The sequence below is a fragment of the Brassica rapa genome, chromosome A09 (assembly GCF_000309985.2).
Source record: "Brassica rapa cultivar Chiifu-401-42 chromosome A09, CAAS_Brap_v3.01, whole genome shotgun sequence".
Taxonomy (NCBI): domain Eukaryota; kingdom Viridiplantae; phylum Streptophyta; class Magnoliopsida; order Brassicales; family Brassicaceae; genus Brassica; species Brassica rapa.
In genome coordinates, this window is record NC_024803.2 from 30,960,961 (window position 1) to 31,213,103 (window position 252,143).

At 33.1% G+C, this 252,143-nt stretch overlaps 32 protein-coding genes, 5 long non-coding RNA genes and 1 pseudogene across 54 annotated transcripts; 17 read left to right on the top strand and 21 right to left on the bottom strand.

Annotated features, from left to right (window-relative positions):
- Positions 1–6,089: 6,089 nt before the first annotated feature.
- LOC117128312 lies at positions 6,090–10,263 on the bottom strand. Its single transcript, XR_004451598.1, has 2 exons — positions 10,041–10,263; positions 6,090–6,363 (listed from the first exon to the last, which is right to left on the bottom strand). It is a non-coding gene; the product is annotated as an uncharacterized LOC117128312 (long non-coding RNA).
- Positions 6,090–10,680, bottom strand: LOC108869868 (protein FAR1-RELATED SEQUENCE 5-like). The gene is made up of 4 exons (XM_033280451.1): positions 10,457–10,680; positions 10,208–10,289; positions 9,702–10,097; positions 6,090–9,627 (listed from the first exon to the last, which is right to left on the bottom strand). The coding sequence occupies exon 4, from the start codon at positions 8,971–8,973 to the stop codon at positions 7,825–7,827; it is 1,149 nt and encodes a 382-aa protein (XP_033136342.1). The 5' UTR covers positions 8,974–9,627; positions 9,702–10,097; positions 10,208–10,289; positions 10,457–10,680; the 3' UTR covers positions 6,090–7,824.
- Positions 10,681–15,636: 4,956 nt separating this feature from the next.
- On the top strand, positions 15,637–17,418 carry LOC117128313. Its single transcript, XR_004451599.1, has 2 exons — positions 15,637–15,862; positions 15,920–17,418. It is a non-coding gene; the product is annotated as an uncharacterized LOC117128313 (long non-coding RNA).
- A 6,471-nt stretch (positions 17,419–23,889) lies between these two features.
- LOC103840744 lies at positions 23,890–25,270 on the bottom strand. The gene has a single exon (XM_009117261.3). The coding sequence runs from the start codon at positions 25,059–25,061 to the stop codon at positions 24,150–24,152; it is 912 nt and encodes a 303-aa protein (XP_009115509.1). The 5' UTR covers positions 25,062–25,270; the 3' UTR covers positions 23,890–24,149.
- Positions 25,271–27,989: 2,719 nt separating this feature from the next.
- LOC103840745 lies at positions 27,990–30,610 on the top strand. Its single transcript, XM_009117263.3, has 6 exons — positions 27,990–28,186; positions 28,289–28,441; positions 29,421–29,564; positions 29,657–29,803; positions 29,877–30,206; positions 30,284–30,610. The coding sequence occupies exons 1-5, from the start codon at positions 28,127–28,129 to the stop codon at positions 30,189–30,191; spliced, it is 819 nt and encodes a 272-aa protein (XP_009115511.1). The 5' UTR covers positions 27,990–28,126; the 3' UTR covers positions 30,192–30,206; positions 30,284–30,610.
- Positions 30,611–31,796: 1,186 nt separating this feature from the next.
- On the bottom strand, positions 31,797–33,774 carry LOC103840746 (probable inactive poly [ADP-ribose] polymerase SRO2). Its single transcript, XM_009117264.3, has 5 exons — positions 33,081–33,774; positions 32,767–33,005; positions 32,550–32,677; positions 32,360–32,479; positions 31,797–31,991 (listed from the first exon to the last, which is right to left on the bottom strand). The coding sequence occupies exons 1-4, from the start codon at positions 33,536–33,538 to the stop codon at positions 32,378–32,380; spliced, it is 927 nt and encodes a 308-aa protein (XP_009115512.1). The 5' UTR covers positions 33,539–33,774; the 3' UTR covers positions 31,797–31,991; positions 32,360–32,377.
- Positions 33,775–34,369: 595 nt separating this feature from the next.
- On the top strand, positions 34,370–38,751 carry LOC103840747 (proline-rich receptor-like protein kinase PERK12). The gene is made up of 8 exons (XM_009117265.3): positions 34,370–36,231; positions 36,451–36,927; positions 37,016–37,102; positions 37,216–37,286; positions 37,393–37,469; positions 37,585–37,732; positions 37,822–37,983; positions 38,085–38,751. Exons 1-8 carry the CDS (start codon positions 35,406–35,408, stop codon positions 38,328–38,330), a joined length of 2,094 nt encoding a protein of 697 aa, XP_009115513.2. The 5' UTR covers positions 34,370–35,405; the 3' UTR covers positions 38,331–38,751.
- Positions 38,720–40,574, bottom strand: LOC103840748. Its single transcript, XM_009117267.3, has one exon. The coding sequence runs from the start codon at positions 39,442–39,444 to the stop codon at positions 38,806–38,808; it is 639 nt and encodes a 212-aa protein (XP_009115515.2). The 5' UTR covers positions 39,445–40,574; the 3' UTR covers positions 38,720–38,805.
- An 807-nt stretch (positions 40,575–41,381) lies between these two features.
- On the bottom strand, positions 41,382–43,328 carry LOC117127879. The gene is made up of 2 exons (XR_004450829.1): positions 42,588–43,328; positions 41,382–42,472 (listed from the first exon to the last, which is right to left on the bottom strand). It is a non-coding gene; the product is annotated as an uncharacterized LOC117127879 (long non-coding RNA).
- A 296-nt stretch (positions 43,329–43,624) lies between these two features.
- LOC103840750 lies at positions 43,625–45,802 on the top strand. Of its 3 annotated transcripts, none has more exons than XM_009117270.3 (5): positions 43,625–44,050; positions 44,167–44,310; positions 44,421–44,576; positions 44,673–44,979; positions 45,470–45,802. In XM_009117270.3, the coding sequence occupies exons 1-5, from the start codon at positions 43,859–43,861 to the stop codon at positions 45,496–45,498; spliced, it is 828 nt and encodes a 275-aa protein (XP_009115518.1). In that variant the 5' UTR covers positions 43,625–43,858; the 3' UTR covers positions 45,499–45,802. The 3 variants fall into 3 exon arrangements, with proteins under 3 accessions (XP_009115518.1, XP_009115516.1, XP_009115517.1); XM_009117269.3 differs by lacking the exon at positions 45,470–45,802 and having other exon boundaries at positions 43,692–43,767; positions 43,852–44,050; positions 44,673–45,137; XM_009117268.3 differs by lacking the exon at positions 45,470–45,802 and having other exon boundaries at positions 44,673–45,137.
- Positions 45,803–48,350: 2,548 nt separating this feature from the next.
- Positions 48,351–50,695, bottom strand: LOC103840751 (GDSL esterase/lipase At1g23500). Its single transcript, XM_033278730.1, has 5 exons — positions 50,096–50,695; positions 49,809–49,939; positions 49,504–49,725; positions 49,165–49,420; positions 48,351–49,028 (listed from the first exon to the last, which is right to left on the bottom strand). The coding sequence occupies exons 1-5, from the start codon at positions 50,358–50,360 to the stop codon at positions 48,865–48,867; spliced, it is 1,038 nt and encodes a 345-aa protein (XP_033134621.1). The 5' UTR covers positions 50,361–50,695; the 3' UTR covers positions 48,351–48,864.
- Positions 50,696–50,941: 246 nt separating this feature from the next.
- LOC117127880 (ADP-ribosylation factor 2-B) lies at positions 50,942–52,879 on the bottom strand. Of its 3 annotated transcripts, none has more exons than XM_033278731.1 (7): positions 52,618–52,879; positions 52,024–52,180; positions 51,872–51,942; positions 51,667–51,786; positions 51,449–51,567; positions 51,276–51,357; positions 50,942–51,172 (listed from the first exon to the last, which is right to left on the bottom strand). In XM_033278731.1, the coding sequence occupies exons 2-7, from the start codon at positions 52,169–52,171 to the stop codon at positions 51,167–51,169; spliced, it is 546 nt and encodes a 181-aa protein (XP_033134622.1). In that variant the 5' UTR covers positions 52,172–52,180; positions 52,618–52,879; the 3' UTR covers positions 50,942–51,166. The 3 variants fall into 3 exon arrangements, with proteins under 3 accessions (XP_033134622.1, XP_033134624.1, XP_033134623.1); XM_033278733.1 differs by having other exon boundaries at positions 52,024–52,172; positions 52,618–52,693; XM_033278732.1 differs by lacking the exon at positions 52,618–52,879 and adding an exon at positions 52,557–52,576.
- Positions 52,880–55,908: 3,029 nt separating this feature from the next.
- Positions 55,909–59,904, bottom strand: LOC103840753 (probable glucomannan 4-beta-mannosyltransferase 3). 2 transcript variants are annotated; one of them, XM_033278729.1, is made up of 8 exons: positions 58,301–59,904; positions 57,872–58,201; positions 57,688–57,786; positions 57,329–57,581; positions 56,983–57,230; positions 56,583–56,896; positions 56,304–56,498; positions 55,913–56,206 (listed from the first exon to the last, which is right to left on the bottom strand). In XM_033278729.1, exons 1-8 carry the CDS (start codon positions 58,364–58,366, stop codon positions 56,044–56,046), a joined length of 1,668 nt encoding a protein of 555 aa, XP_033134620.1. In that variant the 5' UTR covers positions 58,367–59,904; the 3' UTR covers positions 55,913–56,043. The 2 variants fall into 2 exon arrangements, with proteins under 2 accessions (XP_018510311.1, XP_033134620.1); XM_018654795.2 differs by lacking the exon at positions 58,301–59,904 and having other exon boundaries at positions 55,909–56,206; positions 57,693–57,786; positions 57,872–58,113.
- Positions 59,905–60,228: 324 nt separating this feature from the next.
- On the bottom strand, positions 60,229–63,034 carry LOC103840755 (probable polygalacturonase At1g80170). Its single transcript, XM_009117277.2, has 10 exons — positions 62,994–63,034; positions 62,356–62,859; positions 62,103–62,231; positions 61,795–61,965; positions 61,672–61,692; positions 61,383–61,590; positions 61,223–61,304; positions 61,046–61,154; positions 60,852–60,968; positions 60,229–60,758 (listed from the first exon to the last, which is right to left on the bottom strand). Exons 2-10 carry the CDS (start codon positions 62,602–62,604, stop codon positions 60,447–60,449), a joined length of 1,398 nt encoding a protein of 465 aa, XP_009115525.1. The 5' UTR covers positions 62,605–62,859; positions 62,994–63,034; the 3' UTR covers positions 60,229–60,446.
- Positions 63,035–63,039: 5 nt separating this feature from the next.
- On the top strand, positions 63,040–64,139 carry LOC103840756. Of its 3 annotated transcripts, XR_004450831.1 has the most exons (4): positions 63,040–63,398; positions 63,522–63,612; positions 63,690–63,793; positions 63,882–64,139. It is a non-coding gene; the product is annotated as an uncharacterized LOC103840756 (long non-coding RNA). The 3 variants fall into 3 exon arrangements; XR_627719.3 differs by lacking the exon at positions 63,522–63,612 and having other exon boundaries at positions 63,051–63,398; XR_004450830.1 differs by lacking the exon at positions 63,040–63,398 and having other exon boundaries at positions 63,598–63,793.
- A 298-nt stretch (positions 64,140–64,437) lies between these two features.
- Positions 64,438–65,280, bottom strand: LOC108869680 (pentatricopeptide repeat-containing protein At3g26782, mitochondrial). Its single transcript, XM_018654409.1, has one exon. It carries the CDS (start codon positions 65,278–65,280, stop codon positions 64,438–64,440), a length of 843 nt encoding a protein of 280 aa, XP_018509925.1.
- Positions 65,057–66,493, bottom strand: LOC103840757 (pentatricopeptide repeat-containing protein At5g27110). Its single transcript, XM_009117278.3, is given in 2 exon segments — positions 65,057–65,333; positions 65,335–66,493. Coding segments are annotated over 2 exon segments (1,131 nt in total). The 5' UTR covers positions 66,436–66,493; the 3' UTR covers positions 65,057–65,303.
- A 160-nt stretch (positions 66,494–66,653) lies between these two features.
- LOC103840758 (pyrrolidone-carboxylate peptidase) lies at positions 66,654–68,483 on the bottom strand. The gene is made up of 5 exons (XM_018654806.2): positions 68,243–68,483; positions 67,822–68,098; positions 67,346–67,450; positions 67,213–67,260; positions 66,654–67,116 (listed from the first exon to the last, which is right to left on the bottom strand). Exons 2-5 carry the CDS (start codon positions 68,086–68,088, stop codon positions 66,877–66,879), a joined length of 660 nt encoding a protein of 219 aa, XP_018510322.2. The 5' UTR covers positions 68,089–68,098; positions 68,243–68,483; the 3' UTR covers positions 66,654–66,876.
- A 7,080-nt stretch (positions 68,484–75,563) lies between these two features.
- Positions 75,564–80,374, bottom strand: LOC103840760 (axial regulator YABBY 4). The gene is made up of 7 exons (XM_009117280.3): positions 77,581–80,374; positions 77,376–77,513; positions 77,118–77,277; positions 76,961–77,009; positions 76,772–76,847; positions 76,526–76,624; positions 75,564–76,049 (listed from the first exon to the last, which is right to left on the bottom strand). Exons 1-7 carry the CDS (start codon positions 77,677–77,679, stop codon positions 75,969–75,971), a joined length of 702 nt encoding a protein of 233 aa, XP_009115528.1. The 5' UTR covers positions 77,680–80,374; the 3' UTR covers positions 75,564–75,968.
- A 248-nt stretch (positions 80,375–80,622) lies between these two features.
- On the bottom strand, positions 80,623–81,293 carry LOC103840761 (ubiquitin-40S ribosomal protein S27a-1). Its single transcript, XM_009117281.3, has one exon. It carries the CDS (start codon positions 81,238–81,240, stop codon positions 80,770–80,772), a length of 471 nt encoding a protein of 156 aa, XP_009115529.1. The 5' UTR covers positions 81,241–81,293; the 3' UTR covers positions 80,623–80,769.
- A 6,078-nt stretch (positions 81,294–87,371) lies between these two features.
- On the top strand, positions 87,372–90,231 carry LOC103840763 (CRS2-associated factor 2, chloroplastic). The gene is made up of 6 exons (XM_009117283.3): positions 87,372–88,032; positions 88,121–88,248; positions 88,744–88,969; positions 89,104–89,231; positions 89,480–89,615; positions 89,733–90,231. Exons 1-6 carry the CDS (start codon positions 87,372–87,374, stop codon positions 90,122–90,124), a joined length of 1,671 nt encoding a protein of 556 aa, XP_009115531.1. The 3' UTR covers positions 90,125–90,231.
- Positions 90,232–96,495: 6,264 nt separating this feature from the next.
- On the top strand, positions 96,496–98,061 carry LOC103840764 (F-box/kelch-repeat protein At1g23390). The gene has a single exon (XM_009117284.3). It carries the CDS (start codon positions 96,768–96,770, stop codon positions 97,917–97,919), a length of 1,152 nt encoding a protein of 383 aa, XP_009115532.2. The 5' UTR covers positions 96,496–96,767; the 3' UTR covers positions 97,920–98,061.
- Positions 98,062–121,213: 23,152 nt separating this feature from the next.
- On the top strand, positions 121,214–131,600 carry LOC117128262 (annotated as a pseudogene).
- Positions 131,601–131,816: 216 nt separating this feature from the next.
- Positions 131,817–141,265, top strand: LOC103840767 (homeobox protein knotted-1-like 6). Of its 2 annotated transcripts, none has more exons than XM_009117286.3 (5): positions 131,817–132,923; positions 133,261–133,386; positions 133,475–133,613; positions 140,564–140,802; positions 140,885–141,265. In XM_009117286.3, exons 1-5 carry the CDS (start codon positions 132,600–132,602, stop codon positions 141,041–141,043), a joined length of 987 nt encoding a protein of 328 aa, XP_009115534.1. In that variant the 5' UTR covers positions 131,817–132,599; the 3' UTR covers positions 141,044–141,265. The 2 variants fall into 2 exon arrangements, with proteins under 2 accessions (XP_009115534.1, XP_009115535.1); XM_009117287.3 differs by having other exon boundaries at positions 140,567–140,802.
- A 3,746-nt stretch (positions 141,266–145,011) lies between these two features.
- On the top strand, positions 145,012–148,647 carry LOC103840770. Of its 9 annotated transcripts, XR_004451565.1 has the most exons (7): positions 145,012–146,961; positions 147,225–147,355; positions 147,485–147,544; positions 147,640–147,776; positions 147,856–147,970; positions 148,055–148,205; positions 148,281–148,647. XR_004451565.1 is itself a non-coding variant. In XM_009117289.3 (6 exons), the coding sequence occupies exons 3-6, from the start codon at positions 147,658–147,660 to the stop codon at positions 148,295–148,297; spliced, it is 402 nt and encodes a 133-aa protein (XP_009115537.1). In that variant the 5' UTR covers positions 146,168–147,355; positions 147,438–147,544; positions 147,640–147,657; the 3' UTR covers positions 148,298–148,647. The 9 variants fall into 9 exon arrangements, 1 of the variants encoding a protein (XP_009115537.1); XR_004451562.1 differs by having other exon boundaries at positions 145,012–147,355; XR_004451561.1 differs by having other exon boundaries at positions 147,485–147,776.
- A 7,493-nt stretch (positions 148,648–156,140) lies between these two features.
- On the top strand, positions 156,141–159,856 carry LOC103840771. Its single transcript, XM_009117290.2, has 7 exons — positions 156,141–157,524; positions 157,759–157,845; positions 157,926–158,135; positions 158,394–158,558; positions 158,677–158,730; positions 158,828–158,974; positions 159,290–159,856. Exons 1-7 carry the CDS (start codon positions 157,333–157,335, stop codon positions 159,665–159,667), a joined length of 1,233 nt encoding a protein of 410 aa, XP_009115538.1. The 5' UTR covers positions 156,141–157,332; the 3' UTR covers positions 159,668–159,856.
- A 768-nt stretch (positions 159,857–160,624) lies between these two features.
- On the top strand, positions 160,625–162,848 carry LOC103840773 (lipase). The gene is made up of 6 exons (XM_009117292.3): positions 160,625–161,113; positions 161,186–161,384; positions 161,460–161,560; positions 161,640–161,743; positions 161,833–162,408; positions 162,491–162,848. The coding sequence occupies exons 1-6, from the start codon at positions 160,874–160,876 to the stop codon at positions 162,672–162,674; spliced, it is 1,404 nt and encodes a 467-aa protein (XP_009115540.1). The 5' UTR covers positions 160,625–160,873; the 3' UTR covers positions 162,675–162,848.
- Positions 162,815–182,393, bottom strand: LOC103840772 (F-box protein At2g38590-like). 2 transcript variants are annotated; one of them, XM_009117291.3, is made up of 3 exons: positions 182,307–182,393; positions 166,718–166,883; positions 162,815–164,237 (listed from the first exon to the last, which is right to left on the bottom strand). In XM_009117291.3, the coding sequence occupies exons 1-3, from the start codon at positions 182,331–182,333 to the stop codon at positions 162,919–162,921; spliced, it is 1,512 nt and encodes a 503-aa protein (XP_009115539.2). In that variant the 5' UTR covers positions 182,334–182,393; the 3' UTR covers positions 162,815–162,918. The 2 variants fall into 2 exon arrangements, with proteins under 2 accessions (XP_009115539.2, XP_033135168.1); XM_033279277.1 differs by lacking the exon at positions 182,307–182,393 and having other exon boundaries at positions 162,815–164,382; positions 164,426–166,877.
- LOC117128011 (F-box protein At2g38590-like) lies at positions 173,527–182,290 on the bottom strand. Its single transcript, XM_033279279.1, has one exon. The coding sequence runs from the start codon at positions 181,974–181,976 to the stop codon at positions 181,164–181,166; it is 813 nt and encodes a 270-aa protein (XP_033135170.1). The 5' UTR covers positions 181,977–182,290; the 3' UTR covers positions 173,527–181,163.
- Positions 182,394–186,334: 3,941 nt separating the features above from the next.
- Positions 186,335–188,842, top strand: LOC103840774 (tryptophan aminotransferase-related protein 1). The gene is made up of 5 exons (XM_009117293.3): positions 186,335–186,440; positions 186,926–187,235; positions 187,612–187,889; positions 188,116–188,408; positions 188,502–188,842. Exons 1-5 carry the CDS (start codon positions 186,373–186,375, stop codon positions 188,696–188,698), a joined length of 1,146 nt encoding a protein of 381 aa, XP_009115541.2. The 5' UTR covers positions 186,335–186,372; the 3' UTR covers positions 188,699–188,842.
- An 11,292-nt stretch (positions 188,843–200,134) lies between these two features.
- On the top strand, positions 200,135–208,175 carry LOC117128012. Its single transcript, XR_004451089.1, has 2 exons — positions 200,135–203,835; positions 204,170–208,175. It is a non-coding gene; the product is annotated as an uncharacterized LOC117128012 (long non-coding RNA).
- Positions 208,176–210,706: 2,531 nt separating this feature from the next.
- LOC103840887 (F-box/kelch-repeat protein At4g33290-like) lies at positions 210,707–216,238 on the bottom strand. Its single transcript, XM_033279278.1, is given in 4 exon segments — positions 210,707–214,675; positions 214,677–214,869; positions 214,872–215,587; positions 215,589–216,238. Coding segments are annotated over 4 exon segments (1,215 nt in total). The 5' UTR covers positions 215,696–216,238; the 3' UTR covers positions 210,707–214,476.
- Positions 216,239–216,525: 287 nt separating this feature from the next.
- On the top strand, positions 216,526–219,431 carry LOC103840776 (tryptophan aminotransferase-related protein 1). Its single transcript, XM_009117294.3, has 5 exons — positions 216,526–216,832; positions 217,218–217,527; positions 217,902–218,179; positions 218,409–218,701; positions 218,792–219,431. Exons 1-5 carry the CDS (start codon positions 216,765–216,767, stop codon positions 219,007–219,009), a joined length of 1,167 nt encoding a protein of 388 aa, XP_009115542.2. The 5' UTR covers positions 216,526–216,764; the 3' UTR covers positions 219,010–219,431.
- Positions 219,432–220,749: 1,318 nt separating this feature from the next.
- LOC103840777 lies at positions 220,750–223,207 on the bottom strand. Its single transcript, XM_033278483.1, has 4 exons — positions 222,439–223,207; positions 222,065–222,395; positions 221,567–221,983; positions 220,750–221,455 (listed from the first exon to the last, which is right to left on the bottom strand). The coding sequence occupies exons 1-4, from the start codon at positions 223,205–223,207 to the stop codon at positions 221,317–221,319; spliced, it is 1,656 nt and encodes a 551-aa protein (XP_033134374.1). The 3' UTR covers positions 220,750–221,316.
- Positions 223,208–230,296: 7,089 nt separating this feature from the next.
- Positions 230,297–233,403, top strand: LOC103840779 (glutamate--glyoxylate aminotransferase 1). Its single transcript, XM_009117296.3, has 14 exons — positions 230,297–230,565; positions 230,744–230,901; positions 231,025–231,090; positions 231,162–231,279; positions 231,367–231,448; positions 231,536–231,623; positions 231,723–231,881; positions 231,960–232,133; positions 232,227–232,358; positions 232,437–232,502; positions 232,588–232,652; positions 232,731–232,822; positions 232,907–233,063; positions 233,150–233,403. Exons 2-14 carry the CDS (start codon positions 230,794–230,796, stop codon positions 233,277–233,279), a joined length of 1,437 nt encoding a protein of 478 aa, XP_009115544.1. The 5' UTR covers positions 230,297–230,565; positions 230,744–230,793; the 3' UTR covers positions 233,280–233,403.
- LOC103840778 (putative FBD-associated F-box protein At1g05080) lies at positions 233,157–239,302 on the bottom strand. Its single transcript, XM_009117295.3, has 5 exons — positions 236,731–239,302; positions 236,569–236,639; positions 234,303–236,109; positions 234,090–234,227; positions 233,157–234,002 (listed from the first exon to the last, which is right to left on the bottom strand). The coding sequence occupies exons 3-5, from the start codon at positions 235,203–235,205 to the stop codon at positions 233,676–233,678; spliced, it is 1,368 nt and encodes a 455-aa protein (XP_009115543.1). The 5' UTR covers positions 235,206–236,109; positions 236,569–236,639; positions 236,731–239,302; the 3' UTR covers positions 233,157–233,675.
- A 248-nt stretch (positions 239,303–239,550) lies between these two features.
- LOC103840782 (60S ribosomal protein L27a-2) lies at positions 239,551–240,172 on the bottom strand. The gene has a single exon (XM_009117297.3). The coding sequence runs from the start codon at positions 240,129–240,131 to the stop codon at positions 239,691–239,693; it is 441 nt and encodes a 146-aa protein (XP_009115545.2). The 5' UTR covers positions 240,132–240,172; the 3' UTR covers positions 239,551–239,690.
- Positions 240,173–246,355: 6,183 nt separating this feature from the next.
- LOC103840783 lies at positions 246,356–247,543 on the top strand. The gene has a single exon (XM_009117298.3). The coding sequence runs from the start codon at positions 246,723–246,725 to the stop codon at positions 247,446–247,448; it is 726 nt and encodes a 241-aa protein (XP_009115546.1). The 5' UTR covers positions 246,356–246,722; the 3' UTR covers positions 247,449–247,543.
- The last annotated feature ends 4,600 nt before the right edge of the window (positions 247,544–252,143 follow it).

Below are 252,143 nucleotides of genomic sequence, written 5' to 3' on the forward strand. Positions count from 1 at the left end.
AAACATACAACATAAAAAATGGAAAAACAACATTAAACATATGTAAGATTACCATTTTTCACAAAAAAAACGGTTTATCTCCATAATGTAACATTACCATTTTATAAAAAAAAGAAAAAAACATAAATATAACTATTTGACAATTTGTCCAGTTCTTCTATTAAACATTGCCGTTTTACATTAAAAATGGAAAAATACATTAAAATTTAAACATATATCTTAAAATATAAAATATAGATATTAACAAAATATAAAATATAAGAAAGAGAAATACAAAATATATAGAAAAATAAATAATAAGTAAATATTATAAATATATAAATATATGAATTATATATACAATAATAAGTAAATGCACAGTTTTCAAAAAAATGGAAAGAGTACATTAAATAAAATGGACATCTATCTTAAAATGGTAGTAAATTATGTAAAAATGAAAATACCACATTAAACAAAAAAAATATAGTTTTACATCAAGAAAGTCTCTATAAAACTCATTATTCTATCAACATCAACCTCACACTATCAAAAAAACTTCATAGCACTCGAGCAAAAAAATGGTTCCACCATCAAATATTGCCGTCCCAAAAACCTTTAATGACCTTGAAGGAGATTTTTTATAACAACAAACTTTTTGTTAGGTGGATTCATTGTTGGAAAACCCGCAACTTCCAAAAGCCAAACTTATTCATGGGAATTGAATTGCTTTTCTTAGACTCAAAGATATTCTTACAAATTTAAATTAATCTAATCCATAATTTTATTGTTAATATTCATATTAACTCTTTCATGATCAAACCATTACAGTTAATAACCATTCAAGCGTTTATCCCGAAACACTTCCTTCCTCGCCGAATCAGGTATTGGTTCATGTTGGTTTAGTATTGTTTTTGGTTTATTAACCGGTTTAGGATGGTCCTATTGTAAATATAATTTAAGATGGTTTAGCATATATTATGCTTAAAATAACTTAAATTAAATAATAGTAATATTATGCTTAAAATATAATTTTAGAGAGTTTTTAAATATAGTTTACAGCACATTATAGGGGATGAATTTAATTTATTAAATTTATTTATTACTTAAAACTAAGTTTTTTAAGAAACATACTGAGTTATAAATATCAATTATGGATTGGTGAGTATAACATGAAGACAAAACTATAAATATTTGATTTTCAAGATAAGAAATTCAGCTTTTATTCAGTTACTCAATATATAATATCTTAAATTATTTTTTTTTAAAATATACATAAATTTATATATATAGATTAATCTTCCAAACTTAAACTATTATGTTATATATGAATAATGTTTTTAAATAAAAATAATTTCTGATTAAAAATAAAAATAAAAAGAACAAATTGTTATTTTCAAATAATGGAAGTAATTTACATTATACTATCATTTAACAAGTATTAGATATGTTTTGATATATCATTATTTTCTATATCTAGAAAACAATAAATTGTTAAACAGCAATATCATCTAGGTTAAGTATACGAACAACACAAATTCAAACATCAAAAAATATTTACATAAACATTATAATACAATAATTTAATCAAAAAATACAATTCAAAAAACCAATATTCAAAAGAATAGTTATATACTTAATATTTGAAAATCAAAGATATTTTTGCTAAAATTGTACTTACCTGGCCAAGGAGATCGACCATCTTTTTACGGATGGATCGATTGTTGAGCATGTGGTCGATCCGAAAATACTCTACAGTTTAATTAAATATCTAAAACATTTATTTCAACACTCAACGGCTAGTTTTGCTAAATATGATAACTAGATAGCCAACAAAATTACAAAAAAGATATTTAAATAGTAAAAAATATGTTAATTTAACGTGTTAAAATTTAAAAATAAATTTTAATTATGACATGCATCTTAACATTTATATAAATATATATATCATACCTTAAATATAAATAATTTAACAACTTAAATTAGAAAAATAATAAAAATCCCGGGCGTAGTCCGGGTTAATCCCTAGTTCGATATATATAGTGAGGTTATTGTGATCAGTGCCGCTCCAGTAAATCTGGGAACCAAAAGCCCAAAACAAATACGGGCCATTAATTATGTTTGCGAAATTTAAAATGTTTTGTAGGGCAAATAGTTCCCGGACTCAAGGTGTGATCATTGGTTAGACTATAGATGTAGAAATTATGCTGTGTGAATTAGTTTGTAGTTTTTATTGATGCACATGTATGTGTTTTTTACTGTATACAATACTACAACTTTTAAAATTCTTTAGTAGTTGTTTTAATTTTTTTTAAAAAGTAAAACCTAAACAAAATAAATAAATAAAATTACTTCATAAAAATGTTATAAAAGTACACTTGAACTTTTAATACTGTTGTATTTAATATATATATTACAATATATTACTTCTATGTAATAAAAATATAAATAGTAAATTGAATTAGAAATGAGTAAAACTTACAATTTTTTTTTCTATTTTAAATATATTTGGGATGGTGAGCAAATGTGAAATGAATAAAGAATTTGTGAAACCTTAATTATTATCCAAAATATCTTATGTTACATATTTAGGTTATTAAAAATATATATTATTAATCTCCATATCGCATATTTCTTTGTCATATGTATTATTTAAACCATATTGATGTTTTTATTTATATTTTATTTAATCTCCTATAATATATTTTCTTTCGATTATAACATATTTCTTACAATTATAATAAGTAAAGCTAATTTAAATACTAATTGCTTTAAATAAAATTACGTTAAAAATGTTGTATGTGTCAAATACACTGAAAATTGTATGAAATTATGATTATTACCATATTTGTTTGTCAGCAATTAATATTACTATATTATTTGTTTACTTATAAAAAAATATATCTTACAATCTAGCTACAGTTAAAATATTATTCTGGATTAAAACTCAGTGTAAATGATAATCAAAATATTCTCAAAATATATTCACAATTTATTTAAATTTTATTATTATATATTAGTTGGTATAAAATTACTATTTTTTAAAAAAATACAATCAGATTATTACGTTGTTATTAAAAATGAATATTTATATACCAATTAGGGGAATTGTGAATATATTTTCAGTCCAAAACTATGATCCAAAAACATTATTTTCTTATTATTTTTTCATTTCCAGTAAAAAAAAATCTACTATCTTCTACTAATGTCACAAATTGAAAATATAAATGATTTGTAATTTGATTTAGCCTTATTATTTTAATTTAAACTAACAATATTTAGTGATTTAGACTTTTTTTTTCTTACTTTGAGTCTTTAATATTTGTTTTGTTAAACTTCATATACTATTTAGATTTTAATCTTTCTTTATTTTTTGTGAACATAAATTTAAAACGTTTGTTGGCCGTTATTGTTTAATGTGGTATTAGTTTGTCTCCTTTAAGGGTTTCCTCAAATTTCCTTAATCAGAAACAAATCTTAATTGTCTTTTCCTAAAAAGATGGAAATCTATTAACAACTTCCAGAGAAAGCAAAACCGGTCTTACAAAGACGATTAATCTTGTAGCGGTCTTTAGAGAGGAGGCTAAAGATCATCAACTGATTTTTGTTTTTATCTTGTCTGGTTCAGTGGTTCTTTCATCCGACTTCTCTTTGTTAGAGTCTAAGTCTTTCTTTTGTTAGTTTTTTGTGATTGTTTAAATTCCTAAAATAAAGATTGCACATTTAGATCAAAAATGTAATTCTGGTGAAAGGCCAAGTAATCGAAAGAATACAAAGAAATCTGCAATAAACTAACATGGTGGAATTGAGACAAAACAGAAGTACATGTTCTGCATATTACAATTCCAAACTGTATCACAATTCACAAGTATTTTGTCAACATGATTTACTCACTGAGCTAGTTTTCGTCTCGTTGTCCCCTTTAGCGCACCCAAAGTCTTGGCTACCATTTTCAATGCCTTCTTTAGCTTCTTTACCGTTTTCCTCTCTTTCTGGCAGGTCCTCCAAACACTGCATCATGGACTTCTTTATGAGCGATCTATACTTTGTCTTCTCCAACAGATTCATCATCACACTCTTCAGGAGCTCAGTACCTTCCACACTCCCTGTCACGGACTCACAAACCCCAGTTTTCTTGCACCATCTTTTGATGTAACTGTGGTAGACATTGGGGACATGAGCTGCCTCTTCAAAGCTGTCATTTCATCTTCTGGCTAACCTCCTTTATTCAGCTAGTATTTTGCGCCCTCCACATCAACCATCTCGTCTTTTTGCATCATTTTCTCTAGAAGAATGAAATGAATTTGTAACAAAAATATCAATTATGGCCACATCAGCCAGCTTCCAACTTTCAAAAGTACAACAAATTGATTCTCAATATTGACCAAAAAAAAGTTGCTTGTGAGCTGAAAACAATGGAAACCATCACAAAACACCTGATTGTAAGAGATTAAAGAGCAAACCTGACTGTAATCTGCGGAGACGCTTCTCTTGATCTGAAGCATTTCTCTATGTGTCTTCTTTCCGTGCTACGCGCAGATTGTGTATTCTCAATTTTGTTCATTTACCTATTTCTTATATTTTTATTGAATTTTTTGGCATTCACATTTTTCTAAGCTCTAAATTTGATTTTGTATTTCAAACAGTTGTTTCTGATTTTTTTTTTTAAATAGTCGTTTCCGTTTCACCTTTTCAACTAAATATTTTTATAAATTTGTGATTTAGTTTTAAAATTTATGAGATTGTATTTTTAAATATAAAGCTTATGTTATTGCAACACATATTTTCATTATATGAAATAAAAATGTAATGCGATTAACACAATAAAGATGAAGGTAGTTTGAGGATTTTTTGTAAACTTAATATATCACTTGTGTATACAGCTTAAATCATATTAGTTCATAATTTTACCATAAGTAAATGCGTGAGGAAAAAATCTCTAATAACGAACTTCCAAGTAATGTTCTAGGTTTACGTCCACTTTGAAATCGAATGTTATATACCAATTTTATATGTGACTACTTTTACTAATACATATAATGGTTTTCTACTGAACTGAAAAAATAGTAGTTTATAACACTTGAACGAAAAAAATATAGTAGTTTATAACAGCAGCATGGATTAAAATATGAAAATACAATATTATTATATAGTGGTGTCTTATATTTTAAGTTTAAAGTAACTATTTGTTTTTAGTGATTTTTATCATTGTTTAAACGTTTTTTACAGTTTTTATCATGTTTAATTATTATAGTTAATTTTGGTCTAATATAGTTTGCATGGTGGTTTAACAAATAAGCTTTTTCAACTTTGAAGCAACCATCTGCTAACTCGCTGTAAGAAAAAGTAGTGTACAAATCAATATATTACTGAAAACTAATCTAAACCTGGAAGGAAGGAAAAATAGAAAAACACCAATTAAAATTCTGGAGACATGTTATTCTTATTGATCAGTAGCCTGAACCACATAAAAACTCAATAATGTTGTCATGCCTTTAAACTGGGAATAGGTCATTTTTTTATTTTTCATTCTTAAATGCGTAGAGAGAAACAAAATGCAATTCAGAATATATATGTCTAGGGAAGCAAGACCTCTCTCAACGTTTCTGGAATCCAATAACAAATTTAAGAATATGTTGGGAAGCAATGAAGGGATTAAGGAAGCAAAACGTTTCTTAACATTTCCTGATGTTTTACGCAGAAACTCATTGTACTTTATTTGAAAATAAAACTTATCCACTTGAAGCTTCTAATAATCAGGGATTGAAGAACCTCCGAGCATTTGCTGAATGAATCTGAAGGAAAACCAAAGGAGGATCTTAACCAAAATTCTCGAGACGTGAAATTTTCAACAACTTACAGAAACCTTTAAGAACAGTAATCTTATTTCAAGACCTATGCAAAATTCTCAACTACTTTCTAAAGAACATGATTAAATTGTATTCGTTGACCTAATTCATATTAGGATTTGGTTCAGACACAGGTTCAGAAAAACTGGGTTTGAAGATTATTTCACTACATTATAGTATTCTCTCAGGACATAATTTATTATGGTTATAGACAAAATTCTTTTCCAAAACTTAAAAAGCAGAGGAGGCTTGTCATAAAGCTCATACAAAGCAACAATAACTACATTGAAGACCACCACTGTGTTGGCATAAATCAAGTTATTATCCAGAACAGATCGTGTTTAAGAAAACATAATTGTCGCAAAAGGTTAAGTAATGGTGGAATACAGAAAAAGAAACTACACCTTTGGTGAGAGTATCAAGAACTCCACTCCACTGGACTCGATACTTCGTGAAAACTTCTTTCTTGGCTTCCTTCTCTGACTCAAACATACCAAAATTCAGAATCTAATGAAACAGTAATGGGCATCACCAGATCCTGTGAAGAAACGAAGATGGAAATAGAATAGGTTACACATATTATTCTTTCTTTATTTCATTCAGACAGGATGGAAAGTAATATATATATATGAGTAATTCTTGTGTCCACCCCCTAGGTTGAACCTATAGGTTCACCTAGCCAATAATAACTTGCCACATCATATTTAGTTTTTGGAAGAAAAAAAAGGTTAAAAACATAAATGGAATTATCTACAAAATTAAAAAGAGAAAAAGAATTAAAAAAAAAAAAGGAAAACAGAATATGACGTGAAGTTGTTTAACGCCGTGGAATACAATTTTTCTTCTTCGTCGGCTGAAGAAAAAATAGATCACAGAGAAGAGATGAAGCTGTGTTTGTGATTTTCTGAGTCTTTAATTCCTTGCTTTCAAATCCAATCTCGAATTCACCTCCGATCAATGTACTTGTAACACTAATAATCTTTAACGCCGTCGTCTTCTTTATCGACAAATCAAGCCATGTTCATCTTTTTCTGTTTCTTCAATTTGAAAATTATAGAATAAGAAGGAAGAGTTGGATGGGAGAATAAATTATGGAATAAGCAAATCAAACCATGTTGATCCTTTTATGTTTCTTCAATCCTTGCTTATTCCATGTTCAAGAAACCTTATACCATGTTCATCCTTTTCTGAGCATGCTTTTCATATAAACACTAACCTCGTTAGCCTTTTTACAAAAAAAAATAAAATAAACACTAAACCTTTCATTGCTAGAGATGGTTGGATGACTACTCTTCCTTCTTCTCTAGGCTCTTTATATTCACCAACTTCCATCTAGTAAGTGTCCATGATTTGGTATTATTTTGAACTAAGATTTTAAATTAAAAACAGAGAAGCTAAGTTAAAAACAGAGAAGCTAAGCCTGGGTTATTGTCAAGAGAGAGACTGAGCTTGTTGATCAAAGGTTGATCACATGATCCAGAACCTTCAGAAGCAGAACTTTGTAACAGAAGTTGAGTACCAAGAAGGTCCAATGACAAAAAAAAAAAAACAGATAAGCTAAGATTCAGGTCAAGGGAACCGAACATCAGAAGTTGGTGATCTAAGAAGACACCAAACAGAAAAGAAGAAGCACAACTGAGAGGGAGCAATAGCTGTAAGCGTTGTGAATTCATATGAGGCTGCTTCAGAGTGTTCCAGTTAACATCATCAAGAGAGTGGACTTTCCAACACTGCCAAATTACAGCCACCAAGAAAATCCAAAGTGAGGACTTGATGTAAGCCTAAGCTGTAAAAGGCTCACAAGATCCTTGGATCAAAGTGATGGACGATCCAGAGGGGTAGTTCTTCTAATTGATCTAATCAACTATGAAACCGGCTGGATGGAAGTGATGATGATGATGATATCTGATAGAACGGTTTGCTGGCTGATCCAGTGAGGTTTAGTGCATGGTATGAACTCTCCAAGTGGTCTTAGATGTAATGAATGATCTCCTGGTTTCTACACGTGAGTTTGAGTTGCACACTCCTTAAGCAAAGGGTTACTTTCCTTAAATAGAACCAGTTCGGATGCAGTGTAGATAGTCTGACTTGTAAATGGCATATCTCCCAAACCATTACTACTTTTCGTATGAAACCAATTCGCTGTGTGCTCTTGTTGAGTGTAGAATTCAGGTCCGTGAAACACACGACTCAAATTCTTTGCAGCATTTACGTAAATATGCCAGACACATAATCTATGTTTTGTTTCTGGAAACACCTTCACTATTGCATTTGCCATTGCTGCAGACTGGTCTGTGAGAATTGTTCTTGGTTGTTTCCCAGACATTGCTCCAAGAAAAGTCTCAAAAAGCCACTTAAAAGACTCAGTGGTTTCATCATATAAGAGAGCAGCTCCGAACACAACAGTCTGTTTATGATGATTAACCCCGACAAATGGAGCAAACGGTCTATCATAATCATTGGTCTTATAAGTTGTGTCAAAGCAAACAACATCTCCAAAGAGATTGTAATCACTTATAGACCGATCATCCGCCCAGAAGATATTTGTGATCATATCGTCCACATCAAGTTGCATTGAATAGAAAAACGATGAATTTTCTTCCTTCTTTTTCTGAAAGTATTCCAAAACTGCTCCAGCATCTCCTTTTACCATTGTTGACATCCGCTTACGGTATATGTAATTGCGATAGTCTTTCTCCAAAAAACCCAAATTTTCTCTCCCCCCAACTTCCATGGACATCATTTCAACGGTTGCTTTTGCTGAAATTCCTGACATCTCGGCATCATCAGCATGTTGTTTTTGAGAGACAGTGACTGCTCGATTTCCCTTCAGCAAATGCTTCATGGGTGTCCTCACTAAATCATGGTTATGGTTCGGCTCGAAAGACACAATCTTATATCTTCCGCTACTCTGAAGGTAGCAAGCCATATGAGCTTTATAACCACACCTTGTGATTGGTCGGGTATATGATCTCTTGACCTTAGATTCTTTCCTAACCCCCTCTTTTGAGCATACATACAGAATCCTTGCTGCCTTATTATCTTCTTTTTTCTTTTTCGTCCTCCTTTGTTTTCTTACGTTGAAACCATGATTGCATGCGTACTTACAATAAGCTATATGCGCAGTCTCATCAGAACTGAACTCCATCCCAATAGACAATTCATCTTTCTTTTCATTCTCATTGTTTGCTTCTATAGCATTAACACCTTCAGTTTCAACTTCATCCTCTATGTTGGCTATTTCATATTCTTCCTCAGATTCAGTGACTGAAGTGTCGTCTTCCTCGACTAAAAACTCAACCAATTTTTGATGTTCCTCACTAGAATCACCTGAAAAGAGATATAACAACAGATTAAAAAAGACCTCATCATCTTATTGTCGACATGTGAGAACAAAAGTCATAAGAACACGTGTTTATTTTGTTACCTACAACTACTAATATAAATTGACTAAAGGAGAATCAACTTTGCCTGTAGCAATAAAACCTCATGTCCCTGACATGCTGACACCTAACTTCAGTTATCGTTTTTTGCACTAAAAGTCACCTTCTCATTCCCCCACAAAACTAATGGATTCAACTCTTTTAATTATGAACAGGTAAACTTAATGACGAATTCAACTATTTTAATTATGCATTTTCTTATTCTATAATTTGGAATAAATAGAGTTCCAACCATCAACCAACTTTTGATATATCAAAGTGGAATCACCTGAGACAACTTGTAAAGTAGATCCATACTGACCACCAAAAATAGCTTCCTGACCACTTAATTGATTATTTTCCATTCTTTCTCAAACTTTCTGTAAAAGCAAAGAAATTAAAAATCTTGTTAGGGTTTAGTTGACAAAAAAAAGATTATTAGGGTTACCAGTACATTGATCGGAGGTGAATTCGAGATTGGATTTGAAAGCAAGGAATTAAAGACTCAGAAAATCACAAACACAGATTCATCTCTTCTCTGTGATCTATTTTTTCTTCAGCCGACGAAGGAGAAAAATTGTATTCCACGGCGTTAAATAACTTCACGTCATATTCTGTTTTCCTTTTTTTTTTTAATTCTTTTTCTCTTTTCAATTTTGTAGATAATTTCATTTATGTTTTTAACCTTTTTTTTCTTCCAAAAACTAAATATGATGTGGCAAGTTATTATTGGCTAGGTGAACCTATAGGTTCACCCTAGGGGGTGGACACAAGAATTACTCTATATATATACCAAACAAAATTTGATCTTTGATTTAATCTCTTATCTTGATGCATGGGAAGCTTCGGCCTATTTAGAGACTTGAAGGGTTAAAGAAAACAAAGCATTCTCTAATCACTCATTCCATCAACGTAGCTACCGAATACAAATGATCATAGATATCAGAAACAAAGACCTACCCAACTGACGGCTTTGATTCTTCGTTTCAGCTAATAACGACAGACCAACTAAATAAATTTGGCTTTCAAGTGGATTCCTCCCCTAAATAATTTAATTTAAGATCATGAGCTCCTATGAAGTTGATAAACAGTGTTAAAACTCTAAATAAAAAAATGGTCCATGATTTACAGACTTATAAAAATGGTTTTCATCAAATAACAAAGTTATATAAGAGAGAAGAGTTATGAAGAGAAAGAGAATAAACATACTGTATATTCCACAATGGAATTATGCCAGACCAACAGAGGTAGTTGTTCACATGCGTTATATCATAGACATTGAGATGAACCTGTGTAACGGCATCTCCCCTCTTCTCTTCACTCCCTCAATTGAGCCTGAGCTCAAAGTAGGCAACCACATTTTTACTCACAATTGTAACTTGTAGTATCTCAATTAACATTCACGTTCGATTCATCCCTTTCTTCCTACGACTCTCCAAGACCAAAAAAAAAACAATTTTGAAATTTCACCAAATTAGATAGAATATGTATTATCTCATTCGAGACATAATCAAACTCGAATCTCGATGTTCCTTACTCTAAGAACACTATATATCAGTGGGTCTGCTTCAGTTCTAAAGTCAGAAGTTGACAGCAGGAATCCAAAACTTTTTAACATATTTTTAGGTCTTTAAAGGAATACAAATACCTTAACGCAAAAACACACTTACCCTTCCACCGAGAATCCACGAGCTCGGAACTTATAGCACGTAGGAAGTTGTCGAGTTTGTAAACTGATCATCGCTTCATTTTAGGCAAATATTTTTGAATACGTCCTAGTGAAATGAAACCTTGAATAACAGTTCCCTGAAAAGAATAACATAAGCAAAACCAAAATAAGTAAGTGAGGAACGGTTTGAAGTAAATAAGTGTGAACTAAATAACTACGTTTTGGAGATTTCATGTACCTGTTCGTCGATGAGCTAAATAAGTGGGAACTAACAATGTTTTATATGCAAACGAAAAAGTGATAAGCGAGATAAAGCAAGAAACAGAAACACCTCAGTGGTGGTCAAAGTTCTAAATACATTTATTTTCATCCATTTTTTTTAAACAGAGCAAACAGATCATTGGTGGTAGTAATCTTAAACTCGTTTATATTCATCAAATCTCTAAACAGATAGATTACGAAGAGGGAACTAACAATGTTTTTTATTAAATTAGTGGGAACTAAAAACCAAAATTTTTTAGAAGATTGAAGATTGGAACTAAGTTAAATAAGTTGGAACTAAAGGTAAAAAAATTGAAGATTTCATATAACCTTTTCGTCGATGAGGAGCATCTCCAGGCCAATAAGCGCCGGGTTCCAAGCCTCCTAGAAGTGGATCAGACGGAAGCGCAGCTGATTTTCGTGGGTACCTAGAGAGATATCTCTGAAGAACATGACTTCTTCATCAGAAGCGGATGAGACAGGGGACTTTCCATTTGATTTCGTCGCCATGGATTGAGATTAGAGCGGGTCTAGGGTTTAGGTTTGTACAAAGAAAGAAGTTGAGTAACTATAAAGTAGCAGGAAAAGAGTAAACGGAAACGAAATCATAAAGAAGAGATTGATGGATCGAGATGTAGTGGAGTATTGATTGTGGAGATGTGGATCGAGAGAACTGTTACGATAGAGAACAAACGGTGAAGACGAAGAGCTGGAGGCGCAGAGCATCGTGTTATCCGTCTCGGGTTGTTTTTTTTTTAATTTTACCGTAGATTTAATCCGACGAATCCCAGTAAAACCACATCGAAGCCCATACAAAATCAATAGCTTAGGAGATCCTACGTGTATTATTGGAATGTTTTGATTGGCCAAATAAATTTGTCGACGTGGACATCCTAAAATCACTCTATATCTGCCTTTTAGTATAGGATAGATTATCTTACAAAGAATTATTGTAACCAGAGTCCAGAAAATAAATTTATAATTTTGGACTGAATGTTCAAGCTTTTATGTTTGGTGTTAACTCCCAACTCTGATTGTCTCTACTAGGCCTGAGCAAAAATAATGGAACCAAAGAACCGAACCAAAATATCTGAAACCAGAATCAAACCGAACCCTGCAAGTATCCAAAAGGTTTATATATTTCTATATCTGAAATAACCGAACCGAAAATTGAACGGGTACCTGAATATATAAAAATATTAATTATATATAGATATTAACATAACTAAATATATCTTTATATAAAATGAATTTTTTTTATGTTTACCATTTTCTTGGTACTATTATTCATATTTACCACTACTAAAGAGAAATTTTAAAAAATACATTCTTTATTAAGAGGCAAAATACTTTTATACCTTTGTTCTCTATATATATAATAATAAATAATTATTTAAATAAATTAAAAAAATTATGTTTTCGAATTATGATCTTTCAAATTCGAACCTTTTTATAATTTAAAAAAAAAATTGAAAACTCTTTTTTCAAAATCTCTTTTTGAAAATCAAAAATTATTTTTGAAACTATTTTTTAAATTATATTTTTAAGTATTTATTTATATATTTAGTAGAATCCTAAATTTAACATTCCTAAAACCCTTACCCACTCTTCAACTATAAACCCTAAGTCTAGATTAGTCAGTGTTCTAAAATACGGTCTAGGCGCCCGCATAGGCGGAGTTTAGGCGCTATACAATAGTCAACCGTACTGTTTTATGTTGTTTTATGCGGATTTATATAATTTGGACGAATAATAGCGTTTAGGCGGACATTATGCGGTCTACGCGGACGCCTAGGTAGATTTTACACATTAATATTCAAAAAATAAACTATTAATAATATTATTATATTTTATTAATGTTATTATTTATTTTACTTTTACTTATTTTATGTATTTATATGATTGTAGATATTAGTATAATTGTTGAAAAATCATTTTAAATTTATCATCTTTATATATATAAAATGGCTTTAATTTTTATAATTTAAAACTATTTATATGTGTCAAACTATATACTTATACATAAAAGTAGATTTAAAATATATTTATGTTCAGTTTTTTCAAAAACCATGTATATATATATATATATTAATCTTATACTTATATTTCGTGTAAAAGTATATATCTGTATATACCTTGTTTAGGCGTCCGCTTATACGGTTAGGCGCTATATAGTCATCTAACGTGTAATGAACACCTAGCGCGTTTTAGAACATTGAGATTAGTTAACTCTAGAGTTATAAATGTCTTTTTTTCTCTTTAAAAGTGAAGGTAAAAATGGGTAGTATAAACATGAAAAATGGTACTATGAATGTGGTATTTTTGGTAATTTTTTTCTTTAATAAACTTCTTGAAAGTATCCTAAAGTATTTGAAGACAACTAAACTATTACATAGTATACTACTCGAAAATATCTGAATATTTTTATCTGAAATATTCAAAATAATCAGAAATATCCAAGATTTTTATCCAAACCATCCTAATTATTTGATATTTTATCCAGAATATCTGATATTTAATCAAATTATTACCTAAACTATCCGAAATAACCGAATCGGAATCGGATAAAATAAGAATCGGATTTTTATTTTTCGATTTCTAGTTTTACTATCTAAACCGAACCTAACCCGAAATTAAGCGAACCTAACTCGAAACTATCCGAACCGAACCAAAAATTAATCAAGTATATGGATCATCTAGTCATCTACCCAAATTACCTGAACCCAACCAGTATTTGAAATTTCGAGGCCTAATCTCTATATACGATGACAATAGTGGCGATGGAAATTATACAGAGCCAGACCCACGTGGTTAATAGGAATGTCAGCTGAGATCCTTTTAAAATATAAAAGTAAAGTGTATGCTTAAAATATGTGAGCTTTGACTAGGCCTCGGACGGATTGAGTAACCGGGCAATTTTAAGGTATTCGGATCAGGATCTTTATCCGGCCATAATTTTACTATCCTTATCCGGATCTGAGGTTTTCGGATATTCGGGCGTCAGATATCATTCTAAAAATTGTAATATCCGACGAATATCCGGATTCAGATATAAATCCTTAAAATAAATAAAAATAATAATATTAATATAAAAAAAATATTAACAATAATTAAAAATAAAATAATATATATATAATGTTTTTAGTTATTTCTATGTATATTATTACAAAATTTACATAAAATTTATATATAGTATTATAATAATGAAAACATATTAAATAAAATTAGTTTTATATATAGATATTACTATTTTTGAAATAGTTATTAATAAAACTTACGGATCCGGATATCCGGATTAAAAAATCAAGATATCTGAATCCGGCTTTGACGGATCCAACATTTTGTTATCCGGATCCAGATTTGGCCCCTTCGGATATACGGATTTTCGGATCGGATCCGGATCATATCTCTTATCAAATCTGGATCTCGGATAAAAGTCACAGGCCTAGCTTTGACGTCTTAGTTGGTTTGAACCCTTTAGGATGACACCCTTTACCTGAGTTTAAGGTCCTCGAAGACTATATATTAGGATGGGACATATTATCCGGGATCTGGATCCGATCTAATATCCGTTCCGGATCTAATTCAAAAATAAGATATTCAGAGTGCCCGGATCCAGATAGTAAAATCTGGATTTCGTCAAAACTGAATCCAAATCTGATATCTTCATTTTTAGATCCAGATATCCGAATCTGAATCAGTATTTTAAAAATATAATAATATTTAAGTTGTATTAGTAATTATATTTGATATATTGATATTTATACATAATATTATTTTTATAATTTTATATTTTAGTTTTTATAATAATATATACATAGTATAAATATTGTATACATATTTAATTAATGTATTATTTTAGAATTTTAGTAATTTTAAGAACATTTTTTATTTTTAAAATTATTTTTATGGATCAGATCCGAATATCCGCGGATAGTATAATATTTAGATTGTTATCCAAAATCCGGATATACGGATCCGGATACTAAATCTACGGATCCTAATATTCTATATTTTCCGGATATTCGGATCCGTCTGACCCCTATTATATATATGCTCCATTGGTATGATGAACTTATATTGTACCAACTTACCATCAGATTACCATGCATTGTTGCACTTATTGTGATATGATCACTGTTATATTTTATACAAATAGTGCTTCATGTTTGATAATTATACACTTCTAATTGGGCAACTCAAATTGTGGGTGAGGCTACTAAGCCTTAAACATTGTTAGCGAACCAAAAATACAAAGATTAATGGGCCTATATATGTCACACATTTTAGGCCTATTTGCCTTATAACCAGTGGTTTTTTTTATAAAAGATACAGACATGGAAATCAAACCCGATTATATTCTGGCCAATCCCAATTGTCACTAAGACTCATTAGCCTGATAATCAGTGGGCATTTTTTAATCCGTGATACCCATATTTTGGTTTACCTTTTTTGAAGCCTTCTAGAGGATATTGATTTTAAGTTTTTAACTACTATTCTTGGATAACGTGGTACATTTTAAAAAATCAAAATGCAAATATTTATACTAATATAAATATAAACCCCCAGAAAATCACGTGTACAAGTAAAGGTAACTATGGGGGCTTATGTACAACTAACTGAGCTGAAAACTCCGAGGGATGGTGTTGTGGCGGAATCCGATAACCAAGGACAAGTGGACGATGGTGTTATGTTACTTATATAGGTGGTTATGGAAGAAGCAAGATAAATTTCCAAGATAGGGATGGTTCCCCTTTATAAGAGAAGTAAATCATAAGATTATGGGGTTAATGACTATCAGACGGAGTTTATCACTTGTACATGCCAAATGTGAAAGTTTGATATGGGAAATGGAGTGATGTTCATGCAGTCAAGGGAGGTTTTGCAACATATTGTTTTCATTTATTGAAGATAGCGTCTGCACCAACATAATGACCAATTCTTGTGTTTTTTTTGGGGAAAAATTCAACGTTGTAAGACGTTTTTTTTTTTACATTCCAAAAACAGAAAATATTATGGTTGAAAAACTTACATGAGGTACTCGAAAATCTCTTTCAGTTATGCAATATGCTGGTTCTTCTTCAGATTGGGTTTCCTGAATTGGTGTCTTCTATAGATTACTTTTGATTTCCTGTTTATTGTTGTCAAAAATTATAAGAAAAAAAAATCCCAACTGTCTTCACTCTTTATAAATTCCAAAGTACCCCAAATGGATTTTGAGTGCCCTTCATAGGATTGTATTCATTCATTGCATGTTCTAGTAGTAATTATATTTCTCTTGTCAAAAGATCCAACGACTTGTCTTTACAAATTTACATATTAACAAAAGAGACTCTTTACAAAATATATGCAAATAAAAGTAATAAAGAGTGAAAAAACTTAAACATTCTCTTGTACTAGGGGCATTGCCTCCGCACAAGCACGGAGTTGTGTACAGAGTTCTTATTTCATCTCAATATTTGTTAGGGTTATTGTAGTTATGAATTTTGTGTGTTTGGATTGATCATTGTTTTTCAAGTTTTTTATTGTTATAGGGTTAGAGTTGTGATGATGAACTGTGTAGGCATTGTTCTCAAGTTATGAAGGATTAAACTAGGTTAATAATGTGATTGATATAGTTCATGGTGTTGTTTGTTGTGTCACTGAGACTTATTGTTTGTTTGTCTTTTTAATTTGTTTCTTCACTATTGAGAGTACATAAATTATATTAAGGTTGTTGAGAGTACTTTTGTTTCTAGATATTTTTTCTCCAGTTTAGTTGTGTAAGTTTTGTGTTCTTTAGTAATAATTTTTATTATCCTTATTATGTTTGTTATAAGTTTTTTTTATTTTTAAACTTGGTGCTTTTAACAGACCTTTAAAACAAATACATGAAGACTTGTAGAAAATAACTATAAAATGAGTGACAATTCTGAGTATTTGGGCATCAATGGATTTTAAACGAATTTATGTATTTTTCATAAGAAGACAACTAGATTTTGATCCGCGCTTCAAAAGCGCGGGTTTTTTTCCGATTAAGAATATTGTTTGATATGAATTATTATTTTGGTTTTGATGTTTTGAAGTATATTATTAAGTTATAAAGTGTTATTATATCGAAAAAGTAATAGAATTTTAGTTTAAAATTATATAATTTATCAAATAGTTTATTTTAGATTTTATATGTGTATAAATACTATTAAAAAGGAAGGAGTCTAAAAGTATCTACCTATAAAAATTGTTTGGACCCTTTCATTTAACTCATTATTTTTTGGTCTTACCTTAAATTTATACTAACAATATGTTACCATATATTTCTCTAACAATAATTTAGTCAATTCATTTATTTATTTAAATCTCACTCCTAAATCCTAATCAGTACTATTACTATATTTATCCTTTTGATTTTTAATTGTAAAAGCATTGAAACTAATGTTTTATATTATCACTTTTATCATATAATATATGATTTAAAGCAAGATAAATTACAAGACATATATGTGTACATTATAACTTCCTCTTTTGTTTATAATAAAGTAATCATATCATATATAAACTTTCCCACTAAAATAACATATCATATACTAAACTTTCAACCGTCTATAGTTTGATAATATTTTCATATTTAAAAATGATTTTTCTAAATATTCATGTTACCTTCACAAAAATGAAGAAATTCATTGGTTCTATTAATTAAAGCTAACATGAATTCACGATATCAGTATTGATTATTCAATATTTTGAAAATTATTTGTTTAGATATTATACTTTTACATACTTTTCACTTAAAACGAATCAATACTATTAAAAAAGAAAGAGTTTTAAAAAATCTAATATAAAAAAGTTATTGAAGTTATGTATAACTATTTATTATTTTTCTGATAATACTTAAATCATTCTAAACATATAATATTTTAAATATTTTTAACAGATCTTAATATTATTTATTATGATACCTTTACTCATAAAAATATTTCATCAACCATGTTTTTGTACAATAACGTTAAAAATATATATCAAAAGGTTGTTGGATCTAATATGGACGTAATGGGTCCAAATCTGTTTGGGTATTTAAGATCCTATAAGAATTTGAAATATATGAAAAATCTGAAAAATATCCGAAACACGAAAAGTATTTGAAACTCCAAACAAATACCAAAAAAATTCAAATACCTAAAAATTTAAAATTTTATTCAAAATCTGACACGATGAACTGAAAAATACCCAAAATTTTATCCAAATACCCAATTTTTTTTAATTTGAAAAATTTACCTGCAATCAAAACTATAATCGTAAACCAAAAACTTAAAAACAATATCCATAATACCGGAAACATATTCGAAATATCCAAATATACCTAATAAACACATATTTATGATCGGGTCTAGCGTAGGACCCGGACTCAAACAAAGACCTGCGGGTCAAAAAAAACCCAATAGGTTATCTTCTCTGGACCTGAACTAAACCTATAATTTTGGGTCGGTTCGGTTTGTTTTTTTTATCCGGATATAATTCTCATGTCGAAAAGAAACTTACGTAAAAGTGTACATATAAAATCTCAAATAAACTAATTTGTAGATTATATAGCTGTTAAAATTATGTTTTTCGATATAATAAAATTTTGTATTATAATATAATCCAACAACCCCGCGTTTTCCAAGCGCGGATCAAAATCTAGTTCTTATGTTACAACGTCATCGTTGCATTTTGTGTTGGGTATTTTGTAAGAGTTATATTTATTGAGTCAATGAGACAAAAATTTACTTGACAGATTTTGGGCTAATCTAATAGTATATATATTGTAGAATTTTTAATAGTTTTAGCAATGTTTTCATATCCGAACCAAACCTACAGTCTCAGAAGTAAATCAGGTGATTCATATAAATCTGGTCTGAATTTTGTTAAAACCTTATATATAAAAATCTGATAAAAGTAGGTAAAAACTAACATTAACCCGCTATCCAATATTGGTTGACCCGATAAAATCCCATATAAATTGGATGATATATTTTCAAAACTCAATTCAAACTTTTGAATCAAGCTTTGAAACACGGGGTTAATACTTTTTCAAAAGAGAAAAATCTTGTTTAACTTAGGTATTCCAAACCTAGTGAAGAGTTTATACTAATCTCAATGTGTTTAGTATATAATATATGATTGAATAACCCGCGCAAACCTGCAAGCTTGAAACTCAAATAATATAAATATTAATTCTGGACCTAATTATATTTGTAAATTTATTTTTTTATTTAAATTGAATTACAGAAGTGGACTTGTATTTGAGCATCTTTTATACTAAACATTATTTGTTGCCCAAAAAAAAATACTAATCATTATTTTGGATTTTAGTAATTGTGCTTCATAAGTAAAAATCAAGTCAACTTATTTTTTTATTAAAAAAAAAAGAGAGAATATGGAGCAATATTTTCTAAATTATTTGTATTTTTTAATTTTCCATAATATAGTTTAAGTGGTTGTATCTGAATTATAGTAAAAACTCAATTGAATAAGTTGGCCCGAGGATAATTTTTAACCAACTTCATATGCATTTTTTCAAATTTGTTCAGTACTTATATGTTAATATCGTTTTTTACGAACTGGAAATAATATAATATACTACTAAGTTTGATCGGTTCTATAGTAAAACATGATTTTGTGATAATTATTTATCATACTTCATTAACTCATTTTCTTAAAATACATGTATTACTTACCAGACTATTTTAATTCAAATGGCATGTATTATTTAATAGTGACATGCACCATACCATTCGTTTTATATAGATATGAATTTAAGAATTAAAATAAACATTATATAATATATATATATATATATATGGTCACATACATAATAGATTAGTCTATGGACCCACGAGTTTATATATTATTGTATCAAAAAAATGTTGGTTAGTCAATCGTATATGGGATATCAATAACTAAATGGAGAAATTTATAATCAAAGGGTGAGATTTATAGAAGGTAATATAGTAATTACCATAAATATAGGAGTGACACACTTATAATATCTAAAGAAAATCAGAGAAATTTATGAAAATATATTGTTAGGAAAAATTTAAGTAAGACCATGAAATTATTAACTCTTAGGAAATAGTCCAAATAACATTGTATAAGTAGATTTTTCAAGACTGCTTCCCTTTTAATAAAATAGATAGCATTGACATGTTGACATTGGGCATGTAAAATATTTTCATAAGACAAGAGGAGTGAGCAGGTGGAGATGTTGTTCACTAAAGAAAATACTTGTTACTAATTTTTTTGTCACAATATTAAAACTTTCGTCACAATATTACTATTGTCACGTATTTGTCACTATTTACAAACGGTTGCAATACGGTAGTCACAAATTTTCCTGGGTAACAAAAACGCAACAAATGTTGTGACTAATTTCTTAGAAACTATTTAATAACAAATTATGACCATACACAAAGTGGTAAAATGCTCACAATTATAACCAGTAATAATGGAGAAAACAGCCAAAAAAGCCCTAAATTTTTTTAATTAAAATAAGAAAACCTTCAATTTGTGCTTGAACCAAAAAATCTTCAGCTTTTAAATATTGACCATTTTAACTCTCATATTTTGTTGACTCAGCCATTTAAAAAACCTGAATAGTTAACTGTTAAAATTGATTAAAAACGTCTGTTAACTCTGTAAACAACATCATTTTAAAAATTGATTAAAGCATTGATCAAATTACGTCTTTTTTGTTTATGTAAACACTTAAAGCATCTCATTCGTGAAACCAGAGCCCCAAATAAACTTCATCTTCTTCACTCTGATTTCACGAAAGAGATGCTTTAAGTGTTTACAAAAACACAAAGACGTAATTTGATCAATGCTTTAATCAATTTTTAAATTATGTTTTTTAGAGAGTTAACATACGTTTACTTTTAATCGTTTTCAGCAGTTGATTATTCGGATATCTTAAATGGCCGAATTAACAAAATATAAAAACAATCAATATTTAAAAATTAAAGATTTTTTTGGCTCAAACAAGAATTGAAGGTTTTTTGGATTTAATTTGAAAGTTCAAGGTTTTATTGACTGTTTTCTCAATAATAATGTACCAAAATCATCATATTATGCGACGCACATAACGTTTCAGTTTCGTCTTTAAGTATGACAGAGCATTAGTCTTAAATCTACATTATAATTACGACTTTACAAGTTCCGTTAGTCTGTGTTTTTTCTGGCATCGGCTGTACTCTTCCCTTTTCGTGTTGTTGGTTAAATCTTAAGTTTTTACAATAACCATAGCTCTTTGATTGAGGATCTATCAAGAGAAAACATGGCATATGATTATAAGCATTTTGGATCTATTTATCCAGAATTTTCTGATGATGTCTACACTGGTCAGTGTATTGTCTCTCTCTCATTCAAAGAGGAAATCCAGAAACGGAGATCAAAGTTTTGTCGATTACATTACAGAAGTCAACAATTATAGCGTTGTATGTATGTGCAAACTTCTGTATATATGGAACCGGTTTTTGCTCGATGTAATCATCAGAGTATTCCTTCACATGATCTACGGTGGTGTTATATCATCAGTTTGTTGTGTGTTTTGCCCATTGCAGATAGTTCCTGGCGGTTTGAGTCTTAGATTTTGAAAGAATCTGAATTGCTCTGTTTAAACAACAAACATGGAAACCACCATATACGAAGATGAAGATACATCACCCATTAGACATTGGAAACTTGCATTTACCACAGCAGGCGCAATAAAAGGAATGGTGGTCATGCTTTGGTTCCATCTCCGACACCAAGAATCCTTTGCACAAATCATAAGTATATTAACTTTAATAACAAAGAGACAAGATTCAGATTTATACACACTTCAATTCTTTTTTCCAGTCAGTATAATGCAGAATGCATTTTGGAGTTTCATCCAAAAGATAATAACCATTCGAAAATATATGAAGAGACATAACAGATTTTATCTGTTAACCTATAAAAACATGGTTACTCTCTATTTCTTCATCGAAATTGTTTTAATTTCTTTTATTTGTATCAACGGTAAAATTGTAGGAAGAATGTTTCTGTAAACTCATTTGTTTTTGAATGAATGCAAAATTTTATTCAATCAAAAATTTTGTTACATCAAGTGTTTCTATGGTTGAAAAGAAGAAGAAATAATCTATCTCATGAGTCTTCTTGCACTCTTGTCCAAAACCATTCTCCAACCCATAACACCATTTTGGTGTGAAAACTACACCATTTTAGTGTCAAAAAGTTTTTTTATCTCCAACCATAATACCAAATTTTACACCAAAATTTTATCTTTGATTTTTATATTATTTAGTTAGAAATTTTATTATTACTTGATATATATATAAATAACATTATTATATAATTATATTGCACAAAAATGGATAACACTAAAATATTCGTTTTAAAATAAATTATTATTATTTTTAAATATAATCATATTAAAATAACAAACTAAAATAAACTATTTCAATATCTGTAATTATTTAATTAGTATATAATTATTTATCTGTTTTATATGTGTTTATCTTGTCATTGATATTTATTTAATTAATATTTTATTAATAAAAGTAAGTGAATAATGTTTGGTGTTGTGAATAGTAACACACCAAATTTGGTGCCGTACTGTAGCTTTGCATTAAAATGGTGTAGCTTTGCATTAAAATGGTGTAACTTTTACCGTTGGATTGGAAAAGTTTTGGTGTAGAAATTACATAATGTTTTGGAGTTGCGTTAAAAAAAAAAAATATATCGCTGTCTCTTTCCTTCCTTGGACTGACAACAGCTTCAGGCGTATCGTTTTGTAAACTCATTTTGATATTAATGTATTTGATTTGTTGGAAAACAAAAAACAAAACATATGCAAATAACTAACCAAGTATAGCACACTAAACAAGAAAAAAAACAGCACTGTTTTAAAAGTAAAGAGAGAAAGAGAGAGAAAGTAAAAACGCAGAGGGGTTCGGCGGTCGGCCGGCGTGTGAGCGTCCGTGCTGTCGCTGGGATCCGCCGTGGTTAAGACCGTAGTGTTTTGAGTAATTTCTCCGGGAGGCGGATGCTCTCACAGATCCGTCGCCGCCGGTCTTTTGTCTCCGTCGGCTCTAGTCTCCGGAGGGTGAGGGCTCCTACAGTCTTGCGTCGCCGGATTTCGGTCCATGCTCTTTAGGGTTTAGTTTTTATCTCAGTTGTCTGTTTCTTTCTGTTTTTTGTATTTCGTTTCGGTTGAGTGTGTTTGTCGGACGAGAGTAAAGTGCTTCGGCGGAAAGGGTGATGGTGCATGCGATGCTTTCTTTTGGGGATTGAGGTTTAAGGTGGTGGATGAGATCTCGTTACGACGATCGATTCTCTCCAGTTTCTAGAGTCCCAAAGATGGTTTGAGGTGAAGGTTTGACGGAACGATGGAGTTCTAGTCTGGCTTGGGTGATCCAATGGTGGGATCTCCGGCGACGACGAGAAGCGGTGGTGACGCGAGGATCTTGCGATGCGTGTACCCTCGACGGTGAGGATTGCAACACGTGTCCAAACAGCAAAAAGACGGATTTGCGAGGCGGCCGTGCCCATCTCGTTTGGCCTCTAGGGTTTCTCTCAAGTTGGGCCGTATGTTTAGGCCCAATTGGGAAATTAAGTTTGCCCGTTTAGTTTGTTGGGCGGTAGCGTTGTACTGGGCTTGGCCCATCTCTTTTAATATTAAAATCTTTTAGACGGAAAAAAAAAAAAACTAACCAAGTATAACTAATTGCATATTTATTTACTTACAAAATGGTTTAATACAAAGCCAAGCTCTTCTTCACAGTACACTTATAATAGTTAAGAGAAAACGGTACACCTTTCTGCTATCAATTAAACCAAGCTACCAAACAGAAGGGACCCATGAGAAGAGTAATTTCATTTGTTTTTCCAATCAAACAAAAAAAAGAAACATCCAACGAACCTAAAATTTTAAGTTTAAATTTTTGTAAAAGAAAAATATAATTCTGACTAATTTTGTCAGAAAGGATGGATGTTTCTGCTAAGGCCATTCACATTAGTGAAGAACCCAACTTGCTTGTACGGAAGATACGATCTGTGTTTCACTTCTTCCTTCAACGCTCTGTTTCTCATGTAGAGTTTCTCGTGCGCTGATTTAGTCCTCTTCTCCGACGACGTCGTTTTCTCTTTCTCTTTCCCTTTTTTCGCCTTTGTTGACTTTTTCTCCTCCTTACCATCTTCGCTGGTCAATTTCGCTGCCCTTGAAGAAGAAGACGACGACTGAGTTTTGTCACCGACGGCGGCGTTACTGTTGTTCAGGAAAACAAACGCGTCTCTTCCGTCGCTGTTGCTTCTCAACACGAGATCCCTGAATCTCCAGAGCTTCGAGAATCCCGTCGAGTTGCTCTTCCGGCAAGTCTCCGGCGACGCTTCCGCCACCGTTCCGCCCGACCACGAACAGTACGTTCCCAACGAACCCTCCTCTGCCTTCTTACCCTCGCCGTCTCCGTCGCGATCCTCCACGAACACCTTTCTAACACGCGGCCGGATACTCTCGCTGTCGTCGTCGGTCGCCGAAACGCCGTCGTTTTGGTCGAAGAGGAGAGCGCGGTTGAAGAGAGGGAAGACAGGACGGATCTGACCATCCTCGAAGGCTTCTTCGGCGGTTATCGGAGATCCTTCTGCGTTTACACAAGCGAAGGAGAACTCTTCTTCTTCTTCCTCTTCATCTTCTTCGTCTGCATCTTCTGCTTCCTCTTCCTCGTGGAACTCGACGGAGTCTTCGAGTTCACTCCAAGATCTCTCGAGTTTTCGAATTTCTTCACCCTCTTCTGAAAACGCCAGCTTCTTGGTGAAATCCTCGCTCAACTTCATGGACATCTCCGTTAAGCGTTCATCGTCGATGGACGAAGAAGGGAAAGCAACCTGCATCGTTTTTGATGATTAGATACAAAATCTCTCGATCTCTCGATCTCTCTCTCCCCTAGAAGAAAGCTGCAAGGACAGCTGTGTAGAGGAAGTGATAAGAAGAAGGGACTTAAATTCTTAATTGTGACATTAAGCCTATATATATCGTTGGTTGCTCCTCGTCAAGATAAGTTACCCACTGCGAACGAACCCCCCTTTATTACTTCTTCTTTTTATTTTTATTTTTCGTTTTTTTTCTGGCCAACGACATTTCTTTATTTCGTTTATTTCTAGCAATTTAGTAATATTTTCGGATAATCCTCTGACAAGGATTAAATATCAACAAAACAAACGAGTTGATTAGGTAGATCAAAGTCGACAAAAAAAGATTAGGTAGATTAATAATGTGATTCATTGCTATAAATGGTGTCAATTTTCTGTTTGATTTCTTGTTAAAACTTAAAGGGATATTTACTTGCTAAACCAGATTGTGTTATTTTTAATGATTATGTCAAATATTTAATACATCAAGAAATAATATAGAGTTCTAAGGAATGGAATATAGCACTTTCTTATAAGAAAAATACAAATGTAACCGACAATCATATGTTCAATAGATAAAACATGATATGAACAATATAAGTTATACGATTTACAATAATTAAGTTATTATCATCAACAAAAATTCATTTGGCAAATTAGATGTATAATCCTTTAATTTCTCTCTAAGTAATCGCCAATTCGCCATTTCACTCAAATTATTCAAAACAAAAAAAGTAGAATTACATTTTTGTTATTTTCATAAATAGTTTATTGAAAAAGTTAGATACATACATGCGATCGCCTCCCTTTTTGTTGTTACTCACTTTAGAAGTAAAAGCGCGTGATGGGCTAAGGAAAGTAGTGGGTGAGCTACCTCTGTGATTGTCACCAACGTGTCACCGTTTCCAAACAAGGTGGCAAAATCGTAATTTCGTTATTGAAAACTTGTTGGGAAATTACATGGAAGGTTTTCTTGAGATCCACGTCTCTCTCTCTCTCTCAACATTAGTTAAAGAGTTTTCTGCAAAAAGTCACGGTTTAGTTCCGTTCGAATTTGACCCGACGACATTGCCTTTGCGCTGGTTAGTTCACGCGCGAAAGTGACGTTGACCCAATCTTCAGCGTTGGTCAAAAGACAAAACTAACGGTCGAATGCCTTGACTAACGCGTGGAACTAACGGTTCCGTTATTCTAGATTGATACATGGGGACATAAACAAGTTTTGGCCCACGTGATTAGAAAAATAAAACAAGATTGGTTCCCACATGTTTTATTACAAACTTTTTAATGAATGTCAGAAGACTTTTCATTTTATTCAACGAATGTGTCTATAAGATAATACTATCTATATTTGTTTTTGGATTGATATATAGCATACATAAGTTGAATTGTATTTTAAAAATATCACTCGAGGAAAATATTATTTTGGCAAATCGACGACCCACCACTTAAATTAAATATACATCACTAAACTACAGCGATGCACGAAAATTTGATAAACAGTGTATATTAGTAGTTTGTTTATAATATCGACTATAGTGAAATAATTCTAATTTGGTCAAATCCATCGTCTAGTTTTAAATCTTGTAATACCAACATATTATATGCTCTAATCTAATCTCAACAAATATTGAAATTTTGTTACCTGTTATAATTTCGATATGTATAAAGTTGTTTTCGGAGTAATGACTTTTGGGCGTTACAGCTAAACGTCGAAGACTTCTTCATTGTCGTCGGATATTTTTGAAGGAGTACTTCCAAAGACCACAACATATATATATTTTATAAAATATCACTATACGAAAAATAAATCACGAATGGTTGAAAAATAGAAGCTAGGAACTAATTCTTTAGTTGTTGACCTATATGCATAGATATTGATCAAAGATACCATATTGGTCCGACATTTATCTGTTTATTTTACTCTCAATATGTATCGATGAGAAACATTCAACTGCACTCATACAATGTGCAACTAGAGTCCCTTTCGTGATTAGAAAAATGTAATTGGAGAGGTAGTAGAAATATTCAGATAGTTATCGTCGTATCTGAAATTGAATATTTGTAGATCATATGATAATGCTAGATCATATTTCTATAATTAATAAGTACCGGCTAATATGCTAGATCATATCTCCTGTCATGTTTTGCTTGCTCGACTACACGGCAGAAATCAGAAAATGTCTTTGTATGGCGTGAGCAAGCTGGTTTATATTTGAACAACCTTCTGAGTACTTTTCAAGTTTTCATGATATTTCTCATCCTGTGTGGTTGCTAACTGAAGACCAAAGCTTATACTTACGGGGAAAGACTTATGGAAGTGCGCATGCAGATATGATGGCCTTGTTCGTTTCGAAGTCGCTGCGAGTCTGCGACCTGCAACTGTGTGCGTTTGGTCAAGTTTAAAAGAAAAAGTGGAAGCCCAATATATAAGCATTTTTGGATAAGGCAATCTGGTCGATCAGGTCGAACATGAATTGAAATAGTTTCCTTTCGTTTAAGCATATATAAATTAAACTAATAGTATGTCATGTACACGCACTATTTATATAAGCGTCTGATTCTGCTTGTTTTCAAATTATAAATAAAACCCATTGATGCTTATCATGCTTTCATACATTCCTAGCAATTCTAACTTTTGAAAGACTGATCTTTCAATTATATGCAGTCTGAGTTCAATCTACAAAACTAATAAATAAAGTTCACTGATGAATATAGAGTAACAAACTTTTTACCTCATTATGATTTGAGAAGTTAGAACAGCAGGAAGCACGAAATAACACCTTTGATCACCTTTTTATTCACGTAGTTCTTGCCTCTATGTCAAGAATTCACGGGAATCGAGCAGCTTACTTCTTGTTTTGCCGTATGAAAACGTATACGTAAACTGCACCACCAGTCCCTCGCTATTATATTCATTCAATTTCATATCGCATGTTGTCTAGCTTTAAGATTCCTCAAACCACAGGATATAAAATATTTGGATCGTCATTTGCTCTTGCTCTGATCAAATAATTGTATCATTTCTGGACTAAAATTACTGTTAAATGGGTATATTTCCTGGGTTTGGTGCCTGGATCAACCTGAACAAGCAACAACCTCCAAAGGTCAGTTTCATTTCGATAATCAAACAACCCTTAAGAGTCAAATGAATACGAAATACAATATAGTTTAGTTATTGACTTACGTTATGACTCTGCTTGTTGTAGGCCGAGTCCAAGAAATCTAAGAATGTAAAATCAAAGCCAGGGTCGGAGATAAATACCAATGCGGAGAGCGAAGAAACGAAGAGGCAATTAAAGATGTGGAGAGCTGAAGAGAAGAAATTCCCATGGCAGCGAGATTATCCTCCTAAGGTGAAGGTAAGATTACATACCAGCAAACGAATTCTCAATACTTAGATTTGGCTTGACAGTTGCAATATGTACAACTTGTGTGTCGTGAGATAGTACTAAAATTATTTTTAAGGGATGCAATTTTTTTTGTTAATTTAATACTACTTCTGTTTCACAATACATGATGTTTTATGTTTTACCTTGATGCACAAAGATTAATAATGGACAATTCTATCAAATAAACTTTTTTATGTCACAAAAATAGATCTCAAAAAACAAAATGACCAAAATAGAGTTTTTTTTTATTTTGAAAATTTAAATATTTTTTTAGTTTTTAAAATTTGAAATCATACCCCCAAAACCCTCACCCTTAACTCTAAACCCTAAATCATTAACCATAAACCCTAAATTCTAAATCCTAATCCCAAAAATACACCCATTAATAAAACATTTTGGCCATTTCGACATTTGAGGTCTATATTTGTGATATAAATTTTTTTAGATCTATTCTAGAGAATTTATCATTAAGAAATTTAACTTTTTAAAAAAAATAATTTTGAAAATATAATTAAGAAATCATTTAACCAATTATAAAAATAACTGCACAATCTAATTGGTTACACATTTTTCAATAAAGTTAAATATAATATAAAATATTAAAACATTATTTATTTTGAAACAACAAACATCTTCTAAAATATCATCTATTATAAAACTGAATGAGCATTTATTATACAGACACATGAATAAAGCTTTTAGTCGAGAAAAAATACAGGAATAAAACATAGTTAGCAGGCATTACAAATGAATGTTTATTTATTTACTAACAATCATGTACAATTTTGGATTTATAGTTGGTATACAATTTCTTTTTGTCGACAAAGCTAATTATACTTCTACTTTGTTGATGTCCCTAAGACGAGGGTCTGAAATACAAGAGCCATGTAGTGTCTGTGTATTGTAAGAAGAAGATCTGACAAATTTATTACATCATTTATGTTTGAAGGTGTCCAAAACGAGTATAGGTGAAACCCATTTGGAGATGGCATTTTCAATAGGATTGCCTCCTGAGACAGTCTTCGATATTGTAACTAGTCACGACAACCAAACATATTCTTACTTCAAACAAATGAAAAGGCGCAAAATCCTGGTTCTTTTTTGTTTTCTTTTCTTCTAATTGTACCGTTCCTGTTAAGTTCTGATTATAGCAATACTTGAGAAAATGATATTTTTCTTATGAAGGATGTCAAATCAAGCAAGGTTCTTAGGGATAATGGAAGGGATGAGAAAGTCGTGGTAGTAAAAAAATCTGCGCCCTGGAAGTTTCTTTGGTGGGATGGAAAAATGCCAATAGAACTAGTTTTCAATGAGAACCGAAAAGATCTCCTCGTAAGAATTTTTCACAAATATCAAAATCTTCTTGTTCCGTTTTGAGAAAATTAAATTAGGTTTTTGTGGACAGACATTATTTAGGATTCCGAGAGAGGATGTAATGAACATGGAATGGTTACTAGGTCAGTTGCAAATAAAGCCATGGTACATAGATAGTGATAAATATTGCACGGCTAGGGAACCGAAAAGCGCAGAAGAATACCGAAAATGTTCAGGCGGAAAAGGATTACTTGGGTCGAAATTGAAGCTGGACATGGTTTATATGCCCATGCAACCTCTTGATATGCCGCCGTTTTCTTGGTACATCCGTCGGGTCACCACCAAAAGCACTAAGAGTTTAATGGAAGATCTTCAGATTCGGGGCGCCGTTCTCCGAAGTATTTGAGACTCTTCACTTCCGGTATTGGCACGTTATATCATGTTGACAGAAAAAAAAATAAACACTAAACATTATAACGGATCACTTTATCTACACAGATACGTACGAACGTTGGAGTGCTAATATGGCTAGTAGGATTCGACGAGACGAGTTAAGCGAAATCTCTAAGTAAAGACATCAAGCAAAAAACATGAAAAAACAAGCCTACATGACCATACACAGATTAATATTTGTAAAAAAATTGGATGTTTAATATATTCCTATATTCATCAACAACAAGTTTTAGGAAAATCGAGTTGACTTTATGACGTCAAAAACCTTAGGTCAGTTTCATTTCCACGAATTAGAGCTCAATCAATAAAAATTACTATAAACCAGGTAATTCATGATTATATTTATTGTCGCATGCCGAATCCAAGGGATCAGAATCAGATAACGTTAAACATGAGTCGGTGTCAGAGAGAGATAGTATTAATCCGGCACTTTATCACCATGTATGTTTTTTGTGTTGTGAAACATAAAGTGCTTGGGTTTCTCTTGGTTGTTTGTGGAGAGGCATAATATATATATATAAAAAAAGAGAAAATGATGTTCATGAAAGTGTTTGAGGGTAGCTACAAAGTGGAGCCAATATGCGTAGATTCAGAACGTTTCTGCAAGCACAGGTTGCCTAAAAGCCTAGAAGAATACAAAAAATGAAGGGGTGGACAAGGAAAAATTGCATCAAAAGTAATAGTAAACCAATACTATATCAACCCTCTCCTCCGTTTAGTCTGCCACCGTTTTCTTGGTATATTCGTGGGATCACCATCAATACCACTAAAACTCTGCTCCAAGTGCTTCAATTTACGGGGGCAACTCATGGAGAGATCTCAATAGAACACGTAGTAAAGACACCAAGCAACAAACATTGAAAACACTAGCCTATAGTTTCATTCACAAATATATGTTCTAAGTTGAAAATTCAATATACTTTTATTAGAAAATGAAATTTGTATTAGATTATATTGGCGTTCGGCTTAAAATCAAATGATCTATAAATAAATTGTTCGTTTCTCTTACATATTATTAAAAATCTTTTCTTTTTAATTTTTAAAATAAAATTTGTCCGGCTTTAACATTAATAACAGGATAGTTAGGCAAAGACTTTAGGTTTATATCGAATCGAGCTGAATTAAACTCTAATACTATATCAAGTTAGATAAGCTTATTCAATTCTATTAAGTAGAGGTATATACAACAAGTTTCCATATAGGATAAAGTTTAGAAGCTCCGGGCAGGGTCTGATATGAGATTCTGAAGGCTGTAAGCATTTCTTAAGAGTTTTAATAGAAAATAATTTTTATAACTTAAGAACTTATAATATAAGTATAATATAACTTTCAAAAGAATTAGGGGATAAAACTAATGTTCTACGGGTTGTGTCTAGATCCGACCTTAGAGTGAGGAAGGGGAGAATGCCATGATGATGATGATCAAGGAGAGAAATGGAACTGTACTGGAGAAGAGAAAAGATGAGGACATAGTCGAGGAGAGATGGAGATCACGTAGGAGGAGATATAAGAATCATAGAATGATGTAATGAACGAGATTATGATATAAAATTTTTGATTGCTCTCGAAATATTGAAAATCTCATTAGCTGTATAAAATAATGATGTTTACAAATTTTCCAAAGTTCATATCACAAGGGATCCTCTGTTTGTATAAAAAATCTAATCAGAAAAAGGAGACAAATAAGAGCTTAAAAACTCTAAGATATATAGTTTTCCACAATTGATTGAGCTTCCAGGCGTCTTAGACTTCTCTGCAAGTAATAGAAGAAATAAAGGTCAATGCTAAAAAAATAAAAAAGGTCAATAATACAATTTCTAGAAAGGACTATAAATTCCTAAGGCTTAGTGAGAAAGAAAAATGAACGGCCACAAAATTTGCATGAGTTGGAACTTGGAACAACACACGTCAAAAGGTATTAGAAGAAAGATCCCTTTTTCACCCCTAATGAGAATTTTTTTTTATGATTCTCAATCCTTGCTCGATAAGAAAGAACAAGAACAAAACTTTTTCAACTTTTCACTTTCTATTAATTTGATTAGATGAGAAAGCCAATGAAAAGCACATTCATTCTATATGATATAAAATGAAAAACTTTAAAGCTAAACAAGACTCGCTTACCCTATCATCTATCCTTCCTTAAACCCTGTCCTTATGGTTCTTGATTATCTGAGCCAAGAGGTCGTCACCAGCCACTTGTCTCATCTTCCGAACCAGTTGATCTCTCGGAATCTTCCCTTTCTGGAACAATAAAACCAACATTAGATCCAAAGTAAAATCTTGCATTAATTGAGTTAACAAAGACATATACCCTAAAATCATCGAAAGTCTTCTTGATCAAGCTCATTCTCGAAGCATCCAAGAACTTGGACAGCACTGACACAACCGCAGTAAAACTAACCCAAGGGGAGCTTGGCGGAGGACCACCTCTACCTATAACTGAAAGAAACATATACAAACAACCTCTCACTACTAAGATACACAAACTCATCAAACATTGAAAGAATGAATGAATCTGCTTTTCATACCTCTGAGGCGAGGAGACTTGAAACTGACGATGTAACTCGGTAAGATGTACGAGTTCATGTTGGAGCTCCACACAATATACTTCCTCGGTTCCTGAAGATCATCCACAGCGCAATCGAATTCACCAGAGCTCGGATGCGACTGTGTAGACCCGGCGTCGATCTGCTCAGGCCTCCCGAGGAGTACACGGCACAAGAGAAGATGCCTCACACCTTCCCCGTCTGGCTCTGCACCTACAGCTCTGCAACAACAACAACAACACTTCACCGTTACATCACACAATCTACACATTGAAATCAGATGTTACAAGACTTACGCGAAGAGAGAGCACTTGGAAGGAACGAGGTGGACTCCGATTCCATGAGAACCATCGTCGATCTCTCGGCTGCTGAACCCGTACGAGACGATACGATCGATCTCCTCTCTGGAGCCAGCGAACCAACCGTACTTCACATTCGGATCTCCGCCGTTCTTCCTCGCCATGGCTTCCGTGAAGATCCGAAACGCCACGTACCTGGCTCTCGCCGCGACCCCTTCCGTAGAGGTCTTACGCACGCTCTCCACCGTCGTGTCGACGGCGAAGGCGGCGCCTAAGCCGGAGAGGAAACACGCTTTGATGACGTCGTGCTCCTGGTTTCCTTGGCCGAGAAGGATCGCTGATCCGGAGGAAGCGGAGGAGGAATCAGCATCGGAGAGGGGTTCGAGAATTTCGCCATTATCAAGTTCGGTGCTGACGGAGGATTGGTCCTCGATTTCCACATGCGCCGCCGCCATCTCGAGTGGGGAGGAAAGTTCGAGAGAGAGAGAGAGAGAGAGAGAGAGAAGTTTTCTTGGGGAAGGGGACAAACCAGAGAATGTAGAAGAAAGGAGAGGAGTCTTAAACGGTTATAAAGCGGTGCCGTTACGTGTCTAATGACTTTATTACCCCTACATGATCATCTTCTTCTCATCTAAGATGATATTTTTGTTGATACAGTTGGGTTTTAATTCCTTGATTACAGATTTTTTTCCTTGGAATGTTGTTTGAATTCCTTTGTGACTAAGTTTGCTTATGAAAGGTGTAAACTTTCTACTGGTTTACAAGAATATTCTACCGAATCTGTAAATGCATTTTTGGACATGAATAATAAAATTTGTTAATAATATCGGGAAAAGATAGAAATATCAGACTGGTGGTATGACTAAGAAGCTATGTTAATATGAGGTAGTAAATTCGGGTAAGGTGGTAGGTTTTACTTTATTTGGTAGAAAAATATATCTCTCTTGGAACAGATCTATTATTACAATTTTTAAATATACTACCATTTTTGATATTAGGATACTCTGGTGAATATGACAGAAGTTTTTTTTATTTTCATCTATAAAATTTTATTGATGGGTCAAGCCTAAAAACCCACTACAACAGGACATATAAAGCCCGACAAAACAAACATACTAAATCTCGAAAAGGACAAAACGAAACAAGCCCAAGGCTCAAGCCCATAAACCGAACTATGCCACTTCTGTACACGCGTCCAGCCAAACTTTTGTCCGCCCACGTGTTGAGGCTCTCGCCTCAAAGAGACACGCGTCAGCTGATCACCACATCGATACCCTAAACGCCAAGGTAGTGATCGTTTGCGTTATAGATAAAAAACAATAACGATAAGTTTGTCGCATGCCAAATTAACAACGATGAAAATAATGAACTTTTGTTTACAAAAAAAAAAAAGTAATGAACGTTTAGTTAGTTATTGTCGGTTCGACGATCGCAAAAATAAACAAATAAATACTTAATATTAAATTACTAAAATAACCGCCGTTTTTTTTATTTGGTATAACCGCCATTCAGATCCATGGCGGTAACTAAAACGAAGTTCGTGGCTGCAACAAATCAAGCACGCAACATTGTAGGCCTTGTATCAGCATGATGTCATATGTTAAGGTGGAAAATGTATTACGTAATGCGTCTCTCTAATTAAGGCCCATTTATATTGCCAAACTAATAGGCCCTTTAAAGAATTACCTCATATTATTCGACGAGTAACCGGGTCGGGTCAAAATAGGAGTCCAGTTTATAAAGACCTCAAAATTCCGTTGAATTTGCGCGGTAACCCGGGAATAAAGGAGTGACATCTCAAAAGAAACAAGGAACCAACACGACGAGGAAAAACTAAAAAGAAAACACACAGAAACAAATAATATTGTAAAGAGAGAGAGAGTTTTTGGATCAAAGGGCGGGCACAGGAGAGGTGCCAACAACTTATCATCATCATCATCATCACTGCTAAAAATGATCATGGCGATTTGTTGATTATCCCTTTCAAAATCTTTCTCTCTTCTTCTTCTTTGTTTTTTTTTTCAGGAAAAGAAACCAAGGGGGGAGAGAGTAGAGGTTCTCCTTCCATTGATGTCCTTTTCGTCTGTAATGTCTCTCTCTCCACCCGATTCAAAGGTCCTCCTGGATTTTTAAACCCTAATTTATTTTTCTATAGTAGGAGAGAAAACAAAACAATAACTGTAGTTTTCTGAGTCTGGTTTCATTTATTCAAATCAATAAATTGACAAAAATAGAGTTTCTGGAGGAGAGATAATTTGTCTTCCTCTTCTTCTTCAAATCAACTTTGAGTGTTCCATTTCTGTAAAATAAACCGGAAGGAGAATGTCAGACTCAGACGGTTCTCCAAGTTCTTCACCACCAGCCGATTCAGCTCCCCCGCCGGATTCTTCATTAGATAATTCTGCTCCTCCACCTACCGACTCTACATCTACTCCTTCTCCACCGGCTGACTTATCAGAGCCACCACCCTCTGACTCAGAACCATCGCCTCCACCTCCCGATTCAATACTTCCTCTACCTTGGATCCTAACTCCATTAACAGACACTCCTCCTCCAGATTCTAATTCTCCACCGGAAGACTCCATCATTCCTCAGCCGCCGCCAACATCAACCAAATCCCCTTCTCCTCCGACAGATTCAGAAACACCACCGGCTCCTCCATACGAATCCGATAACCCACCTCCATCTTCAGACGTTCATTCTCCTCCTTCACCATCATATTCTTCAACGATCCCGGAAACCCCACCGTCACAATCTCCTTCTACCACACCATTAGAACCAACCAATTCACCTCCGGCTCCACCGTCAGACCCAACCAATCCTCTCCTGATCCAACCATCAGCGCCAGCAAATTCCCCACCGGGGGCGAGCACATTTCTTGCACCACCCAAACCTAACGGTGGTTCTGGTGGAGGAGCCGTTGTGTCTCCATCTCTCACAGTCCCTAGCAAAGTAACACCTCCAACAAACGGAAGCAATGGTATTAGCTCTCAAGGGAAGATTATGGTCGGTGTGGCTGTAGCCGGAGGTTTTGCCATCATGGCGCTAGTAGCCGTTTGTTTCTTAGTGAGAAGAAAGAAAAAGAGAAACATTGATAGCTATGATCACCCTCAGTACTTGCCACACCCTAACTTCTCTGTCAAATCAGGTTTTCATAAATTTTTCTTTAATTATCTCTCCGTTTTTGAATGATTAGGAGTTTCCTTACGTCCCTAGGGTTAGGCCCAAACTTTCCATTTTTTGAAATGTTTGTAACTGATGGAACGAGTATTCTATTTCATTCATGTTAAACGGCAAAAAAAGTGATGGAATTAATAGAAGAAGTCATTTCACATTTTTTGACACCGTCTTTCTTTTGATAATATAGATGGATTCTCATACGGACAAGATCCTAGTAAAGTATACTCTGGTCCTGGTGGTGGTTCAATGTACAATTCACAGCAGCAACAATCCTCTATGGGAAACAGTTACGGGAGCCAACCCGGTCACCAAATGCAATCCAATAGCATGCCTGACTCTGCCATCCTCGGAACTAACCAGACTCATTTCAGCTACCAAGAGCTTGCGGAGATAACTCAAGGCTTTGCTAGACACAACATTCTTGGAGAAGGTGGGTTCGGATGCGTATACAAAGGTACCTTACATGATGGTAAAGTTGTCGCGGTTAAGCAGCTTAAAGCTGGGAGCGGACAAGGTGATCGTGAGTTCACGGCAGAGGTTGAGATCATCAGCCGTGTTCATCATCGGCATTTGGTGTCTCTGGTTGGTTACTGTATTTCGGACCAGCATAGATTGCTTATTTATGAGTATGTTGAGAATCAAACGTTGGAGCATCACTTGCATGGTGAGTGGCGTGTATCATTTCTCGTATAGATAGGACTTTTTAGCTTAATGTGTTTGACTGACTTACTTCATGCATTTTACCTTTGTAGGAAAGGGAAGGCCGGTTTTAGAATGGTCTAAGAGAGTCCGAATCGCTATAGGTTCAGCTAAAGGGTTGGCTTACCTGCATGAAGACTGTAAGTAATTCCTCATCCATTTGTTAGCCTTCACATTTTTTCGTGGTGTGTTTTCGTTAAGCATTTCGTAGTTCAAAATATAAGCCAAACCACATCTTTGTTTTCTTTTATAGGTCATCCAAAAATCATTCACAGGGACATCAAGTCAGCAAACATTCTACTGGATGATGAATATGAAGCTCAGGCAATTAAAAAACACCCCTTTTACTTATATCAATCATATGACTCTGTGAAGTTTCAGTTGATGAGACTTTAATCCTGGTTTTCTTTTTTTCTTTTCTGTTGTTTAGGTTGCTGATTTTGGACTTGCTAGACTCAATGATACAACACAAACTCACGTATCAACTCGGGTTATGGGGACCTTTGGGTAAGCATTCATCAGAAACATTAATCCAAAACTGGACCCTTTATTGATCCAGTTCTCGAAGACAACATTTTTTGTTTTGTCATACGGATCAAGACACATGTTTAAATGTTTTCAGGTACCTAGCACCAGAATATGCATCAAGTGGGAAACTGACTGATAGATCCGATGTTTTCTCGTTCGGGGTTGTTCTCTTAGAGCTTGTAACGGGAAGAAAACCAGTTGACCAGAATCAACCTCTAGGAGAAGAGAGTTTGGTCGAATGGGTAACAAAACCAATCTTCAAAACTTATATTCAGTTACAATAAAAGATGGGCTCTTTTTTACTCTACATTATTTACCCATGAACTCACAGGCACGGCCGCTGCTTCTCAGAGCCATTGAGACCGGAGATTACAGCGAGCTCATTGATAGACGGCTCGAAAAACATTATGTGGAGCATGAAGTCGTGAGAATGATTGAGACTGCAGCTGCATGCGTTAGACATTCTGGTCCAAAACGTCCACGCATGGCTCAGGTAAATTTCTTGCTAAAAAGTTTCAAAAAACTGTTATGCTATATACTATTCTTGATTTTAATTTTCTCATGTCTTAAAACTCATATTTTTGGTGAAATAAGGTTGTGAGAGCATTGGACTGCGACGAAGACTCTGGAGATATTAGCAACGGGATCAAAGTTGGGCAAAGCACAACTTATGACTCAGGGCAATACAATCAAGAGATCATGAAGTTCAGGAAAATGGCGTTTGGTATTGATGATAGCACAGAGTCAGGGATGAACAGTGGAGGTTACTCTGGGAAAAGCTCCTCTGATTTCTCAGGGAATGAATCCGAGACTCGACCTTTCAATAACCGACAATTCTGATCATACAAATATACAATAGGTGAAAGTAAATACATACATCTGCCTCTTTTCTTGAAATCTGTAAAGCTATTATTTTCATATATTGAGTTGAGATGCATTTCTTGGTAGGTGCCTTAAGTTTTTGTTCTCTAATAGCTAAATGCCCTCAGAAAAGAAAAATAGAACCAAGAAAAAGTTGTGAAGAGTGAGGATGAATAGTGAAGAACCTCTTTGTATACTGATAAACCTTCCTCCATAAATTTGTTGATTCTTTTACAAAATTATTTTACTTTAGAATATTTTTTATAATAATGGATTTATTTAGTACGTTAGAGTATTTAGTGTATACTTAACACCAATAGACTCAGAATTTTTATAGCTTCACATACCCGTAAAATCAACCAGGCAAGGAAAAGCACAAAAGAAACCAATAATAGAAAGGGCAGCAAATAAGACATAAACATAAAGTGTTTTGTTCTTAGACAACTCAAAATAATTAGTGTCCTGGTCGGAACTCGAAATCTGGACCTCCATGTCTGATTTCACCTTTACCATGAAGACCGTCTTCATTTTCAGGTAACTTGAACCTCACTCCATGTTGAGGTGGACCTCCTCCGCCTCTTTCTCCTCTCTTGTTATCAAATCCGAGTTCCATGTCATCTTCGTAATCTCTTCCATAGGGTTTCTCAATTTCCCTATGATGTTTCATATCCACACCAAACTCCAAATCACCTCTCTCCCTCGGCTCAAACTCTCTTCCATAGGGGTTCTCAATTTCCCTATGATGTTTCATATCCACACCAAATTCCAAATCACCTCTCTCCCTCGGCTCAAACTCCACAGGCCGAATCTCATGGCTCTTCGTAGATGGCCCTTTCTCGCGCCTTGGCTGTTTGCTATGATGTTGCTTGGCCCCACGGCTTATGCGGTTGCATAGCCTCCCAAAGATACAAGCCACAGCCGACAAGACAAGTATCACGGCTACTACTATGAAAACCGTCGCAAAGGAACCGCGTGAGCCATAGGAAGAAGAAGCTGGTGAGGACGAAGAAGATGGATATGAATTTTGTGTAGTGTATGCGTTTGGATACACAACGACAGGCTGTTGCATTTGTTGTGCTCCTTGGTCTCCCATTTTCTCTCTTAGGGTTTGGGTTTATGTTTGGTTCGTAGAAACAAATCAAGAAGATGTTGAAGTTGTCAGTTACTTTGGAGATTAGAGATCAAAGAGGGTTATTGTGAAGGTACATGTGGAACAAGAAATGTGAATATGCTTCATTCCATGTGAGATGAGGGGTAATGAATTAATAGAAGCATTTCGTGGCTTGAATAAAGTTACTAATTAATGTATCATACAAAAGTGACAGGTAATGAAACGAATAAGACTAATGGGTATGAAACCAAAGTTCTAAATTGAGAATATTGATCTTTGTTGTTTTTCTTTCTTTTCTTTTCATAAAGAGAGACAACTAAAGAGATTCTTTTCGATGTGTTAGTGGAAGGAGAGATGTACTTAGGTAAAAAACATGTTTTATTTGTGAGAAGATCAAGTGGGATACACTTCCATCTTTTCCAAGAAACATCAAAAGATTGATGGAGAGGGCTTAAGCAGTCATTGACTCATATATATTACTTCTGTGAATTCACTATTTTACACAGTTTCAAATTTTATTATATGTGCATGTGTATATGTGTAACTGAACTGTAAAAAGGGAAATTTTGACAAAATGCCCTAAAATTAAAGGCTTTCTGTATTCCTCCGAAATAGCTACCGAAATACATTTTTCAACTTAAAATGATGCGTTTTGAATTTACGGTGGACTTTTTGGTTGAGGAATTTTTAAAATATGTTTACAATTGAAGAGTTTATTAAAGGGATTTTTCATTAAAGTCTTAAGAAATTCGAGTCGAATCTTTAAAATCACTTTATTCATCTCAAATAGTTGTATATTTTACCAAAGGCAAAAAAGAATAATGTTATCATTAACAATTCATTTTGAAAATGTATATTCCTTTAGCACCATTTAAGGGAAATTTGCAAAATAAAAGCCCAAACATAGTCTATAGACTATAGGCTAATCGTAAATACATCTAAAAGGCTTTTAAAATATAATAAAATTGGTTTATAGGCCCATTAGATGGGATAAAGATGATAAGGGATTACGCTGGCCGTGGAGGTTGAGAAAGAGTTGTCAAGGAACTTCCTTTTCTTGTCAGGAACTATCCCAATACGTCTACATGTCCGCGAAGTCCCAAACAAACTTTATGTAAGAAACGTCTCTCTCTATATATCTCATGAGAATCAATGTTTTTGTTCAAGTCATGGAAAATCTAATTAGGGTTTCTCCTGCTTATTGTCGGCAGGCATATTACTGGAAGGATAGAAATGCGATGGAGTTCTTGGACACGTTGAAGGGTAGCTATAGTGTGGAGCCAGTGTATGTTGATGCAGAACGCTTGTGCAAGAACATGACGCCGAGAGAAGAATACAGAAAATATAGTGGTGGAAAAGGATATTGCGTCCAAGGCTGTCTTCGTACTTTCGCCGGTTCACTGTCCAGACCACTAAGAAAATGGCTGAAGATCTTCAAATGCAGGCTGGCGATATCCGAGGGTTTTGAAATGCCCCAGTACTGTTTTGGTTATCTCATCTAATTCAATAGTGAATTCACTTCAATAAATTCTCTAGATTCCTTATGATCAAATACGATATATAATTTTTATAAGAGCTTCAAGCCTTCAAGCAACAGACGTGACAAACACTAGCATAAATTATTAAACAGTAACAATAAACAATATATGTATATTATAAATTTGTAACTTGAGTTTGTATAATATTTTTTTATGTTTTTTTATTTGGAGACTCTTGCTTGTGTATTATATTTTTCCATTTCTTAGTCCGTGTCATTCATCATGAAACGCTTTGTGTAGTCTGAAATAATATCTCTCGCTTGAACGTCGAGAAATAATTCACAAGAATTGAGCCGCCCACTTTCTTATCTTTTGTTCTTAGCCGTAATAAACGTAAGGTATACTTAAAAGAAACATTATTTCATTTCTAACAGAGGAAAGGAAGTCAAGTAATAAAGCTCATATTGTATATTTCGTCTGAAACCATGTTGAAAATACAAGCTTTGTCGTCCCAAAATTCTGTTAAGAGACATTGGTTAATAACTCGACAGAAAAGATCCCCAGATGTCTATTAAGAGAAACGAACACTGGTTTTGTATTTTGTGACAACTTTTATCTTTCTATGAATATGGAAACCGAATATGAATAATACAGTATATGTTTATAACTAAGTTAAAAGTAAAGATAAATGTAGAAATATATCATGCGAGTTTCTCCTTGAGTTTTTTTACCGAGAAAATATTAAATCCGAGTCTATTAAAAATACATATCTAATTCCTGAGTGGGAGGTGTAACCCACAGATGAATTCTCTCCCAGGTATTCAAATAGACCGTAAACATGGGCTTATTCATATCCACGTGGTCACATATAGAACTAATAATTCCGTACTAGAAAGGAGTCCCTGACCTGGACCAATAGGGCAACTCTTCCTCTAGTAGAAACCACTAGACCACCATGATGTGTTTCTCGCTAGAGTTATTCAATTATCTTTGGTGCAATCGTTTGACATGAATTCTCGCTAGGGTGGACAACGTCCCAGAACACATATAACAAGATGCATCCGGGCAAAAGAACAGGATACGTCGTCAGCATTTAATATCCATCAGCCACATCAATTATAAACAGTAAAAATTCCAAATTAAACTCATCAATTACTTCATTAAACTCATATTGTTGGGATATAATAAAAAGATTGAATTATTCATAATCTTTGGTAAGCATAAATTACAAAAACAAAGAGAAATAAAACAAATAGGTCTTCTTGAAAAAATGACAGCGAGCTCGAGGCGAAACTTGAATCCATCGATATGGCCTTCACAACAAAATTAGATAGCTAAAAAATAGTCACTTTAGGTTGTGACGTTGAGATTCAACCGTCACCTACGAGAAATCCTAAGAAATTTTGATTGCATTTTCTGATCCGTAGAGACCGTTATACAAGATAGTAAACTTGAGTTGAAATTTTTTCTTAGTAACGAGTCCGAGACATCTCCCGATAGATGAACCCACTGAATCTTTGTCACTCTAGGCTCTAGCCAAATGGACACAATTCTTTAGACCAAAAGCCAATAACATATTATTCTTGGAAACATAACTATAAAGATGTAAGGTACATATTTGTTTTTTTCATTGAGTAATGCCGTTACCTGAAGCCTGAGGATTTTTGATGAGATCAAGACTAGATTATACATGTATACGTAGACAAATTTGGCACCAGGAAATGTTGTCTAGAGATTGTTAAGTCTCGCTGTTAACTTTGTGTTAAATGTAGGGGTGGGCACTTCGGTTATTTTATCGGTTCGGTTCGAGTTCGGTTCGGTTTGGTTAGTTCGGTTCTAGAATTTTTCCAGCTGAAGTAAACCATAGTTAGTTTGGTTTGGATCGATTTCGGTTCAGTTATGTTCGGTTCGGTTTATATTCGGTTCTGTTTGTATTCGATTCAGTTTGTATTTCGGTTCGATTCGGTTTAATCAGATTTCTCTTAGTTTATTTATTGTACAAGAAATCATGTTTTAATACATAAATGTATGGTTGTCATGAAATAATCGCGTTGGTCATAATATAAAATTAAGTATGTAAATTAAATTCAATATAAAACCAAATAAAAATCTTTTTAAAAGTTACAAATATAGTTTATAACTTTATAACAATTAACATAGAAATTATGTGGGCTTAATGACAAATATTACAAAAGTTAGACGAAGTGTCATGGAAATCAAATTATATTAGGATTTCTTTCGTGCAAAAAGAAATTAATTGGACTAAGTCTTAGGATTTTAATATCTTGATATCACTAATATTTTTAATTTAAATAACTATAAAAACATTTCGGTTTATCGGTTCGGTTCTGTTTTAACCGAACTGAACTGAACCATTCGGGTTGGGAAAATCTTCAACCGAATGATTTGAAATGGACTTTGGTTTGGTTCAAATCGGTTTCGGTTCAGTCGGTTCGGTTCGATCGGTTCGGTTCGAATTTTTTGCCCACTCCTAGTTAAATGTATCAGCCCTTTGATTTGCAGAGTCTGAACATACTTTCCATAAATTTACGGGCACGTCTCTTGCTCCTGCCAAGCAACCTAGTGGTAATGTTCAATATCCTTGGAGCTCTCGCTTGTACGTCAAGAAAGAAGTCACGAGACTTTAGCTGCCTTGATATGTTTCATTTTCACTCGACGGTACGTTAACGTAAGGTTCACTTCACCTTCTCTATTCTTTCAGTTTTATAAATGTGTTTGTCTATATCTTATTTTATATTGTTTTCTAAGGTCCTGAAACCATATAGTATATACAATACATGATTTGTCCCGTTGACCTTTTCCCCCTGTAAGTCAATTATCTCTTTGTCCCGGTATCTATCTCTCAGACACTCATTCGATCGTCATATCTCTTTGGGGCTCAAATTTTCAGAGTGTAAATGGGTATATTTCCTTGGTTTGGTGGCTGGATCAGTCAGAACACACAACAGCCTAAAAAATCTGAAAATGTTAAATCCAAGCCAGTGAAAGAGACAAAAACTCACAATGAGAGAGATGAGATGGAGCAATTAAAACTATGGAGAGATGCAAATAAGAAGAAACAATATCAAGAACCTCCTCCTACTGTGAAGGTAAGATCAAATCAGCTAAAAGAAATACAAAACATTTGCCTCTCTCTCTCTCTCTATATATATATATATATATATATGAAATAATGATCCATAATTTTCATTTATAATATTTGAAGGTGCGCATAGACCATAAATTTGATGGCCTTTCCCGTATGGAAATGGAATTTATATTAGGATTGCCACCTCAAACAGCTTACGACGTTTTAACTAATCAAGACAATGAATCATACTCCAGAGAAAAGAACGACCGTCCACTTCTGGTTTGTTTTCTTAACTTATCATTGTATAATTCAAATGGGTATAGTTAGAGCTTTTTTTATTGAAATATATGAAAATATTTTAGAGACTGAGTTTTTTTTTCCTTGTGAAGAAAGCCGTATCAAGAGTAGTTACATCAGAGAAGGATGAAGGAGAAGGGCATAGGCCGATCGTGAAGGTTGAGAAAGAGTTGTCATGGAAATTCCTTTTCCTGTCAGGAACTCTCCCAATACGTCTAATTGTCCTCGAAGAACCAAACAAACTTTATGTAAGAAACGTCTCTCTCTATATCTGACGAGAATCAATGTTTTTGTTCAAGTCTTGCAAAAAATTATTTAGGGTTTCTCCTGCTTATTGTCGGCAGGTAGACTACTTGAAAGATGGAAAAGGAATAAGGACCATGGAAACGTTCGAGGGTAGGTATACAGTGGAGCCAATATATGTTGATGCAGAACGCTTGTGCAAGCACATGAAGCCAAAGAGTCCAGAAGAATACAGAAAATGTAGTGGTGGAAAAGGATTGATTGCGTCCAAGGTTAAAGTGGACCAGACTTTTAGGCCTGCTTCTCCTTGGGATCTGCCACTGCTGTCTTCGTACATGCGCCTGTTCACTATCGAGACCACTAAGAAAGTGGCTGAAGATCTTCAAATTCGGGCTTCCAACATTCGAGGTATTCGAAATGCACCAAAATCGCATTATTATAAAATTCGAATAGCATCATATTTAAAGTTAAAATTTCGCTATTTTCACCAAACAATGTAATGAATGTTTACTTTGTCGTCTCTCATATATACTTTTCTGGCTATCTTCTTTTTTTTTTTTGAAACACATTCATTGCAATTAATAACTTAGACTAGGCCTGAGAGTTCGGTACCCATTCGGATATGAGTCGGGTACACTCTTTCCGTTATCTTCCTCGGAAAATCTTTCTTTTGACATTATTCTTTTTAGAAGAGGACGATGTTGTTGATGTATGTAGTTTCCTGGAATACTCGATGTTGTTGGTGTTGTTGATAACGGATTACCGTTTGAAAAACCAAAACTCTCAAAACATATCCAAATTGAAAACTTTCTTTGCTAGAATGACTAGATAGAGATGACCATTTTAGAACTTTGGTTCCATGCGAAAGGTTTGAAGCTTTAAGATACCATCGTTGCAGGTATTCCGGAGCTGAAAGTCGGAGATTAGTTGCTACCGGAGGTCCCTTCGACCCGAGTCGGGGAAGAACCCGGAGGATTTTGGAACAGGGTCTTCGAATATCTGCTGTGTAAACTTAAAAAAGGAAGGATATTTATATACTTTTCTGGCTATCATATGAGTTTTTTACTTTGTGAACAAGTAAGCATGTTTACTTTGTCGTCTCACATAAAATACTTTTTTGGCTATCATATGGCTTGTTTCTAACCACAAGATGGCATGTCTAAATATATGCGTCTTCGTAAAATATGCATTCATGTCAAGATTAATTTAAAGATGGTTGTTCACCAGGCAAGTAGTCTCGCATAATATCTGAGTAGAATATCCGACTTCTTTTCTTGTAGTTTTCATGAATTTTAACTCAAAATCGATTAATAATGAATGTTGTATATTATTTATGCAAAAATCGAATAAAAAATCATGAAGATGGCACATAATCACATTTTAAACTCAAAAGTTTTTTCACTAACACTTTTAAAAATAAAAATAATTTTTGTATCACAAAAAATCATAAAAGTAAAAATTTATCTTTTGAATAGGTAAAAAGATGATGTGTCAGTTTATTTTTCTAAAATAGTTATTTAATTAATTAAATAAACAAAAAAATAAGTAAAAATTGGGAAAATTAAATAAAATCAGAAAATTAAATAAATATTCAGAAAATTAAACAAAATATTAAATAAAGTTCATAAAAATTAACAAAAACGTAGAAATTCAAAAACTCAAATAGCTTTTTTTTTTAAATTAAAAACTGACATATCATCGTTGACAATAATAATTTCAAACATATCATTGCTTACGATGATGGTTTCTCACTTAAAAATGAAAATTATGACATATCTCCGACGATAGTTTCTGGCGATATCATTGTAAGTGACGGTGGATATATCAGTAACAACATTTTGACCACCGACATTGTCAACGATGATATGCATAATGCATGTGTTACACTAATTTTTAAACGATGAAATGCCACTTTTATGGTTGCCAAAAGCATTGTTATTTGTCAAAATATCTTTATTGACATGTCTACTATTTTTAAACGATAGTAGTCGAAAACTTCATTATTAATTCCGGAAACTATCATTGAAGATATGCCAAAAAACATCATCGTCATTAGTGATATATTTGATTTTTTTATCAACGAGAATATGACATTTAAAAATTCTTCTAATTAAAAAATTCTATTTTTAATTTTTTAATTTTCAATTTTTTTGAAAATTATGAATTTTTATTTAGTTTTTTCTATATTTTAATTTACTCTTTTTTATTGAATTTAGTTATTTTTATTTAATTTTCTAGATATTTATTTAATTTCTAAATTTTATTTAATTTTCTATAATTTTATTTATTTATTGAATTTTTCATTTAATTTTATGAATTTTTATTTAATGTTCTAATTTTTATTTTATTTTTTAAACTTAATTTAATTTTTAATTTATTTTATTAAATAATTAATTTTTAGAAAAAAACTAACACATCATGTTTTAGAGAGCATTACACTAAAGGGTTAATTTATGTTGGGTCTATAACATTTTTAGGTACTTTCTGCTGGAGGTAGGGATGGCAATTGGGACCTTAGCCCGCGGGCTAAGCCCGTAAAGTCCCACTGCGGGGCGGGTTTGGGCTTAGATATCTTAGGCCCGAGATATTGCGGGTCTTGCGGGTTGGTCAATTTCGGGTATGGGCCAATGCGGGGCGGGTCGACGCGGGTTTGCGGGGCATTCGAGACCCGCGTGTCTTCTTCACCAGAGACGTTTGGTGTTCTTCTAACCGACGAAAAAGGTGAGAAATGGCGACTGTGGAGGCAATTATGAACCTTCTCTTCCACTCGTCGACTAAGGTCACCACTGAGCCTTATCTTCATCACCTCTTCCTCGATCTACCACCATCTACCATCTATACATGTATATGATTTCTTCCTCTCAGTAGACACGAGTTAAAGTTAAATCTTTGCATGTTATTTATATCACTCGCCATTCTATACTGTAATTAGATTACAAATTTACAATCTGCTACTAAGTTACAGTATTGAGTTCAAGAGTTTGTTTGCTTTGTTTGACTTGACTACTTGACTTGAAACATGATGGTTGTAGACTTTAGTGACAAGAAGTTATCAGTTTTAAAGTTTTACGGTTAATTGTTTTAAAGTTTTACTGTTAATTGTCATTTGTCTTATAAGTTGCTTGATGATGATGGTTATAAAAAACTCGTAACTTGTGAGAGGTATGCACCCATTGTATACCACTTGTTTGGTTTCATTAAAAAGCTTGACAACCAACCTTCTTATCTTTTTTTTTTTAATGTCACTAGATGTGCTGAGAAGCTTTACTACAAAATTAGACACACATGAACCACCACCACACGAGTCAAGCAACAACAAAGAAATGAGGACAGCATTTTCACTACCCGCGGGCCGGACCGCAAAGTCCTATATAGCAAGCGGGGCGGGTTTGGGTAGAGGTTTGGGAACCGCGGGTTACGGCGGGCTGACCCGCAAAGATCCGCCAGAGATAGAGACCGCAGCGGGGCGGGCCACGGCGGGGCGGGTTGTCCCAATTTCCATTCCTAGCTGGAGGAATACTTTAAGTCTACCTTTTGAATTTTCTGATCCGAAAATGCCCCTGTTAAGAATAAAAATAAAAAGGAGATACAGAAGAAAGAGCGAGTATTAAATCTGGTGGTTTCACAGTTTCTTCCTCCGTTTTTAATTCTTCTTCCCACTTCTTTCTTCTTTTCTAAATTCAGAACCGTTTCATAAAGATTTATATTTACTTCAAATCCAGACTTAAATTCTCGTTCCCTTCACCCGATTTCCCTCCCCCCCCCCCCCCCCCCCCCAAATCTTCAAAGTTTGCATTCTTTAGATTTTTCTACATTTACTTCATCTGACTTAGCAAAAATCTCTGTTGTTACTGATCTTGAGCATCATCATCGGACCATAGACAACATCATGGAATGCCTTGTGTAGTCTGAAATAATATCTCACGTTTGAACGTCAAGAACGAAGTCACGAGGATTGAGCTGCCCACTTTTTCTTAGCCGTATGTAAACGCAAGGTGCACTTCAAACAGAACCATTATCTCACGTCTATATTTAACCGACTTTGTACTTCATATTGATTTAATTCCTCTTGTTTGATTGATGAAAATGAAGCTTATCTTTTTAGAGTACAAGCTTTGTCTCCAGACACGACATTGGTTAATTACTCGATAGAAAAGATCCCCAAATGTCTGTTAAGAGAAGCGAACACTGGTTTTGTATCTTGTGACTTTTTTATTAGTCTATGAATATGGAATTCAGAACATGAATAATAACTATAACAAAGTTAAAAATAAATATAAATGTAGAAATCGATCATGCCAGTTTCTCCTTGAGTTCTTCAATTATCTTTGGTGAAATCGTTTGGTATGACTTCTCGCTAGGATGTCCAATGTCCCAAAACACGTAACGAGATGCATCCGGGCAAGGAACAGGAGAAATCGTCGGCATATAACATCCATCAGCCGCATCAATAAACCCTAGAAATTTCCAAATAAAATAAAATAACAGATCATTCTTTAGACCAAAAACAAAGAACATATCATTTTTGAAAACATTGCTATAATCGACACAAGGTACAAAATATTGGGATTTTTCATTAAGTAAAGCTGTTACCTGAAGCCTGAGGATTGTTGATGAGATCAAGAAGAGAATTATACATGTCTACGTAGACAAACTTGGCACCAGGAAGTGTTGTCCCGAGATTGTTAAGTTTAGCTGCTAACTTTTTGTTGAACGTATCAGCCCATTGATTTGCAGGATATGCACATACTTTCAAAAAATTTCCAGCCGCGTCTCTTGCTCCTGGCAAGCAACCTAATGGTAGTGTTCCAAGAACCGCAAACTTTCTCGCTCCAGTATCATATAGACTCTTCAAATAACAAAATATAAAATATTAGTAAGTAATTAGCTTGGCCACAGAAAATAAAGTAAAATTGACACAATGATATGTACCTTTAAAAGATTATCAGTCCAAGTGACCATGAGATCAGTGTAATCTGAAATAGTGGATTGTGCCCGCCCAGTCGCAAAGGTGATGGCAAGATCGTTATTACCAGCTGAGATTAAATAAACGGCGTTTGATATAAGTGCGTTTGTTTGTTCTCCTACAACGCCGTTTAGTTTAGTGACATACTCTTTGAAATCTTTCACCTGATCTGTCACCCATATAACTCCCTATGGACATATAAATTCCACAAGACATAACACATTAATAAATAGATGATAAATTAAAACTCCAAACAAAAATGTCCGTTTACTTGTGAACTGGCAGTGCGTTCATCGAGACCTGAACCACCGGATGCAAAACAAACACCGGTCGGGAGATCATTGTTGGAAAGGTTTGGATCACGGTAAGCTGGTAAGAAAGTTTTTAAGCTCAAACCTTCGGCTACACAATAAAAAAGACTAATGTTGGTAATATATTTTTTTGATAAATAGTAAGATAATGAGTATTATTGAGTGTCCTATATTATTGAAAGTAACCTTGTAGTTGTACCTAGCTAATTGTAAAGAATATTAAAAATGTTAACGTTAAGGTATATACCAATAAGATCTGAGAAAACTCGTCCATTTCCAAATCTTCCAGTGGCTTTTCCACCAGCAAAGTCTCTACCATACGGAGAGAAATTGCATTTGGTAAGAGTCCTGAGATTGTTGTTGTTTCCGGTATCGAGCATGGAATCTCCAAAAGCGAAGAGTGCAGAAACTCTTGCATTTCCTGAAAGTTCTTGAGCATGACCAACAGAAAACAAGCAGACAAAAGACAATGCTAATGCTAATAACATTGTAGAAAGTAAAGAGAAATTCATATTTTCGGTATCTATTTTTTATGAATATTTGGATAAACTGAAAAGGAGGAATATTCGGCGTCAAAAGAAGACTGGTATTTATACATATACGTAGAGTTAAAGAAGATTGTAGTTTCCAAATTTCGCTGATTTTGATTTTAGTAAATTATGGGAAACAATTCAAATTAACACGATGAAATTTGTTAGGATATTTAGTATTTACTATGATATTAAATACACATGAGAAATGAATATTTGTGAAAATATTTATTTAAGCAATAGATCAAGGATGTTTTATCTAGTCTTCTTTTTCTTACCATTAACTATCCAAGTTCTTATATCAAATTCAAATACTTGATTATCGTCTTTGTAGATATCCTCGTCCTAGTCAAAAATGGAAAGTCGAATATTTATCAGATGAGTACTATAAGAAAGTAAATCATTGACATTAATTTAAACATTAACTCCGAACAGCAATCCCCAAAGTAGTCCATGAGTCATTTGATCTTTGGAAATCATAATTTTATATTTCATTGTCATACAGTTCGACACAGTTTTAATATAGCAAGCAAATGTCTCAATAGCATATTCGCAGTTCCAACTTATGAATAACAAGCTATATATGTAATAAAGGTAGTTTCTGTGTTCTACGTACAAGAGGCCCATCCCGCCTTACACAAGTTAAAACAACGATCAGAAAATCAATCCACATACCCCAAAAAAAAACAAAAACAATATAAGATAACCGGAATAGAAAAACTCAGATAATGTTTTGCCCCTGCATCCAGATTTGCCCAGCAAAATCAATTCAACCACAAACTTTCCCTCTACGCCTGCAAGAAACAAGCAACAAGAACACGGAAGAAATAATCAGAACGTGCACAAATATGCGGAAAAAAATAAAAAATATATTGAGATTTTAGGACGTTTGTCTACCTTGCCGGCGATGTTGTTGGACAACCAGTCAAGACCTTCGTAAAGTCCCTCGCCTGAAGTGGCACATGTGCTCTGGATGTACCTGAACAGAGAGAGAGAGATAGTTCCAGTTACATATATATACATCATTAAGCAAGAGAACAATTAAGGAAGATTAAGATGATTCATTATACCAGTGACGCTGACGGAGTGAGTGGAGACCAAGCTTATCAGTGATTTCAGCTGCGTTCATGGCATTTGGAAGATCCTGCTTGTTAGCAAACACAAGCAGAACAGCATCACGCAGCTCATCCTGTAAAAAACCGGTTAAAATGTTTTGGTAAGTTTACTTGCACGGATGGAATCATGAAATCAAGAAACAAATACGCAGGAAAAACAGTGGAAACAGAACCTCATTAAGCATTCTGTGCAATTCATCTCTAGCCTCAACAACACGGTCTCTGTCATTGCTGTCCACCACAAAGATGAGACCTTGAGTGTTCTGGAAGTAGTGCCTCCACAATGGACGAATCTGACAACAAGTGCAGCAGGTTATATACCATGTGCAGTTCAAAAAGATCCAGAGGTTGCAATGCAAAACCAAAAACTTGTGATACCTTGTCTTGACCCCCGACATCCCAGACAGTGAAGCTGATGTTCTTGTACTCCACAGTTTCAACATTGAACCCTGTTTGCACAAATGTGAAGTTTAATCATCAAGGTCGGTGTCAGCATGTACATATAGCTCACTGATGGTTAAGAAACGTACCAATGGTGGGAATGGTGGTGACAATCTCACCGAGCTTGAGCTTGTACAAAATGGTGGTCTTACCAGCAGCATCAAGACCAACCATGAGAATCCTCATCTCCTTCTTGGCAAAAAGCCTGCTAAAAAGCTTCGCGAACGACAATCCCATCCTGCTTCACTAATCATACCCCCAAAGATATTAATGTTATAAACTTAAACCGGTTATAATCAACATCAAACCATCAATAACCAATCTCTTAACCGGTGCTCATCGTCAACACAACACACAAAGAGATCAGAGTAGCGTATCACGAAGCAATGAATCCAGCGATTACTAATAAACATAAGTACAATCAGATAATGCTCATCACATGTTATAGATCGCCGAGAAGATGATTTTCACAGATCCAGACTTAGATGCGATGCAATGGCAGATCGAATCGTTAAATTTTCAAATCTCAGAGCATCAAGCAGCACGAAACCTAGATCAACGCAAGAGATTCGATTCCCAAACTAGAAAAATGGGAACGAAACCTAAGAACGCGATGAGCAACCTGCAAAAATTTGTTCGAATCGAGAATCTATATGAGCATCACAGATCCAGATCGAGCGTACCTCTGTGTATATGATCTGATCGAGGGAGAGAGAGAGAGAGAGAGAGAAATGGCGTAACAACGAACGGAGCTTCAAAACAACGCTCAATATTAAAACGGAGAAGATCTTTATAGAGGCGAAGGGTGAAAACGTCAATTCATGGTCATATTACCGGAATACCCTTCGAAGACCCATTTGCAGAATGTTTTTTCGTGGAGGGTGGCTTGAGCTTACGCGGTTTACGTGCGATGATGAGTGATTGGCCGTCGATGGAATCTAGCCAATTAGAGGTTCACACGTCATTATGAAAGTTCCATTTTTTACTTGTATTGGTTACAAAACTCTTCTCTGATTTCGGTTTGGTTTAACTTTAGATTATTCGATTCTTAGTTGAATATGTTTTCAATTTCGGTTGGAATTCAAGTTTCTTATAAAAACCTTAATTTTGCTTTACAACAGATTCTATTCTTTTTAGATATAGTTCGGATTTGATTTTTCCAATAGAAAATGTAAAATATACCAAGATATGATTCGTTTTTTTATTGGATTACTTATTTCGGTTTGGTTTTAGGCTCCGAATGGTAACTGCGGTTTGAGCGGTGCGGTTTTAACAGTTATAAAAACGTATAGATATATGGTATATGTAAAAAAATTTGTTACTGTTAACTGTGGGACGGGGCGGGGCGGTTCGTAACATTTGAAGTCTTAGTTTGTGAGGATCGAACTTGCTTTAATGTGTACCTATGAATGTTAGTAACTAGTACCTATGATTAATGAGAAATTCATTGGTATTAGAGTTCATAACCATATCTAGGAATGTCAATGGGCTTACTAACCATGGGTTAACCAAAACCAAATCCAAATAGTATCTATATTATTAAAAGAAAAAGAGTTTAAAAAAATCTACTTACAACAAGTTATTGTACCTATTGATTAGACTTACCTTATTATGCTGAATAAAAAAAAGGTATGTACATAGTTTTTTTTTCTTTTAACTTAAAAATAAAAGTATGTACATAGTTACGTGAGAAAGAGATCAAACATGATGGTTTGAAATTTTGAAATTGAACCAATTTGTAAACATATTAAATGTGGTTTAATTTTAAAAATTTACGTGTGAAGGAGATCAAACATGATGGTTTGACATTTTGAAATTGAACCAATTTGTGTACATATTAAATGTGGTTTAACTTTAATATTAGGACAATACTTTCACGAGTTTTACTTTGGTTAACAATTTTATATGGGTAAACAACCGACATAGTAAATAATATTAAGTTGGTTTTAGTAAGATAGATTTGTTTTATGAACAATGTCTTATAACCTTTATAAGAGAACTACCTTATAGCCACCTCATAAATTATTTAGATTGCACTATTCACATAATATCATTCGACTGTAATCTAAATACCAAACCGGTTTATTAAACAAGATTACTACATTACAGAAACAATTATCTGACGGCTAAATACCAAACAAGATTCAGTTGTACGTATTTCTCACCCAATCATATATAAGAGCTATGATATAGAAACAAAGTATATGTGATACATATATGACCCACTAAAATATATTAAGCGGTTTGCAATACTAATCACTAACTTCTATTTTATATTATTTCAACTAAATAAAAATCTGTTGAACCTACCGCTTTGATTACGAGAAGATTAATAAGTTTCAAACATATTTGATAATAACTATTTTTAATGGGTGATAAAATAGTCACTTTATTTGGTTGGTATATATATATATATATTTTTTTTTTGTCATTTGACTTGGTTTAATTAATAACACTTTCATCTTATTTAGAGTGAAACGCAAACTGTTATTGTAAGCTTCTTCCATAATCGAGTCTTTTGGTTGTTCTGGATTTATTTATTTAGTTAAATATGCTAGCTTGATTTTATTATATGTGTTACCCATATAAAATTCCAACGTGCAGTTAACATGATAGATATTAGTTATTCGGCTATAATATTATATTTAAAAAAATTTTAAGTATACATAATATAAACAAAATATTCCAGATATTTTGGATTTCGGATATAAGACCGGACTCGAATTGAGACATGTCATGTCCCCGGATCCGAACCGATCCTGAATTTTGTTTTGAAATCAGTTTCAGTTCATTTTTTAAGTCCGGGTAAAATATTTAAGTCTAAGAGAGATAAAATTACATAAATATATATATATATATATAATCTCAAATAAACACATTCATAAATTATATAATTTTAAGAAATCCTATTCTTCAATATAATATAACTTTCTAACATGTACAATTTATAAATTAAAAAACCCGCGCTTTCGAAGCGCGGATCAAAATCCAGTGACCATGTTAGACTCCAAAATTAAAATTGTCCAGTTGGACTTAAAGTCTTAAACTCTTTAACTCTAAATTAGATGGGTTAAAACCATTTGGACATGAGCATCTAACAATATAAGATGTTCTAAGTTAGAAAAAAATTAGAAAATAAAATCAGAAAATAAAAAAACATGTTTTCCCGTTAAAACTGTAAAATCATGTTTTTTCCTGCCAAAATTGCAAAATTCCGTTTTTCCGCCAAAACCGAAAATAATGTGTTTCCGCCAAAACCAAAAATAATGTTTTTCCACCAAAACCGAAAATAATGATTTTCCGCCGAGACCTTAAAAACATGTTTTCTGGCCAAAACCGTAAAATCACGTTTTTCCGCCAAAACTGCAAAATCACGTTTTCCCGCCTAAATCACAAAATCGTGTTTTTCGCCAAAACCGTAAAATTATGTGTTTCCCGCCAAAATCGCAAAATTGTGTTTCTCCGCTAAAACCACAAAATTGAGTTTCCCGCCAAAACCGCAAAGTTGTGTTTTCTCGCCAAAACCGAAAAAATTGTGTTTCCCACCAAAACCACAAAATCGCATTTTTCGCCTAAACCGTAAAATCACGTTTTCCCGTAAAAACTGCAAAATCACGTTTTTCTGCCAAAACTGCAAAATCGTTTTTTGTATGAACTTAATCTATGCTTTGAGATTATGTATGAACCTATTGTATGCTTTGAGATTATATATGATCATAATGTATGCTTTTAGATTATACAAAACATGATGAAGTCATTTAAATATGAATTTTTGTATGTTAAGTTTAAGTTTTTAATTGAGCCCCGTGGAATGCTCATTTGGAGTGGTCCCTTTTGGGTTTGGACAATTTGAACTGGACACATTTTAGGCTTTAACAAATAATGTCCAATAAATTAATTTGTCCATTTGAACATGCCCATTTGGACATGGACAACCTATTTGACATCCCTAGACACACATCTCAGTTCATTAGAACATAAACATTTACTAGTAGTAATACATTTGAGTGTGAAAATTGGAAGAGTTAACATTGTTTATCCAAGATCCAATCCCTAGTTGTTCTAACATGAGTAGCAAAATAACATTTGTTTCTGAAAACCAAGTCTCTCTAACCAATGGGAACAATGGTGCCAATATAACCAACTCCAGCAACAAAAAATGCACAAGCCTGTAAAAACAAATAAACATAGAAATATGATCCTCCATAGGCGAAATCATAGCATCCGCAGATGAATATATATAACCCAACAACAAGCTCCCTCCAATTGATTCTGCAAAAAAAAAAAAAACGATATTATAATACTTACAATATTTAAATATGGTTTAAATAAATTTGAAGAGTGTTTGTGTGTTGTTATAGTTTAGAACCTTTGTCCAAATCTTGTATAAAGCTTAGTTGTAGCTTTGGTTATTAACTTAGACTTGAGTGTATCACCAAGTTTTTCTGTAACAACCCATTCGTTAACTCTTCCTGCTTCTAGTAACCCAATGAAAGTCGCCTTTGTGCGGTGCATAGACATTACATTCTCAAACAAGATCCAAAACACAAGAAGATGGAGTGATCTGCATTTTTGACACCAATCATCAAACTTCGACTTCATAATAAGAAATGAGAAAAGAAGAGTTTTAATATGTTAGAAGTGTTACCTAGGTGTAGCCAGAGCGTTAAGGAGAGTGATTGTACTAGGAACATAAACAGTTGCCCATTTAGGAACTTGGAGCTCAGGGAATAGCACAGTTGCTGGTAAGATCAGACAGTAGAAGACAAATGTGAAGATGTGTACTACTATCTTCCTTATGAAGAAGAAATTGTATATGAGATACAACTTCTTCCATGCAGACACTTTCTTGTTCTGTAAAATCTCCATTGTCATCTTCCTCCAGAGGTTAGCTGGTCCACAAGACCATCTATGTTGCTGAAACCTGTATGCTTTGAATGTGCTTGGCAATTCATTTTTCACCTGATAAATTATTTAGAAAATAAATGATCTTCAATAAAATATTTTAAAGAACACTTGATTGAGTTATAAATTTTTATTTGTAGTACCTCAACGTTATGGACATAGACAAACTTCCAACCATGAAGACAAGCTCTTACAGCTAAATCCATGTCTTCTACTGTTGTTCGATCTTTCCATCCTCCAGCTTCATTTAAAGCTGCAATTCTCCAAACACCAGCGGTTCCATTGAATCCAAAGAAAGCATGTATTGAAGATCCAGATTCTTGCTCAGCCAAGAAATGGTAGTTTAGTGACATTTCTTGCATTCTTGTCATTAGACACTCGTTTGCATTCACTACAAACGTGACACATACACATATATAAGTCATTCCCCTCAGTTTGAAAAATCCGAAACATAACATTAGACTTCCAAAAGATTGATGATGAGTTTACCAAACTTCCAACGGCATTGAACAAGGGAGATTTCACGGTTATGAATAAGAAAAGGAATGGTTCGAGCCAAGAAGTCAGGATCAGGCTGAAAATCAGCATCGAAAATGGCGACAAACTCGCATTGTTTCACATAGTTGTGCATCATTCCTGCCTTTAATGCTCCAGCTTTGTATCCAATTCTGTTATCTCGAATCTCTGACATTATGTTTATACCTTTTCTAGCCCATTTATCGCATTCTGCATTCACCAGTTCCTGTCTTTTCCAAATCATTTCATATGTCAAAATTCTCTATTGATGTTGAGTTAATCATATAAATATATAAATTAAAGTTTTAGAAAGAAAAAATTGAACAAAGGACCTTACTAGCTGGATCCGTGGAATCATCAAGAACTTGAACTATCATACGATCCAACGGCCAAGATAGCCTGCAGGCTGCTCCTATAGATAACTGACACACCTGTGACAGCAATAACATGTCTCCTTGTGTATATGTATATTAATATAATAAAGTTTGGTTACAAAAGATTAATGAAAAATCTTACCTCTTTTTCATTGTACATTGGGATCTGAATGAGAACCATTGGGTAGTTTGTGTGTGCTAGCTCAAGGTCATCATCGTTTATAGCTTCCCATTTGTGTACTTTTTCAGGTGTTCTTCTAAGTAACTTCACAATCACTACAACTACGCTCATATAAACTCTTTCTATGAATAGCAAAAATGACATCACCAGACACATTGTCACTAAGAACTTCAAGATTGGTATAAAGACAAAGATTCTTGTCTCCTTCCAAATGTATATAAGTTCTCCAATAATGCCACTTCTAACAACCTCATCTGTCTCTGAGGATGATGCTAAGTTGTGTCTTTGGACCTTAGAACCCAAAACCAAACAAAAAAGATTAGATATAATGTGAAATGATAAAGAATCATATGATGATTAAGTGAAACAGAGATGGGAGAAATAATTTACCAGAAACCAAGAGGAAGGTGGAAGAGAATCATAAAGAAAGTTGAAGAACTTCATGAATGGTGACATTTTTTTCTCTCCACAGCTCTGAAGAAGCTCAAAACATGTACATAGAGGAAAGGTTTTTTCCTCTAACAGAGATCTTGGTTTATGTCCTGAGTTTGATGATCCATATTAATGTCAGAACTAGATCTTGTTTTATTCCTTCAATTATATATATAATAGCTTAGGGGCTGCTAGCATAACAATATTCTCTTAATTTCATTTTATTATAATCTAAGCAAATTAAAGAAAGAAAGAAAGAAAAGGGGTGGTCTACTATAATTGTAAGCTATGATTTCGGTTGTGATGCATTGTTAGTCAATTGCATCCACTTGCTTATTCTCCCCTGGTAGATAAAGTCGAAGTAAATGTTACAGTTGTATTCGTTATTATTTTGTAGAAAAGCGATGTTGACATTTGCTCTTACTATTCTAATATTGAACATTCCTCATCTTCTTCAAAACATTGTTCATTTTCTAATGGCGTGTTGTTTCTTTCTTAAAACTGATAAACAAAAATGTTTGACTTCGTTTTCCGAGAAATATTGCAATCAAAAAATGACTTATAGATGATGGATGTTATATGTGAATGACTATATGGATTACAATTCTATACAAAGTAGATGATAGATTAATGTTCAACGGCAGGCCTTTTTATTGAAACGATTGAAATAAATTATAAAACCAAGTCACATTGGATCTGCATTATCAACTGAACAAAACTAAAGCAAAAGTTTGGCCGTCCGTGAATACAGAACATGTGCTTAGATATCAAAAAGGGTAATTCTAAAAAGTCAGAAACCTTTAGAGATCATCACTTACAAAAGATTCAGAAGTAGAACTTAAAAGCAAATGCAACACTATGAGTCAAATAAGATTGTTGACAAATGAGATTTGAGAAATGTTGTCTTTGTGACTTTACCTCAGAAGCTTTCTTCTCTACCACCAAAGAGACCTCTTCAATATGTCTTTTAAGAGAGAGAAGCTAACCACTTTCAGTTTCTTCACAACTCTTTTTTTTGTTCAGAATGATTTGAATAGGGTGGAATGGAATGAACATGAACATTATTTTGTTTATAGTGGTTTGTTTATAATGGTAAAGAAACTCATTATTCTCGCACGTCTTAGATTCTCCGGTCCATACCATCCATATTAGCTTGGTTTTTTTCTTTGTTTTTTTTTGGAAAATATATCTTTATTCGCATCCCTCTGCATATAAACAAACTAAGTAACTTATTATTTTATACCATATGAAAGAAAATTAATAATCATATACAATGTATAATTACAAACTCTTTTTCTAATTTCACATTACATAAAGTCACAGCCTGCAAATTGTAAGCTAAGACTAGATCTTAAGCTCATGTATAGTTGGTGAGTTGTATTAAAAGGAGTAAATAAATGGGCTGGCATTGGTCATTGTTGTTTACAGCTACTCACAAATTGGGAATCTTAATTAGAAAATAAAAATTGCATCCTTTGGTGCCAAACATATCAAACATTTCAATCTTAAGTGCATCCTTTGGTGTTCCCATGTGCTATGTTCTTCTCTATCCTAAAAAGTCAAAATTTTCCTTTTTATATTTCAATTTCACGACAGAAAGTGAAACTTTCACACCGGAAAAGTTCAAGCCATTTTAAATTCTAATCAATCTAGAATTATAATAATTTTTAGTTGAATCATCATATATAGATCTCTATGCAATTAGATACTTATATAGTTTGTCAGCAATATCAATACTTTGTAACTTATATTGACATTAAACTATTTAATATTTCATTAAAGTTCAGAGTTCGAATCTCAAAATGAGATAAATTATCATTTATAAAGGTTAAAAAATGACAAGAATAATTTAAACATAATTCAATATAATTTTATAGCTGATAATAGAACTATAAAGTTATTGTAAAAAGACATTAACGTGACAAAAACCGTGCTATGATTTGTATGATACAAAAGGTGGACAAATGCTTACTACTGAGAACAATCTTATGGTTTAAACGAAATAAAGATTAAAAAGAAACTTTGTTTACTGTATCATATGCTTCAGAAAACTATATTACACATCTCATCCTCCACTACAACAACACATAGAACAGCACCACCATCAGAGCTCATCGTGGCCAATCTCAGCTTCCTCAGTCACCAAAACAGGTCCTGACGTGTGACTCTGGTCGAAGCCCTTGTCGTCGTGTGAGTATAGACAATCAGCAGACGGATGAATGACTCCATACCCAAAACCTTCAGCCGAGTTACAATAAGCTTCGACTTGACCATCTTTGCCTTCAAGATTCACATTGTTGAGGACAATGTGGCTGCATGGCACTGTGTCGCTGCACGCAAATTTGATGGCTTTCTCACTTTTTGTTGTCCCGGTTATGTTCCGGTACATTATCTGGCTGATTTTAACCGCTGATGTCTACATTATACCAAGAAAAGAAAGACAACATATCTGAGTTTGGTTTTGCATCTTTGAGTTTTGTTTTTATTGTATTGTGATTGTAAATGAAACCTGGTTTTGACAGGAAGTTGGATTATCGCAGTAGAACTGATCAATGAGTATCGGGTTAGAGACATCTTGCATCTCTACGTTTGTGAATCGAACATCTTGGACGTAACCTGAACCTCCCTGTTGTTCCAAAAGAGTACACAATGAAATAAAAAGTTTCTGAGTAAGGATTGAAGCTATTTTTTGTTCTTTATTACCTGATATGTTTTGATTCTGAGTCCATTAGTTGTCTCTCTCAATAACGCAGTGTCCAACACAACCTTTGTAACAATGCCTGTTGAGTTATTATTCCCAAGACTTCCAATACTGCGAAAGATTCCAAAGAATCACAAATTGACTTGAAAGAGATGTTATCTAGAAACTTGATGATGTACCTGATTCCATGTCCAGGTCCACAATAGATCCTCTTCATCTTTATATTAGAGCTTCCATTTACAATCGAGACACAGTCATCCCCTGTTTAATCCAATCATTCGAGATTATAGTTGGAGGTTTCATTTGCGTAAAGATTTTGGTTTAAGAAAAAAAAAAGACCTGTGCCGATTTTACAGTCTTGAAGGACAACATTGGTGGATCCAGTGATGTGGATACCATCAGTGTTGGGACTATCTCCTGGAGAAGAGACCATAACTTTGGAGACTCGAACTGAGTCTGACCTTGCAATGATGAAATTCATCTGCTGGCTGTTCTGGATCGTCAAGCCACTTACTTTCACACCTGAACTAGAGTCTATAGTTAATGCCTGCAGGGAAAAGAAGAAGCTAGTTCAAGAATCCATTAATAAGAAGAATAAAAAACACTGGTGAAGGCAATGGTTTCTTACCGTTGGTGCACTTTTGCAAGGCTGAAATAGAGCAAGAAAGAAGTGTAAGATTCTGATAGAAAACTCTAGACGTTTAATATTTTGGAGGTAAAGAAAGATAATTTTGGGTATAGAAGATAATACATTAGACTTGTTTTTCTTGCAAGAAGCAGCCCACCATTTGCTACCAGAACCATCTATAACTCCATTCCCTTGGAACACAATCCCTTCGAGTTTCGAAAACTCTAGCCAAGTTCTTTGGAGCTTTGGGTCCCAGTTGCTGGGCTCGTCTGGTGCCACTATTGTTCCGTCAATCTGTAAAAAGTTTCTGAACTGTATAAGACATACCACATAGATCGTTGTATATATATATATATATATATATAAGAGGTCTAGCATCTGTTTTGCTGCTGAAGAGAATAAACATTTAGGACTTCAAATGTTAAACTGACCTGAATGACCAACTTTTGTTCACATGGACCATTGAACTTTGTTGCATTTATTAAATAACTCCGTCCTTGTGGTACAAGCAACACTGATTTTGGCGTCCCACAGGCCTTGTTCCATGCGCTCACGAATGCCTGATTTGAGAAAAACATTGCACAACAACAGATTAGTACGCAAAATCATTAGTTTTAGGGGAAACGTTTTATTCCACAGACGCTGACAAATTTCATGGAATAAACAAAATGATCTCAAACGCACCTGAGTATCATCAGAAACTCCATCTCCAGCTGCACCAAATGTATCCACACTCACCAGATTCTTACCAGAACTGAATGACGGCAAATCAAAGACCTTTGAATCATAATCATCACCAGCATCATCTTCAGGTATGTCAAAGTTCTCAAGCTTCTCAAGGATGTCAAGATCAGTGTACACCATTTTCTTTGCAGCTCCATAAGCAGTTACTACTAACAGACCAATAAGGGAAAGAAGGAAGAGCTTATCCATTTTCTCTTGCTCACTAATATGCTGAGATAGTTTGGTTTTGGGTTGAATTTATAATGCATACTAATTAATGCGGTTTGTGGGGTTTATTGGCTTGGCTTAAAAGTACATGAAGAAGAAGAAGCCTTATTTTTCTACAATATCTACGCTTAAAGCACAAGTCATCTTCTTTTCCACTTCTTTGCTTTACTCCAAAACCTCTACAACACAAAACCTTTGTGGTCAACTTGTTCTTGATGCATGTTGGTCCCATGAGATCTGAAATAAACAAAACAAAACGAGAAATAAGTCGCTGAATATTTCTCAACTATTAAACCTCGAGATGCTATTTTAAGATCTAACGAACATAAAATGATTCTATAGAAGAGGTCAAATGAGTTTACTGGACCAACCCGGCAAATAAAGAATCGTTTCCTTTCGTCTTGTCCTTGTTAGGGCTGTCAATTGGTTGGGTGCCCATGGGTGTGACCCAGTCCAGACTGTGTTGGGTGGGTGTTGGGTGAACCCATAACTTAATGGTCCAGTTGGGCTACAAAACCGAATTTGCCCATGGATAGTTTGGGCCAAACCAATTGGTCACTGGGTTAACCCAATACATTAAAAAATTAGGTTTTTTAATTTTGGGGAAAAATCAGATTTTTCCATTTTACGATTCCCCGATGAAAAATCTTCTTCTCGCGATGAAAGATTCTTGAGGCTTCTCTGCATTTCGATTCGTCTTCTCCAACCATGATTTCTCTGGCCTGAACCAGATTTCTCCATTCTCTGCATCTGACTTCTTCTTCTCGCGATTTCAGGTATGGTTCCTAAGTTTTAGCTTAAGTTCGACAAATACTGGGATGAGTACAGCGACATCCTTGCAATTGCTGCAGTCTTGGATCCAAGACTGAAATTTGAAATTTTAGAATATTGTTTCTCAGTTTTGGATCAGTCTACTTGTAAGAGAAGGTTGGCTAATGTAAGAGAAGGTTGGCTACTTTTAGAATATTGTTTCTCAGTTTCCAGCAATAGGTTAGTATAAACAATTGCTTCATATAAACAATTGCTTCATATAATCAATTGCTTCATGCGACTATTTTTTTTGGCAGGTGATGAGAAGACAGAAGAGGAGAAAGAGGAAGAAGAGAAAGAGAAGGAAAAAGAGGAAGAGAGTGGAGAGTCCACAGACTTGACTAGAGATAGTGGAGAGAAGGTACTATCTTGTGCTTGTTATGGATAAAATATTGAAATGCCTTGAGTTTGAGTTTGTATGTTGATGAATCTTGTTTCTCGATTTTCAGGCATAGCGGAATAACAACTGAGATGATGGATGGAAGTTACAACAACCGTTAGAGATATTCAGGTTCATGAGCTCCATTTTTAACTTTTGTTTACATACAAGTTATGAGGCTTGAGTTATATTTTTTTTTTTACATAAAACAGAGCTATCAAAACCTTAAAATTGTATCCACATTTTTTTACATCATATTTGTATTAGAGGTGAACAAATACAAATTAAACATTCAGCAGATTTGAGAGATAATTTTTTTTACATTAAATTGGGCTTAAACAGAATTGCTAATCATGGGAAAGCTTGGGTTGGCCATATGGGTGTTGGGTTAAGTTGGGTGTGGGCTAGATAGGGTGTGGGCTAGATGTGGGTGTGGGTGTCTTGAGACCAGGAAAAACAAATACCCATTGGGCATACCCATTTGGGTGTGGTCCAACCCAACTGACACCCCTAGTCCTTGTAGAGTGTTGTCAAATCATGTGTGGTGGCTTCAAGTAAAAGAACCCATTTCACATATGTACACTCATCGTTATCATGAAACTGAAGCAAAACACTGTCCTGCGTTATCAGTTTCTCACGGTGACTGAACTGTAACCAATCTCCCTCATGAGCTCTCGTGAGGCAGCAATCTCTCTGATTCGCCTGGAGATTTCAAAGTCACCAATCTCAAAGTAAAATTTCGAAACCTGAATGTAAACACCGAAGTTGTCAGGTTCAAGATCAATCAAAACCTCCGCTGCTCTTCTTCCTATTGCTTCGTTTCCATGAACCCTGCAGCTCTGCAGCAATGAGCTCCACGCTATGCAGTAGTCTGCTGCATCTCCACGTGCCTTAAAAAGCAGCTTCTCGGCCTTTTCCACCAAACCAGCACGGCCTAGCAAATCCACCATGCACGCATACAGTTTCCTTCCTGGTACTATCCCGTACTTCGATTCCAATGAGTTGAAAATCACCTCACCTTCTTCAACAAGCCCAGAGTGACTGCAACCTGATAGTACAGACAAGATTGTAACTTCGTCTGGTACGAGATTCTTTCGATCCATTTCTTTCAGCATCTCAACACAGTCTCTTCCCATGCCGTTTCTAGCATATCCATTGATGATCGAGGTCCAGGAGAATACGTTAGGTGAATCAAGCTCAACAAAGACCTTCCGAGATACTTCATTCTGACCGCTCTTCGAATACGCATCGATTAGAGAGCACGAGACTGCAGCATCAGATGCGTATCCGGATTTGATGGCACAGCAATGTACAAGCGTGCAGCTATGTGAAGTTACTGCTTCAGAGACTGATAAAGCCTTAAGGACAGTAGAAAGAGTGACTTCGTCGATTCCAGTTCCTTCATCAATCATCAAACCAAACATCTCGATGATATCTTTAGCGATGCCACAGTGCATCATAGAAGTCATCAGCGAGTTACAACACTCCAGAGTCAGGCAAGGCAAGCTCTGGTGAACAGACACAGAACTCTCAATGTCATTGCATTTGCCGTACATGTCAATTAAAGCAGATTGGACATGAAGACTTGAAACGACAAAACCCATTTTGAAGACATAACAATGGATCTGCTTCCCAGACTGAATATCACTATTTCTACTACAAAAATTCAGAAACGACATGAATGACTTCACAGAAGGTCTCTTCCCCCAAAACTGCATCTTTCTAAACAAATTAAGAGACTCGAGCACAGACCCGTAATCTGAAAACACAGAAACAATCGAGTTCCACGATATCACATCCTGTTCCGGGACAGCTTCAAATGATGTCTTAGAACCGTATAGATCACCACAAGCAGAGTACAAGTCCACAAGCGCATTAGCCACAAATACATTACAAACATTCCAACCAGATTTAACCACTAGAGAATGCAATTGCTTGCCTTCACATAACAACCGATCATTAGAACAACCACGGATCATATAACAATAACTCAACCCGTTCTCATCAACACCTTCAACTCCCATCCTACGATACACTCCAAACAACCCCTGTGAATCTCCACTCTCGCCAAAACATCTCAACATCAAATTACAAACAGCTAAATTTCTCTCCGGCATTTCATGGAACAGCTTCAGAGCAACATCAACAAGCCGCAAGGAAGCATAGAGACCCACAAGTGCAGACCTAACGAACATATTACACTCAAACCCAAGAAAGATCACCCTGCAGTGAACTTGAATCCCTTCTCTGCATAACCATTCATCACCACTACATACACTAAGAACAGAAGGAAACGTGGAAGCGCTCTCTCTAAGACCATGAGAGACCATCTCCGCGTAGAGCTCGAACGCTTTTACAGAACACCCGTTTCGGCTGTTCCCAGATATCATCAGATTATAAGTGATGACATCTCGTAGGGACATTTCATCGAACACCTCGTGTGCAGATATTAGGTCACCGGATTTTAATAAATCATCTATCTTGCGGTTATGGGTGTAAACTCGGTCGTTAGGATTTGCTTCGAGGCACGAACCAAACTCCAAACGAGTCGCCGCCGTGGAACGTATGTGTTGAGCTAACGTGGTTGTTCTGCGAAGGAAGTTTAAAGCTTGAGCTCCTCGCATGTCTCCGACACAGTAATGTCTCTCTTACAGCCGCCAATTCGCATTTGATTCAATATATAGCTTTAAAATTTCATTTTTTTTCATCTCCTTGCACAACAAGTTTCAACCAATGTCTTCCTTCACAAATAAACACTCTTTTATCATTTTTTTTTCTTTTTTGCATTTATTATTTTTTCCTTATTTTCTAGAAATTAAGTAAAGATTGTATAAACAAGAAATACAGAAAGAAAAATAACATTAAAATCCAACCTTTGACATTTTTGAATAAGAGAGTAATTATTTTTATCACAAAAAGCTCTTTCAGAGCCAAAAGCAATTGTCTTTTTTTTTTAAACACAAGCTACAATGCCACCACACTCCCCTCCCTCCCTCCCTCCCCAACAAAAGAACACAATGCTTCGTAGAAGGATATACATTATACTTACACATTAGCATAGTACACTAGCAAGTAGCTGCGATAGCCTCCAAGAGAGAGACCACGAAGTTCATCTGAGTATCTTCATCGATTTTGGAGAACAAAGGAACGTGGACGAAGAGTGACTTGTGCCCCTTTTGCTCTGCGAACCTGAGGGAGTGATAGTAGACGTAGTTGCACACAAACCGCCCAGCGTCGTCTGATTGAACAACATCGAAGCCTTTGTTCTTCAGTAGATTAAATATGGACTCTGTTGAACATGTAGTCTTTAATGAACACCAAAAAAAAACACATTAGAATGTTGAAAGAAAGAAAGAAAAATGTGAGTCTTGTGGTGAAGTGATTGTATGAATGTAGTATACCTCTTTTGCCTTTAAAATACTTCCATCTTCAAAAACTATAGGAATCCTCTGTGGTGAAGAACACAAATGTTATCAGTTAGTATCTTGTTGGATTTGAATATGTTCCTTAGTAATGGTATGTGAATCGTTGTACCTGTGGTTGCCAGCCTAGTTGATCAGGACAACGGAAATGAGCTTCGTTCACTGCTTGTCTTTCAATTGCGAATTTTTCCGCTCCACTATTCACTCCAAGATGAAGCTGAAGACGCAAAAACAACAACAACCATGAGAAGAAGATGCATGTCTTTAAACCATCATAAGAACACTTAATCACAATACTAAAACACCTTTTTTTCATTTCCAAGTTATAAGTTCTTCAAAATATTAACTTTTGTGAGAGACCTTAACAATCTTTAGCTCCAAACACAAATCTAGTTAGAGAAGCAAAAGGCGTTAAGACAAGGGAGCGTTCAACTAAAAGTAAGCAACAATCAAGAGCCATGAATAGAAAAAGTCAATACAAAGCACAATCACACTTGAACCACAGTCTACAGTCATCAAATTTGTTTTAAGTTGATGACTTCAAGGAATGATCGGCAATCATCAAGAAATTAACAAGAGTTCTCTTACCCAAACAACGGTTCCGTTGCTGTTCTTATTATCCTCAGAGACAGTAACACTAGACTCCAAAACCTGATAAAGCTGAGACTTTGCACCTTCCCCAGCAGTCTCAAGAACAGTGCAGCTACCAAGACTCAACCCAGAAGGCAACCCTCGTTTCTCCACATACGATTTCAGATTATTAGCGATTTTCTCAGTAGGGTTCTCGGAAACGCCAAGAAATCTCTTGAAACCAGTCACGTGAATCGTAACAGCTTTTGGTCCTTCAGAGCCCATCTCCTCCAACCTTCATAAAAAGAAAGAAACATATACAAAATCAATCAAATTCTCAAAAACATATCTAACCAGAGAACAAGCAAAGATACGATAAGCAGACCAAATCAAATTCTCTGATTGATCATGAATACAAAAAAAAAGGGAAGAGCTTTACCAGTTCTCTTAAGCTTTTTGTTTTTTGACTTATGGATTGAGGGAAGAGGTAACAAAAATGGGTTTTGGTTTCTTCTTCCGAGAGAATAATTATGAGATGAGTTGAGTTTTTGGGTACTTTAGCGGTGGACTTTTTATTATAAGCGCACGCACGAATTGAACGCCCATCGATTACGAATGTATCTACGAGATTGCCACTAAGCGTCGGGGGAATGAAACGTCTCCGACAGCGTCTGAGGTGGTCGTCCTTATCCAATCGGTGACAGAGAGGATGACGTGGCGTGCTATTGTTGGAGGATATATTAAAAATAGGCAAAGAAGTTGCGATTCCGGCAACATAATAGAGTTGTTGAGCCGCTTTGCCAACAGGACCCACCTACCGATGGATATATGTACGAAATTGCCCCCCCCCCCTTATTATTTGAGGGAAACGTGCAAACATACAACTTGTTTACAGAAATGCTTTGTTAATATAAAATCTTTATTTAATACACTCCAAAAGTTTGTATATTGGACAATAATCATAAGTCTTGGATGATATAATTCGCGTCCTGCACGGAACGAACTTTTAAAAAATATAGTGTATTTCAATATAATAAACAATATACATTTTAATATTATAAACAATATACATTTTGTTATCATTAATTTTTTTTTACATTTGATTAGATGTGGGCATTCGAGTACTATTTGGTTCGGTTCAGATCCTTACGAGTTTGGTTCAGTTTGGATCTTTGCGGGTCTCGTTCGGATTTGGATAACCTATTTAATTTTTTTTCAAAAACTAAAGTTCATATATACTTTAAACTTTTCAAAATCTAAAAATAATATATATTATATAACTTTGAATAATGTATGCCAAAATACTTAAAATTAACATAAAAATTGGTTTACTTTAAATATTTGGATAGAGAATCAATAGATATTTTACGTATTTTAGGTATTTAAGTATCATTTAGCTATTTTAAAAATGTATTTATAACTATTTGTACATATTTTCAAGTATTTTGGACAACTTAAAAACATCTTACTTATTTTGTATATTGTTGTAGATATTAAATTTAAAAATAATTAATATATTTAAGTATATAAATCTTGTTTGGATATATTCAGATACCCAAAATATTTTGGTTCGGATCGCGTTCGGTTCCGGTTCTCTAAATACCAAAATTTTGAACCCATTCGGATATCTAACCAATTTTGGTTAAAGTTACTATTTTCGGATCGGTTTTGGTTCAGTTTTTTGGATTCAGATTTTTTGCCCAACCCTATATTTTTATTGTAACAAAATTATAAATGAAAATGATGATGGTTCATATTGATTTTGGGTATGCAATAATTTTTAAACCAAAATATATTTTATTATGTACGTGGTCCATTTAGTTAATCATTAAAAACTGTTTTAAGCTCATTAAAATAAACAATGGGATGAACTTTAAAAAAACTACAATTTCAGATTATCAATCGACACTTCCAAATATTCTATGTCGGTATTGTGACGAATAGAAAGGGAGTTAGGGATAGGAAAGCAAATTTGTTGTGGAATCAATGTTCTCGCTAGGTGATGATAATAGCTTCTAAATAAATTTTAGTTGTATCGATCTCTTGTAAGATTTTCAAACAATATTAATTAATAAAATCTTACACATGCTGAATTGTTTTTCAATTAATATATGTGAGATTATAGAAATCACATAAATCAACAAAATACCTCTTGTTTATTTACAATATATTTATAGTAAATAAATCAAAATAGCCATTTTACTTATTTTTGATATGGTATATAATTATATTTCAATGATATTGACATAAATATATAGTATATTTTAATATAAATATTTATTATTGAGACTTCCTACTCATATGGTTTTATTACCATATGTATATTTGATGTAACATAAATTTAAAACCATTAATCCCAAAAAATTTGATGTGCTATTTTTTTATGCAAATTTAAAAATTAAAATATTAAGGTCTCAATACTCTATCAATGCAAATTTCAAAATTAACATAATGATTTATTTTTAAATGGTACATAGTTTAATTTAAACAATATTAAAATAGACATATATATATTATTTAATATGGATATTTATTAAATAAGAATTCATATCAATAAGATTTTATGATCATTGTATCTTGTTATAACAAAAAACATTAAGACATTAATCACAAATTTTTCAAAGGGATTTTTAACATTTTTTGTAATTTAAAGAAGTTTTAAAAAAATTCAAAATATAACATATAAGAAAAATCTAAATTTTTTTATTGTACGGTTAATGTGATTGTTTAATTTATTTTAATAACATAAAATTTTTAAAAAAATGAGAAAGGATACAAAAGTTGTTATCAAAACTTTATTATTCATAATCATTAATTGTCATATATATGTTAATCATATTAGGTAACACCATAGCTTTTATCTAAGAAAATAATACACGCTTCTTATATTTTGGGTTTAATATAATGTTCTTTGGCAATTATTTTGGACCTACAAATTATTCAATTGATTTTTATGTTGCCACGTAAGCCAAATTGACATCTTAATTAAGTGACACATCATCAAGTTTCTTTTGTAATTAGTATAAAATATAAGTTATAATTTTTAAATGATTCTCAATTAATATATAGGAGATTTCTTTTGAAAATTTGTTAATCCTTTTATGTTGTAACAATCATAGAGAAGAAAACCTTATTCAGTGCTAAAAGAAATCTTTTTATTTTATATACCATACTGATCAGATCAATCACAAGAGAAATACACTTAGTGTTATAGAGTAAACTAACCTGAAAGTGTACCAGACTACTTAATTCGAGTTAGGAATACCTTCCGACTAATGTCAGGAAATGGATCGATCGTCTGTTATGGTCCACCATGTTTATCACTTAGATCATAGTCTATGATTATACTAGTCAAGTAATGATAATTTAGTTCTAATCAAGAATCAAACTCATGACAAATATGGATACATTCTTAATTCTAAAATTATCACTAAATTACTACCACTTAGTTGTACTAAAAGTATTCCCAAATACCCAAAGAAATATATATATTAATTTTACCTACAATATAATACATACTAATAAGAAAATGAATGAAAGTAAGATGAACTAATAAGATATTCGTGTAAAAGTTCAGAAGTTTTCATTTGAACGCGTGAAAATGAATGAAAGTAAGATGAACTAATAAGATATTCGTATAAATGAGCGTCAGCATGAAGAAAACAGTAAAACTCACTTGTACCATCGGGGGTGCCCTCTATATTAAGTCTTGAGAGTGTGTCAGATCTCTTAGAAACACAAAGAGTTATAAGAACAACTTTTCTTATTAGCTTTAGAAACTACTCAAAACTAAAGCTCTCAATATGTTTCACTTAGATCATATGGAACACCTCTCCATTAGACCTATATTTATATGAAAGACAATTCCCTTTAACATGTGGGATATGGAAAACACAAACCTAACCTAAATAGAAACTTCCTTTTCCTATTTCTAGGTTTCCTTATTGTGTTTATCTTAACATATTAAACATCTAATAATATGTTAAGTTTCCACAAGCTTGGAATTATCCAACATTCACCCCCTTAATTCCAACTTGAATTAGGGAGATCAATTTCTTGAACTCCGATTAAGCTCCTCATTTGCTTGAACTTAATCATCAAGTAATCATCCTCCACCACACCATGGTGTGCGAATCCACCCATTGAATTCACATCTTTCTCAAGGTTAGACCGGATGCTCTCCTTGTTTCCGTACCGCTTCTTCTTAGAATCGGCCCAGTTCTTGTAGAACCTTCTCATGACCTCTTCACGATGAATCTTGTGGCTGAAGCTCATTGCGATGATAACTCTGGTCACATCCGCCATCTTGCGTACGTGAGCTCTGGGAAGGATGTCAGCCTTCTGCTCAACACCCAACTGATTTATCTCTGGTTCATCTTCAGCCTTTGAGAACCTTGACTCCATTGGTACGTGCGTTGTGTCACACGCTTCCACCTTTGTGTCACACAGGATTCCTTGAGTCGTGTTGCACACTCCTACGTGAGTCGTGTTACACACTTCCATCTTTGTGTCACACAGGATTCCTTGAGCATACCTCTCTTGCTTTATTCTGATTCTGTCTGCTCCTTGAATCACCTCTATGCCAAGGTAGTACGTTAGCTTACCTAGATCTGACATCTCGAACTTCTTAGACATCTCCTCCTTGAATTGCCTAATCACCTTAAGTGAAGTTCCTGTCACAAATAGATCATCAACGTAGATGGCAATGATCAAGACGTCTCCTCCTTCAGTCTTGCAGTACACTGATGGTTCCTTCGTGCACTTCTCAAATCTCATCTCCTTGAGAACCTGATCAAGTTTTACACTCCATGCTCTGGGTGTCTGGCGTAACACATGCAACGTCTTGTGTAACACACGAACTCGATCCTCTTCTCCTTTCTTCTCAGAACCAGTCGGTCTATCTACAAGCTCCCATATCTTGTTTCTTGTGATAGACTCCAACTCGTCTTCCATAGCTTCAACCCAATCTTCTTCACAAGATAGGTTGAACTCATCTGAGGCAATCTCTCCTCCTCTATCGGTGCATTCTAGATTGAACACATCTGAGGCAACCTCTCCTCCTCTATCGGTGCAACCTAGATTGAACATAGCTGAGGCACGCTCTCCTCCTCTATCGGTGTGAAATCTTTTGAACCGATAGAATGCCTCACCATTATCTGCTGGCGTTGGTGGTGCACTTATTCCACATAAATCTCCAAGCAATAATCCTAATGGCTTTGATGTACAAACCATGGCCTTAGTCGGGAATGAATCTCTGATTTGCTTCCCTGCGAAACATGTGTCACACACGTCTTCTTCGTGTGTTACACTCGGGAATGAGTGTCTCGTTTGCTTCCCTGCGAGACATATGTCACACACGCCTTCTTCGTGTGTTACACTCTGCATTCCTACAACCATCTCCTTCCTTACCATGTTGTTCATCACTCCATAACATATATGTCCTTGTCGAGCATGCCATCTCCATGTAGCATCGTCGTCCCTGACATGTAAACACTCCGGGTAGCTTATCTCCATAGGGGTCTTGTAGAGACGGTTTGGAGATCTTGTCACACGAACTAGCAACCTTTCATGCGAATCTGTGAGCGTTAAGTAGACATCTTTCATGTTAACCTCACATCCGTTCTCTGTTGCTTGCCCAAGACTCAATATATTGTGCTTCAGATCAGGTATGTAGTATATGTCTTTGAGTGCCTTCTTCTCACCAGTCTTGCACACAAAGGTAACCACACCCTTTCCTACAATGTCAACACACGATCCATCACCAAACTTCACCTTCCCTTTGGTGTTGAGATTCAAACTCGAAAAGAACTCCTTGTTCCCTGTCATGTGATTGCTCGCTCCATTATCCAAATACCAGACACTTGCACTGCCTTTGTCGATATCAAGATTCTTCGGAATCACCTTATCTTCATTCAAAAACACCACCTCGTGTACATAGAGTGCATCAGCCTCTTCTGTCTCGTTTAGGTTAGTTTCTTGATTCTTCTCTGTCTTTTCGGGACAGACAGTTGCGTAGTGACCAGGCTTGTCACATCTCCAACATATCAGCTTTGAACGATTCTTCTTCGAGTTGTTATCTTCGGTGTGTGACGCACGGTTTTGGTTGTGTGACCTACCTCGACCTCTGCCTCTACCGTTCCGTCCTCTTCCTCTACCACGGGAATTCTCATAGCCCCTCTGACTATGCTCTTCATTGTTCGAAAACATCAGCTTCCCTTGGTCTTCTTTCTGAGTTTCTTCTCCTACACGCTCCTCGTACGCCTTAAGCCTTCCTACTATGTCTTCAAACCCCGTCGAGTTGAGATCTAGGACTTGCTCAAGTGATGCTACGATCTGGATATACTTGTGTCTTGGAAGACCCTTCAAGAACTTCTTGACCATCTTGGATTCTTCTATGTTTTCTCCCAACGAGGTTGCTTTGGATGATAGGCCCGATATCTTCCCCGCGAAGTCATCGACCGTATCTGAATCATCCATCTTCAACCTGTCAAACTCCGCCATCAACGTCTGAAGTCTCGCCTCCCTTACACGATCAGCTCCTAGGTGTCGCGACTTGATGGCGTTCCAGATCTCTTTTGATGCGGTTTGTTCTCCCACCTGGAGAATCAATGTTTCGGGAACAGATTGAAACAAAAGAGCTATCGCAACATCGTTCTTCTTTTGATCATCTGAACCAGGTTCGATTGTGTCCCACACTTCATGAACACGTAGTAGAACCTTCATCCTCATCGACCAAACTGTGTAGTTTGTCGATGACAACATCGGACATTGGATGGATGTAGATCCAAAGTCCTTCGTGCGTGGAGCCCTAGTCACGTCAGCCATCTTGCCGTCGCGATCTCTTGTTCACAAGCACCAGGATCTTAAGCTACAACTTAAGCTTAGATCGAGTCTCCAACCTGAGGCTCTGATACCAATTCAGATCTCTTAGAAACACAAAGAGTTATAAGAACAACTTTTCTTATTAGCTTTAGAAACTACTCAAAACTAAAGCTCTCAATATGTTTCACTTAGATCATATGGAACACCTCTCCATTAGACCTATATTTATATGAAAGACAATTCCCTTTAACATGTGGGATATGGAAAACACAAACCTAACCTAAATAGAAACTTCCTTTTCCTATTTCTAGGTTTCCTTATTGTGTTTATCTTAACATATTAAACATCTAATAATATGTTAAGTTTCCACAAGCTTGGAATTATCCAACAGTGTGTGCTGAAATGTGGATCCACATAGACGGTTCTTACAAATAGTATTTATACAATTATACAAAACTGAAGTAGCGGGTTTGAATCACGGAATCCAAAACGTACGATTGTAAGATTGGCCAAGTATCAGCCTTCCGTATAAACATGAGGAGAATATGTACCATATTTTTCTTATATAAGCGATAAAATCTGACTTGACTTGGGTTCAGTGGCGGAGGTAGAGAGGTGGGAAGGGGGGCAGCTACCCCGTATGAATTATTGAAAAAATATATTTTCATCGATTTTTTGAAAATTTTATGATTATGCCCCGTATTATTTTAAGTTGAAATTTTATACTGCCTCTGGTGAATCTTTTGGCCGGCTCCGCCACTGCTTGGGTTTTCTTATTGTTATAAAAATAGCATGTTCAAACATCATGTATATCTAAGATGAAGCTACCCGAGTAAGACTAATAAACTTACTCTTGAATATTGACTTTTTTGGTTGTTTCATGATATTCAGGTATATACCAATCTAATGTATATTTCGTAAACATTCATTTGAATTTACGATTTATTAGAAGTATTTGTCTTATTTTTCCCCAATGTACAAAAGCACAATAAGTGAAATGAAGAAGTATATTAATGATAGCTTAAGAAAGATATCTAATAATGACAGCTAAACAAAGATTCCTCGAGTGTTTCATGGAATGTTAAAACATAACGTAGTCATGAACGCAAAAGTAGGATTTGGTATAGAGTCAGTGTCTCTTCAAATTAAGTTCAAAGCTAAGAAGTACAAAAATACTGATCTCGCTGATCATTCCCAAGACTCTCCTCGAATACCCAAAGCTTACGTAAGTTCAGATCCTTACCCTCCCTTTTCTCTCCAACAACACGAACCTTAAAAACAACAAAATCAAACCCTAGATAGAAGAAGATAGTCGCCATCACATTTCGTTTGCCAAATTGTTATTAATCAAATGGAGATTTTCCCCAAATGGAATGCCTTTGGGCCTTTCTCTCTCGGAATCCATTATTGCTCTCGTCATGGTCCTGCATTCCAAACATTAATTTCAGCATTGAATTAAACTCAAGTTAAATTGATTGAAAACATACATATTCAGCTGTAATGCTTTAAGTAGTTGAATGTGTTTCTTTAAAAGTAAACTGTGTGCAGACAGTGTAAGCTTCAATACTAGAAAAGGGTCTAGGTCATAAATTTCACACATTGCAGTAGTTGAGGATCAATGAATCATATTTCCCTTTTCCTTGAATTCACTCTAATAATTAGTATAAATAAATATGTTTTCTGTTTTAATAAATATTCTAGCTAGGGTTCTGAAAGTTTTACTTAGAGTGATGCTATTTGGATCTAGTTAATTCTTAGTTGGTTTGCTTTAGAAATGACATTTTCTAGTCTGCTAACCTACATGGTGGTTTATTTGTCAAGTATGTGATTATTGATTCTAAATATATATATATATATATATATAACATGTCGTAAAAACATAATTAGTTTCTGAAATTACCCCGAGAGCATTGCATGATAGTAGTGCATTGTTGTCATCTTCGCAAAAATATTGATCTGAGGCAGCTCTCTTGTTTTGCACTGGAGGGAAATTGGCCCACTTCACCATCCCCAAATCAAACAAATTGAAATCACAAAAGAATTATCAGATAGATCTCTCCATTAAGCTGAATAAAAGATGAAAAACTAAACTAGACTAGGGTTCTTATTATCTTCAAGTTTTAAGTTTAAGTAAACATTTAAGTACATTTTTCGCAGCTAAGCTGAAAGCTTCTTTGTGAGCCATGCTTGGATTCTGAGCCTTTAACCTCCTGATCTCTTCCCTGTCCCAATTTAACCCCAAAAAGGAAACTATTTTACAAACTTGTGAAAATGCATACATACATATGTCATTTATATAAATTAATGAGCATAGTTTCTTGGAACGATTTCTTACTTGATGAAGCAATTGTAAGCGGAAGGAGCTCGTTGTCGTTTCTCAGGTGCTACTCACAACTCAAAAATATCAATTATAAGAGAAATGAACTGAAGCTGACAAGATCAAACTATATATATATATATATATTATATATATATGTATACACACAACGTACGTTTGTTGACAACTTGGTAAACACGAGAAACATCTCTATCTTCATCTTCACTTTCTGAAGATGTAACCAAAGTCGCTGGACTGTTCTCCTTCTCCTGATTCACCTTCCACGCTTCTTCTTCCACACCATCTGTTGTAGCTGCAACCTCCTCGTGCCCCTTCTACACAAAGATAAAGCCAAAATTAATAAGAGTGATCGATGTATATATAGATGCAGTAGAGACCCAGGCCTATGCATAAATAGATATGTTATTGGAACCTCATCCATATGAGACAGAGACGTGAGGAGATGAAGAGGAATGAAGGAAGCCTTCATCAAATTAACAGAGAGAAGGCTTGTGCAATGCCCACATCTCACCGTCACCACCATTGACAGGCTCGTGAACGGTACACTCACCTGTTAAACATGTATATTCATCAAATCTGCATATAACCAAAATGAGAGAGAAGAAGCTAAGGTGTACCAGCAAAATAGTGGTGCAAAAACCACACTGGACATGGCAAACCTGCCCCGGCAGATCAAACAGCTGGTTGAGTGTCGTCATGTTGGGAATTTTTGTCATATAGAGAGAGAGATTTTATTTCTTCTGAGAAATACAGAGAGAGATTGTGTGTACGATGAATGATAGGAGATATATGTGAGTGGGTGGGTGTTTATATAGATAGAGAGTAAGAGAGATAGGCTCTGCTAATCACTAATGCAAATTGTGAATATTTCATGTGAAAATAGTTCGGTTAATTACATGCTAAAATACACTATACTTAATTCCTGTTATGTACGTCTCCATCTCATTTTCTAATAATTGGAATCTTCATCGTTTCGATGAGCTGTGAGTAGTAAATGATTCTCATTCTTTCTATTAATCACATTCCTAACTACATTTTCTTTTCTAAAGAAAATAAATAATGTATAGAATATATATATATGTGTGTGTGTGTGTATGTATTGTGATGATGGAGTTCTAGTGACAAATATTTTTGTCGGCGAGTTCTAGTGTGATTAAAATCCGGTTCCCGTTGAAAAAAGCATTGATTAAAATAGAAGTATATATTCCTAGGTGACATATATATAATATCAACGTGATACATGCCATTCTGAAAGTTTCATTAGGATAGAGATTTAGTTATCAAAAACAAGTTTAGGCATGGGCATTCGGGTCTTCGGGTCAGTTCGGACCGGTTCCTTTCGGATTTGGGTATTAATTTTGGGTCTTAAATATTTAGACCCAATAGGTACTTAGAAAATTTTGGTTCGGGTTCGGGTCGGTTTTTCTCGGGTCCGGGTCAGTTCGGGTCTATAACTAAAACACCCATAAAAAACCCGTAATTTCTTGGGTCCATGTCGGGTTCGGGTATTTATGATCTGAAAAGGACATGGCATAACCAACTCCATCAAATTTAGTCGATATTTGTCATATATATCTAAAATTTTACAAAATAACTTAAATGAAACTATTAATAATTAAATAAAACATTTTTAAACTCTAAAATTTACATTTTAAAGCTTCATATTACTTAAAATGTTACAAAATAATAACAAATGTTGTTAATAAAAAATATTTTAACTAGATCATAAAATAATATATATATATATATATAATAGAACACAAAAAAATCATAGTTTTAGATATACATGTTTTTAAGTCGGATACTAATCGGTTCTTACCGGTCGGGTCTATTCGGGTCGGTTCTTTTCGGGTCCGGGTCTATTCGGGTCGGTTCCTTTCGGTTCTGGTTCTTTCGGATAAAAGAAATTTAGACCCAAAAAATACTTGTAAATTTTCGGTTCGGTTCGGTTTCGGGTCGGTATTTTTTGGTCGGTTCTAGTTCGGGTTTTCGAGTCCAAGTTAAAAATGCCCAGGCCTAAAAACAAGTTAATCAAAAGCACATTTATTAACCCATATACGCAACAGAGAAGCTCAGTCATATTCTACTTTTTACAAATCCTTATAACGTGCATGATAAGATATGGGTTACAGGTTACTGCAATATTAAACTAGGATGGACAATAGAATAACAAAAGCTAATATATATAAATCTATGACCATTGGTGAAGATTATGTACGGTGTTACAATGAACATGTCAAAATGGAAAGCCACGTTGCACAGATAGTATTAGATCAAAGAGAGGAAATGTAATAAATGAGGTGGTGTGTGTAGTAGATTGGTTTGCAAGTTAGAAAGAGAAAAAAAGACAAATGAAGTTGAGAGAGAAATTCCTCTTTGTCTCATGTGTAGTTGTCTCTTTAAATGGGATTTATTGAACCAACCACAAAACACAATGCAGTTTTTGGAATTTAGGTTTGAAATGAGATTGAGAGTGAAAGTGCAATGAGTTGAGACTAGTGCGGTTGTTTCTAAGAGACTCATCACTTTTGGTAACTCGGAATCTTAGGATTTTGTCTTCCCTTCTCATATTTTGCTAACTGTTTCTTGACCATTTTGCCCAAAGTCTTCTTCTTCTCTCTCTCAGTTTCAATCTCTTTTTTTCTTTTGTGAAACACCTCAGTTTCAATCTCTAAATTCAAGTTTCAGTGCCTCTCTCTATCTCCTCATGTTGTTTCCAATTTCCACTGTCCCTCTCCTTTATTGCTCTCTCTGACTCACTCTCATCTCCTATGTTGTCTTCAACCACGACAGAGACTTAACATCAAACTTTTACTCTATTTTCTATTTATTAATTTATATAGAGTCTTTTTTTTTTTTGGAAAATCCCATGCGACCCAATTCATCGGCCCACAACACAAGTTTGACAACCCGTTTTGATCAGTACACACTTTTCATCCAAAAAGTCACAAAATCAACAAAGTGAGTCGTTTTGTTAAGTATGTTTAAGTAGAAAATGTTAAACTATTGAGGACGTGCGAGTTTCTTAACTCTAAGAGCATGATTAATTCGGATTCTTAATTTGGAATTCATAACTCATGATTTGATATTTTTTATTTTTTTTTTGGCTTTTTTACAATACAGCTAAAAACCGGTTCTTATATCTCTTATTTAAGAACTAGTTCTTAACTTTTTTTAGTTAAAAGCTAAGAAACGGTTTTTGACATCGCGGTACAAAAAACCCTCTCTACATTTGCCCATATTTCAATATAAAACCCTTTACTTCACTGCTTATGAAAAAGAGGATAAATTCCAAAAGCAAACAAAAAAAAACAAATTATCGGATCTTAGCAAAACAAGTGAGATAAGATTCAGAGCAACAGCAAGATTAACACAATTGGTGGTGAAAATAACATCATTATCAGTCCATGAGAAAAAAATCAGCTCAACTGGTAAGTTTGCCTCCCAAAAAGACAGATCCAGGGTACTACAAACTAAAGCTATATCTCAAAACAAGATGATCAAAGGAAAAGATTGATTCAGCTAAGCATCCTATTTCTTCCGTCACAAGTTAAAGGATTACCATGATGAAGCATTGAGGAAGTTTCTAACCAACCCACTATCATTCTAATCATCCTATTCAAAATCTAGACATTAGACATATAAACTATCAGTAGAGATAATACAATAACTTACTGCAACTATTTATAAACTAAATAATCCGATAAAATAAAATTAAACCTTAACAGTCTCAAAAAATTATCCGAATAAACGATAATTCAATTTTAAATAGGAGAGACAAAAACATAACACCTAGTGATCACTCATCACTCTTCATCAGGCTTCTTAAAGACATAAGTAGTTCCACACTTCCCACAGTAATGCCTATCGAAATGACTCGCCATGAACGTTCCCGGACCACAGCTCACCGAGGGACACTCTTTCCTCAGCCTCTGAACCTTCCCTGACCCATCGACCTTGTAAAACTGCAGAACCGCGAGCTTCACCTTCTTGTGCTTGTGCTTGATCTTCTTGGGCTTCGTGTACGTCTTCTTCTTCCTCTTCTTCGCTCCTCCCCTCAGACGGAGAACCAGGTGAAGAGTCGACTCCTTCTGGATGTTGTAATCCGCGAGTGTCCTTCCGTCTTCCAGCTGCTTCCCGGCGAAGATCAGACGCTGCTGGTCCGGCGGGATACCTTCCTTGTCCTGAATCTTGGCCTTCACATTGTCGATCGTGTCGGATGATTCGACCTCTAAGGTTATCGTCTTCCCCGTTAGGGTTTTCACAAAGATCTGCATTTTCTTGTGCTCTCTGTTTTATTTTTTTTTGCTCGGAGAAGGACGGAGATGAGTTCAGGAAAGAGTTTTTATAGCAATGAAATTAGGGCTACGAACTTCACTTTTATTAAAGTAATGGGCTTTAGGGCCTAAATTAGTTATAAAGCCCATATTGATTAAAACCATGTTGCAAGTATCTCCAAGAACTTAAATATCACCAGAAGAGAAACCACTAAATGGTTTAATTAGAGTTTTCTTAAAACTCATGTTTAAAAACCAAGATCCGTAGAGTTGATATGCATAAGAAACTAAGAGTAAAAAATAATTCAATCATTTGCGAATGCCATTACATGATTTCATTTTGAACATAGCATTACATCAAGTTATCTAACAAAAAAATATAGAAACAAATATATGTAGTTTTCACCCCAAAATATATATATGTAGTTTTCACGCAAAAATTGTTATTAAATATTTATTATTCATAATCATTGATTATCATATATATATTAATTATATTAGGTAACTCCATTGATTTTATTTAAAGAAAAACTACATGATTCTTATATTTTGGGTTAATATAATGTTTCCTAATAATTTTTTCTTAGACCAACATTTTTTCAATTGATTCTTAAGTTGTCACGTAAGATTAATTGGCATGTCAAACAGGTCGTCCCGTCCCGTCCCGACCCGCCGCGGGCTCAGCATCTCGCGGGTCCAGGCGGTACCGTCCCGCGCGGGCTGCGGTCCAGAGAAAGCCGGCCCAGTCCCGTACCGCATAATTTCACAGGCCCTTACAAGCCGTCCCGCGGGCTGGACGCGAAAGGAGTGCAGCATGACGTTTCTCGACGCTGCAGGCTGCTCCAGTGACCACTACATACCTAAGTGCACATAATGAATGATATATGAACATATGACCCATCTACTATTGGAGCTTAACAAAATTTTACATATATTAGTCTTGTACTGTATTTTTTTTCAGATAACTTTGAAGAACTATAGTTTGTTGTTTGATCGTGAGTATAAAAAATTAAGTCTCAACTAAAGTAAAATTTAGAGAAACACCAAATGGTCCAAATCATAGTATTCAAAACCAAAATCATGCAACTTAAACAAGAAATCTGAAATTGTAATTGAAGCAAAACACCAAATCAAGATAACATTTCAAACTTGCTCATCTACTCATCTTCATCTTCCCCATCAACAATGGATTCAAATGTTGGTAATTTCTCTTCTTCTCCATCACCATCGATTTCTTCATCTTCCCCTTACTACACACCTGTGCAGACGAGCCAACACCACCATCTATAGTGGATTGCAACATGGGTTTTCCCGTGGCTGTTCCGAAACTGGTCTGTCTGCGAGGCTTGGTTTTTTGGGTTGGTTGACTGATTTCAACATCAGAATCATCAGTATCATCGACAAGACTGATAAGCCTTTTTCTGCTTCCTTTCTGCTTCCCATCAGCATGAGTTACACCAGCTTCCTGAGAAGCTATGTGATCACCAACCTCAGCTTCTGCAGCAAGAGCAGCTAAGACTTCCTGAGTGGCAAAGTCCACTGTATTTGGCGGGGAGTAATTCGGATCAAACGTCGACTGATCTTCAGACTGGCTCCTTGATCCCATGGTCTCTCTCGCTCTCAACTCTCAAGTTTTCTGGTTTTTTTTTCACGCCGTGGAATGAAATAACCTTTTTAGGGTTTCCTAAATTTTGTCTATTTTTAAACATTTTTGTTAATATTTTTTTAAAAATTTGTTACTATTATTTATTTTCAAAGTTTCAAATTTTACTACACAAGTACACAAACACAAATCTCACGTTCAAATTTACTATATCATCTACGCAATGCAAGCTAAACTAGACAGTGATCCGATAACCTAGTGATTAGTGATTTTTTGCCTCTCTTCCCGATAACCTAGTGATTAGTGAATCTAAGTTTCACATGTTTAAGAGCTTACTAACCTGAGGTCCTTAAAGCTGCTATATCGGCTGAAGCTGGAAACTACTCGACCAGGTGGTGTATGTACTCGTGCTGGAAAACGAGTTGTGCAATCCTTCATTGTTCTCATCACAGGACACAAACAAAAAGAAAAGACAGTTCAGTTCATAGAACACAAAAAAAAAAGACAGTTCAGGACACAAACCTTGGCAGTTGGCACGCAATCTCCTTTGGCGCCAGCAACCATCTTGGGGAAGTCGTTGATGAACATGATCTCTTCTCTGTATGTACAAACGAAGAGACATATCAGTACTATCAATGCAAACAACTGAAACAAGACGCTACACTACTCAACACAAGACAATAAGAGAGTGACTAACCTGATGTCCTGAAGCTGTCTAAGAGGAGAAGAAGATGACCAAGTCGCCTACTTTCTCACTATCACTCCATCACCTCAACACAGAACACAAAACAAATACAACGCGACAACCAAACATATCAGAGACGACTCTGCATTCCTTAGTATTAAAACCAAAACCAAAACACAGGTTTTAAAACCAAAGAGTTGGTTAAGTTCGTTACCAGTTTCGTCGGACAATGTTCTTTGCAAGGCTTTAGCGTCTGGAGCGTTTCTAAAGACTGATCCGGTGAGAAAGCCGTGTCAAGAACCGGGAAACAACCTAAAGAAGAAGACATAAAAATGATCAAACTTGTTGTTCAATTTGTTTACATGGATCGCTAACCTAGATAAGACATAACACAAACTATAGATCGCTAAGCTAGATCACTACCTTACGGATCTTGTTGGTCTTCTTATCTAACAACCTGGAAAAGAAAAAAACAAGAGTTACAGCAGAGATTATAAGTCCAAAAGAACTTCATTTTTTTGTCTGAAATACTAACTCTGTACATGCATGTCCGATCTGTGGAGTTTGGAAGCTCAGAGGGAAGAACGGAAGCCACATCGAAGAAGAAGAAACTACTTTGGCGGACCCTTATCGTTTTAGCTCCTCTGCTGCAGACTGCAGTTCGAAGACAAGTTGTGAGATGAAGCAGTGTCGGGAGAGCGAACCGCCGTCGTCATCGGTGGAGCTCTGTTTCTTTCCACGGTGGAGGTCGCAACCACATCGCCTTTCACTCTATCTCTCTGACTCTCTCGCGTTTTTTTTTTCAGGTGTTGAGCAAATGGAAAGTCGATTAGGGTTGCGGGACATGGAGAAACCCGCGGGTCACTGTGGGCTTGCCCGCTTTGGGTCCGGTTCCGCGACAAGCCTCTCCCGCGAGGCCCGCTTCTTTGCGGGACGTGAAATCACGGGCCCAAGCCCGCCCCGCCACAGGTCTTAACGGGCCTATCCTGCGGGCCACAGGTTCCTTTGACATCCTAATTAAGTGACAACTCAACAAGTTTTTTTTTGTAACTATTACAAATTACATGTTATAATTTTTTTAATGTTTCTCTATTAATATATAAAGAATTTATCTACAGCAAAAAAAAAACATAAAGCCATAACAATAAAACTACGGCCTAAATCCTACAAATACATTTCTACATCTACAGTCCAACCAATTACTCTCATTACTTAAATTTATTAGTTAGTAATTAATAACTAGGTTAAGCAAATCGATACACTGATCAAGTAATATCTATATAACTAATTAATTATATATTAATTTATACAATATATATTTAAACTGATGTTTCGATAGCCAAAATTTATATAACAAATTATGACTCATTTATAAAAAATCATCATTGAAATCTTTTGATACCAGGTAATACGACAAAGACGAGTATGATAAATCCAAGTTCTTTGATAAAATAGAAACAAATAAACAAACAAGGTATATATTGTATAAGTTAATGTATCTTTAATTACTTATAAAAATATTAATCAATTAAGCATTATAAATTAAAGTAAAAGATATTTATAGTGACAAATCAAAAATCAAACTAACAAAACTTGTTTAACTGTAGTTATTAATGACTAACTAAAATTATGTTAAGTTATTTATCAATGTGTCTAATTTGGCTTAGTCAACACAAACTCATGTTTTAAAATGAACGTCAAACACAACTTAGGCTTCATTTGGTGAGCAAAATTTAGAAAAAATGATGGTGAATTTTTTCATTCCTCAAATGTTATGCCATTCATGTTGAATTTTTTGTTAGATTATAGATCTAAGTCTCCCATTTTATTCCTCTTATATTCTTATGAATGAAAAAGAAATTGTGAAGAAAAATTTCTTCTCAAATTTCTGTGAGGAATGAAATGAACATAAATTCATATATTTTTGGTTTTTTCATTTCTTCGATTGAATTTGTGTTTATTACTTTATTTAGTTTTTCATTCAATTCAACATTTACCAATCGAAGCCTTAGCAATTTAAATGGTTCAAAAGAAATTTGGTGCTTTACTAGTAAATGTTTTAAAAGTTCAGGTTTTTGTGATTATTTTTCTTTTTAAAACTAAATATAATTAAAAGACGTCTTTTTTTTTTGTAACACTGACGTCGTTTTGTTTAACTATGGTTTTTAATGACTAATTAATACTAACTAGATTTTGATCCGTGCAACCGCACGGATGTTTGTTTTCACTTTTCTATACATAAATTATTGTTTTAGAACATAAGTGGTATGTTACAAAAAAAAAAAGAACATAAGTGGTATATATTTTTAATGTTAATCATATACATAAATATTTATATAACTATTTCAAATACAATAATTTTATAATTTACATGTTATAATTAATTAATTGTTTAAACCTTATGTATTTACCACTTATTATTATATATTTATCTTATTGTATTTGTATTTAGTTATTAAGCAAATAAATATATTCATGAGAAAATATATTTAAAAAATATTTTGTATTTAATTTATGCTAAATTCTGACCCGTATTTCAAAACTGGATTTCTTTTTATCAATATTTTTATGCTTATTCATTTTAGATAATTTATTATTGTATATATAAAAGTGTAAGATATGTTAATTTTAGACATGTATTATATAGTTTGTTAATTTTAAGCCGTTCTATCATCATATTATATTTTAAATACATAGTTTATATTTATGAAAATAAAATTTATAAATTTATCAATTGAATATAATTTTATCATATTTATTTTAGTATAATAATTATATTTTAACGTGATCATGACTATAATTTATTTATTTTTATTTCTAAACGATAACTTAAAATACATTAAGTATTGTTTAAATATTACACAGATTTATTAGAATTTTTAAAATATAATATATAAATATATATTATATTTAAAATGAAAATATATTATGATTAAAGTAGTTACAAAGATTTTATATTATTAACTTTAAAGAAATACATGTATTATATAGTTTGATAATGTTAACCCATCTTACCAACATATTAGATTTTATTTTTGAACATAAATATTTTATAATTACAAAAATAAAATATGTAAATATTTAAATTTAATACAATTTTATTATATTTAGCTCAATATAATAATTTTAATTTAATATGATTGATTATGATTATATAATAACTAAAATGTTATAGATTTTTTTATTTTTCATTTTATATAATTGAATATATTAATGTATAATAATATTTTAAACTAATTTCGAAATTAGTGAGAATATTTAAATATAATTTCGAAAATGAAGATCTTGTAAAAATCTTTTTAAACAGATTTATTAGAATTTTAAAATAAATATATTTATATTTAAAATAAAAAGATATCAAAAGATACTATGATTAAAATATTTTAAAAATTATATTTATTATTAGTCTGAATTAAAATATAGTATGAATTTTTATGAATAGGTCCATTAGGTCTATTTTTAAAAAAATCACACATGAATCAAGGTTGTGACTTCTGTTTTAATATATAAGATAGTAAGTTCCGTTAGTTTATTTAACAGTATATCTAATTTAGCTGGGTCAACAAAAGTTTGAGATTTGAAATGAAATTCTAAAACAACTTTATGACGCAAAAATGATGATTTAAATGGTCGAAAATTGATAGTTGTGAGATGGCCATTTTCTCTGAAAGTTGTAATAATTCCAGGGAGATAATATATATCAACTTAGTGGGCTTTAGACCCAACTTAACTCGTAAATCCTACAATAATAAATACGACGACGTTTTGAGAAAATAATATCTCCAAAAGAGAAGATTATCTTCGTGTTCATTTTCGTCGAAGTAGAATTCAAAAACATTATCAATGGCGATTGTCGCATCACTACCCGACGTTAACCTCTTCTCTTCCCTCCCTTCCTCCCCTCCACCATCGGACTCACCGTCACGATCCTTCCGTCCTCCTCCGCCAATTCCAATCCCGAAGTACTCACCATCCCGTCGCAATCGCAATCCCAGAACCGAGCCGAAGCCACCACAACCAAACCCAGCCCTAAAGCTTCCGCATCGCCGAACGAGATACTACAAGCCCGTGAAAGAAGGAGTCATCTCCTCCGACGGCGAACGCACGATCCTCATCGGCGAATCCGGCGTCTCGTACCAGCTCCCCGGCGCCCCCTTCGAGTTTCAGTTCAGCTACTCGGAGACTCCCAAGGCTAAACCGGTGGGGATTCGCGAGCCGGCGTTCATGCCGTTCGCCCCGCCGACGATGCCGAGGCCGTGGACGGGGAAGGCGCCGCTGAAGAAGGCGAAGAAGAAGGTGCCGCTGTTCGATTCGTTCGATCCGCCGCCGGAGGGGAAGGCGGGGGTTAAGTACGTGGAGATGCCTGGGCCGTTTCCGTTTGGGAGGTATCCGAAGGAGGGGATGATGATGACGAGGGAGGAGGTTCTTGGGGAGCCGTTGAAGAAGTGGGAGAAAGGGATGTTGGTTAAGCCTCATATGCATGATAACCGTCAGGTTAATTTGGGTGAGTTTGTGTTTTTACATTTTTAATCAGACGAGTTTTTTAGAAGTTTTAATTTTTTTATTGGAGTTTTGTGTGTGTTTTTTGACAGGGAGAGATGGGTTTACGCATAATATGTTGGAGCTGATACATTCGCATTGGAAGAGACGGCGTGTTTGCAAGGTTCGCTGTAAAGGTGTTCCCACTGTGGATATGGATAATGTGTGTCGTGTTCTTGAGGTAAACACTATTAGTGTATGGCTTAGCAGTAATACTAGAACCTTGTAGGCAATATCCAAACAGTTACTAAGTAGAAATGACTCCACTACGTTTTGTAGCTAATTATTTATTATTTGTATCTGAGAGTGGTTCATTTGTAAGACAATCTCAACTCAACTTCATATTTTCCCTCAAATAGATGTGAGTTTTGCTCTAGTGTATATCTCTGTAATAGATAGAATACTATTTTGAGTGAAAATATAGAGGATCCCACTTATATTTTAGAGTTCCTCTATTTTGAGGGAAAATATAAAGGTGGGTTGGAGATTGGTTTAAAGAAAAGATATACAGATTGTTTGAGTATAAGATTATGCAGAATGATCAAGGTTGTTTGATATCTTTGTTCTGTTTTGTGGCTTGAGAGAGCAGCAAAAGATACCATCTTTATATGTATATTGGTGTACTGTTGGGTGAGTGATGACCTGACTCTTCCAGCTTTCTGAACTTCTTGTCTAGGAAAAAACAGGAGGAGAGATCATTCACAGGGTTGGAGGTGTCGTGTATCTCTTCAGGGGAAGAAATTACAACTACCGCACACGTCCCCAGTACCCATTGATGCTGTGGAAACCAGCAGCTCCTGTTTATCCAAAGCTCATTCAAGAAGTTCCTGAAGGATTGACCAAAGATGAAGCTCATGAGTTCAGGGTGAAGGGCAAGTCTCTTAAGCCCATATGCAAGCTCTGTAAGTTTATCTTACTGTTAAAGCTTTGGTTTAGCTTTTTCATGTTTTGTTACCTTTGGGCATTAACTAAAGTAGAAGAGGTGAGACAATTGGCTAAATATTTACTATTTAGTTGTCTCGGTTTTGCGTTGCAGCTAAAAATGGAGTCTATGTGTCGCTGGTCAAAGATGTTAGGGATGCCTTCGAACTGAGTCCCTTGGTGAAAGTTGACTGCCCAGGTCTTGAACCAAGTGACTATAAGAAAATAGGCGCTAAGCTTAAGGTCTTTAAATCCTTCAGCTCTGCATCTTCATATCAATCACTTTTGGTCGATCTCTTCATTTTCCATACTGTTTGATTTCTCTCTGATTCTCTTTAAAAAACTCCATGCGGGTACTTTGCAACATTATGCTTGGTTTCATGCTCTGTCTCTCGTTCTTTTAGTCTCATATTCATTATGCAGTTTCTCAGGTTTCATCATCCAACATTCTCTATGAATCTGACAAGCTGTATCTTCACATATTTTCACAGGAGTTAGTTCCTTGTGTGCTTCTATCGTTTGACGATGAGCAAATACTCATGTGGAGAGGACGAGATTGGAAGTCGCGGTTTCTAGACAATCCTTTAACTCCAATCCCCTCTGAGACCAACATAGCAGATGATGCAGGTATCACCAACACTTGGAATACTCAAAAAAAAAAAAACGGCAAAAGGGTCTCCACATTCCAAGCTAACACCTATAAATTGCTTCTGATAAACCTTTCATCTCTTCTTTTCGTTTCAGACAAAACCATTGAAGAACAAACAGTGTCTGATCAGAATACAGTGATCTCAAGCCCCAAAATGATCTCACTCTGGAAACGAGCCGTGGAATCGTCTAAAGCAGTAATCCTGGAAGAGCTTGATCTCACTCCAGACGTTCTCTTGGAGAAGGTGGAAGAGTTCGAAGGCACCTCGCAGGCTGCAGAACACACTTTCACAGCCTTGGTCTTGCCGGGAAACGACGGTGCCGAGGATTACGTAGATGACGAGGACCGTCCAGAGGAGTATAGTGACATAGACGATGACTTTGACGACGAGTGTTCTGATGATGATGAGTCGTTTGAACCGGTGGGTCAAGAGGGATCTTTGCCCGTTGACAAGATAGTTAGGAAGCTGAGGGAGAAACTAAAATAGAGCCATAAGTGTTTTAACTGTAATTTTATCTTTTGTTTCGTGTATATTGTCGATATTTAAAACATACTAAAACAGTCCCATAAGAAAGTGGTTGCATATTGTCTCTCTTGCTTCCTAGTCATGGGTTTCTAGCCTCTAGTTATTCCAGAAAAAAAATAATAAATTAATGGCTAAATTATTATTTTATGAAAAAAAATTATGATAATTTTTTTTAAAATAATTTGTCACAAAAAGTAGCATTCAATGAAAAAATGACCAATTTTTTTTTATTAAAATGTAAAAATGCATTTATATCCTAGGATTAACTAATATAATTTAGCGTTTAGAGTCAAGGGGTGGAGTTTTGAAAATAAAGTTTTAAATTTTAAAAAAAAGTATTAAAAATTTTAAAATAAAAAATATTTTGGTTTTAAAAACAACTATTTGAAAAAAAAATGTCTTATTTTATTATGCTGCAACACATTTATTAACACATTTATTAACACAAACACTCACACAAAACAACAATTATGCCAACAAAATTACTTAAAATATGCTTACAAAGTAAAAGAGAAAGCTATACCTTCTTGATTTTTTATTTTGATTTGGTGTTTTGATTTCAATTTACATTTTAAGATTCACCGTTTAAATTTGGTATTAGTTTTTTTCAAAACATTTGGAATTGCTGATTTCGATTTGGTGTTTGGTTAAATTTACATCTTGGTTTTATGAATGTTACTTGAGTTGCACATGTGAAGTAATGACTACTTGTAACTTGAATCAAACTTTGAAAACAAACAAAATGGGAAGGAGATAGGTGTACAATTCGAAGAATTCACTTCTGTTATAACTTATGACTTATGAGTAATGACAACTTGTAACTTGATTCAATGTGATAATGCATGACTAACGCTCTTTCTTGTAAAAATGACTACTTTTAAATTGATTCAAACTTGATTATAAGTCATAACTAATGAATGTAAAAAACAAGTTTTGCTCAAACTAATGTTGACCATGTGTTTATAGCGTGTGCAGGTCCATAGGCATGTGCATACAATTGAAGAATCTCGTCATCCGGGTTCACCCGCTAAAGTCCATACATTTTGCAGGGCGGGTTTGGTCAGCTTTTCTGGAGATTGTAACCCTCACAAGACAAACCTACCAAAATCCGCTCGAAACCAAAACTGCAGACATGGCGGAACGGGACAGGAAAACCCAATTCCCATCACTAGTTGCAAGTGTACTCCAATCAAATGCTGATACATAACCAACATAAGACCTCAACAGTATTGCTGTTAAATTTTTTTTTTCTAGCAGAAGAGAGCAATGTCCTTTTTAATACAGGAAATAGATTAAAAAAAATTCAAATTTTCAAATTTAAGTAAAAAGGTTTAATTCCCAAATATTTCATTTTAATCCTAATTTTTTTTATCAGACATGTATACATCTCATATTTATGTTTACTGGTTTGTTATTAAATTTCAATTATATTTAAATATTGATTTTACTGGTTTATTTAATTTTGTTAGTTATATTTAGATGTTGATTTTTGATGAAACCAAAATAACTTGATCAACACAAAAGTAAGATTTTGTCTGTTTAAAAAATTTAAGACTAAAATGATATACCTCGAAAGAAAATGGCTTACTTAAAAATAATTTATTTAAAAACTGTTATATTTTTCTTATTTTGATTAAACTGGCTTTATTTAGTTTTTTAAAAAATGGTTGTTAGAACTTTTTCTTCTTATGGCTTGAAACTAAACAGTGTTAAAAAAACATAAACTTATAACCGATAGTTGCCTTAACAAGATAATTATGCTCGTAAATGGTTTTGAGACGATCCTGATAATGATTCTTTCTACAAACAAAAGTCATTTAGGGTCTGACTGGTTCAAACGCAGCAGTTACGGTTGCGGGAGTTTGTGGATGCGGGCGGTTACGGTTTTTAGCGGTTTTAAGAGATTTGTACGACTGGTACTGTGGTTAAAAATTGGTGCGTTTACGGGTGATTTATGACTGGTTAACTACCAAATACGGTAACAGTCAAATAATAAATTAACAATATTTACATTTAATATAATTATAAAAATATCAAAAATCATAAAATTATAATAAATATAAAATTTATATTTAGAAAGTTATAATTTTAATTTTTGAAAATTTATTGAAATTGTTTTTATTATAAAATTTATAATATTAATTAAAATATAATAGATATATTTTAATATTTTCATAATTTCAATTTTAAAATTTTTATTAAATATTTTTACTTTTGTATATATATTGTTTAAAAAAAAGAAAAAAATTTTACCCTCCCGCAATCGCAAACGCTAGCTGGAACCAGCTTTTGAATTTATGAGATTCAGAGCGGTTTGAAGCGGTTTGAAGCGGTTTAGAGCGTTTTGAGTGATTGTTGCAAACCGCCGACAACCGCTACCAACCGCAAAAGCTGCGTTTACGGGTGGTAGCGGGAAAACCAGTCGCCCCCTTAGTGACTAAAACAAGATATATAGTTCAAGATAAGATTAACACATATAAAATATGCTTTTTTGACCCAAAACAATATGCTTTTGCTGAATTTGTATAGCATCAAATAAATACAATAAAGTCATATCGTATATGTGTTCATGTTTACGGCAGAGTCTACATGATTTTGTTTATGTTGCTGACAAAAAAAAAACATGTTTAGTTGAAGGATATATCTTACTTTTTTATTGTTGCCAAAATAAGATTAAAAATCTTACTTTTTCACTAACTACGTATTTTGGTAATACTGGATACATCATTATATAGTCTTCATTTCAGTTACAATTTATGGTAAATGTTTTCCTAAAATGTGATATTGATGAGCAAATTCATGAAGAAAATCATGTCAAAGCTTTACCCATAACACTCAAACTACAGATGGTTTTGGATGTACAAATCTTTGATGGACTTACTGTGTCTCTGCAGCAAACTGTCACAACGAACGGTTATGTATGTATTACTTTAGAAACCTATGATAAATTTGTATCCTATACTCCGCAAAAATTACATTTTCTAACAACTTCTAATCTAGTGCTAAAGTTTTTAAATTTTAACCACTAAACCACAATGCTTCCACGCAAACATAACTATGTTTCAAGAACATCTATCACTTTAATGTTTATGTTTAAATTTTCTTTGTGATTAACTTCAACCACTTACTTATTTTTATGTCATGTATGAACAATTTTTTAGTTTTTGATTCATTGATTTCAAGTAAGCCATTTTTAAATAAGTTACTTTAATCATTAACTTTTAAACTAAAACCAAAAATCACATATTTTTGTTGACTAAGTTATTCTGGTCTAAATATAACTAACCAAACTAAACATTGACTTTTAATGGGAATAAAATGGATTGATCAACAAAAATATACCCTTTATTGGGAAATTGGGTGAAATAACTATAAAAAAAAACAATAATTCACTAACTAACTAAAATTATACTCTCTCTCCTCTTTTCTCTTCCTATCTCTCTCTACTCTCTCTCTACAAAACTAAATTCTCTTTTTTTCTTTAGCTATTTCACAAATGACCCCAAATTTATTGGGAATTTTTTTTTTACACCGCATTTCCTATTGAAACCAACACGTTTGGTCCTCTGCACGCTAAGAAGACACTGTCACGCCTAATTTAGAATTGGAAAAGCCAGTATATATAACCTCGTGTCTATGGTCCCCAGAAATTGGTCCAAAGTTCCATCAACTTATAGTCTCCACTCAGATTACAAGCCCATGTTACTAAGACCATCTCCAATGGCTTACTCTATTTTTTACTCTAAAATAGAGTAACTCTATAATAGAATTTGAATTTGCTCCAATGATACTCTATTTTAGAGTAAAAAATAGAGTGATGAACAAAAAAAAAATTACTCTATATTTGGAGTAAACCTATTTTTCACTCTATTATAGAGTGAAAAATAGAGTACCATTGGAGCATTTTTTATTCTAAACTCTATTATAGAGTGAAAAATAGAGTGGGGTTGGAGATGCTTTGCTCGACATTTGTGTCTAATTAAAAGTTAGAAACTAAAATAGTGTGTTTGTGAGTATTGAGTTAAAAAATAGGGGATATTTATTTTGTTAATTTTCCTTGTTAAATACAATAATAAAATTGCTGATGCTCCATGAAAATAGATACGAATATGTTAGAAATCATCTTCCATGAAATTCAAAGTATTAATGACATATCATTGTCAAGCCTTATCATGTAGGTTGTATGAATAGCTATCGATCTAATTTAAAATCTCAATTTTTCGTTATCCATGTACATCTTTCTCACGATCAGCTGTGGTCCTTAATATCAAATCTGTGGTGGAATGTATTTAACAAAACATTCGGGTCCACTTTTAATGCCATGTTCGATAACTCAAACCATTGATAATGTACACAAATCTGAAAAATACAGTCCATAAATAGTCAAATGTTGCATTTGTGATTTGAAATGGTAGATAGATACTACGGATTGTAAGAGTAGAAATAGAGTTTGCAAAACTTTATATTTAAAGTTCCAAAGTATTTTTTCTGCAAAAACAAAATTTCAAATTCAACTTTAAAATTATTTGTAATTTACACTATAGTCCTTATATTTGTCATAATTAATTAAAATCTTTAAAATTTTTATAAATAACTAGCACATAAATATTACAGTAATATTAATTATTAAATACTTACACTAAAATATAAAATTATAAGAAATATATAATTAAATATTAAAGTACAAGTAAAATATCACATTATTTCATAAAATTATTTCCGTAATGTTTCATCTTCGATCGATTACACCAAATTTGTTTGAACAATATTTTAGAGGCTGGAAAATTTTATTAGACTATTAGTTTTTTTTTTGTCGACAACATTACAGACTCATATTGACCATGCAAACCAAATTGGGAGATATTGATCCATGTGAACGACGAAAGACGGCTGAATCCTGACACTGCGTGCTAGGCTATCCGCCTTCGTATTTTACGTTCTTGGTACATGAATGATTTCTGATCGTATGAAACTCTCTTTCAGATTCTAAATATCTTTCAAATAACTTGCAAAAGCTGGTCATTCCTCTGGTTCCGAAACCATCTTCACCAATTGAGAACAATCCGTTGCAAATGTAACCTGAAATTGTTGTAAATTTCGCATACATTCCATAGCCCATAGTAGCGCCTCCATCTCTGCATACATTCTGAAACCATCTTCACCAATTAGACTATTAGTGTGGTTGTAATATTTAAATATGTGAAATAATTATGTCTTCATGTATCTTTTTAAAAAAGTTATTTTATTAATTTTCCTTTGTAATATTCTTGTTGTCTAATTCTAGTTTTAAAATACTATAAATTTGAATTTATAAAAATGAATTTGAAATATTTATGATATACAAAAATTTTAAAGACTAAAAAAATAAATGAGAAAATATTTAAGAATCATAAATATGGTATAATTAATTATAAAGACCAAATAAAAATAAAAAGATGAAATTTTAAATTTGGAGTTTTGAGCAGTGAAACTTCAAATATGAAATTTCACTCATTAAAATTCTAAATTTGAAGTTTTTGAAACTCCTTAAAATTATAGAATTTTTGTTGGAGATGTTTTAAACAATAATAAAAATTTCATAGACTCCCATTTGGAAAGGAACACAACTTATTGATCAAATGTGCATTTACAGTTTGGTTTATTGACAAAGGATCAAATCCACTACTAATCAATTGATTTTATGTTAAAAGTTTATGATAATCCCAAATTTGACAACTCTAAATAAAGTTTTATATATAAGTAAATGTCATATCACAACAACAAAAAAAAGAATATGCATATGACTTTTATTACTACGCTATATAAACAGAAACCTCTATTCTTGTATTGCTAGTCTTTGCACTTTTTTCTTGCTTCCCTTTAATTGTGAACTTGTTCTATTTTGAGATTTGAGGTAGTACAATAATTGGCAGATTAACTTGTCTTATCTGTGAACTCATTCTATTTTGAGAACGTAAAATAATGGTATATTGATTTGTCTTGAGCACCACCACAAGTGTTTCAGTGCCTTTTTCACGGTGAAATCACTTCCATTTTTACTACGATAGGATCGAAATTGTAACTGATAAATATGTTTAAAATTGATGGAATAAAAATTAATGACTGCAACTGGAATGATATGGAATGAGATATTTCACCAATTTTAAAAATAAATAGATAAAATGAAAAAATATTCATAATAAATTTGATGACAAACTAATGAAATGATTTTATTCTATTTTTATGTATTCATTTCATTCATTTCTAATCAATTTTTTTTGTGGAGTAATTTCCCTTGTATTTTATTTATTCATTTGTGGATATGGTGAAATAACTATTCTATTCTTTTCAAGGGAAATAGCAAGAAAAAAAAAAACTTTCCCAATTGATGGAATAACTCATTTTATATCATTTCATTTCAAATATTGACAATGCAGTAGTAAATATTATACTACCATAATTCTTCACCTCAATGTACTGTATATTGGATGTATTAAGACATTATCGTATAGTATGACCTGAATAAAACAAAAAGTCTATATATAAATGCTCGTAGGTGACCAACTTCTCCTCCTGACTCATAAAAGGCCTATCACTTCTGCATTATTATCAAAAATCGCATTTGATGGAGGATAAGAACAAGAACGGAGAAGAAGAAGAAGAATGTTCTATAGACGGAGACATACTCGCCTCCATCCTCTCCAACTTGCCCCTCCTCGACCTCGATTCAGCTTGCCACGTGTCCAAATCCTGGAACCGCGCCGTCTTCTTCTCCCTCCGTCGCCTCAAGTCCACACCGTGGCTGTTCGTCTTCAAACAGAGGAGTCTTTCGCCGTACACCTTGGCGGCGACGGCGTACGATCCCAAGTCCGAAAAGTGGATCGAGCTCAGAACCGGATCATCTCCCGTCGAACACGTGTCCGCCGCTCGATCCTCCCACTCCACGCTGCTCTACGCGCTCTCCCCGGCGAAACTCTCCTTCTCGATCGACGCGTTTCACCTGAGCTGGCGACACGTGGCGCCGCCGAGAGTCTGGAGGATCGATCCGGTCGTCGCCGTCGTCGGAAGGTGTCTGATCGTGGCCGGCGGCGTGTGCGAGTTCGAGGACGATAGACTCGCCGTGGAGCTGCTCGACGTCGAATCCGGCGAAGAAGCGTGGGAGAGATGCGAGTCGATGCCGCAGTACCTCTCGGGATCCGCGTCGTCCACGTGGCTTTCCGTCGCGGTCAGCGCGGAAACGATGTACGTGACGGAGAAGGCATCGGGTGTTGCGTGTTGCTTCGATCCAGAGACGAAGTCGTGGACGGAGCTTCTCGATTTCTCTCCGAGCGACTGTAGATTATACTCGCGCGTGATTGGATTCGTCGGTAACCGTCTCCTCATGGCTGGGATCACCGGAGACGAGGATAATCCGACGGGAATCGAACTGTGGGAAGTAGATTCCACCGGATCGCCGATGAAACTCAAATTCGAATCGATTGGATCGATGCCTACGGCGTGTTTGGAGAAACTCAGAGGGATTGATTCTGATTGGCCGTTAACGTCGATAGTTTTTAACGCGGTGGGAGATATGGTTTATATGAATAACGCGGCGGAGACGGGAGAGATTGTTGCGGCGGAGATTGAAGGACGAAAGCTATGCAAATGGAGGACTCTGCTTTACGCAGACGCTAGAGGTCACGCGGGAGAGAGACTTATCGTTGCGTGTTCAAACGTTAGTTTTAGCGATTTGAAACGTGCGTTTAGAGATGACTTGCGTTTCTCTGTGATGGTGTGAACGTAGAATATTTGAGTTTATCCATGCAACGTTTTAAATTCAAAGCTTACAAGTCAATGTTGACGTTATTTTGATTTTTATTACAACAACCCAACTTATGTAATTTATTCAATAATAATATTGTTTTGGGAATTTTTTTTCATCTAGAGACATTTTATCACATTTTAATTACACTACAAAACACTTATCACTTGAAATACATTTTACTTTGCTAAAAAGACTTTTATGATCTTAAACTAAAGATAATCTATCTTTTCTTCTTATTTTTTTTTTCCTACTTTATGTTTTCATTTATTTTTATCTCAAATTTTAAAATATATTAAATAAAAAATAATTATCATAATAAACTATATACAAAATTCTCTATCTTTTAAGATTCATTTTCACATATATATATTATGAAAATATTAATGTGTAAATAAAATTAAATGTGGACGTGGGTAACATAATCATAAATTAGTTGTGAACATGAACATCTTAACAAAATTATAAATTAATTATAAACTAGTTGTGGACATGGGCAATATTCCTTCGATTCTATTCATTATCTCTTTATCTAAATTCAACTGTAATCAAATTTGCATCCTTCCACATCATGACAAAGCGAAGATCCCTTAGATCAAAAATCTCTGACATGCAAGATTTATTACTCTCCGACATAAAGTCAACGCTTTTTCGATTTTTCTCTCCGCTCATACTCACAATATTATCTCTTTCTCATCTTGATTAAAGTTTAATTAGAAATAATTTATCAATTGGGCTGAAGAATTCAAATGCTCGTGTTGGAGACGACGAACCCACTGCTTCACTCTCGTTAGTGGTGGTACTAAATCTAAGGAGAAAGCCGTTCAAATCGTTGGTTAGTGGGATTTAGAACTTCAATATTATCTTTTATAATGAATCTCAGGATGTCCATACGGAAGAGAAGAATAAAAAAATAGAAGCGTTTCTATGCAAATCAATGGTATCCCTTAGAAGTTCTTGGCAGTGATAGCCAATTGTATCAAAAACATATGTATTGGCTTTGTATCAGTCCACAACTTGACGTATCAAAATAAAGAAGTTAGATATGGACAAAATCTTTTTTTTTTCTTTTGGTGAGGATTTTGATAACAGAATCCGTGTCCATGTTTTGTAGCATAATTTAAGTAACATGAGTCCATGTCACGTATTGTTGTATAGTTTTATGGAATCAAAATAAAGATTTTGTCCACATTATCTATTATAAACACATTAACATCGCATGTCCACATATTACTCATCACTCATCTACACATCACCTGTCCACAAATCACCCAACCACGCATCACCCGTCCACAAATCACCCATCCAAGCATCCACTACAAGAAAACAGCGGTATTCTGACGGACGATCCGACGGAAAATGAATTCCTCGGAATATACCGAGGCATTTCCGAGGCAATTCCGAGGAAATACAAAATTGTGCTTCCTCGGAATTCCGTCGGAATATTCCGACGGAATTCCGAGGAAAACACATTTCGTCGGAATATTCCGACGGAATACCGAGGAAACTAGTATTCCTCGGAAAAAACCGATGAATTCCGAGGAAATATTATAGACGTTAGAGAGCCGTTGGAGAGCCGTTGGGGGATTTTAAAAATTCCGAGGAAATTCCGACGAACTAGCCGTTTGCATCGGAATTCCGTCGGAATTTCCTCGGACCGTCGGCAGGATTTCACCTATAAATACAAGCACCCCTCTTCCTCTTCATTCACACCATATCTTCATCCTCCCTCTCACTTTCTTTACACACGAATTTGATTCATAAAAAACATGTCTTCTTCCAATTATTTTCGTTCTTGGATCGATCGACCTCATTTGGATCCGAACACGAGATTGCTTACGGAAGAATACCAACAAGGTATAACCGAATTCATGGGGTTAGTTCACCGACAACCGGAAGCAAAAACAGGTATGTTAAGATGTCCTTGCTCTAATTGTAAAAATAAAAAAGTTATTAAAGAATGGGATGTTTGGACTCATTTATATTTGAGTGGGTTTACACGAAGTTACAAAATTTGGTATCATCATGGAGAAACTGATTATGAACTTGGTAGTACTAGCGAACCTCAGCCACCGGTTAGATTAGAAGATCCAATTAGAACGGATGTAGATTACGGTGTAGGTACTGAGCAGATGGTAAATGATCATTTTAGAGGGGAAGATTTACCCAATGCCGAAGCTAGGAGATTTTATGATATGTTGGATGCTGGAAAGCAACCATTGTACGAAGGTTGCAGAGATGGTCATTCAGCTTTATCATCTGCTACAAGATTGATGGGCATTAAGACGGATTATAATTTGGCTGAAGACTGTGTGGATGCGATTGCTGATTATGTAAAAGGTATTCTACCTGAAGATAATGTAGCTCCTGGCTCATACTACGAGGTTCAGAAACTCGTAGCTGGTCTTGGTTTATCGTATCAGGTAATAGATGTATGCAGAGACAACTGCATGATTTATTGGAGGGCGGATGAACAGCGGGTTTCATGCAAATTTTGTGGGAAGCCTCGTTATAAAGATACGAGTGGAAGAATTCCAGTACCATATAAAAGGATGTGGTATTTGCCTTTGACGGAAAGGTTGCAGAGGCTGTATCTGTCTGAACGCACAGCGCAACCAATGAGATGGCATGCGGAGCACTCAACAGATGGTGAGATCAGACATCCTTCAGATGCAAAAGCGTGGAAGCATTTCCAATCAAAGTATCCCGACTTTGCGTATGAGAGAAGAAATGTCTACCTTGGATTATGTACTGATGGTTTCAGCCCGTTTGGCAAGAGTGGAAGACAGTATTCTCTATGGCCAGTCATTCTTACACCATACAACCTACCCCCAAACTTGTGCTTGCGACGAGAGTTTTTGTTCCTCTCGATTCTCGTTCCCGGACCAGAGCATCCTAAGAGATCACTTGATGTGTTTCTTCAGCCACTAATATATGAGTTGCAACAACTATGGACTCAAGGTGCTGAAACATACGATGTTTCGTATAAAGAAAACTTTCAAATGCGGGCAGTACTAATGTGGACAATAAGTGATTTTCCAGCATATGGTATGTTATCTGGATGGACAACGCATGGAAGGCTATCATGTCCATATTGTCAAGATAACACTGATGCTTTCCAACTAAAACACGGAAGGAAAACGTGTTGGTTTGACTGTCACAGGAGATTTCTACCACCAGATCATCCATATCGTAGAAGTAGGAATTTGTTTACGAAGAACAAGAGGGTGTTTGACAGTCCACCTCCGGAAATTCGTGGGAAAGATTTGAAGACACAACTTAGAGATTTTGGTGCAGAAAGAACGCCAGACGTCGGTGGACATGAGCATTTTCCGGTAGATGGTGTTGGAAACCTACATAACTGGCACAAAAAAAGTATTTTTTGGGATCTGCCATACTGGGAGGATCATCTACTAAGGCATAATTTAGATGTCATGCATATCGAGAAGAACTTTTTTGACAACCTGATGAACACGATCCTTAATGTTCAAGGTAAAACAAAGGATAATTTGAAGTCAAGACTGGATTTAGTCGATATATGTGCTCGTTCAGAACTTCATGTTGATGAGAGTGGTAGGGCTCCTTTTCCCATATACCGACTTGATGCAGCGGGAAAGGATGCGTTCTTTGATTGGATTTCAAACGATGTGGAATTTCCAGACGGTTACGCATCTAATTTGCGTAACTGTATCGACAGAAAGGAAGGAAAGTTTACTGGCTTGAAAAGCCATGATTGCCATGTAATGATGCAGCGTCTCCTTCCGTTTGCCTTCAAGGAACTATTACCACGAAATGTTCATGAAGCAATTGCAGGGATAAGTGGTTTCTTCCGCGATTTATGCACAAGATCAGTGACTCTTGAAGGTATTGAAAATTTGAAGACTAACATAGCTGTGATTCAGTGCAACCTTGAGAAGATATTTCCTCCCTCATTTTTTGATGTTATGGAGCATCTTGTTATTCACCTGGTAAGAGAATTGGAGCTTGGTGGTCCTGTGCAGTATAGATGGATGTATCTGTATGAGCGGTATATGTTCCATTTGAAGAAGATGGTGAAAAATTTAAGTAGGGTGGAAGGGTCTATAGTCGCACAGATGATCAATGAAGAAACTTCAAACTTTGCCGAGTACTACTTTCCAGCAGAAGTTCAGACCAAAAACAGAAGACCTGCTCGGCATGATGATAGAGGCGAACGGGCAACATATCATTGGAAGGTTCCAGACATTTTCACAGACGTTGGACGACTTAGCGGAAAACCAAAAGACCGTCGACTTACTGATCAGGAGCGCAGTCATTTGCAAACATATTTACTCACCAACTGCGAAGATGTTCTTCAATATGAAAGGATTTTCATGGCAGAAAAGCGGTTAGAATATAGATACGCCACAGAGGACGAACTAGAAGAAATGAAGCAGAGAGAATTTGGTGGATGGATGTTTACCTATGTGAGTGATGGTTTGGCCAGAGGTGAAACATTTGACGATTGGATACGCGAGATGGTCGTTGGACCAAACTTTGTTGTGAAGTCATATCCGAGATTTTGTACTCGAGGATATGCATTCACAACTCAGAAGAGGAGACGTTCGAGTACGACTTACGATGCTGGTGTTTGTTCTGCATCAGGAGATGATGTATACTACGGACACATAAATGAGATTTTGGAAATCAAGTATTTGGGCATGGTTGGATTGCGCTGTACTGTTTTCTATTGTGACTGGCACGACAACACTCCAGATCGAGGTGTGAGAACAGATGCATTTGGTGTTACATCAGTAAATTCAAGACGGAAGCTGCAATATTATGATCCTTTCATTCTTGCTTCTCAGGCCGATCAGGTTTGTTATATCAAGTACCCCCGGGTAAGGAACAGAGATGATCCATGGGTTACTGTTACAAGACTCAACCCGAGAGGCCGAGTTCAGGGAAGTTCTGAGCTGGAAGACCCACTACAACCAAGCACATCCGGCAACTTAAGTGCAGAAGATTTAGGTGGAGTTGGCCTTGTAGTCGATTTAACTGACTTCGGAGAAGAAGCCGCCGTTCACGAAGAGGATGAACCAGTGATTGGAGAGTTTCACCAAGATCCAGATTCAGATTCATCTGGTGATGACGACTCGGAAGAAGACTAGCCTCGACCTTTTTTTTTTTTTTTTTTAAAGGAAAATTTCGAGGAAATTCCGAGGACAGATAGGTTTTCCTCGGAATTTCCTCGGAATAGATCTTCTCGATTGAAAACCCCAAGTTCCTCGGAATTCTGTCGGAAAATTCCGAGGAAATTCCGAGGAACTCTTTATGTTTGTCGGAATTTCCTCGGAAAATACCGAGGAAATTCCGAGGAGATGGGGATTTGATTATAGATTCTTTTTCCTCGGAATCTCCTCGGTATATTCCGAGGAAATTCCGACGAACATAAGGATTTCCTCGGAATCTCCTCGGTATATTCCGAGGAAAATCCGAGGAACTGGGGGTTTTAAATCGAAAACAACGTTTTACGGATTGAATAACACGTATATAACCTTCATTAAGTGTCATAACCAGATTATGATGTTTGGAACTATGAACTTTGGTGTTTTATCCAATAACAAACACTTTTACGATTGCATGAACGAAAACCACACAACGTAAGAGAAACACTTATACACTTTAATAAACGGTAAAGGGAATACTTAGAATTATTTTTGAAATTGTGTTATTTCATGGTTTATGATCATCTATACAAAGAATCCTCAATGGTATGCATTATAATTGTATAAGAAATGAAATACGGCGAAAATAATCGATGTTTTAAAACCCCAAACCCTGGTTCCTCAGAATTTCCTCGGAGATTACCGAGGGTATTCCGAGGAAACTGGATTCGTCGGAATATTTTCATCTAACCGGGTAAACGAAGCCGCCAAATATTTCGGGAAAATTGAATCATAGAATTCCGAGGAAATTCCGACGGAAGTATAAAATATTTCCGAGGAAATTCCGACGGATATTTTCCGTCGGACGCCTCATAAGATTAGGGCGAGCCCGATCTTCTTCCCCATTTCTCTCTTTCTCTCCGCGCCGCTGCACATCTCCTCTCGCGATTCCGGCGATTTCCGGCGATTCCACCGTTCTCTCTCCCGTTTTTCCGGCGATTCTCCCCTAATCCTCCCCCATAATCATGTAAGAACCCTATCCCACTCTTTTAGGTTAGATTTGTATGGTTTTTAAGTAGATTTGATGATTTTGGAATGAGATTTATAGATTTTGTTAGGGTGAATGGTAGATTTGTGTAAAATGGAGTTTGATTATGTATTTCACTTGATTTGAATTTTTTTTTTAGTTTTTATCAATTTTGTGGTTATAAAAATCGAATTTGAAATTATATATATATATATTGAAAACGTTTTTGTATATAAAATCTATTTTTGCATTTTAAATTCATTTATAAATTTATTAAACATTTTTAAAATCTATAAAACTTTTTTTAAGATTAAAAATCATTTATATAATATTTAAAAACATTTTTTTGTATTTTATATGTAAAATATAAATTTATATATTTATTAAACATTTTTAAAATTTTTAAACTATTTTTTATTTATTAAAACTTTTTTTTGTAATTAAAAATGATTTATAAATTTATTAAACATTTTTAAAATCTATAAAACTTTTTTAAGATTAAAAATCATTTATATAATATTTAAAAACATTTTTTTGTATTTTATATGTAAAATATAAATTTATATATTTATTAAACATTTTTAAAATTTTTAAAGTATTTTTTATTTATTAAAACTTTTTTTATTAATTATTAAACTATTTATATTTTTGTGATTAAAAACTATGTTTTTAAACTATTTTTAATTTAAACTGTTTTTTTTAATTAAAATTATTAGAACTAATTTTTAAATATGTTTTTTTTTAATTTACAGGTCTAATGATGATCAGATCCGGCCTCGCCAGCGTCGTAGCCGGGGTGGTATGGGGAGCCAGTCTCGGGGTTCTTCCAGCCATGTTCAGGATTCCGTTTCGCCCCACAGCTCATACCAAACATCTCCCTCTCCATTACTCGCTCCTGCTGCTCCCTCTCCCGCTGCTGCACCCGCTCCTGGTCCCGCTGCTGCACCCGCTCCTGGTCCCGCTGCTGCACCTGGTCCTCTGGGAGTGATGAGGGTTGCGGAGTTGGTTCGACAGCCCGGTCGTGACCATCTTCCCTATCTCACTGAGTATCCACATGGACATGGTCAAACATGGTAATTTAAACTTTTATTTTTTAAACTATTTTTAATTTTTAAACTATTTTTTATTAATAATTTATTTTTTTGTTAGGTTCAACCGATCCGGGAACGGGATCAGCGCATGGATCAACCGTATGATGTACTCGGCCCTCGACAGCGGACATCCGACTTTCACTCACTTCCCTGTCGAGAAGCAGCATCTGTGGTTTCAGCAGTTTGCGGTAAGTATTCTAATTTTTAAATTATATTTTTTATATTATTAAAACTATTTTTTGTAATTATTAAACTATTTTCTATATTTATTAGACATTTTAAATATTATTAAAACTTATTTTTGTAATTATTAAACTAATTTATATATTTATTAGACATTTTAAATATTATTAAAACTTATTTTTGTAATTATTAAATTATTTTTTTAATTATACTATTTTTTATTTATTAAAACGACGATTTTTGTAATTTTTAAACTATTATATTTTTGTGCTTAAAAACTATTTTTAAACTATTTCAGCAAGAATTCAACTGGAATGCCGATGATACGCTCTCTATCTATCACCATTTTGTCCATAAAGTTATGGACAACTATGGGAAGCAGATGTACGAGTGGAAGAAGAAGTGGGAAGTAAACAAGGTAGTTTTTAATTTATTAACAATTTTTAATTTATTAAACTATTTTTAAAATTATTAAACTTTTTTTTTTAAATTAAAAGGTCCCAAAGTCGATGAACGGCACGGTCTGGAAGGAGTTGTGTGCGCATTGGGATAAAGAAGAGACGAAAGAAACTTCTTCCACCAACTCCAACAACCGCAGGAGCGACCGTAAAGGAAAGGGCATCTACAAGCATAACTTGGGTGCTCAATCTATTGCCACTCTGGCGGATCGCATGGTAAGCTCAACCGCTTTTTCTTCAATTATTTAAGTTTCAGAATTTTATTTTTTTTGCATTTTCAAATCTCTAATGTTTGTCTAATTTATTTTTTTTCAAGGCGGAAGAAAATGAAGGCCACCCAGTTGATGATCTCGCCCTTATGAAAAGGGCGTATACCAACAAGAAGACCGGCCAGATTGATGATGGTCTTGTGAGGGACGTGGTCGACCTGGTCCAGACTCAGGTGTATGACGAAGTGTCTCAGCTTCAAACCGATGATGACGATTCGACGGCCTCGACCAACTTGTCTCGGGTTCGAATCAACGAAATCGTTGAATCGGTAAGTTTTTTTTTTTAAAAGTTCAATTTAATTATTTCTTGATTTTTATTTTATCATCAATTTAAATTATCTTAACTTCGTTTTATTTATATTTCAGTCGGTTCCAAAGAAAAAGGGACGTTTGGTCGGTTTGGGTCGTCGCTCCCGGTCGGCTGCTCCTTCTTCTGCACCACATGCGTATGTTGATCCAGAAGTTCTTACGGCTCAGCTGAAGGACAAGGATGATCGGATATCTGCGTTGGAGGCTCAGATGGCAGCTCAACAGGCGGGCTATGAGACCCAGAAGAGGCTGAACGAGCAGATGATGGACATGATGAAGAGGATGTACCCGAACGAGACGTTCCCGAACATTCAAGACCCGTAGTTTTTTTTTTTCCAAAAACTCTGAATGTTTTATTTAAATTTGAATATTATCTACTATGTTTTATTTTATGTTTTATTCAATTTTAATTTTAAATTTTAAAAATTTTAATTTTTTTCCAAAAAAAAATAATTTTTAAAAAAAATAAATTTTTTTCAAAATTCCGAGGGAATGGAGGTCCTCGGATAATTCCGAGGAACTTTTATCCCTCGGTAAATTCCGACGAACATTAAGTTCCTCGGAATTGTCTGAGGGAAAGGATTCCTCGGAATTTTCCGAGAAACTCAATTCCCTCGGAAAATTCCGAGGGAAGAAAGTTCCTCGGAATTTTCCGAGGAACTTTCTTCCCTCGGAATTTTCCGATAAATATTCCGAGAAATATTTCGTCGAAACTTCCGAGGATTGGACCATCGGAATTCCTTCGGTATTTTCCGAGGAACCTTCCGACGAACATTGTGTCCTCGGAGTTTCCTCGGAATTTTGTTTCCTCGGAATTCCGTCGGAAAATTCCAACGGAATTCCGAGGAATTATGAATTTCCGAGGAGTTATTTCCGAGGACTTTTTTCGTCGGTATGTCCTCGGAATAACGTTATTCCGACGACATACCGACGATTTTTTCCCTCAGTATCCCGATGTTTTCTTGTAGTGATCACCCGTTTACATATTACCTGAATGTCCACAAGTGTCGTTTCCATTAAGGGCAAAAGTGTCCATAATTTTTCGCTGCCCACAACAAAGTGTGTCACATGTAACAAGTGTTTCTAGGTATAATTGAAAGTCAAAAAGTATTCCTTAGTGTAATCACTCTTGTTTTAATACTTTATTAGATTTTGATCCGCGCGTCGCGGATGTATTTTTTAAAAATATGATGCTATTTGTTTTTTTTATGTCACTAGTTAGGCAAAAAATCCGAATTCGAAGAATCAAACTGATCCCAATCCGAATAAGTAACACCAAATCCAAGCGGAAATTGATTAAATATATGAATTATTCAAAATTTTGGTATTTGAAGAATTGAAACCCAATCCAATCTGAACTGAAGTATTTTGGGTATTCAAAATAGATTTATATACTTATATATATTAATTACTTTTAGATTTAATATATATAAAAACATCCAGAATATATATGATACTTTTCAGTTCGTTTAAATACTTAAAAATATATACAAATAATCAAACGTAAATATCTAAAATAGTTAAAATATACTCAAAACTCCAAAAATACTTAAATAGTTATTAATTCTCTATCCAAATTTTTTAACCAAACCAATTTATATGTTAAGTTAGGTACTCTAACATATGTTATTCAAATTTATATGTAATATATTCTATTGTTTATAGATTTTTAAAAAAATTAAAGCATGTAATAAATTTTAAATTTTTTAAAATAATTTAAATTGGTTATCCAAATCCGAACCGAATCCTCAAAGATCTGAACCGAACATGAAATTTCAAACAGACCCGAAAATGAACCCGAATGCCCACCCTAATCACTATTATATATCCTATATGTGTCATCATAGGTTACAAAAATATGTGTTATCATATAATTAATTGTATTTTATATGTACCATCAAATAATTTTTCTTATAATTAATAATATTTTATACGTACAATCATATAAATAATCACATATATTATATTTTTAAATTTCATTGTGAAATATAAAAACTATAATTTAGGTTGGTGTTTGAAATTGGGCTTTGTATTGTATTTTTCTTATATATGTTGAAAATATTTTTATAATGGTTATTGGAAAATATGTTAGTAAAAATCAAATTTTAAATAGGGGAAATTACATGTTTACCAGTTTCATGGTACCACTTTTCATTTTTACCACCATTAAGGAGATATTTTCAAAAATACCTTCTTCATTAAGTGGCAAAAGACTCTTATGCCCTTGTTATTTATATATAAAATAAATCATTATTTAAATAAATCATTTTTTTTTTGCTGTCAAAGAAAAAAAAAATTGAAATTGTTTTTTTTTCGAAATTTGTTTTTTTCAAATTTCTTTTTGAAAAAACTAAAATTATGTTTGAAACTATTTTTTAAAAATTTTATATATTTTTTAAGTATTTATTTATATATTAATTAGAATCCTAAATTTTACATTCCAAAAGCTCTACATCACCCCTCAACTCTAAACTCTAAGTCTAGATTAGTTAACCCTAAGTCTAGATTAGTTAACCCTAAGGGTATAATTGTCTTTTACCCTTCATTAAAAGTGGTTAGTGTAAATATGAAAAGTGGTACTATGAATGTGCTATTTGTGGTAATTTCCCTTTTGAATATATGTATAATTTTGAATGAATTTTTGATATAAATTAATTTTAAATTATTATTTTGATTCGAATATGTATATCAAATAACATAAACTCATTATTTTTTAATATAATGTAATACACTTACAATTTTTTTAAGGGAGAATTTGTGAAATAGCCAAAAAATATACTAAAATTAGATTTATTGAGTGAGAGTAGAGAGAGAGATAGGAAGATGATGGAAGAAAGAGAAGAGGATTTTGGTTAGTTATCTAATTTGGGTTTTTTTGTGTAGCTATAGGGTGCAATTTCTCTTTTTTTTTTAATAGAATAATTTTTTTTTTTTTTCATAACTTATTTCTATCCATGTTTTCAAACAGCACTATTTTTTTAATTGTTATCTATGTTCTCAAACAAAAATTTAAAGTATTTTTACTTTGATAAGATAGATATATTTCAATATATTTAATAATATTATTGTATTAATACTTTATAATTTGAAGTAGTTACGTGGACAATAATCCAAAGAAGTTAAGAGGCGTCAAACGGATGAGGATTTTTGTTAGCTGAAGACTGAAGAGGAGTTGTTCACTGCGCTTAAGAGTGACGTGCTTGAAAGTTGAATGTACGTATTACGTAACTCAGCCCATAAGTCCCAAAACTGCGGCCCATTTTTAGCGTGAAAATGTGAGTTCATACGATTCTAACATTCTATGCTGGTGATCATTGGACACTTTTCCTTTGATTATTCGTTTATGTACAAAATCATATAACTGATATGATTCTTTGTTTAAATTACTACGTTTACTTGTGTCTTCTTATAACGCCCCGACCGTCCACGGCTAATAGACCACCCACGTCCGCTCTCTCGGCCCGTGGATCCCATCCCGTTTGACGGGCGTGCGTTAATTTTTCCAAATGCTCGAAATCATTGTTTACTGACCCTGCAAACACCACCCGACCTTTCTCCGTGTTTTGGCCTCAATCACACGGTATCGCAAATCACTTCCCAATAAGTCACTCATCCTTCCACTACTCCAGCTCAAGCACGATTAACTCTGAAGTTCTAAACGGATGTGTGACGGAAAAAGTAAGTCAACTTTGGTGACATAGATAGCCAAATCAATTATCTTAAGTCTTTTCATATATCATAACTCGGGATGTTACACCTCTATTTCGTTTCTCGTACTTTTTGATTTGACAATCAAAATTCATCTTCTATTGACCTTTACCGGTTATAAATCTACGAGTGACATCATGATCACCGATTCGAGAACCATCGTTAGCTTGACCATTAGAAGATTCATTGAGTTAGACAAACCAAAAGAGACTGATCACAACATATTTGAAAAGAGCTACAAAAGACTTCATTCACCTAAAAAAAATTCATTTACCTTTTGTTTGCAACAGATTATTCTCAACTGGTGAAGATGGTTTCGGAACCAGAGAAATGACCAGCATTTGAAAGTTACCTGAAGGATATTAAGCCTTTGAGAAGACGTTTCACCAACTCGGAAATCGTTCATGTTTCTAGGACGGAGAATACAATGGCGGATCCCTTGGCACGCAGTGCTCGGATACAACCGTCGTTCGTCGTACACATGGATGCAAAGTTGTCACTTTGGTTTACAGAGTCTACATGAATCTGTAAATACTTTTTGATGTAAAAAAAAAAAATATATATATATATATATATATATATATATTTATCCAACCATTATAACTGGTATGCAAAACCAGGTTGATTAATATGTATCTCATTATTGTATTGAACAAATATTTAGATAAATGGTAACAAAAGAGCAAATGGGTATAAAGAGTAACTCCAACATAAAATTTTATTTTCTCTTGCAAAAATTAAGTAAAATGAAATATTGAATTAAAATGCTCAAACCTTAATCCATAATGGAGTAATGAACGAATAAAAAATAGATGATTCCATTTATGGAGTACTGTTGGAATGTTTTTTTACTTCATTTTTCATTTTACTTCATTTTAGAGTAAAAAATTGAGTGAGGTTGAAGATACCTTAATGCATTGACCACTTTCTAAGTGAGTCTTCGCCTGCTCAGTGCTCACTACGCTTGTAGGTCATATTATCTGAATGATTGTCAACACATTAATCTTTTAGAAATTTTAAAGATTTATTTATTAATATTGCAATTTTTGTGTGTTTATCTTATGTCGCATGGTTTGCGACATATCATTTTATTACTAATCCTGCTTATTCCTCTTAGCTCTCTAGTTATTACATATAATATAAGTAATTGAAAATATGTGCAATTTGATAACATAGATAAACTAATTATTTTTGTATAAATATTTCATTGTATACCAAAAATCGGAATGTAACATGCCCAAAACGACATTTGTATTTCGACTCTAGAAAATTACATGAAGTGTTGATAACAAGCATGTGTTGGAAATGAATTATATTTCTTGACAAAATCCACAGTGTAAACTGAATTCGGCTCAGTTAAAGAAGAGGCAGTCAAAAGGAGTTAACTCCGCTAGAAAAAAAAATCATCGTATTTGATTATAATTAAGAAATACTTTGCCAAAAAGAGACATTTATAAACACATAAAATCGGCATAAAATCAAAGTTTTCACATTTGTACTATGTTCTTTTTGAGTTCATAATTTTTCAGTTTGAACACTTTTAATTTATTTTGATTTTTTAATAAACGTTTTTAAAATAATTTATCATCGGATTTTTGTTTCATTTTGAACACAACCAATTCAAATTTAGTAGCATGTGGAAATAAATATCTAACTTAAAATATATGTTGTTTAAAAAAAATACTTAAGATAATATGTTATAAACATTCAACAGATTCTTTGAAAGATAATGAATAACTTGTAACGCGTACCAATGTTTATTAGGTTAATTATTTTTAGAGCATTTTCAAATTCTATTCTATCTTCCAATCTAAAATATAATTTAGAGTGAAATGGTTCTAATGATATTTTATTTTTTACTTTATAATAGAATAAAAATGAATTTACTTTATATGTAAAGTAAAAAAAAAATTGTTCATTATTATATTTTTCATTCTAAAATAAAATATTATTGAAATATAATTCAACTCTATTATAAATTTATTTTATTTTACGGTGAAAAATAGAGTGAACCATTAAAATAAATAGTTGTAAGCCTCGACAGTGGAGAGTGAATGAGACAAATATCCGCATAATTCAATTTAAATTAGATAATAAATCATTATCTTCCTCGGTCCCTGCAAACTTAATTAATTGATTTTTGCTTGTAGAAAAGATGAAAGACAACATTTGACCCCCCAAAAAAAAACAGCATCATGTTCACTCGAATGTTTTGAAACTATACTTTTTCTCGAATTTAATCTCCAAATAAAACACATTTCGTTCAGATAAGAAAAAGAATGATATCTTTGTCGAAAATGGAAAAAGGAATATGTTTTCCTTTTTTTGATATGATAAGAAATAGTTCACCAATAAAAATGATTAAAAAGAAAAAAATGCATATATACGGGCACATGTGTCACGTACATACCAGCACATCTATATTTCTTGACACTCTTAAACACCAAAAAGAATGTGAAAACAAAAACAAAAATTCTTGGCACAACGCACAAACCAAATGTGTCAAGTCAAATATATTTGTATATTACTCCAGTCATTCTTGGAATTGATGAAGAAGGTATGATGCTTGGCTAATATGTACAACCAGTCAACCACAATAATCACGACAACGAAAGCTTGGTTAATAAATGAAGATAATATAGCAATTTTTCTCGAGGAGCCTTTTGTAAGCTTGAGTTTGATTGCAAACACTTGTAATCTTCATCCTGCCTCGGCCCATATTGGAGAGGATGCAATAGGTACAACTTGTCTTGCAAGAAAAAAGTACAACCAGCTGAAATCACAGACAAGTCCAATTAATATCAAGGGTGAGCACGACCGACCACTAAGCAGTCTACCAAATAAACTTTGGGTCAAAGCCCAATCACAAGGGTGAGCCTTGAGCACGATCGACCACTAAGTTGTTCCAAGTGGAAATCGAATTTGGAAAGAATAGGGGAGCGAGTTTACCCCTTACTCCAAAATAATATGGTGGTCTTGATAAGTAAAAAAAATAGAGCACTTGCCGGTCGCCACTTTGTTAGAGAATTTACTTGAGGGGTGAGATCAAAAGAGGACACCAAGGGTGTAAGGGATTACAATTTTTTGGAGTAAAATAGTATGAAATGATTTATTTCTGTAGGTTCCAATTTTTTTTTACCATTTGGATGGAACAAAAAAAACAAATCTTATTTCATTGATTTCTTTTATGGAATGTATGGAAGCAAATAAAATGTAGTTATAAAACATTTGTGATTAAAAATGTTCATGAATTAGATGGAATGAGTGGAATAGAATTCTATTTTTTATTCCATAATTTCTCTTATTCCATTCGTCTCTATTTTTGAAAAAAAAGCATTTATTCATGATATTCCTATAAATGATAATAGTCTAATAGGTTATATTTGGAAAATTATTTGGCTATCTAATTAGTTTTCATCAACGCAACTGTATAAAATACTGACAAATCAACATTGATAAACATGGCGCGGTTTCATTTACTTTCGAGTTTGACCTATACTTATTTAATTGTGTAATTATTTGTATATTAAGAAGATCTAGGTTGCTTAGAAACGGAAACGGAGACGCGAAAACAAAACGTTTCGAAACGTGAAAACGTGATTTTTGATTTTTTTTTATTTTGAAAACGTTTTAGAAAGGTCTATAAATATATATAAATAAATATATATATATATTTATAAATATATGTATTTGCATTCATTTTTATTATGTTAAGTATATCATAGAATACAAATAAATAAATAGCTATTCTATTTAATCATACGAAAAAGTCATCATTAAACATCAAAATCATATAAAATTTTTAAAATAACAAAAATTCAGTACTTAAATATTAAATAATTTATCTAAAATAAAAATCATAATAGCAAATCATAACCAATTGGAAAGTTCAAGCGTTTCCAAAACATAAACGGAAGTTTCCAAAACAGAAATGCGAGTTTTCAAAATAGAAACGCAAGTTTCCACTAAGTTTCTAAACTGAGATTTTTAAAAAACGAGTTTCTAATGCGTTTCCGTGAGTTTCCGAGAGATTTCGATTCCAATACATTTCTAAAACGTGAAATGTACCTTCAACCGAGTTTCCATGCAACATACAAGAAGATGTTCCCAGCTTTTTGGTCAACAAATCATGAAGTAAATCAGAAAAACCTAACTTTTATTCCAGGAAAATTAAATAATATTTGACTTTGCATAGCGGCCAGCGGGACAGCTCACAACAAACGATCACAGTTAGGCCACGTTTAACAGGACTTGCTATACAACCCAAATCATATAAAAATTAAGTACTCTCTTTGTTCATTTTAGTTGATGTTTATAATTAGTGTACACATTAAAATATTAATTTTTATAAAAATATCTTGACTATATAAAATACCACTAAATAAAATTAATTTAACTAATAAAATGTAGTATTATCTAAGTAATCAAAAATGTTAAACGATATTAAAATTTATCAAAAATGGTGGGAACATCACTTATTTTATAACAACATTTTATTTAAACATCAATTAAACTAAAACAGAAATAGTAGAATTGAATTATTTTTAAAAAATTATATTTGATTATATACATATCTTTTTTGCCTTAATAAGTTAAATATATTAATATAAATTTTAACCATTTGATAATAAATTGGTTTAATAGTAATAGATCAACAATTTATATATTTTTCAAAAGTCTTCAAAAAGCATTTAAATCAAAGGTTTTAATTAATCAAACATAAAAACTATAATCCGTAAGAATACATACATTTATAGTGTTTGTGAATAAATTAAAATATTGTTCCTAATTAACATCCATAGTTAATAAAAAAGTTATGCATTAAAAGAGTATGTGTTTATGTAACTAAACTTGATTAGTTTTTGTCTGAAGGATTATATATTTTTGTCCAAAATGTTTTAAGAATCCAAACAAAATTAGCCCTAAATTTGTTTTTTTTTCTGTCACAAAATGGTTTTCAAATTACTATAATTAATTTTTTGACATCATCTTCTGTATACTTTTTTCTTTGCTTAACGACTCCAAATTTCTTATCACTTATATATTAATTGAGAAGCATTGCAACATTTTTTTTGTAACCACGTGTCATCACTATCATTTATCCTTAGAACACTTAGAAAAATATGTTGGTCCATCTATATAATAAGATTTTTATCTCTTAAACTAACCATGAATACATTATTAAGTTTTTTTATTATTTCTTTAAATAAAAATTACGAAATTACCTAATATGGCTAAAATATATATGACAATTAATTATTTTGAATAATAAAGATTTAATAAAAATTAGTGTATCTTCTATCATATTTGTTTAATTTTAAACTATTAAAATAAATTAAATAACCATATTATAAAAACTTAGATTTTTTCTTATGTTATATTTTGAATTTCTTATAACGATTATAAATTATTAAAACTGTTAAAAGTCTCACATTCAAATTTTGTGATCCATAATTTAGAAATATTTATATTAAAAATATACTATATATGTTGATATTATTTAAATGTAATTATATATCATATTAAATAGAAAACAATTATTGTTTGGGTTAATAAAATTTATTTATATATTCACACCAGTTTAATTATATATGTTATTCAATATATGCTTATTATTTTATAATATATAAAAAATATATAATACATAAAATAATATGCGGATCTTAACCTAATATTTATTATATGACATGCGCAATGAAGCCTTTTTCAAAAAGAAAAATGCCCAATTAATGGAATCACCGGGTTGAAAGTATAATCCGTGTCAGGCCCACATGAAGTACCGGAGAGTTTGTTCTTTTCTATCTTTTATGCTTTCTCATCTCTGTTTCATTTTGGTAAGCCTAAGAATAGAGAAAACAACAAAAGAAACATGATATGAAGGACCACAAGGAAAGAAGTAACATGGAAGAAATATTCAAAGCCAGCTTTTCTCGTTTCTGTTAGATCGAAACCTTAATTAGTTAACTTTGGAGACATTTTAAGATTAGGAAACAAATTTAAAGACAGTTTGTAAATCGTCTGATGGACCACAGACACAAAACTAAGGACCACTTCCAACAAAAGAGAATATTAGCTCAACAACCAATTAACACTTTGCTGCATCATATGATATGATGACGATGATGTTTCTCTTCTTTATGTGTCAAATGCACTCCCACTACATCACCAAAAATTTCGGTTTATACTGTATACACAAACACGCACGTGCAAGTTTCCTATACAATAAAATAAACTCTAATAGAATTGTTACTGGTTTTGTTTTTGACTGAAGAATTGTTTCTTGTTGGTTATATAGAAAATAAGGAAACTCGGTTATGAGAGTAATAGTATGGACTAAAAATATGGAACGCATATATTCTCCCGACCGCAGTGGTGGTGATGCATTTTTATTAGTATATAATGAAAGGCACCTTTTTGCTTTCACATTATTTTAAAAGAAGATCTCCTCTTGAATCTTCATTTATATATATAATGATTCAGATTTAGACCGGTTCTCTTCAAAAACATTTCACTAAACTTGATAGCTTGAAGAGTGTTATCTTATGAGTGGTTTATGAGTGGTTGCTGATCAATCTAACTCTTGTTATAATTAGCCTCAAGATCACCATTTGTGGTTGTCTTAGACGTTAATTCTTTGGTTTCTTAGGAGTTTTTTTGAAAAGAATTGCGGCTTCTAAAACCATAATAACTTTTTAAGCTACTCTGGTTCAACAATGTTGTAATCAAACCTTTGTTCCATTTCATGAATAGTATTTACTATTATTTAGCAAATTAAAAAACTCTTGTTATAACAATATATTATTTGATTTCCTGTTGATATTTCATAGATATTAAATCATTAGTTTGTATGCTACTCATCATTTGAATAACATGATAACTTTAGAATCAGAACTAGATATGTAATGATATTTTGCATCTTAGATGATAACTGCAGATCTTATGTTTGTATTAAATATATGATATATAAACAAAAAATCAATTCCGAGTTTACTAGCTAGACCAGACTGACTGAATAAATTATAAAAATCTGACCCCAAAAGAGAATATAATCACAATAACCAATTGTGCATATCCATAGTAAGCATACATAAGTATATGGTTCGTGCTATTTAAGCTGCATTTCATTAGATATTCCCCCATATAGTTTTAAAACATATCGCATTAATTAATTAAAAGTTTTTTATCCGATTTGAAAATAGTTGGAGGTTTAAATCACTAATAACCTAATTAATAACAATAAAAATGTTTGCAGTATACAATTGTTTTGCCAGACGCACGCAGTGCATTTGGATTGGCCAAGGTTGATGACTTGATGTTTTATATTTGGTTGAAAATGGAAATTTTATTTTAATATAAAACAAAATTTGGCCTACGTCCATCAAGAGGTGATGGACCGATGGTGCGTAAATAGAGGACTTGATTAGGAACATCAAAGACCGAAATATTAGCTGCGATAATCAGGTTTTTTTATCCATACGTTCTTAGGTCCATCTTAAATTTGGATTAGTACCTTGTTCGCTTCCAAGCACAGGTATGTTCACATTTAAATTTGTTGAGTACTTTATTTTCCATTATATTAGAATATTTATGCTTCCAAAAAACTGAATAGGGAATTACCTCCTTCATTTTATGTAAACACTCTTATATTAGGCTATATATAAGCGCATCCTTATTGGTTAGAACTCCCCATAAGGTTTCAAAAAATTAAAATAATTTTTTTTAATTAATAAAACCAAATGACCATTAACACGAAGCCAGATGGAAACAGAAGTTTTAAAATGTCCGAACAAAGATTCTTGCAACGAACCAGTTGTTACTCTCTCTTATTTATCTATATTTTTTAATTTTATAATCCTTAGATACCCTAACAAAAATGACTAATGGAGTTGCTCTCTTATAAGAACATCTTCATTAATAGTATCTAGAGAGAGTATTTATTTTTTAAGAAAAAGAAAAATTAGTTAAATTAGGAAATAGAGTATACAAAAACTCTCACTGTAAAACTTCTAACAACAGGTTTAATTTTTTTTTATTGTTTATAATAGATGAAGTTTACACAAATCTATGTAACTTTAACTTTATCAAAAAACTGTATAACCAACTGGATTATTTTTATTTTTATTTATAATTAAATAAACTAATTTTATATTACTCCCTCTGTTTCATAATACTTGATGTTTTGTAATAGTGCACAAAGATTAAGAAAATTACATTTCTCTAGAAAAATATTTAAAAAATATAATTTTAAATTTGGTTAACCAATTATAAAAAAGACTGCAAAATCTAATTGGTTGAACAGTTTCCAATAAAGTTAAAGTTAACCTTAAAATTTCAAAACTTTCTTAAAATCTCAAAACTTCATGTAAATTGAAACAAAACAAACCTTCTAAAACATCATCTATATTGAAACGGAGTGAATATAATTTAATGATGCTTTTGATAAAAAATATTTTTTCTTAATATTTATGTATTGTAGTAAAACATCAAGTAATAAGAAACAGATGAAATATTAATTTTTTTTCTTTTAGAAACTGACGTGGTTTCTAACTAATAATCATGCTCTAAGCCTAAAGTTATTGCTATGACCAGATATAACTATCAATTCAAATCTTACGGGACAGAACAAGCTGTTCAAGCTTCGTGTATTGATTAAATTAGTAATCCAGAATATCAATAAATGTTGGTCAGGAACAACGGTGGAGATACAAGGGAGTGAGATGGAGGGACCAAAGCAATGTTTGTTTTTATATGGATTCATACGGAACCATAGCTTTGTGTCAGATAATTTTAGAACAACCTGGCCCGAAAATGGATGTGTCAATCAACCTGTCCATCAACGGAAAGACCCTTTAGCACATCTTATACTTTTGGAAAAGAGTCATTCTTGGGTTCACCCCCTAGGGTGAATCTAGAGGTTCACCAACCAATAGAATTTCATTATTTCAAATTCGATATCTTTTAGAAAAGGAAACAAAATATTGTCAAAATATATTATGTTTTTTAAATAAAAAGGTTAAAAAATTTAAAAAAATAGTAGTTAGAGAAAGCGAATTTAAAAAAAAAATTTATCGTCGTCAGCAAAACACTAAACCCTAAATCCTAATCCCTAAACCCTAAATCATAAACCCTATAAACCCTTGGGCAAACTATAAGCCCTTGAATAATTCATACTCTAAATCAAAAACACTAAATCCTAAAACTCTAAACCCTAAACCATTGAGTGTTTAGTGTTTTTGATTTGGAGTTTAGGATTTATCCAACGATTTATGGTTTACCCAAAGGTTTATGATTTAGGGTTTAGGAATTAGGGATTAGGATTTAGGGTTTAGTATTTTTCTGAGAACGTTAAAAATATATTTTTTGATTACTACTTTTCTTAATTTATTTATTTTTACCTTTTTATTTTAAAAATATAATATAACTTATATCTTGAGAAAATATTTTGTTTCTTTTTTTAAAAGATTTCGAATATGAAATAACACAATTCTATTGGTGGGTGTACCTAGAGGTTCATCCTAGGGGGTGAACCCAAGAATAAGTCTTTGGAAAATATAAAGCAACGCACCCCATCATAATATATAGCTGGTCACTGGGTGATTTTAAAAGGATTACTAGATTTTGATCCGCGCTTGGAAAGCGCGGGGTTGTTGGATTATATTATAATACAAAGTTTTATTATATCGAAAAACATAATTTTTAACAGCTATATAATCTACAAATTAGTTTATTTGAGATTTTATTTGTACACTTTTACGTAAGTTTTTTTCGACATGAGAATTATATCCGGATCAAAAAAACAAACCAAACCGACTCAAAATTATAGGTTAGTTCATGTCGAGAAAAGATAACCTATTATGTTTTTTTTATCCGCAGGTCTTTGTTTGAGTTCGGGTCCTACCCTAGACCCGATCATAAATATGTGTTTATTAGGTATATTTGGATATTACGAATATGTTTCCGGTATTATAGATATTTTTTTAAGTTTTTGGTTTATGATTAGAGTTTTGATTTCAGGTAAATTTTTCAAATTAAAAAAAAAATTGGGTATTTGGATAAAATTTTGGGTATTTTTCAGTTCATCGTGTTAGATTTTGAATGAGATTTTAAATTTTTAGGTATTTGAATTTTTTTGGTATTTGTTTGTAGTTTCAAATACTTTTCGTGTTTCAGATATTTTCAGATTTTTTATATATTTTGAATTCTTTTAGGATCTTAAATACCTGAACAGATGTGGACTCATTACGTCCATATCAGGTCCAATAACTTTTTGATATAGATTTTTAACGTTATTGTACAAAAACATGGTTGATGAAATATTTTTCTGAGTAAAAGTATCATAAGAAATAATATTAAGATCTGTTAAAAATATTTAAAATATTGTATGATTAGAATGATTAATGTATTATCAGAAAAATAATAAATAGTTATACATAACTCCAACAACATTTTATATTAGATTTTTTAAAACTCTTTTCCTTTTAATAGTATTGATTCGTTTTAAGTGAAAGTATATAAAAGTATAATATTTAAACAAATAATTTTTAAAATCTTGAATAATCAATACTGATATCGTGAAGTCGGGTTAGTTTTAATAGAACCAATGAATTTCTTCATTTTTGTGAAGGTAACATGAATATTCAGAAAAATCATTTTTAAATATGAAAATATTATCAAACTATAGACGGTTGAAAGTTTAGTATATGATATGAGATTTTAGTGGGAAAATTTATATATGATATGATTACTTTATTATAAACGAAAGAGGAAGTTAGAATGTACACATATATGTCTTGTAATTTATCTTGCTTTAAATCATATATTATATGATAAAAATGATAATATAAAACATTAGTTTCAATGCTTTTACGAGTAAAAATCAAAATGATAAATATAATAATAGTAATGATTAGGATTTAGGAGTGAGATTTAAATAAATAAAAGAATTGACTAAATTATTGTTAGAGAAATATATGGCAACATTGTTAGTATAAATTTAAGGTAAGACCAAAAAATAATGAGTTATATGAAATGGTCCAAACAACTTTTATAGGTAGATTTTTTTAGACTCCTTCCCTTTTAATAGTATTGATTTGTGAAATAACCAAAAAATAATTAAAATTAGTTATTAAGAAAGAGGATAGAGAGAGATAGAAATAGAAAAGAGAAAAGAGAATAAAAATTTGATTAATTTGTGAATTTTGATTTTTTTTAATAATAATTAAAAATCCTCAAAAAAGGCATTGGCATGAACAGACACTACAGAGGAAGAAACAAGTGTGGGGAAGAAGACTTGAAGCACATAGCTTCTATCTTTGGTGGACCGAGCCACCTGTCAGATCCGACATTTCTGAAACTTCTCGTCGCCGGCGTGTCCAGAACCAGCAACTAGATCTATTTACAGTGAAACTTCAAATTTGGGGTTACTCCCAGAAATGTCTCGCGGCCACGACGTCAGATTCACCAAGTCCGACTCTGCTCTCCATCTTCGGCGCATCCGATGTCGCTTCGTCGTCTCTCGTAACCTAGATTCAACGCACATATACAAAATCAACCTTCCAAGAGTAAATCCAAGCTTCAAAAGGCCACCCCACTGAAGAAACCACCATTTTACCGTAAGAACTGCTTTCGCTGAAACCCTCCCAAAACGTCGGAGTAAAAACTCTGGCCCCGATGAGCTAACTAGCGAACTTTAGCGAGCCTCCGCACGTCCTCAAGTACATAGCGCCTACTGTTGAGTCCAACGAGCCACCAGAGCCGGAGCTCACTTCGTGGTACACCGCAACATAGACTATTCCGGATCTAGGAAAAGAAGAGATGCGTCTCCGCCGGATTGTAAACCACCGTCAATGAAAAACTGTTACGATAAACACAATAACTAGAAGAGACGCCTCTTCACGGACGGTGACCTCTGAAACGAAAACGCCGAAAAGAAATCCAGAGAAAATATTTTTAGCGCGTGAAGACTACTCAAAATCTTTTTTTAATTTTGATTTTTTTTCTTATGTAATTTCTCATTTTTAAATCATGTTATTTATTTTTGTTGATGTTTGATTCATTGAAAGAAAATATTCAAGAGAAATCATAAATGTGGTTTTTTTAGTAAAAATAACAATAAAGCTATTAGATATGGTTTAAATAACAAAATTTGTGGATTTTCTTTATATATTCAAAGTAAAAACTACTGCTGAGCGCATCAGTAATATTCAGAGCTAGTAAATTTGCAGATTCTTTTTGGATTGATTGTGTGGTATGGTTAGCTTAGAAAATAGGTTTTCCTATTTTTACTGGCTTTTCTCAGTTCTACGAATCATTATTAAGGGAAACCTTATATAAAGTGATCGGTTATATGTTCAGAGAATGTGTCTGAATAAGCTAACTCAAATATTAGAGCAGCTATATCACTTAGGTTCTCAAAGGATTTCTAATAAATAAATTTATTTTGTATAAAAGCATGAGAGAGAGTGGGGAAGAGTTTAAATTTTTTTAAAAAAATATTTAGATACGGTCTAAAACTTTATTTAACACATTTCACTTGAATTCATCTCTACAAATCAAAGATCGGTGGAACTTTTTGGAGTGTTATCGAACATCAAATCATCTATCGTTTTTTTCTTTCTTTTCAGTTTGGTATCATTCTCAGAATATTTAACGGTATGCTAATGCCTCTGCAAAATTTTGTCTGTGTAACAAACTCTTTGGTTTGGATCTAGTCTCAGACTAAGTTTGAATTTCTAATATAATCTGATGTTCTCAAAATGAAAACACATCTCATTTAGTGATTGATTCAGATAATATTAAAAATTAAAATCTACTTAGATAATTATAGTATTAATATGACTTTTCAAAGAAATACTATTAGTTTTTTATCGATAAGGTTGTTCTTAGTAATTTATTACCAGCAAAAATTAATAAAACAGCACAATAACACTAGTTTAAAATGATGAACACTTCACGATCCAGTAGAGCTTATAAAGATAAATTATTAACTACGGAACTCGTTTTTGATTAACCAACTGTGTGTAATGGGTAACACCAGTTAGAATGTCATAGAGTTACGTTTAATTGCACGATATATTCTATAAATTATTACCATCCATAGAAAATGAGCCAAAACTATAATAACTACATATATGGAGAAACCTGGAAAATGCTTGACACATGAACAATAAGCATCAAGCTAATCCAAAAATATAACAGAGAAATTTATTTCCCGACAAAAAAAACAGGGAAATTTATTTTCGACTAGTATTTTTTGGGTGGCAAATTTTTTACTAGTACTAATAAAAGGAGATATCGCATCCAATTAAAAAAGGAAGTTAGATATCACAGTATCTACAAAACATTGAGGTTTTTTCCTAAGCCAGTAATTGGCTGACACAGTTGTAAATTTCCTTACTTAGTTTTACGATCATCTTTAATCCCACTATATTTTTAGCTATAGAATAAAATTTAAAATAAAAATATTTCAACATTATTCTATTTTTACTATATAATAGAGTAAAAAATAGGTTTATTCTATATATAGAATAATTTGTTTTTTCTTTGTTCATCACTATATTTTTCAGTCTAAAATATAATACTATTGAAGTAACATCCAACTTTATTACAAAATTATTTTTATTTTAGAGGAAAAATATAGTAAACCATTAGAGATAGTTTGAAGGATCACACATGAAACACCAATATTATATATTTTATGACTTTTAGCTGCATAATTTGTATCTCTATATTTGGAGAAGAGAGAGAAGTCAGATCTACTCCGGCGTACGGTCGGCGCGTGAATGTCCGTGCCGTCGCCGGAGCACTTTTTTCTTCATGGTCTCTGGTCCTCTCCGCTTCGTCTTCACAGTCCCGTCAACGATTGCCTTGTCGGAGCTCTGATGCCGAGACTCTCCATCATAGGTGGCTCGACTATGAAGTAACGGCACGGTCGTTTGAAGGCTCTCGGTGAAGATGGAGCGGCTTGCATGTTCAGTCGGTATTATCCGGGAGATGGAGGCTACCCTAGATCCATCATCGCCGGTCCTTATGGGGGGGGGGGGGGGGGGGGGGGGGTGGTGGAGGCTTTCTCAGTTTCACCGACGCCACTCTAGCTTTCGAGAAGAGGAGGTTCAGTCAGTTCCTTCTTCGTCGGCTTTTAGTCACGGAGAGTGGAGGCTTACAAAGCTCCGCGCTGCCGTCGTGGAACTCCATGTCTTTTGGGTTGTGGTGACTGGATCGAGGTTATGAAGTTTGATGTGTTTCGTGGGTCAGATTTGGGCTCGTGGGTCGTAGCGGATGAAATCTCAAGAAGATGAAGCTCTCTGGTGACGGTAACGATGTAGAAGAGGAGGATAGCGGTGGCTCTCGTTTTGCTTGTCTAGGATTTCCGGTGATTCATAGGCGGAAGAGATCTCGTTCAAACGATTGAACTCTCCGGCGGGAAGACAAGGCGGCGTAGAAGAGCGATGGTCTCACGGAGGCTCTGTAGTCTCAGAGCTCCGGCGAAACGTGGTGACGGTGGTAAGTGTCGGTGGCTGTGCGAGGATGGGGCGTTCAAGTCGAGGCGGACGACGCGTGGCGGGCGAATGAGCCAGATTCTTACACGTGTTAAAGCCCATGCCTTTTTGACGCGCGTTTAGGTCAAGCTCCGACGTAGATGTTTGGGTCTTGGGCCATTTTCATTATTTGGGCTTCGGCCGTTTTTAGTTGCCCGTTAGTTCTGTGGGCTTTTTGGTTTGTACTTTGGTGTACTCGGATTTCGGCGGTGGGCTAGGCCCATTTGATCAATAAAAATAAGAATTTGGAAAAAAAAAACAGATCTGCACAAACGAATTTAAAAAAAATCTATGTGTATATTTCGCGTTGCATTATTTGGTGATAGAACTATTCGAATTATATATGAATAGGTAGGGAGATAGGTACAGAAAATGAGAAGAATCTTCAGTAAAAAAAGAATCTACATCACTAAGCCCAGCTATAACGATGAAATAAATAGGAGAAACCTAGCTACGCGAACAACCAATCATAAGAGTTCTAAGAAAACATTGCATTTACTTCCGATAGCACAAAACTCAACATGTAGCATCCAAGTGGTCCATCATATAGATATTCGGACATTACTAAAATCGCAATTACGTTCATTCCTTCCTTCCTTGTAAGGTATATTACGTTTCCAACGCATACTAATTTCATAAGTTTAATAGTTTATTTCTACAAACTCGACCTAACAACTATTTAAAAACATAGTAATCCACATTTAAGATTTGATAAAAATTACATGATAACTAAGACAGCCTAAGAAACATCGTTATTTCATCAAGTTAGTTTTAATATGAAAAAACAAAGGTTGGTTAAGCTGGTTTTTTTTTTTCCGTCAAGATGCATTAATTTAGAAGGGCAAAAGCCCGTTAACCTTACAGAAGTTCGAAGGCCCAAACCAAAATTCCGAAAGAAATACAATAATGGCCTAAGGCCCATATGATCACCAAACGACAAGACCGAAACCCAAACCACATGACGCCACCGACAGATATGCCGAAATCAAGACGGCGCCACATCGGAACTGGGGGCAACACCAAATTTCACCACCGGAGATCCTTCTACAGAGAGCATCAATCGGACACACCGAGAGCTCATCCAGATCTCCCAATCACCCACTCGGGAATGAAACCCGAGCCTACAGACTTTGCTTTCTTCTCTTGAAAACGTCATCTTCATCATCTCACGAGATCTCCTTCAATCCAACCCAAATAACCAACAAAAAAAAACCGACAGCGTAGAGCTTTGAAAGCCTCCACACTTCGGAGACCAAAGCCGACGACGGTAGAGCTGTATTAGCCTCCCCTTCCCAGCGACACAACCGGCAGCGATAGAGCTGTGTGAGCCTCGATCTCCCGGAGAAAGGCCGGCGTCGATGGAGCTGTAGGAGCCCCCACCACCCGGATTCTAATCTAGTCTGACGAACTGACTTCCTCCACGAGGCTCTCTCTCCACGACCGCGTCTTTACTCCATAGCCGAGCCACACCGAAGCGTGAAGACTGAAACAGAGCTCAAACAAGGCGGAAGGTGAGAGGAGACGAAGGAGAAGCAAACATGAACATTTAAACGGAAGAAGAAGGGCTCCGGCGCCGGCACGCACGATCACGCGCCGGCCGTACGCCGGAGCCAAACAGATCTACTTTCTCTCTCTTTTTCTCAGAACCCGAGAACCTTTAGTTGGTTAAGCTGGTTACTAATTGCAATAATTTATAATTACCTTAAAGTGAAAATGACTTTCTCTTGTCTTTAAAAGAGAGAGAGAGAAAAAAAAAACATAAACAAGTTTTATATCAAAAGTAGTATAACAGAAGATGCCACCTTCCTAAAGAGAAACTATAAGATAGACTTCTAAAGCTGTCGACAAAACTAAAAGAATGGTCCATTCGAAATATTGTAACTGCTCCTCGTTTTTATTCTCCTTTTGTTAAAGTGTTCTTCTTCTAGATATTATCTCTTCAAATTATGACCAATTTGAACTTAATACTCCCTTTGTTTCTTAATGTTACATATTCTAGTTTTTTCACACATATTAATAAAACACATTAAATTTGCATATTTTTTTATGTTTATCTTTGTTCCGTAATTTTAAGCCAATAAAAATTCAATATGTGCAATTAAGTTTTTTGAAATTTACAATTAATTAATAAAATATGTCTTGAAAATGTAAAAAATAGATCTTTTTAAAACAAATATTTTTTCTAGAATATGTAATATTAAGGAACAGAGGGTATACAATAACAAAACCAGGAAACATACTGAATTGATTATGTCTAGTTAATAAATTGGTTCATTGTCATTAACTAAGTCATTAAGGAACATTCCAACTATACCACAAAATTTGGTGTTGAAATGACACCAAATTTGTTTTGATGTTTAACTATGTTTTATCTATAATCATAACACCCAATTTTAAATAACAATAATAATATATATTATTTTTAAGTGTTAATAATTTTAGTACTTTAACTATTTGTTATTGACTAATTATATTTTTATATTTAGGTTTTATGTTTATTTTTTAAATTTTAGTGATTTTATGTTTTCAGTGTTCATTTTAAATGATATTTTTCTTTATTTAATTTGTATATTAATTAATTAATTTTATATAAAATGTTAGTTGAAATTAAAATTTTATACAATTGATAATATTCATTTATTTATATTATTTATTAAAATATAAATAAAATAGAAATTTAATATCTACTTGAACTTAAAACTAACTAATAGTACAATTCTCTCTATAATTAAATAATAAGTAATAAATGTATTATTTATTAATATTTAATATGGTAAATAGTATGATATGAAATTTTGTGTAGCACTATTTACATAACACGTAGGATTGTGTCATTTTTCCTGTCTCATTAGAGATAAAATTACATCTGAAATTTTGGTGTTTTATTGAAATTGACGTTATGTAGATTCAAAAAAATTATGTATGTAACATCATCACTTGGCATGGATCATAAATCACATCCAGTGTCTAACCATAACGTGTCTAGCAATATACATCAGAATATGAGCCCAAAAGATTTCAAATCTGCTAAGACCACTGATTTTGCAGCTCCTATGCCTAGACGGCTAGACCCTCGTTTATTTTATCTTGGTTTTATCCACAAGCTTGCTTTACTCAGAATTAACTATTCTAAATGTGTACGACGTAGATGCTAATTTAAATCTAATTACAACAAAAGAGGAACAACCGAACAATTATCCATAGGGTCTTACTCTTGTCTAGGAATGAACATACGCTTCTCGAGACCCGATTTTCCGTACAAAGAAACATCCTACATTGGAGGTGGTGCAATCTACATTTATCTCTATCCTCTCTAGCTAAAGCATATCAACATTCATATCCAAATGATGCATAGTTGGTAACTTTTTTTTTTACAACAATAGTTTGTAACTTGGTATCAACCACTCATCCATATTTTACATCATTTGAGTTTAGACTATCTCGCGTGGTTCCACATTTTTAAAAGATAAAATAAAAATATTTTTCAAAAGTACTTCGGTAAAAAAAGTTTATAAATAGTATTGCATTAAATTTAAGAAAATACTATTTACAACTTCATTTTAGTGCTAGATTTTTCTATTTACAACTGATCATTAATTTTTATATAATATTTTTATATCTAAAGTTCAAATATTTGTGTTATATACAGAATTAGTTTTTAATACAATATACATTGAATCAATAATATTAGTGAAATTATTAATAATTTTCTAAGATATATAATTAATATTTATGGAAAATAAAATTATAATTGGGTTATATTTTTAAGTTCTAAAAATAAAAGTACCATTAAAATTTAATAATAAATATTAAAAAGAACATACTCAGAATATTATTTTTTGAAGGAAGAAAAAAACTAAAGCACAATTCAACTATATTTTAAATTTATTTCATTTTGAAATATAAAAAAATCAAATAACCATTAATGATATATTTAAGCTATATGAAATAACGAATACAAAGTTCCTATTTAGGTTTCGATACTGAAGTTTTACAGTTTATGTTCATATCCATATCCTATGCACATTTCGTTGTGGTTTCCAAGGGTCTGAATTTATCTGGTAATTTTATCATCAACAAAAAGTCAAAATCTCTATGAAAATATCTTATTTTTCACTTTATCTTGTGGGATATTGGTTTAGTCTCTTTTACAAAGTACAAATAATGACTCTAACATTTCGACAACCTCTTGGAGATGAAGAATCCCGAAGTACACCACATAGGATTGATAAATGGTGTTTTAATGATGCTTCGTAGAAAAATAGATAATATTTCCAAGACAAAGTTGGTATAATAGCTTCAAAGGTTACGATGGTTTGATGGAGACAAAAAAATATTATAACCTCTTTTTTCACCACTAAACGCGGAAATGGAAGCCTTAATTTGGACAATGGTGTGTATGGGTAACCTTCGACAATTCAATGTTACCTTTGCAACAGATTGTTCTTAGTTAGTAAAATTAGTTTCGAAACTAGAGGAATAACCTTCGTTTGCAATACTGGATGAAGAATTTCAACACCTGCAAGAAGTTTTGCTACTTTTCAGCTAAAATATGTTCCTAAGAGCAACATTATCAGCACTTCTTAGACCCATATCTTAGTGTTTTTGGGGCGAAAATTAAATCAAAAACACTTAAAAAGAATACAAACGGATCTTAACTAAGAAGTTTTCAGCTTGGTCCTTAAGTGCTATGTGGCAGCAGGCGATTGGGTGAGCAAAATCCGGCGAAGCCCGTGGCGGAGACAAAGAGCACGATGCTGAGGGAGACGCGAGAAGATCCGCAGAAGGCGTCTTCTTCAACGTCACAGCAACCTTCCTCTGACAAGAAACCCGAAGATGCTGAGATCAAGCCTCAGGTTCGTGTATTTTGATTTGGATAAGTGATGAATGAACAGTAAAGCTTCCACCTTTCTCTCAGATCATTCAAGGGTTTGATCTTGAATTGACTCAATGATTCAATTTTGATCAGGATCCGGATCATGGTGTTTCTCCATAGTATCCGGGTTTGTATCCGGGTCTTGTTCCCGGGTCGAATCCTGGGCAGTACGATGAACAGACGAACCGTGGAGCTGGTGTTTATGCGGTTCTTGTACATGTGGCTGGTCTTCCTTTAAACTATCTCATTCCTCTCACTTACCATGTTCCCATGTAAGTGTACTTTCCATTAGATACTCTTTGACTAGTGTAATGGAGAAGAATCGTATTTGTTAGTTGAATTGTTTTAACTAGGAAAAACTGTGTAAAGTTGATCCTTTAGGCTCAAATCACTGGTGATATTGCTTTTGAGATGACTTAGTGCTAGAAAGGTGTAGGCTTTGTATTGTACTTCCCCTTCCTTACTTACTCTTGAGTAGTGTAATGGAGAAGAATCGTATTTAGGTTCAAATCACTGGTGGAGTTGCTTTTGAGATGACTTTGTGGTAGAAAGCTGTAGGCTTGATGATGAATCTTCTTTTGGGTTGATGGTTTTTATCTTCTTTTGGGTTGATGGTTTAGGACTAGACCAAGCAAAGAGACTGAGGCTGGGGGAGAGGACCAAGCGCAAGGTGGTCAAGTTCAGTAGCAGCAGCAACAACATGCAGGTCAAAGGCAAGTGGTGGTACGGAGATTTGAGATTGCGTTTCAGCTTGACATATTGCTAATACTCAAGCTTGCTGCTGTTATCTATTTGTTCAACCAAGATGGATCAAGACAACGGCTAGCTGTTCTTGTGATTTTTGCCACCATTATCTTGATCCCTAACGTGTTGGTAAATAATTTGAAATTGGGTGTTTGGAAACTTTTGACAGATACCAAACTGGAGCCCTTGCATTTTTTATATCTAAGAACCTTTGAAAAGTTCCATTGATAATGTTGTATTTTACTTAAGTATCTTAGAAAACTTCTTAGACTAAAAATAGTAATTAAAAATTCTAAGATATTTGCTAAGAGTTGCCATTGATAATGTTGCTCTAAGACTCAGAATACAAGGATTGATACTTTTTTATATGGTTGACGAAGTCAATCGTCCTATTTTATCAATATGGACACACAATGCCTTTTTTGGTTAACATAATTTGATTGAGTCTATTTATGTTGATGTTAAAAAAACGTTTCGATTGCCACTCTGAATGGATTACTAAGTCTATTCTTTTGCCATGTGTGTTCTATAATGTTCAACAGACGGTATATTTTTGAAAATATGAAAAAAATAAAAGATCTTTTACTAATTCTTAAATTATAACAATATATTCAATGTGCATCATATTTTCTCTACTAGTCCTGAGTATTCAGTTTTTGGTTTGGTTTCAGTTGAGTTAATTTGGGTTTTCAATTTTAGAGGTTGAAGATCCATTCATGTGTTTAGAAAATTCGGTTTGGTTGAATTATTTCAGTTTTCGGTTCGGTTCGAGTGGAAAAATTGGAAACCGGCTAATATGCATTCAGGTTCTGTTAAAATTAAGGTTTTTAATTAATATCAGATTTTTTTTTGGGGGGGGGGTGGTTTGGAAAAAAGTCGAATAATTCATATAGTTTAAATATTTCGGATAAAAATTATCTTGGTAATTTATTTTTGTATTTCGGTTTATAATAAACATTTTAAAATTATTTTATTATTTTAAAAGTAAATATAATTAATATTATAAATATGTATATTATATAATTTAGATATTCATTTGATTTTTGGTTTTGTTCGGTTCATTTTAATATTTTGCTTCTAAGAATATATGGTATGCTCGGATAATTGATAGGATCCAAACACAAGTCAAATATTGTTTTCGTTTTGATTCGGATCAATTTTTCTGGTCTAGATAAATGTCCTCACATTTACTTTCTCCCGTTCTAAAATTACTGTTGATAATTATATGTAAAATTTTTTCATCTCCTTCTAATATTTCTTGATAAAAAGTGATGGACAAATAAAAATACATATATAATTCAGAAAAACAAATTTTTAAAATCATCTTTACATATATGGCCATATGGCTCATAAATCCAGATTTTACAATTAAACCAAGACTTAACCACATACTAAATCATTACAACATATCAATTGATTTGGCTTATACAAAAACAAATTTTTAAAATCATCTTTACATATATGGCCATATGGCTCATAAATCCAGATTTTACAATTAAACCAAGACTTAACCACATACTAAATCATTACAACGTATCAATTGATTTGGCTTATACTGTTTATGTTGACTTTTTTCTAACCGTTGACAAATAGCTAAAAATATTTCATCCGTGTTTAAATATAATATGTTTAGAAGAATTTTGATGTTCTAATATGTAAGATGTTTTCATATTTCGAGATAATTTTAACTTTATCAAAAATTGTATAACCAATCAAATTTAATAGTTATATTTTGTAATTGGTTTAGTTGTTTTTAATTTTATAATTTTAATAATATATTTTAAATAAAAATAAATTTTTTTAATAACCGTGTTTTACTTAAAAGTTACAACGTTTTACATTTAGGAACGAAGGGAGTATCAACATTCTCACTTTCAATTGAAAACCAAAACATGTTCAAATTTCCTCATGGTGCAAATGATGGCATGGCACAATTCGTAACCTTATGTACAAAAATTAACAGATAAGTTGGGAAGGCCTTATCTCAGCTCTCAAGCTATAGATGAAGAAGCCTCAAGCTTGAGCCCTATAGCTAGCTGCTTATTGTCCTTTCTCGTAATTTACAGTTTCATTATTTTTTCATTACCTTTTATTTATTTGTTTATTTGTTTATTTGTTTTTGCCAAAAGAAACTATGATCCCTGCCTCCAATCCTTCACCCTCTTTCTCTCTCTCTTCCCTACACAGAAACAACACTACCATCGATATATTATTGTACTAAAATCGCAAAGTTTTGCTAAACCAAAGGTTTCATACAGTTCTTCATCGATTATTTCGTTGTTCTACAGAGAAAAGAACCTCGAAAGAAGACGTTAGTTCGTACCGGCGATGGATGGAATGTACGGTTTTCATCCAACCGACGGTGATTACTCAGATAAGGCGGTGCTTATGATGTCTCCTGATAATCTCATGTTTCCTTCTGATTACCAAACCTTGCTTTGCTCCTCCGCTGGAGACAATCGTGTCTCTGATGTATTCGGATCCGACGAACTACTATCAGCAGCCGCCTCCGCTTTGTCGTCTGAGGCTGCGTCGATCGCTCCTGAGATTCCAAGAAACGATGATAAAGTCTCTCTCGGTGTCATCAAGGGGAAGATCGCTTGTCATCCTTTGTATCCTCGGTTACTCCAGGCTTACATCGATTGCCAGAAGGTGATTTTTATTGCTCGCTAGTTCACTGTTCATTCGATTTTGCGTTCTGTATGTTTTGTCTTTTGATTTTTTTTTGTGCTCATAAGGATGACTTTTGTAGTTTTATTACCTCTTCAAGAACTTTGAGCATCTTCATCGTTCTTGAATGCATCACTTCAGAATTCTAGGCTGCTTCTTTCTTTCATCGAGAAAAAAAATCACGTTTAAGATTGAGAGGATTCAAAACTGTTTTTATCGTTATCAATTGTTTTCTTATAATTTTATGGTTAAGACAAAGGAGAAACAAAAACTATATGTTTGGTAATAATATTCTTTATTTTTTTATAACTGTAAGCAGGTCGGAGCGCCGCCGGAGATAGCGTGTCTACTGGAGGAGATTCAACGGGAGAGCCATGTGCATAAGCAAAACGTTGTCCCGTTGTCTTCTTCCTTCGGAGCTGATCCTGAGCTTGATGAATTCATGGTCTCTATCTCTCTCACACTCCCTCTCGAATTTTTTTTTTGGATTTGTTTTTTTACTTAGATAAATCTATGGGTTGGTGTGATTCCAGGAAACGTATTGCGATATATTGGTGAAATACAAGTCGGATCTCGCAAGGCCGTTTGATGAGGCTACGACCTTCTTGAACAAAATCGAGATGCAGCTTCGGAACCTATGCACTGGTGTTGAGTCTGACAGAGGACTTTCGGGTATGTCTCTCTGGTTCAGTTTTTTTATTTGGTTAATTATCTCTCAGTGATGTTTCTGTTTTGTGTGAGATTTATACTGCTTTCCGGGATATACTCGTTACACTAATTTACCTCACTAACCAAGAAGGATATATAATTGGTTTCCATAATTTTGATTCATATGATTGGGAGCTTAATGATTTCAAGAACCCTAGGTCTTCCAGTGAGAGTACAAAATAGAAAATAAAATAAAACCCTAAGTTTTGTAGGAGATTTTTGAGTAGCTGAGTCACATCTTTTATCTCCACCGCCACTTTCCTTTATGTTTTGTGTGTTTGTGTCTTTGGACTGCTTCTTAGTTCGTGGTTTAGTGTCTAATTGCATTGGAGGCAATTATCTCAGTTTTAATTTAATGTGTAGCCATGAGGTGGGCTTTCCTAACTCTTTTATTTCTTGTTCATCTTTGTTGAAATCATACATTTTTAAAACTTCATACCCTTTTTTCTTTTCTTTCCATGTCAGAAAGAAAAATGATCTTAAACTTTTGCGGTAGAGATTCTGATTTTGACGTTTCAGAGTCTTGTTGCGTACTGAAATTTTGGTATATTTTTTTCCAACTAGTTGCTTTTCCCGTGAAAACCCATCGACAGAAAACCTAGTCATGACCTTTTAGTTACCAATATTTTTTTGTTGATTTTCACGATCTTATTTTGCTTAACCTCTCGTTTAGATTATGATTAAAACTTTGTTTACTGTATTTTTCTCTTACTGGATAACCAACTATTTTATTAGCAATAAAAACACTTTTTTATGATCACTCACAGTCACAAATAACTTTTGAATTAGTAGAAGTAGGCCCTGAGTATAAGGATAACAATGTTTTCACCATATTTATTTGTCTTCAGAAGGAAAAACATTTACCACACAAACTCCAACTTTTTTTTTTTTAAAACACACCACACAAACTCCTACTATTTTTAATGAATACACTGGACTGGAGAACTTTAGGCCATTCGCATTGGTTGAGAGACTCCTTAGGTTTCTCAACACGAGTATATATATACTAGATGATGGTTAGCTTTTTGTGCGGACTAATATACACTTAATAAATTTTACTTTTGATATTTATTTATATATAAATTTCAAATTATTAAATTTGATATATTTTAAATTAATATTCTGAATTATATAACTTTAATATTCATATTGGTCATCAATGTTTTAGATTATATTTTTATTTCATATTTTTTGCGATGTAGATTTAAATTAAAATATTTTTATAGTAATAAAAAATTAAAAACCTTCGATTTGTAATAAAATACTTATTATACTTGCGATTGAACTGAATTCGAGTGGTATTAAAATCATTATAAACAGTCACAATTCATAAAATATCAATAAATAACAAAAGTAAATAAACATATATATTATCAACAATTTAGATTTTTAAAATCATGAGATAAAAAAACAAAAACAATAAATTGAATAACATTACCTTTGTATTTTCTTAGCCTCTACTTATATTATATTTATTATTTTTCAATGTATTTTTATGTTATTTAATAGTTTATCCTAGGTTTTCATGCTTTAATAATTTTAGTTAATTTTTATTTTGTCGTTTATATATTATTTACTATTTTGGTTTAAATGTATTGTATGAATATTTTTATTTTTTGTTGGATTAAAAACTAATTTGATATATTTTCACTAAATTTTTTTATATATCTTTTGTATATTTATTAGTTTATACATTATTAATTTATGTTTGAATCATTTTCTCTAATTTTTTGTTCTTCTTTTTGTATCATTTAAACATCATTGGAATCTAAAAAACCATAAGAATGTAACTACATATTAATAATCTCACTCAATGAAGTAAAGTAAGAAGGCAAATATTCTCTTTAAAACCAGCAACATGAATAAAACAACAAAAAAATAATTTGAAAACACAAAACTAATAGGTAATATTCTCTTTAAAACCAGCACATTTATTTTATCATAAATATTCTCTTTAAAACATGCAGATAAAACCAGCACATTTATTTTACTATTTCATAAATTTATTTTACAGATTTGTTTTACTATTTCGTAATTTTTTTATTTATGAATTTAGGTAATAATAATTATATTGTTATAATGGATTTATGGTTAGTTATATATTTAATGCACTCAATTATTTATTAAGGTAGTATACGATTAAATTTATAATAATCATTTACAGTAGTCTCGTTGCAAAAGACATTGTGTATTTGTTAGTCAATCCGAGTAACGTGATCATGTGATCAGGGTTATAAACGGACAACTTGTGGAAATAATCCTGATTTTAAATTCTTATAAATTGAGTACTCGAAGTTATCATCGTAATGAATTTCATTGTTAAAATAACCAATATTAAGATTTTAAAACAAAATAGTATTTTTATAACCGATTGATATGATAAATATTATATATACTGATTAATTAATTAAAATATAATTATTTATTAATGGTAACAACGATTTTAACCATTTGTAAAAAAATCACTTCTCAAATAATAATATAGATAGATAAATATGTTAAATTTTATGGCAAAAAATATATATATATTTATATTTATTTATATTTATTTTTTAATAATAATATTGATTGGACTAATGATTTATTCTAAACTCGTACCATATATATTTAAATAACTTTTTGTAACATTATTAATTGGACTAATGATTTATCGAATAAACAAAATTACTTCTCAAATAATAATCTCCAATATATTAAAAGAGAAACATTACAATATATTTTTGTAGCCACATGTCATCACCATAATCATTTTTAGAATCTTTAGAAAAATATGTTGGTCCATATAAATATATAATAAGTTTTTTATTAAACTAACTAAAATTAATCATAAATGTTCTTCGTTGTTTCCTTAAATAAAAATCACAGAATTAACTAATGTGATTAAAGTGTATATGACAATTAATGATTTTTAATAATAAAGATTTGATAAAAATTAGTCTATTCTCTATCATTTTTTATTCATTTTAAAATAAATTAAACAACCACATTAACTATACAATAAAAAATTAGATTTTTTCGTATATGTTATATTTTGAATTTTAATAAAACGAATATAAATGACTAAAGTTGTTAAAAATCTCACACTAAAATTTTTTTGATCCATGGTTTAAACTTTATGTTATAACAAGATACAAATAATTACGAAATTACATAAGTAGGAAGTCTCATTTAATAAATATTATATATATGCATATTAAGATTTTTTAAAAATAAATAATATATATCATATAAAATACATAAGTATTTTAATTTCGAATTTGATTTGAAATTTATTGATAAACATTTTAAACAATTATTGACAACTTAAATTTAGCTTTTAAACTTTGCATTGAATGTTTTTAAAATTATAAATTACTAAAACTTTTAAACATCCCATAAATTTTTATTGTTATCATTGACTTAAAATTTTTTTTATAAAGAAATACAAATGATAAAAATTAATATGAGTATAAAATATTCTTTAACATATGTCAATATTAAAAATGTACAATATATCTATGTTAATATCATTTAAACTTAATTTTATAACATATAAAATAGAAAAAAGTGTTTCTATGGATAAATAAAATTTATTTAAGTATTCATACTAATTTAATTATATAGGTAATAGTTACTAAATTTTTAATTATTCAATATATATTTATTATTTCATAATATGTAAAAAATATATAATATTTAAAAATAATATATATATATATATAATATTTATTCCTCACACTCTTAACCTAGTATAGAGATATTTACCAATCTTCTTAAATGTTTGACACTTGCTAAAAGAGTTTCTCCTATCGCTCTCCTTCTCTCTCTTATTTGTTATTTGTTACTCCCTCCGTTTTTTTATATAAGTCGTTTTACAGCTATGCACGTATATTAAGAAAATCATTAATTTTTTATATTTTCTAAACAAAAACATCATTAGTTATTTACCTAACCACAATTCAACCAATAGAAAAATAGAAGATATATTACCATTGGTCATACAACATTAATTATTAATAAATTTTATATAGAAAACCGAAAACGACATATAATTTGAAACAAAAAAAATTCTCTAAAACGACTTATATTAAAAAACGGAGGGAGTATTTTTCTTTTATTGTTTGTTCTCAAGAAACTCCTTGATATACCATTGACTCTGTCAAGTTCAAATTCCAAAAACGCCATGTAGATTTTTGTTTATCATCGGAAGTGGTGACATTGCCAAGTGTCTGGTCTTATCTGCATGTCGTGGGTTTGGCGTCTTGTTGGACTTATACTACTAACATGTGACTAAGTTGCTCAGTTCAATGGGTTTTAGGTTTATGTTAATATACGAATGAAACGCTTTAGAAAAGTGCATTTTTGTTGTGCGTTTGCTTGATGTGTTTTGCGGTTCTTAGTTATGGCAGAATACGTTTTTGTGGCCATTAACAAATTAACTGATCCATTAATGGAATTACTGATAGTGTATTAGATATCTTTTTTTTTAATCAGAAAACTTAGTTTGAAACTTCACCTGAACGAACTAGCTGTAAAGAAATCAAGCGGTGGACTTTTCCAGCTTTGCAGGGTTTTCCTTATGTGGTAGATCTCTAATGCAACTTAACTTGTACTTGGGTTTTATTGTTTATTGTGGAAAAAGCTGCTGATACTTAACATTTCAACGTATTTTTATTAATTAATCAGAGATTGCGTAGAGAATCATCTGGAAAAGGTTGATAAATAGATCACTGCAGGTTTTCAATGGTGGGCGAATGTTGGTGATTAATTATTTTTAAAATTGTTCAAAGTACATCGTGCCTTTTCGACGATCTGATCTCTCTTTTTTTTTTAATTAGTTGTGAGCTTTAACCTTCTTTTTTCTTTCTTCTTGAAAAACCCCGTTTTGTGGCACCTGAATGGTTCACAAACTAATAAAAAAGATTTGGTTTGGTTTCTCTCATGTTAATCTAGTTTAGTAATACAACCACTCAGTTCCCGGAAGTTAATTTAAATTAGATTATTATTTCTCCGCTTTTGGACTAAGCGATTTTGAGCTGGTGTGGTTACACAACTAGTACAAACTTTTAGGCTATATGTTCATGTTGTCTCTGGACTAGCGGAAACAAAGTTTCACATTCTTTTTTTATAGCTAATATAGTGATGGTTTAGCTTGATGGGAGAGGATGGTGTCCTATTGACTTTATTGGAGTGTATATTTCTCTTATATTTGGATAGGTATCATTACTAATGTTGCATGCAACATCGTAGATGTTTTGCATATATGATATAGAAGAGTAGAATATTGCAATGATCAGAAAAGAGGAGCATACTGCATGATAAGCTTTAAAGTTAAAGGTTCAGAGTCACATGGACTCCCGTGTATTCCGCTAGTGATCTCCCACCATTGACCCCACCTTACCTTTCTTTCATAAGATTTTGTTTTTGATTTGGTTAAAAATTTACTAAAGTAGAAAAAGGAGACATAGGGTTCTCTACACCCCCAATCAAATCATCTATAAGAATGTGACTATGCTTCTCTATCTTTCTCAACTCTTTTGCATATAGTAAGTAGTGGTCGTCATTTCCTGTGGTTGCGTTGTTCCCTTGGTGGGTCGTATTATGTCTCTCTGAGGCACGCTACTTGCACGTGTCTACTTATTTGCATGTTACCCCTTCTTTGGTCAAACCCTATTTTTTCAAGCAGTTAATGCATAGCTGAAAATGTAATAATGTAATTCCAAACTAGCTTTCTGTCATTTAACTATTAACCTCATCCACATGTATGTGTTACGTGTATGTAATATGAGCCTTAAGGCTTCGCTTTCAATGGTTTCTCTCTGATAGTATTGTGTATATAATATGACATGACCGGTCCTCTGTGTAATTCTTGACTTTTTGGGTTATATCTCTATAGTAATTTCATTAGATGACTTCGTAGGGTATGTTACAGTTTACTTTCAACTAGTTATGTGGTATAACCTAGTGCATGCCTTACCCTTCTTTGGAAAAGTTTTTTGGACTGTAATGTTTCAGTTCAATTATTAAATCTTTTACTTATTTTCTATGCGCAAACTTGGATATTAATCTTAGTTGAGGGTTACAAGCAGAATGCTCATCTTTTGAGGATTACTTGTTTTAATATATAATTTCTCTAATATTGTGTGTATGTAATAGTATTAGGTTAGTTCACTATTTTGTTAGTGCATGACTGACTGAAAGTGAACTCTTTTAATTCAGTAGTAACTACGGTTGCTTTCTCGGACGCAATTGTTCTGTCACACAGTCAAAACTATTATGAAATCAGGTAATGTTTCTTGAATCATCTTTTGGGGTGGAGTTTGATGTCAGGAAGCTCCCTGGGTAAGTGGGTCAGTAGTCGTTGGGGCATGTAAATATAAAATGTTCTACTAACTTATTAAAAAGGGAGAGAGTGAGAAAAAAAGTGAAAATGAAGTTTGGGTGTTGGGGTGTTGTGTGAAGAGAAGAACATAAATGTGAGGTGAAGCGTAAATTCAGGGGGTTCACAGAACATGTATTAAGTATTTACACGTGTCGTCTTTAAATTGGATGATAAAGTAGGGCAAGTGTGGGGGATGTGTCCTCATGGAGACAAGACTATTAGTCCTCTCTACTGACACAATGACAATGGAGGTAACTATTCACTGCGGCGGTTTTGTTTTGAATGCTGCACTCAACAATCGTGTGCACCCTCGAAATTCTCTCTTCTTTTCCAATTTTGCCCTCTCTTCTTATTGAGCCATTTAGCCGTTTTAGCCGACAAGCCAGCTCTCTAACTATAGAGTTATTATTTATTTGATTCCATGTTCATGGTTTTCCTTCTGTTTTCTGTTAACTTTCTCTAACCATTAATATCGACGTGCATGTGATATATGTTTCACTTCATTCTAACGGCATAAAAGCTACTGATTTGACTGTCAATTTTGCATGTGCAGAAGATGGTGCAGTTTCATCCGACGAGGAACTGAATGGAGGCGATGAGATATTACAGGACGGGAAACAAATATGCGAAGATCGTGATCTCAAGGACAGACTGCTGCGTAAATTCGGGAGCCGTATAAGTTCTTTAAAGCTGGAGTTTTCAAAGAAGAAAAAGAAAGGAAAGCTACCAAAAGAAGCAAGACAAGCTCTTCTTGATTGGTGGAATGTTCATTATAAGTGGCCATACCCTACTGTAAGCCAAAAACACACTAACCATAATTACAATTATATATTTAATTAGTGGTGGTGATAGAATATCATGTGAATGTGTACAGGAAGGGGATAAGATAGCTTTAGCTGATGCAACGGGTTTAGACCAGAAACAGATCAACAATTGGTTTATAAACCAAAGAAAACGTCATTGGAAACCGTCAGAGAATATGCCTTTTGCGATGATGGACGACTCTAGTGGATCATTCTTTACCGAGGAATGAAAGTTATGGTATTTAACGTTGGATTAAAAAGAAAGAAATGGAGGTGTTATTGACATGTTTCCTTCGTAAAAATTCTGCTTTGCTATGCCGACAAAAGAAAAAAAAATGGGTACATGAATGGTTTATTTACTCGGTCACATGTAGGAAAGGACAAAGGGACAAGCCCATCAATGCTTTGTAACTATTATTATCGGTGAATAAAAGGGTTATATTTATAATCTATACTATACTAAAAAAAGGGAATATAAGTTCCTTTTAAAGTGTTGACGTAGGCACAAAAAATTGTCCAATCAGAGAGTCCAAAGTTGTTATGTTATTTTATTTATTTTTCGTAAAAAATGAAAAAACAATGCAAAGGAAAGGATCGAACCCGAATTAGTCTGACATAAATATATGACATATACCACTAAGCCATTAAAACTTTCTTGGACACATACAAGAATCACTAAATATGTAATCACAAACTTTTATGTACATTTATAATAATATGGATTCAATTTTCAAGACTTCAATACTTTGTTTTGTAAAAAAAAAAAATAAGTGACTAAGCTAATATATTTTTTGAAAATGTGAAAACATTGACAAATATGAAAAACCATAGATTTTTTTTCGTGACAAAGTTAAGAATTTTGTAAAAGTAAGTTTAACATATAAATTTTCGTGACAAATATGAAAAATCATAAATTTTTGTATAATTTTGACAAAACAACTCAAAACATAATTCTCTAATATCTTAATAAAATATTATTTAAGGGTGCAATAATTAAATATATCAATTCAATAAATTTTGTAATTTATAAACAAAACAATAACACAACAAATTTTGAAACATTTGTTTAACCTATCGATTTCTTTTCATGAGAATCCAACTAAACAAGATAAAAAAATAATTAGATTTATTTAATTACCATTTTATTCAATTTTAAATAATTAAATTGTAATAATGTATCTTTTTGAAGTTACAAAAAATAATGTTCTTTCTTTATTACACTAACATTATATATAGATTCCATATACACAAATAAATATAATATAACAATATAAGCTTGCTTTCTTCGATTCATATGAAAACTTTTTAAGTTATCCACCAAAGCAAATTAATTAAATCAATCAAATTGTTAGAATACAACAAATTAATATATAATTTTATTTTAAATTAAATTATTTAAAAAGTGTATTTTCATTAAAAACAAAATAATAAATAAGTAAAACTGATTTGATGGTAATTTTTATGATATATATATATTATGTGAAGAAATATAAGCTTAATATGGAAAAAAATCTTATATACAAAAAACTCTAAAATTAACAAAAAAACTAATAAAAATTAAACTATGATATCAATTGAAAGCTTTTTAGACAATATTAATAAAATATTAGCGATAATTAGACAAATTTGATTTTTTTTTGCCAGCCAAAAGTTTATTATTAATTAGCATCAGTTATTTCAAGATGTTTAAGAAAGGATTGACTTAAATGATATATGAACTATGAATAGTATTACTTTGTAAAACTCACTTAGATAACACATGTGCACATCATTTCCAATCCTTTTTGATGCTTAAATTCAATTTCTTCAAAGCAGTTATTCCACAGAGAGATCGTATGAGATATTGTTTTGATATTTAGATTTGTTTCTTAACTGTTAAGAAGATTGATAACAATAAAATGTCTCCTTCGAATATTATATGTCTATAACTGAATCCCCAACATGAGACAACTTTGTTTAAAAAGTAAATAATTTTATTTTTCTTATATTATATAATAAATATATATTATTTACTGATAATAAAAATATAGTTATTCATTTATCACAAATATCTATGCAAATATATTAATCAAGTACAACAATCAAACAACATAATGATTTCCACAAAGAAAATTTAAAAAATATATTTATGTTAGGTAGTCTTATTTTATATTCTTTAAATAATGTAATAAAATATTGTACATTATTTTTTTAGAATTGAGAAATACATATATATTAGTTAGACAAATTTGATTTTTTTTGCCAGCTAAAAGTTTATTATTAATTAGCATCATTTATTTTAAGATGTTTAAGAAAGGATGGACAAAAAAATAAAATGGACATAAATGATATTTGAACTAAAAATAATATTTTGAAAAGCTGACTTAGATAACACATCTGCACATCCATTTCCAGTCCTTTTTGATGTCTAAATTCAATTTCTTTAGAGCAGTTATTCCACAAAAGATCGTATGAGATATTGTTTTGATATTCAGATTTGTTTTTTGACTGTTAAGAAGATTGAGAACTGCGAAAATGTCTTATTCGAATATGATATGTCTATAACCGAGTCCCCAACATGAGACAAGTTTGTTTTAAAAGTAAATAATTTTATTTTTCTTATATTATATAATAAATATATATTATTTACTGATAATGAAAATATAGTTATTCATCCATCACAAATAACTATGCAAATATGTGAATCAAGTACAACAATCAAACAACATAATGATTTCCACAAAAAAAATTTAAAATATATTTATGTTATGTAGTCTTATTTTATATTCCTTAAGTAATGTAATACAATATTATACACTAGATTAAGATATGTACCTTGCGCGGAATAAATATTATATAAACTAATTTTATCTATTATATGTTTTTTACATATTATTGAATAATACATATATATTGATAACTAAAAACTGAGTAAATATTACGTATATGATTAAAATGGTGCAAACACATAAATAAATTTTATTAATTCAAACAAACACTTTTTCTATTTTATATGATATAAAATTAAGTTTCAATTATATTAACATAGATATATAGTAAATTTTTAATATTGATATCTGTTAAATAATATTTTATAATCATTTATATTTTTTGTAACAAAATTTGAATCACAGATTACATTTTTTTTGTGGGATGTTTAATAGTTTTAGTCATTTATAATTTTTAAAAAATTATGAAAAATTTTAAAACTAAATATTAAGTTGTCAATATTTGTTCAAAATTTTTATCAAAAAAATCAAAGCAATATTTGAAATTATAATTCATATGTATTTTTGTATGGTACATAATTTATTTTAAACAATATTAATATATTAATATTTATTAAATGAGACTTCTTATTATATAATTTTGTAATCATTTATATCTTGTTATAACAAAAAAAATTAAACCGTGAAAAATTCAATTGTGAGATTTTTGACAACTTTAATCATTTATATTTGTTTTCAAAAATCCAAAATATTATATATACAGAAAAATCTAAATTTTTACTATATAGTTACTGTGGTTGTTTAATATATTTTAATATGTTAAAATTTGAAAAATGATAGAGAATAGACTAATTTTTATCAAATATTTATTATTCAAAATTATTAATTGCCGTATATACTTTAGCCACATTTGGTAATTACGTTATTTTGATTTAAGGAAACAATGAAGAACATTAATAATCAATTTATGATTTGTTTAATAAAAAGCTTATTATATATTTTGATGGACCAACATATTTTTTTTTCTAAAGATTCTAAAAATGATTGTGGTGATGACACGTGGTTACAAAAAATGTTATAATATTTTTCTTTTAATATATATAAGAGATTATTTTTTGGAATTGAAAAATACATATAATATCTTATTCGCGCATAGCGCGGTTAAAAAATCTAGTAATAATAACAATAATAAACTAACTACTCTGGTCTCTTCAAAGCTCTAAGGATTTGGAAACTTTTGCTGGCATGATTCACTCGCCAAATTTTTTGTTTAAAATTAGTTGGGCTCTCAAATTATTATTATTAGGCCGATAAATTTCAAGTTGGTTCTCATAATTATTATTCGGACAATCTCAGCCCAGTAACTAAACTGTAACTATATTTGACCAAATCCGTGTAATTGGAAACAAAAACAAACATGATCCGTTAATCAGCGGCCGACACTACTCAAATACCATATGCCACTTTATTTTATATATCACGCTGTGTTTTCAAAATGTTCAATTCTACTGAAACTTATTTTACCATTCGTGAAGGGATTATTGGAAGTTCGAAATCGAATTGTTAGAAAAGCTAGAGGCTCTTGTTTAGAAGCTGGCCATTATGAGTTTATCGATATTTCATGGAAAACATGGTCGCTGTGAGATAAACGAATAGCATGAGATGGCACTTCAAGTCCCAGAACCTAGCACAAAATTCACTCTTCATATTAGTCTTGTTTGTAACATTCTTTGTTTGTTAGCCGTCTATAATCCAGAAAGATCCATCTCTTATCTTATCATTTACCACGTGATTTGTAACTGATATATAACACTGTATATGTAAATGAAACTCAACTCGGTTTCACAGAAAAAAGCTCCGTTTATGCTAAAACAAATCTTTATTTTTCACCCTAAATAGAACAAGAAAACAATAACCATAACCATACCTAAACTAACAAACATACCAAAATAGACCTGTTATTGTCTAATTCACCGGTGTCAATTCACTCAAAATCTTACTAAATATAACCATTTTTTAGCATGCGCATATATAAACTCAAGTCCTTCCTCTTCATGAAACCTAATCGGTGTTCAAGCATAAGCACAAGAACGTAAATATATATACATATACTCATACAATATATATACGTTTCCGTGTTTATACCACACGCACAATGTCAATCAATCTCCTTATGACCCTCCTCGGGACGACCTTCCTCCTTCTCGTTGCCTCAAGCCAAGCGTTGAAGCTTTCTCTCGGTGACCCCTGCACTGTGGCGGATTATCCAAAATTATGCAGACGCACCATTAAAGGTCAAACGAATGTGAACGCAGCGACGGATATGGCCATAAAAGAGCTAATGAAGCGGACCATGCAAGCCAAAGATATGGCCAAGAAAGAGCCGAAAGGCGACGGAGGAGTTGCGGTTTGTTTGTCCACCTTCGGTAGCGCGTTTGACAACTTGGACAAGGCCCTTAAGAATATTCAGGGGAATGATGGTTTTAGCCTCAACATTAACCTTAGCGCTGCGTTGACTGACTACGATACTTGCAGTGATGCAATGAAGGAAACTGGTGAGGTTAGCGTTAGCGTCGTCTATAAATCAGCAGGCGTTTTGTATAAAATGGCTGATAATTGTTTGGCACTTTCTACACTCGTTAAACTATGATTTATTAAGGAGAACTGGGAATTTCGGGGAAATAAATGATATATTTATCATTTGATTATACGGGTTTATTTATTTGTATTTTTATTCAATTTGATTAATTTCATATTAGCTGAAAGAAAAAAAAAATAGAAGGAAAGATGAAAAAGGGAGAGGGAGATCTTGTGTGTATGTAGATGGAAAACGTTTGGACACTGGGTTCTAATTCAAACATATCAACTTCTGTTTCAGTCACATGTACATGTGTATAATATTAGTTAGGTGATATTCTTCTCTTTTATCTCCTTCTATTAGAGTCTATAAATCTGTAAAAAAATTGGGAGAGGAAAAACCATTTTAACAACAGCCATAGTACATACTTTATTCAGTTTTATAGTTTTTTTAAAAATAAATTGGAGGAAGAGATGCAGGTGAAAAAACACTTGTCATTTAACAAATTTTTGAAGAAAGTTATAACTCATTTTTTGCTATTTAATTTTTTTCTAGTTGCCTATAGAGAGAAATAATCTTATATATAATGGAACATTTTTGGCTCTCCTAAGGTTGTCTACGTGTCCACTTTATAAAGACTGTAGGGACTACTTAATGTCCGGTTTAGTTTTGTCGAGTAGATGTGTATTTTGCCCGGTTTAGTTTTTCCGAATCGGATTGAAGTTTGGTCGGTCTGATATGTGTCTACCGCGTTTGGTTTTGTAAATGAGTAAAACTATGCGTTCCGCTTAGGGCTTCGTTGTTGTCGTCCTCACAAAACTTGACCTCGCCGTTTTCTGCTTTTATAAACTGGAAAACTCATGTTTGTCATCTCAATCTCTTTACCTTCCTTGTCGTTATCTCTTCCCTATCGTTCAATGTTTTTCTTCAATTTCGTTCTTTTAATCCGGAAATATTTATTAATCACAAAAAACTCACTTACGATGTAGCCTTTTCCGTTTCCTTCACTTGAAATCTATATATATCAGCGGGTTAACCATGATTGATCCTCTCAACCACTTGCAGTTTATCATTTTATAAAGCTAAGAAATATTTTTAAAGATGGCTTTGTTCTCGTGCACTCAGCCTTTGATGATCTTCGCCTCAGTAGATCTGCCCAGTTTGTAGTTGGTCGTCTGCTCTGTTTTTGGGACTCCAAAAACATCAAGAAGCAAGGTGAATTCGTGGGAATCACCCTCCAACTCCTTTATGAGAAGGTATTGTAACGATAAGCGTTTTTTCTTAGTTCAGTTTTTTCGTAAAAAGCCGATGATTTAAATCTTCATTCTTTAATTGCTGAATTCTGTGATACATGGATTTGCAAACACTAAATTATGACAAATCAGCTTCATGTGTCATTTCCAATAGTAGATTAAGTTCATGACTTCAACGAGCCGTTGATCCAAGTAAATATAAAATATGTTTGGGTTTTCGATAAGCATTACTATGTCTTTAATATACTACCTTGGTAAAGACACATGAAGCTGATTTTATTTGCAAGGGTCGGGTTGTTGAAGTCATGCAACAAAATGGGTGGTCTTTCGTCTCCTGCACTGGCTGCAGCACAAAGCTTGACAAATTTGGGACTTCTCTGCGTTGCACCCGTTGTATTAATCCGAACATAATTGGCGTTATCAAGTAAGTATTTACCTTCGGTTGTGTAAGATTAAAAAATCTTTTTAAATCGTTATCATCTCTAATGTCACTTTATTTTCAGGTATCGAGTGGAATTATTGGTTGATGATGGGAATGATAATGCCACTTTTGTGGTGTTCGGCAGGGAAATGCTTAAACTGACAAAGCAAGATGCAGCTGGACTGACCCTAGCTGAGGTTTGTAATTTCCAAACGCACTATCTGCTAATGGCATCCAATGTCACAAACGCTTCGTATTTGCTTAAACTTGGCTAATGGCAGATGAATGGTGGTGGCGACGTAGAACTCCCACAATGTCTTAAAGACCTAGCTGGTAAAGATTTTGTCTTCCAGATACGTGTGACACCGTTCAATTTTACTCCAAGCCACCATGTTTTTACTGTTTCCGATCCTCGACAACATCACCCCCAAGGTATTCTATTTAATTTTTAACAATATGTTAAAAACTAATTGATGTCTGAATAACATAAATTAAACTGTTTGGCAGACTTTCAAGACCAATGAAGATCAATTTCTTCAAGTTGAAGGTGGGGAACCATCGGCATCTGCCAGCGTTAAGGCTACAGGTGAAGGCAATGAACCAAATCCACCCGCTTGTGGAGTCAAGGAGAGTGGCCGTAAACGCCCACATGAGTGAAGTTAAAAAGCTGCAACAACGTCAACCCTGCACTGTTTTTGTTTCGTTCATTTTCCTCCCGTGCTTTGCATATCCTATTTAAGACATTTTCCTACCGTTTCCTGCATTTCCTATTTTTTAGACCTTGTGCTTAATTTCATATTTGAAGGCTTTTGTTTTGTTTAGACACTTACGATTTTAATTATTATCAAAATGGGTTGACAAAATATTTGGTATTGTTGATAACCTATTTTACAGCAACACATTTGCATATTCATTCATCTCCCAAAGAAACGTTGAGAAATAATATACATGTGAAACATTGTCTAAAATATTACGTCCTCAAAATTATATTTGAACGCACATGTTTCGAACATGGATTAGTTGAGAAAAATGATAAAATAACCAAAGTTAATCAACATCTGTCTTCAGAAATTTAATCAACATAGCTACATCCACACGGACTCGTTAAAAAACACCACCATGAAGAAACCCATACGGAACTCTCCAAAAAAAAGGAGCTCTCATTCTACAATTCATAGTAATAAAATTACAAAAAACAGGCATGTATATTGACATATGCCTCAATGATCCAATTCCAAAAGAGCTACAATAATTTCGTTTATAAACATCCAGTATATACGTATACCACCACTTTTACTCTCCCACTCTACACTTACATTTCCATTTATAAGAATTTTACACAGAACAAGTCTCAACTAATATGAATTTTCAAACCTCTTCACTCTTCTTCTTCTTATAAATCTCTTCACTCTTCCTCGTTTGCACTCCAACACCATCAACATTTTACACTACAACACCACAAGTATATCTAACATCCCCGCGCTTGCGCGGGACACCGCTTCTAGTATAATTAAAATGATTAAGTTTACGAGCCAAACCCCCGGCGCATTTGGAAGGTTTTTGATGACTTTTGACTAGCGATGGAAGCTTCTCCAACAACTGAAATCTCCACAAAAGAAAAGTCTTTTGTGTTATGTTTATGTTCAATATGAGACCTGATACTACATGAACTTCTATTTTTAGGCGTAGATGATAAAGCGGTTGAATGGTCCATCTTGACCACGCTTGGTATTTTGGTCACCGTTTGTTCCAAATAAGGAAACTTGACCTTTATTGTGCTCTTCTCTCTATTCATTCATTTAGAACATCTCAAACTCCACTTTATTTTTTACTCTAAAATAGAATTTAGAGTAAAATTGTTTTAATAGTATTCTATCTTTTACTCTATAATAGAGTAAAAAGTAAACTCAAACTCTATTATAAAATTACTCTATTTTAGGGTAGAAAATAGAGTAAACCATTGGAGATAGTCTTAACACAACGTTGACATTCTCATTAAACTAGAACTTTAAAAGTCTCTTGTTTTTGTGAGTAGTGTTACTTTAAGAGTGCACGAATTTCAGGCTCGTTTCTCCTCTGAATCTGACGCGGTGTCCTTACCATTTTCTTATTATATTTTTATAACAACGATAGGATCCGAGATCGAAACCTCCTATAAAGAACTGCATATTCTTTTTTTTCTTTTCAGAACTGCATATTCTCGCATGTTACAGCGTACACAATAGTAACTGATGATTAAAAATGCAGTGAAAAGTTATATTCAATAGTTTTTTTTTTGAAACTTTGATATATTCAATAGTTAACTGTTAGTTATATCAACTTGATGAATTTGAAATTGAATACTTATGATATGAGCTACAAAATATAGTGGTAATTCAAAGAAGATTAACAATAACATGCCATCTATCTCAATGTGGTTTGTTTGTGGTTGGTATTCAAACAAGGAACTAGTTAATGCTCCGATGCTTGCACGAAAAAACAGAATACCATTTGTCAGAAATCACAATTAGCACAATGTGGCTCAAACAAATGCACTCGGATTTGTTTCCCTTTCTTGTAACACTTCCAAAACAAATCCCTTAAAATGATAGATACCGCGTTTTCAATGTGTACCTTTTTAATTAGTATGTGTATTAGAATCTGTGCAGGCCAAAAAAAATTTCATGGCTACATCATATTTGACAAAACACAATGAAAATCCATGATGATGTACCCTTAACATACTGCATTCATGGTTCAAACATTAACGTCTATCCTTTCACGCCGCTTTTGTAAATAATGAGTCATCATATCATAGTTAATAACCCCAACGCCAAATCGTACTTTGTTTTAAATTGTTTGCAGAATAGTCTTGCATAATAGTCCTTAGAGCATCTCCAAAAGACACTCTATAACTTCAAATATGAAGTTTTTTGCTTTCCAAAAAGGAACTTTTAAACTTCAAATTTGAAGTTTTGAGGAGTGAAACTCTATATTTGAAGTTTCACTACTCAAAACTTCAAATTGAAGTTTTATATTTTTATTTGCATTTTGTTCCTTACAATTAAACATCACATTTATGATTCATAAATATTTTCTTGTTTATTGTGTAATCCTTATAAAAATTATATCTCATAAATATTTTAAGTTTTGTTTACAAAATTTAAGTTTACACATGAAATTAAATAAAACTTTAAAAATAAGATTTAAAATATTTAAAACTAGATTTAGATAACAAAAGTATACGAAAGAAACTTAACAAAAAACTTTTAAAAAATTACATGAAGACATAACTATTACACAAATTTAAATATTATAACAACACTAATAATCAGGTAAGTTTGATCTGGAACCTTCAAAATTTCCAAATATCGTATAATTTTTTTTTTGTGTAACTGAAGATGGTTGTTGTTATTGTTGTTGTTGATGACGTCTTTTCGTACAATTCTTTCTTGTTCATATTGAATATATTCACGAGTATTAATATCATCGATAAAAGTTAGTCTTTTAGCAATATTTTATATTTCTCTGTTACTTTCTTGTTCTAATCTAATGTATTTATAAGTATTACACTACAAGAAAATGATTATATTGTGACTAAATTTTGATACAAAAAATATTTGTCACATATTTATGACATTTTAGATACGTTATGGTGACCAAATTTTTGTGTCACAGATGAGTAGCTTTTTCGACACAATATTGTGATGATTCAAATGGTATCTAAGTTTTGTCGCAATCAATGACAAAATTGTGACAAATTAACAATTGGTTAACATCTGTTACCATATTATGACTGTATGTCTCGTCACACTAATTACGAACTTGTGATGGAAAAGTTAGTTTTACTTTGTGACGGTATAATAACAACATAATAGTTTCTAACTGGTACATATCGTAGATGAATTTTTTTTGTAATAAACTTCTACTCAAAGATGTAAGAAATCCATGAAATATTTAGAAATTGATTTAGCAATGTTTATATGGTCGATTTATATGCCCCTATGTATAAACGTGAAGGATTTCAAAAAGTACTTTTTCTCATACTAATTGAAAATATGGATGTTTTATATATCACTTTATGATAAGTTTTAAATTATGTATAAACTAAAAGTTTATTATTTATGTAAATCAGTTTAGAGAAAAAAAACAATACATATATAGTTTGTATTAGATAGAAGATTATATTTATATGTAAAAATGATAAACAATAGAAAATATCAACTATTTCTATTGAAGATGGATCGTAATATAAAAAAAGTAAAGATACTTTAATCTGAATCCACCGTATCTCTATCTTAAGCCGGAACCCTTACACTAATAAGTAGAGGCTTAGAGCCCATTAGCCTAGAAACCCTAAATGAAAAGTGTATATATTTCCTCCAAAAGAAAAGCCGCAGAGGCACCTTAGGAAGAGCGAGAGCGTAAAAATGGAAAAGCGTGAGAGATTTGTGTTGACGGTGTTGTCACCACCAGTCGTTTCTGGCGCTGTGGTGGTATGCGTATCTAGGACATTAAGGAGAGTTCAATAGAGAGTAGATCTTAAGTTTAAAGACAGCAGGGGTGAAGCAGATCTGAGCCATTGGTAATAAAATCATGGAAGAAGAAGCCAGTTACAAGGTGGTCACCTTTAAAGAATACAAGTTAGCAGTCGTACCTTTTGCTTCGTGTGCAAGAATCAACCGAAGCTAAAAATCAAGAAGCCCTTTATCATGAGTCACAACTGGAGATCGCTAAACTGAAACTGATCGCATATTAGAATATTCTTTTATTGTTGTTTATTATTTATGTTATCAGTTTATTTTGGTATTGTTTTCATTACTATGTATTTAAACTACAAATCATCAATAATATAGTGATCAATGTTGAAACTTTTGAGATGACAAATTAATAATTAGTTAAGCCAGAAGTTTGATGATAAATTAGCATGAAATATAAAAAAGTAATATGAATTAGTGACAATTATTTAGTAATAAAATATTACAAAGTTTAAGGCCACGAAAAGTCACGATGAAGATGGATTAGTAATTATTTTTTTGCGACGGTTTGAAACTTTATTTTAGTGGTAACTAGAGACGAAATTAAGACGTGTAGACAGTCACGTAATATGACAATTTTGTGATGTTCATTGTGGTTGGTAATTGTAACGTTTTTCTTACTTTAGTAAATAGTTGCTATCTGTGACGAAATAGTTACAATATATATCGTCATAAACGGAGTGACGTCTTTTGTTACCAACAAAATTTTTGACGATCATATTGTCACCGTTTTAAGAACGTCACAAACTGGTCACAATATTTTTATTGTTACGAATTATTCTTTATTGTGACAAAAAAATTCGTAACAATATGGCTATTTTTTTGTAGTGTTAATATCACCCGATTTCAACAATTTTTATCTTTTTACAAATTAAAATGAGAAGAGCCATTTTTACTTCAAAATGCACTAGTATATCATATATGCATTACGAAAATCACTTTATAGAATAATATGGTATTTTGCTTGAAGTTTAATATTAATCAAGTTATTTTGTTTAAAATTTTATATTTTAATATAATATTTTATTAATTAATATTTTTGTAATATGTTTATATATTTGCTACTTATTTACAAAATTTTTGTGAATTCAAATTAGTTATGACAAATATAAAAACTATATTATAAAATACAAATAGTTTTGAAATTAAATTTGAAGTTTTGCTTTTAGAGAAAAACACCTTTAAACTTCTAATATAAAGTTTTAGAAACTTTAAAATAAAGTTCTTTTTTGGAGATGCTCTTAACGATATCTAAATACGTACCAACTGGTATGGATCCAGATAAAATAGAAAAAAGCTGAGGCTGCTTTAGAGACACTATCATTGCTCTTACATCAAACTGTTCCCATTCTCCTTTTGTTAGCTTTAATATTCGTCTTTAATTATCTTCGCCTTTTCTCTTCTCTCTCCCTTTCAATTAATTATTGAAATGTTACCATAATTCTTCTTTTAGGATTTGAAACTGAGGATGATATTATCTTCTTCGTATATTTTTTTATCTTCTTCATATGTGCTCCCTCCGTATACGAATAACTAATGTTTTAAATTTGTTATTGTATTTGAAAAGTTGATGTTTTAAAGTATAGTTAGTGCATTTTCTTAAAACTAAAATATCAAATAAAATATAAAAATATGAATGGTGAAACTTTATTAGGAAAACTAAACATGTGTGAGTACATCTTAATATGTGTAAAACAGTCAAAACATCAAATATTTATATCCATAGGGGAGGGAGTCATTTTATGAACAGTAATTTTCCTATTGTCCACTCTCCGAAGTTCGGATTTGATTGTTTTAAAGGTTATTAAGTCAACCTTATTCGAGGCCTAGTAAACTTTGCTTTGTAATCATTTTAACTATTTTTTGTTTGGCTAAAACAAAAATAATAAAAAATGAGATATCTTTTTTTTTTTGAACAAAGCTTAAAATGAGATAGTATCTTTGAAGAATCAAATACTAGAATAGTGTCTACGTGCAGCCACTTGAAATCTATTATAGACTTGTAGTGACGCATTTAGAAATATTTTTACCAATTTCTATCATATAGTGGTGCATTAAGAATTCCAAGAAACTAATGTCATACTTTATGATTTTAAACATATGAATATACTTGTGAAACAGATTTTTATATATAATGTGGAAAGATTTGTATATGAATGTGAGTATTGTGAAGGTTTTCCATTGCACTCGCATAAAAACACTAATCATGTTTTTCTTAGTCTTGCGATTATTAATTAAATAGCAACCCTGAAGCAATGTTTGCATGCTTTTGGCTCCTCTCAATCATTCCCTCGATTTTAAAGACTGGACAAAATCATTCGAACAAATACACCTCGAGTTCCATTCCACACTTAGTACACGCTTTACCATAGACGATACCCAAATTATATAAGATCAATACTTAACACTGTAAATTTTAAGTTGACTAATTAGATATCTACATAATAAAAATTGGTCCAGTGGCCACTAAGATAAAGAAACCACTTGATTTTAGTTGTTTGTTTAATGTCAATGTAAAATGAGCGATTAACTTTCGTAGAAGATGAGACGGACCCAACGCATCTAAGATATATAGAGTTGTGGATCTCAAGTAGTATACTATACTCACGAGTCACCAAACATATCTATCTTTTTGTTTTTGAGTATATTCACAATTTGTATGGTGAATTTTGAATTCACAAATTCTCAAGTAGTATACTATACTCACCAGTAGCCAACTAATGTGGATAATTTAAAAAAAATGAATAATAAATTTGTGTGTTTAAATATTATTTAACGAACGTGCTCTTTGGAGTTGGGATGTTGGAGCCTATATAAGCACTGCACGTACTTATCCTCGTTGGTTTGTAATCACATGAAAATTCATGCTTTACAAATCATTATGCTCAATTGCTTGAGATTTATGAGAATTTATATATCTTCTCCTAATTCATTATTTATGTAATTGAGACAAAGGACAATGTCCCTTTCGTATATTTAAGAGAAATCGAACAACAAATACGTACCATTATTAATTTGGCGACATGGAGATCAAAGGAAACTTGGTTTTCTTTGACACAATGGTTTTGAAATCTTTTTAAAACACGTCGATCATTAGAGTCTTAGAACTTAATAGTAACTTAATTACTTTTATTAAATACCACATTCATAAGAAAACAATTTGCTAATGGAATTGGATTTGAGATAATTACTTGTTTATTTTTACAGATATTGAAGCATTCACATAGTATTAGGCTTGAGAATCTGTAATTATGAAAAGAAAAATTGTATGAAATTGTGAGAGAATTTGTTTGAAATAGGAGATTGAATAATAATCCAAAAAATAAATAATATTTTATAAAATTTATAACTAAGAGAAAAAAATTTCTTTAGTGTATTAAAGTAAATACTGATTTGGTAACTAAATTGACTTTTACTTATGAAAAGAGTTATTATATTTTAAATGAAAAATATTTAACATAATGTTACTAACAATCATAGAAAAATATTATTAAACAAAAAGTATCAAGAAACTTTCATGAAAGTGAGATTTATATAAAAGGAAATTTCTTTAAAAAAATCACATGTTTTTAATATAAAAAAGGGCAAATCTCCAAAATAGCACCTTTCTAAGTTTATATAACAAAAATAGCACTCAAAAACTAAAATGACCAAAATAGCATTTTATCTTTTGAAAAATTTAAATTTTTTTATTTTTCAAAATTTGAAATCTTATCCCCAAAACCTCACTTCTCAACTCTAAACCCTAAAACATAAACTCTAAACCCTAAACCCTAAATTCTAAACCCTAAACCCTACCCCTTGAGTGCTATTTTTGTGACTTTTGGCCTTGAGTGCTAGTTTGGGAACAAAAACTTGATTTAGTGCTATTTTGGTCTTTTTCTCTATAAAAAATCACTATATTTTGGTTTTTAAGATATTATTTTTGATACTAAATTCCTTTATGATATATGATTTTATAAAAGAAAATATTAAGAAAAATTAAAATATAAATAGATAACATTAGTAGTGGCAATTAGTAAAATGATTTATGAAATTGATAATTTATATAAAAGGAAACTTCTTATTGTCAAATTACATGTTTTAAATAAAAAAAATTGCTAGGTATTTTTAATTTTAAGATATTGCCTTTTTGATACTAAATTTCTTTATGATATTGATATGATTATATATATATATATACATATATATTAAAAACGAAAATAAAAATAGTTTATAGATATTTTGAAAATTTTAGATATCCTTTTTTATTTAAGAAAAAAAATATTAATAAAAACTAAAATAATTTTTTTGATAATGACAATTACAAAATAATATTAATTCATTAAGGTTAATAATGTAATAAACTATTGTGAGAGTTAACGTGAACGCGACACATAGTATACTGACTTCTAAAATAATATTATAGAGATGCTAAAATTTAGCAAATATTTTTGAGAAAATCATGGTTTAGAGTTTTTGATCTTGATATTTTTTTTGTTTTAAAGAATTTCAAACCAAATCTAAGTTTATTCATCTTTATTTGCCTTTACTATAAAAATACCGCTTTCAGATAACGATAAAGCTGCATCAAAGATTTTCTCTCCCATTTTTTAAAACATTTAATCCTAAAACAAATAAACAAGTCGCCCCAAGCCCTAATTAATAAATACTATACATATAATTCCATGATTTCATCACTACCCAGTATTAATACCACCTTAGTATGTCATATGTGCAAACCCACATGCCCAAACCCTTTATCAACACACAATTTCGTTTCGTATATTATATTTCTACTTCATTTATACTTTGGGGAGTGAGTTGATTCATTAACTCTTGGATTTTGGGGGCTCTGTATTTTCCTTAGAGAAGTCATTATGTCTTTAATGGGTTTGTTGGTGGAAGATGTGTCAGTGACATGAAGAAGACGAACAACAACAATAAGCTTGCAATAAATGTTTTACTTTTACCTTCATCAAACAACACACAAAATCAAAGTGTTTTTAGACTCTTCAGAAAAGTCAAAACGGTGAAAAAGAGGAGATTCCTCAGCCGTTACAATGTCTTCTAGCTTGATTTTCACCTTCATTTTCACACTCTGCCTCCTCTCGTCTTGCTTCTCCTCCTCTGCTTCTCTACATAATGCCACAGACGAAAATGTGACTCTCCGGCCTCAACATGAGATCCAGAAGCTGAAACTTATCAGAGAACACCTCCAAAAGATCAATAAACCCGCCGTGAAGACCATTCAGGTAAACCCCAAACTCTATATATATCTTTCTTAATTAAGTTCGGAGCCGTGTGTTCGTTTATAGAGACATTACGTGTTTTTAATAAAAATATTCAAGACATACATCTTTTAAATTTCTAATACAAACTAGTTCCCATTTTTTTTTCTTAAAAATATGTCATATACAAATGCTTCTAAATCTACACCATCAGAATATATAGTTCTGACTAGGTTAGTATTTTTGGGATGGTTTCAGAGCCCAGATGGAGATATAATAGATTGTGTTCCATCTCATCACCAGCCTGCTTTTGATCATCCCATGTTGCAAGGACAAAGACCAATGGTACTAAGCTCGATCGCATCTCTTATTCTTATCATAATTATTCCATTCTCAAAGTCTAAAGTATATGCAAACATGTTTAGGATCCACCAGAGATGCCCAAAGGGTATAGCCAAGAAAATGAATCCCATGAAGATTTTCAGCTTTGGAGTTTGACCGACGAGTCTTGTCCGGAAGGAACGATTCCGATCAGAAGAACGACGGAGCAAGACATGTTAAGAGCAAGTTCTGTCCGTAGATTTGGTCGCAAAATCAGGCGTGTAAGAAGGGACTCGAGCAGTAACGGCCACGAGGTACATTATTAGATTACTATTATCAAAAAGTCAGAGCTTACATACTTTTTCTTAATTTAACCTTTTAAAAGATAGATACATAATAATACCAAGAACTACCTTTCTCGCAAATCTTTGCAATGCCACTAACAGAATTTAACATGTCAGAGATTATTATGTTTGCTCGAATCGAAAAAGACGATTATACTGTTTCTTTTTTTTTCTTGATTTACATTATTAACAATTTAATTTTAGCGAATGTGACAAATAAAATTGTAGCATGCGGTTGGATACGTATCGGGAAGTCAATATTACGGAGCAAAAGCAAGTATAAACGTGTGGACGCCACGTGTCAGTAGCCAATATGAGTTTAGTTTGTCTCAGATTTGGGTTATCGCCGGTTCTTTCGCCGACGATCTTAATACCATCGAAGCTGGTTGGCAGGCACGTGCTAGTCTCCCCAGTTTGACAATAATAATTTAATTATTCTTTATTATACTGTATCATATATTTGCTTTCACAAAATGATCTAAATTCTTAGCATTTTGATTATGTCGGACAGGTTAGCCCAGAGCTGTACGGAGACACTAACCCAAGATTCTTCACCTATTGGACGGTATACAAATTGCTTTCATGCAACTTCAAAAACTCCTTTTGCTCTTACGTACCGGTACTACAATATATATTTAACTGCTAAGTTTATCTCTATGCAGTCCGATGCGTACCAGGCAACAGGATGCTATAACCTATTGTGTTCCGGTTTTATTCAGACAAACAATCGAATTGCGATCGGAGCTGCCATTTCTCCGGTTTCATCGTATAAAGGTGGACAATTCGATATAAGTTTATTGATATGGAAGGTATTGTTCTCCCCTTCAATATATCTAAACTATTTTAGTACCATCATATACGTTGGTAATATTGATATTACTCTATTTCATATATAATTGCACGGCATAATTATTTAATACTTGTTTCCTAACAATTAATTATGAACTCAACTTGTTTTGGCGTTAGATTTAATGTCTCCCTTAAGTGATACTACTACTATTCTTGATTATAACCAGGCACATGGCTTATCCATCAAGTGCTTTGCACATACAGTACAGCTCACTCCAACTTTTACATATAGAAATTATCCTACTAACGCAACTTCGTCAAAAACCAATGTGTAGGACCCAAAACACGGGCACTGGTGGCTCCAATTCGGGTCGGGGACACTAGTCGGGTACTGGCCCGTATCATTGTTCACACACCTGATGGAGCATGGGAACATGGTCCAGTTCGGTGGCGAGATCGTGAACACAAAACCTGGTGGTTCACATACGTCGACACAAATGGGAAGTGGACATTTTGCTGGTGAAGGTTTTGGAAAAGCGTCTTACTTTAGGAATCTCGAGTTGGTAGATTGGGACAATACTCTTATTCCGACAGCTAATCTTAGAGTTCTTGCGGATCATCCGAATTGTTATGACATAAGAGGAGGAGTAAACCGGGTTTGGGGTAACTATTTTTATTATGGAGGACCCGGTAAAAACTCGAAGTGTCCTTAGAGTTAGAAAAAGAGTAAATTATGTGTTTTCAGTCGACGTAGGTAAGTTTTTATTTGGGATTGAGGGCTCTGGACAAAGATCCAGAGAATTTTTTTTTTTAATGTATGTGTAAGAAAAGAAATATACATAGATTGATTAATGTTATCAAATGCGAAGTGCAACATGAATGAAAAGAATCAATTAATTAAATGCCGATCAATTATAAGAATCAGAATGCTATAAAATTCTAAATTAAAGATTAAGATTTTTCTGATTAACATGTGACACAAAATATTTTAAAGGGACACTCAAATACAACATGAAAGACAACAACATTTGCTGGTTATCCTGCCCCCCAAAAAAAAAACTCAAGTCCAGCGGGCTTATATGTTTTTCTCTACTGGATTTAATAATGAAAGATATTTAAAAGAAAAAAGAAAAAAGAAAAAACATGAAAAGCTATTATATAAATTTATTTCATTGAAAATTCTATGAAATCTTCACTTTTTTATATAATTTTGGTAAACTAATTACCCAAGTCCCACCAAAAACACAAAGCGTCGTGGAGGCGTGTACAACGTGATAACAATTCAGTATGGTCCACTCCTAATTAGTAATTACACGAAATTTCACGAAACATGGAGAATTTTCTCAGGACAGTTCATCAACTGCTCCTACTCTACCAACCAAGCGTTTATTTTCATTTCAAATTAAAAAAAAAAACATTATAAAACGAAGTACAGTAGTATTGTTCAGTTTGCTGAACCATATCTCAGCGGGACCCACTTTATTTCCAAAACGAACACGTGGCGTCCACAGAGAGGAATAAAAACAGAGTTCTTCTTCTTTCGAGCTTTTCATTTCATTCTAGACGCGTCTTTCCCAGAGAGGAATAACAATCTAAATTAAATAAAAAGAAAAGAAAAGAAAAGAAAAGAGAACAAGTGTGAGTCTTTCATTGGACTTTTATAGGCAAAGAAAGCGTTTTCATGCGTCAGGTAATTACAAATTACAAAACGAACGAGAAAGTTATGTGTGGTGAGAGCCAGAGGCAAAATCTTTCTTCTAGAAGCAAACGACGACAAGTAGCAAGAATCTTCATCTTTGCTTCAATGTCGTCGACAAAGATCGGATTTTGATTACTGGGTTTTGAAAAAGTCTGCGTCTTTGAGTCTCTTCTGCTTCTGGGTATTTGTAAAAGAGACGAAAGGTCGAGTTTTTGAGAGGATGATTCAACGGCTGGTTGTAACTGCTCTTCAGCTAGCGGAGCTGTCAGTGAGCTCCGTCGTTCACATGATGTATGGGCTTTACATATTCAGCTCCGCCGTCGCCGGAGATCTCACACAGACGTTGAGCGAGTCAATCTTCAAGTCCGAAACCACCGGCGAAGTCAAACGAAGTACAACTCAAGTCAATGATCTGCCTCCGATTGTTTTAGTCCACGGCATTTTCGGGTTTGGGAAAGGAGTAAGCAAAATAAAAAGATCTCTTCTCTTGTTTGATGTTTGTCTTTGGTTGATTGGGTTTTGGTGATTGCAGAGATTAGGTGGGTTATCGTACTTTGCTGGAGCTGAGAAGAAGGATGAGAGAGTGTTGGTGCCTGATCTGGGGTCTTTGACGAGTGTACACGATAGGGCTAGAGAGTTGTTTTATTACTTGAAAGGTGGAAGAGTTGACTATGGTGAAGATCATAGTAAAGCTTGTGGGCATTCTCAGTTCGGTCGTTTCTATGAGAAAGGTTTAGTCTGTGTTTTGTTTCTTTTTAAAGTAACTTTGGATTCACTCTTTGTGCTGATGAATCTGTTACTTTCAGGGGAGTATCAAGAATGGGATGAAGACCATCCTATTCACTTTGTTGGTCACTCTGCTGGTGCTCAAGTTGTTCGTGTCTTGCAGCAAATGCTCGCTGACAAGGTAATTTGAAAATAAAGACGAGCAGGATTTGGTTTTTAGTTGTTGTGTTATTGAAGTTGATTTGCTTGTGGTGTTACAGATGTTTGATGGTTATGAGAACACAAATGAGAACTGGGTTTTGAGTTTAACATCCTTGTCAGGAGCATTAAACGGAACTACACGAACATACCTTGATGGAATATCGTGAGTTTTTTTTTTTGCTCTATCTTTCTTATGATCTCTTACCTAACAATCTATGGCGTTATAATCCAAAATGTAAATGACAATGTCAGGCCAGAAGACGGGAAGTCTCTCAAACTCATATCTCTCCTGCAGATCTGTAAACTTGGAGTCGTAATGTATGACTGGCTCGACATTCCTTGGCTCAAATCCTATTACAACTTCGGGTTCGACCATTTCAACATGTCCTGGAAGAAAACAGGTTTGCGCGGTCTTGTCGACTGCCTCCTTGGAAACGCAGGCCCTTTTGCCTCATCTGGAGATTGGATCCTACCTGACCTCTCAATCCAAGGGTCCATGAAGCTAAATGCTAATCTCAAGACTTTCCCAAACACGTTCTACTTCAGCTACGCGACTAAGCGCACTAGAAAGCCTCTAGGGATGATGACTGTTCCTTCAGGTGTGATGGGGATCCATCCTCTGCTTTTCATCCGTGTGTTGCAGATGAGTCAGTGGCGGTTCCCTCGTGACATCCCTCTGCCTTATAAGGGTTACAGAGATGAAGATTGGCAGGACAATGATGGAGCGTTGAACACTATATCCATGACTCACCCACGGATCCCTGTTGAACACTCTAATCTCATTGTTCAGAGTGACTCAGATTGTCTCCCTCTCCAACCAGGCATTTGGTTAGTCTTTGATGATAGCTTCTCTTGAAGATTCAATGAAGATAGGAGACTTACCGTGTGTTTCTTGAATGTTTCTCCACAGGTACTACAAGATCGTGGAGGCGGATCATATTCTATTCATTGTGAACCGAGAGAGAGCTGGTGTGGAGTTTGATTTGATCTACGACAGTATCTTTGAACGGTGCAGGAAGCATGTATTCCGGAAGAGCCCTCAGACATTGCCGAACGAAGCTCAACAGCAGCTAGGAGGAGACCAAGAAGATTAGAGGGGCCAACAAATGTGTATAGCTTTCATGATTACTTTCGCTAAAGAAGTAGATTTCATTGTTAGTTCTGTTTTGTTTCTAAACATTCCTATGTCCGCACTCGAACTATACGCCTTTTTTTTTTAATTTAGTTGAGTTTCTAGCTTTAATAAAAGATTTAAAAGAGTTGTAAAAGAAGGTTTAACAACACCAAAACAAGGTACATCTTAAGACAAGACAATGCACGTACATAGACTAAGCTTTGTTAACCTTTTTTTTTATCATATCCTTGCGCTTCAAAATCCTTGTGTTGTTTCCTTTTGTCTCCAACAGCAGGTTGCTTGATATGCACTAGGCTTGGAACATAAGACGACAACATTACGCTACAGTTTCTGTCTATGCCTAAACGTTCTCTGAATTTCAGCTTTTTTAAGTATCCATCCTCTCCGACAATGTTAAACGTTTTGGAGTAACTCATGGCTACTTTCTTCTCCTCGTCAATAAAGAAACTACCAGAATTAAACAGAGGGTGAAGTTCCATTTCCGTTTCCACTGTCAAGAACTTGGTCCACGACACCTTTTCGGCCTCAATCTTTGTACTAATCCATATCTCAAACTCCAATTCACCAGCTTCGTTGATGCGAGAAAGTGAAAGAGCAAGCTTGTCTTCTCTAACACATGCTATAGTCACATCATCGTTAGCTCCAGCGTAGAACGGGAGAGGCAGAAGAGGACCAAAACTCTCACTTGTAAAATCGAAACAGATTATGTGATCGTCAAGCAAGTCTTGTCCTGTGTTTCTTTGTGAAGCAAGCCAGTATGTGTTTCCTTTGAGAGACACACCACCCCAATAAGGTAGTCTACGCGACGAGTTTGGAGTGATGTCAAGTCTCTTCCATGTGCTGGAGTCGAAATCGTAAATCTCATAACATGAATACTGGTGCATAGGTGTATCAAAAAACTTGTCTCTAAACCTCAATAATTTGTAGCCACGACAAGTTGAGCCTTTGTCCTCGTATCCGAGAGCGTATGTGAACCAGTTCCATCCGGCTGGGCGGTGAGAGTATGGAGACTCTATGGAACTAGTTTGACCCAAATATGGATTCCAAACAATATATTTGGTAACATCATCTCTCATTCTCAAGACGCATAACAATAAACCATCGCAGTGGAAAACTTGAGATATTTTAGTTTGTTTGTCTTTGCAAGTAAGCCTATCTTGGCACTCTATAAATGGATCTTCATTGACGCCGCCGAGAACGATTCTCACGAGATAAAGATTGCAACCCATACCCATCTTTGCGATCATCAGAGACTCACCTGATCTTATTTTATCAATATGCATCTTTGAAAAGCTTCGACTCTTGGATAAAGCTTCCCAATGTTTGCAGGTTAAACGCACTGCTCTCATTGATTTCAACGGAACCTTAGACAGAATCTCCTCAACCAAATTTTCCGGAAGGTCAGAGATCTTCGTCACTGTTTCAATCTGGACTGACTTGTCCTGAGACGAAGTGAAGATCATGTCGGCGTTGTTGACGGGAGCGGCGATGGCGCACACTGTGCCTTTCAAGACGAGTGAATCTAGTTTTTTTTTTTTAAATAAGAAACGAGACACTTTTATAGTTTAGCTTGCGTAGTTCGGCCGCCGAATTACTATCCAACTATATGGGCTTCAAAAGAAAAACACGTTTATACATTTATCAACTTTCCCACTAAAAGTTTTTATTTTTTTCAGATATTTTTTTAAAGAAATCTTCATATAAAATAATTTTAAGTTCTTATATACAATGAAAACTGAAGAAAAATATCACAAAAACAATCTGAAAATTAAACCATATCCACAATCCAGTCAATCCTATTCCCATAAACACTATTTACAAAATAATTTGTAAATGTGTCATTACCACATTCATTCTTAACAAGAAAAAATGGCATAATTTCTAAATAAATATGATATGTCATTGTGACATGTATATTTCTTTTATAAAGTTTTTTATTTTTTGACAATGATTTCTAAATAAGTTAATAACTAATAACTTATATCATAACTTTCTATATAAATATTTATTTTTAGCAATTTATTTTTGAAATATATTAATAACTAATAACTCATATATCACCATTAGTATATATATATATATATATATATATATATCAGTTTAATAAAAATAAACTTAATTTAAGTTCAAGTATTTTTTTACATCTAACTTCTATATCATATTTTGTATATATTATGTATATCGTTAAAATTAATTGTAAGTGTACATTATCAAATAAAAATAAATAAATTAATAGTAAGTAAATCAAAATTTTGTTGATAGATAATTGAATAAATTTGTTTAAATTTATTAGATCATCAGGTTCCTAAAACTGTTTTGCCACAAATATAGTCTCCATAAATGTATATTTTGCCTCTTCCGAATGAGTATCCGAACATTTAAATTCTATTTATAATAGTATCAGTACCTAAAATTAAAATTATAAATCAAATATATTAGTTATTTTTGGTATTTAATATTTATAGATAAAAAACACATATTTTAGATAAAAATACTCTAATAACATTATATCCATAGTTACTTTCAGAAGAAAAAAAGCCAATTTGCACTATATAAATTAAGTATTTTTGAGTTTTAAAATTATTATAGGTAGGTTTGAGTAGTTTGGATATAAAATAACTAAATCAAATCGAGTAGTTTGGTTATTAGGGTTAAAACCCGAACCCACCCAAACCCACCCGGATCCGACTTTAATCCAACCCGATTTTTTGTAACATCCGAATGGGACCATTTTAAAATAGATTTTCATTGTTAGTTATGTTTTTTTTTCTATACATCCTGTGTCCACCTGAATCATTCGCCTTTTTATTTGGTTGAGTTGTAGCTGTAATGACTTAAGAGTTGTAAAAGAAGGTTTATCAACACGAAAACAAGGTCAGCTTAAGAAAAGACAAAAATTAAGAAGAGTAATTAAATGCAAATACATAAACTAAGCTTTGTCAACTGAGACTAGTCACATCCTTGCGTTTTCAAGACGTTTTGTTGTTTCCTTTTGCCTCATTTTGCTTGATTTGCACTAAGCTTGGAGCTACATCAGAAGAGCTAAGAGTAACTGAAAGACATATATGAAAGACTATTCATCTTGGTTTTTCTCCTCGTTTTTGCAGGATATTAGACGCTGCTTACGCTTTTCAATAGCGGCAAGACTCAGACATAATTTGATCAAATCGTTGTTTTTCTAAGTCGCTTTGTTGACTTCCTCCTGCACCAGGTTGCTTGATATGCACTAAGCTTGGAGCATAAGAGCACACTTTTACCTTACCGTTTCTGTCTCTGCCTGCAAGTTCCAGCTTTTTAAAGTATTCAGCCTTTCCAACGATGTTAAATGTTTTGGAGTAACCCATTGCGACTTTCTTCTCCTCGTCAATAAAGAAACTTTTACTTGTAATCAGAGGGTAAGGAACGGTATCCACCACGCTCAATAACTTACTCCACAACACCTCTCCGGCCTCAATCTTAGCAGTAATCCATATCTCAAACTCCATTGGACCTACTTCGTTGTGAGTAATTAAAACCGCAAGCTTCTCTTCTCTAACACATGATAAAGTCACATCGTCATCACGCCCAACGTCAAAAGGGAGACGCAGAAGGGGATCAAAGCTCTCACTTGTAAAATCGAAACAGATTATATGATCGTCAAACTCGTCGACAGGGTTTCTTCCTTTTGTAGCAGGCTAGTAAGTGTTTCCCTTGAGAGTCACGCCACACTGGGAGTGATGTCAAGATCCTTCCATGAACTGGAGTCGAAATCGTAAATCTCATAACATGACCACACATCTATAAACCTCAAGAATTTGTAGCTACGAGACGATCCCTTGTCCTCGTATCCGAGAGCGAGACACAACCTCTTATGTCCCCATGAATATCTAGATTCTATCAACCTTGTTTGTCCCCAATAAGGATTCCAAACGACAACTTTGGTATGATCATCTTTCAAGACGCATAACAATAAACCGTCACAGTGAAAAACTTTAGATATCCTAGTTTGTTGGTTAAGCTTACCTTCCCACTCTATGATTGGATCTTCATTGTCCACGAGAACGACCCTCGTGAGATATAAATTGTAATCCATCACGGCGACTATCATAGACTCACCTTCCCTTACTGCTCTTATTTTATCAGCGTGCATCTTTGAAAATCTTGGACTCTTGAATAAAGCATCCCACTGTGTAGAGAGATGAAAGCATATTTATGAACCTTGAGGTTGAGTTGTGTAGAGAAATGAAAGCTTTAAGAGCAAAAGTGATAGAACAAAACGTGTATTCAATCCTTTATCATGTTACGATTCCCTTTGATGAACAAAGGAATCTAAACCCTTCTATTCACGTTTATCACGGTGGCTTATACGTTACGTGTGGTTTTATTACCGACACAAACGTAGTTCTTATTTAGAAAGAAGCTATAGAGACAAAGTGCAAAACCAAGAGAGAGGTAGAGGGAGGATAAAACGTGTATTATGTAGTCCCCTTTTATTTCTCGTGGTGTTTAGGGTTTTCTCTTATCAATTGTTTTTCTATTCAATTTAGGATTTTCCAGTTTTACCAAACGATTTTGTAAAACATTCTGGCTGTAAAAAGTAAAATATATAGATCATGAAGAGGTACATCGAAGACTAGAAGTTATGTGTTGTTTGAGTAAGAAGCTCTTTAGAGAGAGTTACAACAAGAAATAAGACATTTAAATCAAAATTTTAGGACCATTAGATGAAAAAATCAGACAATTATAACTGTCAGATTGTAACTCTTCAATTTAAAAAAAAAAAAAAAATTATGAAAAGGTATGTTCTTAAAGGATGTGCTGTTTAAATAGATAACTGTTTAAGGAAGAATTGCCAATATATATAATTTTTAAATTATGAAAAGTATGTTTGTTAACAGATGTGTTGTTTAAGTAGACAATTGTTAAAGAAAGAGTTGCCAATATAGTTTTCTTGATGATATCATCAAAAGTATTTTATGTCCATTTGATCAAAGAAAAAAACAAATTCTGACCATTGGATTAATTTTTTTTCCTATAAAAAAAGATGATGTCATAGGAGATTAAAATTTGGTTTGCTATTATATATAGATAGATCATCCAAACCCCACCAAATCCTATTGGTTAGATATTATTGACAAAATTTATATTTTCCAATAACCTGAAATTTGAATGAATTTATACAAAAGACTAATTCAATAAGCTTGGATTTCATATAAAATTATTGGACCAAAAATTTGTGTGGAATTTAACAATTTAAAAAATTGATGGATTTCTATAAGTTAAGTAAACTTAACAAATATTTATATGTATTTTTATTGATAGTTACTGAGTTTCATAGATTTGCATACATTTGTTTTTCAAAGAAATCTCCTTTTAGGTAAATATATAAAGGTCCTTTTAGAATCTTTCCAATTTTTTTTAATATAACATATATATCAGTAATTGACATTGATGCAAAGTTTCATCGTGAGCTTTTCTAGTTTCCTACATTGCTACACAAATTATATAGTGAAAATTAGAAAAAGGGGACACTTTGAACTTAGATTTGTCCCAATAAGATTTTTAGAAGATTATTTAGGGAAATAGGATTTAGATTAATGTTAATATACCATTATACCCTTAAATTATTCAATTTATTTTAGTTAAAAACCAATAAATAAAATATTTCGTAACTGATTTAATATTAAAACTAGGTGTTTTGTCCGCACATGCAACCTTAAATACTACCAATCATGCTTTATCTTAGTATTTAAAGCTACAACCAAAAAACTAAAACTACAGCAAAAGCATACAAAAAATGGTTGTAAAAATCATATTTTCTAAAGCCCCATCTTTTTAGCTGTAGAAAATTTTAAAGCTACATCCCTTAAAGCTAAATCAAAAAATTCTACAGATTAAATTCTAAAGTAAATTTTCGACAGTTACAGCCCAACCAATCACCCCATCTTCTTACGAATAATTTTTGGTTTATGTCTTATTAATTCAAAAAATAATATAAAAAATAATTATTAATGATTTAACAAAAATTTTAAATCAAACATCATATATATATATATATATGATGAATATTTCCATCAAAATATATATATATATATATATGTTTATTATTGTGATAATTTTTTTAAGCACTTATATATTAGCAATATTTTTGATATATTAATATTTAATTATAAATGGTTCTATATCTTAATGTCTTGTAATAAAAAAATATTTCCAGATAACAACAGTATATATATATATATATATATATATATATATATATATAAGAATTATCTTATTTATTTTTAAAAATATATGTTTTTATTTTGATATTTTTTCATATTAGTTTATAATCAATTAGCTAATATAACTTATAATCTATTATTATTAATATAAAATTCTTTTAAATTATATATTAAGCAAAAATACCTAAAATCATGGAGAATACAACACACAAACAAAATCAGCTTTTGATTGATTAATATTTAATTAGAAATTGTTCTATGTCTTAATCTCTTATAATAATAAAATTTTATTTTCCAGATAACAATAAAATATATATGTATAAGAATTATCTTATTTAAGTTTTTTTTTTAATTTTGATAATTTATTATATTAATTTATAATCAATTTCGTAATACAAAATATAATCCAAGATTATTAAAATAACAATTCATTTTAATTATAAAATTAACTTTTAAAAGCACTTATATATTTGAAATATTTTATAAAAATATTTTTGATTGATTAATATTTAATTATAATTTCTTTATATCTTAATGTTTTATAGTAAAAATATTATTTCAGATAACAACAAAATAATATGTAGAAGATTTATAGTATAGAAAAATATTTTTTTTTGATCATTTATCATATTAATTTATAATCAATTAGGTAATATGAAATACAATATAATATTATTAATATAAAATTCGTTTTAATTATATAATAGTCAAATACCTAAAATTATGGAAAACTTGACACATAACCAAATTCACTTCTCAAATAATAATATAGATTAAAAAAACAGAAGGAAAAAAAAAATAAACCCACGAGAGAAAAAAAAAACACTTAAATGGTTTTACCCTAGTTTTTCTTAGCTTTACTCCTTTCTCTAACGTAACTTCAACCTGTATCAATGGTGATTAGGGTTATGGAGAATCCTTGTTCATCGGAAATCATCTATATCCCTCTAGCGTCTTTGAAAATCTTCGATTTGTTCAATTTTTTTTGAAAATCAGTGATTTCTTCTTATGGGTTTGTATAGAAAATCATTCCAGGTTTGTTTCTTCTTTGATTCATCTGTTTTTGATCGATCTATCTAGGATTTAGGGTTTCTTCTTCTGTGTTTATCGAATCTGTTTTACAATGATTTTTTGTCTTTTTGATATGTTTCATTGAAAATAAAATTGTTTTCTTCTTAGATGATGAGTCTGTTGAGAAGAAAGAAGAGGAGAAAGAAGAAGAGGAGGATAAAGGAGAAGGGACTTTGACTTGAGGTATTATCTTTTAGTATCTAAAGTTTTGTAAGTTTGTGTTGATACTTGACTTGAGCCTTGAGGTATACTCTCCGTGACTCTGAGCACTGCTTACTTGCTTAGTGACTTAGTGTTGTCGAGAGAATGTTGTTATCATATCTCTGTTCTTGCATTGCATCCTTGCTGTCTTTGTAATTTTTGTATCACATCTCTACTCTTTGGTTCTAAATATGTCGCTGCTAAATACTTTGACTTTGGATCTTCCATGTTTCAATTTGAATTGTTATCTCAGAACATGACTGCTTTGGATCTTCCTTGTTTCTAAACACAAACGTATGTTAGCAATGAATGCTTTGTAGCTCACTTTGGTTTAATAGAATCATACGGATGTCTTGAGTCTGCGCACGTTGACTAGGTGGTCATTTACAAGGAGTCACAATGTGCTGAAGATGGGATGGACGTGAAGTATAGGCCCGAACCAAGTTCAAATCGCAAAGCCTTCACATGTAGTTGCAGTTACACATTAGAGATGTCAGATGAGTAACACGATGTGTACTACTATTATATGTATTTTTAGATTTTGTTATCATACTAGAATATGTTTTTTGTATCAATTCGTCACTTTGAAAACACTCAACACTATTCCATTGATCGTCTAATATTAGGTTTGAGTGCTTGTATCTGAATATCAAATCCAAACCTGAAGTAAAGTAAAAACATATAGAGAAGCAAAAATAAAGAAGGGCCAACCTGGTCTCGAACAGATTACCTATTGATCTGCAGTCATTTGCTCTACCAATGAGCTAAGGACCCTTGATGTTTAACCATATAAATCACATTAAATATCAGCTTCAAATATACAACCACATGATTCAGATGATGCATAAAAGAAAGAGATTGGAAGAGAAGTTATGGTTCGAGATTTCCACTCTTCACTGTAACTAGACATCCATTCACCAGATTTAACATAGATTAGAACCATGTTGTATTGATAGAGAGAAGAGATGATTATGTGGATGAAGAAGAGAAAAACACAAAGAATGAAGAGGAAAAGATCGTGGGAGTGAGAGGAGGAGAAAATATTATTTGAGAGATTTATGGTAGATTTAGTTTAGATTTAGGAAACATCTTTAACCGAATATGGAAGTTTTCATATTTTACGGATTTGCCTAGAATATGTATACTACCTACGCAAAACACAGTAGAGTAGGTGAGAAACATATTCTTCCTATATGTGTCATATAACGTAAAAGGCAGAACATGTTATGTCACGTAATCTAGCCAAGGCATATCGTTGAGTTGTGGCTATATGTCATTATCAAGCTGTAGGTGGACTGAATACATCTTTCTTGATTATAACGTAACAAATTCTAGACTTGTTAGAATATACAAGAAAGATTAGTTTACATTATATATCCTTGATATATCTATGTATAAAACTTAGTATCCGATTTCTAGGCTAAGTAGATAACCAAAATGAGTATTCTAACTGTAGCTAGAAGATTAAATTAATTATGATTCCACTTTAAAAAAAAAAACTTTTCAACCTATATATTGTCATACTTATGTTTCCAATAGTTTTCATATTTTTTAATATTTTTAAAATTCAGTTTACTATTTTTCCCCTAAAAGAAGGGTAAAGTACGTCCAAAATTGACCAAAGTATCAGAAGTTCTATTGTGACAAATAAAAATTCAAAATGTCCCATTTTTCTAATTTTGATCTGTTTTATGAGCTTCCTATATCATGATGTTTCAAGTTATTCTGACACCATTTCTTACACCATATTTTGTATTCCACTAGCTAGTTTTGCTTCCTAGATGCTGAGGTTAGAAAGATTCAGTTTTGTAGTTTTTATAAATGACGAAGTAAGAAATTGATGGTGGTACTTGGTACTTGGTAATAAGACAAATGGATAAACAAAACGGTTATTTTTGGTTCTGCGATTATCATTTCCCCATGGTTTGATTCTTGTTCTTCTAATATTGGTTCACACTCAGAAAGAATTGTCTAATGGTGTTATGTTCTTCACGTTACAATTTTGGACTAAAATGGGTAAATGCCAAAATCATCACTTTTTTGCGTAACAATCGGAACGAATACAATACGATGGACAATATCAAAAGTGTGTATTTTTGCACTACATAGATTTTGAAAATCTAAGGGATATACATATATTTTCAAAGTTGAGTCATAAAAAAATCATAAAAATTTTAGGCCTATTTAGCTAGAAATCAAAATTCAGAGGGGTAATTGCAGATCTATGCAAACTTTTTAATAATTGGCGAACCATGACAATTTTTCCATGAGTTGCCAATTATCTCCTTTACCCACACCTTCCTCGTTACCTGCTACCCGGGTTACTCGCAAATAATTAAATTTGTATTGAAAACGCAATACACTTGGCGAAACCGGTTACATTAATTTAAAACTATGATATTAGATATAGCAACCGGATGTAGCTCTAATAATTAAAGAGAGAAGAGTTTTGATATATTTTACAAATTGTTAGGACGGATGCTAAAGTTACCGGTCAACAATATTTTGACCTCTCGGTTTCACTATCATTTTCCCGGACCTCGCCTTTCAACTGCATTTCCGATCTGGTTCTGGGTCTTCCGTTATGTTCACCCAGTATTAATTCGTAGTCTGGTAAATTTGGGAACTCTTCAGGTTGTTTGCAACCGAATATACCTACAATGATTGCAGATAGAAGAGCTGTGAAATATTTTACAAATTGATGTGACGGGCGCGACAGTGTTATGATATTTTTTCCATTAAATTATTAAAATTTTCTCGTCAACAACATTTTGACGTGTCAGTCGACATTGTGTATTATTTAGTTGTGGATATGAGGACACTTTTGGTATTACCTCATTTTGCACAGTCTCTCTACCAGATACCCAATTACCTCCCATAACTTTGCTATCTAGTGCAAATTCCCAAAATTTTACACCCCAATAACAATAGAATTACAACATCAATGGTATCAAAACTTTTTAAATAATAAAAGATTTTGAATGAAATTTAAAACTCCTTAAACCAATAACAAGAAATTTTACTAAAATTTTAAAAATCTATAAACTAATAACCATGGAATCTTATAATTTTATAATTTATCTAAAATTCATCTAATAACCTCCATAAATGCTAGATACAATAAGAGAGGATTTGAAAAATAAAATGAAATCCTTTCAAATCCTTGAAAGACTAATCATCTCGTTTACTGACTCATAGAATTGTGGAGGAGTAGGAATGTCGTCACTATAGTGATCTTTGTTATCTGTGATATCTATGATCGGAGTGGTGGAGGGATGAGGCTCAAATTCTTTAACCTTCGAGGGAGAGATAGAAGTATTTGCGGAACACTCAAACTGAACAGAATATGGAGCTGGGACTCTATTTGAAAAAGGAACAATCTCTGCAGCTAGAGAACTTCTCTTTAGCAGTAGTGTCTGAGGTAATAGGGGAAACTTCTGTTACAGTTGTAATTTCTTTGATAGAGTCAGTGAACATAGGCATTTTATTTTAGTACAAAGTTCGACCAGATAGTGTGAGCTGGTCGAGATTTCTCTCCCAGGCACGAGTCCCCAGGCATTGACAAGGAAAAGGCTTCACGGGTTTCAAGGATGGTGACAACTCTCTAAACTTCCTCTGTTTAGAAAGTTTTTTCAAATCAAAACCACTACGCAACCCCCATCAACCCTAAAAGTTTGCCAAAAGAAGCTTCCTCCAAGAAACAACAACCCAGCAGAAAAAGTTCTACAATCTACACTGAAGAACCTTGGCTGCAAATCCCTGATTCTTCAAGACCCTTTGCAAGCAAGGCTTCTGTTGACGTTATCCGTGTTCTGTAAGCAACAATCCTGAAACCTCGTAAAATCCTTTTACGAGCTCGAAGTCGACTAGACGCTATGGCAAGAAGACTTACTGCGGCTGAGAAAGGCAAGGGTTTAGCCTCTGACCATGCTGAACCGCAGGTTAAGAGAATCAGAGCTCCATCTCTGGATACCTCGGCTCTGATTGAAGATAACTCACTAACACTGATTGAGGCTTACCAACCCACAAGAACAGAGGATAAGGACGCTCATTACCTCTCTCCCAAGGAAATGGAACATACAAGGAGATGTCGTGGGTTCAGATCTAGGCCATAACTGCTTTCAGTTTCGATTTGAGAAGGAAGAAGACCTGAGAGATGTCTTAGATAACAGACCCTACCACTTCGGTTACTGGATGGTTATCATCCAGAGATGGGAACCAATTATCTCGGAGACGTTTCCCTCTCTCATTCGTTTATGGGTTCGCATAAAGGGCCTACCACTCCATTTCTGGCATGAGACCATGGTCTGTAACATTGGAAAGGAGCTGGGAACCTATGAAAAATACGAACTCACGAAGACTTCTGCGAGAATTAGAGTGTTGGTAAATGGCCTCAAACCTCTCACCAAAGAGTACATTATTGAATATGGATCTGGAGAAGAGAGTAAGATTACCTTGGAGTATGAGCGTTTGGAAAATCACTGCTCCATCTGCCTCTGCCTCTCCCAGAGAAGCGAGATATGCCCTTCTCTGCCAGAAAAAGATAATCAACAAAAGCGTCAAGATCTGGAACCTGAAGTGGAAAGCTATATTCCACCAAAAGAGACCATGGGAGAATATCAGTCTGATAATCACCCCAAACGGGTAATAAGTGAAAACGTGGAGAAGTATAGATCTCACAACGACTTCGGTAAACGAGTGGACCGCCATGGGAGAAGATATGGAGAAAGAATCAGCACCAGACATACCAGAAACCCTCCACCGTTGAAGGAACAAGTCTCACCTCACCAGATGGACGCTAGAAGGAGTCGTCATGAGCCTCAAGACAAAGCAGAGTACTCCTCCCCCCAGTACACAAAACAAAGAAGACATCATCCCTACGAATCATCCCGTAGAGGACCTTTGTTCCCCCAGAAGGACGTAAGGGAGTGGAGAGTTAAACAGAACCTTGACACAAGACAAAAGGAATCAACCCCAACATCTACAAGACAAGCTCCTGCTCCCCCTGTTCCACAAGAGCAAACTTTACAGGATCTAGACGTAAACCTCCAAACTCAAACCAGAGAAGAGATCATGGAACAGCTACAAGAGTATACGAGACAGTACCTGAGTTGTGAAGACCCAACTGAAGCGGCGGCAAGACGTATATGAGTACTTGCTGGAGATGCACGAGGTGAAATGGAGGAGATTGTGAACCGTCTTCTGACCACAAAATTTCACCCCCAAGGCGCTGAGCCCCCCCCCCCTGTAATCAACAAAAGCGTCAAGATCTGGAACCTGAAGTGGAAAGCTATATTCCACCAAAAGAGACCATGGGAGAATATCAGTCTGATAATCACCCCAAACGGGTAATAAGTGAAAACGTGGAGAAGTATAGATCTCACAACGACTTCGGTAAACGAGTGGACCGCCATGGGAGAAGCTATGGAGAAAGAATCAGCACCAGACATACCAGAAACCCTCCACCGTTGAAGGAACAAGTCTCACCTCACCAGATGTACGCTAGAAGGAGTCGTCATGAGCCTCAAGACAAAGCAGAGTACTCCTCCCCCCAGTACACAAAACAAAGAAGACATCATCCCTACGAATCATCCCGTAGAGGACCTTTGTTCCCTCAGAAGGACGTAAGGGAGTGGAGAGTTAAACAGAACCTTGACACAAGACAAAAGGAATCAACCCCAACATCTACAAGACAAGCTCCTGCTCCCCCTGTTCCACAAGAGCAAACTTTACAGGATCTAGACGTAAACCTCCAAACTCAAACCAGAGAAGAGATCATGGAACAGCTACAAGAGTATACGAGACAGTACCTGAGTTGTGAAGACCCAACTGAAGCGGCGGCAAGACGTATATGAGTACTTGCTGGAGATGCACGAGGTGAAATGGAGGAGATTGTGAACCGTCTTCTGACCACAAAATTTCACCCCCCCTGAGCCCCCCCCCCCCCCCCCCCCCCCCCCCCCCCTGTAATCACACATATCACAGGCCCTCAGACTCAAACTGCAGAGCAAGTTCTGGAGGATATACAGGAAGCTACAAACCAATACCTCAGCTGTACGGACCCAACTGAAGCAGCAGCAAGACGTCGGAGAGTAATCGAGGGAGAAGCAAGTGGGGAAGTAGAAGAAACAGTAGCAGAAATCATGGCATCAAGTTCCCTCCCTGTGGTACAACAAAGCCATAATGAAGAGATTATGGGAAACGATCCTTCAGAGGCAATGAATGAAGCTCACAACCAAGATACTCGTAGCAGAATAGAGGAAAAAGGAAGAGAGACTCCACGCAGAAGAAGGATGAAACCTGCAACCACAAGATCATCTGCTGGTAACCCAAATATACTGAGGGGAGCTAGCTCCAAAAAGAGAAATTTATCAAGTCTAAGGAATTTACCTGCTAGAAGAAGCAGCGCAGTGCAGAATAGGAACTACTCCACCAAAGCAGCCATCGAAGGTGCCTCTTGGACGAGCAACCCAGTGATCCAACTCATCCCTGCAATGACTAGAGAGAAGGAGGATTTTCGGGCTGCTCCACACCCGGCTCCTTAGTCATAGCATGCTGGAATTGTTGCGGTTTGGGGAATTCCGCAACAGTCCAGAGACTTAAGGAGATACACAAGAGAAACAAACCCGACATTATCTTCTTAATGGAAACAAAAAACTCAGATGAAAAAACCCTGCAACAACTACAATGGCTCAACCCTCAAAACTATTTTACGGTGCCACCAGAAGTACCAAGAAGTGGGGGTCTGATTCTGATCTGGAAAAATGACATTGCTCTCACAGTCAATTCAGCTACTAAAAACTACATCGATACAAACATTTCCTTTAAAGGTGTTTCCTTCCACTCAACCTTTGTCTACGGAGAACCAGATCAGTCAAGAAGACAAATAGTATGGGATTCTCTATCAAACCTACAAGGAGACAACTCTTCTCCTTGGTTCCTATCAGGGGATTTCAACGAACTTATTGACAACTCAGAAAAGTGTGGAGGACCTGACAGAGCGGAGGGTACTTTCAGTGCATTTAGAACTTTCCTATCTACACATGACCTCTTCGATCTAAGGCACAGCGGAAGTTTCAATTCTTGGAGAGGGCAAAGACACTCTCACTTGGTCCAATGTAGACTAGACAGAGCCATTTGTAACACAGAGTGGTCAGACCTCTTCCCCTCTTGTCGAAGCCAATACATGCGCTATGAGGGCTCTGACCACCGCCCACTGATCTCATTCCTGGACACTAGACAAAAGAGGGGGAATGAAATCTTCAGGTTCGATAGAAGACTAAAAGACAATCAGGAGATCAAAGAGATTGTCAAGCAAGTATGGGAAAGCAACTCTCACCTTCAGGTTGAGGAAAAACTGTCTCTATGTCGCAAAGCTATATGTAGATGGAGTAAAATATTTTATGAGAACAGTAGACAAGCTCTAGAAAGGTTAAAGGGTGATCTTGACGTGGCGATGTCAGACCCTATCCCAAATGATGCGCTAATCAGAGAGATAAATGAGAAACTGATGCTTACCTACAAGGAGGAGGAGAACTTCTGGAAGCAGAGAAGTCGGCAGCTATGGTTATCTTTGGGAGATGAAAATATGGGATACTTCCACGCCTCTACAAAAGGAAGAAAGGCAAAAAACAGGATGTCAGTTATAGAGGATGATGATGGTCTGCCTTGTTACGAAGAGGAGCAAATCTCAAAAGTGTTCAGTGATTACTACAACAAGCTCTTCACGTCTTCACCTTCAGATGGAATGCATATTATAGAGGAGGCCCTGAGTCCCTGCATTACTGAAAAAACAGAACGTAATGTTAACTGCGAACCCAACCTGTAAGGAAATAAAGGATGCTACCTTCGCCATTCACCCGGATAAAGCCCATGGCCCAGATGGATTCTCAGTTGCATTTTTCCAATCAAACTGGGAGATAACCGGCCCAGCAATATGTCGAGAAATCCAGCAGTTCTTCAGGACATGAACCCTTGCTGCGACAGTCAATCATACGTATGTTAGATTGATCCCGAAGAACCTGGAAGCAACAACCGCAACAGATTTCAGACCCATAGCGCTCTGTAACATTTATTACAAGATCATATCAAAGCTGCTATCCCTAAGACTCAAGAAAGTGTTGAGCTCCATCATATCTGAGAACCAATCAGCATTCATACCCGGGAGATCGATCACAGACAATGTTCTGATTACCCATGAAGTTTTGCATTATCTTAAAACAACTACTGCTAAAAAACAATGCTCCATGACAGTGAAGACTGATATGTCTAAAGCTTATGATAGGCTGGAGTGGAAGTTTGTGGCAAAGGTCATGGAGAGACTCGGTTTTCACAGTAAATGGATAGGCTGGATTATGGAGTGTATTTCTACAGTCTCCTACTCTTATCTAATCAATGACAGTGTGTATGGACTAATCAAACCAAGTAGAGGAATCAGACAAGGGGATCCTATCTCACCCTACCTCTTTATTCTATGTGGAGAGGTCCTATCAGGTTTGTGTAAAAAGGCAGCAAGAGAAGGAACCTTACAGGGAGTGAGAGTCGCACAAGGAAGCCCACAGGTTAACCACTTGCTATTTGCTGATGATACAATGTTCTTCTGCTCCACATCTCCAGCCTCCTGCCAATAACTGAAGGAGATACTTACAAGTTATGAAGCAGCTTCAGGGCAACAAATAAATAAAAACAAATCAGCGATCACCTTCGCCAAGCAAACCCCTCCAGCAAACAAAGAGGAAGTAAAAAGAATTCTAGAAATCTCAAGTGAGGGAGGAGAAGGCAAGTATTTGGGAGTACCTGAGAACTTTGGAAAGCGCAAGAGAGACCTCTTCACAACCATTGTGGACAAAATCCGACAGAGAGCACTGAGTTGGTCATCAAAACGCCTCTCCAAGGCTGGCAAATTGACTATGTTGAAAGCGGTCCTCACTGCAATCCCAACCTATCCAATGTCTTGCTTTGAGCTTCCAATGAGTATGTATAAGCGGATCCAATCTGTGCTCACACGGTTCTGGTGGGATGGATCAGATAACAAAAGGAAGATGAGTTGGGTAGCATGGAGCAAACTAACTAAATCAAAAGCTGAGGGAGGACTTGGATTCAGAGACATTCAGTTATTCAATCAGGCACTACTGGCTAAGATTGCGTGGAGAATTATCACTGTACCTGATAGCTTACTGGCAAGAGTACTTCGTGGCAAGTATTGCCATAAAAAGAATTTCCTGATTGTTGACCTCCCGGCAACTTGCTCTCATGGATGGAGAGGGATTATACAAGGAAGAAACCTGTTACGATAGAACTTAGGAAAATCCATTGGCAATGGTATGACAACAAAGATTTGGAGCGACTCATGGCTGTCCCTAGATGAGCAAGTGAAGATATGCGGACCTATACAAGAAGAAGCTCTGACATGAGAGTCTCGGATCTACTCACCGATGATATGAAATGGAATACGGAGAGAATTGCAAGATTTGTACCTGAATTCAAGGAGAGAATCTTGAATCTACAACCAAGTCAAGTAGGAGCTGAAGACAGTTTCATCTGGCACCCTCTTCCTTCAGGTATCTACACAACAAGATCCAGGTACAATTCAGTTGCAAACGGTTCTAGAGAACAAAGGGAAGTAGTATCACCAAACGAGTTTAATTGGATCAAGGACGTGTGGAACTTATCTTGTTCCCCCAAGCTAAAGACTTTCCTTTGGTCGGTGCTCCGGGACGCGATCCCTCTAGGAGAAAATTTGCAGAGAAGAGGCATTACAGACGTGAGATGCCCAAGATGCAAGGAAATTGAATCTCCTTTACATATTTTCCTCTTGTGTCCATTTGCAAAGGAAGTCTGGTCTAGAATACCTCTGAAAGAAGCAGTTCACATAGCTGCAGCAGACACCTTCTCTACAGCAGTGGTCCGGTTTCGTACATCAATCTGTCTCCCCCCCCCCACAGGAGTAACAACAACCGTATTCCCTTGGGTGTGCTGGACTATTTGGAAAGACCGGAACTTGCTTGTCTTCAAAGGCAAACCATCTTCACCTGAGGAAACAGCATCAAGAAGTTTAGCTCTAGCTAGAGAATGGGGAGCAGCGCAACTGAAGAATCCTAAAGCCACCAATCTAGATCAATATCATACTCACCTACGCCGAAGTCCGAGTATAGATATGGCGCCACATCCCCCTCTCTCGACCATAACAACGATTAAGACAGATGCGGCGTGGGATTCAATCTCTTGTAAAGCCGGTTTAGCTTGGATTTTATGGGATAATTTGGGGAAGGAAATTACCAGAGGATCATCGTTTCAGGATCACGTCGCCTCACCACTGATAGCTGAAGCTTTAGCAGTCAGAGAGGGACTCCGTTTGGCAGGAAACCAAGAGATTGCGAATCTCAGGCTTCACTCCGACAACTTAACGCTCATTGGATCAATTAACGACAAGAAGCAGAGGAAGGAATTTCTGGGAATCGTCAAGGATATCCACCTTCTATCATCTGCATTTGTTTCAATTTCTTTTTTCTCATATCGTTAGGAAGAACAATGAGGATGCTGATGCTCTGGAAAAGTAAACCCTCAGATTATCTATGTTGTAATGGACCCCTCATGGGCTGGGCTTTATGCCTATTTTAATTTGAAGTATTTTAGTGACAAAAAAAAAGAGTCAGTGAACATAGAACATGTGATCCAACGTAGAACATTCTGTTACTTATCTGATCCAACGTAGATAAATATATCGAGAATCTAAGCTTTCTTATTTTGTTGAATTTAATTGGAACAAAGCATCTAAAGTGGAAAATTCTTTATTAGTATTCAGTAAGACAAGGCATTTCCTCAACCCAAGAGATGATATATATATATATATGGAGGAGAAGTCGAAAACCTAAGTAATACAAAACTATAATTAAACCCTAAAACTCATCATCCAAAAAAATGTAACATATATAAGAAAAAGATGAAACCAAACCGTGTTTTCCTCCTGCAGATTACCACCAAACCGTGCCGCGCTTATTAAGTGAGACAAGGCTCGACATGTTTTGATCACATCGTTGCTTTTCTAAGTCGTTTTGGTGTTTCCTTTTACCTACTGCAGCAGGTTGCTTAATTTGCACTAGGCTTGGAACATAAGAACACGCCTTTGCCCTACAGTGTATGTTTCCCCCTAAACGTTCTACGAATTTCAGTTTTTTATAGTATCCAGCCTCTCCAGCAATGTTGAAAGTTTTGGAGTAGTCTTCTTCAAAACCCATGGCGACTTTCTTGTCCTCGTCAATAAAGAAACTATCACCTGTAATCAGAGAGTTATGATCCGGTTCTAACACTCTCAAGAACTTGCTCCACAACACCTTTTCGGCCTCAATCTTAGTAGTAATCCATATCTCAAACTCCATTGGACCTGCTTCGTTGTGCGTAAGTAAAACCGCAAGCTTCTCTTCTCTAACATATGATAAAGTCACATAGTCCTCATCACCAGCGTCAAACGGGAGACGCAGAAGGGGACCAAAACTCTCACTTGTAAAATCGAAACAGATAATGTGATCGTCAATCACATCGTTTGTGTTTCTTTGTGAAGCAGGCCAGTAAGTATTTCCTTTGAGAGACACACCAGGCTGATGACATAGTATACGCCAGTGTGGAGTGATATCAAGAGACTTCCATAAACTAGAGTCGAAATCGTAAATCTCATACCATAGAAATTCGTCTCTGGTCTTATAGTCAACGCACTGATCTATAAACCTCAAGAATTTGTAGCTAGGACAAGAACCCTTGTCCTCATATCCTAGAGCGTAACTGAACATGTCCCGTCTATATGGGCGATGAGAATATCTAAATTCTAAACACCTTGTTTGACACCAATACGGATTCCAAACAATAGCTTTGGTATCATCATCGTCCAAGACGCATAACAATAAACCGTCACAGTGGAAAACTTGAGATATCTTATTTTATTTGTTAAGTTTACCTTTACACTCTATAAATGGATTTTCATTGTCCACGAGAGTGACCTTCATGAGATATAGATTGTAATCTATCATTGCGATCATCAGAGACTCACCTTCTTTTACTGCCCTTAGTTTACCAATATGCATCTTTGAAAAGCTTCTGTTTTTGGATAAAGTGTCACATTCTTTGCAAGTTAATCGCACTGTTCTCATTGATTTCAGGGGAATCCTATAGAGGATCTCCTCTACCAAATTTACCGGAAGATCGGAAATCTTAGTGATCTAATTTATTAAAATGAAGTATAAATAAAAAATAACTCTTGGACTTACACAATCTTTACAATTCAATACCACTGGAAATTAAATAAATTATTCCTTCAATAATGTTTGCCTTTTTCCAATTTTTCAAGTAGCATATAATTTCCTACAATAATTACAACTAACAAAATTTAAGGAAATAGTCAAATAGTGTTAAAAATATTTTGCTTTCCCACCAAATCATTTGTCCTCCAATATCGACACCAAGCATAGTTTATATTATGATAATCCTTCCTTTTGCTTATTTAACCTGCACCAACAGCAAAGTTATGTAAATTAAATGGGTAATTCAATTCATAGAAAAAGATAAACTAACAATCATTCTTCATGCAGTTGAACGATTTGATTAAGCTCTTAATTCTTTCTTCCAATATGACCAGCTTAGTATATGCTAATCATTCATAATTCATATGTACAATTAATTATTTATCCTATAAGATCTACTATTAACGCTTATAAGATATTTCGTCCCCACCCAATATCTTCTACATAGAATTCCAAAATCTACTAATTTGGCAGATTCAAACTCGATTACCCCTACAATTGCAGAACAAGCAAGAGAATATATGAAATTCGAATCATAACCACTAAGTTTTTTAAGTAAATTTGAATATATGAATAAACACAAAATCTATACTATTAAAACAGAAATCAAAATAGCTTTTATGTATGATTTTTAAGTTAAAATCCATTGAATTTTTTATTAAATAAGTTTTTGTATTAATTTAATAATATGCTAACAGTATCACATACCATCCTAACAATAAATGTGAAGTTATTTTGAGCATTCATATCTTTTTCAGAATATACTATTAATGTTCACTTAATACCGTAGCCTATCCTGACATGTTTATTATGAATCGTGCCATGAATTTTATTCATTTATAGAAGTTTTATTAACATTATTTTTGTCAGGTATTAGAGGATGATTGGTAAGGACTGTAGTTTTATAATTTTTACTGTAGAATTTAATCTATAGATTTATTTGCTGTAGATTCCGTTGATGTAGCTTTCTAAAGCAATCATTTTTTTTGGAAATAAAACTCTTTACAGCCATATTTTGATTTTGCAGAGATTTTTTTACTGTGAGTTTTTTAAGGAAAGAAAAGCTCGATTGATAGACATATATAGCTCTAGACTAAATTTTAGTTGTCCAAAACAACTACAACCACAACCAATCATCTCCTTAGTCTAACAATGTATATTTAAGAATCGTGTGTCCTTACACCTGAATCTAACGACTCAAAAGTATTTGGATAATGAGAGATTGACATATTGTTTAATACAAATATTTACCATAACTACTGAACTGAAGATACTAAATTAGAATAAACATAAACCGATTTGATTCTTCTAGTAAAACTTATTCTGACCTCAACTGAATATTAACCATAGTTTTATGACTAAAAAAATCAATATGCATAACCCCGTGTATCAATATATCACACGAGTTTTTGTAAATCGAGTTTTTAAAATAATCTGGCATCAGTTCTAATAATTTTATCGTTTTGTGGCTAATTTTATTTGGTCAACACAAACCAGTTTGGAGGGTAAAATCAGGCCCGGCTCAAAAGAATTTTGGGCCCTTGGCAAAATAGTTAAAAAAAAATTTTTTTTACGTAATTATATGGTAACTTAAAAATTTCGGACATTTATCTTTAATTTTTTTAAAAAATATTAAACCATTTTTAATACTATTTATGCAAAAAATCTTTTGGGCCCTTGACCAATGCCCTTTTGCCCACCCTCTTGAGCCGGGCCTGGGTAAAATGTACCCGACTAAACAAAGAAGTGAAGGTTGAAACTTTTTAACTAGCCGGTACAATTAATGAAGAAAACATCATTTTGTAGGTATCTAAAAGCAATATACTAACACAATGTAAACATAACTGAAAACTATTATCAGTTTGAATTTAATTTTTAAAAAATAAAAAATTATCCGTACGGATCAAAATCTAGTTGTTTAATTAAACCTGTAACTAGGTTTTTGTTTGTTTGTCTCCTGGTCACTTGAAACTCAAAATCTCTATGGGAGTGATTGGTTGAGATTTATCTCCCTACTTTAGCTTTATTTATTTTTAAATCACTAAATTTTACCAATCATGTTGTAGCTTTACTTTTAAAAATTAAAGTCTACATCAAGTTTTTATTTAGTTTTACCAATCATGCTTTAGCTTTATTTTTAAAGCTACAGCAAAAAAAAATAAAGCAAAATTTTTTCTTATGTATTTTAGGCAAAAATCCTACATCTTCTTTTTATAGGTTGTAGAATCTGTAAATGAAAAAAAAAATATATAATATCAAATAAGTTATATAATCATAATAAAAACTTTTATAAATATTTTAATTTTTAATTTGAGTGTTTTAAAATTATTAAGATATTTAAATAATATAAATATTATTTACATATCACATTTTAAATTACAATAAATTTTGATAATTTATTTAAAAAATATTAATATAAATTATTTTAATTGATATAAAATAATAATTTTATATATACAACACATATTTCATATATTTTATTTTAAATTATCTACATCTTAGAGTTACAACAAATTTAACTACAACAAAAGTCTCTGCAGAAAAAGTCTACAGTAACAACTTTACAACTACAACCGATTTATCTACAACTAAACATCTACAGCTAAATTTTTAAAGCCACAGTCGAACCAATCATCACCTATGTATACATAACAACGGAAGACTCAAAAACCCTATATGAAGCTGGGCCTACCATGGACTAGATATATTATATATTATATTTTTTTAGGATAATCACATTTATAATTGTTAATCTTGATCTCTTTTTTTTTGTCGACTAAGAAAAAAAAAGTGTTTCTTGATCTTAGAACATTTTTTATTGTATTTGTGTCGTCATGTTTCAACAACTGGGTCTTGAGCAGGGGTAGGAAAACAACTAAAACCAAGCAAACCGGTAGTTGGAAAACCAAATTTTTACTCACGATATAAAGTCAGAAACTGAAACTATAGCTTCCAATTTTTCTGAAAAATACGGATCCCATTTAGACTCCAAAGATTTACCCAGACTAGTTTTCATAATTCTCTATCTTACATACATAATAAAATATCCATATTATTTTTTTCATAATTATAATATCGTAATAAATCAGCGTTAAAAATATATATATATTATATATATATATCTTAAATAATTAATTATTCCAAATTCACAATAAGAACAAATAAAAGGGAAATTGCTAGTCGAAATATAACACAACACGTTGCTTATACAGCTACAGTAAAGCTTGTGTTCTTATCTCTTACGTGGCATGTTTACATTTTGATTAATAACACAGTAAGTAAATCTAAGTACTGTATGTATTTAGGTAACATTATCTAAATACTCCCTCTGTTTCATATTAGATGATGTTTTAGAAGATTTTTGTTGTTTCAAATGATGTTGTGATATTTTTATGTTATTTTTAGATTTATTGAAAACTGTGTAACCAATTAGATGTTGTAGTCATTTTTGTAATTGGTTGGATGATTTTTAAATTATATTTTTAAAACTACTTTTTAGAGAAAAGTAAATTTCTTAATCTTTGTGCACTAAGGAATAACATCATCTATTGTGAAATGGAGGGAGTATTGCATTTCCCCTTTTGTAAATTGACTTTGTACACAAGTAAGACATTTGGCAAGGATGACAAAAAAAACAGAAACAAAAAAGACACTTGGCATACTAAAAAGTGAAGATAATATGATATTTATGGTATACATATTGACCCAAAAGTGTTGAATAAACAAAATATTGACCACAGAAATTTGCGCATCTTTTTCCGTAAGCTGACAGATACACAACACATATCTTTCACCTTCTGCGTCCTTATAAAAAGCACCATAGTCCATACGGTTTTCAAACACATTAGTTACAATAGCAGCAACATAGTGAGCGAGGTCAGGGGAGAAGATGTTTGGATTTGAAAACATGAAGATTTCCAGCAGTGCTGCAACCAACCCGGTCATCAATCTCGATCAGTATGTGTTAATTTTACCAAAAAATGATTCGTTTTAATTCCAAGTAACATATATGCATGATTGCGTTTTTCTTTGAGAGAAATTATATTAATAATTGGCTAATGACTTTCCGCTAAAATTTTATATGAACAATAAGTTTGGAATCTCAAACATCTGACGTCTGTCATCAAAATTTTGATTTGACCAAACACACATTTGCCTTTCACAATCGAAACTTAAGTCTCGATTCTCGATTGTTTCAAACGTTACTTTTTCTCTAGTATTTGTCTTTGACACTATCGTCAAATATATTTTTTGTCAAATAATTTTTGTTGTAAAACCCTAAGCGTTGTGATTAATTCATATTTGAGAAACAATACACTGCTATGTATAACGTATAAGTGTGAAGGATTTTTTTAACTCATAAACAAGATTAAAAAGAATCCATAACGATTAAAATAAAAGTAAAAAAGAATGATAAATTTGCTTGTGTTAATTATTCTCAGAGGAGATCCGACGGCATTCCAAGAGTATTGGATGAGTACGAAGATGAAGGAGAGGTGTGTTGTGGTGATACCAGGATGGGACCTGATGAGCTACTTTAGCGATAAGACGAACGTGTGTTGGTTCCTGCGGCAAGATCTTGCTGAGGCGATCAAGGCGTTGCACCGTGCGATCGGCAACGCAGCGACTGAAGAACGCTACATCGTGGTGGGTAATGGCTCTACACAGCTTTGTCAAGCCGCTTTGTTCGCACTTTCTTCTCTCTCTGAGGACAAGCCTCTCAGCATTGTCGCTGCGGTTCCTTACTACTCCGTAAGCCCTCACTCACTGAATAGATTTAAAACAACATTGTTAATAACAACATAACATATTCATGAAATGGCACTTAGACTATATAGATGATAAAAACATAAATGTTCTAGTTGTTGCATCATCACTTGTTAGTACTATGGTTGTAGCATAGTAGATCACACAATTTAATTTAGAAATCGAAATCCATGACCTAATTATATCCTAGCTACAAAACATGTTATGATGGTCTGCAAATACATGTTTCATGAGCACGCAACACATGACACATCCCAGAGATAAAAAAACATAAATTGAACTTTAATATTAATAATGCTAACGTCTTACATTCCTATCCTTTAAATTTCGTTTAATATCTATGTTATACGTTTTGTTACAGACATACGAGGAGGAGGCATCGTATGTTCAGTCGCAGCTGTACAAGTGGGAAGGAGACGCAAGAACGTTCAACAAACCCGGACCATACATCGAGATGGTGACATCACCGAACAATCCTGATGGGACCATCAGAGAGCCGGTGGTGAACCGTGGTGGGAAAGTGATATACGACTTTGCGTATTACTGGCCACACTACACTCCTATCACTCACCGTCAAGACCAAGACATTATGCTCTTCACCTTCTCTAAGATCGCCGGTCACGCTGGGTCCCGCATCGGGTGAGTCAAACTAACCACTTACTTAGTTTAAAATCATTTTAAGTTACTTGACCCTGAATCCTTGTCGATATATAGCGTGAGAGTTTGATAAACGTACTTGCTCCACTTTGGTTGTTCATTTATGTGTGAGAAACAATCACTGAAACGAGGCACATTTGGTACTTATCTATGCAATTCGTTATACAAGCATTAGTTATTGAAATTATTTACTTTTTTTTGAGTGAAGGTGGGCCTTAGTGAAGGACATAGAGGTGGCTAAAAAGATGGTGCAATACCTAACAATCAACTCAATTGGTGTGTCTAAGGAGTCGCAGATTCGAGCCACCGCAATCCTCAATGAACTCACCAAAAGTTGTCGCATCAAATCGGAGAGTTTCTTCAAGTATGGTAACGAGAAGGTGAAGTCACGGTGGGAGAGTCTACGCTGGGTCGTAGATAAGACCGGTGACAAATTCACTCTACCTGATTACCCTCTAGCCTTTTGCAACTTCTTTGGCAAAAGCAGCTCCACTTATCCTGGTAATAAACCACAAATTATTTTGTGTGTGTTGAATATGTAACGGTCTTGGCCATCCACTAATGGTTTTGGATATGTTGAAATGGTTGTTGCAGCGTTTGCATGGCTGGGGTGTAACAAAGATAAGGATCTCAAAATTCTCTTGAAGGAAAAATATGTTTTAAAAAGAGGAGGAGAGAGATGTGGCAGTGATAAGAAGTACGTACGCGTCGACATGCTTGGACCCAACAAAGACTTTCAAGACTTTCTCAACAGGCTTCTCACCATCAAGTATCCTAGATGCTTTCTTTGAGCCTTAGATTATTGTTTTTTTTTCTTTCCATATGACATTTCCAATCATGGTTGTTCTTTTCGAAATGTTGAGCACAATGGTATTCTGATGTTTTCCTTTCTTCTGAATTTATCTTATAATAATAATTTAAAAGATTTACTATCATTGAGTGTTAAAAAAAAATGTCACTATCTTTCTATTTGGAAAAGTATTTTGAACTAATTGGATAAAAATACTTAACCAAAATAGAAAGTGTATTATTAATTAAATGAGTTCATAATGAGGGGAATATAGAACCCTAAGAGCTGCTCCATCATTGAGTATATATGCCCTAACCTTGACTCATCACATGATGAATTCACCTTTTATGGTATAAAATGATAGTAGTGTGGCGCTGAATTAGGTTGTACCACATTACCACTCATCTATACATAATAGCAAACCAACTTCGGTGACATCAACATTTTTTTATAGGAAAATAAAACTAAAATTATACGGTCGAGATTGTTTCAGTTATGTGATCTAGTGGATAAAATTTAAGTTTCATTTAGGGTCTGATGTCATCAATATGCAAACGGCATTCCTTTCGCTTTCTTTCTTTGAAGAGACTGGGTTAATGATGGTCTGATAGTCTGCAATCACACTTTGGAAACTTCAATCGCTTTCTTTTTACTGGCTGTAGCATCCGTACAACAAACCACATTGTAGCCTGGAGCTACTTTAAGTCCTTTGTTTTAAATTTGCAGATGTAGTCTCATGGCATTTTAATTCAAAAGGTATTATACCAGGCTTAAATAAATGACGAACACGCTCTTGAACTAACTGTATCATAGCAATTATATAATTTTGTTTGCAGAAAAAAGTGAGGTGAAATTAACACGCTCTTGAACTAACCGTATCATAGCCTGGAATTTTTTTCTTTTTCTGAAATTAACATTCTGAATTTAACATCCTGACTAGATTTTGACCCGCGCTTTCAAAGCGCGGATTTATTTTTGTTTTTTTTTCAATTGACAAATATTTAGTAAATGTCACATTTTCATATATTTGTGTTTTATTTTATAAAAGACTTAAAAATTTTATCTTTATTTATCGTATTTCATTTTAAATAACTATTTATGTTTAAAAAATTAAACTTTATTTTTTTAATGAATTAATTTGGTATAACTCTGATAAATTAATTTTATCATGGGGTTAATATTTTAATTAAAAAATTATATACTTTTAATAAAGATTTATATTTTTCAATAAAAAAATTCAATTATTTTTATGAATGCTTAAATTATATTAAGAAAAGAAAAAAATAATAATTAAGAATAGTTGAAAAAAATTATTTGAACTTGGACTCAATGACTCAAAGGAAAAAAAAGTGAGAATTGAATCTGATTTTTTAATAGGCCCAACAGGTCCAAAAGAGATTTGATGTGGGCTGGATCCAAAAATAATGACCCAATATAGATTTGTTATTAATATTACTTAATTGCCCTTAATGAAACATGTAATGTTAGTGAAGGAAAGGGCAGACTAAGGTAATTATGACAATAGGATTCTGCTTTAATAGTATAGACTAGATTTTGATCCGCGCTTTCAAAGCGCGGGTTTATTTTTGTTTTTTTTTTTCAATTGACAAATATTTAGTAAATGTCACATTTTCATATATTTGTGTTTTATTTTATAAAAGACTTAAAAATTTATCTTTATTTATCGTATTTCATTTTAAATGACTATTTATGTTTAAAAAATTAAACTTTATTTTTTTAATGAATTAAGTTGGTATAACTCTGATAAATTAATTTTATTATGGGGTTAATATTTTAATTAAAAAATTATATACTTTTAATAAAGATTTATACTTTTCAATAAAAAAATTTAATTATTTTTATGAATGCTTAAATTATATTAAGAAAAAATAATAATAATTAAGAATAGTTGAAAAAAATTATTTTAACTTGGACTCAATGGCCCAAAGGAAAAAAGAAGTGAGAATTGAATCTGATTTTTTAATAGGCCCAAATGGCCCAAGAGAGATTTGATTTGGGCTGGATCCAAAAATAATGACCCAATATAAATTTGTTATTAATATTACTTAATTGCCCTTAATGAAACATGCAATGTTAGTGAAGGAAACATGTCCCTAAGGTAATTATGACAATAGGATCCTGCTTTAATAGTATAGATATGATGAAGTTTTGATCAATAATATAATACTCATCTAAAATATATGCAACATATCAACGAGAGAAATGGCCATAGTAAAATCTAGCAAAAATAATCCGTGGAATTTTTAATATTGAGAAGAAGAGTACATATATGAGGTGTACGTGATCATGGTGACAACTATTTGTTTTTCTAGCTATCGAAAGTTAAAACGAACCGATAGGAAAGAAAGACGAAGACAAATAAAGATTTTAGAAGAAAACAGTGCAACACCTAACAATTTAAAGTGTTTTTCACTAATAAGTAAAGTGTCTGTTTTCTGCTGATTCACTAATGTTTAATCCAAAGTTTAGGTTTATTACAGTTTTATCATCTAATAAACATGATTTTTGTTTTTAAGTAAGCTCTGACATTATCTGATTGTTATAGCATAACATGTCTTTTATAGAATTGTATGAATTTGGTGATTAATATTTGAGGAGAATGTGATATAGATCCGTGAGAGAGTGAGAGAGATATGAGTGAGTTTGTTTGCTTAAGAGAAAGAGTAAAGAGGAATCATTTTTTTTTTGTCAACGATTATATTAAAACAAAAAGGTCTAAACGATTACATCTGGAGCTGTGCTCAATGGTAACAAGATAATAAACGGAGGGATCCTCGACAGTTTGATGAATAACATAATGCAAAAACAAAACAACATAACAAGTACTTGCTCGACAACAGGAGAACCATGGGAAATCATCAGATGCATCCCTGAATAGGTTACTACCACGAGCACGGAATAGTCGGAATCGACGTTGAATAAACGAAACAGCAAAGTTTGGAAAGAAGCGGAACGAGCAAGACCAGCTCTAGTTCCGACGATGAGATTCCCTGAAGAGACTAGGTGAATCTCAATAGTAACATAGCGTTTAAAAATCTTGGATTTGGCGCTGATGAACAAAATGGCTAGACCATGAAACCGAATAGTGCTAGTGACAAGAGAGCTACTACACACTTTACTGACTTGTGATGGCTGAACAAATAGGGTCCTTAACTTAAGCACAACATCACTGCTTTGGGCTAGGTGAACCCTGGTCGTACCGGTTGAACAATCTGATAAAGGAGACATCTTCACCTTCATGGAGACTCTGAAACTACTGAACTTTTGTGGCGGAGTGGACATTGAACTCAGTCCTACACTTCGGACCTCGACATTACCGTGTCGGGACCAGCAAGGTATTACCAAAATACATCTGACCAAACAATCTACAAATCCAATCAAACTGAAAGCGCTTGAGTCCTCGTTGGTTGATAGGAGGAGAGCATCGGGTGGTGGCCGTATAAATACTCCAGAGAACAATGACGGAATGACCCCACCACGTCCGGTATCAGAGTTTAAATTATATTGGTTAAATTCGGTTTCCTTTTGCCGGTTTACCTTAAGTTTGGTTTAGTATAGATTGTATATAAAGTGAACGTTGTACATTGATTTTGAACTAATGAGAAATATCTTTTAATCTGTAACAAACTCTCTCATCTCTTCTCTCTCGATTCTCTCTCATTCCTGATTCGTAATATGGTATCAGAGCCATCTGAGCTCGTTTCTTCGTGATTCTTCCGTTGATCTAGCTTGATTCGTGTTTTTCTCAAGCTCACGATGGTATCGGTGAAGAAGATTCCGCGAAAATCGACTCGCGTGACTCGCAAACCGATCCGGTCCACCGATGTCGATGATTCACCTCCGCCTTCTCCTCCGGTAGCTCAACCTCGCAACACCGGAGCTCCACGAATGGTGATACCTCCTGAATCGATGGATCCGAATCAATCTCCTCTGTTTATGCATAACGCCGATCATCCAGGTTTACAGCTGATTTCTCTTAAACTGGATGGATCGAATTATGATGATTGGAATGCAGCTATGAAGATTGCTCTAGATGCGAAAAATAAGATAGGATTTGTAGATGGAACTCTCACTCGTCCTGATACATCCGATCCTACTTTTCGCTTATGGTCTAGATGCAATAGTATGGTGAAATCATGGTTGTTGAACTCAGTTTCTCCTCAGATCTATCGCAGTATTTTGCGCTTGAATGATGCTGCAGATATTTGGCGTGATCTTCATGGTCGCTTTCATATGACGAACCTCCCTATGACGTTTAACTTGACTCAAGAGATTCAAGATCTCAAGCAAGGATCCATGTCTCTCTCGGATTACTACACTACTCTAAAGACACTTTGGGATAATTTGGAGAGTGTAGATGAACCAGATACACCTTGTGTTTGTGGGAATGCAGAAAAAGGCAGATAGAGCAAAGATTGTTAAGTTCCTTGCTGGCTTAAATGACTCTTATGCAATCATTCGAAGACAGATCATTATGAAGAAAGTTTTGCCATCTCTGGTTGAAGTATACAACATTCTTGATCAAGATGATAGTCAGAAAGGCTTCTCGACGGCTATCACTCCGGCAGCTTTCAATGTTTCTGAGAATGTGCCTCCTCCAATGGCTGAAGCAGGGATTTGTTATGTTCAAACTGGTCCTAATAAAGGAAGACCTATCTGTTCTTTCTGCAACCGTGTGGGTCATATTGCTGAAAGATGCTATAAAAAGCATGGATTTCCACCGGGGTTTGTTTCCAAATACAAGTCTCAGTCATCAGGAGATAGACTTCAGAAGCCTAAACAAGTGGCAGCTCAAGTATCTTTCAATCCTCCGAACTCAGGACAGTCACCGATGACTATGGATCATCTGGTTGGCAATCTCAGCAAAGAACAACTTCAACAGTTCATTGCTCTCTTCAGTTCTCAGTTACCAAATGTCACCATGGGTTCAAACGAAGCAAGTTCTTCTAAACAGCCTATGGATAACTCTGGTATATCTTTTAATCCAACTACTCTTGTTTTCATTGGTTTATTGACTGTCTCTAGACATACTTTGGCCAATGAAACATGGATAATAGATTCTGGGGCTACTCATCATGTTTGTCATGATCGCAGTATGTATACTTCTATTGACATCACTACAACTAGTAATGTGAATTTGCCAAATGGGATGATAGTCAAGATCAGTGGAGTTGGAATTGTTCAACTAAATGAGCATATTACTCTCCACAACGTCTTGTATATACTAGAATTTCGGCTCAACCTCCTCAGTATCAGTTCTCTGACAAGTGATATTGGTTCTCGGGTTATCTTTGATGTTTCTTCTTGTGCAATTCAGGATCCTACCAAGGGTTGGACGATTGGACAGGGTAGACGTGTTGCTAATCTCTATGTGCTTGATGTTAAGAGTTCACCGATGAAGATCAATGCAGTGGTGGATATTAGTCTATGGCACAAGAGGTTAGGACATCCTTCCTACACAAGACTGGATAAAATTTCCGAAGCTCTAGGAACTACGAAACACAAGAATAAAGGCGATGCTCACTGTCATGTGTGTCATCTTGCAAAGCAGAAGAAGTTGTCTTATTCTTCTCAGAATCATATTTGTACTGCGAGTTTTCAATTACTTCATGTTGACGTTTGGGGACCATTTTCTGTGGGAACTTTGGAAGGTTATAAGTATTTTCTCACCATTGTTGATGATCACTCTCGAGCAACATGGATCTACTTATTACAATCCAAAAGTGATGTTCTTCACATCTTCCCTACCTTTGTCAATCAAATTGAAACACAGTACAATACAAAGATCAAATCAGTGAGAAGAGATAATGCACCGGAGCTAAGTTTCACAGAGTTATTCAAGGAGAAGGGTATTGTTTCTTATCATTCTTGTCCTGAGACACCAGAGCAGAATTCTGTTGTAGAGAGGAAACATCAACACTTATTGAATGTTGCTCGTGCATTGATGTTTCAGTCTCAAGTTCCTTTACAATATTGGGGAGATTGTGTGCTCACTGCTGTTTTTCTCATCAACAGAACTCCATCTCCTTTGCTTGCTAATAAGTCACCTTATGAAGTACTTATGGGTAAAGCTCCTCAGTATGATCAGCTTCGAACATTTGGGTGTTTGTGTTATGGTTCCACATCTCCAAAACAACGTCACAAGTTCATGCCTCGGTCTCGTGCTTGTGTGTTTTTGGGCTACCCTTCTGGCTATAAGGGGTACAAACTTCTGGATTTGGAGAGCAACAAGATATATATATCTCGGAATGTTACTTTCCATGAAGATATCTTTCCTATGGCTAAACATCAGAAGATGGATGAATCATCACTTCATTTCTTTCCTCCAAAAGTTACCGTACCATCAGCTCCATCACCAAATATTTCTTCTTCTCCTTTTTCAACCTTATCACCACAAATTTCTAAAAGACAGAGAACAGTTCCTGCTCATCTAAAGGATTTTCATTGTTACTTTGTTCATGACTCTGCTTATCCCATATCTTCTACTCTTTCATACTCTCAAATTTCTTCACATCATCTTGCTTACATCAATAGCATTACAAATATCCCTATTCCACAATCATATGCTGAGGTACGGCGATCTAAAGAATGGACTGAGTCTGCAGATAAGGAGTTGGATGCAATGGAGGAGAATGATACATGGGATGTTGTTCCATTGCCTAAAGGGAAGAAAGCTATTGGATGTCGTTGGGTACATACGTTGAAGTTTAATGCGGATGGCACGTTGGAAAGAAGAAAATCTCGGTTGGTTGGTAAAGGTTATACTCAAAAGGAGGGATTGGATTATACTGAGACTTTTTCTCCAGTGGCAAAGATGGCTACGGTGAAATTGTTGTTGAAAGTTGCAGCTTCAAAGAAATGGTTTCTTCATCAGTTAGATATATCAAATGCTTTCCTTAATGGTGAACTGGATGAAGAAATCTATATGAAGCTTCCTGAGGGTTATGCAGAGAGAAAGGGGGACTTGCCACCTAATGCTGTTTGTAAGTTGAAGAAGTCCATCTATGGTCTCAAACAAGCATCTCGACAGTGGTTTAAGAAATTTTCCACCTCGTTGTTTCAGCTTGGGTTTCAGAAAGCTCATGGTGATCATACTCTTTTTGTGAGACAAAATGAGAATGATTTTGTTGCGGTATTGGTGTATGTAGATGATATCGTAATTGCTAGTACTGATGATGCTGTTGCAGTGAAACTCAAGTCTGATCTTAAGAGCTTCTTTAAGCTACGTGATCTTGGAAGCCTTAAGTATTTTTTGGGTTTGGAAATCTCTAGGACATCTGATGGTATTTCTCTATGTCAACGCAAGTATGCCTTGGAACTTCTCACTTCTACAGGCATGCTAGACTGTAAACCATCTAGTGTTCCTATGACGCCAAACTTGAAGTTGTCTAAAGTGGATGGAGATTTAATTGAAGATCGGGAGATGTACAGACGCCTTGTTGGTCGTTTGATGTACTTGACAATTACAAGACCTGACATCACATTCGCAGTAAATAAACTCTGTCAGTTTTCTTCCGCTCCAAGAACATCTCATCTTGGTGCAGTATATAAGGTGTTACAATACATCAAGGGTACTGTAGGATAGGGTTTGTTCTACTCTGCTCATTCTGATCTGACTTTGAAAGGCTTTGCGGATGCTGATTGGGCGGCTTGTGTTGATAGTCGCCGCTCCACTACTGGTTTCACGATGTTTGTAGGTGATTCATTAATTTCTTGGCGCTCTAAGAAACAGCCCACGGTCTTTAGATCATCAGCTGAAGCTGAATATAGAGCTTTGGCGCTTGCATCTTGTGAAATGATGTGGCTGTGTATTCTTCTTCGTGAACTGCGTGTTGCTTCTTCATCAGTTCCAGTTCTCTTTTCCGATAGTACTGCAGCCATTTATATTGCGACAAACCCGGTCTTTCACGAACGGACTAAGCATATTGAGCTTGATTGTCATACCGTGCGTGAGAAGATTGATAAAGGTTTGCTTAAGACTCTTCATGTGAGAACAGAGGATCAGGTTGCAGATATCCTTACTAAACCATTATTTCCTTATCAATTTGAACATCTGAAATCCAAGATGTGCATACGCAACATCTTCTGCACATCTTGAGGGGGACTATCAGAGTTTAAATTATATTGGTTAAATTCGGTTTCCTTTTGCCGGTTTACCTTAAGTTTGGTTTAGTATAGATTGTATATAAAGTGAACGTTGTACATTGATTTTGAACTAATGAGAAATATCTTTTAATCTGTAACAAACTCTCTCATCTCTTCTCTCTCGATTCTCTCTCATTCCTGATTCGTAATATCCGGTGGGACTCGTCGATGTAAACCAGAGCCCCATGGAGGTTTCATTGTTGCTGAGCACCCGGCTTGGATCTGGAAGAGTGTCTACTTGATAGTGTTGAGGGAGTCAACACAGTGGAAGAGGGAAGGTCGGTGAGAGCAGATCTGGCGAGCTTTCCTTCAGAATTAATAGATCTGGTGTTTCTGTTAATACTGAGAGGAGCTACGACGAGAACGCGGTTAGGAATGGCGGCGACTACGAGCTGAGCGGGAGAGTTGTTGACGATGAAGTGAGCTTGGGAGGTGGTGATGAAGAGAAGAGCAGGAGTGGAGGTGACTACGCTCTGGACGGGGGATGTGATGATGATGAGAGCAACAAGAAATCCAGCGAGAAAGCGAGACAGAGACATGGAGTAACGCGAGACGATGACGGTGGAGAACGGAACGCAAGATGATGATGGTGGAGAGAGAAAGCTAGAGGAACGAGCAGACGATGGAGATAGACAAATGCCGGAGCATAAGACCCGACGCCGGAGGCCTTACTGGCGTCGAGGAAGAAGCAAGCTGACAACACCTCGATTGTCGTACCCGAGAGAATTAGGACAGTAAAGAGGAATCACATTTCCTTAGATTAATTCTGAACATGTTACAACCTATTTAAAGACAAACCAGATCACAAGTTGCCAAGAGAGAAACAATAAACAAATGCAAGGAAGTACAAATAAGAATAAACAAAGAGGAGAGAGGTCTGGCGGGTCAGGCTCGTCCAGCCGAGTAGAAAGCGACCGTTCACAATGGTCCACTCTGATCTGATCTTCCTTAACCAACCCGTGACTCTCCTCCAACGTCTCTCTTTCCTTAATTTGTGTCGGCATTCTTCACACTTCTAGCTGATTTAAATAAGCTTCCTTGATCAGACTAAGTCCGTCTCTTGTCTTGCAAGTTACATTAGGGTTAGGGTTCTTCTCTTGTACGGACAGTACTTGTTTAACAACTCCAAACCCTTGTCTTGCCTTGCTATCTTGCTGCTGTCTCTCATAGATTCATGTTCAACCTTTGCAACTCTTATTTGCTTCATGTCAACATCTTTTTCCTAAACACTTTTTACATGATTCTTTTAATTTTTGAATCATACACTTTTTACAGGATTATTTTAATTTCTGAAAGACACACTTGTTCGTATCCCTTATATATTAATTGAGGAACATTTGAAAAGATGTAACCTCAATTTTGTATTAATTAAAAGAAGCCCTAATGCATAGGTGGCACTCAATTAGGTAGTCAATTACATTCAATTGAAAAATAAGTAGGTCCACATTCAATTTTTATATTTTGCTAGATACATAAGTTGGTCAAACTATATGATATAATGATATGATATGATATTTTCTTTCCTTAAATAAAACCTACGGAATTACCATAAATGACTAATATATATATGACAATTAATGATTTTAATAATAAAGATTTGATAACAATTTATATCTCCTCCATCATTTTTGTTTAATTTTATATTATTAAAATAAATTAAACAATCAAATTAGCTATAAAAATAAAATTTAGATTTTTTCGTATATGTTATATTTTGAATTTTTAAAAACGACAATAAATGACTAAAACTATTAAAATTATTATGTTAAAAATTAATGATCAATGGTTTAACATTTTTATTATAAGAAGATACACATGATTTTAAAACCATATGAGTAAAAAATATCATTTAATAATAAAATAAATATATATATATATATATATATATAGATTAAACACTATATACCATAAGATTACATAAATATTTTAATATTAAAACTTTCAATGAATTATCAAAAATATTTATAAATTATAAACTTATTAAAGATTTCACATTGAAAATTTTGTTATCGATGATTTAAATATTCAGTTATAAAATGATATAAATGATCATAGAACTGTATGATTATAAATTCTCATTTAATAAATGATTATATAAAATATACTATTCTTAGAAAAATATGTTGGTTTATCTTAACTTACATTATATTTTTTATTAAACTAACTATCGAATTGATAAATAATCTACCAAATATTTTTTTGCACTTTCCTTAATTAGAAGCTACGAAATTACCTAATATGATTAACGTATATATGAAAATTAATTATTATGAATAATAAATATTTGATAACAATTTTTGTATCTTAGTTCTTTTTTTTAATTTTATATTATTGAAAGATATTAAAAAATCACATTAAATATATAATAAAAACATTTATGTTTTTTCTTATATGTTATATTTTGAATTTTTCAAAACGTCTATAAATTATTAGAAATTTGAAGATTCCCACTCTGAAAATTTTGTGATCAATAGATTATTTTTTGTCATAATAAGTTACAAATGATCATAAAATTGTATTAATATGAATTTTTATTTAATATTATAAGAAGATACACATGATTTTAAAACCATATGAGTAAAAAATATAATTTAATAATAAAACATATATATATATATATTATACTATATACCATAAGATTACATAAATATTTTAATATTAAAAATATCAATGAATTTTTAAAAACATTTATAAATTATAAACTTATTAAAGATTTCACATTGAAAATTTTGTTATCGATGATTTAAATATTCAGTTATAAAATGATATGAATGATCATAGAACTGTATGATTATAAATTCTCATTTAATAAATGACTATATAAAATATACTATTCTTAGAAAAATAGGTTGGTCTATCTTAACTTACATTATATTTTTATTAAACTAACTATCGAATTGATAAATAATCTACCAAATTTTTTTTTGCACCTTCCTTAATTAGAAGCTACGAAATTACCTAATATGATTAACGTATATATGAAAATTAATTATTATGAATAATAAATATTTGATAACAATTTTTGTATCTTAGTTCTTTTTTTTAATTTTATATTATTGAAAGATATTAAAAAATCACATTAAATATATAATAAAAACATTTATATTTTTTCTTATATGTTATATTTTGAATTTTTCAAAACGTCTATATATTATTAGAAATTTGAATATTCCCACTCTGAAAATTTTGTGATCAATAGATTATTTTTTTTGTTATAATAAGTTACAAATGATCATAAAATATAACGCATATGAATTTTTAATTAATAAATATTCAAACTAAATAATATATATATATATATATATATATATATATATATATATATATATATATATATATATATATATATAAATACTAATGATTTAAAGCAACAAGATTGGCTGATCAATTTAGTCGTCGAGTTGAAATCTTTCAAAAGTATGTGAAAGACTAAAGTCAAAGTAAATATGGATTTAGAATAGTAGTTATATTTTACTAACCGAAATACCGAAAAAAACCGAATCGAACCGAAACTAACCCGATATCCGAATTGAACACCCATAATCCAAATGAAGCCAAACTATTGTTTTATTCTCCAAAATATAATAAAAATAATAACTTAATTTCGCGCAAGGCGCGGGTCTTATCCTAGTACCTCTTTAATTTATGAACAACAAAATATTTTCTACTTCTTTAAAAAATTTCAACGACGCATCATTTCATACATCTCTTTTGATTTCTGAATAATGCACCAATAAATCAATCGACACGTTCAAGTGTTTAGTTATCTTAATTCCTCATACACCACCATCATAGAAAGATTATGAGATCTTTGGATATGACCTTCATATGTATTTCTCTTAACATCTTCATGATATTTTTATAGGTTTCTCTATATATAATAGCAAATATGTTTTGTTTTATACTTGCGTCATTATTTTTTATAAAAAATAGTCTAATGCAACCATTGAACTTATCATAGTTTTATAATCTAACAAAAAGAATATATTATTTATAAGATTGGAAATTATCAAACTGTTGTAGTAAAAGACATGTTCTTCTATACAAATATTTTGTTATTTCAAAATACACAAATAAAAGCTAAAAGTTAAAAAAAATATATGAATGTGATAGATATAAAATCATCTTCGACTGTATATTATAGAGTATAAAAAAAATTGATAATATCTAATAATTTTTTGGGTTTTACCATAAATATAATGTGAGTGTGCCATATAAATAAATTTTAAAATATTGTTGTAATTTTAAAATAGTTTTTCGTATTTAATCTATTCCACTTCTGTTTGAATTTCTATGATAGTTTATCTAACAGTTGTAAATTTTGAAACTTAATAAGGTAAAAATTTATAAAATTTTATATTACAAAAATTTAATATCTAAATGAATGTGGTGATGTTAGTGATAAATAACTACTAAATACAAAAAAAACTAAGCATAAAACTGAAAATAATACATTTAGAATTGCGGTTGTAAGTTATACTTCCATGAGTGCCAATACATGAAATTGGTTCTTAAGAAAGTCTAATTTAATGGTTTAAATTAATATTATAAATGAGAATTATTTATGTAGGAATCATATTGGAAATAAAAGGCATTCATTCATTGAAATAATTTTATATCTTCCAATTATTACTTTTTTTTTTGTTATTCTATAATATAGTGTTCTTAATAACATATTTTATCTTGAAGAACTCTATGAAACACATATTTGGCACTCTATTTCCATTACATAATATTTCACGCAACCATCGTTTCATGTCTGATCTTAATTTAATTTTCTTTCGATTTTAGGTTACAATATGGAGGAAACTCACTTTTCAATTTTATTAGATCAATATTCTCTATAATAATTTTTAAGCTAAATGTTTTAGATTTATTTTAAATATGAATTGCTTACATAGAGTTGAGATTAGAAGGCATCCATTCATTTAAGTAGTTATATCTCTTAAAACAACCATTTCATTTAGTTAAAGTTTTTCAACAGTTACGTCTTCGAAAATTGTTACTACAAATTGTATAAAAACTCTATTAAATTCGAATGCCACTCAATTTTTTAACATTATATATTTGCATCAATCATTTGCTATTTACTAAAATTATATATATAATTTGACCCATAAATGGGCAATAGGAACAATGCTTATTGGTTACACAGAAAAAACATTATTAGCTAAGTTACAACGATTTAGACAGTACTCATCTGCTATTTAATATTCGATCAGTCTTATATTATAGAGATAAAATGTTGCAGTAAAAAACTTCATATCTAAGAAGATTTTTTCCAGTAATAATAAGGTCAAGATTAATTTTTATTTATAATTGTAAATGGATACTTTTGCAAATTGCTATTTTCTATTATGTTTTTTTGGGAGATTATTAAAAGACAACTACAATTTTTTTTTTGTTATTCTTTTGAGTAGCTAACATTGTCAATATTTGATCTTTTCCCATAAATTCCTTAATTGATCAGTATTTAAAAAAAAAACTTAAAATTTTAAAATAACTCAAACTAATATTTCATATGTGTATATTATATTTTGAAACTTGTGTATAGTAAAAATATATAATAAATAAATGTGGGAGTAAAATGGAACACAAATAATAAATTAATAAAAAACAGATACAAATTTTAGTAAATAATGGATTAAATAGTACTATTACTATTTTGATGGCATAAGATCATCTCCAATGGATTATTCTATTTTTTCTTCAAAATATAATAACTCTATAATGGAGTTAGGTTCTTCTCCTATAGTATTCTATTTTAAAATGCAATAGTTATAACCAAAAACTAAATAAATTATTCTATTTATGGAACATATCTATTTTTACTCTATTATAAAGTGAAAAATAGAGTAGGATTATTTCAAAATCTATTTTAGAGTAAATATAAAATGAAGTTAAATATATTCTAAAATAAAGGATATGAGGAGTATTTATTATAAAAAATAACTATATAAAAGAGCGTCTTGTGTCTCATTCAGGCAGATGCCTAAAAAGTGGAGATCGAAGCCTAAATCAAGAATCTATATTTATCTGTGGATGAAAGGATACTCTGAATTAAAAACATTTGGCGAGAAACATTTTGAAACAGTGTCGTAAGTCAATGATAGGTTCCTGAGTACCATCTATTGGTTAATGGAATTATGTTTTGTCAATTTGCTTTAGTCTCTGGTTTGATGGTTGCACATGCTGAAATACCAATTATGGGTTAAAAAAAATGCCCAATGCCAAAATAGTTGTCATGCAGACTTCGGATTAAGAAATCCGCAAAGGCTAATCAAAGAGGTTGACATCCCTAATACTGAACACGAGAGAAGGTTGACCAATCTTTGCCATCGTCTCAACTCGGTATTCCTGATAAAAATGTTAATTTATTTTTTTCTAAATTCAACAGCCAATTTGTAGTTAATTTTGTTACGTACATCTTACGTCTCATTCTTAAGTTATTAAATTGTTTTATTTTAAACTAATATATTCATGGGGAATTGCCACTAATACCACTTTGCTAATACCACTTTTCAACTTTACACTTTTCAACTTTACCATTAAAATTTTAATAGACAAAGTACAATTATACCCTTGAATAATTAAACCTAAATTACTCTCTTTCTCCCCCAATTCTAAATTTGAGAGTTCCCAGATTGATTTCGAATTCGACGGTGATCAAATCCGACGACACTGACGAGTTCTTCGGACGGCGCTGGCGAGGTCTCCGGCGGATTTGACGGCGCTGACGAATTCTCCGACGAAGCTGAAAAACTCTACAAGCTCAGGTGAACAAGACGATCTGTCACTTTCTCCTCCATTGAGAAATAATGACGATGGCGACGAGCGTTGATTCGCTTCTGGAGAAGCTCAAATAGGAGGAGCTTTACCTTTCCACCAAGTAACTGGGAGTCCTTACATTCTCAGAGCCGCCAATTTCCTCCTCCAACTCGTGCTTCTCCTCTATCTTCTTCCTTTGTCTCTGTAAGTTCACCATTTACGCTTTTCATGTTTGTATGCGTGGAAACATGAGCTTTGCATTTTGCTTGAGTGGCTAGTATCGGAAACCTAATAAGGAATGATTTGGGAAAAAAGAAGTATCAATTTTTTTTATTTGAGTTTAGTACTCGGTGTACTGTATTGAATTACAGCAAAATCATTATCTTTGGGAAGATTACGATATGATGTTCTTAGATTTCTATTCTTAGTAATTAATTACAGAACAATGGAATATCTTTAGTGCTTAGATGAAAGACGTATATTGAGACTACTTATTCTTTTGGCCACATTCTCTGACAATTTTGTTGCTTTTTAATAGGAATTAAGCTTGGTTAGGTTGGTGTTGAATGCCCTGCAAGGTGTTGAGTCTTCTCTTATTAGCATACATAAGCTCTCTTATGTATTATTCTGAGCCAGCTGATAGGACAACCCACCAAAGTCTGAGCTTGTGGCATCGGTTATCAAGCACTGACGCCTTGGGACAGATTCTTTGAAACATATGATGCTTTGGTTCTTTGGTCTTTCTTCTCTTGTTAAGTAGGTGAAAATGAAGAAGCCAATAACAAGAGCTGCTATACTCTTGTTAATCAGACTTTTGCTATTGCTGTGAGAAAGGTCCTAGAAGGCTATATATCTGGTCTGGATACATTATGTGCATCTGCAGAACTGAGGCGTTCATCTAACATTGTGGTTTTGTAAACCCATTATAAATTTTTATAAACCATTATAAATTCAGAAACCCCAAGTATCTCTCAATGAATCATCTCAATACTCAATTATACCTTTTTATAAGGCCTTATAAAAGAAACTGTAAAAGAATGATGTTCTTTAATAAGCAAAGAAATGGTGGAAAGTTGGTTAATTTGGTGATTTATAAACTCTTAAAAATAGATTTATAAACCTTGTAAATTAATTTATGAACACTTATAAATAAATGTAAAAACTCTTATAAATAGCTTATAAGTTCTTGTAAATAGTTTTATAAACTCTTTTAAATAGCTTTATAAATATTTATATATGTTTTAAAAACTTTATAGATGGTTGACACATGTCTTTCTGTAATATATATGTATAACACGTGTTCTTATAAGTGATTGTAAGCTGTAAATCATTTGTACTTTACATTTACTCTAGTTTCTTTTTTAAGAAAATTAGTAACAAGCATCTTCATGTATTTATATCTCCGACTTTAATTTTTAAACTTTTTAAACTTATAATAGCTTTATGAATATTTTACTTCTAAATGTAAAGATTTATAAAATCTTATAAGAGATTTATAAACTCTTGAAAAAGATTTATTTTCTCTTACAAATTGTGCGATGAAGATTATTAAACTCTTATAATATTTTTATAAACCCTTATATACAGATTTATAAGCCTCTATAAAATGTTATAAGACTTCATAAAATAATTACCTTCATAAACTCTTATAGACTGCAGTAGATATTTTATAAAGTATTACAAATCTATTTATAAACCTATATGAATCAATTTATACATTCTTGTAAATCAAAATAAAATATCCCAAGTCTACTGATTGTTTGAAGAGCTCATCAACTTGGTGCTCCCCAATCTGCCATGGCTCTATGATGATGATGCCTTCTACTCCTCTTGCTTGGCGGTTTGATTCAGCTGAATTCACACTCAAAGAAGACTATAACGACTTCTTTCTGAATGTATGTTTCTTAATGTCTCAAGAAGCATTCATCCTTCAGATTAAGTACTAGTAACAAGCAACTATCGTTTAACAATGCTTCATTTCTTAATATACTTACAACGCTTTGTCATACACTCTACACCTGATTTCATGAAATAAAAAGTTGTAACACTTCAAAATACCACTAACCTGATTCTTCTGATATGTTTTTTGGCTGAATAGATATTTCTCAAACAGCTTAAAAAGACTCTCTAAACTATTTATAAATCTTTTGATAAAGTCTTATAAAACCTTTATATTTTTTTGTAAACCCTATACAAACTCATCAAAACCCATTAAAATCTTTTATAAACCCTTATAAATCTTTTTTTTTTGTCAACATTCTTTTCATTTAAGCCTCATGGGCTGAAATTATGGGCACAAGTCTTTCGGCTTAAAGCCCAACACTTTGATACACAAGATTAAATTCATAAAAATAAAGAACACGTGCATGTTTTATAAAGAGATGATGATACGTGGCAGATTCTGAGGCACATGCGGACAGCGAACAATGCTCCACCGCTTCAGACCCCACCGCTTCAGCTCCACGAACGAAGAAACCTCTTTTGTCGGACTTACAAATCTTATATGTCTTTATAAATGGTTTATAGACTCCTACAAATAATTTTACATACCCTTATAAATTATTTTATAATGGTGTATCAATTTTATAAATTATTTTTATAAACCCTTATAAACTATTATACAAACCATTATAAGTTGTTTTATAAAGCTTTCTAAATGGTTATAGACTCTTTTAGTTGATTTATAAACCTATACAACTCTTATAATACCCCTTATAAATTGAATATATGCTTTCATAACATTTTTATAAACTTTTATAAATAGTTTATAAATTGCTTTTATAAACCCTTATAAATTATTTACATTCATCAATAATCATAGATCCACCCCCATTGGTTGATCTGAGAAAGTGAACCATAGATCTTAGAGACTCTTAAAAATAATTTATAAACATTTATAAATCGCTTATAAACTTACAAAAATGTTTTATAAACTTTTGTAAATGATTTATAAACTCTTATTTGCCCTTTAAATTTCTTTTCTCTTCACTTTTATCTTCTTTCATGTGTTATTGCTTTATATCATATACTGCAAAAAAGTAAATCCACAAAATTTTGTTCCCATTAACTTTTCTTCTTTTTATATCCTTGTTGAACTAATTGTACAACACTGTCAAAATCTATGTCATTAAGATCTGGATGCGTTGGGGTCACCAAATGTTTGTATTCCTTAGAGAATCCAAACATTTTAAACCAAAAGATGTAACAAATAATAAACAAGTTTTATAAGTCTCCCAAATCTCTAATTTACAAATTTATAAACCCATATAAAACTATATTTATAATCTTTTATAAAATGCTTCACATTATTGACCAAAACAACGATTGGATAATCACTTTTAGATTGTCTAGTGGATCTGTTCCAGCTTCATAAATCCTCAGAGGAATCACGAAGATGTGCAAAATTCATTGTTATCTAACTGCCTGACGAAATAAAAAGATAATGTTAACTTTTAATCGTGTAAAGATACCTTATCCAAGCATAATGTTCATGTATTTTGGTAACAGTCTTACAAAGAATATAGGATAACACAACACAAGACTTCTCATGTTCACATGTTTATATGTTGTTCTATAGATATATACGATGAACTCTTGTTTAAGAACTTCTTTTATAACACCTTGTAAATCGTTGAGATGTATTATCAGCAATATCCTAAAACCCAGATTTATAAGGGATTATAATTCCTTAATATGCAGTGTACTATTGGAAAATACCTCTCTTAAATCGACATATTCAAAATGAGAAGTCTGAAGCATCAATGATATGAACTTAATAAAACGATGATATGAACTTCTAATCATGGTCTAAGATGGATAAGCATAGTGTTCATGTATTTCGACAAAAGTCTTACAAATAATATAGGATAACACAACAAAAGACTTCTTGAGTTCACACATTTATATGTATAGACATATACAACTCTTGTTAAAAATACTTCTTTTATAGATCAACATGTTCAAATGAGAAGTCTAAAGCAATCTTGTTTGATTGTTTCATTGGAAACTTTTCTAGAAATTATAAGGAACCAAGATAGACACAACTGTCACTAATCAGTCAAAAAAAAAACTAAATTAATATATTTGGAAGAAAGAGAGAAGCTAATTTAAAAAGTCTTACTTTCATAATTCATCGTAGAAAGAGCAATTGATACTAAAACACAAACTCGTTAAAGACATACACACTGAATTTCATGAATACGACGACGGCGGGGCTCGATGAAGAAGACGACAAACTCGTTAAAGACAGACACGGTGAAGCTCATAAATACAGCAACGACATGTTTGAGGAAGACGAAAGAGAAGCTTGACGAAGAAGACGACGAACTCGTTAAAGACGGACACCGTGAAACTCATGAATACGGCGACGGTGGATCTCCACGAGAGAGAAGATAGATCTGAAAAGAGGCGTTTATGGTTGAAGATAAGGAAAGGTTAATTTAGTCTTTTGCCATTTAATGAAGAATGTATTTTTGAAAATGTCCATTTAGTGGTGGTAAAAGTGAAAAGTGGTACACTACAAAGTGTATAATTGAAATTTCCCCTATATTCATTAATTAAATCAAACAAAATTTAAAAGTATTAAATATAAATAGATAATTCTATTAATATTAAATACTTTTTTTGGTAAAGAATTTAGTTGCCCATACGAACGTGCGGATTTGTTTCTTAGTAATAATAATTTTATAATTGAAGTGATCAATCAACTCTTAAGGACAAAGCCTTGAAGCATTAACAAAATTATTCTCAAAATTATTGAAATGTATTTTAAAAATTTGGAAAGTATAACTTTTTTTAATGGGTAGAGCATCATAAATAAAAATATTCTACCTTGTATTTTAGAAATTAAATACTAAGAAAAATTTAAAAATTATAATATTATTTTAATTTAATTGCAAATATTTTTTATTTTAAATAATCAAATATAAATTAAAAATATAAAAACACAATGATAAGTTAATATCATATTAAATTGTAATTTTAATAAAAGTTGATGAATATCTAATTTTGATTATTTCATACGTAGAATTATGATTTTAAATTTAAATAAACATACCTAAACAAATTAAACATTAGTGATTTGACCGATAGATTCTAAAACAAACTTTAAAAATGTGCACCTAACACAACAAACATTTACGTTTTTGGTTTAATTTAATTTAAAAATAAACGTTAGAAAAATAAATAGGTAGATTACCACATTTCAATCATAAAAATAGTTTAAAATTAATTAATGCAGGTCATAATAATGGATTAATCCAATAAATCCATATCAATAATAAAAACATTAAACATTAAAACCAATAAAATACATTAAATGGATGAAATATTTTTTCAAACAATAGCTTTATTTAATTCTATCAATTAGGTATTATATAAAAAATAACCACTTACTCAAAATTTAATGTAAACATATGATAGCTGAAAGATTTAGAAAACATGTTTTTCGTTGCACCAACTATGGTTAGCTAGTAAGTGACGAATCCACATGTGTTTGAGACGATTCTACATTGTGTTTGAGAGGGGGTCTTTTTCTATGGGTCAATCCATATAAAAGTAGGCCAACCTGTAAGGGGTTCAACTTTACGTCCACACATGTCCTGCATAGTTAAGTGATTTTATGGCCAACCTGCGGAACTCCATTTGTTATCGATAATAATATATTTAGGAAAACCTTTGTGCCTTATATTATTCATAATCTTTATATTCTTTCAAAGTTCTTATTTTTAAAATTGTTAAGCGAGTTAGCATACAAATAGTCCAATCCGCAGCGGACTCTATTTTATTTTTGTTTGTGTGGACACGACTCGCCGCAAATTGTGTACATGTCTATATCCACCGCGCTACTAGGCTACTTGGCCATAACCGCAGGTTGCGGCCTTCATTGACATCTTTAAAAGGGGCAACCGTCCACTATAAATTTTTAAAATTAGTATAGTTTTGTGAATTTGTATAATACTGCTCATGTTGAAAATTTATTTTTATAAAGTTATGAAACCGATTTTATAATTCTGCTTCAGATATAATTTATTTCTATATCCTCCACTAAGTATACTATCCCCTATATATTAATCCTAGAGCATTACAACATATTTTCGTAGCCACATGTCATCATGAAAATGATTCTTAGAATTGTTAGGAAAAAAACTAACAATCAAATTAATTAGTAGTGTATAAAAGAATTTTTTATTTCCTTAAATAAAAGTTTTGGAATTACCAAATATGGTTAACATATATATGATAATTAATGATTATGAATAATATATATTTGATAATAATTTTTCTAACCTCTCTCTTTCTTGTTTAATTTTATACTATTAAAACAAATTCAACAATCACATTAAGCATATAATAAAAAATTAGTTTTTTTCTTATATGTTTTATTTTGAATTTTTAAAAACAACTATAAATTACTAAAATTGGTAAAAATCCCACCTTGAAAATTTTGTGATCAATGGTTTAAGTTTTTTTTGTTCAAGCAAGATAAAAATAATCATATATCGTAGGATGGACGTTCGGATACACGTTTGGGTTCATATCGGATATTTCAGTATAAAGGTTTGGGTTATATTTCTACATTTCGAGTCTTGTTCGGGTATCTTATGTCCGGGTTCAGATATTTTGGGTTGGGTTCAAATATTTAAATTTTGAAGAAAAAAAAAATAAATTATTCATTGTTTAATTTATTTTTTGTATTTTTAACTTAACTGGTTTTCTAATTTTTAAAAGAGTAAACTATTAATAGGTTAGAAAGACACAAAATTAGTAGTTGTTTCGAAATTTTAAATGCAACTTTTGTTAAGGCAAGAAACAAAAGCTTAATATGTATTTTAATTGAGTAGCAAATAATTTTGTCCATAATTTACTATCTAATTTTGAGCAATAAACATTATTAATACAAATATTTTGAATAAAGTGAGAGAAATAAACTAGAAATATAGGGTTATATATACTTATGTTTGATTATCTTTATATATCCATTCGGGTTCAGATATTATCCGTTCGGACTCAGATATTACCTGCACTGGTGAAATAAGTAATTTGTTTTGTTGTTTTTGAATTAGATGATTTTTAGACCGAGCTGGTGAACATATACTAGACCAGACATTTATATTTTGAGTTTGCACTTATATTCTATAACAACTTGATATATTATATTTGAACATTAACCCGTTAGTATTGTTTGCCGGTGTTTTGTTTTCAAAATTTTTATTATTAGATATGTTTCTGAAGTTAACTAATTTTTACAGATGTCTATTTTTTTTTAAATTGATACTTATGTAAACCAAATTCATAGAAGAAGTTAAAAAAAGAAACTTAACTCATATCAATGAAAGAAAGACGGGAACGAAAGCAAAATTTTATAGAGGTAGAAAATAAAATCACTTATGAAAAGTAAATAGTAAACAAATCGAGAGCAGAAAACCTAATTCATTTTCGTCATTATACAATCGATATTGTCTATTTAGTTTTGGTGATTTATGTTAGCCGTAAAATTTAATTTCTTTTGTGCATATGAAGTCTTAAAAAAAATTAAAATGAGATGAAATACGTTAATTATTCAACAACGATAATATATTTAAGATACCAACATTTGTATTCATCATTTTATAATCGATAAAATATGTAGTGTTGCAAAATGTCAAAACCATTTAATAAATAAACACTATTATAAAAACCCACTCAGCTCATGTCGTCACTAATCCTTGAAAGACTAATCATCTCATTTACTGACTCAGAGAGTTGTGGAGGAGTAGGAATGTCGTCACTATAGTGATCTTTGTTATCTGTGAAAACCTAAGGAATACGAAACTATAATTAAACCCTAAAACTAATCATCCAAAAAAATGTAACATATAAAAAAAAAAGAGGTAACCAACACCAAAACGACATCTATACTATACTAAAAGAAGAATAACTTGAAAGGAGAGGATGTCCACATCAGCAAAGAAAATCAGCCAACCATATGTTTTTAAATTGCCATGTCATATTGTTTTGCAACAAAAAAAAACTTTAATCATTAATTTATTAAACTATAGCCGACGTATACGATGCTCCTCCTTCCTTCAATCTCCACTTCGCTGGCTAAAAGAAAACCAAAACGTCAAGTTTTCATTAATTTTACTTAAAATAGAACATACTATAAAATAACAAAAGAAAGCGACTAAGAAAAATTAACTGCCCAAACAAATACTAGACAACCCTACATGATAACTAAATGGACATTAACAATCAATCAACATCATTAAAAAATATCGAATCTAGAGATATCTTCCTCTCCTTAACTATGTTTGTTGCACTATATATTCTTCTTTTATAGCCAAATATAATACAACAATTATTGTTAACCAAGGGAAATCATTCGTGGTAGGTCAATTCTAGCAAGTCACACACTCATATTATATATATATATATATATATATATATTATACTCTTAAATCTCAATACTGATAAAGTAATTAACATTTACATGCAAGAACACTTATGAAAAAAACAACTTATTGAGTTAATATTGTAGAAAAGAAGAACAGATAATAAAAAACATACATAACACATTTGCAACAAATTGAAATATATAAGTTAGCAGTTGGGTGTAGCGCAAGAAAATTTCTACGATCTAAGCCAATTTTAGCATTCTCTTAGAGTGTACTTCATATGATATTTTCAGATAAACAGCATAAAACGTTTAACTAACTAAATGGATACATTGTGTTTAATTTGTTAAAAAAATAAAGAAAAAATATTTATAAATAAAAATTAAAATTCAGTAAAAATAAAATTAAAAATTATCTTAAGCGTGAATTTGATGTCTACTCTAAATGTTTTGTAAATTAAAATAAAGTTATGTCAAAACGTTTGTCAGAACATACAAGATTTGTATATACTAAATAAAGTAAATAATTAATGAAACTTTGTGGCTTTTCGTGTGTACCACTGAAAAAAATCAGCATATACTATTAAAGTAAAAATTAAAATATGTTTGTGGCTTTTGATTAGCTCATTACAAATACTTTTCTGAGAAGTTTTTTAGGATGATCTAGAATTTTTTTGTTACAAATATAGCATTCAAGGGTCAAAATGACAAAAAAGAGATTTCACTAAAAGATAAATAGACATTTATACTTCTATAGTTAACTAATATAGAATTATGGTTTAAATTAGAGGGGTGTGTACATGATTTTTCTTTAAAACAAACTACACAATTTCACATAAAAGTTTTTTAGTTTCAGTAATAATTTGGGATTTCAAGTTAAAATATTGAGAAATCTGAAAAAAAAAAATTTGAATTCAAAACTGTATTATTCAAAAATAAAAATTATTATTGTATTTTTATGGGTCGACGACCTATTTCCACACAATAACTATCAAAACCAAGCTCAATCTTCCTTTGTGTGGAAACGAGTTTCGATCTTTAAAATTGGGTGGAAATAGGTTGAGATAGTTTAATTGTGTCTAATTATGACGAGGGTGAAAGTTTGTGTGGATCTGTTACTATATGATAGTTATGGTGTGGAAATAGGTCGTCGACCCTATTTTTATTTAAATAATTATTATATTTAAATCTATAAAATAAAAGTAAAATGGTCTTTTACTTCTTTGTTGAAACATGTTTTAGTCATGTTCCTCTTTGTGAGTTATTAAATCTTAAAAGAGCAATTTGAGAAATTTGCCGTAATTCTTTTAGTTGTTATTTTCAGTCTATCATATATATATATACATTAGATTAATTTTCCATCATTTATTTATAATGTTATACCAAATATTTTTGTGTAAAGTTCAATTTAGTCACCAATCAATGCATTATGAAATAATTTTCTGTAAAGATCAATTTAGGTTAGAACATCACCAATCGATGCAATATGAGAAAGTTTTTCAAATCTCGAAAAATTTATATTCTGATTTCCGCTATTTTAACTCCATTTAAACTGTTTAATAATTAATAATTAATTTAAGAATGTAAAATAGTAATGGAAGTATGTTTCTACTCTAACGTACAAACAATATTGCAATGTTATATATATATATATATATATATTATTTTTTACACAACAACAATGACTAATAACATCTGCATATTTGAAATACGCATAATCTATCCAAAGTACTTTTACGTAGTATCTAAACATGGAATCATCCTCATTGAAATCTCCAGATTTCACATTTTTTTTAATAAATTATCATTAAAATAATAGTAAATACCAAACAAATTTTAATATTGAATAACTATAGTTTCAAATTAAAGATTATTGAATAATTTTTATTGGTTATCAAACTTTACAGATTTAAGTATTCAAAATTATTACACATTTATAAATATATATATATATATATATATATATATATATATATATGAAATGAAGGTCATTTACCTATTCTTAAAATAATAGTTTAAAAATTAAATCAGAATACTTATAAAGAAATATATGAAATATAAAATAATAGAAAATATTAAAAATTTATTAAATGTAGAGTATTTGAACTTTTAATAAAATTTAACATGATTACTAAAAGATTAATAGAATTTTTAACTATGTTTAAATCTAAAATATATACTAAAATATAAATTAACAATATTTTGAAGAAAAAAATTATATTTTTCAAAATATCTTTATAATTTGTTAAATATTATATCAAAACAAATAAGTTATATAATTAAATTTTGCCATTTAAGTTTAATATTAAAAATATACATGTAAGTTTTATAGACAAACAAATCGCGCGTAGCGCGGTGATACCTCTAGTCTTAATTAATTAATTAAAAACACGGTATCAGAAGAGTAAATGAAAGACATAGTTGGAAAACTAATCATCTCGTTTATTCTCCTTTTGCTTTCCTCCTGCAGATTACCACCAAACCGTGCCACGCTTTTTAAGTGAGACAAGTCTCGACATGTTTTGATCACATCGTTGCTTTTCTAAGTCGCTTTGGTGTTTCCTTTTACCTCCTGCAGCAGGTTGCTTAATTTGCACTAGGCTTGGAACATAAGAACACGCCTTTGCCCTACAGTGTATGTTTCCCCCTAAACGTTCTACGAATTTCAGTTTTTTTATAGTATCCAGCCTCTCCAGCAATGTTGAAAGTTTTGGAGTAGTCTTCTTCAAAACCCATGGCGACTTTCTTGTCCTCGTCAATAAAGAAACTATCACCTGTAATCAGAGAGTTATGATCCGGTTCTAACACTCTCAAGAACTTGCTCCACAACATCTTTTCTGCCTCAATCTTAGTAGTAATCCATACTCAAACTCCATTGGACCTGCTTCATTGTGCGTAAGTAAAACAGCAAGCTTCTCTTCTCTAACACATGATAAAGTCACATAGTCCTCATCACCAGCGTCAAACGGGAGACACAGAAGGGGACCAAAACTCTCACTTGTAAAATCGAAACAGATAATGTGATCGTCAATCACATCGTTTGTGTTTCTTTGTGAAGCAGGCCAGTAAGTATTTCCTTTGAGAGACACGCCAGGCTGATGACACAGTATACGCCAGTGTGGAGTGATATCAAGAGACTTCCATAAACTAGAGTCGAAATCGTAAATCTCATACCATAGAAATTCGTCTCTGGTCTTATAGTCAACGCACTGATCTATAAACCTCAAGAATTTGTAGCTACGACAAGAGCCCTTGTCCTCATATCCTAGAGCGTAACTGAACATGTCCCGTCTATATGGGCGATGAGAATATCTAAATTCTAAACACCTTGTTTGACACCAATACGGATTCCAAACAATAGCTTTGGTATCATCATCGTCGAAGATGCATAACAATAAACCGTCACAGTAGAAAACTTGAGATATCTTATTTTGTTTGTTAAGTTTACCTTTACACTCTATAAATGGATTTTCATTGTCCACGAGAGTGACCTTCATGAGATATAGATTGTAATCTATCATTGCGATCATCAGAGACTCACCTTCTTTTACTGCCCTTAGTTTACCAATATGCATCTTTGAAAGTGTCCCATTCTTTGCAAGTTAATCGCACTCCTCTCATTGATTTCAAGGGAACCCTATAGAGGATCTCCTCTACCAAATTTACCGGAAGATCGGAGATTCTAGTCATTGTTTAATTAAACCTGCAACTAGGTTTTTGTTTGTTTGTCCCTTGAACCTCAGAATCTCTATGTATACGTAACAACGGAAGACTCGTAAACTCTATACGAAGCTGGGCCTACCATGGGCTAGATATATTATATATTATATTTTTTTTAGGATAATCACATTTATAATTGTTAATCTTGATCTCTTTTTTTTGTCGACTAAGAAAAAAAAAGTGTTTCTTGATCTTGGAACATTTTTTATTGTATTTGTGTCGTCATGTTTCAATAACTGGGTCTTGAGCAGGGGTAGGAAAACAACTAAAACCAAGCAACCGGATAGTTGGAGAACCAAATTTTTACTCACGATATAAAGTCAGAAACTGAAACTATAGCTTCCAATTTTTGGAAAACCCTATACGGATCACATTTACACTCCAAAGATTTACCAAGACTAGTTTTCATAATTCTCTATCTTACATACATAATAAAATATCTATGTAATCTTTTTCATAATTGTAATATCGTAATAAATAAGCGTTAAAATATATATATATATATATATATATATATATATCTTAAGTAATTAACTATTCCAAATTCACAATAAGAACAAATAAAAGGGAAATTGCTAGTCGAAATATAACACAACACGTTGCTTATACAGCTACAGCAAAGCCTGTGTTCTTATCTCTTACGTGGCATGTTTACATTTTAATCAATTACACTGTAAGTAAATCTAAGTGTGTATTTAGGTAACATTATCTAAATATTGCATTTCCCCTTTTGTAAATTGACTCTGTACACAAGTAAGACACTTGGCAAGGATGACAAAAAAAAACAGAAACAAAAAAGACATTTGGCATACTAAAAAGTGAAGAAAATATGATATTTATGGTATACATTTTGACCCAAAAGTGTTGAATAAACAAAATATTGACCACAGAAATTGGCGCATCTTTTCCCATAAGCTGACAGATACACATCACATATCTTTCACCTTCTGCGTCCTTATAAAAAGCACCATCGTCCATACGGTTTTCAAACACATTAGTTACAATAGCAGCAACATAGTGAGCGAGGTCAGGGGAGAAGATGTTTGGATTTGAAAACATGAAGATTTCCAGCAGTGATGCAGCCAACCCGGTCATCAATCTCGATCAGTATGTGTTAATTTTACCAAAAAATTGGCTAAGTTCGTTTTAATTCCAAGTAACATATATGCGTGATTGTTTTTTTCTTTGAGAGAAATTATATTTAATTGGTGAGTTCATTGAGGATCACGGTGGCTCGATTGTTTCAAACGATACTTTTTCTCTAGTATTTGTCTTTGACACTATCGTCAACTATATTTTTTGTCAAATAAATTTTGTTGCAAAACCCTAAGCGTTGTGATTTCATATTTGAGAAACAATACACTACTTTGTATAATGTATAAAAGTGAAGGATATCTTTAACGCAGAAACGAGATTAAAAGGAATCCATAACGAATAAAATAAAAGTGAAAAAGAATATGATAAATTTGCTTGTGTTAATTATCATTCTCAGAGGAGATCCGACGGCATTCCAAGAGTATTGGATGAGTATGACGATGAAGGAGAGGTGTGTTGTGGTGATACCAGGATGGGACCTGATGAGCTACTTTAGCGATAAGACGAACGTGTGTTGGTTCCTGCGGCAAGATCTTGCTGAGGCGATCAAGGCGTTGCACCGTGCGATCGGCAACGCAGCGACTGAAGAACGCTACATCGTGGTGGGTAATGGCTCTTCACAGCTTTGTCAAGCCGCTTTGTTCGCACTTTCTTCTCTCTCTGAGGACAAGCCTCTCAGCATTGTCGCCGCGGTTCCTTACTACTCCGTAAGCCCTCACTCACTGAATAGATTTAAAACAACATTGTTAATAACAACATAACATATTCATGAAATGGCACTTAGGCTATAGAGATGATAAAAACATAAATGTTCTAGTTGTTGCATCATCACTTGTTAGTACTATGGTTGTAGCATAGTAGATCACACAATTTAATTTGGAAATCGAAATCCATAACCTAATTATATCCTAGCTACAAAACATGTTATGATGGTCTGCAAATACATGTTTCATGAGCACGCAACACATGACACATCCAAAGATAAAAAACATAAATTGAACTTTAATATTAATAATGCTAACGTCTTACATTCCTATCCTTTAAATTTCGTTTAATATCTATGTTATACGTTTTGTTACAGACATACGAGGAGGAGGCATCGTATGTTCAGTCGCAGCTGTACCAGTGGGAAGGAGACGCAAGAACGTTCAACAAACCCGGACCATACATCGAGATTGTGACATCACCGAACAATCCTGATGGGACCATCAGAGAGCCGGTGGTGAACCGTGGTGGGAAAGTGATATACGACTTTGCGTATTACTGGCCACACTACACTCCTATCACTCACCGTCAAGACCACGACATTATGCTCTTCACCTTCTCTAAGATCGCCGGTCACGCTGGGTCCCGCATCGGGTGAGTCAAACTAACCACTTACTTAGTTTAAAATCATTTAAGTTACTTGACCCTGAATCCTTGTCGGTATATAGTGTGAGAGTTTGATAAACGTACTTTCTCCACTTTGGTTGTTCATTTATGTGTGAGAAACAATCAGTGAAACGAGGCACATTTGGTCCTTATCTATGCAATTCGTTATACAAGCATTAATTAGTATTGAAATTATTTACTTTTTTTTTGAGTGAAGGTGGGCGTTAGTGAAGGACATAGAGGTGGCTAAGAAGATGGTGCAATACCTAACAATCAACTCAATTGGTGTGTCTAAGGAGTCGCAGATTCGAGCCACCGTGATCCTCAATGAACTCACCAAAAGTTGTCGCATCAAATCGGAGAGTTTCTTCGAGTATGGTAACGAGAAGGTGAAGACACGGTGGGAGAGTCTACGCTGGGTCGTAGATAAGACCGGTGACACATTCACTCTACCTGATTACCCTCAAGCCTTTTGCAACTTCTTTGGCAAAAGCAGCTCAACTTATCCTGGTAATAAACCATAAACCATTTTGTGTGTGTTGAATATGTAGTATTGGTCGTCCACTAATGGTTTTGGATATGTTGAAATGGTTGTTGCAGCGTTTGCATGGCTGGGGTGTAACGAAGATAAGGATCTCGAAAGTCTCTTGAAGGAAAAATATGTTTTGACAAGAGGAGGAGAGCGATGTGGCAGTGATAAGAAGTACGTACGCGTCAACATGCTTGGACCCAACAAAGACTTTGAGGACTTTCTCAACAGGCTTCTCACCATCAAGTATCCTAACTGCTTTGAGGAGATCCCCTGCTTTGAGCCTTAAGTTATTGTTTTTATTTTCCATATGACATTTCCAATAATGGTTGTTCTTTTCGTAATGTTGAGCACAATGGCATTGTGATGTTTTCCTTTCTTCTGAATTTATCTTATAATAATAATTTAAAAGGTTTTTCTATCATTAAGTGTTAAATAAAAAAAATGTCAACTTTTCTATATGGAGACGTAATTTGAACGAATTGGATAAAAATACGTATAGATTCATCACATGATGAATTTATCTTTTATGGTATAAAAGTGATACGTCTGTAAAATCCTTTATATATTAATTGAGAAACATTACAATATTGTTTTGTAGTTACGTGTCACTATAAAAATGAAATTCAGAATTCTTATAGAAATAGATTGGTTCATCTTAATTTATATTATATTTTTTATTAAACTAACTATTAATTTGATTAATAGTGTACAAAAAATATTCTTGCATTTTCCTTAAATAAAATCTACGGAATGGCCTAATATGATTAACGTATATATGACATTTAGTTATTATGAATAATAAATATTTGATAATAATTTTTGTATCTCAGATCTTTTTTGTTTAATTTGATATTATTAAAAGATAGTATTAAACAACCACATTAACCATATAATAAATAAATAAAAATTATTATATGTTATATTCTGAATTTTTAAAACAACTATAAATTACTAAAAACGTTAAATGTCTCACATTAAAATTTTGTGTTCAATGGTTTAACTTTTTTGGCAATAACAAGATACAAATGATCATAAATCGTATGAATATGAAATCTCTTTTACTAGACATTCATATTATATATTAGTATAGTTTAAAATTAAACTATATAACATAGAAAAATACTTAAATATGATAATTTTCAAATTTGTATTGAAAAAGTATTAAAACCTTAATATTTAAATTTTGAAATTTGCATTCAAAAAATCACACATTAGAAGTTTTGTGTTTATCACATAAGTATGAATTCTCAATAATAAATATTTATATTAAGATATATTTTATATATATATATATGTACATATCATTGAAATTTAGTTATATACCATATAAAATAAATAAAATGATTGTTTTGATTTATTTACTAAAAAGTATCACAAATAAAGATGATGTATTGTTTTGATTTATGTGTTTAGTCTAATTTAATTATATATATAATATGTAACTGAATACAAATAAATAATAATAGATAAAAATTACTTTTATATATAACATTCATTCTGCGCAATTGCGCGGGTCTTAACCTAGCAATCCTTTATATACTAAAGCACACGTCATTTTACCAATCAGATTTTGGCATATGGAATATGCTATACAAATTAAAGTAAAAATAAAACTGCAAAAAATGTCCAAATGCAATAAACTGTTTCGTGTTTTCTACTTTTCAATATAAAATAAAAATTCATAATCTATATTATTAAAAGAGAAATACCCATTAAAAATACCTCTTAGTTTTTAAATTTAATTACATTTTCATGCCACTGAAAATTAAATTAAATTTTTTTTATTTTAATGCTTGTCTTTTTCGGTTAGATTAATGTTGTTTCCTTAAATAAATTTGAGTTAGTGCTGCATGGAATCGGAAGCGGGGACGCGGAAGCGGAAGCGTAAGGAAGCGTAGAATCAAAAAATTTAAAATATTTAGGAAGCGGGTACGTGTTGGAAGCGTTTATACATATATATATATATATATATATATATATATATATATATATATATATATATATATATATATATTGAAGCACTTAATTAAATAAAAAAATTTATAATAAAAATCCAACACATAATTTAAATACTAAAGTTCAACATAAAAGTTAACAAAAAAAAACTCAACATAACATTAAAAAAAAAATCAAGCTTCAAGTCAAATATCGAACTCATCATTGTTCTCATTTTCTCTATCTCCACCAAACAAAACAGCTTCCAATTCTGGTTCATCAAGAGAAAGATCTTCAAACTCAAGTCTTCCCAAATTAATCTCATCCAGCGAATCAAATTGATCACCTCCTACATCCCACATACAGCTAGGGCCTTCTTTATAAGCAGAGCTCCTTCTTGATAGAAGACGGAGGTTAGTATGCACAAATACTAAATCTTCAGCTCTTTGGGGAACAATCTTGTTTCTTATAGCAGAATGAATGAACTTGTATGTACTCCAATTCCTTTTGCAGCATGAGGATGAAGATGGTTGTCCAAGTAACTTGAATGCTAAAATTTGAAGTTTTGGTGCCGAAGATCCATGAACTACCCACCATCTCAAAGGTTCTAAGATAAACCTATCATGAATCACATCAACACTGCCAAAGTCCTCCAATATTAAACGTTAACCTCTCTCCTTTCATCTTGATTTGGAAAATACTTCATTATGCAATTTTTTCTTTCTCTAGTAACCTCCAAATCTTGATGTGGAGCTTTTTTACTGTCTTCTTCTGCAAGCCACTCTGAACTATAGTACCTGCATCCAACAAAAATATATAACAATTAAAATCTTACTGATCAAAAACCAACTTTACCATTTTATAAGTTGATAAGAAAAAACAGAATAAAAACAGATTTATAAACTTACTTGGGGTTTAGAGAATGTGCCATACAATGAAGAGGAGTATTACTCTTACTCCAACGAGAAGTCAAAATCGAGTGCACCGCAGTCCAAAAGACGGAATCTTCATTAAGTTGTTTCCTTTCTTTTTTGAAGATAGCTCTCTTGACATTCTGAATCATACTTTCCCACCATTCATAAACCAGATGAAGAGAAGGTTTATCAGTATCAGCAGCTCTAATCACGCTATAGATGGGCAAAGTGAAAGATAAAGCATATTCAAGCTCCTCCCAAAACAACTCATCTAATATCTTTTTCTTCACTGCAGATGCTCTCTCTGCACCGTCTTCTTTATAATCATCCCATTTAGGACTGATCACCATTTGTTGTAACCCGGTCTTTATTTTTTTGAATCTCTTTAACATTACAACCGTGGAAGCAAACCTGTAAAAATAAAACTAACGATTATTAAATTAAAAATTAAGAATATAAGTAAGCTCTCAATTAAAAATATAGAAAACTAACCTTGTAGAAGCAATTGTGAGGAGCTTAAGATCACAATACTCAGTGAACATTACAAGCCTCATCCCGTGATTCATAATATAATTCTTGATCCAATTCACATCTTCACTGACAGACTTTATCCAGTAACAAGCATCATACACCGCTTCATTATTTCTTGTGCTCAGTAATGGTGAACATATATTCTTCAGAGCAAGGTTCAAGGTATGAACCACACATGGTGTCCAGAAAATAGTAGGAAACTTGGCTGAAATAAGCGCACCAGCTTTTACACAATTTGAAGCATTGTCAGTGACAACCTGAACCACATTTTCATGTCCAGCCTCCTTTATGCCTTATGATCAGCTCTGCAATCATCTCACCGGTTTTTGTCTCACCATGAGTATTGATCGCCCTTAACATCATTGGACCACTCTCATTTGCAGCAATCAAGTTAAATATTGGTCTTCGTTGTGGATCTGACCAACCATCACTACATATACTCACTCCTTTTTGTTTCCATGTGTTCTTCAAAGGTTGCAAATGCATCTCAATGTTCTTTCTTTCCTTTTGAAGAAGTGTAGTTCTCAATGCATTATACCCGGGTGGAACATATCCTGGAATTTGGGAAGCACGCACATATGAATTGCGGTAGTGAGGATTTCTTGCAAGGTTAAAAGACAGACCACCTGTGTAGAACATCCTAGATACCTCCCCATCACATTGCTCCCTAGCTTCATTCTGAAATGCTTTTTCCAAAGGACCCATACCCTTTCTCTTCTTTGGATCAGACTCAGTTGCATTTGGAACTTTGTAGCTCATATCATAATCAAGAGAAGAACTAGACATGTTCCTTGATGACGAAGGAAGTGGAACTGCTTTGGGAGCTGCACGCTTTAACCTCTCTTTGCAATTATCAACTAGCTTTTTCAGGTTAACTCTTTGTTGAGGAGTGACTTTCAAGCATCCTTTAATTCCTTTTCCCTCTGGCAGCAGATGAGTCATAACTCTACTATGAGATCCAACATATGAATTACTGCAGGACTTGCATTCAAACCTCCATGATCCTCCTCCAGCTAACTTCTCAATTTTGTTCACATAGATCCACAAAAGTGCCTTGTCATCCACGTTCGAGGACTCATCAATGTTTAGAGGATCTTGAGACATTAGTCCTGTGAAAAAGTTATATGAATACTAATATGTAATATCTTAATTTACCAAACATAATACAAATATGAAACATAAAATTGCAAAAGACTACAACAATATCACACAAAGCTACGTACACAAAGCAACTTATAATAATACTATATTTAAGTATTCCTTGCACTGAAATTGAAAACCAGAAAAGTGCAGCCATGACTTTAATACACTCACGATCAAACAATAGAATATGCAAACCACATGCATAAAAGACAAACAAGTGACAACACATCAAACAAAGCACAATAACTGATTATTTATATATATATGAGTTACATACCTTTGCTTCTCTTCTCTCAGAATCTGGAAAAGGTTGAACTTGAAGAAATATCAGAACTGCTTCTTACGGTAACTGAATTTCAAGAGTTTTAATCTTTTTAGATTATTTGGTAACTAGGTTTTTTTTTATTATAATGGGCTAATTGGATCACAAAACAAATCAAAATTTAAAAGCCCAAAATAATTTTTCAGTTTTTTGAACATATAGTCATCGACGCTTCCGTCAACTATCCATCGACGCTTCTAATCCTGAATCGCATGCTTCCATTACGGTTCCAAACGTCTCACTATCCGAAACGTGATTCCATGACGATTCCGAGCGATTCCAAGCGATTCCGTTTCCGGTTCCGCTTCGGAAGCACGATACGCATGACCACCAACGATTCCATGCTACGTACATCAAAGCCAACTTTAAAATATACTTATATTAACAAACTATTGAAACAAATATTAATAAACTATTGAAACAACCTAAACTATGAAAACAATTTAAAAGTTAGCTTCCACGCTTTTGGTCTTATAATACGTATACATTATCATATATAAACAAAATTAATGTTTATTACTATAACTTACCAATAAAATATTTTGCATATATATTAACCGTGATTCACTTATGCTTTAACTTTCCTTATTATAAACTTTTCGGAATATTATCATCAATTATTTTTAATAAAAAAAGAATATTCCACCAATATCAACTTCATATTTTGAATATAAAATTAACTTTATTTTCATTATTTAGTTAAAATAGGCGGGTCAATTTATATCTCGTCCAATTGGGTTTTTATAATAGTTGTAACTCATTTTCAGTTTGATCCAAACGCATAATATACTAATAATACCTTTCAATTATACAATTAAATATGAAAAAAATGTCAATATAAATTTGATCCAACATAGTATATTAATATACATATATATATATATATATATATATACATCCAATTTTTTTGTATAGTTACGTAACTGCTTCAACACACATTTAATAAATATATACATAACACCAAACAGTAACGGTAACAAAATATATGATATACAATCGTTACATGAACACCCGTACGACCGCACTGGTCAAACTCTAGTATTCCTTATAATGTGTCCATGATCCCACTATATCCTAAAAACTGCCTAATCTATTCTATTAAAAAAAGCAATGTGATCGATTGGTAAAAATAGGTCTAACCGTTATTATTTCAATAATACATACTTAAATAAAAATACTAATTGCATCAAAATATATATTATGTAACACCACTTCAATCGCATAATAATCGGGAACTGCATCAAAATTTAATCAAACACAAACATATGAGAAAAATTGCGGGATAACAACTTCGAACTCGCCGGTGAGAAAATCAAAGACGGGATTGATCGGTTTCGGAGATGGAGAAAGTCGGAGAGAAGAGCTGTGTGCAGAGGTAGACGAGGGGAGGGAAATCTTCGTCGGATATTCCTTCAGATTTTAGGAAGTTCACGGCGGAGAGGATGTGGGGGAGGTTGTCCACCGGCAGAGCAAGTCTTGATTCTGAGAGATTACTCCAAGGGAAGAGAGGTATTAGATTTTCGCGGTGAGAAGTCTGAAACTTGAGATAGAGAGGTCTAGAGCTTGGAGGAGTAAAGGAAGATGAGGAGAGGGAGGATATAGGTTGAAGACGAAGTGAAGCAGTTACAGTAGCCATTGATTCCGTCGTCGCTTCTCTATCCTCATCCCGGTTCGATTTTATATCTACAATAAACCAGAAATAAGGTTTGAACCGGTTCAGATCTATGGGCGATAACTATATTGGGCTAATTTGAAAGCCCATCATTATAAAACCCTAGACGGTCGTCTTGAGTGTTTTGTCGGGAGATGAAAAAATATTGGGCCATGGGTCTTGATTTACAATATCCATTTTAAATTATAATGTGTAATATTTTTTGTTAAGACATATTATAATGTCTAATATTTTTTGTTTGCTGTAATATTATGTGTACTATTATGTATAATAATAACATTATTATGGTTATATATGAAATAAAATTAGGAAAATTTAATGAAAAACATACAATTTATCTATTTAGATACTATTTGATTAATAAAAAAATTGTAAATATATTTTGTTATTCAAAAAACATATCTATTTACTATTAAAGTAGCAGGTTTTGATGGATTGTTAGGGGCAAGGAATGTAAGGGCAAGCCTTTCACTTCTTTATTCGGAAGTGGAAGCGTTAATCTGGGCAGTGGAATGTAAGAGGAATTTAAGGCAATTTCAGGTCATCTTTGCGACGGATTGTTCTCAATTGGTAAAGATGGTTTTGGAACCAAAAGAATGGTCATCGTTTGACAGTTACCTGGAAGACATCATGCTTTTGAAAAGAAGCTTCTTAAACTCAGAGATCATTCATGTACCTCGGACGGAGAATCAAAAGACGGATAGCTTAGCACGCAATGCTAGGAAACAACTGTCTTTCATTGTTCACATAGATGTAGAGTTACCGATTTGGTTTACAGAGTCAGTATGAGTCTCTAGATGTTTGATGTCAAAAAAAATACCGTTAAAGTACAAAATTTATGTGTATAATCACTATGACACAATTGTATAGTTACGCAGTATCACTAATTCAATACAATTATCAAAATTCTAGTAATAATTAATAAAATATTTTACACAAATATGATTACAAAAAAAATACAAATATACTTAAATAGAAAAACACATATATGGTTACAAAGAAAGACACGGATGAAAAATCAAATTTCTAAAAAAAAATATGTAAAACAAAAATATACTTGCCCTCTGAGGACGGGTCAAAATCTAATTTTTTAGATAAAAAGAGAGAACACAATTGGATGAAGCTATAAGTAATGTGCCCACGGTCAGCGAGTTGATTTCTCTTTAAAATACATTTTTGTCTTTTTTGACACTATAAGACACAATGTGCTGGAGGCATACATTCACGGTTTCCTAGATATCTTTTTGACATGAATACCTTTTGCTCAGCGACAGAAAACAAATGAGTGTAATTGTTTTATTTTGTTTAGTTAGACATCTGGAGTTTTCTATCTAGTTAGGCGTCTGAAGTTATTAAGGTTGGTGTACAGGATAAAGTGTCAATTTATGACCATTGCTTTATATTCTTACTATTATTCATTTCCTTATCTATTTTTGATTTGATTTTTCTCAGATTTTACGATACACAAAACAAATATAATTGTTACAATAAATTATATTTTATTTTTCTCTATATTTTAAAATCCATTTTCATATATATTTGTTATATATTTTAGAATTTATATAAATAAATGCATGGACATAAAAAATGTGGATGAGAAAAATCTAAACATGTAGAAAAAATATATAAACAAAAAAGATGTGGACATAGATGGATAAAAAATGTGAAAAACTTTGAAAAACTCAAACACAAAAATTGTTTGTGTTCGTAGTTGAGAAAGTTTAGCAAAAAAATAAATTGTGGACGAATCTTGTTTTAAGAGGTTGGAGGTTATAACTTTGTCCAACAAAACTTTTAATGGTTTTTCTTTTCTTAGTCAGTATGACTAAATTTGTAGACATTGATACAAAAAGTATGAACGGACAGCTGCAGAGTTGTTGTGTCCTTAGAACAAAGCAACACAGTATCTGTTTTAATATGTGGATGCAACATCTCTCCGGATTTACTTACAAAAAATTCTAGAGTTTGTGAACTTTTGTCTCTTCTCCTCTGTTTTCATGAATGAAAACACATCCTAAATCCAATCAACCAAACAAAAATAGCATGTTCAGTAAACAGAGAAGGGCCGATTGTATTACGAGGCTCTTATGTAAACACTTTAAAATCATGAAGGATTTATAATAGTCAACAAACAAGAGCTTACATCATCCGTAAAATCTCTAATAGAAACATCACAGAGCATATCCACAAACTCATTGTGTGAAAAAAAAAAAGAAGAATCTGGTGTTTTTTAAAGCAAACAGAATCACAAAACAGAATCACAAGCCCATTGTGCTTTGGATTTTATGGATGAAAAAAGAAGAAGAATCTGGGGAAGATGTTCAAAGTGAATGCTTCAGCGACTGATACGTAAAAATGGAAAGCCAAAGAACCCAAAACCTTTGTAGCTGAAGGTGTAGTGTGAGGAGGGGATTTGGCCACCGATTTCGATGACAAACACTTATCGGAACTGGCTTCAGTATCCACGGAGGAGTGCAGAGGGTTTGATGGAGGTGAGTTCAGTGACTTTGGAGACGTCACTTTTGATTCGACGAACGAGATTTGGCGACTCCATGGCTGAGAGATGGAACGAGAGGTAAGAAGCGCTTGTTGATGAAGATAGGATTCGAGAGAACAGAGCCGGACGGCGACGCCTCCGCTACCAATGACGTCAATAGAGCGCATGGAGAGGAAGGAGAGGAAGAAAGGAAATTGTCACGATTATAGTTCATAAAATTGGGAAAGTGATTTTGAAAGTCAATAGTAAATTGAAAGAGGAGAGAGAATAAACCTTTTTGTATATTTTTACTTTTTTTTGTTTGGTAACAGAACAGTTTGTGTTTAGTTAGGAAAATAGAAATGTGTTTTGGTAGCTTAGTTGAGGGTAGAAATGACAAATCATCTAGAAAAAGTGTGTGTTATGCAGGAAGTATCTTTATGTGTAAATGAAAAGTGAAAATGTGTCTGTAAGTGTAAATTTTTCTTTATTTATTTTTATGTGGGACTAAAAATACCGTTGGAATGGGGAGATGGATACTACAATGGAGACATATAAAAAGAGGAAGATAGTTCAAGCATCGAAAGTCAAAGCTGACCAGTTGGGCCTTGAGAGAAGTGAGCAGCTTAGAGAACTTTACCGCCAATAGAAAAGTCTACAATACTGCCGATAGCAAAGTTTTCACCCGCTCTCTTGTACTTAAAGTAAGTTTTTTGAATATTTTTTAGTGACTGCAAACGCTAACGGTATAACTGAAAATATTTTTGGGAGTCATTCTCCTATATTCCTACCAAAAAAATAACTGAAAATATTTCTTTTCGTGTGGCGTTTTTCTCTCTTTTAAGAGTGTGTCGCTTCTCACAGTAGTTTGCTTTCCATTTCTTGGAGGAGTCCCTGAGATCGGCACAACCGAACATGTAAGCTAATATTTTTATATTTATTTTTTAAAATAGGCCGTTTGGACGTATATAAGACAAACCCAATCAATTGCATATATATATATATATATGCAATTACAAAATAAAATTAATTTTGCAATTATCAAAATTTAGCACAAAAGGAAAAAGTATTTCTGGCAAGTTTGTTAACAACATATTTATAGTTTTATTAATTAAGTTAATAGAAATAGCCCAGAAAAAATCCCATCAGAGAAAAATTTTAAATTCTCCGGCATTTCTAATCAATATTCTCATAAATCTGTACATTTCCAGCGGTTAATAGTGAATAATGAAGGTTAATTCATTAAAAAAAAGAATAATGAAAGTTAAAAGGGCTAATTTACGGAGGAACTTAAAACACACATACAAAGCCCCTAGAATGCAAGCCACCACAAGAAGAAGAAAAGAAAAAGGGGAAAACGTGGAGATAGAAGGCACAAATGGAGTATAAGTTGAACAATCAAGTAAGAAATTCAGGGGCTAGAGAAAACAAAAAGATCAAGATCTGACTTGATAGTAAGATTTCCTTACTTTTTTGTGTGTTTATTTTTTTTATCCACTTTTAGTGTGTTTATAATTTATAAAAATATTCTGATATTATTTTTGTTTAATTTCAGATCAAAATATTAATTTATACTTCTAATTAGTTTCTATTTTTATTTGTAGATAGAAGCAAAACAACTCCAAGCAAGTATTATCCCGAAATTTTATTATTATTACGAAGAAAATAACAAAAAAACATAAAGGAAGGGAAATACTACAATATATGCTAATGTCAGTTATGTACAAAATTAAAGTTAGTATTTTAACTGTAATTATGCAATAGATATGCTTTCCTTCAATCTTATTTTTCATATGTAATGACTTTTTTCCTGGTTTTGGAAGAAGGATTAAATATAAAACCTTCAAAATAACATTATCTATACTATTATTTACGAAGTAAATTTTTGGAATCGAGCTCTCACGTTAAAAGTTAGAGCGATTAATATCTATAATACCCTTAATGAATTTTATATATAATTAATTATAATCAAAAGTGAATTTTTATTAATAATATTAACTTTTTAAAAAATAAGATAATTCTTATATATTGTGTTGTTATCTTAAAACATATTTTCAAATATAAAATTTAAAAATAAACTATAAAACAATTATAATAAATTCAGTGGTTAAAGTCAATGGTATCTTTAATAAATTTTAATTAAACATATATATTTAATTAGATTTTTGTCATATATATATATATATATGTTTGATTTAATTTATTTGAAAACATAAATAATAAGTTATTATGCTGGTTTTTGAATTAATAAAAAATAAACCAATAAATATTTGTAAAACGATTAAGCCTGCATATGCGGACAAGACACCTAGTTTCTATAGTAAAACAATATCATAAAAATATATTTATTTAAAAATAATAATATCCGTGTATAGCACAGGAGATAATACTAGTAATTTTATAATTGAAGTGTTGAATCAACTCAATTTTTTAGTTGAAGCCTTTTGAGAGCCTTAAGTCAGTGTAGACGTGGCTGCACCCTATTGGTGGTGGAACCGAAAGTATATTTAATCTGAAGAAGAAGTTGATACATGAATCTCCGCCACATTTATTCTCTCACAGAAGGGAGCATAAAAAATGATTATTGGATATTGTTGAAGAAGAGTTTTTGTCTGAAAAATCGCGTTCGTCCATTTAAGTGGCTCTGCTGCTTCCTTCGTTAAGAAGCCACATGATCGGATCCAAATCTATTTCAAACACACAATTGTAATCTGCTTCACAAATATTTTTTTTATTAAGTTTTTTTTTTTTTTTTAAAGTCGCACACTTTAGAGTTCAATACAATCCCTCTACTCGTGTTCTTGCGGAACGTGAGAGACTCTTCAGAGTCACAAGATTTGAGTTCGAAGGTATGTGTTTGATCGATTTGCCTTTTTTTCTTTCTCTTTCAATCGTTTTGATCATGAACTCTCTCCTTTGATCAATTTCTATTTTAATTTTTGAAAAGGCTTCTCCTTTCCTTTCTGCTCTACTCTATTGCTGTTCTTGGTGGCTTACACAAAACTCTTTTTTTTTTTTTTCGTAAAGGTTGAAAGTGAGGTTGCGATTGCTTTTAAAGCGTGAAGAAGAAGAAAAAAATGGCTTTAGAGTACGAGTCTCTGAACGAAAACGTGAAGAAGTGTCAGTATGCTGTAAGAGGTGAACTCTATCTCCGTGCTTCTGAGCTTCAGAAAGAAGGCAAAAAGGTACACACTTTAACACTCTTTAAAAAATGGTTGATATCATGTTCTTATTTGGTTTAGGACATGACAGTGTTTCAGTTTTTTTTTTTGTTTTGTTAACTTGTGTTGAATATTACATAACAACAGATCATTTTCACAAACGTTGGGAACCCTCATGCTTTAGGACAGAAGCCACTCACTTTTCCTCGCCAGGTATGTATATTTATAGTATACTTCAATCTATCCTTAAGCTTAGATATTAAAACAAGAACCAATTGATGCAGGTGGTTGCGCTCTGTCAAGCACCGTTTCTACTAGATGACCCGAACGTTGGAATGATATTCCCAGCTGATGCTATTGCAAGAGCTAAGCATTATCTTTCCTTGACCTCAGGCGGTTTAGGTATTTATTATTATGCTCAGCAAACTCATTAATTAGCTGTTTTTATTAGAAAAATTATTTCCCTTTGTGTGTGTGTGTGTTTGACAGGTGCTTACAGTGACTCAAGAGGCCTTCCAGGTGTTAGGAAAGAGGTTGCAGAGTTCATTCAAAGACGTGATGGCTATCCAAGGTGATTGTTTTCATTTTATCTTCCTCACAATGATATATAAGCAAAGCCAGCTCAGGCCTTCTGCTTCTTTATTTTTTCATAACACAGTGATCCAGAGCTCATATTTCTCACTGATGGAGCTAGCAAAGGTGTGATGCAGATCTTGAACTGTGTTATACGCGGTGAGAGAGACGGGGTAAATGCTCTCTCTTCTTCCTAGAAAGTCTTATAGTTATCTGTTATGATATTTTTAACTCATGACACTTCTTTCATTTATCTGTTTTTTTTTTTGCAGATTCTAGTTCCGGTTCCACAGTATCCACTCTACTCAGCTACCATATCACTCTTAGGCGGTTCTCTTGTCCCTTACTATCTCGATGAGTCTGAAAACTGGGGGCTTGATGTTAATAACCTTAGACAGTCCGTTGCTCAGGCTCGTTCTCAAGGCATATCAGTGAGCACTCTCTCTTTTTCTTCTTCTCTTGCAATTATCAATGCAGGTACTGATTTGTCTTGAATGGTGGGGATACAGGTAAGGGCGATGGTGATCATTAACCCTGGGAACCCAACTGGTCAGTGTCTAAGCGAAGCTAACTTAAGAGAGATATTACGGTTCTGTCACAGCGAGAAGTTGGTTCTTCTGGGAGATGAGGTTTATCAGCAGAACATATACCAGGATGAGCGTCCCTTTATCAGCTCCAAGAAGGTCAGCTTCTATCTTTGCTTTTCATGTTTCAGTGAAACTTGTGATCATTCATTTAACATTGAAGATTCTTATTAACAAAAACAAAAAAAAAAGGTTTTGATGGATATGGGTTCGCCGTTCAGCAAGGAAGTCCAGCTTGTATCTTTCCACACTGTTTCTAAAGGTTATTGGGGAGAATGTGGACAGCGAGGTGGATACTTTGAGATGACCAACTTCCCTCCCAGGGTTTTGTCTTTAAACCTCTCTTCTTTAAAGCTAATTATGTTATGTGTCAAAACCATAACATGATTCTTGATTATGAAGGTTGTTGAAGAGATATACAAGGTTGCATCAATCGCCCTGAGCCCGAATGTTTCTGCTCAGATCTTTGTAAGTCAAAAAGACTTAAAACTAATGTGGATTTGTATTTGTAGAAATCATTTGAATTGTTCTGAGAGTGGTATGAATGGTGCAGATGGGTTTGATGGTTAGTCCTCCAAAGCCTGGAGACATTTCATATGACCAGTTCGCCCGTGAGAGGTATATATATATATACACATAAAAGCCACTTAAGCATCATCCCTGGATTGAATCATTATAATATCACCCATTTTGTAGCAAGGGGATTCTTGAATCTTTGAGAAGAAGAGCAAAGATCATGACTGATGGATTCAACAGCTGCAAAAACGTCGTCTGCAATTTCACAGAAGGTAATAACCAAAGAACCATATACATTAAGACATTAAGACATTACTTGTTGTTGATTCATGTGTGTGTATATATATATATGTTAGGTGCAATGTATTCGTTTCCTCAAATAAAGTTACCACCTGGAGCTCTTCAAGCTGCTAAACAAGCAGGAAAAGTGCCAGATGTTTTCTACTGTCTAAAGCTCTTAGAAGCCACAGGAATCTCCACAGTGCCTGGCTCTGGATTTGGACAGAAAGAAGGGTAACATAATTTTGGTTTTCGTTTCTCTTCGATTGTGATGAGATATCTTCTTATGTTTTATAACTCGGTTCTTATTCTTTTCACAGTGTGTTCCATCTGAGGACAACAATCTTGCCTGCGGAAGAAGAGATGCCAGAGATCATGGACAGTTTCAAGAAGTTCAACGACGAGTTCATGACTCAGTATGAGAATAGCTTTGGTTATTCCAGAATGTGATTACTTCTTTCTTCTTGTTATATAATGAGGGAACAACTATTGTGTTTCTGCTACACTCTTTAAAAAGCTAAAATCTCTGTAGTACACTCTCTTCTCTATCTAATATAAACTCTCTTTCTGCCTCTACTAAAAAAAATTGCAAATTGATATAAAATCGTACCTTTTCTTTTTGTGGTAAGGTATACATATTTGAGATTATGCAGTTAAATTGAAGATAAGAATATGGAATATTTTCTTGAGCTGAACTGAAGAAGTGAAAGACTTTTGTTGAAAACCAGACTAAATGTCACTGCAAAAATCAATTAAAAAAAAAAAAGAAAGAAAGATAACGAACCAAAATTAAAGTCACAAACACTTGTCTAGTCTAGACAACCAATGTAATCGAATGTAAAACTATTACAAATCAAAAAGACAATGTTGTGCCACTGATGATCTCCATTTAATTTTAGCAGGAAACAAAAGCTCAGAAGATACTGAAGCCCTAGGCATGGCCTTTAACTCTTTCCTCAACTTCTTTTTCATTTTATCATTGCAGTCCTTGCTATACCTCATGGAGATTCCTGCTCTCTTCAAACACTTGGAGCTTGCAAGGATATACTCCAATAGCTGCTTCTCGTCTCTCGTCCCTCCATATTTTTTCCATTCCAAAATCTCGAGCTGAGACGACAAACACGCTGGAACATCGCTCCAACGAGGGACATCAGCGGATTCACCTATGTCCTTCTGAGAAACAACAACAAAAAAGTACTATATATAAATTTAATAAACACATAATAAAAATCAAAACCTGAGTGAAGAAGGTATACTTACAGTGTCGATCATAAGAACTTTAAGATTAGGAGAGTTGTCAAGCAACAGCTTCACTGATTCTACCCAATACTCTGCGCGACATGGACGTAGTATACACTCTATTAGCTGAGAGTAGTTGACGCAGCTACAGAAAACTTCCTGAAAACAATTTCAAAGAACCAAACATAAGTAGATGATTCAATGTGATCACAAAACTGAGAGAGGGTAACTTACCGTTTCATCGATCCAAGTCATATGGAGAAACTTGACAGAAGAAAGATATGTCAAGAAATTTTCATTAGGGGGAGAACCAACGTCTACTCTGGCCATGGTAAGGTTAGGACTCATACTCTCTATCGAGCAACCATCTTCAGAAAAGTCATTGACGCAAAGATACTTCAACTGTGGGGAATCTATAATCAAAGAGCCCCTACCATAACCACAACCACATACTCCATCGTCATCATTATCATTAACATAAACTAAACTATTTAAAGAAGGCACTTTCACAGTGAACTTAATCACGTTGTCATTCTTCTCTCGGACCACAATCAAAGTTTTCAGAACAGGACAACTTGATAAAAGCCTAATGAGTGAACCCTCGTCTTTATACACCACATTGATAAGCTCCAGTTTAGTAAGCGAGGGGAGGAAAGCTTCGAAAGGAAGCTCTATGAGAATCTTGTTTGAGAGAATCAATTTCTTGAGCGTTTTACAAGTATAAAGTGTCTTAGGCAAGCTTACAGGCTTTGCTGGCCACTTTAGATTGAAGTCTAGCAATCGAACGTAGCGTTCAACCGCGTTTAAAATCAGTTTTCCGACATCTACGTCACCAGGACATCTTGAACCGAGTTTAACTTCTAGGTGTTCTAGTATACGTGCCTTGTGAAGATGCAATGACTGTTCCAAAAACCACCAAACGCTTTTACTGTTTGTATGCTTGGTATCTTTGCAAACGAGTTTAGGCATCAACGTCCAGATACAACGCCATGGTTTTGATAGAATCGATGTGGCTACTGCTTCTTTAATCGGAAGGAGCAACAATATTTGCACAAGTAAAGCATCAGGTAAAGCACTAATCCTGTCTTCACAAACTTTTTCTTTAATTTCTTGACAAGTTGCAGCTTTGTTAGGCATGTTTGAGATCTTTTCTCACGAGCAAACCTAGCTAATAATAGAGATCGATCGATGTTTTAACCAAAAAACTCTTAGCTCTTTTGTATTGATATTGCTTTTCTGTGTCGCTTTGTTTATCCCAGATTGCAAAAAGCCAATCGCTAGCAATTTATTTATATCAGTTTTTTTTTCCTAGTACCAGACGGTTTATGTCAATCCATTCTTCTCCTTATTAGCTTAGGAAATCACAACAGAAAACATGAAATTTATATTTTTCCTATTTCATCAGCTCGTTGATAATTTGAAGAGTTATGTTTCTTTACGTAGTATAAATATATTATCTATCTTATTAAAATAAAAACATTACAACTTCTTCTAGGTGGATTTTTAAATTGGACATCACATTATTATTATTATTATTTTTTTATTACTCATACCATAACCTTATATTTCCTTAAACAGTTCAATATCAACCACCTTTCACTTTACTTCACCGTAAGATCTATCTTATTATATGTTTTAGATTATACTTCTATTATTATACATCTATTAAACAAAACATCTATTATATTGTTATAGTATACTCACATTATCATATTAATATCATATCATAGTACAAATATAACAAACCCTCTTTTTATTATAGTCAAATGAATACAACAAATATCTCCAATCAAATATTTTGATCGGCATGCTTACGCACCTGCTATAAGATAGATAAGAATAAAATTAATTTTACACATGTTACAATAATTCTGTGAAAACAAGTCACTGCATCAAGAGTCAGTCATTAGCGAGTCGAGCCAGCGAGTCATGAGCGAGTTGAGTCGACCACGAGTCATTAACGAGTCGAGTCGACCGCAAGTCATTAACGAGTCTTTAGCCAGTCATTATACAATTCCGAACGTCTTGGTCTGGTTATCTCCTAAACCAATTGATTAAATTAACCAAACCGATATGGAAAAACCTCTTCTCCGAGTTAACAAGAATATACATGAATGTATATTCTTCTTTCAATAACAGAAACATCAACTTTTACTTTAAAAAAATTGATTATGGAAAAACCTCTTCTCCAAGTTGAGTCTACTATGGCTAAAACCTCAGTTACAATCAAATATTTCCACTCAAATTGCCAGATTTGAAAAATTATGAATATGGAAAACCTCATTCTCCAAGTTTATTATACTAGATCTAAAATCTCGGTGTCAATAAAATCCGAAGATTTTGTAATTATTATACCTAACTTAATAGGTTAGGGAATACCCATTTCCTCCCACTATAATGTGTCCATAAATACTTATCGATATCATTCATCATTCGACATTCATAAAAAGCTCCCAAAAAGCACAATGTCGAAAGAAAGACATCGACCAAGAAAACATACAGAGAATGTAAGAAGCTGGCATGTCTCAATCGAGCATATTGATAGCCGATCTTATATAGGAATCGATAAATCTATCAAGAAATAAATAAATCTGAATAAGAACAAAATAATCAGTATCAATTGAATATTAAAAACAAAGAATAAGAATATATATATTCTAACCTTTTACGAGTATATCTATTAATGGGTTTGCTCTGTTTAACGAGAATGAAGAAAGAAATCTTGGGGTTCTCTGAATTCCTAAATTTTGATCGGGTTACAGATACTTTTTCAACATGAATTGATGACTTCCAAGAGGAACAAACACGTTTAGAAAAAAAAGACATTTTTAAGTCTTTAGAAGAAAATAAAACAAAGAAAAAGAAATAATGGGTAACCATTTTTATTCTTTTTTTTCATTTTTCTGTACAACTACTATTGTTACTAATGGGCTTATTAATTTGATATTGACATGTGCATATACAATAAAATTTTGCTTCCTGGATCATAATAGTTAGATTGCCGATAAATATAAAACAAAAACATTTTTTAATTGCACTTAACTTTTTAACCAAACATTGTTATTCTTTATTTATTGAACTTCTTGCATACACATTGAAAATACTATTCTATTAATAAAACAAATTGAAACTATAATTTTTTTGGATTAGTAGAGTTTCATTTAAATTTTTACCAAATAAAAAATGTTATATCTAAACATTTATACAAACATTTATATATCCGCATGGGGTTAATCTATTAAGTATTTTTAATTTATTTTTTGACGCGTTTGTTTGTTTATCTATCTTATTATTACAATTATTTTATTAGAATTATAATGAAGACTTCAGGGATTTTAGTCTATATCGTATTGGTTAATGTTATATTAGTATGTTCACCTTACATCTATATTTATAATACACTGATATGTATGTTAATCCAAATTGTATTGGTTACTATTAGATTTGTGTACAGCACATCTATAATACACTGTTATTTCAATCCAAATCGTATTAGTCAATATTATAATAGTGTTTTTACTGCACGGTTATATCTCTAATACACCGATGAAAAACTACTAATACAAAATACAGTTCTTATATTGTTTTTTAAATATAAAATAGAATTGGACAAATTTGAAATGTGTTGAAACAAAAATAAAATCTGCGCGGTCGCGCGGATCTAGTATGAAGATTAAACATGAAACGGATAGAAAATATAATAAAGAACAGGAAACTGAATACAACACAATATACCAAAGGAATTAAGAGGTCGGATATGACTTTAGTTAACTTACAACACCGTGAGATTGTTAAAAAAAGAGTTTCCATTATTTCACATTAAAACTATGTCCTCCGATTAATTAACATGTGCATCATATAAATTGCTAATTTTCTTAAAAGGAGTATATATAACTCACTTGAATAAGTAAAATTTTTTATTAAGCTTGGGATGGGATGTGCACTGGCGACGATATGTGGGCAAGCATATGGAGCAAGGCAACTAGAGATGATGGGAATATATATATCTTCAAAATTCTTGAATCATCTTAACACTTTTGCCTTTCTTCTTAATTTGCCTTTTATACGTTTCTGCCACTCCACTTTTGAGTCTCCTCGGACAGTCCCCAGCTGAGGTCTCTAAAGCCGCCGGAAGATTCTCCCTCTGGGATGATCCCTCAGCTCTTTGCTTACGCCGTCAACTTCGCCAACGCCAAGTTCTTGCAGGTGAGGTAACAATAGTTACTTGAAGATTCAACTTTGTTTAGCTCGAAGACTGTCTTCTTATAGCTTATACTAATTGGCATGCGTTTATTGTTATAGGCACAAACCAAAGTGGTTGCAATGGCGGCTATAGCAGCGACCGTGCTGTTTTAGCATGCTGTATTGAGTTGGTTACTGATGCTGAAACTCGATTGGGGAATGGCTGGAGGAGCCGTCGGGCTGAATATGTCGTGGTGATTAATAGATGGAGCTCAGATAGTTTATATCTGTGGAGCTTCTTGTGGCAGAGCTTGGTCAGGGCTCTCATGAAAGGCATTCAAGAATCTCAGAGGCTTTGCAAAACTCTAACTTGCCTCTGCGGTCATGGTTTGGTGAGATATCACACCTTTCAGAATGGCTCATCGATGAAGCCATGAAGGGTTTCAGTGAGTTATGTTATTGGTTTCTGTTTGCTTGCTACCTAATGAACCCTCAAGTCTATGTAGTTGCTCCTTCAGATATGGTGAGTTCTTAGTACTCCCTATGGGGCTTTTATTTCAGGTAATAAGAGAACTAACGATTTGATTACAGCATTGACATACTGGGATGGCCAATCATGGTGGCATTTGGCTTGCTGTTAGGTACATTACACAACCAGGACTGGTTCTGAGATTTTGTGTGTACTTAAAGATAAATGTCGAAAAATTCAGGCAGGTGGTGAAAACAATCAAAGTAGGTTCATTGAACTAGGCATTGTAGTTTCGCTATTAACAGAGAGAGAGTGCTTCTCATCATCATTAGGAAAAAAAAACTGATATAAAAATCTCTAAACATAAAATGAGATATTAAGGAGCAAGACCTACTGATGTTTGTTTACACATGCAATGATCTATATGAAGACGAAACACACCTAACTTGCATAGCAAACAATGAGCTAAAACAGTCTGTAATGACACTCATTTCACAACGAGAAGGCAGCAACCAAGGGGCTAAAACAAAAGAAGATTGTACGAGAAACGAGACTCAGCGTGGAAACGAAACGGGAAAGCACAGAAATTTACAATGCAATGATCCCCAAGAACATCCATGAAACCAGTGAAAATCAATAGCAAACATTCAAAAAATTCAAAAAAACAATCCTTTTCATTTCTAAACATGATGACTGTAACACTAAAGAACAAGGGCTTGAAATGTTTAAACTATATGAAGACCAAAACTTGCATATGAGCTAACACATAGTCTTCCCCAATCAACTCAACAACTCAATGAACAATCTATAGCAAACATTCGACAAAATCAATACCACATTCAAACTCCAACACCTATTATAAAATCCATTAATATTGATTAAAAGATCTCTCATTCCAAAACGCAACAAACTTTGAGTCCAACAAAAAACGATACAAAAAGACAATAATTAAAAGAGAAACTCGAACTAACTTAAGCAGTGAGGACGACGGCGCCACCAGCCTCCTTGATCTTCTTCTCAGCAGTCTTGGAGATAAGCTTAGCCTTGACAACGAAAGGCTTGCCCTCAGGCAAATGACCTTTCCCAAGAACCTTAAAGAAGCCGTGCTGCGTCACATCGATCATCGGCACCTTGTCTTTGGTGGACTTGGCCTTGACATCCTCGGGGACGAGAGACCAGAGCTTGTCGAGGTTGACGATGGGGCAGTAGAACTTGTTGCGGAGCTTGTGGAAGTACCTCATCCCCACCTTCCCGAAGTAACCTGGATGGTACTTGTCGAAGAGGATACGGTGGTGATGCATACCTCCCGCGTTACCGCGACCTCCTGGATGCTTGCGGTGCTTCCCGATACGTCCGTGACCGGCGCTGACGTGGCCTCTCTTCTTCCTGTTCTTCTTCAACGCCGTCGCCATTTCGTTAGATCTGCTACTAGGTTCTTCCTCGGATGTTTGGTTTTTATAGGGACTGAACGGCTAGGGTTTTATAAATGAGAAATGTTTTGTGTGTTTGGGCCTTTTAATGTGCATGATAATGACTTGGGCCTTATGGATTGTTTAGGCCCAATGTTACCATATGAACGAAAATGGTATCGTATCGAAAGTCTTTTTATAGCTTTTGTATTGCTCTATCATGATGATGTATTCCATCTAATCTTTTTCTTGCGTTCATTATGATTTTTAAATTGTAACCATCATATTCATAATTTCGTTTTAAACACACAGTTTTCATCAACACAAAATTTAACTCTGCAATTGTGTGTACTATATTTGCCATACTTAGTGTGTCTAGGCTTTTCTATATCTTCTTTTTAATATAGGCCTGTTCTTTTCGCAAACGCGCGACTAGCAGCGGCAACTGAAAATTACCTCTTTACCATCGGAAATATAGCGCTGGTGAAATAACCGAAACTTCCTTTTTCAGTCGCAGCGGCAAAACGCAGTAACTAAATCCGACGCTGAAAATATCAGTGGCAGCATCATCCTCTTTTTCCATCGTTGCGGCAAGCTGCGATAATTAAGTTTACTTTCAAGAGCGTTCATCTTGACTCCGTCAAAGTGTGATTTTGTTGCCGCGACCGCTAGTCGCAGCGGCAATGAAAAGAACAGGCCTTATGTCTTTCAGGTTGAGCAAGAGGATGGAGACATGAGGCAAGGCCTACGAAGCATGAAGCTTTGAGAAGAAAGTGAAAGTTTTAATACTCTTCATAAAAAATGGTGAACGTTTAGTTGAGGTCTTTGGTTTTGTACTAGTTATTGTAAAAGCTTAATATGTTCTTATTTTTTTAAATCAAAACCATTTATTTGAAGCTAAACTTTTTGTTTTGAATTTGTTACAGAAAACTGGAAAAAGACGCCTTGAACTAAACAAAAACCATAGAGAGTTGAACATTTGACATTAGATAAAACATGTTATTTGATGCAAATGGATTTATACAAGCAAGTATAATGTATATGGTAAGAGGAAAGGTATAACGGTTGCTCAAAAAAAAAAAAAGAGGAAAGGTATAACTTAATAAATCAGTTATTGGAATTGGGTAAAAGGATAAAAAGCAAAGGGAAATCTTTGGAGATAAAAGTTTACAATTCCACGTAGCAAAAAAATACTTATATGTACATTAACGGGAGATTTGCTAAAACCAACCCAAATATTCAAGTCAAATATAAAAGTGTACCCCACTTTCAGTCAAATGCAAAACCAACCTAAAGGGGTAGTGAAAGTACTATTTAACCCTTATGACCAAACAAAAAACATAAATGTATTTTACGTTTTTATCCTTTGGAAGTCTACACGTAAAAAACGAAGTCTACAAATGTTTAGACTTTCTAAGAAGTCTACCTTATAGACTTAGTTTGTAGTCTACACTCCAATTTGATCTAAAATTTTAATTTTGAAAATGTATAAAAATAATTATAGTGATATTTTTAACTAATCATCAATATAATGGATAATATGAACTAAATAAATTAAAATCTCATATAATTGAACAATTTTCAAGAATATATACTAATTTGGTTATCATGTGTTGGACAATGTTTATAGTTTACAAACAAAAGGTTATAACATGTTATGTCTTTTAGTGGTTGATTTCATAGGGTTAGATTTTAGATTTTTTTTTTTTGTTTTATTAACTTAAATCTGCATATTAATGTTTAGTAGTTTATATTTTGTATAATTGGGACTTTTTGATTATCAAGCAAAACATTTAGGGTTTGATATTTGGGGTTTAGGGTTTCGTAGACCTACAGAAAAGTCTATTTAGCTGGAGACGTCCTTTTCAGTCTATTTTATTGGTGTTCACATAAAATCTTTTTATTTTAAATTAAATTTACATATTTATGAATAAGAATGTTAAATCATATATTAATAAATATTAAAAATAAATAAAAAATTTAGTAAGTTATCTTTTTAATTTTCGCAAATAATAAAGGGAAAGAAAAAAATCGTTGTAGACTTACAAAGAAGTCCACACATCAAATTTAACCTAACCGGATTTAACCAATATAATATTAACCAAATCGAATTTAAACCAAAGCTCTTTTAACCTAACCAGAAAAGTTACCCAGAATATAAATACGATTTGTTAAGCTTTTTGGGGTAAAAAAAACCCTAATCCCCGCCGTTCTCTCTCTCATGCGATTTTCGGGGAGATTTCCGGCGAACTCTAGCCACACCGTTTCCGCCGCTTAAACTAGTCGTTGTCCACTCCGTCGCTCTGGTAAGTTAAATGTCTTCGGCTTGTCTTCGGCTTCGTCCGCTCCGTTGCTAAAAGTAACCACCTTTACCTTTTTCTTTTTCAGATCTGATCCGGCGACTTCCAAATCTCTGCTTCCTGTCAGTCTCACGGCTTCTACTCTAGCGAGCGAACAAACTGTGTTTCATCTTTCCAGGGAACGAACGGTACTTCATCTCTCTATGTCTTCTCTCGTTTAACTAATAACCTAACTAGTTGACTTATATTCCTGTAACCTCTCTCTTAGTTTGTTAACTAACCTATTAGTTTCTTCTCTAATCCATTTTCTGCTTCCGGTCAGTCTACTTTAAGGTACACATCATTGTTGATATGTAGACATATTTTTTGAATTGTTGTATACTGTTTTTGGCTTCCGTCGAAGGATGACAAATTTAGTTTGGTTAGATGGTTTCGTATTCTCGATTTATGATAGAGTTTGGGTTATTAATTTAGTTTGAATGGTTAATTCTCGTGTAGACTTCATTTTGATTTATAGACTTCTCGGATAGACTTCATCTTGCATTGTAGACTTCTCGGGTAGACTTCATCTTGCATTGTAGACTTCTCGGGTAGACTTCATCTTGCATTGAGCCATTCGATCCGCCACTGAACATGTATGAGTTTTTGAATATTTTGTCACCCAAAATGTCTTTGGCCCATGCTTCACACTCGCTCTAAGCTTCCAACCACATCCTTGAACACGACACTTAGCCACATACAGAGTTTTCATTGTCTTATATGCTGAGAATGTAAATTTATATTCCACAGCCACCGACTTCAGCTTTGAAACAAGCTCATCCTTACTAGCAAAACTCTGACCGACATATATATTGTCCTTTAAGGACAACGATCTTCCTTCCCCACCAGAGAACTGTGCTTTATAACCATCATAAAGCGTTTCATTTGCATCCTCGTCAGAATCCTCATCTTTCACTTTCCCGTAATCACTGTAGTTTACACCATCGTCAACATCAACAGCAACAGTTGCTTGAACATCATCAGCAGTTGCTTGAACATCATCAGCATCATTACTATCTTCATCCCACTCTGAATCAGTATCTTGACCAGTATCTTCATCAGCAAAATTACTATCATCACCATCAGACACATCCGCATCATCATCAACTCCAGCTTCTACTTGGCTCTGGCTTGATACACAAAGGCGTACAAAGTGTGTCTTGGCCAACTCGATCAAGTTCCGCACTTGTCTATCATTCGTGACATGCATAGGAGGAGTATCCGGAGCCATTTGCTGTAGAATGACGTCTGGTAAGGAATATGTTAGCTCCACCTTCTCGATTTTCTTGTCCAGACCATAATCTTCTTGTGCCATTTCATGAAGTTCACCATGTGTACAACCATCTGGCACAAGAAACATTCTCCCTCCTTTCCGATTATTGACCACAAACTCCCACAAAGAGCCTTTCACTACCCATTCTCCATATACAACAGGTATCTGAGCCATATCCTGCAAAAAAAAAATACAGGTTTACATAATCAGCAAAGAAATATTTCATGTTTCATAAAACTATAAACGAAGACTTACAAATACGTCTACAATTATTAGCTAACAACATTGTGAAATCAAATGAATTATACCTTCATAATTATAAAAATAATTCTTTTCAAAATCACCCAAACCCATTAGGATTAACTAACACACAGTTTCAAACAAAAAAAACTAGAAAAAACTTAATGAATAATACACAAATTTGCATTTTTATAGATTTTTCTACGCAGACTTAATATTCCGTCTCTGACAATTTAGACGTTCGTTTCAGTTTACAGACGTAGACTTTGAAATAGGTCTACGATTTGGGTTGGTTTTTGCAATTGACCATTTCACGGGTTGCTTTCTATAGTTGAAAAAAAGTTGTGATTTTGTTCATGTTGACTTTCATTTCAGTCTACAATTTAAAAAGGTTAGTTTTTGCAATTGACCAGAATTCATCCAAAATTTGACTTTCAGAACAAGACTTCATATGCAGTCTACATGTTTGATTTTTTTTTTAAATAGGTTAGTTTTGCAATTGACCAAGTTTGACTTCCAATCACTAGATCAAAATGAATGTCTACGTGTGTGTAGACTTTTTTGAAGTCTACTTTCAAATCCGACGGGTTGGTTTTGCATTTGACCAAAATAAAACGACAGACTTTATACGCAGTCTACGGTTTTTTTTCTAAGATAAGAAGACTACATATGAAGTCTACAATTTAATAAATTTTTTACTGCTTTTTAAACTTTTTGGTCAAACACAAAACTAACCTATTCCACGAAGTCAAAGTTTTGGTCAAATGCAAAACTGACATTTTATAGACTTCGTTGGCAGTCTACACGTTGTAGACTTCCGTTGAAGTCTATTTTGTAAAGTCAAAAGTTCGGTCAAATGAAAAACTAACCTCTTTTAAGTAGACGTCTGAGTAAGTCTACCGAAAGTTTTATTTTTGTTGTCAAAGGTAAAGACAGAGACTACTGGGGAAGTCTACGTTAGAAAAAAAATTTGTCTGGTCAATTGCAAAACTAACCCGTGTGTTGACAAATAGACTGCATCGTAAGTCTCCACGGAGGCGTAGACATACAAAACAGTCTACTGTCGCGACACAGATCTGAAAAAGAACGAAAACCATGTAAATAGTTACCTTTTTCCTGTGTAAAGCTCGTTTCCAACCTTTTCAACCGTCCAAACTCCAAGTATGAGCAAAAAGAAGCATCTTTAACGATTCACTAATGAAGAAACTCGAAAATATGAAGTTTGTGGTTTTGAAAATGAGAGTTATGAGAGTTTTTTAGATGGAAATGTAGAGGAGATGAGAGGAAATGAAGTTTTTTGGGTTAGAATGAGAAAAAAAGTGGTTGAAAATTGAATTCTAGAGCTTTAGAGCTCAAAAATGGTGGTTCATGGTGGTTGAAAAAATTGATGATGATGGCATTTTTGTAAATAAGAAGAAATGGTTAGGGTGTATTTGGTTTTTTTCTAATTTCGAAATTAATAAAAAAATAAATAAAAATGGCAATTTTGTGAATAATTCAAAAACATAAGGATAGTATGGAAATTTTATTGATGAATAGTATGGACAAAAAAAAGGGGTTGGTTTTGGATTTGACTTGAAAATATGGGTTGGTTTTGAAAAACACCCTACATTAACTTGTAACTAGGGCTGTTCAATATGGTAAAACCGAACCGTATCGAACCGAACCGAACCGAAATAGACAATATGGTTTGGATTTGGTATATACCATATAAACCGAATGGATATAATTTTATAAAAATCGTAGGATTTGGATATGGTTTGGTATATAACCGATTAAACCGAATAAACCGAACAAAACCGATTAAAAGTAGAAACATGTAAATATGTATCTATTTTATAACAATACATGAAAATCTATTTGTTTTATAAGTTAAATTTGTGTTAAATTACTATAAACCTTATATAATTTGTAAAACACTTGAACTATAATTAAATAACAATACATCGCAATTCAGACATCTTATTTTCTAAGTCTTTTTTTTTTATCTTTTTGCTTTATTTTAGTATTCACTAAATTAATATGAAAATGATAAATTTGATGGAAAATAATTAATGAAAAATTTTCACAACTTTTTTCTTATCTATAAACAAAAAGAGTTTCGTGTTCAATCGAAAAAGCATAACTTTAATGAACACTAAATATGGAAGAGTGGAAAAACTTTTCTTTCATGTTTCTGTTTTGTTTCATATTTTTATTTTCAAAATTTCAAGCTCTCATTTTAATTATAGATTTGATGATTTTATTTGATGGTAGAAGCATTTTTACGCTTTTGTTCATTTATTTGAACATGTAATATATTTTTAATAAATGACTGTGTTGACAATATGACTCTAAAATTCATTTTATATGATCTCAATAAATAATTATGTTTTTTGGTATAAAACCGAATAAACCGAAAACCGACGGTATATAAACCGAACCGAACCGAAGTAAATATGGATTTAGAATGGTAGTTATATTTTACTAACCGAAATACCGAAAACCGAAAAAAACCGAACCGAAACCGAACCGATATCCGGATTGAACACCCCTACTTGTAACGTATGAACATGGACATTTATTTAACATATCGTTTGCGGACAAAAAAGGAAATTTAGCATTTTATAAATGCATGAAAAAGGACAAATGCAACGATAAAAGCATGAAGTAGCCATTGTGCTGGGTATAAGAAGAAGCTTAATTCATCGTTCCTTCTTCGAAAACCTCACAGAATCGCAAAAAGAAAAAGAAAAAACGATAATGTCGAGTTTCAGATATCTTTCTAGTAAAGACGCTTCAGCTGTGGAGGATCTTCTTTCACAGGCCAAGGATCTCTACGACCTTGAGCAAGTCGCCGCCATCAACCTTGCTGGCTTCACCGATTCTGCTCTTCCCACTGATCTTGAAACCCGTTTCCGCCGTCTCAAATCTCTCCCGGTTTCTCGACAACCCGACCCGGTTTCTCGACAACCCAACCCGGTTTCATCGTCCAAGAAGCTTCTCTTCCACTCCAAGAGCATGGCCGAGAAGAATCACGTAAACGCGTTTTCTGCTTCTGCTTTTTCCGTTGATGAGAAAAGGAACTTCTCCGGAAGAATCAAACATGTGCATTCTCGTCCGTTGGTTTCATCTGTTGACGGAACTCGGGTTTTCTCGGGAAGTATCAAACGCGACCAGAGTGTAAAATCTCGAGATGGTAAGGTTTTGTCGCCGCCAACAACAACAGCACAAGCAGTGAAGCTACTTTCTAAAGAGAAATCAAGAACTAGCTCAGCGTCGTCTGCCTCTATTGATTTAATGTCGCCATCATCGTCCGAACCAGACCAAGAAAAACGGTCAAACAGGAAACCAAAGTCCAAGTTGTTAGTTTCGTGGTTTGACAAGTTAGCACCATCAAGAGCCATGGGTTGCTTATTTTCTCCAAGCATAGCGTCATCATCAAACAACAAAAAACACAAGAACAGCAGCAAACCGTATGATCCCTGAGTAGAATTGACTGCTGATAAATCATACTTGTTAAATAGTCGGAGCTCTATGGGCTTTTTTATATATTAGTTTTGGTTTGTTGATTTTGAAATAAACAAAAGATTATGTTCGGATTTGAAATATTTGTGAATACTCAATAAATAGCATGATATGTATTAACAAAATGACATGTTCGCAGTCTGGAATAAACAAAAGATCATGGGTTGCTTATTTTCACTAGTTGTAGTTTTCTTACGAGTTCTATTTATAAGGACTAGATCCGGTGTCCGCGCTACGCGCGGATAACATGTTCAAATTAAGTAAATTTATACTTTTGATTGGTAGTTTTTTTAGTTTAAGAAGTTGTTTGTTAATTTTGTGTGTTGTAGATTTAACCATAGAATTTTGGTTTGAATGTGATGCGGTGATTTCTCTTTTTTAAATAACAGTAAGTTTGAATAATATATTGTGTTGAGCAATCAATTTTCGTAAGAGAAAATAGTAATTTTGAGTATTTAATGGTATCGTTAGTTATCAGGCTTAAGATAACAGTTTATTCCTCTTTTGGAAGCGTTGTATGATATCAATGTCGGTGTCGAAGTAAAAGCCCGATCCAGGTGTGGTTGTAAGTGATAATTTCCCTGAAAAAGTAAATTATTTGTAAGCATTTATTTTGACATAAACTTTATGTTTAGTTTATTACCTTCATGTAACCGTGGAATGATACTTGTGATGATTACAATTTAGTTTTTTCTGGTAGATATGCGATTTAGCTCCCTGAAATTTTCTGCCTTGTTGTTCCAGATAGTTAGACGTACCATTTTGGATTTACAAATAATGATTGTATTATATATTTATTGCTTAAAATAAATATTATTTAATAAAGTGTTAGTACCTATGTAAACATAATGCAATGGTTTTTTTTACCTGGGAGAAAATTGGTTGCACTTGCTAAGCTAATCAACTAGGGTAGCTTTGGGGCCGGAATATGCATGAAGGTATTGGTGGAATGTTTTCTTTCTGTGTAATAATTGTTGTCTCATTGATATTGATTATGTATGGTTGAACTGTAAGCATGTACCGTTGGTTATTGGAAAGGAGATTAAAATATCTAATGTGATAAATTTTCCCTTCTTCGAACCGTTGGTACATTTTTTTGTTCCTGTTGAGTGGTTTAAAGTTATCATTTCAAATGTAGTTGGAATAATAAAAACATAGTATTTTTTAGACAAACCTGGATGTCAAGATAAATGAAAGGTGTTCCTAAGAAAGCATTTTTGTTTTTGTGATTTGTGATGGGCCACATCCTAATGATCCTAATGATTATTGGTTGCGGTCCGAGGTTGTCGCTCCGGTTATTGTGATATTCGGCTGCATGATCTGCACACATAACAATGGGATTAATTTTTTTATATTTTTTATATTTTTTGAAGTGAGCGTAGTTATAAACTTATAGTTTGTTTGTTTTAAAAAAAATTGGATTTCTTTCCTTTAATTTAATTTAATTAAAGAATATGTATTTGAAGTGAACAGAATTTAATTTAATTATAAAAAATTGGATTTTTGAAGTGAAGATAGTTTGTTTGTTTATTTTTTATTTTTTATTGCCCAACTTCCTTTTTTTTTAAAAAAAAAAGGACGAAGCATGAGTATTTGGAAGTGTTTATTTTTTATTATTTTGGTGGGTTTGCTAGTAGGTTTCAATTTTCATCGAATTTTATAGTGTATGTGTGTGGAATTAGTATTTTATGATAGACAGTATAAAATGGTCCATAATTTGTATTTTTAAATAAAAAACATCACTACTATATAAAAGGAAAACCTACATTTGCAAACAATTATAATGATGTGCTTTTATATTCGTTTTATGGGAAATTACCACAAATAACACATTCATAGTACAACTTTTCATGTTTACACACTTTTACTCTCACTTTTAATGAAGGATAAAAGACAATTATACCTTTAAAGTTAACTAATCTAGACTTAGGGTTTAGAGTTGAGGGGTGGGATATGGTTTTTGGAATTTGAAATTTAGGATTATAGTAAATATATAAATAAATACTTAAAAAATATATTTTTAAAAATAGTTTCAAACATAATTTTCTTTTTTCAAAAACAAATTTCAAAAACAAATTTCAAAAAAATTTCGAAATTTTTTTTTTTAAAAAAAAATTATATAAAAGTTCGAATTTGAAAAAGTATAATTCGAAAACATAAATTTTTTTTTACTTTTTTCTATTGTTTTTAAATTTTTAAATTTTTTTAAAATTTTTTAATTTTTTAATTTTTAATTTTTAATTTTTAATTTTTTAATTTTTTTTATTTAAATAATGATTTATTATATATATAAATAACAATGGCATAAGAGTATTTTGCCACTTAATGAAGAATGTATTTTTGAAAATGTCTATTTAGTGGTGATAAAAATGAAAAGTGGTACCATGAAAATGATAAACATGTAATTTCTTTTTTTTATTAGAGTTTTGGATTAGAGCATTAAATTAATATATCAATACTAATAATTTTTTGCAATTAGTTATTAAAAACGTCAATAGAAACGTCTCCATTATAATCTCCAGAGTGGTTGGCCCGTCCTATGGTGAAAAAATTGTATCAAAATTTTTTTAATGGTTTTATATAAATTTATGAAGCAATTTAAAATTATTATAGAAAATGGTATTACATACAAAAAAATAATGAATATAATTTCGAGATTATATTGTTATTTTAAATAAATATGTTTGGTTTGAATTAAAATTCAAAGATTTTAATAGGTAAAAGTGAAGATACGTCATTTGTGAGAGAGTTATTGATTGGAGAATTTGTCTTTGATTCTGGACTTTTGTGATTCACATGTGTGTTTTCCAACTGATTTGTATACAGAGCACTTATGATGTTTGTCAACATTATGTAAAATGAGTTATTTATTCATCTATATTTTTCTAAGTAATAATTTAGATTTTTTAATATTATTTAAGCATAAGAACTTATTTCTAAATCAGTCTAGACTGTTTTCAAAAAAAAAAATCAGTCTAGTCTAATAATGTATTGTATTCAATATACACAGTAGTAGTATTCTTTAAGGTGGAGGCTGAGTGTATTCTTGAGACATAGCAAAGGGTTACGGGATGTGGGCTGAGTGAGTTTCTAGATCTTTAGTGACACTTAGGAGTTGGACCAGCCCGTGACAAAACTGTGGGCTGAGTGAATTTATAGGTTTTTAGTGATACTCAGAAGTTGGACCAGCCCGTGACAAAACTCTGTTCCCATTTATTTTGTGAGACCCAGTCCGATAGTGACATGGCTGAATGATTGGTGGAGATTTTTTTTGCCTACGTGGCAGTGTTTAGGGAGCTTTAATTTAGCCCCTTTTATATAGTAGGATATTGCGTTCTTGTGTTGGTTACTTAATTTGTTACGAGAAACTATACTCAATTAATTGTTGAACAGTTCAATAAATAGCATGATATGTATTAACAAAATGACATGTTCGCAGTCTGGGATATCCCCACTTCCATATAAATATCTCCATAAGATTTCACATTTGGTTAAGTATTTATATTTTTAAAAGAAACAATGTTAATTTTCTACAAGGTAGCTGGGAGACTCTCTCTGCCATAGTCTTAGAACAAGAATAATATTGCTGCAATGAAAGTTTTCACTCTACACGTCAAGTTACAGCATAGATGAAAATCAGAGTCGTGCTTACAGCTTAATGAAAAAGGCATTTGTCTAGGACCCCCGAATTTTGTAAAATTTTAAAGGCTCCTAATTACAAAAAAAAAAAGTACATGGTAATTAATGTATTCTTTTAGTTAGATTTTTATTTTTATTTGATTCTAAATTCGACTTTTGTTTTAAAAAAACTAATTTATGATCAATTTTACTATATTTTATGTACAACTATAAAGATTCTACTTCTAATTAACTGTAAATAGTTGATCCACATTTTTCATCTTTGTATATGTTATGAGTTAGATTTATTTTATATATTTATAGAATTTGATTCACAAATTATAATATTTTGAATATATAGTTTATTGTATTAAATTTAAACGCTAAGATTTAGCTTTTTAACAGCGACTAACATTTCAATTTAAAATTTGTATTTTTGTTTTTATATTACTAATTCCTACTTTTGATCATTATTTTATTTTTTAGTTTATAAAAGTCTGGTGCAGAAAATTTAGAAAATGTTTAGGTAATAAATCAAAACTTTTTAGTGTTATGTTTATATGTTTTTTCAAAAAAAATATTTTATACAATTCTAATTTAAATAGAACTATTTTCAAAAAAAGATATCATGTAAAAAATTTTAACTCGCCTCGGGCCCCCTAAAACCTTCGCACGGCACTGATGAAAATACATTTTCATACATTTTGGGGGAGAGGGGGGGGGGAACCAAGGGTTTTGGAAGCTTTTAGGATGTTTTAATTTTAATGGGATTTAGGTGAGTTTTGATGTTATTTGGGTGATTTTGATGAAATTTAAAAAATACAAATAAAAATCTTAGGTGATTTGATAAGATACCTTGTATAGATTTTAAAGTTGTTTAGGTGATTTGAAACATGAAATATTAGTTTTGGTCAATATATTTTTCTTCTTACGGGTTTATCTACCTAATCACTATGAATATGCATAAAGAAATCAAACTTCGCCATTGACATATATTACAATATACTATGCTTGTCGTGAAAGCAACCTGTTCCAATC

Coding starts and splice junctions, on each gene's coding strand:
- LOC108869868 (XM_033280451.1), bottom strand. CDS start 8,973: ATGGAGTTCAGTTCTGATGAGACTGCGCATATAGCTTATTGTAAGTAC.
- LOC103840744 (XM_009117261.3), bottom strand. CDS start 25,061: ATGCAGGTTGCTTTCCCTTCTTCGTCCATCGACGATGAACGCTTAACG.
- LOC103840745 (XM_009117263.3), top strand. CDS start 28,127: ATGGGTATATTTCCTGGGTTTGGTGCCTGGATCAACCTGAACAAGCAA. Junction 28,442..29,420: donor ATTATCCTCCTAAGGTGAAG/GTAAGATTACAT, acceptor TTATGTTTGAAG/GTGTCCAAAACGAGTATAGG. Junction 29,804..29,876: donor AGAACCGAAAAGATCTCCTC/GTAAGAATTTTT, acceptor TTTTGTGGACAG/ACATTATTTAGGATTCCGAG.
- LOC103840746 (XM_009117264.3), bottom strand. CDS start 33,538: ATGGCGGCGGCGCATGTGGAAATCGAGGACCAATCCTCCGTCAGCACC. Junction 33,006..33,080: donor TCCAAGTGCTCTCTCTTCGC/GTAAGTCTTGTA, acceptor TTGTTGTTGCAG/AGCTGTAGGTGCAGAGCCAG. Junction 32,678..32,766: donor CAAGTCTCCTCGCCTCAGAG/GTATGAAAAGCA, acceptor TGTTTCTTTCAG/TTATAGGTAGAGGTGGTCCT.
- LOC103840747 (XM_009117265.3), top strand. CDS start 35,406: ATGTCAGACTCAGACGGTTCTCCAAGTTCTTCACCACCAGCCGATTCA. Junction 36,232..36,450: donor TAACTTCTCTGTCAAATCAG/GTTTTCATAAAT, acceptor TTGATAATATAG/ATGGATTCTCATACGGACAA. Junction 37,733..37,821: donor AAGAGAGTTTGGTCGAATGG/GTAACAAAACCA, acceptor ATGAACTCACAG/GCACGGCCGCTGCTTCTCAG.
- LOC103840748 (XM_009117267.3), bottom strand. CDS start 39,444: ATGGGAGACCAAGGAGCACAACAAATGCAACAGCCTGTCGTTGTGTAT.
- LOC103840750 (XM_009117268.3), top strand. CDS start 43,859: ATGGGTATATTTCCTTGGTTTGGTGGCTGGATCAGTCAGAACACACAA. Junction 44,051..44,166: donor AACCTCCTCCTACTGTGAAG/GTAAGATCAAAT, acceptor TAATATTTGAAG/GTGCGCATAGACCATAAATT. Junction 44,577..44,672: donor AAGAACCAAACAAACTTTAT/GTAAGAAACGTC, acceptor TATTGTCGGCAG/GTAGACTACTTGAAAGATGG.
- LOC103840751 (XM_033278730.1), bottom strand. CDS start 50,360: ATGAATTTCTCTTTACTTTCTACAATGTTATTAGCATTAGCATTGTCT. Junction 49,726..49,808: donor AACGCACTGCCAGTTCACAA/GTAAACGGACAT, acceptor ATATGTCCATAG/GGAGTTATATGGGTGACAGA. Junction 49,421..49,503: donor GGACTGATAATCTTTTAAAG/GTACATATCATT, acceptor TGTTATTTGAAG/AGTCTATATGATACTGGAGC.
- LOC117127880 (XM_033278731.1), bottom strand. CDS start 52,171: ATGGGATTGTCGTTCGCGAAGCTTTTTAGCAGGCTTTTTGCCAAGAAG. Junction 51,787..51,871: donor ATGTCGGGGGTCAAGACAAG/GTATCACAAGTT, acceptor ACTTGTTGTCAG/ATTCGTCCATTGTGGAGGCA. Junction 51,568..51,666: donor TGCACAGAATGCTTAATGAG/GTTCTGTTTCCA, acceptor GGTTTTTTACAG/GATGAGCTGCGTGATGCTGT.
- LOC103840753 (XM_033278729.1), bottom strand. CDS start 58,366: ATGTCACCATTCATGAAGTTCTTCAACTTTCTTTATGATTCTCTTCCA. Junction 57,787..57,871: donor CAATGTACAATGAAAAAGAG/GTAAGATTTTTC, acceptor TTGCTGTCACAG/GTGTGTCAGTTATCTATAGG. Junction 56,499..56,582: donor AACGCTCTGGCTACACCTAG/GTAACACTTCTA, acceptor TCAAAAATGCAG/ATCACTCCATCTTCTTGTGT.
- LOC103840755 (XM_009117277.2), bottom strand. CDS start 62,604: ATGGATAAGCTCTTCCTTCTTTCCCTTATTGGTCTGTTAGTAGTAACT. Junction 61,693..61,794: donor GCAAGAAAAACAAGTCTAAT/GTATTATCTTCT, acceptor GCTCTATTTCAG/CCTTGCAAAAGTGCACCAAC. Junction 61,591..61,671: donor CTTGCAAAAGTGCACCAACG/GTAAGAAACCAT, acceptor TTTTCCCTGCAG/GCATTAACTATAGACTCTAG.
- LOC108869680 (XM_018654409.1), bottom strand. CDS start 65,280: ATGACTTCTATGATGCACTGTGGCATCGCTAAAGATATCATCGAGATG.
- LOC103840758 (XM_018654806.2), bottom strand. CDS start 68,088: ATGGGCTCTGAAGGACCAAAAGCTGTTACGATTCACGTGACTGGTTTC. Junction 67,261..67,345: donor AACTAGGCTGGCAACCACAG/GTACAACGATTC, acceptor TCTTCACCACAG/AGGATTCCTATAGTTTTTGA. Junction 67,117..67,212: donor GTATTTTAAAGGCAAAAGAG/GTATACTACATT, acceptor TGTTCATTAAAG/ACTACATGTTCAACAGAGTC.
- LOC103840760 (XM_009117280.3), bottom strand. CDS start 77,679: ATGACAAAAATTCCCAACATGACGACACTCAACCAGCTGTTTGATCTG. Junction 77,514..77,580: donor TTTGCACCACTATTTTGCTG/GTACACCTTAGC, acceptor CATGTTTAACAG/GTGAGTGTACCGTTCACGAG. Junction 77,278..77,375: donor CTCTGTCTCATATGGATGAG/GTTCCAATAACA, acceptor ATCTTTGTGTAG/AAGGGGCACGAGGAGGTTGC.
- LOC103840761 (XM_009117281.3), bottom strand. CDS start 81,240: ATGCAGATCTTTGTGAAAACCCTAACGGGGAAGACGATAACCTTAGAG.
- LOC103840763 (XM_009117283.3), top strand. CDS start 87,372: ATGGCGATTGTCGCATCACTACCCGACGTTAACCTCTTCTCTTCCCTC. Junction 88,249..88,743: donor ATGTGTGTCGTGTTCTTGAG/GTAAACACTATT, acceptor CTTCTTGTCTAG/GAAAAAACAGGAGGAGAGAT. Junction 89,616..89,732: donor CAACATAGCAGATGATGCAG/GTATCACCAACA, acceptor TTTTCGTTTCAG/ACAAAACCATTGAAGAACAA.
- LOC103840764 (XM_009117284.3), top strand. CDS start 96,768: ATGGAGGATAAGAACAAGAACGGAGAAGAAGAAGAAGAATGTTCTATA.
- LOC103840767 (XM_009117286.3), top strand. CDS start 132,600: ATGGATGGAATGTACGGTTTTCATCCAACCGACGGTGATTACTCAGAT. Junction 132,924..133,260: donor CTTACATCGATTGCCAGAAG/GTGATTTTTATT, acceptor AACTGTAAGCAG/GTCGGAGCGCCGCCGGAGAT. Junction 140,803..140,884: donor ATAAGTGGCCATACCCTACT/GTAAGCCAAAAA, acceptor GAATGTGTACAG/GAAGGGGATAAGATAGCTTT.
- LOC103840770 (XM_009117289.3), top strand. CDS start 147,658: ATGCAACAAAATGGGTGGTCTTTCGTCTCCTGCACTGGCTGCAGCACA. Junction 147,777..147,855: donor AACATAATTGGCGTTATCAA/GTAAGTATTTAC, acceptor CTTTATTTTCAG/GTATCGAGTGGAATTATTGG. Junction 147,971..148,054: donor CTGGACTGACCCTAGCTGAG/GTTTGTAATTTC, acceptor GGCTAATGGCAG/ATGAATGGTGGTGGCGACGT.
- LOC103840771 (XM_009117290.2), top strand. CDS start 157,333: ATGTCTTCTAGCTTGATTTTCACCTTCATTTTCACACTCTGCCTCCTC. Junction 157,525..157,758: donor CCGCCGTGAAGACCATTCAG/GTAAACCCCAAA, acceptor GGATGGTTTCAG/AGCCCAGATGGAGATATAAT. Junction 158,559..158,676: donor CCATCGAAGCTGGTTGGCAG/GCACGTGCTAGT, acceptor TATGTCGGACAG/GTTAGCCCAGAGCTGTACGG.
- LOC103840773 (XM_009117292.3), top strand. CDS start 160,874: ATGATTCAACGGCTGGTTGTAACTGCTCTTCAGCTAGCGGAGCTGTCA. Junction 161,114..161,185: donor TTTTCGGGTTTGGGAAAGGA/GTAAGCAAAATA, acceptor TGGTGATTGCAG/AGATTAGGTGGGTTATCGTA. Junction 161,744..161,832: donor ACATACCTTGATGGAATATC/GTGAGTTTTTTT, acceptor TGACAATGTCAG/GCCAGAAGACGGGAAGTCTC.
- LOC117128011 (XM_033279279.1), bottom strand. CDS start 181,976: ATGTTCAGTTACGCTCTAGGATATGAGGACAAGGGTTCTTGTCCTAGC.
- LOC103840772 (XM_009117291.3), bottom strand. CDS start 182,333: ATGAGAACAGTGCGATTAACTTGCAAA. Junction 166,884..182,306: donor CAGTGCGATTAACTTGCAAA/GAATGTGACACT, acceptor CATCTCTCTACA/CAGTGGGATGCTTTATTCAA. Junction 164,238..166,717: donor TCCAATCATAGAGTGGGAAG/GTAAGCTTAACC, acceptor AAAAAAAACTAG/ATTCACTCGTCTTGAAAGGC.
- LOC103840774 (XM_009117293.3), top strand. CDS start 186,373: ATGTTTGGATTTGAAAACATGAAGATTTCCAGCAGTGCTGCAACCAAC. Junction 186,441..186,925: donor CCGGTCATCAATCTCGATCA/GTATGTGTTAAT, acceptor AATTATTCTCAG/AGGAGATCCGACGGCATTCC. Junction 187,890..188,115: donor CACGCTGGGTCCCGCATCGG/GTGAGTCAAACT, acceptor TTTTGAGTGAAG/GTGGGCCTTAGTGAAGGACA.
- LOC103840776 (XM_009117294.3), top strand. CDS start 216,765: ATGTTTGGATTTGAAAACATGAAGATTTCCAGCAGTGATGCAGCCAAC. Junction 216,833..217,217: donor CCGGTCATCAATCTCGATCA/GTATGTGTTAAT, acceptor TATCATTCTCAG/AGGAGATCCGACGGCATTCC. Junction 217,528..217,901: donor CCGCGGTTCCTTACTACTCC/GTAAGCCCTCAC, acceptor GTTTTGTTACAG/ACATACGAGGAGGAGGCATC.
- LOC103840777 (XM_033278483.1), bottom strand. CDS start 223,207: ATGTCTCAAGATCCTCTAAACATTGATGAGTCCTCGAACGTGGATGAC. Junction 222,396..222,438: donor AAGGGCGATCAATACTCATG/GTGAGACAAAAA, acceptor GCTGATCATAAG/GCATAAAGGAGGCTGGACAT. Junction 221,984..222,064: donor CTCACAATTGCTTCTACAAG/GTTAGTTTTCTA, acceptor TTATTTTTACAG/GTTTGCTTCCACGGTTGTAA.
- LOC103840779 (XM_009117296.3), top strand. CDS start 230,794: ATGGCTTTAGAGTACGAGTCTCTGAACGAAAACGTGAAGAAGTGTCAG. Junction 231,091..231,161: donor CACTCACTTTTCCTCGCCAG/GTATGTATATTT, acceptor CAATTGATGCAG/GTGGTTGCGCTCTGTCAAGC. Junction 232,653..232,730: donor GACCAGTTCGCCCGTGAGAG/GTATATATATAT, acceptor CCCATTTTGTAG/CAAGGGGATTCTTGAATCTT.
- LOC103840778 (XM_009117295.3), bottom strand. CDS start 235,205: ATGCCTAACAAAGCTGCAACTTGTCAAGAAATTAAAGAAAAAGTTTGT. Junction 234,228..234,302: donor TGACTTGGATCGATGAAACG/GTAAGTTACCCT, acceptor AATTGTTTTCAG/GAAGTTTTCTGTAGCTGCGT. Junction 234,003..234,089: donor AAGTTCTTATGATCGACACT/GTAAGTATACCT, acceptor GTTGTTTCTCAG/AAGGACATAGGTGAATCCGC.
- LOC103840782 (XM_009117297.3), bottom strand. CDS start 240,131: ATGGCGACGGCGTTGAAGAAGAACAGGAAGAAGAGAGGCCACGTCAGC.
- LOC103840783 (XM_009117298.3), top strand. CDS start 246,723: ATGTCGAGTTTCAGATATCTTTCTAGTAAAGACGCTTCAGCTGTGGAG.